This window comes from Anomaloglossus baeobatrachus, chromosome 8 (genome assembly GCF_048569485.1).
Source record: "Anomaloglossus baeobatrachus isolate aAnoBae1 chromosome 8, aAnoBae1.hap1, whole genome shotgun sequence".
Taxonomy (NCBI): domain Eukaryota; kingdom Metazoa; phylum Chordata; class Amphibia; order Anura; family Aromobatidae; genus Anomaloglossus; species Anomaloglossus baeobatrachus.
Window position 1 is genome coordinate 139,228,477 of NC_134360.1, and position 288,358 is coordinate 139,516,834.

The following is a 288,358-nucleotide window of genomic DNA, read 5'->3' on the forward strand; positions in this document are numbered from 1 at the left end:
GGGGGCGGGGCTTACCGGCACACGATCCATGACGTACCCAGTACGTCATGGGTCGTTAAGGGGTTAACCCAAAACCCGTATACGGAGTGATCACCAGTCCTTTTGGTGACCTGGTCTTGGCCTGGTCTGCCGCAGACCATTCCGGTGACAGTTCTTTTTGTCCTGGTGGCGTAGGGTAGGCCCCATAAACAGGCATACTGGCTTCGTCTTTGTTGGAGAGCAGGCCCCATAAACAGGCGTGCCCCCTTTGTGGTTATAGCCAGTTCATAACCTATGGTCCATATAAAGTGCCCATAACCTGGTGCTAAATATATTTAAAAAGTTCACGCAAATGTCCTTGCGGGCACATTTTCTTAAACATTGCTTTAACTGGTCATAAAAACATTTTTAAACTAAACCTTTTCTAACTAAATTGACCTCCGCCTTCCAAGACCAGTGCTTGGCACTTCAGTGCACTGATACCTGGAGGTCGTGTCATTGGTGTCTCCTGGTGGTGGTGACAATGGGGACCTGGTTGAATCAGTGGGGGTGGAGCTTGGGCTCACTGAGGTTCCCCCTGGACGTGGCACCACTTCCAAGGCAAACTAGTCTCTCTCCCCCATGTGCCGCGTGAACTCCACCACGTCCCCCATGTGCAGATCACGGCCAGGGTGACCCCGCTGTAAATGATACTGAACGTCCCACCGGGATACAAAGATCCCCTCCTTCACTCCAGCTTCTAATATGAAGCCCCACCCCTTTTTGCAATTGAACTCCTCCACTACTCCTAAGTGGAGGGGACCTCTAGCCTGGTGTCTGGCCCGCCGCAGGGACTGCTTCTCTTGCATGTCCCGGGCCTCTAACTCTTCACTCTCTGGGTTGGGCTTCACAAGGGGGCGTGGGTGCCTGACTCTCACCCGTCATCTCTGCAGGCTGGCCTCTGAAGTGACATCACCTGGTCATCAGCGGGACACCAGGTAATGTAAGCGCTGGGACTTGCTGCGACTTGGCCAAGTCGGGTCAGCGATGTGGTGTCAGTTGCTACTGGCGACAGGACCTGTTCTCCCTCCCTGACGGAGGGTGCTGCGACCTCTTCCGGTTGGTGGGGGAACAGCAGCGTGGCCTTTACTTTCTCATGGCCTGCCTCTCTAACAGAGGGTGCTATGACCTCCTCTGGTCGGGTGAGTGGCAGCTTGCTGATCAGGTATCTAGCAACCAGGTGAGCCGGGAGCAGAGCATCCAGTTCTCTCTCCAGCGGAGAGGGTGTTGCGACCGCTTCAGGTCGGGACGCAGGAACTGATTTCTTAGTCAGCGACTGGGGCGCTGTGACCGTCTCTGGTCTGGGAGCAGGAACTGGATCCCCAGTCAGCGACTGGGGCGCTGTGACCATCTCTGGTCTGGGAGCAGGAACTGGATCCCCAGTCAGCGACAGGGGCGCTGTGACCATCTCTGGTCTGGGAGCAGGAACTGGATCCCCAGTCAGTGACTGGGGCGCTGTGACCATCTCTGGTCTGGCCACTGGAACAGGAGGCGTTGTGGCCTGGTCTGGTCTGGCCACCGGAACAGAAGGCATTGCGGCCTGGTCTGGTCTGGCTGTGGACATTGCACCGGGGGTCGCACCGGCTTCTGACAGTAGCGCTGGTGGGATCAGCACACCAGGTAGGGCAGGGGTAGTTTTGGACTCACCAGGGGTCGTGCTGGAGACTTCCAGTGGTGGGGTCGCTGTTGCTGACAGTGGCTTCAGCTGAGCATGGGCGGTGCCTCCAGGTGGGCCCCGCTGCGCGGGCAGTCACAGGTTTCTGATTGCCATTAACATCCTGTGCCTCCAGGCGGCCACCTCACGCTTCCACTGCTCATCCATGTGGTCAGCTATTTTCTCCACTTCTGCTTCCAGCTCCTCTGCTGACATGGGCCTTGACCAGCCCTGCTCCTTATGCTCTCCTTCTGCTGACGCCATCCTGCTCCTTCCTTGCTCATCAGGTTGTGGCTCTATTTCTGTTTCTCCTCCCACAGGGCTAGGGGCGTCCCAGCAGTCCAGGGACAGATTAGCCCTCCCATTTCCTCTTCTCACGGGGGTCAGAGCACTCTCTCCATTCTGGGACTGTCACTCCTCTCCGTGGGCGGTTACTTCATCTGCGCGAGCTGCAGCTTTTTGATGACGCACTTTCAGTGGTGGCACAAAATGGCGGCAGTTCAAATCAGACCGCTGAGGCACACTGTCACCCGTCTGAATGGGTCTAGTCCCTGATCCTGTTCGTGATGCCAAAAGAGAAGGTGTGTCGCCCCAGGGATGTCGCTCTTGGATAGGGACGCCACAGGGTCTGTTACCACATTCTTTATGTGGCAACAGGTATGTCGGTTTTGTATATATGTGTCGTGACGCCACTCACGGTTTGCGGTCAGGGATATGGGTCACCGCCACTGCAAATTTAATGAGCGTCTGGGGCTGATGGGGTCTGCAGTCAGATGATGTGGCCTCCTGTGAGTGAGGCTGGCCCCAGGGGCTCAGGTGTGTAGAATAACGGGTCCCAGAATAATTCAGTCTTAGTCCAGAAAGTCTTTCAGCTCGTTTTTACTCACTTTTGTTGTTATTGTGAGGTAACCCGGGCAATACTGCGATAAACCAGGTAAGAAGCAGGGCTCCTTCAGGCCAGTCTGAGGGTAACAGGTAGCTCACCTTCCTAGCACTTCTGTGTTCAGATAACCCCCTGACCTGAAGTACCATGGGGGTCTATCCAGGGAGTCGCTATTGCCTTTTCTCCCTTTTTGAACTGTTTGCCGGCAGCGTGGACCAGGTGAGATGGCTTCTGGCTCTGTCTCCTTATGGGTCCCTGCGTTGATGCTGAAGCTCGGACTCTGAGAAGTTGGTGAGGTACTTGTAGTTCCCCTCACCGGCAGGTTTAGCAGATAGTTAAACTTGAGTCTACTCTAGGGACCTGTTCCTCATACGTGCCTAGCCACCGGCAGCCCCCGTCCTCTCTGACTGACTGACTCGGTAACTGTTCTCCCCCACCAACTGTCACTACACCGCGCAGGGTCTGACTAGTGTGAGAGTGCGTATGCGTCTCCTAGCAACCACCGCTCTCCACTACCAGACTGGCTCTCTCCACTCCTTTCCTGACAATCTCTGCACTTTAGCTCCCAGCCCCTTCACTACACCTCTTGAAAAGAATTGAAGGCTAGCCCCCCTTTGGAGACTACCCAAGGGTCCCCTCTAAAGGTGTGGGAGACCTGATTGCTATGTGTCTGTGCGTACACACCTCATTCTGATCTTTAGGATTATCTGGAAGTACTGTCCCAGCATGGGTGCAGTACTCAGTGGTGCCTGACCAGGTGAGGGGCGCCACATATTCATAGGAGACTGGGAATTTAGCTATACAGAGCAGTACTGATGCATTGATATGTATAGTACAGGCAATCAGATGATCGCAGGTTCAAGTGCCCTAAGAGCACTAAATAATACAGCCAAAAGGGAAAAAAAATATAAAAAAATATATATGAAAGGTAAAATCCCCCTTTAATAATTAATAAAGTAAAAAAATAAAAACAAAATTAAAAAAAATAGACATATATGGTATTGATGCATTCGTAAAAGTCTGATCTATCAAAATATAAAATAAATTAATCCGATTGGAGAAAAAAAATTAAAATGCCAGAATTTCTTTTTTTTCCCAGCAAAAAAATGTAATGACAAGCAATGAAAACATCATATCCACCCCAAAATGATATCAATAAAAACACTGGCAAAAAATAAAGCACTCACACAGTCCAACATACCAAAAATTGAAACTATTATCGCTCTCAGAGAAAAACAACACAAGCAAATGAGGGTTTTTTAAGCAAATTTCTGTTTTTTTTTCAGTACTTAAATACAACAGAAACTATACATGTTTGGTATCTGTATAATCTATATATATAATTGCCTTATTCTGTCTGTCTGTCTGTCTGTCTTGCTCCAAAATTGTGTCCTTTCGGTGACACAAAGCTGATTGGCCGCTGGGCTGGCCATGGCCCCGCCCCCCCGCACGGATTGGCCGCTCGCCTCGGCTCCGCCCCCCCACGGATTGGTCGCTCGCCTCGGCCTGGCCCCGCCCTCCGCATGGATTGGCCACTTGCCCCGGCCCTCCGCACGCATCGCCAGACATAACCTTGCGCTGCTGGGATCGTGACGGAGCCGGTGAACGCTGGTAACCATTATACACATCGGGTAACTAAGGTCCCTTAGTTACCCGATGTGTATTATAGTTACCAGTGTACACCGGCTCCGTCACGATCCCAGCAGCGCCAGACATAACCTTGCAATGCTGGGATCTTGACGGAGCCGGTGAACGCTGGTAACCATTATACACATCGGGTAACTAAGGTCCCTTAGTTACCCGATGTGTATCATAGTTACCAGCGTACACCGGCTCCCGGTACACATGTGCAGGCAGCCGGCATTATACTCCTCTCCCCCCAGGACTACTCCTCCTATTATAGTCCTCCTATTATACTCCTCTCTGAGTATAATAGGAGAACTATTATAGCATGGGGGATGGAGCACGATGGGGTGCGCAGCATGGGGGATGTAGCAGGATGGGGGTGCACAGCATGGGGGATGTAGCACGATGGGGAGTGCGCAGCATGGGGGATGGAGCACGATGGGGAGTGTGCAGCATGGGGGATGGAGCACGATGGGGGGAGCGCAGCATGGGGGATGGAGCACGATGGGGGGTGCGCAGCATGGGGTATGGAGCACGATGGGGGGTGCGCAACATGGGGAATGGAGCACGATGGGGAGTGCGCAGCATGGGGGATGGGGCACGATGGGGGGTGCGCAGCATCGGGGATGGAGCACGATGGGGAATGCGCAACATAGGGGATGGAGCACGATGGGGGGTGGGCAGCATGGGGGATGGGGCACGATGGGGGGTGCGCAGCATGGGGGATGGAGCACGATGGGAGGTGCACACCTCCCCCCAACACACACACACAACACACCACACACACACTGGGAACCACAAACACTGCCATACACAGACACCCACACACACAGACAACGCCGCACACACACAACACCCAACACACAAACACCGAGGCATACATAAATATACGCACATACCGCACAACACACACATTGCACAAAACATACCTCCCCCCAAAACACACACACACCCACACAAACCGCGCAACACACACACACACAACGCTACAGACACACAGCGCCCCACAAACAATGCAACACACGCAACACACATACAACACCGCTCTCACCCCCCGCCACACCCAGACAACACCCAGAACATGTACAGCCCCTACACAAACACTTGGTAACTACACACAACAACATCTATATATATATATAACAAAAATCATACATGAACTACACAATACGTAAATTCTAGAATACCCGATGCGTAGAATCGGGCCACCTTCTAGTCATACATAATGACCTGGAGCATCATATTGCAAGGTCATTTTTACCATAAGATGAACACTGAACAAAAAATATAAAAAACAATTGATGTATTAAATATTTTTTCTCTATTTTGCACCTGGCGCTCTTACTTAAAGGGAACCAATGACCAGGATTTTCATATATAACTTAAAGCCAGTGCTATACTGCCACTATCAGGCTGATTCTATACATACCTGTAGTGTCAGCTCGGATGTTTAGGTTTTGAAATTCAAAAAGTTTATAAAAATCATCAGCTTCTTGAGTGACAGCAGCTGAGGATCAGATAATATCTGGGGGGTATTCAGAGTTAACACCTTCTGGTCACATGGGTATGAGCTCACCACAGGTCCTGGTAAATTGATTGTATAATACTTATGCTAAGTTTAACAGGGGGAGGGGATAAGTATGAATACCTCCCCAGATACTGTCTGATCCTCAGCTGTTGTAACTCAACAAGCAGCTGCTGAGTTCTTTACTTTCTTGGATTTCAAAACTTATACATCCGAACTGATCACTGAAGGTATGTATAGAATCAGCCTGATAGTGCTAGTATAGCACTGGCTTTAGCTTATATATGAAAATCCCAGTGATTGGTTTCCTTTAATGCTGAAAAATTGAAATATTTTGAAAATTGTGTTACTATTTTTTAATAATTTGCTGATCATTAAAGAATTTGTCTGGGTACTTTACATTAATGTCCTATACTTGGAATAGGTCATCTATATGTAATTGGTGGAGGTGTTACAGCGATCAGCTTTTCTTTTTACAGCAAAAATATAGCCAGCATTACATAAACCTTTTATGATATAATCTGGTCATTTGGATCATGTGGTCATTGGTTAAGCACGTAAATATTATGAAGACTTTTTTTTCAATGTGGAGGGAATCCATTTCATATTCCAACCTTTGTGTATGTATGTGTAATAGTACATCACACATGTAATGATAACGTCTGGCCACTAGGTGTCGGTAACACTCACTATTGGTCTAAATTTAGTAAGTGTTGAAAAACAAAGTTTGAATAATTTTATATAAACCGTGATGTATTTAAAAGAAGACCTGTGCAGTGAAAATGTAACTCTGTTGCGGGATATGTAAAATACTTTTAATGCATCATCGCTCTGTGACTTAAGCTGATGTAAGGGAGCAGTTGGTGGTTGAAACGGAAGCTGGGACGGGACGTGCGTCATGTGAGGTCCTGTAAGAGACAGAAAGAAAAGGAAGGAAAGGGTCTGAAGTAGCAATCCTGGTCCATTGTATACTGCAGCTAGTTTGTGCTCCTGTGAACGGTGACACCTGGAACAGTCAACCTCTGCTCCTGTTCAGTGGAGAGAGCTCAGCGGCCCACCAGCGGGTTAGCAACAGAAGAAGGTGGCCATCTTGTGAGGAGTGATGCAGCGCCTGTAGAGGGTAAAGTACCCTGTGTTACAACCTAGGATAAGGTACCTTCTTCTCAGCCACCTGAACTGAAGGCTATTTGACTGGTCCAATGAGCTAGTTAGGGGTAGATAGGTATTTGGACTAATCAGAATAACTTTTTTTTAATGGATGTGTGTCAGCAAATACTGAACTGTGTTTTCACTGTTGACAAAGATCCAAAAGGCCACAGCCCGTGGTGAAACTGTCAAGGCATCCAACTATATGGATTTGATTATCTGCAGAGACTGCTAATTGACTAAAAGTGCTAATAAACAGTCTCCTGTGATTGGGAATGAAGTACTGTTGTTTTGATCTTATAGTTGTTATGAGAATTTGATGTATATTTGCCCTCCTACACAGCTGAGATAGGTCACACCGGGATCCCGGGGGGTTAATTGGTTGGGCTAGACTTAAGATTGTGATCCAGGAGAAAGGATACATATCACGGCTTCCCTGTAGAAACTAGCCCTGTTTAGGTCCAGTCACAATTAGAGGAGGGAGCGACATTGTGAGCCCAAGTGAAGACCCCCTGTCACTGGGACCAAAGATATGTAGGCATTCTCCTGGAAGTGAAAGACATAGATTTCTCATTGTATATATGTGTGACGCCCTGGACTATTCAGGTCATCCCAGGTAGTCACACACACAACATCACACCCCTTCCAGTTAGGTAACAGCAGTCAAACACAGAAAACCTTGTCACCACCCTCCAGGTTTGATGTCCACACCAGGGGGGGGTGGAGCCAGATGGTTGGCTCCACCCACCGATGAGTTCACAGGCCTGGAGGTGGGAACCTAAGAAGTCAAGTTCAAGTCAGTGAGGAGAGGAGTTCTGACAGTGAAGGAGGGAGGTTGTGTCCAGAAGCAGACCTATGCTACGGCCTGCCAAAGACTACTCCGGTGGCTGGGTTGGAGCCCAGTCACCATTGGCAAGGAGGCAGATGGTAGTGGCCGCCTGCAGGAGACCGGGAATACGACCGGTGGAACCATAAGGGACCGGGACAGGGTAGTAGCCCGCCGGAACCGAACCGAGGAGCCAACTGGATACCGTAGCACCAGGCAGGGTACTCAGACCCCGAACTAGGCTATAAGCAACCACCATAGTCAAATAAACTGATTGCAGTCTGGATCTCAGGGGTTCATTCCCACCTAAGTCCCGATTGAAGGCAACAGCCCAACCATTCCAGATAAGTGCCACCGCCAAAGGCAAGAGATTCAAGGGGCGCCAGCGTCTGCGGGCAAACGGGGTCCTACGACACTTATACGCCGGGGAGCGAACTACCAGAGCCCAGACACAGGAGTCAAGGCTCACACACAGGTGCAGGAGAAAGGTGGACATTACCAACCTAACAGGAAAAGCTGCAGCCGGCTGCGGGCCCCATTCATCACTCTGTTTGGTTTACCAGCGACTCCAGTGTCTTGTATCAGAGTGAGTGCACCAGTGCCATCAGCAACACTGCGCCCTGCACCCCGGCCCTCACCAACCGGGCCCCGGGACCAACATCCCCTACCCACGGAGGGGTCAACACCTAGATGCGCCACTACACCACTCCCGGGAGTCCCCGTACCTTCGCCGCAGCGGTGGTGTTCACAATCACCACAACCCGTGGGTGGCATCACAAACTATAATTCCAAAAACAAACACCCGCATCCCCCGCACGTAGCGCCAACCCCCCTTGCAGAGTGAAGTGACCCCGGGTCCGTGAGAGGCTCGAGCCACCACCCGTAGAACACGAGCACGGATCCGAGCGGCTCGGCGGCCGCAGCCGAGGCCGCGGGGCGGTACATATGTTGCTGGGGTTAGGTTTATTGTTTAGTCCATTTACTGATACTGATTATTTATACTTTTCCTCACCATAAAAACAGGGGCGAGTTGGTTTTAATATATCCTGATATTATTGTAACACCGGCTTGGAGGTTTGCCTTTCCTGTCAGTGGCACCACTGGATTGAAACAGATATGGGTCCCCGCAGTTATCGGGGACCGTTACATATGCATAGTAAGGAGATAGTAACTCCTGAGTGTGCAGAAGAATGTGAAAAGAATTCATATAAACACTCATTTGCCAATATCAGACTGGGGCCTCAATACAGAACAATTATACATTTTCCTGTAATCCAAAGAATGCTCATCATGTGAGAAGTTAAGACTGATAAATCTACTGCTTGGATTAAAATACTGTTTTCTGCACTTTATTTGGCTGTTTCTTGGATGCTTTCAGTATTTGGACGCTGCTGTATCCATCTGGAGACATATTTTGAATAAACTCCTTCTTTATCTCAACTTTTATTAACACATAGCCAAGAACAGGAAAATTATGAACAAAAATGCAGCAGGTCAGCGAAAAGAAAGAAGTATAGAAACAGCTCTGCAGCAAAGAGGAGAGGAAGCAGCCAATGTCTTTTATACAAGGATTGGCGACACTCATCCATGACTGATGGGAACTGAACAAGAAATAGATTTCTCATCTTTGGATATTCTGTAAGAAAAGCCTTACTGTCACTGCTTTCTCCTTTTAAGTGAAGTTGTTAGAAAAATCACCTGCATACCTATTATACTATGAGACAGTTTTTGCCACTCAAATGCTCCTTATACCAAAATGACTTTATTCTGTTAATATATTGGGTGTCTTTACTCTTGCTTTATATGTCATGACTTCAAGGACCTATCATTTCTTATTCATATCATGTATTAACATTAATGATGAGCGAACACTACCATGCTCGGGTGCTCGGTACTGTTAAGACTGGAGGAAAACTGAGAAGACAAAAGGAGCATAAAGAGGGTCATATCCGAGAAGGAAAGATAAATCATTAACAGAATAAAAAGGCACAACCTGTGTAGTTGTGACAGTCACAACCATTTTAAAAGCATGTCACAGGGCTTCTGCAGCACCCCTGAGGAGAAGATCAAATATGAAGGATGAACGGGTAAAAATTGTGCTGCCGTGGAATAAACACCGATCCAGGAATGGAGGAATTATGATTTTTTTTTTCTTATTTGTCAACGCGTTTCTGAAAATAAATCTCCTTCATCAGGACAAAATCACATATCAATGATTTTTGTCCTGATGAAGGAGATTTATTTGGACCATTTGGAAAATGTAATAAAGGATCCATTAACGGATTGGACAAACAGATCACTTCTATAATGATCTGTTAACGGTTAATAGTTCCTTTAATGGATTTGTTATTGTCTTATATCTCTAGCTAGATAGATTGCTAAATAGATAAAATAGATAGATAAAAAAAATAGATGAATATATAGATAGAACAGATAGATAGCTAGATGAATCAATAGAAAAGATAGACTACATCGATAGAGAGAGAGTGATAGCAAGATAGCTTGGACAGCTGTTTAGCTGAATTAAAAATTAATTTTAGAAAAAATTACATGTTATTCCCCCAAAGTTTCATGTCCAGTAGAAATGAGCAAACCTGTTCAATAAAGGTTCCCCAGTTTCATATTCGGTATGAACCTTACCATGTTCATTCAGGCCCAGTAACCCTGAGCCCTTTCCCCAAAAGTCAGTGATGTTCGGTTTTGTTCGATCACTGATCACATTTCAAAAAAATGATTTTTTTTCATAACATGTTATGCTTTTGGATAGGATTGTGCTGCTGTGTGATGCATGCGGGATGTGTTTAATGAGTGGAGGGGGTAAAGACTCAGGAGAAGGCAGACGTGCAGCGCCATTTTTTTCTTAACTTCATTTGGGGATGATCCTGCAGCCAATCACGGGGCAGCAAACATCCCCAAGCTTCAGACACTACGGCTTGTGTCTTTGGCTGCCTTTGTCACACGTCCGTCTGCATTTAAAAAATGGACATGCGGGATCAGTGCAATTTTGTAGATGGTAAACCTTAGGGAAGGTGCTGCTGAGGCTGGCAGACAGTTAGCTTAGCTAGAGGTTTAGAGAAAGGCAGTGTAGGGAAAGGTGTGCCAAAATAGAAATAGGAATAGGTACTTGTCATCGCCTGTTAGAGTTGCAGATAAACGATCAAAATAGCTATTGCTACTTATTACAGCCTGCTCCCAATTAGCCAGTCAATCACATTTCTAGGTATTGCTAGTACTAGCTACTTAATTTGCTAGTGAACTAGGTAAAAAGGTCTTGTCAGTTTTCATAGCCTGCTTAAAATTATGCAATCAATCAATTGTAGCTATTGTTAATTAGTGATAAAAAGAAGAAAGTCTTACCAGCATCCGCATGAAGAGTAACTTGAAAAGCAAAACTTTATTCCAAATCCATAAAAAAGAAAAAACTTTAAAACAGCAGTGTAGACAGAGGTCTACATGTTTCAAGCGGAAAACGCTCTTGAACCTGACATACTGTATCTATGTATGTGAGAAGGAATTAAATATTAAATACTTAATTAGACAAATACACAAAAGGTGAGATAACTCTCACAACCAACATTAACTATGACATCACCAGGAAACATAGTTGACATGAACAAACATTAGTTTGATTCATTGCCTAATGAAAAAAATAATAATTATTTGCATATAAAACAAAACCTCTTTCCAAAAAAGTATATGTAGACTAGTGTGCGAGGACACGAACCACTAGATATGGCACCTGCCTAGGTCCGCTGTTCTAGTGGTGCAAAAGAGACAGACAGCAGCATAAGCCGCACAAAGCTCCTACCTCTGTTCGCTCCCCTAGTGTGCGAGGATACGAACAACTGCCAGACGCAGTATAAGGAACATTACCCTAGCGGCAACGTCCACATACAAGTAGAATCACAAGGCCCAGCCAGACCATGTGCCTCAGGCACCTGCCTATGTCCGCTCTCCTAAGAAGTAAGGATACGGACTGCAGCCGAAGCTGTAAGGTATAAGAACGCTACCCTGCCGGTAACGCTCACCTAGCATAGACAGAGAGATGCCTAGAGGAACGTGCACAGAGCATCTACTCTCATGCATGAACCAAGAGGACTAAGCGCCATGCGGCGTGCGGCAGGGTCTTATATAGACTCTGTGCCTCATCCAAGATGGGGGACACCAGAGCTAATCCGCTGCCAGAACGACAGGAATGACGTCACGCTGGCCTATCACCGAGCAAAGCGTCACAAGCACATGACCAGCAACCAATCGGTATAGAAAGTGTCAGAGACATGTGACCACGTGTCACAAGCACATGACCAGCAGCCAATCGGCATAGAAGGTGTCAGAGACATGTGACCTCGTGTCAGCGATGATGTCACCCGCACATGTGCAATGGCTCCAAGATAGGACTTAGTCTCCAGCGCTTGCACATGTGCAGTAGCAAGAAATCTGGACATAGACTCCAGTGCTACAGCAACCGTAACAGTACCTCCCCCTCAAGGGCCCCCTCCCGGTGACGCAGGTAATCGGCAACTAAGTCGGGAGCATGGACAGCCTCCTCAGGCTCCCAAGAGCGATGTTCCGGGCCGTAGACCTCCCAATCTATCAAGAAGAACCTGCGCCCTCTAACCATCTTAGAACCAACTATGGCTCGTACCTCATAGCTAGAGTGAGAGGAATCAGAGGCAGGAGAGTGCACTTCACGAGCGTGAGGTAAAATAACCGGCTTTAGCAGTGAGACATGGAATTTGTCATGGATCCTAAGATGGACGGGTAACTTCAATTGGTAGACTACAGGATTTACCTGTCGAAGAACCTCATAAGGACCCAGGAAGCGAGGAGCAAATTTGACAGAGCTCACTCTAAGTCTCACGTGTTTTGCAGAGAGCCACACAAAGTCCCCCGGAGAAAAGACTGGAGCCGGGCGACGAAACCGATCGGACACCGTCTTCATACGGTCCTTAGCTGCTTGGATTGACTTTTGAGTCCGATCCCAAACCTCTCTGGCATTAGTTGCCCAGTCGGCCACAAGAGGAGGAGGTGCAGCAGCGGGAAACGGTACCGGTACCCTAGGGTGTTGCCCATTATTGAGTACGAACGGTGTCTGCCCAGTGGCCTCAGCCAGCGAATTGTTAAGAGCAAATTCTGCCCAGGGTAGGAGGGAGGACCAGTTATCGTGGTTCTCAGCAACAAAGTGTCGAAGGTATATAATCATGGATTGATTGGTACGCTCAACCAAACCATTGGCCTCCGGATGGTATGCCGAAGAGAGATTCAACTCAATTTGCAGAAGGCTACAAAGATCTCGCCAGAAACGGGAAGCAAATTGCGGGCCTCTATCACAAATGATACGATCTGGCATCCCGTGAAGCCTAAAGACATGCTTGAGGAATAGTTTGGCTAGTACCCTGGAAGATGGGATTCTCGATAATTGTACGAGATGAACCATCCGGGAGAAATGGTCCGTAATGACCCACACAAATTTATGTCCCTGTGAACACGGAAGATCACCCACAAAGTCCATGCCTAACACCTCCCATGGTCTATCTGGCACTGGTAAAGGATGCAAGAGCACAGCCGGTCTCTGCCGTAATGGACGGTTGCGAGCACACGAGTAGCAGGAACCGACATATCTCTTGACGTGGCTGGCTAAGTGTGGCCACCAATACCACCTCTCCAGTAACTCTCGTGTCCGCCTAATACCAAAATGCCCACCCACCTTTGAGGTGTGGGCCCACGACAGTATATCATTCTGTCGATCAGGCGGAACAAAGGTCTTGCCCGGTGGGATTTGGTCTAACGTCACAGGGGAGAGCGTATGAAAAACCCTGGAGGGAAGGATAAGACGAGGTTCGTCAATCTCTTCCTGGGTAGAAACCATAGAGCGAGACAGGGTGTCTGCCTTGTTATTCTTACTCCCAGACAGATAGTTGATGGAGAAGTGAAAGCGGGAGAAAAACAAGGACCAGCGGGCTGGGCGAGGATTCAGACGCTGAGCGGTTTGTAAGTACGTCAGATTCTTATGGTCTGTATAGACCTGGAAAGGATGTTTCGCTCCTTCCAGCAAGTGATGCCACTCCTCCAAGTCTAATCTCAGGGCGAGCAGTTCCCTATCCCCAATGGTATAGTTTCTCTCTGCCGGTGAAAAGGTTTTAGCAAAGAAGAAACACGGCCTTTTTCTACCTGCACCGTTCTTCTGATACAAGACCGCACCAGCACCCACTGAAGAGGCATCAACCTCCAAGAGGAAGGGCTTATTCTCATCGGGTCTTTGAAGAACGGGAGCAGTTGAAAAGTGTCTTTTTACTGCCTCAAAAGCCTGAGATGTCTCACTAGACCGGACTTTGGGATTAGCACCTTTCTTAGTCAAGTCCACCAAAGGGGCCACCAAAGTAGAGAAATGGGGTATGAACTGCCTGTAATAATTTATGAATCCTAAGAAGCGTTGCACCGCCTTCAAGGAATGAAGTTCGGACCATTGCAGGACAGCAGAGAGCTTCGCAGGATCCATAGCCAGACCCTCTTGTGAGATAATGTAGCTCAAAAAAGGCAAGGATGACTGCTCGAATACACATTTTTCGAGTTTAGCTAACAATGAGTGCTCCCTTAAACGGGAAAGGACACGAACGACATCCTGACGATGAGTCTCCAGATCAGGAGAAAAAATCAGGATGTCGTCCAGATACACCACGACGGAGGATAACAGTAAATCCCTGAACACATCGTTTACGAAGTCCTGAAATACTGCGGGTGCATTACATAAACCAAAAGGCATGACGAGGTATTCATAGTGACCGTCTCGGGTGTTAAAAGCGGTCTTCCATTCGTCACCCTCTCGAATTCGTACCAAGTTATATACACCCAGCAGATCCAACTTCGTAAAAACTTGAGCTCCCCTCAGTCTGTCAAAGAGCTCCGAAATTAAAGGTAACGGGTATTTGTTCTTTATTGTGATTGCGTTGAGACCCCTGTAATCTATGCAGGGACGCAAATCACCCTCTTTCTTCCGAACAAAGAAAAACCCAGCTCCCGCGGGAGAGACAGACTTACGAATGAACCCCTTCTCTAAACTCTCTCTTATATAGGTCGACATGGCCTCCGACTCAGGTATCGACAGGGGGTAAACCCTGCCCTTAGGTGGAACCGAACCTGGGATAAGGTCTATGGCACAGTCATACGGCCTATGGGGTGGAAGAACCTCAGCACCCTGTTTGGAGAACACGTCAGCGAAAGCCAAATAGGGTGTAGGTATGGGAGAGAGATCAGTTGATGCAACCGCAACGACCTTAGGTGGTAAGGGAAGACATCGGGACTGACATTTCGAACCCCAACTAATAATGCTGTCGGACTCCCAGTCAATGTGAGGAGCATGAGTCCGAAGCCATGGGAGACCCAGAAGGACGTCGTCTATACCCTCAGGCAAAACAAGAAAAGAAATCTCTTCTATGTGACCCTGAGACAGGGAAAGGCACAAGGGAACTGTCCTCAATGTAATGGAGTCAGACAACATAGTTCCATTAACAACACGGACAGGAATAGGCGCCTCTAACATGATAGAGGGAATATTGTGTCTTTTTACAAATCCTGAGGACACAAAAGTCCCGTCAGCTCCGGAATCCACAAAAGCCATAATAGGCCATGTATTCTCAGAGAATAAGAGCTGACCTGGGATACTACACTTAGAGGGTGCAGAAGACATCTCTAGTAACCCCCCTCTAATGGTTACTAGGCCTGGGAGTTTCCCTGACGGCTAGGACACTTGTTGGCATAGTGCCCAGCCTGACGACATACGTAACATATAGGAGGACCAGACTTGCGTAGTCTGGAGGACATATGACCTAACTCCATAGGAGTGGGAGATGTTTCAGATGCTGAGGAAGATGGTAGTGGACCCTCAACAACTGAAATAGCCCGATGCTTAGGGCGTGAGGAAGAGACCTCGAGTCTACGTTCCCTATGGCGTACGTCGATCCTTGTTGCTACTGTGATCAAGTCTTCCAGAGAAGCAGGGACCTCACGAGTAGCAAGAGCATCCTTAACATAGCCTGCCAACCCTCTCCAGAAGATAGAAATCAACACCTTCTCTGGCCAATCTAGTTCTGCCACCAGAGTTCTAAAAGCAATGGCATAAGAACTAGTGGATAACGAACCCTGAGATAGATCTAACAGTCTCAGGGCCGCATCATGGGTAACCTGCGGACCCATGAATACCGCCTTAAGAGCATCAAGAAAGTCTTGATGTCTCAGAGTAACCACATCAGAGCGCTCCCATAGGAAAGTCGCCTATTCTAAGGCTTTGTCCTGAAGTAAGGAGATGATAAAGCCTACTCTGGACCTCTCCGTAGAGAAGCAAGAAGAGTTGACCTCTAGGTGTATCTCACACTGACTAATGAAACCACGACATGATCTGGCATCGCCAGAATATCTGTTTGGCAGAGCAAGTCGAGGATCATGTGCAGATGTCACCATGGTCTGAGGTTTATCCTCTATACTCTTGAGCCGTGACTCAAGTACTTGTATGTAACGGTGTAACTGCTGATATTCTGTCATAACTGCCAGACCCTTGGCTCAGTCCTAATGTTTGGGGGGCTGCCTGATAATAAAACCTAAAGGAGTAACAGACAGTCAGGGTCCACCGTGCAAAGACTCTGCTGCAGACTATGGCAGAGTGCAATACCTCTGTTAAACTCACAGAGGAATATAATTAGTAAATAAGGCAATTCCTCCCTTACTTGGAGGGTGTGTGGAATGGTCTCTGTTAATAATCACAGAGACAAAGGCAGTGAGTGTGAAATGGCACCTACCTAGGTCCGTTCCTCTAGTGGTGCCAGGAAACAGACAGCAGCGTAAGCCGCACAAAGCTCCTACCTGTGTTCGCTCCACTAGTGTGCGAGGACATGAACCACTAGATATGGCACCTGCCTAAGTCCGCTCTTCTAGTGGTGCAAAAGAGACGAACAGCAGCGTAAGCCGCACAAAGCTCCTACCTGCGTTCGCTCCACTAGTGTGCGAGGACACAAACCACTAGATATGGCACCTGCCTAGGTCCGCTCTTCTAGTGGTGCAAAAGAGACGGACAGCAGCATAAGCCGCACAAAGCTCCTACCTCTGTTCGCTCCCCTAGTGTGCGAGGATACGAACAACTGCCAGACGCAGTATAAGGAACGTTACCCTAGCGGCAACGTCCACCTACAAGTAGAATCACAAGGCCCAGCCAGACCATGTGCCTCAGGCACCTGCCTATGTCCGCTCCCCTAAGAGGTAAGGATACGGACTGCAGCCGAAGCTGTAAGGTATAAGAACGCTACCCTGCCGGTAACGCTCACCTAGCATAGACAGAGAGATGCCTAGAGGAACGTGCACAGAGCATCTACTCTCATGCATGAACCAAGAAGACTGAGCGCCGTGCGGCGTGCGGCAGGGTCTTATATAGACTCTGTGCCTCATCCAAGATGGGGGACACCAGAGCCAATCCGCTGCCAGAACGACAGGAATGACGTCACGCTGGCCTATCACCGAGCAAAGCGTCACAAGCACATGACCAGCAACCAATCGGTATAGAAAGTGTCAGAGATATGTGACCACGTGTCACAAGCACATGACCAGCAGCCAATCGGCATAGAAGGTGTCAGAGACATGTGACCTCATGTCAGCGATGATGTCACCCGCACATGTGCAATGGCTCCAAGATAGGACTTAGTCTCCAGCGCTTGCACATGTGCAGTAGCAAGAAATCTGGACATAGTCTCCAGTGCTCGCACATGTGCAGTAGCAAGAAATCTGGACATAGACTCCAGTGCCACAGCAACCATAACACCGTGCTCCCAGATGGAAAAGGAGATGCTGGCAACATGAAGGTTAGGCGGAGGATACAGAGCTGGGTGGCTCTGAAAAAATAGTAGCCTGAACCGAGTTAGACGACACTCGGATGTGGAGACTGTGAACCCTGTTAGCATCACAGGGTCCACACACCCAGCCCAGGAACTCCCTATTAACAACACAGGGGCCATTGGGTACACTGTCCATGTGCGTAGGGGGCACACCTGTGGACAGTAGGCGCAGCAGCAGCCCAGTTAATGCCACTGGGCTGCACTAGCATGACTGGTAGGACAGGAGCTGGTCTTAACAGTTCTGCGTTACCAAGTGTGGTGGCGGTCTGCACCGACGTCCTATCCCTGCCTACCTCTGGCCTAAAGCTGCAATGGGTTCAACATATGGAGGTGTGCTCTTTCTCAGCATAATAGAAGACTGCGCACCTCCTTGTTATCTCAAGCCCCTTTTATAAACTGGGTCCTCCCCAACCCAGGATGGACCACAATGCACCTCCAGGAGCCAAAAGCAGAGTGGCACATCATCAGTGGCATAACTAGCAGCCTATTCGGAACCGCCACTTCAATGTTGACCTCATGGCAGCCACGACCCAAACACCTCACCAGTCATCGTCTGATGAACAATAATGAGGTGACAAGTCATAGGGGCGGGCCTCTGCAAGCCAGTCCGGAGTTGCATGGCCACGGAGTCCAAGTACCTGTGCAAAGAGGCTTTTCGCACTAAGTGTGGGAGCATGCGCTGCAGCCTGAACTGAGGACAGCCTCAGCAATGGCACAGTCAGGCTGAGCATACTCACTAGGAGAAACACTGGACTTAGGCTGTCGCTGGGGTAAATTGGCAATCACATATGCACTAGCCGCCTTTCCACACTTAGACGAGGAGGAGAAAGCAGCCAGCTGGATGACCCGAGGCACGGCCAAAAATGGAAGCTGACGCCTGGGCGTAACTGGAACCGCAGCAGGCTGCAAGCGTCTACGGCGGCACCAATTCGTAACACCAACTACCAGCCAATATAAGATGTCTACTTCTTCCCGTGGATAATCTGATATGATCCCTTTTTTCATGGACATGACCATCGATACCAAATGTAGATGAGGCACCAAAACAGTAGGTGCTTCAATGGATCTCAAGTGCTCCATAAAGTGGCCTCTACTCCACCTCAAGTTCAATATCCCAAATACTCCATTCCTCTGTGGTGTCAACCCAATTGCACTTGTTTCATAACAGCTCTCAAGTTTCCACCAGCCCTGCTGAGTATGAGGTAACAGAGATGTTTGAGTCTGCAGAGCTGTTCAATCACACTATAGCCTGGGAATCAGAGGTCTGCTACAAAGCTGCTGTGAGTCCAGACAAGAAAATGATCTTCACTGATGCCCAGAAGCTTTGTGAGTCAGATACAGGCCCTGATGAAGAAGGTGCTGAGCATAATTAACACCCTCATTCCCAAACTGTAAATCCTTCTGGTGGAGACAATGGGGAACGTGGTGATGATACTCAGATACCTGATTGGAACGACAACTTTACTATTCGGTCAGGGCAGGAAGAGGTTGGCTCAGAGGACTCTGGACGAGGGGAGTGAAAACACACAGGGTGATGATGAGGTTGGAGACCCCACTTACTGTCAAACCAAAGTCATCCAGTCGATGAGGTCAGCAGAGGAGGTGGAGGAGGATGCTACTGATGAGGTTACGTTTCGTCTTCCTGGACAGAGACAAAGTACTGGAAGCATGTCAACATCTGAATCCTCAGCCACAACTCTGCCTCTGAGCAGAAGTCGTGGTGGCTCTGCAGGTCGCATGGACTGTAAGCCTTGTTTAGTCTGGGGCTTTTTTGACATCGCAAAGGATCACCCAAGTCATGTCATCTGTAATATTTGTCACCAATCTCTAAGTAGAGGCCAAAAACTCACTACTTAGAGTACTTCGTCCATGAAGTGTCACATGTGTCACAAGTGTCACATGAATTGATAGCGTGAGGGTGTATTGATCAGCTTTATCCACTGTCAATGCAACATGCTTATTTGCCATTCATTGCATGCATTGTTGCAGACTACACACAAGGGGAAGCTGGTTTTTTGCATCTGCCTTTGTCTGTTTGGTCACTATAGCAATAGCAAAACAGTCTTTGGCTGTGGACTTGGAGAGCAGAGGAGATGCTGTCTATAAACAGAAGGAAAAGCTAAAAGGTATGTGTTACAGCAAGGAGCCACCGTGAAACACTTCGGTCAATTGTGAGGGAAGTCATGTTGGAGTTTGGTGAGGAGGACCGTAACGCCTGTGAGCAGCATCCTGTGCCACAGACCGACATTCTTCCGGTGCTGTCTATACTGTTTACCGTGAGAGGATCGTAAGTCTGTATTTATGGCAACTGCACACCACAGTACCGGGGTACGGTAGGCTGGGCCCAGACAGTAATGCGTGCACGCAACACTCTGTTTTCTTAGCAAACACATATCTTTTCTGGTTAGGCCGACTATATAGACAAGAAGACTTGCTGCATCTGCACTGTCAAATTGTCACTTACAGTTAAAATCATAGAGGGACAGTGACACATGTTTGCATTGACTGTTGCTTTACAAGATTTCCAGGGCTGTGTTGCTGAGCTGTGTGGTTTGCATTCACACTGTTATCATCTGCCTTATCTGTGAGGCTTCAGCTAACAAGGGTATTCAGGGGTGTTAATGGGTTTTGTCTATGTTTGTGTAGATAAGTTGTAAGCTCTTGTGATGCGACACTGCAAAGTCGTGTTCGCACATACACACGCACACACACACACACACACACACACACACACACATTTACTCCTGCCACACAGAGGGATTACAAGGTAGTAGGCAACCATTTAGACAGTCCCTTGGTTAGGCAAAAGTTGGTGAGCAGGGGTTATAAATCGCCATTACGAGTGTCGCAGCATAGGGGTGTAGGCTTTTGGAATTGTGAATAGATTGTTCTATTCTTTCAGTTTTATGCATGGTTCTTATTGTTTGTTTTGGGAAAGTTAAGCAATCATTTATTAACCCAACTGCATGGAGTTCTTTTCCTAGTGTGTGGTTTTGCTGTATACTGGGGAGCCCACCCTGTGCACTACATTAAATGAAGCATAAGGCGCAGTGGAAAGGTCACTATGCTACAATGCGGCCTAGCGGCGCGGTGCAACCACCATCTAACCCATCAAGTGCATCTGCCTGCTCTTCATCCTCTGTGACTGTGGGGACAGCAGTCACACATGCTTTTTCACTCTGACCTTCCACCCCTTTACCCACAACAGGGAGTGTGATTGTCATGTTGTCAGTTGTTTTGTAAGTGGAAACAGCTGGTGGTGTTGAGCTCTCTCAGACATCGAGAGAACCACCTTTGGATGAAGGCAAAATTATATCCACGCCTGCACCTTCATCACAGATTGGCTGGACTACCTGCAGTTAAAAATTGCGTAGCAGAAATGGAGAGGAGTGTAGAATGCACATGTGGTGTACCTTGCTTGACAGCAAAGAAACCCTAAGGTAGTATCCCAGACAATTTTAGTACACCCCTGAAAGTGTCAGCTCTTTAGGCAAATAAAATAGCGTGGCAAAAATGAGCAGGTGGGTACAATGCCCGGGTGCTGTGGGTCAGTGGACAGCAAAGGAACACTAACTTAGTATTCCAGATACTTTTAGGATACCACAAAAAGTGTCAGCTCTTTGGGGAAATAAAATAGCCAGGTGGGTAGAATGCATGGGTGCTGTAGGTAGCAGGACAGTAAAGCCCAGCACAGCGTTTGCACGGACCTGCCCAGCAGCTATGGCTATAAACGTCTTTAAATCAGCCCTGAAAAGGGCTTAAATAACCAGTAGTCCCTAATCCCTAAAGCGCTGTGTAGATTGCACTGTATCTCTATAGCGCACACAGCAGCAGTAGCAGCGGTAGTGGGAGAAGTGACTGTCACCCACACGCAGCAGACAGATAATGGTGACGGGGAAAATGGCCGTGTCTTATAGAGCAAAGACATGTGACATGCACAGCCTATGACACAAGCCCTTGCTTGTCTGGCAAAAATCCACTGTGCAGTGTGTGTCTCTGTGATTTGCTGACAGCCTGGTCCACCCCACTGTACGCACGGATAGGAAAAAAAAAATGGCGATTGGCATTATCTCAGCACTCAGCTCAGCAGCAGCACTGATCTAAACCCTGTCCCTTCCGCACACTATACGCTGAATTTTGATAATAGCATGATTCACACAGTGACTCACACTATTACAATGAAAAGCCAGCTAGTAACTAGCTTGGCTTTTTGGTGCTCGAACCGTTCTCGAACGTAACTCGAACTGTCGAGCTTTTAGCAAAAAGCTCGAGTTCGTCGAGCCTCTCGAACACCCCCCAAAATCACTCGAACATGAAATTGGCGAACATCGAACATCGAACATCGCTCAACTCTACTGAGTAGTCTCGAAAGCTTGCTATTATTACCATCTTTTCAGTTAGCCATTAAAAGGTATCAACTACTGAGGACTCTTAGTTCTTTTAAACAAACTTTTTTTTTATCTCCACTGGCTAACACGGTACAAAGATATATTTTACCTGAATTTTTTTGAACACTTTAGATAAAAGCCTATACATGTTAGGTGTCTACAAACTTGTACTGACCTGAGACATCACACCAACACATCAGTTTTACAATATAATGAACATGATGAATAAAATATTCCAAAAACAATCGTGCAATCGCACATTTTTTTGCAATTTTTGCACACTTGGAATTTGTTTGTCATTTTCACGTTCATTTTATGCTAAAATCATGGTTTCATTTAAAAGTACAACTCATCCTACAAAAAAGAAATGCTCATATGGCAAGATTGACAGAAAAATAAAAAAAGTTGTATCTCTTGGAAGAAGAGGAGCAAAAAGCAAAAAGAAAACATGGAAAATCGTCTGGGGTGAAAGGGTTAATGAGCATGGTAGTGCTCGCTCATTACTAATTAACATATTATCATTTTTTGTCACTAAAATCTACATATTTAATAGCTCAAATGCTTGTTTTGACTCTGAAAATTGTGGATTCATATTGATGGCATCAAAACTATGAATTAACACATGTGGAATGAAATACTTAACAAAAAAAGTGTGACAACTGAAAATATAAAAAAAAAATGAATCATGGTCTAATAGAGCGCTAAGGAGGCCACAAAATCGTTTAGTAAGTTTTATTTGTTTTATCAAAGCCACAACGCGTTTCGATATACACAATATCTTCGTCAGGTGAATATTTTATTTTATATCCACCTGACGAAGATATTGTGTATATTGAAACGCGTTGTGGCTTTGATAAAACAAATAAAACTTACTAAACGATTTTGTGGCCTCCTTAGCTCTCTATTAGACCATGATTCACTTTTATTGATACCTATTTCCCCTTTTGGGGGTCCATGGCAAGAGCTGCTTAAACGGAGGCTTCATCAAAACCAGGACCTTTTGGATGCCTATTCCCTCCACTAAACCGCGGCTGAATCAGGCATACAAGAATCCGTCTCCCTGGAAGGATCTTACGGATAATCCTCCTGACAGCAGAACATTACTCTCTCGTCTTTTACCGTGGTTGTGCGAGGGCTGCACAACCACTCCAGGTGAGCAGTTTTAATTACCAGTCTCACCGTTACTCCTGTCCTGAGACTCTTCACATGCGCTCCCTGTTTCCACTTTTTTCACAACTGAAAATATGTCTGTCTTATATTCTAAGTTCTTCAAAGTAGCCACCTTTTGCTTTAATTACTGCTTTGCACACATGGCATTCTCTTAATGAGCTTCAAGAGATAGTCACCAGAAATGGTTTTCACTTCACAGATGTGCCCTGTCAGGTTTAATAAGTGGGATTTCTTTCCTTTTAAATGGGGTTTGGACCTTTAGTTGTGTTGTGCAGAAGAATGGTAGAGACACTGGTAGCTAATAGTCCTACTGAATAGACTGTTAGAATTTGTATTATGGCAAGAAAAAAGAAGCTAAGTAAAGAAAAACGAGTGGCCATTATTACTTTAAGAAATGAAGGTCAGTCAGTCCGAAAAATTGGGAAAACTTTGAAAGTGTCCCCAAGTGCAGTGGCAAAAACCATCAAACGCTACAAAGAAACTGGCTCACATGAGGACCGCCCCAGGAAAGGAAGACCAAGAGTGACCTCTGCTACGGAGGATAGGTTTATCCGAGTCACCAGCCTCAGAAATCGCAGGTTAACAGCAGTTCAGATTAGTGACCAGGTCAATGCCACACAGATTTCTAGCAGCAGACACATCTCTAAAACAATTGTTAAGAGGAGACTTTGTGCAGCAGGCCTTCATGGTAAAATAGCTGCTAGGAAACCACTGCTAAGGACAGGCAACAAGCAGAAGAGACTTGTTTGGGCTAAAGAACACAAGGAATGGAAATTAGACCAGTGGAAATCTGTGCTTTGGTCTGCTGAGTCCAAATTTGAGACCTTGGAATCCAACCACCGTGTCTTTGTGCAACTCAGAAAAGGTGAATGGATGGACTCTACATGCCTGGTTCCCACCGTGAAGCATGGAGGAAGAGGTGTGACGCTGTGGAGGTGCTTTGCTGGTGACACTGTTGGGGATTTATTCAAAGCTGAAGGCATACTTAACCAGCATGGCTACCACAGCATCTTTCAGCGGCATGCTATTCCATCCGGTTTGCGTTTATTTGGACCATCATTTTTTTTTCAACAGGACAATGACCCCAAACACACCTCCAGACTGTGTAAGAGCTATTTGACTAAGAAGGAAAGTGATGGGGTGCTACGCCAGATGACCTGGTCTCCACAGTCACCATACCTGAACCCAATTGAGATTTTTTGGGGTGAGTTGGAGTGCAGAGTGAAGGCAAAAGAGCCAACAAGTGCTAAGCATCTCTGGGAACTACTTCAAGACTGTTGGAAGACCATTACCGGTGAATACCTCTTGAAGCATATCAAGAGAATGCCAAGAGTGTGCAAAATAGTAATCAAAACAAAAGGTGGCTACTTTGAAGAACCTAGAATATAACACATATTTTCAGTTATTTCACAATTTTTTGTTAAGTATTTCATTCTACATGTGTTGATTCAAAGTTTTGATGCATTCAATGTGAATCTACAATTTTCAGAGTCATGAAAATAAAGAAAACTCTTTGAATGAGAAGGTGGGCCAAACTTTTGGTATGTACTGTATATATATATATATATATATATATATATATATATATATATATTTATATGTTAGTTTAATATGGTGTAGGTCCACCTTTTGCGGCGATTACAGCCTCAATTCTCTGAGGTATGGATTCATACAAGGTGTGGATTTTTTCCAAAGGAATTTTAGACCATTCTGCAGTTAAAACACCCTCCAGTTCTTTGAGCGATGATGGTGGCGAAAATCAACGTCTAACTTGAATCTCTAAAATCGGCCATAAATGCTCAATAATGTTGAGGTATGGGGATTGCGGGGGCCAGATGAGATGCTCAACTTCATTAGAATGTTCCTCGTGCCATGCAATAAGGATTTTAGCTGTATGAATTGGTGCATTATCATCCTGAAAGATGGCGTTCCCCTCCGGGAACAGTGCTTGAACCATGGGATGCACTTGGTCGCCCAAAATGCCTAAATAATCTTGGCTGTTAATTCTTCCATGTAGGGATATCATTGACCCAGCAGATCTCCATGAAATTGCACCCCAGATCATCACAGAACCTTCGCCATGTTTTATGGTTGCTAGAGATGGGGAGACAGAAGGCGCAATAGGGTCTTACCCGGTATTACCATTAGGAAATAAAAAGAGGTACACTCACCTAATTGGGTTGTGCCAGTCACAACTCCTTATAGCGCATGTGAGTGCCCGCGTGTTCAAGCAGCGGCACCGTGCAGGACGTAGAAAAATTAGTTCATAGAGGCAAACAGGTATATGCCGCGCTAAAAAACCCCACTGGTATCAGGATAATGAAAAGATTTTCTTTTTTATTTCAGCAACCCAACGCGTTTCAGAGACAAGGATCGTCTCCTTCTTCAGGGTAAAAGATGATTTCTTTTTACCTGAAGAAGGAGACGGTCCTTGTCTCTGAAACGCGTTGGATTGCTGAAATAAAAAAGAAAATCTTTTCATTATCCTGATACCAGTGGTTTTTTCGCGCAGCATATGCCCGTTTTCCTCTATACACTAATTTTATTATGTTTTACGGTTTGGAGAAGACAGTCTGGATGGAATGCTTCTTTCGGCTGTCTCCAAACGTACACTCAGCCGGAGGTCGGAAAAAGGGTAAATGATTCGTCTGAGAATATCATATGTTTCCACTGCTTAAGGGACCAATTCTGGAGGTTTCTACACCACTCTAAACGCTTGGACACATTTATCATTGAGAGCAGCGGTTTTCTAATTGCAGCTCTTCCGTGGATTCCAGATTTGTATAGCTCCCGACGAACAGTTTTCGTCGAAACTGGGTTCTATAGGTGTTTATTGAGCTCAGCAGTGATTTTCGGAGCCGTGGTCTTGCGATGCTCTCCCACAATTCGCTTTAGAGTCCGACGGTCTTTCACAGTCAACTTCTACTTTCGGCCAGACGTGGGCTTTGCTGCGAACATTTTTCCTTCTCTTTCAAACGCAGTCATTACTTCGGAGACAGTACCTCTTGACACGCCAAGCATTCGGGCACTTTCTGTTACACTAGCGCCTGCCATACGAGCACCAACAATTTGGCCTCTTTGAAAATCCGAGAAGTCTGCCATTGGTATCAGGTTGTCATCAATGTTCTTACAATTCTGCAAAACAAACAGTTAATTTACATACACATCACATAACACAAATAATCAACTACAAAACATTAACATATGTCACGGTTTGTATGTTTATAACATGTTCGAAGATTATGATGTCAAAACGTTAGGTGTTTCCATTATTTTGTCCAACCCCTGTATATACTCAAGTTCTTTTTGCATTGTTTGTATATACACCGGAGACCAAAGTTAGGCTGGGTTCACACATAGAAAAAAAACAAAGAGAAAAATTGTAGGAAAAATACCCTGACTATAAATAAATAAATTGCAAGTGCTTGATAACAGGGTACTTAGTGTATACATTTTTGCAAAAAGGTAAAAAGCCGTCCCACCTCGTCACAGTGTACCCATCTGAGACAGTCCCTAACCTACTGAAGTTAAAAACATTATCAATACCTGACTTGTGTCATGTCAAAACTCTAATATGAATGGTGGCAAGTGGTCAGCTGTGTCCCAGATTAAATACACAGCAAAGTGAGACGTAATTAGTTTTTCAGTCTCAGTATCAGGAGGGCTGCACCCCCAACTTGCAATAAAGCAAGATAACATACAAAAAACACCAAAAACCTGAGCTGAAACAATGTTCAGTAAACATGCAACATTAAGCATGTAAATTGCAGCCTTAAGACTAGAAAAATTCAGATGCTTAATGTTGCATGTTTACTGAACATTGTTTCAGCTCAGGTTTTTGGTGTTTTTTGGGTTCACACATATCGACAGCGACAACGACGTCGCTGTTACGTCACCATTTTCTGTGACACAACAGCGACCTTGTATGTCGCTGTTATGATCGCTGCTTAGCTGTCAAACACAGCGACGCAGCAGCGATCATAACGTTGCTACATGTGCAGAGAGCAGGGAGCCGCGCACACTGCTTAGTGTTAACTCCCTGCTCTCCTAGCTAAAGTACACATCGGGTTAATTACCCGATGTGTACTGCAGCTACATGTACAGAGAGCAGGGAGTCAGCACTGGCAGCGGGAGAGCGGCGGAGGCTGGTAACGAAGGTAAATATCGGGTAACCACCTTGGTTACCCGATGTTTACCCTGGTTACAGCTTACCGCAGCTGCCAGATACCGGCTCCTGCTCCCTGCTCGCTTCATTTCGTCGCTCTCTCGCTGTCACACACAGCGATCTGTGCATCACAGCGGGAGAGCAAGAATAAAAAAACTAACCAGGGCTGTGTGTAACGAGCAGCGATCTCACAGCAGGGGCCAGATCGCTGCTCAGTGTCACACACAGCGAGATAGCTAATGAGGTCACTGCTGCGTCACAAAAACCGTGACTCAGCAGCAATCTCAGCAGCGATCTCGCTGTGTGTGAAGCACCCCTTAGAGACCAATGTATGATCACTTGATTTTTTCGGAAACAATGTAATCTACACTGATCAACATTTGAAGGTATTTTGTAAGGAGTACACTATGCCACTAGAACAGTGTTTTATAAAAGATCCAAAGTTTATTAAACCTTTACTGCTTTCCCCATTTTGCTGTGTGAAAGGGGGCATTGTTCTGCATGCAATTGCTGGCTGAGTGAGTGATGAACACAAGTAAGGAACCACGGGTTGTGAAGAAAGTTCTGATCCACACTTTCATTCACTCTGCCATGTACCTGTATGAGAGGTCTAACTCCTGCTACATAAAACATTCCCTAAACCATGACACTTTCTCCATCACCTTTCACTAACTTCTTAACACTCTTTGGGTTGTCTTTCCATAGTTTGTAGACAAACATAATGTTTACCATCAGACCAAAAGAACTTAACCCCTTAGTGACGGAGCTAATTTTCACCTTAATAACCAGACCAAATTTTGCAAATCTGACCAGTGTCACTTCATGAGGTTATAACTCTGGAATGCTTCAACGGATCCCGGTGATTCTGAGACTGTTTTTTCGTCACATATTGGACTTCATGTTAGTACCAAATTTAGGACAATATTTTTTGCGTTTATTTATGAAAATTTTTTTTTTACAAGAGTAAAAGGAAAAATTTCAGCATAATATTTATTGTGCAATTTCTCCTAAGTTTGGCGATACCTTATATGTGGTGAAAATCAACTGTTTGGGTGCATGGCAGGGCTCGGAAGGGAGTGCCATTTGACTGCAAAATTGTCTGGAATCAATAGCGGACGCCAGGTTGCATTTGGAGAGCCCCTGAGGGGCCTAAACAGTGGCGGTCCCCCACAAGTGACTCCATTCTGGAAACAAGACACCTCAAGGCTTTTATCTAGGTGTATAATGAGCAGTTTGAATCCACGAGTACTTCACAGAATTTGATAAGCTTAGGTTGCCATATTGAAAATTTTCATTTTTTTCACAAAAATGTTGCTTCAGCATCAAATTTCTTACTTTTCAAGAGACAACAACAAACTGTGGACCCAACAGGTTGTTATCCAATGTCTTATGAGCACAGGGAAACCCCACCTGTGGCCAAAAACCTCTGTTTGGATAAATAGGAGGGCTTGAAATGGAAGGAGCACCATTTGAATTCTGGAAAAGTTGCGGGCACCATGTCACATTTGCAGGGCCCCTTGGGTACCTATACAGCAGAAACCCCCCACAAGTGACGCCATTTTGGAAACTGGATTTTATTCAGGAGTATAGTAAGCATTTTGAATCCACAGGTACTTCACAAAAATGTTGCTGTAGCAACAAATGTCTCACTTTTAGGCTATGTGGCCATGATCCACCGACACGGCGTCTAGTACACAGTGTCAGCCTCCTGCAGAGATGTGAGTGTTGTCCACGGGAGAACGCAGATGCCCATGCCCACGATTTGGGTTCAGGCTGCTGTGGAGCTCTATGCTACCTGCAGAGAACACTCTTGTCTCCGCAGCATAAATTGACATGCTGAGGCTCGGGAAGCTGCACCACAGGTCGGTTTATGCTGCAGAGAAAAGAAGCACATTGGGCATGGGATTTCTAAAAATCCTTCCACTGTGCTTTTACTGAACAACGCAGCGCTATGGACGCAGGGAAAAGACTCTGCGCCCAAAACGCTGCAAATCCCGATTGTGGGCGCACAGCCTAAAATGCTACAATGGATGAATGGATAGATGTCAAACATATATAACATCCCACCCCCTGCATATTCTAAGCTGGCGCCCTTTAGTGCCTTTCATGCGGCACTAAAGGGTGCCTAGCCTTGTATTTAGCCCCCCAAAAAATTAATAATTAAAATAAACGACATGGGGTCCCCCCTATTTTTGATAGCCAGCTAGGGTAAAGCAGACAGCTGTAGCCTGCAAACCACAGCTGACAGCTTCACCTTGTCTGGTGATCAATTTGGAGGGCTCCCCAGGCGTTTTTTTTAAAAAAACCAAAAACGTGGGGTCCCCCCCAAATTAGATCACCAGCCAAGGTGAAGCGGACAGCTGGGGTCTGGTATTCTCAGGGTGGGATGAGCCATGGTTATTGGACTCTTCCCAGCCTAAAAATAGCAGGCCGCAGCTGCCTTAGAAGTGGCGCATACATTAGATGCGCCAATCCTGGCGCTTCGCCCCAGCTCATCCCGCGCCCTGGTGCGGTGGCAGACGGGGTAATATATGGGGTTGATACCAGCTGTAATGTCACCTGGCATCAAGCCCTGGGGTTAGTGATGTCACGGCATCTGAACAGATACCCGACATTACTAACCCAGTCAGTAATAGAAAAAAATAAAGACAAAAAAAAATTTATTTGAAAAAACACTCCCCGAAACATTCCTCTTTCACCAATTTATTGAAAATAAACAAATTCCGGTTGCTGTAATCCATTTTGGAGGTCCCACGCCGACTCTTGACCTTCTAGAATATGGGGGGCACTTTCAGGGAACGTATCCCCCATTTTCTGGAAGAGCAAGCTCTCCATGAGCAGTGCGGGTGCAGTAATCTGAGAATACTGCACTCACACTGCCCCGGTCCAACTTAGGGCAGAGTGACCTGCAGTAACCTCATTCCAGAATATGAGGGGCACGCTCACAGAACGTACCCCCCATTTTCTGGAACAGCAGTCTCTCCATGTGAGGAGTGTGGCTGCAGATTACTGCACTCACTCTCCCCCGGTCCACAGTGGAGCAGCCTGTGCAGCAGCGTTGTCAGCGTCCCTGCTTGCAGGGATCCAGCTGACAGCCGCTGTCTGCGCATGCACCGCCAGCATTCAAGAAGGAGGCGGCGTGATCGCGGGACGGATCACCAGCCAGGTAACGTAAGACCGGGGGCGGACGCGGGGGGACGGCGGGAGACCTAGCGGGACCTGGGGACAACTTTCTGTCGCATGTGACGTGTCACATGCGGCAGAAAGAGCAGGATGAATGCGGCCGCGCGCTACTGTGCGCTGCGCGCCGCCATCTTCCACGCTCAGGAGGGGGGAGGGGGGAGAGGGGGGGCGGCTCTGGAGAACCGGAGGGGGCTCCGGTGACCAGAGAGCTCCGGTGGACCGGAGGAGAGGTCAGGGGGAGGACATTTCCCTCCGATCTGAAATGTTTGATCTTTTCAGATCAGAGGGAAATGAATGCAGAGGCGGCGGCAGTTTTCTGGTGCGCTTCGGCGCCATTTTGACTGCTCCGGAGGGGGGGTGGGGGTGTGGGGGGGACTCTCCGGTACCGGGGGCTTTGGGGGCACTAGGGGTTTAGATTTCTTTCTCATCTGACATGTTTGATCATGTCAGATGAAAAAGAAATCAGTTTTACCGGCCATTTCTTTTTTTTTTATGTGACCGTCGGTATACGGTGTATACCGCCGATCACGTCATCGGGGTCCAAAAAAAACACCCCGATTCATAATCTGGGGGGTCTCAGCTACCCCCAATAGCTGAAACCCCCGAGATTTTCGGTCGCTGGGGGGCGCTACAGGGTTTTTTCGCTTTAAGTCGTACGGCCGTCGTTATGAGGTTAAACTTGCTTCCATCACTAAAATGAACTGTGGACAACTTCTCCTCTGTCCACACAACATGCTCCTCATCAAAGGTGAGTCTAGCCTTTTGATTTTTTCTGCTTAGAGGTTTAGTCACTGCAGAGTGGGCTTTCAGTCTAAATGCTCTTATACATTGTGACACTGTATGACGAGGCAGATCTTTACCCTGTTCAAGTGCTGAATTGGTGAGCAATTCCAGCTTCAGTGTTGAAATGATTACCAGTGGAGATTTTCCGCATTATCCTGTCCTCTCATTTGTCTGTCGAATGCGACAAGCCTTCTTGGGGGACGTGAACGAGTTTGTTATGTTGTAAAGATGCAATATTCTTGAAATCACAGACTTGGAACTACCAACTTTTCTAGGGTGACCCCTTTGGCCTTCATCTGGACAATCTGCTGTCAGAAGATTTTAGTTACTTTGGAATGGGACACCATTTTTGCAAAGTTAGTGCAAGCTTAAAAGTTAGGCTACTTTCACACCTCCGGTTTTTGCTCTGCGGCACAATCCGGCACTTTGCAGGAAAATCGCAACCGTTTTTTTTTTGCTGCCGGTTGCGATTTTCCTGCATAGACTTTAATTAGTGCCGCATTGTGCCGCATGGCCTTGCGTTCCATCCGGTTTTTGCCGCATGCGGCAGATTTAGCCGATGCGGCGGCCGGATGGAACGTTGCCTGGCACTTTTTTTCGTGCGGCAAAAAAAACCGCATCGCGCCGCATTCGGCCGATGCGACACATTTTTTAATGCATGCCTATGGCGGCCAGATGCGGCGCGATGCGGCAATAACCGCATCCGGCCGCCGCATGCGGTTTTTGCCACTGCGCATGCTCAGTAGCATGCCGCAAGCGGCAAAAACCGGACTGGCCGCATGTAAAAAACTTATGCAAAGGATGCGGTGTTTTCACCGCATCCGTTGCATAGCTTGCACAGCCGGATTGAGCCGCAGAGCTCAAGCCGGATGTGTGAAAGTAGCCTTAGGCTGTCAGCCATTTAAATAGGGTATGTCAGATGCTGTAATTAAGGAAATTAGCATCAGGTGCCAGATTAACACCAATAACTTGCAGGGATCTGAAAGTGTCCTCTAATTTTGGTCAGTGTCTTTTTCATTTATCTCATTTACATTTTTATTATGTGCTTTACAATAAATTAAATTTGTGAAATAAGCTTAAAAACTGCTAGTTTACTCATGTTAGGATATAATCACTTAGTACTACACAATGACTGCAACATTTAGGAAATTGTCTGCTGTTCTCTAACTTTGATATCCAATGTACATCTGTGTGAACAATTGTTTGATTTTTTTTTTGCAGGATAAGGGTACCTTACATGCTGCGATATCAGTACCGATATCACTAGCGAGCGTACCTGCCCCCGTCGGTTGTGCGTCACAGGCAAATCGCTGCCCGAGGCGCACAACATCGCTAACACCTGTTACACGGACCTACCTTCCCTGCGACGTCGCTCTGGCCGGCGATCTGCCTCCTTTCTAAGGTGGCAGTTCGTGCAGCATCACAGCGACGACACACGGCAGCTGTCCAATAGCAGGGGAGGGGCGGAGATGAGCGGCCTGAACATGCCACCCACCTCCTTCCTTCCTCATTGCCGGAGGACACAGGTAAGGAGATGGTCGTTGTTCCTGCGGTGTCACACATAGCAATGTGTGCTGCCGCAGGAGCAACGAACAACATCGTACCTGCAGCAGCAAAGATATTTGGTAAAGGAGCGACGTGTCAACGAGCAATGATTTTTCATGTTTTTGCGCTCATTGATCGTCGCTCCTTGGTGTCACACGCTGCGGCATCACTAATGGCACCCCCTCGACGATATATCGTTAGCGATGTTGCAGCGTGTAAAGCACCCTATATGCTGTATTTGTCAGTGGAATCAATTTGGTACATGCCACGTAGTATCAATCTTTTAAGTCTTTATGGGAGTAGATAGCAAAAAATAATAATTCGGCAGCTGCTTTTTAACATTTTACTTTTATGGTTTTAATTTGCTCTACATATAAAATGTTAATTTGGTTTAACACAAATATGGCAATACTAAATTTCGATAGTTTTATTTAGGCTTTATTACTTTTATACAACACCATTTTTTATTTTTGTGTCGCCATATTAGTCACAACTAATTTTTCCTGCAATAGAGCTAAATATATTGACTTATTTTTTATGTGAGATGTAACTTTCATAGGTCATATTACTATTTGATTATTTTTTTTTACAGTTCTTAGGAGTAATCAACATAAAAAAACACTTATTCTGGATTTTTTTTAACACTACTCACTATTTAGAATAATTAATATGTACTTTTTTTTCTGCAGGTCAATAAGATGTTGAGAATACTAAATATATTTTGTATTTACTTATGTTTTACTACTTTTCGTTAAAAAAACCCAAAACCTTTAAAAATATAATTTTTTTGTCACCCTTTTCTTTTTCCATAGACAGTGTTTTATAAGGTTATTTTTTGAGGAGCAAACTGAAGTTTTCACTGGTACCATGCTATGGAGTTGGGGGGGGGTGGACACAAAAAATGCATTTCATTTGTAGCAATGTTTTTTTGTTATTTCTGTGCTGGATAAATTAATTTATAATTTTATAGTATGGGCAAATATTATTACAGTGATACAAAATTTAGATCTTTTGCTCTGTTTACTACTTTTTAGAGTGACTTTTAGTAAACAATCTTTTTATTTGCATCATATTTTGAGAGCCATAACGTTTTGATTTTTCTGAATCACAGTGCGCTGTAAAGCATTTTTTTTTTTGCATAATGAGCTGTAGCTTTTATTGATACAACTTTGGGGCATGTACGAAGTTTTTGATCATTTTTCATACCAATTTATATGAGCTGAGATTAACAAAACTAGTGTTTTATATGTTATTTTTGATGTATTCAGGATAGGCAGGATAAATAATATATTTTTATGGTACTGGTTGTTATAGATAAGGTTGAACACAGATATGTGTCTTATCTGGAGAAATAAATTACTTTTTATTTTGAAAAATTGTATTTTTAAACACTTAAAAACATATTTGCAAAACTTAGTAGTCCCAAAAGGGGAACATAAGATCCTTTGATGTTCTTCCTTTAATATACTGTACTACTTAAGGATCTCTGAGTATTATCTAGCCTGTGTTATATTGAAAAGTAGCCTAAAGGCCGCTTTACATGCTACGACATCGCTCAAGCGATCTTGTTGGGGTCACAGAATTTGTGACGCACATCCAGCTGCGTTAGCAATGTTGTTGCGTGTGACACCTATGAGCGATTTTACATTGTCGCAAAAACATACAAAATCACTAATCAGGGACATGCCCCCCAATTCCCAATTATTGTTGCTGCTGCTTGTACGATGTTGTTCCTTGTTCCTGTGGCAGCACACATTGCTCCGTGTGACACCGTAGCAGCGACGAACATCTCTTTACCTGCGTCCACCGGCAATGCGGAAGGAAGAAGGTGGGCGGGATGTTACGTCCCGCTCATCTCCGCCCCTCTGCTTCTATTGGGCGGTCACTTAGTGACGCCACTGTGACGCCAAAAGAACCACCCCCTTAGAAAGGAGACGGTTCACCGGTCACAGCGACGTCGCTAGGCAGGTAAGTAGTATGACAGGTCCGAGCGATTTTGTGCGCCATGGGCAGCGATTTGCCCATGTTGCACAAACGATGGGGGCGGGAATGCATGCTAGTGATATCGGTAATGATATTGCAGCGTGTAAAGCGGCCTTAAGGGTATGTGCAGATGATCTATAATGCCAGCATTCTGGACACCGCATAGTTCCTCTTCTGGAGACACTAGCATTCTGGGCAGGAGACCCCACTATCCATGTACACGATCAGGGTTACTGATACATCATAATTTCACGCTGTACTTCTGCTCAGAGTACTCACATCTCCATAAGAATAAACTACATGCTGCGGGTTGGAAAGCTTTACCGCATGTCAGTTTACAGAGCATCTAAAATAAGCACGGTGGGCATGGGATTTCTATAACTTGCATCCACCATGCTTGTACTGTACAACACAGTATTTTGGAAGCAGCAAAAACATTTGGCGTCCAAAACGCTGCTAACACTGATTATGTGCACTCACCCTAAAAGACTGTACCCTTGATCTATGGAAATGAAGAAAAGACCGGCACTCTTCTTTATGAATGTAGATTCTTTTTATTGTACAATTCCATGAACAGGCGTAAAGTATTATAACGCGTTTCGGCAAAAGCCTTTCTCAAACAAAAGATGATTATTGCATCACAATTCCCACTCTAAATAATAAAGGTTCATGGATCTGGTAGGAGCAAACACCCTACTCAACTGCATAATCAAATATATCAATTAACATATTAGTGAAACTCAAATCCCAAGATCCAATTCAAGTTAAAAAAAAAACAAAAGAAAAAAAAAAACAAGAAAAAAAGATATACTTTTATAAATGCAGAGCATATGAGGGAAAAAGGAGAAATCATCAATAATAATAATTAATGTGAATCATCAAATCTTGATCTATGGCAAACATGGAGGCTATTGTTAGGTCTCTAGTTCATAGCAACCATTGGCTCCTTGTGACAATGCTGCTAGATCCAGATGAAGTGACAAAGGAAGCGAATTTCATCTGTCATGCTCCTTACATGCAATGGCGGCTATTGATCTCAGCATGTGAGAAATTAATCATCATGCCTTAGGACTTGATCCAGTGACCTTGTGCTGCTTGGTTTCCTTACTTGCTGAGCCACAGCCTAGTCAGTCGCTGTTCAAATGTTTATTGTCTATTTACTTTTACCTTTGCGTCTATTCCTAAGGTATGTAATAATCAACTGTTCTCAATTGCTCATTGCCTCTGTCCTATCACATCATGGGTGGGGCTATTGATACTCTCTTTATACCAGTGTTCTTTCATGGCTATATTAATTCCTATATGGATTCTGCTAAGGAGTACCAGACCCTATGCAAGGGCTTTGTTAGAAAGAGATGAATTTGGTATTTGCACTGTGCTTTCTCATTTCTCTTACCTACACCTTTTTATGTTTTCTGTTATGTTGTAAGAGTTTACTCTTGCTTGTTTTTAGGTATTTCTCCTGTTTCCACTTGTGCACGTGTTTTATGTTTCCTCACTTTGGTTCCCTGAATATCTCTGCATGCTTGCCCTATCTTAATTGGTAATGTTAGTAATCTTTCCTCTGGTTCCTCTGGAGGATTGAGAGAAAACTCTACAGGCTTTTGGACAGACGGGTTCGAGTTGTTGGTTTCTAGTTGTGCAGCTAGGGATATTCCAGTCAAGAACCATTAGTGTTGTGCAGCTAGGGATTCTAGTATGTACAGGAATTAGTAGGGTGCAGGCAATGCAGCAGTGAGATAGGATTTTTTTTCTATTTACCAGTGTTTGAATACATACCATATTTTTCAAATTATAAGACACACTTCTCCTCCCAAAAATTTGGGAGGAAAATGAGGGGTGTGTCTTTAAATCCGAATATAGCTTTACCTGGGGGTCCTGTCTGTGCGTCGATCAGGCAGATGGATGCCAGTGGCTGCGGGCAAGCGGCCGGGTTCCTGTGCTTGCGTGTAGGTGGCAGTCGGGTACCTGTGGCTGCGTGCAGGCGGCAGCCGTGTGCCTGTGTGCGGGAGGCAGCCGGCACTGACAGGCACTCAGCTGCTGCCCTCACACAGGCACCCGGCTGCCTCCCGAATGCAGCCACAGGTACCCATCTGCCACCCGAACACAAGCACCCGGCTGCCGCCCGTACGCAGCCACATTTACCCGGCTGCCACCCGCATGCAAGCACAGGTACGTGGCCAATTGCACGCAGGGTGAGCGGGCAGCCTGCTGGCTGCCACTCTGCGTGTGGGTGGCTGTGCAGAAGGCTACCCAGTTTGTCCGCAGTCCCAGTTTCAAATGATGGTGCCGGGAGCGGGCGCGTGCGCAGATGGAGCTTTTGGATGAGAGCTCCATCTGTGCACGCGCCGCTCTGGGAGTCAGCGCGTGCGCAGATGGAGCCACTGGATGAGCGCTCCATCTGCGCTTGCGCCGCTCCAGGCGCTATCATTTGAACCGGGACCGCGGACACTGGGACACTCACCGCACTGGCCTGCTGCATGACTCACCCGCTGCCGTTGCTGCCGCCACCACGGATGCCGCTGCGCCTGCCACCAGGTACCCCACCGTGCATGTGACCACTGATGCCACCGTGCCTTTCACCACTGACGCCGCCACGCCTGCCACTACTGACCCGCCGCACCTGCCACCACTGACGCTGCCGTGCCTGCCACCACTTACCCGCTGCGCCTTTCACCACTGATGCCACCGCGCCTTCCACCACTGACCCGCCGCGCCTGCCACCACGAACCCCGCCACCACTGAGCTGCCGCGCCTGCCTCCTGTGACCCCGCTTCACCACCACTGCTGCTCCCCTCCGGTAAGACAACACCGGAGTATAAGACGGACCCCATTTTTATTTTTTTACCTTTTTTATGTCTAAATTTAGAGTGCGTCTTATAATTCGGTGCATCTTATAAAACGAAAAATATGGTACATGCCTAACTTTAATCAAGCCACTCCACCAGTAGCAGCATCCAATTTTCTCTGTTAGCAGGGGTATTGAATGTTGTTAAGATACACTGGCTTTACACTTTATAATGGAAAATGTCATGTATATTATAGCATGAAAAGCCATTAAGGGTTGGAATGTGGTTAATATTTTTGCCCTGGCATTCCTGGTATATATAGGGAGTAAACATCCAAGAAAATCATTGCATCATTTGTAATATATTAATGGCTGGCAATATTTGTAACAAAATATATAGTTCATACACTGTCAGATTCTCGCAGCACTATTATGTAATTATCTGATAGGGAAATGTTTAAAGCTTTTTGTACAGAAACAGTCCCTAATTAAACATGAATATTGCTAATGAATTTTCATATGTGGTATAGAACATGATAGTGACTAAAATCTTTGTAGATTTATCTTGTTTGCCAGATATGGAGATATGTTGAGTATAAATGTTCTTTAGGTAGCTTATATTTTCAAAGAGTAGACAATATGACTGTTTTCTATATAGTGGGACAGCTATTTTTAAGTAAATTCACTTTTTCTTATAAGTAAAATAAATTTTATTTTAATCAGATAGTTTTTATTGATATTTTGCAATAATGTACATTAATAACAAAGATAAAACATAATATTTCCATGCAAAATCAAAGAGAAGAGTAATTATGGAAGACAATGAACTGGAATTGTAATATATTCTAAATCAGCCTCAAACCCTTTCCCACCCTACTCTCAAATGAGACCGATTAATACAGTCTCACAACCTGTTACCACAAACATCAAGTACTATAAATAAAGATTAAATTAACTACTAAAATAAACAGATAATCTATATTAGGGCAAATAAAATAGTATAGAATCTCCCCACCCTTAAAGCAGAACCACAAATGCATGATGGCATAAACACCCATGAGCATACCATCAACACAAGCCACACACATACCTTTAACTCTAAATCACCCGCCATTTACAGAAGGCTAGTGCTCCCAGCTAACAATGCAACTAATTAAGATCCCTTATAATGTCCAGGAGTGAAGGCTTGGTATATTTATTCATCTCCCCCATGTTGACTCAAATTGAGCTAAGCAATTTTCATAAGTAAATTCATGTTTCAAGGTACATCTCCCCTTGAATTAATTTAGGTGCAATAAATTTCCAACTTTTATAAAGAATACGATGTATTCCTATCCCTGTCTAGTACTCCTTTCAGGACCACCAAAATTACAAATAAACATGAATTAGGTACCACAGGCACAAACATAGAAAATACTTTATGAATAATCTCAAGCACCTCTTTCCAGAATCACCCCAATCTATTCTTCCTCCAAACTCCAAGTGGCCATTACACTGTGTGCAGAATTATTAGGCAAATGAGTATTTTGATCACATGATACTTTTTATACATGTTGTCCTACTCCAAGCTGTATAGGCTTGAGAGCCAACTACCAATTAAGTAAATCAGGGTATGTGCATCTCTGTAATGAGGAGGGGTGTGGTGTAATGACATCAACACCCTATAAAAGGTGTGCTTAATTATTAGGCAACTTCCTTTCTCTTGGCAAAACTGGTCAGAAGAGTGATTTGACGGGCTCTGAAAAGTCCAAAATTGTGAAATGTCTTGCAGAGGAATGCAGCAGTCTTCAAATTGCCAAACTTTTGAAGCGTGATCACCGAACAATCAAGCGTTTCATGGCAAATAGCGAACAGGGACGCAAGAAGCGTGTTGGGCAAAAAAGGCGCAAAATAACTGCCCATGAATTGAGGAAAATCAAGTGTGAAGCTGCCAAGATGCCATTTGCCACCAGTTTCGCCATATTTCAGAGCTGCAATGTTACTAGAGTATCAAAAAGCACAAGGTGTGCCATACTCAGGGACATGGCCAAGGTAAGGAAGGCTGAAAAACAACCACCTTTGAACAAGAAACATAAGATAAAATGTCAAGACTGGGCCAAGAAATATCTTATAACTGATTTTTCAAAGGTTTTATGGACTGATGAAATGAGAGTGACTCTTTATGGGCCAGATGGATGGGCCAGAGGCTGGATCTGTAAAGGGAAGAGAGCTCCACTCTTACTCAGACACCAGCAAGGTGGAGGTGGGGTACTGGTATGGGCTGGTATCATCAAAGATGAACTTGTGAGACCTTTTTGCGTTGAGGATAGAGTAAAGCTCAACTCCCAGACCTACTGCAAGTTTCTGGAAGACAACGTCTTCAAGCAGTGGTACAGGAAGAAGTTGGTATCATTCAAGAAAAACATGATTTTCATGCAGGACAATGCTTCATCTCATGCATTCAACTACTCCACAGCGTGGCTGGCCAGTAAAGGTCTAAAAGATGAAAAAATAATGACATGGCCCCCTTGTTCACCTGATCTGAACCCAATAGAGAACCTGTGGTCCCTCATAAAATGTGAGATCTACAGGGTGGGAAAACAGTACACCTCTCGGAACAGTGTCTGGGAGGCTGTGGTGGCTGCTGCACACAATTTTGATCGTAAACAGATCAAGCAACTGACAGAATCTATGGATGGTAGGCTGTTGAGTGTCATCATAAAGAAAGGTGGCTATATTGGTCACTAATTTTTTGGGAGGTTTTTTTACATGTAAGAAATGTTTATTTCTACATTTTGTGCAGTTATATTTGGTTTATCTGGTGAAAATAAACAAGTGAGATGGGAATATATTTGGTTTTTTTTAAGTTGCCTAATAATTCTGCACAGTAATAGTTACCTGCACAAACAGATATCCTCCTAAGATAGCCAAATCTAAAAAAAAAACCACTCCAACTTCCAAAAATATTAAGCTTTGATATTTATGAGTCTTTTGGGTTGATTGAGAACATAGTTGTTGATCATTAATAAAAAAAAACCCCTCTAAAATACAACTTGCCTAATAATTCTGCACACGGTGTATATACTGACTCCTGGGCCTTGCCACTGCCTTTATTGACCACCTCCCCACCTAGCTTCTACACTTTCTCTCTGCTGAAATTCCTACCATCATCATTGGTGACTTCAACATCCCCACTGACACCCACCAGTTGGCAGCCTACAAACTCTTGTCGCTTGTTTCATCCTTTAATCTTACTCTGTGGTCATCCACACTTAATCACACGGATGGTTACACATTATATCTTATGTTCACCTTTCTCTGCTCCATATCTGCTTCAACTTCACAACCGTGCTTATCCAAGCCCTAGCCCATCTTCTGAACATATCGTTAACTTCTAGTACTTTTCCTTCTGCTTTCAAATATGCCCCAATCACACCAATCATGAAGAAAACATCACTAGAGCTGACTTCTGTGTCCAGCTACAGTCCCATATTGCTGCTCCCATTCATCTCCATACTTCTTGAAGAGCATGTATACACTGAACTTTCATCCCACCTCTCATCTAACTCACTCTTTGACAACCTACAATCCGGCTTCCATAACCACCATTCCACTGCAACTGCCTTAACAAAAAATATTACCAATTTATTGTCAAAGGGAGCAGACAATTCTGTAGGCACCTCCTTGTAGACCCATCACTTGCCTTCGACACATTCACCCACTCATTCCTATTACACATTATATCTTCCTTTAGCATAAAAGACCTTGCCCTTTCCTGGATTTCCTCAAATTGTTCTAATGGTACTTTTAGCATCTCCCATTCATATACTACCTCCTGATCTTGCACTCTGTCTGTCAGTGTCCTTCAAAGCTCTGTCTTGGAACCCCTACTCTTTTAAATCTATACATTTTGGCCTGGGAGGCACAGAGTATTTCAGTAAAGTAGTAAGCTAATCTTGTGGCAGGTTACAAATGGAGCATTTCAATCTGAATGGTGCAGGGTCCCGTGGCAGCACATAAGATTCCAGGATAGGAATGTTGCGATATTGCTGTAGTTCACATGCTGGAAAGTGCAGGTTACACCCACCGCACATAGCATATAAGGGGTATGATAAGCTTGTGGCTGGCCAATGACTGAGGGTTACACAGTGGAAGGAGAATTGTCTTCCAGAAGCACAGAGTATTTCAGGAAATGGATGTTGAGATACTGTAGTAGGTCACAAGCTGGAAAGTGCTGGTTCCATCCGCAGCACAGAGTATTTCAGGAAATTAATGTTGATATATTGTAGTAAGTCACAAACTAGAAAGTGCTAGTTCTACCCGCAGCACAAAATGCTTCAGGAAATAACTGTTGAGATATTGTAGTACCACTCTCTCTCCAGCAATTTCTACTGCCTCCTGACAGACCTCCTTATCGGCCTAAAGGAGTCTGCCAGTATAATGCTTAAGTTTCCCATTGGCTTCCATTATGCTGGTTACTCAAAATGAGCACTCGGGCATTACAAATTGCTCAGGTCGAGTAATGAGCACAGCAGCAATTTTAGTGATTACCCATTACTAATAATCTTCGGTCCTCTTAAGACGTCCTTTTTCCAGTTATCTCCCATTCACTGGAATTCTGTGCCCCATTGTGTCCGATTATTCACCATATTCTGAACCTTTAATAGGAACTTGAAAAGGCATCTCTTTAAGAAAGCCTACAGCCTGTAATCACCCATATAACCACCACTGGAGCAGGCACAACCCTCCCAACCTACTGTATTCTTCCCTATTATCCCTTAGAATGTAAGCCTGCAATGATGCCTTCAATGTGAATCTACAATTTTCAGAGTCATGAAAATAAAGAAAACTCTTTGAATGGGGTGTGTCCAAACTTTTGGTCTGTACTGTATATAAAAATTTCTGTATATCCTGTAAATTACATATAGACATACATGTAAAGACATACATGTAAAGACATACAAAAGAAAAAAAAATCCCCAGATAGATTAACCATATAATGATCATATAATAACCCAAGACAATAAGTATATACAAATCTAATTTCACGGACACAAGTTGAGGAAAAAATATATACAGACATGAACAATATTTATCCTGTAAAACAGGAGGAAAAAAAAAGGATAAAAGTAAAGAATTTGCAACAAATTTTTATTTCCCATTTTTTGTGATAAACTCAATACTAGCTGTGTCAGTCCTTCCAGAAGAAAGAATCCATATATATTAAATGTCATATACTAAAGGCTACTTTACACACTGCGATATCGGTCCCGATATCGCTAGTGTGGGTAGCCGCCCCCATCTGTTGCGCGACACGGGCAAATCGCTGCCCGTGCCGCACAACATCGCCCAGACCAGTCACACATACATACCTGTCCGGCGACGTCGCTGTGACAGGCGAACCGCCTCCTTTCTAAGGGGGCGGTCCATGCGGCGTCACAGCGACGTCACTGAACCGCCGCCCAATAGCAGCGGAGGGGCGGAGCTGAGCGGGACGTAACATCCCGCCCACCTCCTTCCTTCCGCATAGCGGCCGGGAGGCAGGTAAGGGGAGCTTCCTCGTTCCTGCGGCGTCACACGCAGCGATGTGTGCTGCCGCAGGAACGAGGAACAACCTCGTTACTGCTGCAGTAACGAGATTTGAGAATGGACCCCCGTGTCGCCGATTAGCGATTTTGCACATTTTTGCAACGATGCAAAATCGGTGTTACACGCAACGGCATCGCTAATGCGGCCGGATGTGCGTCACAAATTCCGTGACCTCAACGAGTTCGCATTAGCGATGTCGCAGCGTGTAAAGCCCGCTTAAGGGGCTATCAGAAAAACACAGGATTTCATGCTGTTGTAAAGGCTGAAAAAAAAACAAAAAAAACTCTTGCATTCCTCTTTTTTTTCATTTTTTTCTCTCTGTTATTTCCCATTTTTTATGCCAACAAGCTCAATAAAAATAATTGTACGAGTCCTTCCAAAAATCAGTAATTGCTTGTTCCTTACTATCCTGAAGATCAGTAATACGCGAGTTACCTTCTTGAGTTTTAAGCACTCTAGCTTGTTGATGTCCCATACTTTCTCCTTTCTCAAGATATCTCTTTATAAAGTAGATGAATCATATACGGCACTCCAGAAATAGATATTGAGTTGCTATGTTAGGGTTCAATCTGTGATTATTAGTGTCACAGGCGGAGGGGTTGGGAACGCCGCTCGCCTGGGGAATCGCTGGCGCTTGGGTCCGGGGCTTCTGCTCCTCGCTGGCTCGAGCAGCGCCTCCTTGCCTACGAGTGAAAGGGGGAGGTTTGTGGTGGGATGTCGGTCGTGACGCCACCCACGGGGTTGTGGTGATGGTGGGCACCATCCACTGCTGGTGATGGGGGATCCCGGGAACGATGGCGGAGAGCAGCTAAGGTGTTGACCCCTCCGTGGGTAGGGGCTGTTGGTCCCGGGGCCCCGGTTAGGGAGTAGGGAGGAGGTATAGGTGCAGGTGCCGATGCGGGGAGGCAGCGTGGACGCGGGTGCAACGTTGCGGTGCAGCACGGTGCCGGATGGCACTGTTGTACTCACTCAGGTAGACAAGGACAGAGTCTCTGGTAAACCAACCGGCTGGATGGACGGGGCCCACAGTCAGCTGCTGTGTTTTCACTCTCCCCGGACGGGTTGATGGTGGCTGTCGTTTCCTGCACCTATGTGTGTGTGTTTGACTCCTATGGCTTCCCACGGGTAGTCCGCTCCCCGGCGTGTATGTGTCGGGAGAGCCCGTTTTGCCCGCAGGCGCTGGCCCTTGGATCTCTGGCCCTTGGCGGTGGCACTTATCCAGATGGGTTGGGCTGTTGCCTTCTGACGGGACTTGGCTGGGAATGAACCCATGAGGTCCAGACCGTAATCAGAGAATTTGACCTTCACGGCGGCTTCCAACCCTAGTCGGGGTCTGAGTACCCTGCCTTGGTGCTTGGCTTCAATCTACTCCCCGGTTCGGTACCGGCGGGCCACCACCCGACCGCGGTCCTACGGTTCCGCTGACCTCCACCAACACCTGCAGACGGCCACCACCGTCTGCTGACCTTGCTGATTGTGCCTGGTCTCCGACCCAGACACAAACAGTCTTTGCTCCTCTCACTTCCACCTTCTACTCCTCAACTCTCACTTCAACTTACTCAACTTTTTCCCGCCTCCAGGCCTGTGAACTCCTCGATGGGTGGGGCCAACCACCTGGCTCCGCCCCACCTGGTGTGGACATCAGGCCCTGGAGGGAGGCAACAAGGGTTTTGTTTGACTGATGTACCTAGCCGGGAGAGGGTGTGTGTGTGTGTGTGTGGTGTTATTCTGTGACCCCTGGGGTCCAGGGCATCACACTCCCCCTTGGTAAAACGCAGACCGTCCACGGGCTGCCCGTCCATCACCGGTTTTATTTTCTGAAAAATATAAAAACAAACAACTGTACGCATTTTTAAATCTTCCCTTACGGGAGGCATGTTACTTTGAACATTACTAACGGTAATAAAAACACTTTTAATAACAACGGACGGGTCCCAGTTCTTCCGCCTTCCCACCCAAACAACCTAAACCTTGATGCTGCCCCTAAGAATCGGACAGCACCCCTTTTCCCCAGTCCGGAAAACAGAACCTGGTCAGGTTGCCCAAGCGGGAACGGGTACGGTGTCTTGCACTCGGCTGTCATTCAGGGGGCCCCACATCCAGGGGGACCCCTGACCCCGAAGGATGGTCACCGGTCCTGGTGGTGACCGGACCCTAGACTGCTCTGCTGCGGGTCCTTCCTCCAACCTGCCTCTCCGGAGGTGGGTAACGGAACCCCAGCCCGGAATTATTTACAAGCCCACAAGTTCGTGGGTGGCCTGCTAGTTCTCGGCCGTGTTCATGAGCAGTTTCTCATGTGGGCAGCTTTAGGGAGGTAACGTGGCAAAAAGGGGACAACAACATACTGATGGTCCCAATGGGGACAATGGTTCTTCTGCAATGGGGGTCCGCTGCCAATTACTTGAGGTCGCCTTCCTCATACGCCTCCAGGTCTACATCCGGACGGTACAGTGGGGGAGGGGACTGGGGCCGCCTAGGGACACTGCGGCTTTCTCTTTCCTTCACATCAAGGACAAACCAGCCCCTCTCCCCGCAGTGTCGGGTGTACGTCACCAGGTCACCCGGTTGCAAGTCACGGCCAGGGTGGCCTGTTGGGAGATGAGAATTTACGTCTCTGCAGGCTACAAAGATTTCGGCCTCCAGGCCCGGCTCGTAAATGAATCCATACCCTCATTGGGGATCTAACCGCCTGACCTGGCCCTCGTAGATCGGGCCCCGCACCCGGTAAGTGGCGTTCCGGAGACTATCTTCCTCCTGGATTGTGCGGGCCAGCCCTTCGGATCTCTGCTGCTCCCTGGCGGCAATCTCGCGGCCCAGCTGGCTCAGCTGCCGATCCCAAAAGGGGGCAACTGCGCACCCCCACCGCGCGCGGGCCAGGCCCCGCCGGACTTCCCCGGCACCGGCCACGACAGACACAACCGCCGGGAAGTCCCGCGGCGACGCGGCACGGGATGCCGCCCCACAGCGGCGACCCAGCGCTGCCTCAGCCGAGGCATTGGTTTCAGGGATGGCAGGCCTCACCTGCTGGGCCCTCCTGCTGGCGGCCTCCACTACTTCCATGGCTGGGCGGACTGCCGAAGCCGGGACTCTCTTGGGCACGGTCACTTCACGGACGGACACCTCCCGAGGGACCCCCCACGGCAATGGGACCGGCACAGGCTGCCCATATGGTCGTCCGCGGGCTGCGCCTACAGGCTTTTTCCAAGGGGCGGGCAAAGCCGGACTTCACTGCCGGTGTTGGGGCATGGGACCGATTGGTGGGGCAGCGACAACCGATACGGGTGGCTAGGGAGGCAGCAGGGTGAACGGGCACAGACCGGGCCCCTCAGCCGCAGTGACCGGTCCCTCCGGGACACAGGGACGTAGGTCGCTTACCCGCTCCTACAGCACTGCCTCCGCCTCACGTTTCCGCACAGCCGCCGCCACCTCCTCCATTTCGGCCGCCCATCACTCCATTAGGAACCGGACCTGAGCCTGCAGGCAGCAACACATCCGCGCTGTCCGGGCCTCCACCCACGCCGCTGTTCCTGGCGCGGGCTCCGGGATCTCAGGATTGCCGGACGGGACAGACATCTTGCACGGATGCTTCCAGGAACTTGATGAATGGCAGAGCCCTGGCGTCCCTGCCCTTTATCCCTTCGGTTACATGAGGCAGGCCTTCACCTGCCCCCCCTTGGTTCTCTCCGGCACCTCCTTCTCCTGGGGGCGGGGCTTCACTTTTTCGCCTTCCCTGCTCGGGGAAGACGACTCGAGCGGGAACTTTCGTGCCCAAGATGGCGGACTTTCAAATTTTTCGGCCGGACACCACCAGCGGGGACTGCAAGGTGCACTTCTACTGGTAAGTAGATGGGTAGGATCCTGTTTGTGATGCCAAGTTGTCGCGGGCGGAGGGGTTGGGAACGACGCTCGCCTGGGGAATCGCTGGCGCTCGGTTCCGGGGCTTCTGCTTCTCGGTGGCTCGAGCACGGGGCCGGACCCGGGGCTCGCGCAGCGCCTCCTCGCCCACAAGTGAAAAGGGGAGGTTTCTGGTGGGATGTCGGTCGTGACGCCACCCACGGAGTTGTGGTGATGGTAGGCAGCACCGCTGCTGGTGACGGGGGATCCCGGGAACGATGGCGGAGAGCAGCTAAGGTGTTGACCCCTCCGTGGGTAGGGGCTGTTGGTCCCGGGGCCCCGGCTAGGGAGTAGGGAGGAGGTATAGGTGCAGGTGCTGATGCGGGGAGGCAGCGTGGGCGCGGGTGCAACGTTGCGGTGCAGCGCGGTGCCGGATGGCACTGTTGTACTCACTCAGGTAGACAAGGACAGAGTCTCTGGTAAACCAAACGGCTGGATGGATGGGGCCCACAGTCGGCTGCAGTGTTTTCACTCTCCCCGGACGGGTTGATGGTGGCTGTCGTTTCCTGCCTGACCTATGTGTGTGTGTTTGACTCCTATGGCTTCCCACGGGTAGTCCGCTCCCCAGCGTGCACGTGTCGAGAGAGCCCGTTTTGCCCGCAGGCGCTGGCCCTTGGCTCTCTGGCCCTTGGTGGTGGCATTTATCCAGACGGGTTGGGCTGTTGCCTTCTGACGGGACTTGGTTGGGAATGAACCCCTGAGGTCCAGACCGCAATCAGAGAATTTGACCTTTACGGCAGCTTCCAAGCCTAGTCAGGTTCTGAGTATCCTGCCTTGGTGCTTGGCTTCAATCTGTTCCCCGATTCGGTACCGGTGGGCCACCGCCCGACCCCGGTCCTACGGTTCCGCTGACCTCCACCAACTCCTGCAGACGGCCACCACCGTCTGCCGACCTTGCTGATTGTGCCTGGGCTCCGACCCAGACACACACAGTCTTTGCTCCTCTCACTTCCACCTTCTACTCCTCAACTCTCACTTCAACTTACTCAACTTTTTCCCGCCTCCAGGCCTGTGAACTCTTCGGTGGGTGGGGCCAACCGCCTGGCTCCTCCCCACCTTGTGTGGACATCAGGCCCTGGAGGGAGGCAACAAGGGTTTTGTTTGACTGATGTACCTAGCCGGGAGAGGGTGTGTGTGTGTGTCTGGTGTTATTCTGTGACCCCTGGGGTCCAGGGTGTCACATTAGTAGTAGTAGAATTCGGCACTAAATTGGATGCTTTGGAAACTATGAGTTTATTGACAATTAGGAACAGTCCATAATAAACAGCTAATTGACATTTCGCTCTTACTGATAGTGACCAAGTCACCAGTCACCACACTTCAGCACCAACAGCCTATTCCCACATAGCCAGCACAGTCCACCTTATCTCCATTGACACTCTTGTGAGTGATAAACATTCATGAAATACAGCATGAGAACGAATTTCTGACTAAGGTTTATTATTGACCAAAATGTCAAGTAGCTGTTTATTACAGACTGTGCCTGATTGGCAATAAATTCACATTCTTTACAAAGCATCCAATTGAGTGCCAAGTTTTACTACTACTCTTTTATTAAAGAATATTTGCCCTCTGCCTTATTGAGCACATTTCAAAAAATCTTTCCTGTAAGACTCTATATGACTACACCCATGTTGAGGCGTAGTGAGGAATATATCTCTCTTCTGTCCCCGTTTCCACCACACTGCTGCTGAATCAACTCTTGTAGTGCTCTGGACCTAGACCTATGTGTATTGATGTTTTCTATGAGGACCTCTCTAAAATAAGGATTAATGGTTTCCTATATGGTGCCATTAGAAGCTGCTTTGTCATTCAATTTAAAACATTTCTCATAAGAGGCCAACATATTATAATCCATATTTAGGATCAGTAACCAGATAAGATATAATTTCCAATATCTGTTTCTGAAATATCCCCCTCACCTGTAGAGGTGCGTGGCCTATGCAGATATTGCACCTCACCGCTGTATCCAATGACAGATTTGGACCCCAATAGCAAATGTATCTTTGACAGGGATTTGTTAGAACTAGAAAAACAGAAGAAGCACTGAAAACCTGAAGCGAAGCAGGCACGGTGAATAGCTGGCTTTCCATAGAACACTTCTGCCGCAGACAGAGGCAACTAAACCATACCTCCCAACCGTCCCGGATACAGCGGGACAGTCCCTCTTCTGAGCCTTTGATCCCGGGTCCCGCCCGTGAGGCTGTTTATCCCGGCTCCACCCACCCACTGTAGCCCCGCCTCGCTGTTTCTCCCTTCTATTCATTACAGAGCCGACCGCGCACCTACTCCTGTGACTGCTGCTGAGGTATGAATCACCCCCTGCAGCAGAGCGACCCCCCTGCAGCAGAGCGACCCCCCCCTGCAGCAGAGCCCCCCCCCCTGCACCAGAGCCGACCCCCCCCCAGTCCCGGAGCCTGCGTTTGTCTGCAGCTGTTCTCTGATTTCCCGTGTGCGGCTTCTCACTGCTGCAGACATGCGGGGAGTCAGGAAGCTGAGAAGACCGTGCAATCAGCACTTATCTCCTGCAGATAGCACTGGCCAGTAATAACCTATGCAGAGTGGCATCTGCAGGCTTCTATTAGCTTACCGATCAGTGGTCTCCTGCCTGTGGAGCAGAGCTGCTGGGTCCTAGCTTCCCAACAACTTCAGCTCTGCTTTATCCTGGCTCCTCTACCAGTTAAAGGGAACATGTCAGCAGAAATTTCACAATAAAAGTAATAGATTCCCCTCTGCAGCTCCTGGGCTGCTTCTAGAAAGGTTCCTGTTGTTATTGTGCCCCCTTTGAGACCTACAAAAATACTTTATGAAGTCTTACCTTTTTGTATGCAAATGTGTTTTTATGGTCACGGGGGCGGGCTGTCTGGCGTCCGTTATTCCCCCTCCTGCCGCTTTACGCAGTCCCCCATTGCTCATTTACATACACAAGGATGCCTTCCTCATGTAACTGTCCTCCCGAAGATTTGCGCATGTGAACGCTTTTTCAGGTGATTGCGCAGGCACGAGATTATGGGCGGCGCTGTGATTGTCATCAACAGCGTTAACCAAGTACCCGCCCATAATCTCGTGCCCGCACTTTTCCCTCTGACTCCACCGTTATGCGCAAGTGCTGGCCATATGAACCATGTTACCTATTACCGCTTGCACGAGATTATGGGCGGGTACTTGGATGACTTTGCTGATGACAATCACAGCGCCGCCCATAATCTCGCGCCCACGGTAATAGGTAACATGGTTCATATGGACAGTGCTTGCGCATAACGGTGGAGGCAGAGTGAGAAGCGCGGGCACGAGATTATGGGCAGGTACTTGGATGACGCTGCTGATGACAATCACAGCGCCGCCCATAATCTCGCGCCCATGGTAATAGGTAACGTGGTTCATATGGCCAGTGCTTGCGCATAATGGTGGAGGCAGAGTGAGAAGCGCGGGCACGAGATTATGGGCAGGTACTTGGATGACGCTGCTGATGACAATCACAGCGCCGCCCATAATCTCGCGCCCATGGTAATAGGTAACGTGGTTCATATGGCCAGTGCTTGCGCATAACGGTGGAGGCAGAGTGAGAAGCGCGGGCACAAGATTATGGGCAGGTACTTGGATGACGCTGCTGATGACAATCACAGCGCCGCCCATAATCTCGCGCCTGCGCAATCACCTCAAAAGCGTTCACACTTTGCACAGTGCTCAGTCCCGCGAGAGTGGCACTGGGCATGCACAAAACTTCAGGAGGACAGTTACATGAGGAAGGCGTCCTCATGTATGGAAATGAGCAATGGGGGACGGCGTACAGCGGCAGGAGGGGGAATAACGGACGCCAGGCAGCCCGCCCCCGTGACCATAAAAACAGATTTGCATACAAAAAGGTAAGACTTCATAAAGTATTTTTTTAGGTCTCAAAGTGGGCACAATAGCAACAGGAACCTTTCCAGAATGCAGCCCAGGAGCTGCAGAGGGGAATCTTTTATTTTTTTTGCTAAATTTCTGGTGACAGTTTCCCTTTAAAGGGAACCTATCAGGTGCAATCTGCACTCAGAGCCAGGAGCAGTTCTGGGTGTATATTGCTAATCCCTGCCTAACCGTCCCTGTATACACTAGCATAGATAAAGGCATCTATAGAAAAAGTATTTTTAAAGAGCTTATATCTTATGCTAATTAGCGCGGGGACTAGTCCCAAGGGCGTTACTTCACTTGGCTAGTCGGCTCACATAGCGTATTAGTACTCACACAGGGGCGTAATAACATGCTAACATGCTATGCGAGCCGACTAGCCAAGTGAAGTAACGCCCTTGTGACTAGTCCCCGCGCTCATTAGCATAAGATATAAGATCTTTAAAAATATTTGTTCTTGATCTCTTTATCTATGCTAGTGTATACAGGGACGGTTAGGCAGGGATTAGCAATATGTGCCCAGAACTGCTCCTGGCTCTGAGTGCATATTGCACCTGACAGGTTCACTTTAAAGGGAACCTGTCACCAGATTTGGGGCCTATAAGCTGCGGCCACCACCAGCGGGATCTTATGTACACATTCTAACATGCTGCATACCTCCCAACCGTCCCGGATACAGCGGGACTTTCACGCTTTACGTTGTTTGTCCCGTTGCCACGGGCGGGACGGCCGGCTCCCGGGCTCCGCCCACCCACTCTCTCTCCGCCTCCCTGCTTTTCCCTCCTACCATCCTAGTAGACGTGGCATAGAGAGGAGCGCTGCCTGTGCTGCTGCTGGTACAGTAAACTAATCTCCCCAGCGCTGATTTCCCTCCCTCCCCCCTCACCCCCGGCCGGAGCCTGTCTGTGCGGTCGGCCGGCCGCCTGTCTGTGCGGTCGGCCGGCCGCCTGTCTGTGCGGTCGGCCCGCCACCTGTCTGTGCGGGCGCCCCCCTGCCGCCTGTCTGTGCGGGCGCCACCCGCCGCCTGTCTGTGCGGGCGCCCCCCGCCGCCTGTCTGTGCGGGCGCCCCCCTGCCGCCTGTCTGTGCGGGCGCCCCCCTGCCGCCTGTCTGTGCGGGCGCCCCCCTGCCGCCTGTCTGTGCGGGCGCCCCCCTGCCGCCTGTCTGTGCGGGCGCCCCCCGCCGCCTGTCTGTGCGGGCGGCCCGCCGCCTCATTGTGCGGGCAGCCGGCCGCCTCTCTGTGCGGGCGGCTGGCCGCCTCTCTGTGCGGGCGGCCCGCCGCCTGTCTGTGAAGGCGGCCGGCCGCCTGTCTGTGAAGGCGACCGGCCGCCTCACTGTGCGGGCGACCGGCCGCCTCACTGTGGCTGCCTGCGTGTCCGTGCTGGAGGCCCGCCGGCTGCCTGCGTGTCCGTGCTGGAGGCCCGCCGGCTGCCTGTGTGTCCGTGCTGGAGGCCCGCCGGCTGCCTGCGTGTCCGTGCTGGAGGCCCGCCGGCTGCCTGCGTGTCCGTGCTGGAGGCCCGCCGGCTGCCTGCGTGTCCGTGCTGGAGGCCCGCCGGCTGCCTGCGTGTCCGTGCTGGAGGCCCGCCGGCTGCCTGCGTGTTTGTGCTGAATGGGTGTGGATGGGGAGTGGATATGGGCGTGACTGTGAAATGGGTGTGGTTAGGGGGCGTGGCCTAAAAATTTGCTATGCGCGCCGCAAACTTTGTCCCTCTTTTCCTTCTTTAAAAGTTGGGAGGTATGACTAAACACGACCTTAACAGCTTCATTTCAGTTTCCCAGAAGATTACACTTGGGACACACATCTTCCTGTGACTATGGGGGAAATAAGTATTGTTCTAGCAGATTCTTCCCAGTGACCCTGCTTGGCACTAATTGTCCTCAGCCTGCTAACATTTCTCACAAGTCCCTCCGCACTTTATAATGCAATGCTTCTTCCACCCCAGTGGGCCTCTGGCCTCTCCATCCCTGTTATTTTTCTCCCAGCAGCCTTTCACGTCAGTAACTCCTTTCTTCAGAGCGCATTCAGATGTCTTCAAGTTATTCTCCAGTTAGTTTCTTTTCACAGCTCTTGCTAACAAATTACTTTAGTGATTCATCATTGGCGTTTCTCCACTTTTCTGGAGCATTTTCCTCCTTTTTAGTGGCTTTTGCATTCATGCCTCAATTTCTATTTATTTTTCAGCACTTTTTAAGCTTCTTTTTAAAATATTTTTTTTTCCTGGACAACTTTGTTTACCCAAATCTTTTAGAAATGGAAATTCATGAAATATGACTTTTACCAAATGTTACATTGTTTTTTGTTTTGCATATTCACTTCAGTCTCCCTTTGAAGAAAGAATATTGAAAGAATTTTCAATTCAACATATTTTTAGGCAAATATGTGACTTTTTAACCCCTTCCCCCTGGGCGATTTTCCGTTTTTTCGTGTTTTTTTTTTTGCTCCCCTTCTTCCGAACGCCGTAACGTTTTGATTTTTCCATCAATCTTGCCATATAATGGCTTGTTTTTTGCGGGACGAGCTGTACTTTTAAACTAAATCATAAGTTTTATTATATAGTGTACTGGAAATCAGCAAAAAAATTTCAAGTGTGTAAAAACTGCAAAAAAAATGCGATTGCACAATAGTTTTTGGAATATTTTATTCACCATGTTCACTACATGATAAAACTGATGTGTTGGTGTGATGTCGCAGATCAATATGAGTTTGCAGACACCAAACATGTATAGGTTTACTTTTAGATAGGGGTTAAAAAAATTCACATGTTTGTCCAAAAAAAGTGGCCTACTTTTTGCGGCATTTCCGAAACCCGTAGCGTTCTTATTTTTCAAGATCTATGGCTCAGTGATGGCTTATTTTTTGCCTCTCAGGCTGATGTTTTTAACGGTACAATTTTTGTGCAGATGCTGCGCTTTGATCGCTTTTTATTTGCATTTTGGACAAAATTTGTGGCGACCAAAAAACGTAATTTTGGCGTTTGGAATTTTTTTGCCGCTACACCGTTTACCGATCAGATTAATTGATTTTATATTTTGATAGATCGGGTGTTTCTGAAAACAGGAATACCAATTTTGTGTATATTTTATATTTTTTTAACCCTTTAGTTTTCAATGAGCCAAATGGAGGAGTGATTTGAACTTTTAGGTTCTTTATTTTTTTTTAATTATTTAAAACTTATTTTTTACTTTTTTTTACTTTACTAGCCCCCTTAGGGCACTATAGCGATCAGCAGTCTTTTCGCTTTTCCATTTCTCCAGATCACAACTGCACAGCTGAGATCTGGAGAAAAGCTACTTTACTCTTATACAGTGCTGGCCAAAAGTATTGGCACCCCTGCAATTCTGTCAGATGATACTCAGTTTCTTCTTGAAAATGATTGCAATCACAAATTCTTTGGTATTATTATCTTCATTTAATTTGTCTTCAATGAAAAAACACAAAAGAGAATGAAACAAAAGTCAAATCATTGATCATTTCACACAAAACTCCAAAAATGGGCCAGACAAAGGTATTGGCACTCTTAGCCTAATACTTGGTTGCACAACCTTTAGCCAAAATAACTGCGAACAACCGCTTCCGGTAACCATCAATGAGTTTCTTACAATGCTCTCCTGGAATTTTAGAAAATTCTTCTTTGGCAAACTGCTCCAGGTCCCTGAGATTTGAAGGATGCCTTCTCCAAACTGCCATTTTGAGATCTCTCCACAGGTGTTCTATGGGATTCAGGTCTGGACTCATTGCTGGCCACTTTAGTAGTTTCCAGTGCTTTCTCTCAAACCATTTTCCAGTGCTTTTTTAAGTGTGTTTTAGGTCATTGTCCTGCTGGAAGACCTATGACCTCTGAGGGAGACCCAGCTTTCTCACACTGGGCCCTACATTATGCTGCAAACTTTGTTGGTAGTCTTCAGACTTCATAATGCCATGCACACGGTCAAGCAGTCTAGTGCCAGAGGCAGCAAAGCAACCCCAAAACATCAGGAAACCTCCACCATGTTTGACTGTAGGGACCGTGCTCTTTTCTTTGAATGCCTCTTTTTTTTTTCCTGTAAACTCTATGTTGATGGCTTTTCCCAAAAAGCTCTAGTTTTCTCTCATCTGACCAGAGAACATTCTTCCAAAACGTTTTAGGCTTTCTTAGGTAAGTTTTGGCAAACTCCAGCCTGGCTTTTTTACGTCTCGGGGTAAGAAGTGGGGTCTTCCTGGGTATCCTACCATACAGTCCCTTTTTATTCAGACGCCAACAGATAGTACGGGTTGACACTGTTCGACCCTCGGACTGCAGGGCAGCTTGAACGTGTTTGGATGTTAGTCGAGGTTCTTTATCCACCATCCGCACAATCTTGCGTTGAAATCTCTCGTCAATTTTTCTTTACCTTCCACATCTAGGGAGGTTAGCCACAGTGCCATGGGCTTTAAACTTCTTGATGACACTGCGCACTGTAGACACAGGAACTTTAAGGCCTTTGGAGATGGACTTGTAGCCTTAAGATTGCTCATGCTTCCTCACAATTTGGATTCTCAAGTCCTCAGACAGTTCTTTGGTCTTCTTTCTTTTCTCCATGCTCAATGTGGTACACACAAGGACATAGGACAGAGGTTGAGTCAACTTTAATCCATGTCAACTGGCTGCAAGTGTGATTTAGTTATTGCCAACACCTGTTAGGTGCCACAGGTAAGTTACAGGTGCTGTTAATTACACAAATTAGAGAAGCATCACATGATTTTTCAAGCAGTGCCAATACTTTTGAACACCCCCTTTTTATGTTTAGTGTGGAATTATATCCAATCTGGCTTTATGACAATTTCTTTTTTTCATTGAAGACAAATTGAATGAAAATAATAATACCAAAGAATTCGTGATGCAATCATTTTCAAGAAGAAACCGAGTATTATCTGACAGAATTGCAGGGATGCCAATACTTTTGGCCAGCACTGTACACGGCAGTCTGCCGGCAGTGAGAGAAAGTGACTCATAATAGCTACAGGAGTCATCACATGACCCTGTGCTATTACGGCAACCACCGGAAGTCACGTGATCATGTCACATGACTTTCGATGGTACTGGGTAAGTTATGCTTATGGCGGCGCACTGTTCATCTCACTGTCAAATTTTGACAGTGAGATGTAAGGGGTTAATAGGCATGGGTGGAACGGGAGTCCATTCGCGCCTGACAGGCACACATGTCAGCTGTTGAAATCATCTGACATGTGGGCGGATCGCCTCGGACTGCCATGGCAGGTGGTGTGGATTAACCTCACACGATCCATGACGCACCCAGTACATCATGTATCGTGAAGGGGTTAAATGTTTTAAATGTTTTGAGAAGTTTGGTGCTAGAAAGTTACAAAAACTTGTTAAAGGCAAAAAGAGCATTTTTATATTTTTTGGTAAATTCATGAACCTTGTGCGCCATTTTGAAGAAATTAGTGCAAAAATCGTCAGTGAATACCAAATACAAATTGGATTTAATAAATATATAAACACAGTTTGTAAAACAAAGTGTGTATTGTAACAAATAAGTAAAAGGCTAAGGGTGATGAATACTTTCGCAATACTTTTCCAAGGCACTTTAGCAGTACTATTCAGTTACCCAACTACTTCCAACCTATGCTGACACAGAAAATAGGATCCTAGGTGTCAGCAGGAGTAGATTATAATTGGGGTAATCTTGTCTTTTGCCCGGTGCAGTGGGCTCTGAGACTTTCCATGACCAGATTGCATATATCATAGTATTTTTTAAGTACCATCAGTGGCATACTTCATCGAGTATGCAGCATTCCTGTAGCTCAGCTGCCAGCAATACAGAATTGCAGTTTAGCTGCTGGAAGCTATACTTGGCTCCACAATGCTTTTTCTATGACTCGACTAGCTGAATCATTCAGCACTTACCCACTGGTCACAAGAAGAAGGTAGCAGAGCTATGGGGATCAACTGGAGAGGCAAGTGATTTTTTTAATTGAATGAATTGGGACTGGGAAAATGGCCATGGACATGACATGAAAGTATAATTGATTAATTAAGAATGGGTAAAGCCCGCTTTACACGCTTCAATATATCTCACAATCCGTCATTGGGGTCAAGTTGTGACGCACATCCGGCATTGTTTGTGACGTATTTGCGTGTGACACCTACGTGCGATCAAGATTGAACGCAAATACGGTGATCGCATACACGTCGTTTATTTCTCATACATTGGACGTTTTGTTGTACGAACTTAGTCAATTGAAACGTGTGACATCCCTCATATGATTTTGATGTGTGAGGCTATGTGCGCAGGTGTGCTCTCTGCACCGCAGCTTAAAAAAGGTCTGCTTCAGAGCGCAGCTGAAAAGCTGCGTTCTGAAGCGCCTCACAATGTCTGTCATTCACTAATCTCTGTCAGTCGGTCACTATCTCTGTCCCTCTCTCTCTGTCCATGTCAGTCTATCCCTCTTACCCCCACTCTCATACTCACCGATCCCCAATCCCCGGCGCGGCGCTGCACGGCATTCACACTGCTCCGGCGGCTTTTACTATTTTGAAAAAGCCGGCCGCTCATTAAACAATCTTGTATTCCCTGCTTTCCCCGCCCACCGGCGCCTATGATTGGTTGCAGTGAGACACGCCCCCACACTGAGTGACAGATGGCTCACTGCACCCAATCACAGCAGCCGGTGGGCGTGTCTATACTGTGCAGTGAAATACATAATTAAATAATTAAAAAAAACCGGCGTGTGGTCCCCCCCAATTTTAAAACCAGCCAGATAAAGCCATACGGCTGAAGGCTGGTATTCTCAGGATTGTAATTGTAAGGTGTAAAGCTGGCTTTAGAGGGCATGAAATTTGAATGAATTAAGGGTGGAAGTAGGAGTGAAGATATATAATTGCAATGAATTGGAAAGAGAGGACCTGAAATTAGAATGAATGGGTAGAGGACATATAATTGTAATGAATTCGGGAAGAGGATATATAATGGTAATGAATTGGAGGTGGTCATGTAATTATAATGAATTGGGGAAGACATGCAATTCTAATGTCATGATCCAGGTTGGCTTTTCCCTGCTGTGGTTACACCCAGCTCTAGCCTGGTCATGTCAGGGGTTCCCTCCCTTGCCTCGTTCTGGATCCTAAGACACTATATCCTGCCTCTCTACCTATGGTTCAGTGCCAGTGATATTTCTGCCTTGCAGCATGTATACTGGCTCTGGTGAGTGCTCCTGATCTGTCCTGCCTCCCTGCTACTGTGTCCTGACTTGTATCCTTCCCCGTTCCTTTGCCTATCCCAGTCCCTGACTTCCTGCTCCTGTCAGTTGTTTGTATTTCCCTCTGCATACCTGATCTACCAGCTTCAGACTCAGTTCTCTTTTCTGACTTTGATAGTGATCCTCCCTTTGCAGTGACTCGACTTTCCTGGCTAGACCCTGACTGCTTAACTACTCTATTGCCCCCTGGTGGGTCACCTGTTAACTGCCTGCTGAAATTACTCTGCTGTATTTCAGCTGCTTTCTGTTACAGTGTGACTTTGTCTCTCCTTCACTACTCTGCTGCCACCTAGTGGGGAATACGCTGTACTATGTCTTATTAGCCCTTTGTACAGCGTGACATCTAATAAATTGGGTGCAAGACTAGTAATTGTGACTTGGGATAGCAGAAGGAACACAGGAGTGTGACTGGTAATGTTATTGGTGGAAAGAGGACAGTAAATAATTCATAATTTGAATGTTTGGTCTAAAATGGATAATTTTACCTTAATGGTGAGGCACATATTGATATCCAATGGTAGAGTTGAGTGGACCCATGGAAGTTCAGCTAACTGGCTGTATCATTGTTGAGTTAAGTGATCATGTGACTGGGCTCAGCTCACATGACCGCGGCCTCCTCCTCTAGCACTCCCTCCGCACCACATGACAGGCAGTCAGCTGACCGGCAGCACCATTATTTATTTAAACCAGCCACTTTTCTCTCACCCTCACTGCTTCCTGAGGAAGTGACATACGAAACGTGCGTTGGAGCGCGAGGTATGCTGAAATACTTTGTTCCCACTATACAGGTATGAATAATTAAACAAAAAGGCTACATTCCACTTAGTGGTTATATTTTATATTAGCATTGTTTACTTAAATAGGTAGGGCAATATACTTTTTGTATGGCATATGTGCAATATTGATTATTTATAAGAATTATTTATGCCAATATACTGCAATAGATATATTTAAGCACTTGACACAGTATTATATTTATTTTTGCAGAGAATAGCATTCAGTATATTTCAATAGTGATTTCATTTGATATAAATTATTTTACAAATACAAAATTATTGTATCATAGCTGTGTGTAGATAATTAATATGTATTTTTAAACGTCAGCACATATAGAGGCAATTTAAAGGGGACAGTGCAATTGAAGACTTACCTGGTCATTTCAGCTACCTCATTTGCACTACTACGCACCTTATAGAACAAATAAGGATAAAATAGTTTTTATGTGTGGAATTTTTCTTTTTCTGTAAAAAGAAATATTATAATGCTATTATTATCATGAAAGTTTGTCACATTATTTCCTCTGATTTTTGATAGGGGGGATTGTTTTGATTCAATAGTAGAGTTGAGCGGATCGGCTATAATCCGGGTCCGATGGCTCCGGATCGGGTTTTCAGATCCGGGTTCGCTCAACACTATTCAATAGCTATGTTGTGGTGACATATAAAAATATGAGATTTTTGATAACTAACTATGTATTTAAAAGTAATAATTTGTTGAATGAGGGAGTCTTAATTGATATAAACTTTTTTTTACCAGTGTCTGTTTTTTAACTTTATAGTTGCTTGGTTATTAATGGAGGTGTCTAAACACCTATCCATTACTAGCACATGGACTTGATGCCAGCTGACATCAACCCCACAAGAATTACTATAAGTGTCAATGCACCAGGGCAATCAGGAAGGGTTGGGTAAAGTACCAGTATTGGTGCATCTAATGGAATTTGCGGTCCTGCCATTGACCGCAAGTGACCTATGGAGCATTGTTATGGGAAAGTCCTGAGAACAAATTTCTATAGGAATTGATGTACATTGTGAGACATCACATTAGGCTGGGGCCACACGGGGACTACTGCGATCCCCTTGCATGACACTCGGCTCATGCTGGCAGTACAGCAGAACCGAGTGTCATGCTTGTGTCCTTGCTACTGAGGTCTGTTCGTGTGAGCAGACCTCAGCTGCGGGGGGCGGGCCGGCACTCAGGAGGGGTGGGAGGGATTTCTCTCCCTCTCTCCTGCATAGCCGGCTATTGCCATTCTCGCACTGCACTAGCGGTACACCGGTGTACCGCGAGTGCAGTGCGATTTTTCTCTCGCCCCATTCACTTGAATGGGTGTGAGAGAAAGAGTCTCGCATTACAATCGCAGCATGCTGCGATTGTTTTCTCAGTCCGATTAGGGCTGAGAAAATAATTGTTCATGTGTGCTCACACACAGGCTAGAATTGGTCCGAGGGGAATGCAATGTTTTATAGCACTATACTCGCACAGTTTTTCTCGCCATGTGGCTTAGGCCTTATTGTATGTGTTTTTTTTAATTCTATACTTGCAAGGTTAGTAATGGGGGTGTCAGAAAGACACTTTCCAATACCAACCTTTGGTTGTGATGTCAGCTGTCAATTCACAGCTAACATCAACTCCACAAGTATTACACTAATTTCCAATGCACCAAAGTGTCAGAATTGGCACATCTAATGGATTTGCATCTAATGAATCTAATGTATGACATCTGTGGTGGCTGTGGGCTGCTATTTTTAGGCTGGAAATGGCCCAATTGTCATAGGCCTTTGCAGCTTGATAATCCCAGCCCCCAGCTGTCTACTTTGGCTTGGCTACTTAAGAAAAATACAGAACACACCACCACATTTTTTAAAATTTAAATAAATAATTAAAAAAAAAACTACATGGGGTTGCCTTAATTTTTGATAACCAGCCAAGGCAACGCAGACAGCTGAGGGTTGTAGCCCGTAGATGTCCGTGTTATCTGCGCTGGCTCTCAAAAATAGAATGGAGCACACAATTTGTTTAGCTCTATTTTTCACAGCAGCATACATTCATCTTCTGCTTGCAGTAAAGCTTGTTGATTGACTGCACAGCAGCCTTTCAACAAGCTTTATTAGCATGTAAACAGTACCGAAACTCCAAATTTAGAGAGAGACTTTTATTTTAAAAGTCTGTGTTCGAATCAAGCCACGGACACTCCGGTACGAACCATGAACTTTACCATTCAGGTTCACTCATCCCTATTCAGTAGCACAGTGTGGGGGGGATCTCTTATTAAGGAAACAAATGTGTATATATTCAGTGGCAAGGTGATCAGAGCACTAAACTTTGGAGTGAGCAAGTAATGGATTCAAGAAGTCACCATGGTGGATTAAGAACTTGGAGAAAAAAGAAAAATTGCTCTAGTCATATTCTACGTCAGCAGTAGTTATTGCAAGTAAATATTTATCTACACTGTATAGCACTACATGAATGCCAATTGGTAAACCTTTAATGATTGGTGGTCATTTAATAGCCTGTTTACAAAAAACAAACCACAGTAAATGCAGTAAATGATGAAGAGCAACTTTCTTTTTTACAGGAGAATATAGCAATTGAGAAGGGGTTGTCAGAGTAGTGGGCAACACGTTAACGAATGCTCGTTTACTATTATCTTTCAGTGTAAATGCAACTTTACTTGCGGAGATGATAGAAGTAATAGTTTTGTTTGTAAAATAATTTTGCTTAATATGTATACTGCTGTCTATTAGTATAGAGTGACCTTTCTTCTTATGTATAGCATTGTCACTTGTTATATAGTTTCTCTCCTTGTTATGTATGGCACTGTCTCTTAAGCCTGCTTTACACACTTCAATAGATCTTTCAATCCGTCGTCGGGGTCAAGTTGTAAGTGACGCACATCCGGCATCATTCGTGATGTATTTGCGTGTGAAACCTACATGCGATCGATATTGAACGAAAATAAGGTGATCGCATACACGTCGTTTATTCCTCATACATTGGACGTTTGGTAGTACGAAACTAGTCAATTGTAACGTGTGACATCCATCATACGATTTTGATGTCTGAGGCTATGTGCGCAGGTGTGCGCTCTGCACCGCAGCTTAAAAAAGGTCTGCTTCAGAGCGCAGCTGAAAAGCTGCGTTCTGAAGCGCCTCACAATGTCTGTCATGCACTAATCTCTGTCAGTCCGTCACTATCTCTGTCCCTCACTCTCTGTCCATGTCAGTCTATCCCCCTCTCTCATATACTCACCGATCCCCGATCCCCGGCGCTGCACGGCATTCACACTGATCCGGCGGCTTTTACTGTTTTGAAAAAGCCGGCCGCCCATTAAACAATCTCGTATTCCCTGCTATCCCCGCCCACAGGCGCCTATGATTGGTTACAGTGAGACACGCCCCCCACGCTGAGTGACAGGTGTCACACTGCACCCAATCACAGCAGCCGGTGGGCGTGTCTATACTGTGTAGTGAAATAAATAATTAAATAATTAAAAAAAATGGCGTGCGGTTCCCCCCAATTTTAAAACCAGCCAGATAAAGCCATACGGCTGAAGGCTGGTATTCTCAGGATTGTAATTGTAAGGTGTAAAGCTGATCGCGCTACTCACCGCTGCTCCGGTCAGCTCCAGTCAGCAACTGAGGTGAGTAGCGCGATCAGCTGATCTGTCACTGAGGTTACCCGCGGCCACCGCTGGATCCAGTGACAGCGGGTAACCTCAGTGACAGATCAGCTGATCGCGCGGCTGTCTTCATTAGCTGCGTGGAGGTGACCGGAGCGGCTGTGTCTGCTGCAGCTCCGGTCACCTCCATGCAGCAGCGCTAGATGCGACGCTGGAGCATCCTGGAGTACGCCGGACATGGAGGGCTTTTTGGGGCTGATTAAAGTGGTGAACCAGGGAATGTGTGTGTGTTTTTTATTTCCAATAAAGGATTTTTTTCGTGTGTGTGTGTTTATTTACTGTTATTTACAGATTAATCATGGAAGGTGTCTCATAGACGCCTGACATGATTAATCTAGGACTTATTATTACCCCGATTTGCCAACGCACCAGGGTAAATCGGGAAGAGCCGGGTACTGTCCCAGAATTGTCGCATATAATGTATGCGGCAATTCTGGGCGGCTGTTGGCTGATATTGTTAGGCTGGGGGGCTCCCCATAACGTGGAGCTCCCCATCCTGAGAATACCAGCCTTCAGCCGTATGGCTGTATCTGGCTGGTTTTAAAATTGGGGGGAACCGCACGCCGTTTTTTTTAATTATTTAATTATTTATTTCACTACACAGTATAGACACGCCCACCGGCTGCTGTGATTGGGTGCAGTGTGACACCTGTCACTCAGCGTGGGGGGCGTGTCTCACTGTAACCAATCATAGGCGCCGGTGGGCGGGGTAAGCAGGGAATATGAGATTGTTTAATGGGCGGCCGGCTTTTTCAAAACAGTAAAAGCCGCCGGAGCAGTGTGAATGCCGTGCAGCGCCGGGGATCGGGGATCGGTGAGTATATGAGAGAGGGCTGCTCAATTCACTTACTCAGGAGTTTAGCGGTCACCGGTGAGTCCTTCACAGGTGACCGCTAATCAGGGCGCGACACAGACAGAGCCGCAGCATGACAATGAAGTCGGGTGAGGTTCACCCGAGTTCATTCTGACAGTGCGGCTCTGTCTGTGTCTGCTGTGAACTACCATTCACCGCTGCTACATGGCTGTCTGTGTCTGCTGTCAGCGGCCATGTAGCAGAGCTGAATGGCAGATGACATAGTAAAAACGCATCCCTACACATTACACACGCTTGTCAAGTCAATAAATAAAAAAAAAAGGGTGCCCAATGCATACGTCACAGAACACATGATCTAAAGGATCGCACACAAAATTGATCAATTTAACATAGGCTACTAACGCACGTGTGACAGCAAATGAACGACCTACGTGCGATCTCATTAGATCGCATATGCAACCTGGGCGTGTCACATCGCATACGAGATCGCATACCTAATTGTAAGGTGTAAAGCTGGCTTTAGCCTCTCCACTTGCTATGTATAGCGCTGTCCTTTATTAAATAACATCTACTTTTGCTTTTTATAAGAGTGTCCGGCATTATATAGAATAGCATCCTATTTTGTATATTTCTGCTCCTTACAACATAGCATCTCCTCTTCTTATGTATTGCACTTTTTCTTAGTATAAAACCTCCCTGTTATTATGTTCAGTGCTTTCCGTTTTTACATATTTTACTCTCCTATTATGTATTGTACTGTTCCTTATTACATCGCTTTCTGTCTTGTTATGTATAGTGCCATCCCTTATTATATAGCATCCTGTTTTGTTATCTAAAGCACCAGCCTTTATTATATAGCATCCTCCTTTGTTATATGTAGCTCCATCCCTTATTACATAGCATCTTCTTGCTATACATAGTGTCATTCCTTTTTATATTGTGTCCTAATCCCATCTCTTTTTACATAGTGCTATCCCTATTACCTAAGATCCTCTCTTGATATGTACAGTGCTGTCCCTTATTACATATTATCCTGTCTCATTATGTTTAGCACTGTCCATTACATGACATCCTCTCTCCTTATATAGCGCTGTACATAAGAGGAAAAAATGGCAATGTGTGGTGCTCCCTCAACCTCATTACATCTACAGATGAGTACCAAAGCACCTGTGTATTCCTCATGTAACTTATCACATGACCTCCCATAACATCATGAGATATGTCACAGGATATATTGGATGCTGGGGGGCCATACACTCTGGATTGTCAGCTACTTGGCTACCCTTTATCTGCCCCTGATCGGATATTGATGCCTATTCTACTTTATTATTAATAACCCTTCAGTATTAAAGTAGTTTTACTTGCATGAATAATTCATATACTATTTTCATTGGTGGATAGCCACAATGACCAGTAGCTTTATGGCTTCTTTGATGGAGACAGTCCTCTATTCTGTATATTAATACCAACTTGACCTAATCCACATTTTCCTACTTAGGAAATAAAAAAATGTTGCAGTTGCATTTCTTTATTTGGTATCAACAGTTTATTTCAGGGATTGGATCTTTTAAATAGCTCACATTTTTAATTCTAAAGTAATTAGTCAACATTGATCTGTTTATATACAGTAAATGTAGGAAAAAAGTCTAAATTTATTACCCACTGGGTTTTATAATCCAGAAGTTCTAACATTTTTGTAAATGAACAGTAGTGAAAATATAACTGGATACATTTACTGATTGCGTGTGCAAACAGATTAAACAGCAAGTAATGCAAATATATGACATAGATAGACTATGAATTTAACTTATTTAATTATTAATTTCTTACATGCTTAAAACTTCTCTTTTTATGATGTAATTAAAAAAAGTATTTAAGTGCAAATACTGTAACCAAAACTAAAGTAGATATAAATCTAGCTGTTTATCTACAGTGCCTACAAGTAGTATTCAACCCCCTGCAGATTTAGCAGGTTTGATAAGATGCAAATAAGTTAGAGCCTGCAAACTTCAAACAAGAGCAGGATTTATTAACAGATGCATAAATCTTACAAACCAACAAGTTATGTTGCTCAGTTAAATTTTAATAAATTTTCAACATAAAAGTGTGGGTCAATTATTATTCAACCCCTAGGTTTAATATTTTGTGGAATAACCCTTGTTTGCAATTACAGCTAATAATCGTCTTTTATAAGACCTGATCAGGCCGGCACAGGTCTCTGGAGTTATTTTGGCCCACTCCTCCATGCAGATCTTCTCCAAGTTATCTAGGTTCTTTGGGTGTCTCATGTGGACTTTAATCTTGAGCTCCTTCCACAAGTTTTCAATTGGGTTAAGGTCAGGAGACTGACTAGGCCACTGCAACACCTTGATTTTTTCCCTCTTGAACCAGGCCTTGGTTTTCTTGGCTGTGTGCTTTGGGTCGTTGTCTTGTTGGAAGATGAAATGACGACCCATCTTAAGATCCTTGATGGAGGAGCGGAGGTTCTTGGCCAAAATCTCCAGGTAGGCCGTGCTATCCATCTTCCCATGGATGCGGACCAGATGGCCAGGCCCCTTGGCTGAGAAACAGCCCTACAGCATGATGCTGCCATCACCATGCTTGACTGTAGGGATGGTATTCTTGGGGTCGTATGCAGTGCCATCCAGTCTCCAAACGTCACGTGTGTGGTTGGCACCAAAGATCTCGATCTTGGTCTCATCAGACCAGAGAACCTTGAACCAGTCTGTCTCAGAGTCCTCCAAGTGATCATGAGCAAACTGTAGACGAACCTTGACATGACGCTTTGAAAGTAAAGGTACCTTACGGGCTCGTCTGGAACAGAGATCATTGCGGTGGAGTACGTTACTTATGGTATTGACTGAAACCAATGTCCCCACTGCCATGAGATCTTCCCGGAGCTCCTTCCTTGTTGTCCTTGGGTTAGCCTTGACTCTTCGGACAAGCTTGGCCTCGGCACAGGAGGAAACTTTCAAAGGCTGTCCAGGCCATGGAAGGCTAACAGTAGTTCCATAAGCCTTCCACTTCCGGATGATGCTCCCAACAGTGGAGACAGGTAGACCCAACTCCTTGGAAAGGGTTTTGTACCCCTTGCCAGCCTTGTGACCCTCCACGATCTTGTCTCTGATGGCCTTGGAATGCTCCTTTGTCTTTCCCATGTTGACCATGTATGAGTGCTGTTCACAAGTTTGGGGAGGGTCTTAATTAGTCAGAAAAGGCTGTAAAAAGAGATAATTAATCCAAACATGTGAAGTTCATTGTTCTTTGTGCCTGAAATACTTCTTAATACTTTAGGGGAACCAAACAGAATTCTTGTGGTTTGAGGGGTTGAATAATAAATGACCCTCTGAATAAACTTTTCACAATTTAAAAAAAAATAAAAAAAGAAATAACATTCTTTTTTGCTGCAGTGCATTTCACACTTCCAGGCTGATCTACAGTCCAAATGTCACAATGCCAAGTTAATTCCGAATGTGTAAACCTGCTAAATCTGCAGGGGGTTGAATACTACTTGTAGGCACTATACATAAGATTTGCTTATTATTGCCATTTTTTTAACAGTATAAATTGCTTTGGTTCCAAGATCACTATTTTAAGGAACCATACAAATTAGACTAATATCGGCCGAACCATCCTATGTAAGGAGGTTCAGCCAACAGTTTACTGCATATGGGCGTGATCAAATCATGAATGTTGAGATGAGTTCCTACATGTGCAATATTGGACTCCTGATCCTTTTGTTCTCTGTGATATACACTGATGAGCAAAAGGGTAACAATGTTTTGAAGATTTTAATTTCAGGCTCCATACCTCCCCATCCACTACAGCTTCAAAGATGAGATGACCTTCATTTTATAGACATTCATCCTGGCTATCTCATACATAAATTTGACTTGCAAAAATCTAGATTCTTGTCATGTCACTGCAAAATAACTGTTTTACTACTAAAAAAAAAATCTATATTTTAATTTTCATTATTTGTAAATTTACCTCAAGCTTTAAACACTGCCTGAATCCTTGTGGGCATGCTTTTAATCAGTTTCAAGCATGTTTCAACCAAAATCTGATCCGAGGTCTCTTCTAGACATCGCCAATGCTGGTGCATACTGGTCACCTCAATTGGGTATGTATACAGTTTTTCATCAGCTCTACCCACAAGGGTTCAATTGGCTTGAGGTTTGGGGACTGTGGTGCCAATCATGCACCTTTACGTCATTGTCATTGAATAATTTCTTCACTAATCTCAACTTATGCTTCAGGTTGTTGTCCTGCTGGAACCCTATGTCGTTCTTCTCCTACTCATAGTGCTGAAGTGTAGAAAGTAAGTTGTCTTGTAGGATGCTCCCATATAGTTCAGCATTGAGCCCACCATCGGTTCTCGTCAAGTATCCAATGACTTTGGCTGTGAAAGAATCAGATTTCCTCTATTGAACTTGCTAGTTCCTTCAATTTCTCGATCCATTAGCCCTTTTTTCCCTTGTTTCTTCTAGACTCATTTGCACCCATCAGAGTCTAGTCTGTTGACTTTAATCTCATTCTTCCAAACCACCCATTCTTCTTCTTATGACGATATTGAAGTCAAGTTTTTTTTTTCCCTTTTTACAGACTTGTGTAACGTTTGTCGCATGGTGTTTGCATGGACATCTGTGATCTCATTATAACAAAGCGTACGAGCCATCTCCACTGTCGTGTTTGTCACAAAGGAACTGATAATGTGACGCCCTCGGCAAGCCAGGGGTCACAGGTCATCACACCACCACACCCTAGATCCCAGTTAGGAACACCAAAGCTAAGCAGAAATCCTTGTTGCCTTCCTCCAGAGGCTGATGTTCACACCAGGGGGTGGGCCAGGCGGTCGGCTCCGCCCACCGAGGAGTTCACAGCCCTGGAGGCAGGAAGTCCCAGGCAGTTGAGCTCAGGCAGGGCTAGAGTGAAGTTCAGTTTAGGAGGAGGAAGTGAAAGGAGTAAACAAGAAGTTAAGCTAGGGAAGTGAAGTGGTAAAGGAGGAGAAAAGGAAGGTGAAAGGTGACAGAAAGAAAGCCTGAAGTGAGTCCAGCTGTGTGCAGGACAGGGTCAGCAAGGTCAGCAACGACGGTGACTGTCCAGAGAAGTGACTGTTCGGGAGTTCCTGGAAGGACCGCGGACGGGTAGTGGCCCGGCGGTCTGGAGCAGCGTGCAAAGGACAGTCAGCACCAGGGCAGGGGCCTCTCGGACCCCGGCAAGGCTAGGAGTCGCCATAATTTGCCGAATCCGTCAGTGAAGGGGACGTAGATCCCCCAACAACCAAGTCCCGATTGAAGGCAACAGTCCAACCATTAAGGAGGAACACCGCCACCGCCAGGGCACCAGTTCCTCAGGGCCAGCGTCTGCGGGCAAAGGAGAGCTCCTCCGGTCCAGCTTGAAACCGGGGAGCGGGTTACCGGTGGGAACCCATCGCTACCAACACAGAAACAAAGGTGCAAGGAAAAGGGACATCACCGTCACCTACTGGGAGAGCAAGTGCAGCCGTCCGTGGGAACCGTCTTTCCAGCCGTGTGGTTTACCGTAAAACTGTGTCAACGTCTCAGTCTGAGTGAGTACCACGGTGCCGCAAGGCACAGCGCTGCCCCCGCGTCCCTGCGCCCACCAGGCCCTGCATCTCCCATCTCATCACCGGGCCCCGGGATCACCAACCCCTACCCACGGAGGGGCAACACAACACCTGGCTGCTCCGCATCACCATCCCCGGGATCCCCATATTGAGCAGCGGTGGTGAAATCACCACAACCGTGGGTGGCGTCACGGACAATAAACAATCCCCACACCCAACAACCCCCCTTTCACTCACGGGCGAGGAGTGCCGCTCAAGAACCCCCGGGATCCGGCCCACAGCTCGAGCCACCACTGAGCAGCAGCCGCCGGACCCGAGCAGAAGGGGTGAGCGTAGTGTGCTGACACCCTCCTCCCCGCCCGCAACAACTTGGCGTCACGAACAGGATCTTACCGCTCTGCCGTTGGGTAGAGGTGCGCCTTGTAACCGCCGGAGGTATCCGGCTGACAATTTCCAGAAGTCGCCATCTTTGGCGCGAAAAGTTCCCGCTCGAGCGTCTTCTCGAGTAGCAGAGGCGGGAAGGCCAAAACTCCGCCCCAATAAAGGAGGGGCTGGAAAGAAGCTAAGGGGGATGAAATGGTGGCTGGCCGCATGTGAGCGCGGCTATGGAAGCAGGGACGCCAGGACCCTGCGGCTTTTTATTGGTTCCTGGAAGAGGCCGCTGCTAAAGATGCTGAGTCCAACCAACAACACCGTGGTCCCCGCACCCGGCATGGCGGCGTGGGTGGAAGTCCGGACCGCCCAGCTAAGCAGCCGTCTGCAGGTCCGCATGCAGCTCCTCCTGGAGGGGTGGGAGGCCGACATGGTGGAAGTGGTGGCTGCTATGCGGAGATGCGAGGTGGAGGAAGATTTTGAGGAACGGGTAAGAGACCCACGTCCCTGTATTCCCGAGGGATCGGCCGCTGTGGCTGAGGGGCCCGGCCTACACCCGTTCACCCTGCTGCCTCTCCCGCTACCCGCGTTAGCTGCTGCTGCCCCGCCACTAGGCCCGCTACCACCACCACCGGTAGCGGTACCCTGCCAATCTGCCCCGGCGGACCGACCTGCAGCAGAAGCTCATGACCACCCTGAACCGCTTCTATGGAAGAAGCCAAAGCCTGAGCCCGTCAGCAAAGATGCACCGGAGGCACGGCGGGGATGCAGCTGCCAGGAGGCAGAGGAGGCCATGTCACAGCGGGGTCCCTCATTACTGAAGGTGCCGGTCATAGCCAACACGGAGGGACTCTAGCTGGGTCCGTCTCCCGCACACGCTGAACCGGAGCAAACAGAAAGTACTCCCGGCTGGGAGCGGCGTCAACAGCAGCTGCGCAGGGAGATCGATGCCCGAGAGGGGTGTAGAGCGGATGTGCATGCCCGCATGAATATGGAAGAAGATCGCCTGCAGCGAGCTACCATTGGGGTCCAGAGCGGTGCACCATGTGAAGGTGGCACCAGAGCCCCACGAGTGAAAATGGACTGTTAAGCCGCAAAAGGCAGCGGAGTGCCGTTGCACAGTCCCCGTTGGGACCACCAGTCAGCATGTTTACAAGTTTGTTTGAAAAAGTTGCAAATGATAAAAGAAGATAAACCCGAAGCTTTACCTGATTAACTGTGATTGAGAAAACCGGCCGTTGCCGGCACCGTTGTCCCCGTGGGGACCGTTTAAAAAGTTTGCATGGGAACTATCAATGGACAAGCCCGTGAACTTGCAGGGCAACCACAAACGTTAAGTGGCTTGTAAATAAGTTGTTTTACCGTACCGTTTTCCGCAATGCCACCTCCGGAGAGGCAGGTTGGAGGGAGGGCCCTCAGCAGAGCAGGCTGGGGCCCAGCCACCAAAGGAACCGGTGGCTACCCTCTGGAGGGGAAGGAGAGATCCCGCTCGGGTACCGTGTGCTGGACTGTGGGTCAAGGGGTGCTGCCTGGGCTTTAGGGGCAGCATCAGGGCCAGGTTGCTTGAGTGGGAGAGAGCGGAAACCATAACCGTAAACCGTTTGCAACATTTAAGAAAAGTGCCTCCCGTTATGGGAAGAATCATTAAAAATGTACATATGTTACCGTTTACAATGTTATATTTTTCAGAAAAATAAAACCGGTGTTGGACGGGCAGCCCGCGGACGGTCTGCATTTTGCTAATGGGGAATGTGACGTCCTACCTGGGCAAGCCAGGGGTCACAGGTCATCACACCACCACACCCTAGATCCCAGTTAGGAACACTAAAGCTAACCAGAAATCCTTGTTGCCTTCCTCCAGAGGCTGATGTTCACACCAGGGGGTGGGCCAGGCGGTTGGCTCCGCCCACCGAGGAGTTCACAGCCCTGGAGGCAGAAAGTCCCAGGCAGTTGAGCCCAGGCAGGGCTAGAGTGAAGTTCAGTTTAGAAGGAGGAAGTGAAAGGAGTAAATAAGAAGTTAAGCTAGGGAAGTGAAGTGGTAAAGGAGGAGAAAAGGAAGGTGAAAGGTGACAGAAAGAAAGCCTGAAGTGAGTCCAGCTGTGTGCAGGACAGGGTCAGCAAGGTCAGCAACGACGGTGACTGTCCAGAGGAGTGACTGTTCGGGAGTTCCTGGAAGGACCGCGGACGGGTAGTAGCCCGGCGGTCTGGAGCAGCGTGCAAAGGACAGTCAGCACCAGGGCAGGGGCCTCTCGGACCCCGGCAAGGCTAGGAGTCGCCATAATTTGCCGAATCCGTCAGTGAAGGGGACGTAGATCCCCCTACAACCAAGTCCCGATTGAAGGCAACAGTCCAACCATTAAGGAGGAACACCGCCACCGCCAGGGCACCAGTTCATCAGTTGTGATGAGTCGACTTGTTGACTCTGATATTTTGCCTGGATGTCACCTCTTGGCTTTTGAATGGATGACCTGAGAAACTACTTGCGGAGGGACTACCATACTATCATACTAGCTGCTCATACCATCAGCCCCAGTAGAGACATTCTGAAGCGGCGGTTCCCTATACTTGGCCGCAACACCGCGAGTGGCGTCAACAAATGAATTCTATTCAAATCTCCCCTGTAAATATCCCCATTACAAAAAGGGCCCACGGCACGGAACCAGGTAACGGCCACCATCGTGACATTCCCAGGACGTACACTGCCCGGAACTGAGTACCGCATATCCCTGGGTGCTACACACACACCTCTCACATATCAGAGACATGCAGCACACACCTCTCACATATCAGAAACCTACAGCACACACCTCTCACATATCAGAGACCTGCAACACACACGCCTCTCACATATCAGATACATGCAGCACACACACCTCTCACATATCAGAGACATTCTGCACAGACACCTCTGACATATTAGAGACATGCAGCACACACACCTTTCACATATCAGAGACATACAGCACACACACCTCTCACATATCAGAGACATACAGCACACACACCTCTCACAATATCAGAAACATGCAGCACACACACCTCTCACATATCAGAGACTTGCAGCACACACACCTCTCACATATCAGAAACCTGCAGCACACACACCTCTTACATATCAGAGACATTCCGCACAGATACTTCTGACATATTAGAGACATGCAGCACACACACCTCTCACATATCAAACACATGCAGCACACACACCTCTTACATATCAGAGACATTCCGCACAGATACCTCTGACATATTAGAGACATGCAGCACACACACCTCTCACATATCAGAGAAATGCAGCACACACACCTCTCACAATATCAGAGACATGCAGCATACACACCTCTCACATATTAGAGATATGCAGCACACACACCTCTCACATACCAGACACATGCAGCACATACACCTCTCACATATCAAACACATGCAGCACACACACCTCTCACATATCAGAGACATTCCGCACAGACACCTCTGACATATTAGAGACATGCAGCACACACACCTCTCACATATCAGAGACATGCAGCACACACACCTCTCACATATCAGAGAGATGCAGCACACACACCTCTCACAATATCAGAGACATGCAGCATACACACCTCTCACAGATTAGAGATCTGCAGCATACACACCTCTCATATATCAGACACATGCAGCACATACACCTCTCACATATCAAACACATGCAGCACACACACCTCTCACATATCAGAGACATTCCGCACAGACACCTCTGACATATTAGAGACATGCAGCACACACCTCTCACATATCAGAGACATGCAGCACACACACCTCTCACATATCAGAGAGATGCAGCACACACACCTCTCACAATATCAGAGACATGCAGCATACACACCTCTCACATATTAGAGATCTGCAGCATACATACCTCTCACATATCAGACACATGCAACACATACACCTCTCACATATCAGACACATGCAGCACATACACTTCTTATATATCAGAGACATGCAGCAAGCAGCTTTGTTGGTGAATATGATATGTTTACTTTGTACTCTGTAGTGGATAGGCAACCAGTGCAATGACTGGCACAGAGTGGCGGAATCTGTTAAGCGAATGGTTAGAAATATGACTGGTGGCTGCATTCAGAAAAGATTGAAGAGGGTAGCCCAAAATAAATATAATAAAATGTGGGTTAAATTGTCGTCTGTGGGATATCTCATATTATATAAAAAATATTGTGATCCTCTCTTTGAGCCCTTGAAATAAATTATCCTAGCTGTACCAGATAAAGAAGATAAATAAGTTTCATATTTTGGGCCATTCCGAAACGTTAAGTTTAATCCAGAATAGTTTAGGCTGAGGTTTTGACCATCATTCAATGTAAAGATTTCCTTTATTTGTCAATAAAATTGTTTTTTTTCTCTAGTTACATAACTTGTCTGAAGATCTTTCTCAGTGGAACTCTCCCGATATGATGCAATACCACTTCTTATTTGGAATATATATTACTTTTCCCTTAGTCCCATCAGCAGAACTCTGATCCCTTCTTTTAATCTTTTTACTACTCTAAAATATAGCTAAAAATATTTAAAACACAAAAAAGTGCGGAGTTTAAAATACCTTTATATTGTGTCAATTAAAATTTCTACCTGTTCTATAAGCCCACAATGTAGCAAACTCCCAAAATGTGGTACTGTTGATGGGATTAAGGGAAAACACATTTAATATTCTAAATTTTCAAATCTTATTCAGACTTTTATAAGTTACATTTCCTTCAACCTAGTGTAGCACCCCTGAGGTATCAGGTGCCACAAAATGTGAACATGGAAACCCAAACCCTGGAATATCCGTGCCAGTCAACACACCAGCACCCTCAGGCCACATAGATAACCCCAATTCTAGACTGGGAGACTGCCTAGCAACAAATAAAAGGGATGGGCAGTTATTGGCTAATTGACACACAATCTGTAGAGAGAGACCTAGCAAGGGGAGGGGCAAGTGGCCAGTTGGGAAGTTGGCGGGAGGAAGTGTTCGGTTGTTAAGAGTTGGGAGTGAAGGAAAGAGGAGTGAAAAAGTGAAGTAAAGAAAGAAAAGTGTAAAGTCCTAAAGCAAGAACGGGTTGCTGTAAAGGAGACAAGGACCTTGGAGTAAGGAACCAGGACTCCAGGAACTGTGAGTTACCTGTGGAAGTGTAATACTTAGTGATGAGCGAGTACTAAAAAGCTCGGGTGCTCGAATCTCGGGCCGAGCATCCTAAGATACTCGTGTACTCGGGCCGAGCAACGAGCCCAATGTTATCCTATGGGAGACCCGAGTATTTTTGTGAAATGACCCCCCGGCAGCATGGAGAAACCCTAAAAATGTCACAAAAGTCTCAGAAGAGTGCTCAAATGACATGGCAACAGCATGGGGAAGACCCCTTGAAGCATTTATCACTGAAAAGTCACAGCTGTGAACAATTTTGTCTGCGTTTTACGCCATTTTTACGGACTCACCAGAAAACCTTCCAAAATGACCCCAAAATGATTTTTCATGGCGGAAATGTTAAGGGCACATACCCAATAGTGAGATAGAGTTGGTGTATGTTACTTTTTGAGATTAATACATGAAAGATTTTACGTGAAAACATTGTGTGGCACTCCGATGTCCCTGAGAAGAGACGTACATGAAGGCCTCTTGAGTCTAATGTGCCCATTTTGAGGAAGTGAGTCTTTGTAGTATTTTCCTTTGCCAGGGCAGTCCAAAATTGTGAGGTTCACCAATGCCCCTGCATACAGACGTGCATGAGGGCCTGTAAACCTGAAGTGCCCATTGTAAGGAAGTGGGTCTATTGTAGTATAGCCCTTAGGCAGGGCAGCCAAAAATTGGGAGGCTCCACATTGTCCCTGGATAGAGACGTGCATGATGGCCTGTAAACCTGAAGTGCCCATTGTAATGAAGTGGGTCTATTGTAGTATAGCCCTTAGGCAGGGCAGCCAAAAATTGGGAGGCTCCACGTTGTCCCTGGGTAGAGACGTGCATGAGGGCCTCAAAACATTAAGTGTCCATTGTCAGGAAGTGGGTGTATTATAGTATAGCCCTTAGGCAGGGCAGCCAAAAATTTGGAGGGTCCACGTTGTCCCTGGGTAGAGACGTGCATGAGGGCCTCAAAACATTAAGTGTCCATTGTCAGGAAGTGGGTGTATTATAGTATAGCCCTTAGGCAGGGCAGCCAAAAATTGGGAGGCTCCACGTTGTCCCTGGGTAGAGACGTGCATGAGGGCCTCAAAACATTAAGTGTCCATTGTCAGGAAGTGGGTGTATTATAGTATAGCCCTTAGGCAGGGCAGCCAAAAATTGGGAGGCTCCACGTTGTCCCTGGGTAGAGACGTGCATGAGGGCCTCAAAACATTAAGTGTCCATTGTCAGGAAGTGGGTGTATTATAGTATAGCCCTTAGGCAGGGCAGCCAAAAATTTGGAGGGTCCACGTTGTCCCTGGGTAGAGACGTGCATGAGGGCCTCAAAACATTAAGTGTCCATTGTCAGGAAGTGGGTGTATTATAGTATAGCCCTTAGGCAGGGCAGCCAAAAATTGGGAGGCTCCACGTTGTCCCTGGGTAGAGACGTGCATGAGGGCCTCAAAACATTAAGTGTCCATTTTAAGGAAGTGGGTGTATTATAGTATAGCCCTTAGGCAGGGCAGCCAAAAATTGGGAGGCTCCACGTTGTCCCTGGGTAGAGACGTGCATGAGGGCCTCAAAACATTAAGTGTCCATTTTAAGGAAGTGGGTGTATTATAGTATAGCCCTTAGGCAGGGCAGCCAAAAATTGGGAGGCTCCACGTTGTCCCTGGGTAGAGACGTGCATGAGGGCCTCAAAACATTGTTCCCATTGCAAAGGAGCGGGTCTCCTGTCGTTGTAATGTCCATTCTGCAAAGAATGGGCGAAAAAATTTACCACTGGGGGTATACCTGAAACAAAGGCCTAAGTATTGCAATTTGTAACGGTCATCATCATGGTGGCGCATGAGGAGAAGGAGGAGGAGTCCAGCGATTATCCAAAGTCCAGAAGTGTGTACCCATGGGTGAGTGGAGGTACATGGCAAACTTTAAATTCCGCTCTCATTTGCTGGTGGTGTGGTGAAGTCTGGCCCAATCCAACCCTTGTTCATCTTGATCAGAGTCAGCCTGTCAGCATTTTCAGTTGACAGGCGGGTGCGTTTATCTGTAATGATTCCACCTGCGGCACTAAAAACACGCTCTGACAAAACGCTAGCAGCAGGGCAGGCCAGGACTTCCAAGGCGTAGAGAGCCAATTCATGCCACGTGTCCAGCTTGGATACCCAATAATTATAAGGCACAGAGGAATGTCGGAGTACTGTTGTTCGATCTGCAAGGTACTCCTTCAGCATCTGGGCAAACTTAGGATTTCTTGTGGCACTACCCCGCACCTCAGGGGCTGTGGTACGTGAGGGGCTGAGAAAACTGTCCCACATCTTAAAGACTGTTCCCCTACCTCTGGCGGATTGGACTTGTGCCTCTCTCGGCTGTACGCCTCGGTTGTCCACTGATTCATGACCTATGCCGCTAGCGTTTTGTGAGGGGAATGCTTTGCTTACTTCCGTGAGTATGGCCTTCCGAAACTGCTGCATTTTGGTTGACCTCTCCTCCACGGGAATAAGAGACAAAAAGTTCTCCTTGTAGTGTGGGTCTAACAGTGTTACCAACCAGTAATGATTGTCGGCCAAGATGTTCTTAACGCGAGGGTCACGAGACAGGCAGCTTACCATAAAGTCAGCCATGTGCGCCAGACTCTTAACAGCCAGGACTTCAGTAGCCTGACCAACAAGATGACTGAACATGCTGTCCTCCTCCTCCTCCTCCTCCTCCTCATCTACCCTGTCCTCTGGCCAGCCACGCTGAACCGAGGATATGACTGGTGTGCATGTCATATCCTCAATTTGGCCGGAGAGTTGCTCCATGTCTTCATCCTCCTCCTCGTCATAGTCCTCCACTGCACGTTGTGATGAGACGAGGCTGGGCTGTGTGTTATCACCCACACCCACTACTGTTTCTTGCTGCAACTCATCGCGCTCCGCCTGCAATGCATCATGTTTGTTTTTCAGCAGAGACCGTTTTAGAAGGCAGAGTAGCGGTATGGTGACGCTAATAATGGCGTCATCACCACTCACCATCTTGGTGGAGTCCTCAAAGTTTTGGAGGATGGTACATAGGTCGGACATCCATCTCCACTCCTCAGGTGTTATGTGTGGAGTTTGACCCATTTCCCGACGGCTTAGGTGATGCAGGTACTCAACAACTGCCCTCTTCTGCTCACATATCCTGACCAACATGTGCAGAGTTGAATTCCAATGCGTGGGGACATCACACACCAGTCTGTGAGCCGGAAGATGCAAACGGCGCTGAAAGCCGGCAAGGCCGGCTGAAGCAGTAGGTGACTTTCGAAAATGTGCAGACAGGCGGCGAACTTTTACCAGTAGATCAGACAGCTCTGGGTATGACTTTATAAACCGCTGAACCACGAGGTTGAGCACATGGGCCACGCATGGAACATGTGTCAGCTGGCCTCGCCTCAAAGCCGCCACCAGGTTCCGGCCATTGTCACACACGACCTTTCCTGGCTTTAGGTTCAGAGGTGTGAGCCAGTGATCTGCCTGCTGTTTCAGAGCTGTCCACAGCTCTTCTGCATTGTGGGGTTTGTCACCTATGCAGATTAGCTTCAGCACAGCCTGTTGCCGCTTCGCCGAGGCAGTGCTGCAGTGCTTCCAGCTTGTGACTGGTGTGGAGGGCACAGTGGATGAGGATGCGCAGGAGGAGGAGGAGGCTGAAGAGCATGACATTCCAGAGCTGTAGAGTGTGGGTGAAACACTGACTGAGGTAGGGCCTGCAAACCTTGGTGTGGGAAGGACGTGTTCCGTCCCTCGCTCAGACTGGGTCCCAGCTTCCACAATATTAACCCAGTGTGCCGTCAACGAGATGTAGCGGCACTTGTCCACGTGTCTGTGGTTAGGTGGACCTTGGGTGAAACAGCGTTGTTCAGGGCACGTGTGATGTTTTGTGACACGTGGTTATGCAACGCGGGGACGGCACACCGGGAGAAATAGTGGCGGCTGGGGACCGAGTAACGTGGGACAGCTGCCGCCATCAGGTCACGGAATGCTTCAGTCTCCACCAGCCTAAAAGGCAACATTTCCAGCGCAAGCAGTCGCGAAATGTTAGCATTTAGAACTGTGGCATGTGGGGTGTTGGCAGTGTATTTGCGCCTGCGTTCAAAGGTTTGCTGAATGGATAACTGAACGCTGCGCTGGGACAAGGACGTGCTTGATGATGGTGTTCTTTCTGCGTAGGCAACTGCAGGTGCAGGAGTGGAGGAGGCTTGTTCGCAGGCAGCATGGACAGAGGATTGGCTCGCATGCACAACCAGCGAAGACGTAGCAGTGACATCAGCAAGCACTGCTCCTCGACTCTGTTGTACTTCCCACAAAGTCGGGTGCTTGGCTGACATGTGCCTGATCATGCTGGTGGTGGTCAGGCTGCTAGTTTTGGTACCCCTGCTGATGCTGGCACGGCAGGTGTTGCAAATGGCCTTTTTTAAATCATCTGGATCCAACTTAAAAAACTGCCAGACTCGGGAAGACCTAACATTTGTACAGGCACCTTGTGTCGTCGTGTTGTTCCGGGGAACGGTTGCCTGACTTCTGCCTGGGGCCACCACCCTGCTTCTTACTGCCTGTTGTGATGCTACGCCTCCCTCCCCCTGTGCACTGCTGTCCTCGCTCTGCATATCCTCCTGCCAGGTTGGGTCAGTTACTGGATCATCCACCACGTCGTCTTCCTCTTCCGCACCCTGCTCCTCCTCCTGACTTGCTGACAATTGTGTCTCATCATCGTCCACCACTTGTTGAGACACATTGCCAACTTCGTGAGAACGTGGCTGCTCAAATATTTGGCCATCTGTACAGACGATCTCCTCATGACCCACTTCAATATGAGCTGGCGAGAGGCCAGAATGTGTGAATGGAAACGTGAACAGCTCTTCCGAGTGTCCAAGTGTGGGATCATTAATGTCCGAGGAGGACGTGTACTCAGCCTGGTGGTAGGAAGGAGGATCAGGTTCAGAAATGTGCGGTGCAGTATCACGGCTACTGACACTTGACCGTGTGGAAGACAGAGTGTTTGTGGTGGTGCCAATCTGACTGGAAGGATTATCTGCTATCCAACTAACAACCTGTTGACACTGGTCTTGGTTCAAGAGCAGTGTACTGCTGCGGTCCCCAAGAATTTGGGACAGGACGTGCGAGCGACTAGATGTGGCCCTTTGTTGTGGCGAAATTAGAGCTTGCCCACGACCTCGGCCTCTGCTTGCACCACCATCACGTCCACTTCCTTGTTCCTTGCCAATGCCCTTGCGCATTTTGCAATGCTGTGCACTGCTGACGTGTATATTCACTACTTGTGCGTTATATCAAAGTGTGTGGAAATTGCACACAAGTGCACCTGTACGCTGCCACCAACAGGCACACACGTGCGGTTTTAAAAACCAAGCACGGACGCAATAATAACCTAACAGGTTTTTTTGGGGAGCGACAATTACAGACAAGTCAGACACTATCTGGACTGTTTTACACTGTGTACACCAGCCCCAGATATGATGAAGGCTGGTATACGGTCACCACTACCCTGCCTGCCTGCCTGCCTGTATACTGGTACAATAGTCCTGACAAGGACTCTTTTGGTCACTAGCCTGTATTCAGACCTGGCTATACCCTGCCTGTATATAGCAACAGTAGTCCTGAGAAGGACTCTGCTACTGTACTCCGACCTGGCTATACCCTGCCTGCCTGTATACAACTAGAATAGTCCTGAGAAGGACTTTTGGTCACACTGTTTGCAGCCCTGCAACTGAAAAAGCTATAAAGGGCCGCAAAGCTTTCCCTGAATCAGCGACACTCTCCCTGCACTCACTGTCTGGATAGCTGTGAGCAGAGCACAGCGCGCCGGCCGATATAAAGGCTCGGTCACGCTGTGCAGGCCGGCCAATCACTGCAATTCCACAACTAACAGGGCTGTGGCATTGCAGTGGTCTGCCAGCCAATCCCTGCATGAGGGCTGGCTCTCAAAAGAGCGCCAACATGCAGAAATGAAGACCACGAGTACAGCACGAGTATCGCGAGATTACTCGGTCCCCGCCGAGCAGCCCGAGTACAGCGATACTCGTGCGAGTACCGAGTAGTGACAAGCATGCTCGTTCATCACTAGTAATACTCCATGAACCTCAGGGTGCCTGTGGAAGTCTGGAACCTAGGCTCACAGGACTCAGCACAAGGCAGGGTGCAGACCCTAGGATAGCGGGACACTTTATAGTCAACTGTTAAATCTGCCATTTGAGGGGATCTTCAGGGTCCATCACCAACCAAAGAGTCTGAAGCATCGGCAACAAAGAGGGGACCTGAGAAAAGGGACAGAAGTCCACCTATTAAATAGTGCAGGCTGCCTGCAATAGGACCAAGCAGGTTTTAACCACACAGAGAGGTAACATTTGGTTAGGGACCCCATAAATAATAAGAGATTACCGTGAAGTGGTAATGGGGCAGTAATGAAATGATCAATACATTAGCTAAATATCTCTTTTTTTCAAATAATCCTCAGCAGTTATGCAATGTCACATTTCAATTTTTTCAATTTTTCATATGGCTAATTGTATTTTTCATTCCTTACGTATTATAAAGCACTTATGCTTGTTCATATTTCTCTGAATTTGGTGTGCAGCTTTCACTTTATATAGATTGTGTATTTTTTAGCTAGCACCCTGCTCACATTTGTAATGGTGTTCCAGCAGTCTTTTTGATTGTTATGCAATAGGACCAAGACTGAAACAAAGGGGCTCCCCCAGAAGCTCTAAGCCAAAGGAGCCCAATGCAAACTAGTGTGCATGAAGAACAGCTACCCCAGGTCACAGCTGGCACGGAGAACAAGGGGAGCGGGAACACCTGAAACCGGCACCAGCGGGTCAAGGTACCGAGCCAAATGTAAAAAGGCAAGTGTAAACTGCAATACCAGTGTGGACTGTTTCCTTCTCGCCAGCGTACGCATACACTGACTGTCCCCTACTATTGCCCCCTCATCATACTCTGCTGGGGCCTAGCCCTGCTCGCGGAGGGCCCAAAACACCTAAGCTGTATTACTCCACCAGCCCCAGCAGGACCCTGCAGCGACGGTTTCAATAACCTGGCTGCACACCGCAAGTGGCATAGTCGAAAACTCTTTTATTTTATTTTTCTTCCATTTTTCACCCCCTTTTTATCGGACTGATCCCCAGGGTCATGGAAGCGGGCATCAGCCGTTACCATGACTGTTCCCCCCTGCACACCACGCACCTGGGCCCGAGTACCCCACAGCCCTGGGTTGTCACACTAGTATCTTTTATCACAAGGCCTTTTTTTCCTGCAATGATACATAGGAAAGTTTGTGTAACTTGATTTGCACATCCCCGTCCATAAGCCAAAACAGTGTTCTTCGGTGACTGGATGAGAGTGGGAGATTAACCTCTTACCAGACAATATCAGCAGCTCTTTTTTTTGATTAGCTGGCCTGGTGGGATGTCATTGTTGCATCACGTGTGACATCACACTAGTCAAGCTAATCAAATGAAGACTTGTTAGGTAAGAGAAGTAGCCTTTAAGCTGGAATGTGCAAATCTAATTGTACTAACTCTAAAGGTCCAGTCACACACAACAAGATCGTTAATGAGATCATTACTACGTCACAGTTTCCGGATCGTTGTTAAGTCATTGGTGAGATCGTTGGTGAGATGTCACACAGTCATTTTCCCAACGACTTTAGTAACGATGCAGCGACCTGCATAGTGATCTCGTTAGTAGTTGTGACACTGTCACACAACAGCTATGTAATGATTCCGACCTCGAATAGGAGTGTAGTGTTTGACTCTGTAAGCCACGTAGGCGTGCATATGCGGCGCCTTTTCCACACCCCTCCGCTCCGATTGGTGGCCAATACTACGTTCTGATTAGGCGGCCGGCCTAGAAGGCAACTTTGTATCGCTTCATCCTTTGTCCCTTTTTGAGCCTTGCTTTGAGGCTATAACCTGCGACTCCACCCAGATTCATTTGTACTTTGTTCCCGGTTGCTTGCTTGCTTTTCAAATCGAAGCTGTATCTGCATCTGGATTCATCCCTCCTTCGTTCCCGAGTGTTTGCTTATTTTTCTCAGTTACAACCAATCGGTGCAGAGGGGGCGCAGAAAAGGTTACGTAACTACACACCTACGGGTCACACTTTAAGTTCTCATCTAGGTCGTTAACGAGATCGTTGGTAGGTGTCAAACATACAGATCCATCCTGCCCAGCTGGACTCCAACCAGCAAAAAATGGCCCAGGACATTCAGCAACGACCAACAATCTCACAGCAGGGGGCAGATCGTTGGTACGTGTCAAACATAACGAGATAGGTGGTGAAGTCGTTATTTCGTCACAGAAACTGTGACGTAGCAATGATGTCGTTAGCGATCTCGTTATGTGTGAAGTGGCCTTAACCTAACCTAATAAAAAACCAATGGGAAGAGTACACCAAGATTCAGCTTACCTGATTTTCATCAACTGTAAAAAGATCTCATGTCTGTGGTATTGAACTTTCGGTAGCTTCACATATACAGGGTCTCATCTTTCAGTTCTACTGATCACCGAGGTCTACTGGTTTGCAATTGATGAATTGATTTGTATATTTGTTGTGATAGTCTCTTCATGATAACTTTTTTATATATTATATATATAAATATATATTTATATATTTTTGAATCTGCTAGTATTGTTCTTTCATGTCATGGCTAACAGAATGCTGCAAAATGAAAGACTTGTATTTATGAAATCTCACTCCTTATATAGTTGCTGAATTTGGATACAGGACACCATTACTTTTCTTCTTTAATTGTGTAGTATAGAGATGAAAGGATAAGTTGGAATAGAAATTAATTTTACTTGAATTTGACAAAAATCAATGTTCACCAATATGCAGATTCTTTTTAATTCAATTCCAAGGGGATTCAGCTAAATGGAGGTCACTTACCGTCAATTTTCAAAATGATATTGCTGAAATCTCCGAGGGTTATGTTGCTGGGGTAAGAATTCTTGGCCTGTTGGGCTCAGGAGGGTTTTGCACAAACTCCCAAAAATCTCACAGCCCAAGACGTCACGGTGTGAGCTGCATCCTTTACAGGCACATGCGCAGAGCCCTCCTAGGCCTAGCAAACCTTGGGGACATCAGTGCTACAGATCCAAAGATGCGAAATGATGAATTTTTTATTTAGCATCAAATTAAAGGCTATAAGGAGTCCTGAAAGTGACAGGTGTCTGTTTATTATGTTTCCTGATGTTTTTTGTTACCATATATGTACGTTTCTCTAGGAAAAATGTTCACCCTTTGTATAGTACTGCACTTATAATTTCTGGACATTAAGATGAGATGAACCAATGAAGATGCTTGTGGAAAGGTGGACTCACTAGAGCAAATACATTTTTATCTGGTGAATTCAGTATATGACACAGATCTTATAGTGTAAAGAGAGTGAAAACTAGATGCTTTGAGAATTGTTTTACCTGATGTAATTTTGGTATGTTACCCAATATGTACTGAGTTGTCCTCATTAATTCCCTTGGGCTCCAAGTACAAACAATGGGCTACTTTACTCGGCTATGAGACAGTAAACAATAGTCTGGCATACCTGACTTATCTCAAGTCCAAAGCATCAACAAATTATCAATGAAGCAATCGTACGAGAATAGGTGCTGCACAAATGAGTTCCCAGTAGAAAAAATGTAAGGTTCCTTCCACTACACTAAAAATAAAATAGCTATGGCTGGTGAAAATTTAGACCACAAAGGAGCTTCTCCAATGTGTAGAAAATATTCCTAATTAAACATGAAATTAATATTTTTCAGTAAAACGTCTTGGTCATAAAGATAAATTGTTTCCATTTGGCAATATATTGACTGTATCTTTTAAATAATATTATATTGCTATAAGACTCTATATGATATGATATTGGGGAATAAAGGTCAATAATATCACATGCAGAAAAGCTATAACTCTTTCCATATACTGTATATTTGTCAAACACCTCCAAAACTGAAGTGCTTTCCCAAGATACCCTGAGATCATGCAGGTCATATTGCTGTAAGTGTCCATCACCCCAGGCACTAAACGTACCAGTGAGAGACCCAATGCCAGAGTTTGGAGAATGAAGGGACGATGGAAAAACACTTTCTTATGAGTTTTAGACAATCCCTAAAAAAAGGTTACTGGATTTTCTACCAGTCTAGTTTAGGTTTCTATAAGTGTATACCATAAAAACAAAAAATTTGTTTTTAGTACATTGATTGCCATCATAGAAAAAAAATTAAGTAATCTGCTAATTAGATGTATTTAAGAATATATTTCACTATATCTTTCTTTATTCTTATTCCCATAAAGCCCCTTTCACGTGATGACTAGAGTTGAGCGTGGTTCGAGATTCGCCAGTTCGAGATTCGAGTGATTTTGGGGGGTGTTCTAGATAGAACTAGAACTAGAGCTTTTTGCTAAAAGTTCGGCAGCTCGAGTTACGTTCGAGAATGGTTCTATCAGCAAAAAGCCTAGCTAATTACTAGCTGGCTTTTCACTGTAATAGTGTGAGTCACTCTGTGATTCACACTATTATCAAATTTCAGCGTATAGTGTGCGGGGGGGATGGGTTTTAGATCTGTGGTGCTGAGAAAATGCCGATCGCCATTTTTTTTCTAAGCGGCGCGCATGTAGTGGGGCGGGCCAGCATGTCAGCCAATCCCAGACACACACACGGCTAAGTGGACTTTTTGCCAGACAGGCAAGGGCATGTGTCATAGGCTGTGAATGTCACAAAATGTCCTTGCATTATAAATATGGCCATTTTCCCTCAGGATGCCATTATCTGCCTTCTGCATCTGGTTGACAGTCACCGCTCACGCAGCTCCTGTCGCCGGTCCTGCTGTGTACGCTATACACACAGCGCTCTACAGATTAAGGACAGAAGTTTATTTCAGCCCTTTTGAGGGCTCATTTCCTCAAGCTTAGAGCCATAGGTGACAGTCAGGTCCGTGGAAACGCTGTATACAGCTTCAGATAACAGCGTCTGTGTAGCTAAGGTCAGGGAATTCCTTGCTGCATTTCACTATTAGGAGGGCTAGAAAGTGAGGCTTCCTTTCCTCTACACTGACCCACAACCTGGCCACTGTACCTTCCTGCCCATTTTTGCAATGCCAATTTACTAGCAAAGAGTGCTGCCAGCTAGTGCCATCCACAAAGTGTCTGCTAGACTACATTAGGGTCCCAGTTGTGCCAAGCAAGTTCCACCACCTCTGCATTGTACCCTCATGCACATTTTTTCAAAGCCATTTTAATTGCAAAAAGTGCTGCCAGTTAGTGGCATCCAAAAAGTGGCTGCTGTACTCCATTAGTGTCCCACTGGTGCCAAGCAATTTCCAGCACCTCTGCATTCCACCCTCCTGCACATTTTTACTAAGCTATTATAATAGCAAACACTGCTGAAACTTAGTGGCATCCAAAAAGTGGCTGCTGTACTCCATAAGTGTCCCACTGGTGCCAAGCAATTTTCAGCAACTCTGCATTGTACCCTCCTGCACATTTTTACTAAGCTATTATAATAGCAAACACTGCTGAAACTTAGTGGCATCCAAAAAGTGGCTGCTGTACTCCATTAGTGTCCCACTGGTGCCAAGCAATTTTCAGCAACTCTGCATTGTACCCTCCTGCACATTTTTACTAAGCTATTATAATAGCAAACACTGCTGAAACTTAGTGGCATCCAAAAAGTGGCTGCTGTACTCCATTAGTGTCCCACTGGTACCAAGCAATTTCCAGCACCTCTGTATTCCACCCTCCTGCACATTTTTGCTAAGCTATTATAAAAGCAAACACTGCTGAAACTTAGTGGCATCAAAAAAGTGGCTGCTGTACTCCATAAGTTTCCCACTGGTGCCAAGCAATTTTCAGCAAGTCTGCATTGTACCCTCCTGCACATTTTTACTAAGCTATTATAATAACAAGCTGTTCTGCCAGTTTAAGGGCCATAGTTGCATTGTCAGGGATAGTCAGTGTTGTTTCTTCAGCTGTCAATAAAGCTAGACCACCTCTGCAATCTACACCACCTCTCAATTTTTACTTCCACATTTTAAGTGGACAATCTTGTCGCTATCAAAATGAGTTGCAAAATGGCAGATGCTGGTGGAAAGGGGAACAGGCGTGTTGGAAAAGAAAAAAAAGTTTTTGTCCGTGGGGAAGGTGGCAAAGCTACATTAACATTTGCTGAAGATAGGCCATCTTCCAGCAAAAGTAAGATGTCTACTACTTTCCGTGGACAATCCGATGTGCTCCCTTTTTTATGGACCTGAACAACTGCAACAAAGGTAGATGATGCACAAAAAAAGCACATACTTGAATGGATCTCAAGTGCTCCAACAAGTGCCCTCTCCTCCACTTCAACTACCGCATCCAAAAAAAAAAACAGTCCTCTGAGTTGTCATCCCAATCACACTTGCTTTCTCCCAGCTCTCAAGTCTCCATCCGCCCTGCTCAGTAGGGTGGAACAGAGATGGCTGAGTCTGCCAAGCTGTTCAGTCACACTATAGCCTGGGAATCAGAGGTATGCTCCCAAGCTACAGTGAGTACAGACCAGGAAATTGTCTGCAGTGATGTCCAGAACCTTTGTGACTCAGATTCAGGCCGTGATGACCAAGTTTGTGAGCATAATGTTGACCCTTATTCAGAAACTGTAACACCTGTTGGTAGAGACAATGAGGAACATACAGATGACGATGAGACGCAGATACCAGATTGGGATGACAACTTAAATATTCACTCAGGGCAGGAAGAGGCTAGGTCTGAGGCTGAGGGGAGTGCAAACACAATGCTTGATGAGGAAGTTCTAGATCCTACCTACTGTCAACCCACAGTCAGGCACTCAAGGAGGTCAACAGAGGCGGTGGAGGAAGATGCAACTGACGACGAAGTTACCTTGCGCCTTCCTGGACAGAGGAGGAGTACTGGTAGCACGTCTACAACTACATCCTCAGCCACCACTCTGCCTCTGAGCACTAGTCGGGGTGGCTCTGCAGGTCACATGTCCTCTAAGCCTTGCCTAGCCTGGTCCTTTTTTGACCTTGCAAAGGATCGCCCAAATTATGTGATCTGTAAAATTTGTCGGGAATCTGTAAGTAGAGGCAAAAACCTCAGCAGTTTGACAACTTCTTCCATGAATCGTCACATGAACAAATATCATATGTCCCAGTGGGAAGCACAACATGCTGCAAGCGGAGCGGACCATCCACCCCCTGCCCCTTCCAGGGAATCCGCGCGCTCTTCATCTTCTAGGACTGTGGGGACAGCTGTCACACCTGGGTTTCCACGCACAACTTCCCCCACTGTAACCGCAACAGGCAGTTTGCTTGGGAGGTCGTCAGTTTGTTTAGAAGGTGAAACAAGTGTGGGTGTACAGCTCTATCAGACATCGACAGCACCAACTTTGGATAAAAGCAACATCATGTCTCTGACTGCACTTTCCTCACAAACCTGCATTTTTCCAGGGACACACTACTCACCACTGTCTCCACACAGCAGCCATATCTCTGTCCCTCAGATATGGACAAATAAAAGGTCATTTCCTCCAACTTATGACAAAGCTAAGAGATGGACTTTATCCCTCCGTAAGCTCTTGGCTACCGAAATGCTGCCTTTCAGCCTGGTGGACACACAGGATTTTAGAGACCTTATGTCCGTCGCTGTGCCCCAGTACCAGATGCCCAGTCGCCACTACTTTTCTAAGAAAGGTGTGCCTGCGCTACACCAGCATGTCGCACACAACATCACCGCTTCCTTGAGAAACTCTGTGTGTAAACGGGTGCATTTCACCACCGATACTTGGACCAGTAAGCATGGACAGGGACGTTACATGTCGCTGACTGAGCACTGGGTAACTATGGTGATAGATGGTGAAGGGTCTGCTGCAGAAGTCTTACCGTCCCCACGACTTGTGCGTCAATCCTCTGTCTGTCCAAGTTCCTCCACTGCATCTGCCTCCTCAACCTCGTATGGGTCCTCCACCTCTGCCCCAAGACTGCCTGGTCAGGCCACCAGCGTTGTACCTGCGCACAAGGAATCACGCACACCTCATTACTATGCTGGCAGCAGAGCGCAACGGCATTAGGCAGTCTTTATCTTGAAATGTCTTGGAAATAAGAGTCACACAGCGGCTGAGTTGTGGGCAGCTCTGGAGACTGAGTTTGGTAAATGGTTGTCTCCACTCAACCTGCTACCAGGTAAGGTTGTGTGCGACAATGCTGCAAACCTGGGTGCGGCCCTTCACCTGGGCAAAGTGACACACGTGCCTTGTATGGCTAACGTGTTGAACCTTGTTTTCCAGAAATTTTTAACACTCTATCCCGGCCTAGATGGCTTTCTGCACAGGGCACGAAAAGTGTCTGCTCACTTCTGCCGTTCAACCGCCACAGCTGTGCGACTTGCATCGCTCCAGAAGTCTTTCGGCCTGCCGGTTCATCGCCTGAAATGCGATGTGCCGATACGCTGGAATTTGACTCTCCACATGTTACTGCGACTGTGGCAGCACCGCCAAGCACTGGTGCAATATGTTATGACGTATAGCCTGGGCCAACAAGATGCAGAGGTGGGACAGATCACCCTGATGGAGTGGTCTCAGATCAAGGACGTATGCACCCTTCTGAACAGTTTTGACATGGCGACGAATATGTTTAGCGCTGACAATTCCATTATCAGCATGACAATTCCAGTCATTTACATGCTGGAGCACACGCTAAACACTATTCAGAGTCAGGGGGTGGGACAACAGGAAGAGGAGGAAGTACAGGACGATTCATATGTGCAAGGGACAACAACATCATCAAGGTCCAGACGTTCATCATCACCAAGGCAGCAGGCATGGGACCATGGGGGACAGGGATCAACAAGGGCGCATGGTAGCAGGCAAAATGTTGAGGAAGATATGGAGGATGAACTGTCCATGGACATGGAAGACTCAGCAGATGAGGGAGACCTTAGTCAAATTTCAGTTGAAAGAGGTTGGGGGGAGATGTCAGAGGAAAAAAGAACGGTTAACACCTCTATGCCACATACACAGCGCGGACTTGGTATGCATGACTGCGCAAGACACATGAGCGCCTTCTTGCTGCACTACCTACAACATGACACTCGTATTGTCAAAATTAGAAGTGATGATGACTACTGGCTTGCCAAACTATTAGATCCCTGGTACAAGTCCAAATTTTGTGACATAATTCCAGCCATAGAAAGGGACGCATGTATGCAGGAGTATCAGCAGAAGCTGTTACTCGATCTTAGCTCAGCTTTTCCACCAAACCACCGTGGTGCAGGGAGTGAATCTCCCAGTTGTAACTTGACAAACATGGGACTGTCTCATCATCAACAGTCTAACCTTACCAGCAGCACCATATATGGTGCTGGTAACAGCAATTTTATTGAATTGTTTCATAATTTTTTTATACCATCCTTTGCAAGGCCACCAGAGACAAGAAGTCTGACACATATTCAACGGCTGGAGAGGATGATGGAGGAGTATCTCCAAATGAACATCGATGCCATGACTTTGCAAATGGAGCCTTGCTCATTTTGGGCTTCAAATCTTGAAAAATGGCCTGAGCTCTCCACATACGCCTTGGAGATCTTGTCGTGTCCAGCTGCCAGCATTGTCTCTCAACGTGTCTTCAGTGCTGCTGGGTGTGTGCTGACAGATAAGCGCACGCGTCTGTCCACTGACAATGTGGACAGACTAACGTTCATCAAGATGAACAAGTCATGGATCCGAAAGGACTTTACTATCCCTGTGTCATCCTGTGAAGTATAAAGGCTTGTGGATTTGGAATGTGCTTGATGCTAATGTACCTGTCAAGTTTACAACTGGGGCACAAGTGCTCCCACTGAAGGAGGTGTCTGTGTGGCCAAATTTTTGAAAAAAAAAAAAGGGAGACTCTGCTTGGAGTAACCCTTGCTGTGTTTATAAAAAGGAGCCAAGATGAACAAGTCATGGTTCAGCAAAGATTTTGCTACCTACCCCGGTGTCATCCTGGGGACAGTTAAGGATGGCGTATTTTTGAATGTGCTTGATGCAAATCTACCTGTGAAGTGTACAACTGGGGCACAAGTGCTGCCACTGAAGGGGTGTCTGTGTGGCCCAATTTTTGGAAAAAAGGGAGACTCTGCTTGGAGTAACCCTTGCTGTGTTTTTTAAAAGGATCCAAGATGAATAAGTTATGGTTCAGTAAAGACTTTGCTACCTACCCCGGAGTCATCCTGGGGACAGTTAAGGATGGCATATTTTTGAATGTGCTTGATGCAAAGCTACCTGTGAAGTGTACAACTGGGGCACAAGTGCTGCCACTGAAGTGGTGTCTGTGTGGCCCAATTTTTGGAAAAAAGGGAGAATCTGCTTGTACTAACCCTTGCTTGCAGTGTTTCTTAAAATGATCCAAGATGAACAGATCTGGAATCAGCAAAGACTTTGCTACCTACCCCAGTGTTATCCTGGGGACGGTTAAGGATGGCGTATTTTTGAATGTGCTTGACGCAAATCTACCTGTGAAGTGTACAACTGGGGCACAAGTTCTGCCACTGAAGGGGTGTCTGTGTGGCCCAATTTTTGGAAAAAAAGGAGACTCTGATTGGAGTAACCCTTGCTTGCATTGTTTCTAAAAATGATCCAAGATGAACAGATCTGGGTCAGCAAAGACTTTGCTACCTACCCCAGTGTTATCCTGGGGACGGTTAAGGATGGCGTATTTTTTAATGTGCTTGATGCAAATCTACCTGTGAAGTGTACAACTGGGGCACATGTGCTGCCACTGAAGGGGTGTCTGTGTGGCCCAATTTTTGAAAAAAAGGGAGACTCTGCTTGGAGTCACCTTGCGGTGTTTTACATGATTTTAGAAGGGCATGCCATGCCTATATTTGTGTCTCGCCCTCTTTTTCCTGTTAACACTGTTTTGTTTTCGCATGAGAATTTGTTCTTGTCACTTTCTGATGTGTTTGTGTTGTGAGTTGTTTGTCACCTTTTGGACACACCTTTGAGGGTGTTTTCTAAGTGTTTTTATGTGTTTGTGATTGCCTCCCATTGTTTCCTATGGGGTTTGAGTGGTTCGTCGAACCGAACTCGAACGCGACCTCCGTTCGTCGTATCAAGCTCGAACCGAACCGCGACCGGTTCGATCATCTCTAGTGATGACACTACTTCTGCTATTGTGCTTCTATTCCCACTTTCAATCTTCACCTCTTGATCACATCTTCACTTCATCTTCACACAATTTGTTAGGTTTTTTTTCGTGTAGATATTACACTTCAAAGTACCTGGTGTCGATCAGATCTTTAAGTTCATTCCTTTCATTGGCACTTTAAAGTGTGTTTTTATATAAAATAATCTATCTTTTAGAAACCAAAATATTAAAAACTAAATGTTAAGCATACGTATGTGACATGACATTTCATAACCTGTACCAATTCATATTTACATTTCTAACATTCAGGGATGAAATGGTTAGAAACTCAAGAATGTTATTTACTGATGCCTTTCAACACAATTACCACTCACTTATCGACACTTTAATATACTGACATTAAAGCATATTATAACAATTATAACACGTGCTTTATAAACTTCTTGTAGGTGCGATAAAAAATTGCTGCCTCACATTTAGCTTGTAACTATTGATTACTTTCCTACAAAATAAAAGTGTTTTGCAAATTACAGTTTCTTATGAATCCCTTTATGCCTATGTGGCAAGAGTATGCTTTCATCCCTTTGCAACAATTGCAGTTTTCGATCTATACAGACTATAATATATCTATTATGCCTAGGCTCAAAATACAGAAAGGCTGTTTGTCAATATAGTTCAGTATCAATTAGCCAATAAGTGTGCATTTACACTGGCTGATTAGTATGAATACATTTTCATAGGAAAGCTCATTTGCAGTAATCTAATAGTATAAATAAGCTGCTGATCACCCAACAGACAAGTAAAATGCTCATTTATTGGACAAAATTGTTTGAAAACTTGCTTAAAAATCATTATTCATGACAGCACATCGTCCAATGTAAAAAGAACATGCTGACGACAACAATAACAGTCTGTGTGCAAAACAATCTATTACACTGGTCAACACACAAAAAAAGTCATCAGCAAAGGTAATATGTGTGCTTTATCAAGTTTGATGTGCTGATTCCAAAAATATGCTTAGTTTTGCTCTATCATATAAAGTTTCTGAGATAGAATTACTTTTGTTATGACGTTATTTCTGCATTTTCAATGTATGCTGGGCCCCTCATGTGATATGCCCAAGTTGCTTAATTGGTCTTCATGACTAGTTGAATATGAGGAAAATGGCTATGCCATTTGCTGTTCCCATGATTTGGAGAGAACCCAAAAATTATAGTGATGACTGCTACTTTTGTTTTGTCAAAGTAAAGGGCTTTTCTACAAAGCACAAACAAGATTAATCACCTTGAACTTGAATCTGCGATTAGGCCAGTTTCACATGATGTTAACTTGCCAGTTCTTGTACCACTGTTGTCTGGATTGGATGAAAATGAAGTAGAATATGAAGACTATGGAGCTGATGCTACTGGCGAAGACATGGAGACCTCAGATGAGTATGTACCTGATGGAGCAGCCAGAATGCTTTACTCAACATGAATCAAATGATCACATCAGACCTTTCATTGTCAGAAGATAAAGCTGAACTTCTTGCATATAGGTTGAAGTAGAAGAATCTTCTTCATGATAATGTCAAAGTGTGTTATTACCGAAACAGATGTAACACATTAACACAATTTGTCACAGTTAATGGACCAATGGTGTATTGTTACAATGTGAACTTCCTCCTTGAAGAACTGAATCAAGAGTATTTTGTTGCAGATTGGTGATTGTTTATTGACTTATCCCAGAGGAGTTTGAAAGCAGTATTACTTCACAATGGAAATATGAAACCACCAATCCCTTTTGCTCATTCATGTCATCTAAAAGAAAGTTATGAAAATCTGTCAGTTGTTTTAAATACTATACAATATAAGCATTATCAATGGAATATCTGTGGCATTTTCAAAGTGATTGGTCTGCTAATGGGAATGCAAGGAGGTTTCACAAAATATTGTTGCTTCTTGTGTTTATGAGACAGTAGAAATACAGCAGAGCATTGTGTTCATCGTGATTGGGGACAGAGAAATATCTATGCTCGAGGTAGAGACAATGTCCAGCATAATCCCTTTGTTGCTCCAACAAAAATCTTTCTTCCTCCACTACATATAAACTTGGGATTGATTAAAAACTTTGTGAAAGCCATGGCAAAGACAAATTCACAAGGGTTCCAGTATATGTCACAAAAAATCTCCAGCATTTCACCACCAAAACTGAGATGATGTGTTTGAAGGAATTCTAAATGATAAGCAATTGAGATCTTGGAAAAGCTTTAAGTGGATCTGTAAAAACTAGTGATGAGCGAGTATGCTTGTTACTACTCGGTACTCGCACGAGTATCACTGTAGTCGGGCTACTCGGCGGGGACCGAGTAATCTCGCGATACTCGTACTGTACTCGTGGTCTTCATCCCTGCATGTTGGCGCTCTTTTGAGAGCCAGCCCTCATGCAGGGATTGGCTGGCAGACCACTGCAATGTCACAGCCCTGTTAGTTGTGGAATTGCAGTGATTGGCCGGCCTGCACAGCGTGACCGAGCCTTTATACCGGCGGGCGCGCTGTGCTCTGCACACAGCCATCTAGACAGTCAGTGCAGGGAGAGTGTTGCTGCTTCAGGGAAAGGTTTGCGGCCCTTTATAGTTATTTCCGTAGCAGGGCTGCAAACAGTGTGACCAGAAGTCCTTCTCAGGACTATTATAGTTGTATACAGGCAGGCAGGGTATAGCCAGGTCGGAGTACAGTAGCAGAGTCCTTCTCAGGACTATTGTTGCTGTATACAGGCAGGGTATAGCCAGGTCGGAATACAGGCTAGTGACCAGAAGAGTCCTTGTCAGGACTATTGTAGCAGTATATAGGCAGGCAGGGTATATAGCCATTCCTAGTGGTGACCGTATATCAGCCTTCATCATATCTGGGGCTGGTGTACACAGTCTAAAACAGTCCTGATAGTGTCAGACTTCTCAGTAATTGTGGCTCCTAAAAACCTGTTAGGTTCTTAGTGCGTCCGTGCTTGCATTTAAAAACCGCACGTGTGTGCCTGTCGGTGGCAGCGTACAGGTGCACGTTTTGCACAAACTATTATATAACTGTGTTGCCCTGGAGACCGGGGTACCCAGCACTGGACCGGGGGTCTATTTCTTGAAGGGATGTCACGGGTGGCTCGACCCGGGCTGTGGTCTCAGGCGATGCACAGTGCAACGGGGGGTATTTACAGGGGATAAATAAAAGTTTATAAGAGTTTTTTGTGACTCCACCCGGAATAAATGTGGCTATTTATGGCCACCGTTGCCAGTAGCTGGCCGGAGATGATGATGTGGGGCAGCTGAGGTGGAAAGTCCTTTCCGGGTAGGGCTGTGGGTCCCAGGCAGGTGAGGTAAAAGTCAATGGTGGTTATAGATAATGGTATTGTGAGGAGACTTTAGGGGCGCAGACACTTACTTGAACAGCAATAGGTTTTTTCAGCTTCGATGGTTCCAATCCTGGATAGGTGGCTACTGCTCAAATGAGAGACTGAGGCACAGGCGACGTTTAACCGGTTTACTTCAACAAAAAACTGCATAACAACAAGTCCCGTCACCGGAGTCTGTATAAGGAGGACTAAGTTACTCTGCCCTGCCAGGTCCTTGGCCTCCTTCTTTGCGCTGTCTGTGTGTGGCCCTGCTGCTGTTTGTGAACTGGCTGCCGGCCCAAACTGTCCCTCCTGGGTCCTAATTCAACAGGCAACTCGAGTCCTTTTCCCCTGCTTACCCCCTCTGGGAGTACCGCTGAACTCACTGGATGTTGCTGTGTCTGACCCTGGTGAAGCTTGAATCGCCTTCACTTTTCCTGGTTGCTGTATTGTGTGAAACTAATGCAGCCACGGATCAGTTGTCCGTATCTGCGCCTTTTCAGGGGTAGATATTAATGGCTACCCGGTTCCTAAAATGTTCCTCTTCTCTGTCTCCTCCTCAGACCATTGGCTTGGGCCTGGAAATTGTCAGTCTCTCCTCAGAGTAATTTCTCTGTAATTACTCCTCTGAGCATCCCGACTCCAACTCAAAAAACAAACTGTCAATTTTACCTCAGATCAGAATATCTCTAGGGGAGTCTCTTGAGCTCCCCCTTCTGGCCAGAGGTGGTAGTGCGGTGTCTGCTCTAGTGCTTGTATTGAGTAACTAATGATGGTTTTATTGTGGCTAATACCCCTAGGGGTGCCACATTCCCCCTTAGTGAATAACAGTACTCCGGGACTGTGATACAATAAACAAATGATATAACAATTAATATTTACATAGTCGTAAAAATAAAAAAAATTACAAAAACCACTCAAAGGGCAAAAATAGAGTTCTGTAAAAAGTCACTTCAAACAGCGTCCATTACTACAGTTCTATTCTTGAAGATATTGAAATAACTAACTATCCGCTAGAAAAGGCACTGCAATTAGCGTCCTGGAACTCGGTTCCATTTTTCCAACAGAGTCTAAAAGAAAGTCTAAAAGAAAGTCGAAAAAGATCAAAAAGCAAAAGCAGTCTTTCCGGAGTTTTAGTCTATCGCCTCTGGGCTGGTAACTATTTACAAGTAGTTTTACCACAACCAGTCCTGTGGCATGGTTCATAGTTAATAATGAAGAAAAGTTCAAGAATATGTAAGTAGTTCATACAGGAAAGTCTCTGTAGGTACTGGGCTTAAACGTTGCAAACTAATTACTAATGACTAAACTAAATTTTTCTAAATTCTGTTAAATGTGCTACATAACATATACACAACTCACATTTTAACTTATTCACATTTGATAATCTGCATATTTTACCGGTAGTTGACCTTGAGTACTACGCTGGGACGTACGTAAGGCTAGTGTACTAGGCGTACTTAGCGTGATGGTATGAGTGGAGGTGTACCTACCGGGTGCTTCTGGTTCTGCTAAGGGTGATTCCACGTTTGTGGGGTTGGCAAGTCCACCGTGACCGGGAACACTATAACTAGGAATCTGTTCTTCCTGTCTTGGGACTTCTTGTGGTACAGGGTCAACTTCTGATTCTGTTTGTCTTGGGGCTTCTGGTTGTATGGACTCTGGTGTTAGTTCTGGTACTTGGTAAAAGGCCATCATTGGTACTACCACTGCACCATGGTACGTGGGCCAGGTTTTAGGAAAGTCTCCTAAGACTGTATGAATTTTTTCTTCCTCTTCCTTAACTGGTTGAACCTGTATGGGTTGGATTAATTCAGGTTCCGATTGGCTAACTTCTGGCTCTTTCAAGGTTTCGGGACATAGTTTCAGATTGTCTCTTGACACTAGTACTGATGTTAGCCCTCCGTTTTTGCTGATAAGGCACATTTTAGGATTGTTCACTGTTGCTGGTAAAACTGTGTACGGGATGGTTTCCCACTGATTATCCAGTTTATTGGTGCGACGATTTCTCTTTAGTACTTTGTCACCAGATTGTAACGGGGTTGCTAGAGCATGCTGATTATAAGTTCGTTCTTGTCTTTCTCTAGCTTGCTGGAGACTTCTTTCCACACACTCTTGTACTTGGCGATACTGCTGTTGACGTAGGGTATCCCAATTGGAATCTTGCACTTCTGCATCCGGTTTCAGAATTCCCATTTCGAGATCAATTGGTAGCTTACCGGGTCTTGCACGCATAAGGTAAGCTGGGGAGCAATTTGTAGAGCTTACTGGGACATTGTTATATAGGTCTACCAAGTCGGGCAATTTCTCTGGCCATTGATTTCTTTCTGACTCCGGCAAGGTCTTCAATAAGTCAATTACAATATGGTTCATCTTTTCGCATAAGCCATTTGTTTGAGGATGATATGCTGTTGTCCGGATCTTCTTGCAACCATACATATTGCAGAACTCTCTGAAGATCTCTGATTCAAAGGCTGTACCTTGGTCTGCAAGTACTTGCTCAGGGTATCCATGGTGTCTGCAAAAGTATGTTTGAAACGCCTTAGCTGCTGTTTTTGCTGTGAGATCTTTCACGGGTACCACTACTAAGAAGCGTGAGTAATGGTCCACGATGGTTAAGGCATAGACATAGCCAGACCGGCTTGGTGTCAACTTCACATGGTCTATGGCGACAATCTCAAGTGGTTGCTTGGTGACTATGGGCTGGAGTGGGGCTCTTTGGTTTCGTTGATCTTTCCTTCTGAGGTTGCACGGGCCACAGTTTCTGCACCATTCTTCAATTGATCTTCTCATACCAACCCAGTAGAATCTTTCCCTCAAGAGTATTTCTAGTTTCTTCCATCCAAAATGACCGGCACCATTGTGGTAAGCTTCCAGGACCATCTTTACATCCTGTTTAGGCACTATTATTTGCCAAACTAATTCATGTGTCTTTGGATTAGTGTACCTTCTGCAGAGCTTCTCTTGATACAAGAACATTCTGCCTCTCTCTTTCCAGAGTTGATGCGTCTCTTCTGGGGCATTCTGGTTGGGAAATGCACCTTGTTCCGTCAGCAGTTCCTTTACCAACTTCACAGCTGGATTGCTGTCTTGCGTGTCAGACCATCTGTGGTGTGCTAATGGGTTAAGAGTCGCTTGTTGTTGTTTCTGATAGGCACCTGACTGATACTGTCCTATCTTGGGACTATGGAAGGCCGGTAGTTCAATTTCTTCAAGCTCTTCCGGTTCCTCTTCCACATTTTCCAAGTGTGGCATCCGGGATAAGGCATCTGCATTTCCATTCTTGCGGCCTGCTCTATACTTGATCACAAAGTTGTAATTAGACAGCCGGGCTATCCATCGTTGTTCCAGCGCACCTAATTTTGCTGTATCCAGGTGGGTCAACGGGTTGTTATCAGTATAGATGGTGAATTCTGCAGCTGCCAGATAGTGTTTGAAACGCTCGGTTACAGCCCAGACTACTGCCAATAGTTCTAACTTGAAGGAGCTGTAATTTTCCGGATTTCTTTCAGTAGGCCGGAGCTTTCTGCTTGCAAAGGCGATGACTTTCTCCTTGCCTCCCTGCTTTTGTGACAGTACTGCTCCTAGTCCCACATTACTCTCATCTGTGTAGAGGATGAAGGGTTGATGGTAATTTGGGTATGCTAGAACCTCTTCTCCTGTCAGTGCCTTCTTTAGCTTCTCAAATGACTCTTCCCTCTCGTCACTCCACTGGAAAGAAGGATTCCGGGCTGAGGGCTTCCTTCACTGCCCTACCAGGATGTCTTGTATGGGTGCTGCTAACTTTGTGAACCCTTTTATGAATCTGCGATAGTAGCCCACCAGTCCCAGGAATTGCCTCACCTCTTTCACGCTGGTGGGTCTTGGCCAATCCCTTATCACGGTTACTTTCTCGGGATCCGGTGCTACTCCTTCTGAACTTACAACGTGTCCCAGGTACTGTACCTTTGGCTTAAGAAGGTGACATTTGGATGGCTTGATCTTCATGCCATATTTGGACAAGGCTTCAAATACTTCTGCCAAGTCTTGTAGGTGTTGCTCATAAGTCTTGGAGTAGACTATTACGTCATCTAGGTACAGGAGGACGGTTTCAAAATTCTTGTGTCCTAGACAGCACTCCATCAGTCGCTGGAAGGTACCGGGTGCATTGCAGAGTCCGAACGGCATACAATTAAATTCACAGAGACCCATCGGTGTGGTGAATGCTGTTTTTTCCTAGTCTCTCTCCGCCACAGGGACCTGCCAATGCCCACTTGTTAAGTCTAAGGTGGAAAAATAGTTAGCAGATCTTAATGCTGCTAATGATTCCTCTATTCTAGGTAGGGGGTACGCGTCTTTATGGGTAATGTGATTAATCTGCCGGTAGTCCACGCACATTCTCATGGTTCCGTCTTTCTTTTTAACCATCACTAGAGGGGCCGCCCAGGGGCTACAGCTGTCTCTTATTACCCCGGCTTGTTTAATATCCCTTAGCATACCTTTTGCACATTGGTAGTGAGCGGGCGGTACGGGTCTATATCTCTCTTTTATTGGTGGGTGGTTACCGGTGGGTATTGTGTGTTCTACCCCTTTGATCTGCCCAAAATCTAGCGGGTGTTTACTGAAAACTTGTTCATATTCTCTCACTAGCCTGTACACCCCTTGTTTTTGATGGGTAGGTGTTAAATCTGTTCCTACGTACAACTGTTGAAACCAATCCTCCAATTCTCCATGTGAACCATTGTCGTCCGCCTGGCATGACGGATCCAAGGGCTCAATGGCTGTGATGGCATTGTTGTCAACGGTATATAGTTTTGCCATAGTAGCATACCTTGGTAAAGTGACCTCTTCTTCTCCACAATTTAAAAGATGAATTGGCACCCTTCCCCGGTGTACCTTGACTACTCCCCTGGCTGTCAGTATAGTGGGCCTACTATCAGTGTACACGGGTTCTACCAAAGCCTGATAATCTCGCCCTTTTATGCCTATTGCGGCTCTGCACCATACCAACATTTCAGTTTTAGGCGGAATTACAATAGGGGTTGGATCACTTACCCTCACACTGCCAATTTCTCCACCTGCAACTTCTACCTGTTGCTTTAACACCAAAGCTTTTATCTCTCTCTGTAGAATTCTTTGCTGGTCACATCTGGCAGTCTTGGCGAGTTGCTGTAAGACAGTAAGGACCTCGGAAAAAAAAATTTCTATTACATTCATTCCTATCAATACAGTTAGTTCACGATCTCGCCGGTCAACATCAACAACAATAATACCTTGCTTCTGTAATTCTACCCTACCAATCTTGACAGTCATTTCCCTAAAACCTACTTGCGGTACTATCTCACCATTACTAGCCCATATACTCAATGCAACGTTAGATGGTCCTTTATCAATGTCTGTATCAGCCCAGTACCTCTTATAAAGGATATGAGGGATCGATGATATCTGGGAACCGGTGTCCAGCAGGGCGTTGAGGGGAATACCATCCAGCACGATAGGGATAACGGGACGCCCTCCTACGTACTTGTCATGCCAGGGTATTGGACCTTGAAAGTTAATTCCTGAGAAGCGGCCCACCTTCCCAGGGGATCCTTGTTTAAATCACATTCCCGGGCAAAGTGGCCTGGCTCCTTGCAACGACGACAAATGGGCTGTCCATCTGGCTGGTAGTAGTCCCTGGGTCGTCCTCTCCACGCTGGGTACCTCCTGGGCCTCATCCATGGAACATCCTCTTTGCTGGTCGCCAACTGGATCTTGGGTGTAGTCTGGGATCCACGCAACTCCTGAATGATTTTAGCCATTGAAGCAACAGTGTCTGTCAGGGCAGCAAGCTTTTGATGGAGAGCCTCATTGGTGTTAGGCTCCAGAGATTTAGCAATAGCCCCTGACATGGCTGAGGTCACTGGCACTCCCTGCTGCTGAGGTGCCTCTGCAATAATTTGAGACAAATCCAGATCCCAGGGCTTAAATGCCCCCTGTGAGAAGGGGTTAAGAGTCCCTCAATAAATTGATCTTTCGATAACTTATCTGCTCCAGTGGTAAAAACAGGTTCTGCTAATGTAAGTGCTTTGAGCACCTCCTGTAGATTTAAAGCAAAGTCTCTCACGCTCTCATTGGGTTTCTGTTTACAATTAAAGAATCTTGTTTTAGCCTTACTGCCGGCAGTGATTTCAAAAGCTGCTTTCAATCCGTCTATTACATGTTCAACAGTGTCTTTTGCATCTACTGGCCAGGCTGTGACTTCCCGCAGGGCATTGCCACCTAATTGTCCCATAAGATGACCAACACGCTGAATCTCTGTCAGGGCAGGGTACATGTTGAAGTAGGCTTGCAGCTTCTCATTAAAGTTATCAAGAGTATTTGGCTTACCTTCATAGTGTGGTAGCCACGGGGCACCCAGAGTATAGGGCATCAGAAATGGCATGATGGGCGCTGCTCCTTGCACCGCTGGGCTGCCAGGTGCTCTATTCATATTTTGTCCTTCTGCTGCGGTCGCATCACCTGGTGCATCAGCATCTCCGTGGTGCGACATGTTGCGCCCCCTTAGTTAATCTGGACCCTTCCAGTCGTCTGCTTCCGTCGGGATGGCGCACAATAGTTCCACGGTGCAGCAGGATTTATTTATTTATTTATTTTTTTTTTAGTCAGAGCTCAGGCTGTGGCGCTGTTCAAATAACACAGTCTCGCGTCCTGGCAGTTATGAGGTGATTACCTCAGAGGATGGCGGCCATTTTGTCCCCATGTCTTTCAATGGAAAAAGTCAATTTCAATGGTTTTCAATGGGGAAAATAAATTTTCTTTAATAAAGTCAATTTTTGATGTTTTTCACACAGTTTTTGGCCAATTTTACTGGAAATCACGGCACACAATACCCAGTTTAGCTGGGCACGGTAGATCCTGTTCGTGACGCCAATTTGTGTCGCCCTGGAGACCGGGGTACCCAGCACCGGACCGGGGGTCTATTTCTTGAAGGGATGTCACGGGTGGCTCGACCCGGGCTGTGGTCTCAGGCGATGCACAGTGCAATGGGGGGTATTTACAGGGGATAAATAAAAGTTTATAAGAGTTTTTTGTGACGCCACCCGGAATAAATGTGGCTATTTATGGCCACCGCTGCCAGTAGCTGGCCGGGGATGATGATGTGGGGCAGCTGAGGTGGAAAGTCCTTTCCGGGTAGGGCTGTGGGTCCCAGGCAGGTGAGGTAAAAGTCAATGGTGGTTATAGATAATGGTATTGTGAGGAGACTTTAGGGGCGCAGACACTTACTTGAACAGCAATAGGTTTTTTCAGCTTCGATGGTCCCAATCCTGGATAGGTGGCTACTGCCCAAATGAGAGACTGAGGCACAGGCGACGTTTAACCGGTTTACTTCAACAAAAAACTGCATAACAACAAGTCCCGTCACCGGAGTCTGTATAAGGAGGACTAAATTACTCTGCCCTGCCAGGTCCTTGGCCTCCTTCTTTGCGCTGTCTGTGTGTGGGCCTGCTGCTGTTTGTGAACTGGCTGCCGGCCCAAACTGTCCCTCCTGGGTCCTAATTCAACAGGCAACTCGAGTCCTTTTACCCTGCTTACCCCCTCTGGGAGTACCGCTGAACTCACTGGATGTTGCTGTGTTTGACCCTGGTGAAGCTTGAATCGCCTTCACTTTTCCTGGTTGCTGTATTGTGTGAAACTAATGCAGCCACGGATCCGGTGTCCGTATCTGCGCCTTTTCAGGGGTAGATATTAATGGCTACCCGGTTCCTAAAATGTTCCTCTTCTCTGTCTCCTCCTCAGACCATTGGCTTGGGCCTGGAAATTGTCAGTCTCTCCTCAGAGCAATTTCTCTGTAATTACTCCTCTGAGCATCCCGACTCCAACTCAAAAAACAAACTGTCAATTTTACCTCAGATCAGAATATCTCTAGGGCAGTCTCTTGAGCTCCCCCTTCTGGCCAGAGGTGGTAGTGCGGTGTCTGCTCTAGTGCTTGTATTGAGTAACTAATGATGGTTTTATTGTGGCTAATACCCCTAGGGGTGCCACATAACGCACAAGTCTAGTGAATAATACACGTCAGTCAGCAGTGTCTGATAGTGTCAGACTTCTCAGTAATTGTCGCTCCTAAAAACCTGTTAGGTTCTTAGTGCGTCCGTGCTTGCATTTAAAAACCGCACGTGTGTGCCTGTCGGTGGCAGCGTACAGGTGCACGTTTTGCACAAACTATTATATAACGCACAAGTCTAGTGAATAATACACGTCAGTCAGCAGTGTCTGATAGTGTCAGACTTCTCAGTAATTGTCGCTCCTAAAAACCTGTTAGGTTCTTAGTGCGTCCGTGCTTGCATTTAAAAACCGCACGTGTGTGCCTGTCGGTGGCAGCGTACAGGTGCACGTTTTGCACAAACTATTATATAACGCACAAGTCTAGTGAATAATACACGTCAGTCAGCAGTGTCTGATAGTGTCAGACTTCTCAGTAATTGTCGCTCCTAAAAACCTGTTAGGTTCTTAGTGCGTCCGTGCTTGCATTTAAAAACCGCACGTGTGTGCCTGTCGGTGGCAGCATACAGGTGCACGCTTTGCACAAACTATTATATAACGCACAAGTCTAGTGATATAGAAGGGTTAATAGTTTCTCTATTTCTTCATTAAAGATTTATTGTTATTAGTAAGTATATCTGATGGTAGTTCATAGTCATGGAGCCTACGGAATAAGAGACAGGCTCAAGGATTATTATGGTCTCTAAATGTTCTTCTTATCTTCTTCTTATCTCATATGCATGACTCTACATTTTTGTTTTGCTAAAACTTAAAGGTCATATGAGCAACTAGTAAAGTTCAGCTAGAAGTTTTTTTCTTTTTCTTTTGCAATATCACATTGATCTGTAAATGGTATAAATAAACTGTACTTTGATTAAATAAACAGAAGAAATTGATCATGCCCACATGGATGCTGGTCTTTTCTCTCCGAGCGCTCGATCTTGATTAGGTCTGAAGAGGCCTAATTCAGAGGACCTCACTGGTGATCCCATAAGCTGACTTGTGACAAAACAGAACAGCTACAACAGTTTTTGGTGCCCAATGTGGAGCCGTGGCCAACCAGCCTATTCGGAAGAAGTTTTGGGGACTCTTGAGACAGTGAAATTTCAGCTGCAGCAAGGTGAGAAGCTTTATTCTTACACTTCATTTCACTCTCTCTGATTTCCCGAATATTCTGGGTAAGGCTGTACACACGGTTCAAGAACTCTGGCATCACCAGTGAGTATTGTTTTTTTCATGCATGTCTGAATGAGAGTTGAAATATAGAGTAATAAGATAATCTGTTGTCCGTCCATTAACTGATTGCATAGAGTGCATAGCACGGAATTTGGGACAGTCTCTGTATAATTGCATTTGCTGTGTTGCTGTGTTTTGTGTTTTGCTTTGGCCATCTTTGCATCTTTGATGGGCAATACACTGGTCTAGGGATATGTGTTCATAAGTGGTTTCATATTAATGCCTAGATAAAGTAGGCAGGCAATAGGTTGTTGTATATTGATGAGAAACCTCTGAATAACAAAGTGACAAGTAATTGAGATAAGAGACTTGGTGAAATAATATGTATGTATAAGTCTAATGGTTATAGGTCATACTGTGGACTGTGAAAAGATGTTCCGGTTATGAAATGTCACAGGGCATAGCCATATAGAGTATTTGAGTGGATACCTGACATGTATTTTTTTTTTTTTCCATCAGTGTCAAGAGCGGTTTAGATAATTTTATTTGCATGTGAGGTTAACTGATCCTTGGAAGGTGTATTGTTACATATGCTTCTGGAATCAATGAATGAGTAGGACAAGTGGTCCTGGGATCTGTCCTTATAGTGAGATATTGTGTGTTTCTTCCCCTCAAAATGGGGATGAAGGTTTTATAGCAAAGTAGAATATTAGTGCTGTGAAGGTATATAAGTAGTCTCAATTTTCTGCTAGGATTGTGTATTATACCAGTGGGTATTAGGATTGTGTTTTGGAAAGCTGAATCTGGACGAGATAAGACTCTTGCTAAACAAACTGTGCGCTGACATTCTGTTGGGAGGGGTCAAGTGAACAGCTGCACGATTTTCTGCCCTCTGTGAGAAAGTCAGCTCTGAGGATTGTATTGGTTTATTGGTTTAACTCTAGTTTACGTTCGTTGCTGGAATACTTTGTAAAGGACCAGCATGAAGTACCCAACTGCACATCAGGTTTGAAGAAGTGGGTTAGAGAGCATTGTGGCCTTCCCACTTACATGGAGGTGGTCTAGCAGGTGAGAGGACTATCACACCTGGTCCTTCCTGCTTTAGTCATCTGGTCTATTGGGTGAGAGGTGTTTTTTAACCCTTCCCAATACGCCCTACAAGTGTAGCAGGTGAGAGTGAATGCTGATTGAGCCTTCTTGCTACCACTTGAGAGCACATTCTGACTTGCCAGGAGACGTGTGGCCTGTTAACAAGGTTCAGGGACACTGAGAGGGCATTTGCAGAAAGCTGGGCTGTGTGGGAATAAGTTGAAGCCATGGGCAACTTGTTCAGTGTGCAGCGTGGGGCTCCAGCAGGATCCAAAACAGCCAAACAGATAGTGCAAGAAAGAGAAGGCAAAGAAGCAGTGAAAAATGCCAGACCGATACTCAAAAAGGCAGACATGCCAGAGTACGGATGTTTGGATGTTGAGAAATGGCACAGATTCAGGGAAGAAAAGAGAGGTTGGATAAAAGATAAGAGGGTAGAGCAACAAGTAAATAAATGGTGTCGTGTGGCTGAAGAGGTGCAGCATTGTGGATATAAAGAGACCACAGCGGGAGATACGGTGTATTATGAATGTTTTAATGCACCAAAAGCAGCAATTGTGACTGCTACCGCCCCCCCTTCACATAAGCAGAAACCCAGACCAGATGAATGGACTTGTAAACATTGTAGTCAGAAAAACCCAGACTGGAGAGGTACTTGTGCTACATGTAATGTTACTCGCCCTAAGCAGATTGCACTAAATCCTGTTCGAACCAGGTCACATGTGATGACAGAGGACGCTGACACTGAGACAGAGGTAGTGAAGGAATTGAGTTTTGGGGAGGAAGCTGACGGTGAGGAAAGAAAAGAACGCCCTGGGACCAGTACAAAAAAATCAGATGCATCCCAACCGAGGAAGGTCACAAGAATCAGACAGACACAGGAATATTACCCCTGGAGCCCCTCTGACCAGCTAGCTATGTTGAAACAGTTACCTGATCCTGAAAACCAACCTTTCCCATTTTACAGGCAAATACAGACAATACAGGTGACTTATAAATGCACTTGGGCAGACCTCGAGAGTTTGGTGACTGCAAAGGCAGGTGACGTGCTGGGACACATAATTAAATCACATACTGATATGATGAAGGAGCAATCATGGGTCATGGATGTTCAGTCTGAGAGGTCTGGAATGACGTACTGTGAGGCATTGAAAGGATGGGCTACAAAGAAACAAACAGAGCAGTCTGTACTGATGACTGACATGACACAGCAAAAAGGGGAGAGTATAGAGACGTACTTTGGGAGGTTACAGCTGAAGTGGACAGACATGGGATACAGTGCAAGAAACGACCTTGATATCAAAATATTGGTGAATGCATTCATTGACGGCATGAATAAGTTTTTACGAGAAGCAGTACAGACAGCCAGACCTGAGTGGAGAAACATGGACCCAACTGACCTTCTGCAAGTAGCTAAGGGGGTTGAACTGACAAAATGCAAGCGACCAGTTATGTATGCTAGAGCACAAGGAAGACAGTGGAAGCAGAGAGGGGGGGCACCAGGTGACCTAGCGATCATACAGTGCTGAAATTGTGGACAGAATGGACATTATGCCAGACAGTGCAAAAACTCCAAAAAGGATAGTGAGCAGACTGACTCTTCTCTTTCCCTCCCTGCTCCTTTGCCTCTTAGCTAGGAGACTGGCAACCCAGTGACAAATGTGTACCCCGTTTTCGTTCCCTCAGGACCTGGTCCCACCTTACTTATGACCATAACAATGCCAGGGGGGAAAGAGGCAGAATTTTTAATTGACACTGGGGCAGCCGGCACTGTGGTACATAAAAACCTGATAAAGCCAGATATGATTACTGACGAGACTGTGGAGTGTGTCGGGGTGGAGGGATTGGTGTCTGAAACTCCCTTGACAAAACAGATGAAGCTGAGATTACAAGATAGCCAGGAAATTCTCACAAAGCTTATTGTTAGTGAAAATACTCCTATGAATTTGCTGGGGGCTGATGTGTTAAGTGCTATCCAGGCTACCATACAATACACCCCAGAAGGTATTACAGTCACAAGTCCCCTCTCTGACAAACACTTGTGCAAGATTGCAGCAATGGTGTACATGTCCAAATCTGCGAGAGTGTCAGATACCAGAACTAGTGAAGACATAGCAATGCAACAAGTTCCAGACATTGTATGGGCAAAGGGAAAAACTGATGTTGGTCGGCTTCCTATTCCCCCAGTCATGATAAAATTAAAAGAAGGCTCCACTCCTCCTTGTTTAAAACAGTATCCCTTAAGCCCAGCCAAATCAATGGCCCTGACCAGAGATATAAGAGAATATGTGGAAGCAGGGGCTCTGGTACAAAGGTCCTCCCCCTGTAACACTCCCTTGTATCCAATCAAGAAAAAAGGGCCCAAAGGTTCCCCTGACACGTACAGAATGGTGCATGATTTGAGAGCTGTCAATGCTGTCACTGAGAGTGTAACACCAATTGTTCCAAACCCACATACCTTACTGTCACAAATCCCAGGGACCTCCAAATGTTTTACAGTAATTGATTTGGCAAATGCCTTTTTCTCTGTGCCTCTACACCCTGACTGTCAGTATCTTTTTGCCTTCACACATGAAGGGAAACAGTACATGTGGACAGTCCTCCCGCAAGGAGGAATTAATTCACCTACCATTTATTCTACAGCTATGGCAGGAATTCTGGAACAGTGGCAACCGCCTCATCCACAGGTTACGCTATTGCAGTACGTGGATGACCTTTTGCTTTGCTGTCCAGACCAGACGTCCTGCAAGGAAGCCACAATTTCTTTGCTGTGTTTTCTGGCAGAGAATGGTTGCAAAGTTTCACGTGAAAAATTACAGTACTGTAAGCAAAAGGTAACATTTTTGGGTCACTGTATCTCTGAAGGTACAAGACATCTGACTGAGGAGAGAAAACAAGCAGTCCAAAATCTCTCCTTACCCAGGTCCCACCGGCAACTGCGCACCTTTTTGGGCTTAGTGTCATACTGCAGGCCTTGGATAAGGTCTGCCTCGCAAATGATGCAACCCCTCTATGATTGTCTGGCATCTGACCCCTTTGACCTCACTCAGGAAGCTATTGATTCCTTTCATTCCCTTAAACTACTCATTGTATCTGCCCCGGCCCTGGGTATTCCAAATTACGATCAACCATTTTTCTTGTTTTGCACAGAACAGGGAGGGCATGCGACAGCCGTCCTCACACAGCAACATGGTGACAAACAAAGACCAATAGCTTACTACTCAGCGCGATTGGACCCAGTTGTCAGAGGGTCACCCACGTGTGTCCGTGCTGTAGCGGCTGCTGCAGTACTGCTAGGGAAAGCTTGCGAGATCACATTGACATTTCCCTTAACAATTTACTCCACGCATGACATCCATGCTATACTTGTGCAAGTCCAACCGAAACACCTGTCTATGGCCAGACAGCTCAGACTTGAATGTGCCCTTCTGATTCCTGAGTATGTCACCCTCAAGAGGTGTAATGTTCTGAATCCAGCCACCCTGTTGCCAGTAGATTCAGAAAAGGGGGAATTGGTGACAATGGTAGCAAGTAAGGATGAATATTTTGACATGACGCACGAGCATGACTGCATAGAGCTGATGAGTCAGGAGACAGCAGGTTTTCCACATGTCTATGATACACCTATTCCTAATGCAGATTTTGAGTTTTTTGTAGATGGCTCCAGATACCACCTGGATGGGAGATTCTACACTGGATATGCAGTAGTATCCTCACATGAGGTAATCCGAGCTGAACCACTCTCGCCGCACATGTCCGCGCAGGAGGCGGAGCTAACAGCGCTCATTGAGGCGTGTAGAGCGGGGTCAGGTAGGAAAATTAATGTTTATTCAGACTCAAAGTATGGATTTGGGATCTGTCATGATTTTGGCCCTATCTGGAGAAGTAGAGCTTTTCTTACGTCAGCTGGTAAGCCTATTAAAAATGCAGAATTGGTAAAACGGTTAATGGAGGCACTAATGTTACCAGTCCAGGTTGGCATCATTAAGGTGAAAGCACACACAAAAGGTGACTCACTGGAGGTAGCGGGCAATAGAAGGGCGGATGCAGCTGCGAAAGCAGCGGCAAAGAGGCCTAGGGATCAGAGGATAGTGGCAGGGAGCCAGCAAGTCCCAGCCACAGTGAGTCTGGATGTCCTGAAATCCCTCCAGCATCAGGCTGCCCAAACAGAGAAGGAACACTGGGAGAAAATGGGAGCTGGGCTGAACTCGAATGGAGTATGGGAAAGTAAGGACAGGTTGTGTTTACCAAGGTCCCTGTTCCCTATGATGGCACAAGCAACACATGGCCCCACTCACGCCTCAAAAAGTCACATATGTAACCAGGTGAATGCCTTCTGGATCGCTCCTGGCTTCAGTTACGTAGCCTCCAAACACGTACAATCCTGCATTATCTGCGCACAACACAACCCAGGTAAAACAGTAAAAGTCCCTAAGAAAGCAACACCCAGACCGCTCTACCCGTTTCAACGACTGCAAATAGACTACATACAACTACCCAAGGTAGGAGTGTATGAATACGTCCTGGTATGTGTAGATCTCTTCTCAGGATGGGTTGAGGCCTATCCAGTAAAATGTGCAAATGCTAAAACAACTGCAGAAAAACTGATGAAGGAACTAGTCTATCGGTATGGCATCCCAGAAGCCATAGAAAGTGACAGGGGTACACACTTCACTGGAGAAATAATGAGGGACATTATGCAGGCTCTGGGAATAGAGCTGGCATCCCATACCCCTTATCATCCACAGAGCAGTGGAAAAGTAGAGAGATTAAACGGGACACTTAAACTAAAAATTCAAAAGGCCATGGCAGAGACAGGAAAGAATTGGGCACACAGCCATGGATTACTCCTACATTCACATCTGATAACTGCAATCCTCCAGCCTCCTGAAGATCCTTATATCATGGAAAGGGGAAACGCGTAGAGGCGATACAGAGCATGCTGCTAAAAGGGAAGTAACCATTTTTTTCTTCCCTGTGGGGTTATCTATACCCCTATTTTCTGCTCTATAAGAATCATCTGCATGATTGCCCTCAGGCATTGCATTACATGTATTAGCATCGGTTTATGCAGTGCAGATCTGTGCAATTATGATTGTGTAAAAGTTTATCCATGTGTGATTGCCATACCATACTATATCACACTGGGACATGGGAGGAAAAACTGACAGATGGAACTGAATTTTCCATTATGTTAATGTGCTCCTCCATTATGTTAATGTAGATTGTGTATTATGTACTATGTACTAATTTGTACTGGATCATGTACTATGGACTAATTTTTCTGCAGAAGCCTGCCTATACTGGGGCTTAATATTTGTGTTTTTTTTTTTTTGTCCTGGTTTTCCTGATAGGAAGCTGTTATCTATCACAGTGTGATTATATGAGCACTTTGTTGTACCATGTACTAATTTGTACTGGATCATGTACTATGGACTAATTTTTCTGCAGAAGCCTACCTATATTGGGGCTTAATTTTTGATTTTTTGTCCTGGTTTTCCTGATAGGAAGCTGTTATCTATCAGACAGTGTGATTACATGAGCACTTTGTACTTAATACATTCTAGTACTATTGTATGGCCATCCGTAGTGTAATTATTATTTTAATTCACTAACTATCTAGGGCAACTAGAGGGTGAGCCGACGTGGAACGGGGGCGCCCAAAACAGTTACAGCGTCATACCCTCCGTTGGTAGGTAGGAGCAAGGTCCCATAGGGTGCTATAGGGACTCTTTTCAGTCAGACACACTCCAAATAGAAAGACAGGCTTGTCTCCTTTTGAAGTCCTTTTTGGTAGTGCCCCAAAAACAGGTCTCTACTTTCCACAAGTGTTACAGATGCAACACGGCACTATGACAGCCTACGTCCCGGCCTTACAGGAAAGACTTAATGTGGTGCATAAACATGTCTTTTCATCCATTCCAGATCCCAATGCAAGTGCAGATGTGCATCAGCTGAATCCAGGTGATTGGGTGGTCGTGCGCAGACACGTGAGAAGGAGCCTAGATCCACGCTTTGATGGCCCATTCCAAGTCCAGCTGACCACATCCACCTCAGTGAAACTTGAAGGAAAACCCACCTGGATCCACGCCAGTCACTGTAAAAAGGTCACTCCACCGGCAGAATGACAGTTTTGCTAATTATCCTGCTAGGTGTAGCAGGGTTGCTGCGCCAAACAAAGACACTGAGCGAACTTTTAACTACGGACTGGGATAATAAACTCATTCGCCACCATATTTCTCTTACTGAGGACATGGAAGGAGAAAAGCCAAAAGACTGTTGGATCTGCACACACAGTCCTATTTCTTCAAAGACTATGCCTTATTTAGCCTTACCTCTGGAACCACAGGAGGTGTTGGTACCAGACTGTATACACAATGAAACCTGGACTCAATCTAGATTTTTGGGAGAAGATGTACCTCGTGATGTATCTGCTACATTGACTATAGTTGGATGGGTCACTAAACACTGGTTCCAGCTAAATATCACACGACCCGATGGATACTCGTGGTGGATGGAATACGATTCAGACAAGGGCATAATTGCCAAAATAAAGACTAAGATTCCTCATTCGGGCCCCATTCCTCATGATGGATTATGGTTCAGTCTTCAATACAATGGTGTTGGAAATTGTGGAAAAGACAATAACTGTTTCTATATACATACACATGACTTAACCAAGGACAATGAGACAGTATATCAGAAGGGTATTGAGGGCTGTACATCATCATTTATTAGACGGACTTTTAGGAGGGAGCGGGGTAGCTGTATCTCGGGTATGACCGGAAAACAAATGAACAATACATGGTGTGCTCATAAAGTCATGAAGGGGCTTCTGAATCTGCTTTATTGTGTACAAAGTCAAACTCACTTTTGTATTTTCCCAGAGGGAGTGTTTTTGGTTTGTGGGAATCGTGCTCACAAGTGGGTGAGCCCTGACATGAGAGGGGTTTGCACACTTGCCAGACTTACACCAGCCACTTTCATAGTCCCTCATAGTGAAGTAGATGTAGCAGCTGTCCCAATTCATACCTTGTATAAACGAGCAGCAGATAATAAACCCCGGCCAAATGGTAGGCCTCATGTAGTAGAAATGGGAAAAGCAAATAAGGTATTTAGTGCTATTTTCATACACCCTTTCTTAATGCAAATGTGGGACAAGCTAGTAGAGTCCACTGACTACCTGGATGATCAAATTTTTCGGGTTCTTGAGATTCTAAATGCTACCAATGCTATACAAAAACAATTAATTGTAGTCACTAACCAGCATACTATAGTGCTAGACTTTGTGACAGCAAAAGACGGCGGAATGTGTCAAATAATTGGTCCTGCCTGTTGCCATTACATTGACCCTGCAGGCAACCTCCAGGTTAGAGCAGATATACGGAAAACAAGTGAACTTAGGGATAAATGGTTAACCCCATAGCGACGGCCTAACGTCTCAAGACGTCGGAAAAACAGGGTACTTATTCTGTTCCGACGTCTTGAGACGTCAGGCCGGAAAAAGGTTGTAGCGCCCCCCAGTGACGAAAAATCTCAGGGGTTTCAGCTACCGGGGGTATCTGAGACCCCCAAGATTATGAATCGGGGTGTTTTTTTTGTTCCCCGATAATGTGATCGCCGGTATACACCGTATACCGGCGACAACATTAAAAAAAAAAAATGGCAAATACTACTAATTTCTTTCTCATCTGACATGATCAAACATGTCAGATGATAAAGAAATATAAGCCCCTAGTGCCCCCAAAGCCCCCGGTACCGGAGAAAATCACCCCCCACCCCCCCCCCCCCCGGACATCCAAAATGGCGCCGACGCGCGGCGAAAACTCCCGCCGCCGCCAGCTCTGCATTCATTTCCCTCCGATCTGAAATGATCAAACATTTCAGATCGGAGGGAAATGTCCTCCCCCTGATCCCTGCTCCGGTCCACCGGAGATCTCTGGTTCCCCGGAGCCCCCTCCGGTTCTCCAGACCTTGCAAGATGGCGCCGGCGCGCTGAAAGCTGCTGCTGCCGCCGCATTCATTTCCCTCCGATCTGAAATGATCAAACATTTCAGATCGGAGGGAAATGTCCTCCCCCTGATCCCTCCTCCGGTCCACCGGAGCTGTCTGGTCACCGGAGCCCCCTCCGGTTCTCCAGACCTTGCAAGATGGCGCCGGCGCGCTGAAAGCTGCTGCTGCTGCCGCCGCATTCATTTCCCTCTGATCTGAAATGATCAAACATTTCAGATCGGAGGGAAATGTCCTCCCCCTGATCCCTCCTCCGGTCCACCGGAGCTGTCTGGTCACCGGAGCCCCCTCCGGTTCTCCAGACCTTGCAAGATGGCGCCGGCGCGCTGAAAGCTGCTGCTGCTGCCGCCGCATTCATTTCCCTCCGATCTGAAATGATCAAACATTTCAGATCGGAGGGAAATGTCCTCCCCCTGATCCCTGCTCCGGTCCACCGGAGATCTCTGGTTCCCCGGAGCCCCCTCCGGTTCTCCAGAGCCCTCCCTCCGGTCCACCGGGGTCCGATCCGCTAGATCCCGGTATCTCCCACCCGATCTGGGATCCCCCGTTCCCCCACCGCCCCCGCACAGTACCTCAATAAAGGATCGTTGGGCCCCCCGGTCCCCCGGTCCCCCGCGGCCCCCCTTCCTCCCTTCTCCTGGAAAATGGCGGGCGCATGCGCAGTGTGCTTGGCATAATCTGCCTCCTGCACCCGGCAACAAAAAAAAAAAAAATCTGATTGGCTGTTTAGATTTGAATACTGTGATAGATCCTATCACAGTAGTCAAAATGCCAATATTTGATAAATATGGCAGCATTTAGGTCTGTCTTTCTCCTCTCTCCCTTGTAGTTGATCTGGGAGAGAAGAGAGAGAGACTACGTGCTGCCATATAGAGAGAAAAAGTTATAAATTCACAAAGATCATCATATTCCCAATTTTTCTGATCACCCCCCTGTGATCATCCCCTCCTCCATCATTCCGTCATCCCTCGCTGCGTCATTCCCCTAAATATTTTTTTTTATAATCTTTATAAAAAAATTTAGGGTTTATATAAAAAAAAAAAAAAAATACTAGTGCTAGGTTTTTTTTTATTTTTTGTTAGCCAGGGATAAAAACAAAAACCATGGCCCGCAGGATGTTTACGGCAGAGCAAGCGTACTCACTGCTTGCCTCCGGCAGTTCTGGGTCAGAGACCGAATCGGCCTCAGAAAGAGATTTTTCGGATAGCGGTGACGATTCGGCTTCCTCCACGGGGTCCCACACCCCGCTAGTCGCCGCTGCTGAAGCGTCAGGGGCAGGACCTAGTTCTGCAGTCCCCCATGCTCTCTGGAACCCCGACCCGTCCTTTACCCCACAAATTCCCCCTTTCATAGGAGACCCTGGCATAAAAATAAATGTCACCAATTTTGCCCCACTGGATTTTTTCCAAATTTTTGTTAACCAACAAGTACTTGAGCATATCACCCACCACACCAACTTGTACGCCCGCCAATATATTGCCCAAAAGCCAACATCTGTGCATTCCCGTTCCTGGATCCCCACAAGCGTCCCGGAAATCAAAAAATTTTTAGGCATTACCCTCAACATGGGAATAGTGAAAAAACCCAGTTTACGCTCCTACTGGGCAACCAAATCTGTCCACGCCACCCCTGTATTTGCAGCCATAATGCCCAGAACCCGATATGAGACCCTATTGAGATTCCTCCATTTTAGTGATAATTCCCAAGTCCCCCCAAGAACTGACCCCAATTATGACCGCCTTAATAAATTGAAACCCCTAATATCCCTCCTGAAAGAGTCCTTCCTAACTTCCTACAGCCCAGAGGAGAATGTTTCGGTTGACGAGTGCCTAATGAGTTACAAGGGCCGTCTCTCATTCCGTCAGTTTATCCCCTCCAAAAGAGCCAAGTATGGCATAAAATTATATAAAGTGTGCGAAAGCACCAGCGGGTACACGTGTAACTTTATCATTTATGAGGGTAGGGACCGCCAAATAAGCCCACCCAACTGTCCCCAGACAATTAGCATCCCAGGAAAAATTGTCTGGGAGCTAATGACGCCATTTCTTGGTAAAGGTTACCACGTGTACACCGACAACTACTACACTAGTATCCCCCTATACCAATCCCTCCATGCTGCAAATACAGGGGCCTGTGGGACAATAAGGAAAAACCGTGTTGGTTTGCCGGCACAGTTAGTGTCCAGACGTCTAGACAAGGGGGCGTCATTCGCACTGGCAAGTGACAAACTGCTTGCCGTAAAGTGGAATGACCGCAAGGACGTCTACATGCTCACCACCCTGCATGAGGACACCACTGTGTCGGTCAGAGAGAGGGGAGCCACCAGGGACAAACAGAAACCCTTCTGTGTAACCCAATACAACAGGTTTATGGGTGGCGTGGACCTGTCTGACCAGGTGCTCCAACCATACCTGGTAAAGCGGAAAACGAGGGCCTGGTACAAAAAGGTAGCAATCTACCTGATACAGATTGCTACCTACAACAGTTTTGTACTGTATAAAAAATCACGAGGGCCCCTCACATTTCTGCAATACCAGGAAAAAATTATTGAGTCCCTCATGTTTGACTCAGCGGCACCAGAGGCAGCCTTCGAGTCAGAGAATGCCCGGAGACTAACGGAACGGCATTTTATGCGTCTCATGCCTCCTACTCCCACCCAAAACCGTCCTAAAAAAAGGTGCCGGGTCTGCAGCAAACAGGGCAATAGGAGCGAATCAAGATATTACTGTCCCATGTGCCCTTCCCAGCCAGGACTTTGTGTTACCCCCTGCTTCGAGATCTACCACACATCCCACAATTATTAGACATCATACACTATTCCCAAATTGTGTGGTAGGGTTTTTCTTTCACAACATTTATATTTCCTGTGTAGTGAGCCCCTGTGTTACTTGTCAAATAAAATTTACTATTTTCATCAGTAAAACACATTTTACCCCATTTCACAAATAATTCCAGGACTTGATCACTCACATACCGAAGTGTTATGCAGACAAATTCTCGTCATATGCCCACGTCTGCGTACTCCAGAATGTGGACCCCGCAAATGTTCTTGAAACATCTGATCATCTGACAAATAATTCCAAGATTTGATCACTCAAAGTTTTAGCACCAGTCATCTTAGTCTGACTGCTATTACAACTACGTCTTGGTGATACGGGCATGATAATTTTATTGGAGGATCTGAAGCTGTTCTGTAATTTTACACCATGGGCTTTACTGCATGGTTCTTGCCGAACCTCCTGCACTGGACAATACTTTTATAACCCTGTGGGGGACTGGTTGTTTTGTGCATATAGCGGTTCCAACCTTGGCAGGTAGGAGCCTGTTATGATGTACCATGTCGTCTGGCACAATTGTCCCTCATATAGGGATTGATGATGCTAAACAGACATTGTACGACCAGTCTCTGAAAAATTAACGTGTCCTTCTAGCCCTCCTGGTGTTCCTTCATCTCTGGAACAAGCACAAGTCTGCCATATAGTTGGCGGTATTTTCCTCCACATTTTGCCCTTCACTCCAAGATAAAATGTACAAAAAATCCATTTATGTGGGTTTTCAGTTGTTCTGATAACACATAGGCTCTGCAAATCAAATAATCCAAAATTTGAAAAGTGCACCTTCCCTTCCAAGTCCTGCCGTTTGCCCAAACAGACGTTTTTGACTACATGTTGGGTATCGCTGGACTCGTAAGAAAGTGGGTAACAAAATGAGGGGTCCACGTTTTGGTGTTACATCTTGTAAAAGTGGAAAATTTGGTGCTAAAGCATCACTTTTGTGAAAAAGAAGAACATTTTCAATATGACAACCTATTGTTATAAAATTCTGTGAAGTACCTGTGGGTTCAAAATGCACACTATACCCCTAGATAACATCCTTGAGGGGTATAGATTCCAGAATGGGGTCAGTTGTGGGGGAGCTCTACTGTTTAGCCACTTTAGGGGGTCTCCAAACACAACATGGCGTGCGCTAATGATTCCTGCCAATTTTGCAGTCAAATGGCGCTCCTTTCATTACGCACCCTGCCGTTTACCCAGACAGTTGATTTCCGCCACATATGATGTATCGGCGAACTCAGGAGAAATTGCACAATACATTTTATGGTGTTTTTTTTCCTTTTACCCTTGTGAAAAAAAAAGCTACATGGTTGAAGTAACAATTTTGTGTTAAAATTAAATTTTTTTATTTTCATGGCTCAACGCTATAAAGTTCTGTGAAGCCCCTGGGGGTTCAGGGTACTCACCAAACATCTAAATAAATTCCTTGAGGGGTCTAGTTTCCAAAATGGGGTCAGTTGTGGGGGGTTTCTGCTGTTTAGGTACCTTAGGGGCCCTACAAATGCAACATGGTGCCCACAATCTATTTCAGCCAAATTTGCTTTCCAAACTTCAAATATTGCTCCTTGTGTTCCCAGCCCTCCCATTTGCCCAAACAGAGGTTTCTGACCACATATGGGGTATCACCGCGCTCATAAGAAAGTGGGTAATAAACGTTGGGGTCCAATTTTTGGAATTACCTCTTGAAAAAGTAAGAAAATTAATGCTAAAGCAACATTTTTGAGAAAAAAATGAAAATTTTCAATATGACAACGTAACGTTATCAAAATCTGTGAAGTACCTGTGGGTCCAAAATGCTCACTATACCCCTAGATAGAAGCCTTGAGGGGTCTAGTTTCCAGAATGGCGTCACTTGTGAGGGTTTCTGCTGTTTAGGTACCTTAGCGGACATGTAAATGCAACATGGTGCCCGCAATCTATTTCAGCCAAATTTGCTTTCCAAACTTCAAATATTGCTCCTTGTGTTCCCAGCCCTCCCATTTGCCCAAACAGAGGTTTCTGACCACATATGGGGTATCACCGCGCTCATAAGAAAGTGGGTAACAAGTTTTGGGGTCCATTTTGTTGTGTTATTTCTTCTAAAATTGATTACATTTGGGGTAAAGCAACATTTTTAGGTAAAATTTTATTTTTTGCTTTTTTCATTCCACATTGCTTTAGTTCCTGTGAAGCACCTAAAGGGTTAATAAACTTCTTGAATGTGGTTTTGAGTACTTTGAGGGGTGCAGTTTTTAAAATGGTGTCACTTTTGGGTATTTTCTGTCATCTAGGCCTCTCAAAATCACTTCAAATGTGATGTGGTCCCTAAAAAAATGGTTTTGTAAATTTTGATGTAAAAATGAGAAATTGCTGATAAACTTTGAACCCTTCTAACTTCCTAACAAAAAATATTTTTTTTTCCAAAATTGTGCTGATGTAAAGTAGACAAGTGGGAAATGTTATTTATTAACTATTTTATGTCACAGAACTCTCTGGTTTAACGGAAAAAAAATTCAAAAGTTGAAAATTTCAAAATTTTCAAAAATTTTGCCAAAATTCCTATTTTTTCACAAATAAACGCAAAAATTTTTGTCCAAAATTTGGTACTAAAATGAAGTCCAATATGTCACAAAAAAACAATCTCAAAATCAGTGGGATCCGTTGAAGCGTTCCAGAGCTATAACCTGCTAAAGTGACACTGGTCAGAATTGCAAAATTTGGTCTGGTCATTAAGGTGAAAATTAGCTCCGTCACTAAGGGGTTAAAAGAGCACGATGCCAACAAGGACTCCTGGTGGGGAAATACATTTTCTTTTATGAATCCAGCCAATTGGTTTAAGGGCCTAGCAGGTTGGGTTTCTGGCATTATACAAACCTGTATGCAAATCTTGTTGTTCTGTCTACTGCTTTATATAGCTGTAAAAACATTGATATATGCATTACCTAAACTAATGAATAATGTATGTTCTAAGAGTCCCAGCATTGAACCCTCTGTAGTTTACTACGGACCCCAAATGGCCTCTGCTGACCGGGAGTAGGTGTCCACACTGAGGGTGGATGGGTGAAGTGGTAGGAAGACCCCTCATGGGTACTAGGCCCATGAGCCAGCAGCTCCTGTTTGGACGCCTACTGACCCTGTAGTGAAGGTTATACCATTTACAAAAGGGGGAAATTGATATAGAAGGGTTAATAGTTTCTCTATTTCTTCATTAAAGATTTATTGTTATTAGTAAGTATATCTGATGGTAGTTCATAGTCATGGAGCCTACGGAATAAGAGACAGGCTCAAGGATTATTATGGTCTCTAAATGTTCTTCTTATCTTCTTCTTATCTCATATGCATGACTCTACATTTTTGTTTTGCTAAAACTTAAAGGTCATATGAGCAACTAGTAAAGTTCAGCTAGAAGTTTTTTTCTTTTTCTTTTGCAATATCATATTGATCTGTAAATGGTATAAATAAACTGTACTTTGATTAAATAAACAGAAGAAATTGATCATGCCCACATGGATGCTGGTCTTTTCTCTCCGAGCGCTCGATCTTGATTAGGTCTGAAGAGGCCTAATTCAGAGGACCTCACTGGTGATCCCATAAGCTGACTTGTGACAAAACAGAACAGCTACAACACTAGTGTATAATACACGTCAGTCAGCAGTGTCTGATAGTGTCAGACTTCTCAGTAATTGTCGCTCCTAAAAACCTGTTAGGTTCTTAGTGAGTCCGTGCAATTAAAAACCGCACCTGTGTGCCTGTTGGTGGCAGCATACAGGTGCACTTGTGTGCGTTTTGCACAAACTTGGATATAACGCACAAGTCTAGTGAATACACGTCAGCACAGCATTGCAAAATGCGCAAGGGCGTTGGCAACGAACAAGGAAGTGGACGTGATGGTGGTGCAGGCACAGGCTGAGGTCGTGGGCAAGCTCTAATTTCGCCACAACAAAGGGCCACATCTAGTCGCTCGCACGTCCTGTCCCAAATTCTTGGGGGCCGCAGCAGTACACTGCTCTTGAACCAAGACCAGTGTCAACAGGTTGTTAGTTGGATAGCGGATAATGCTTCCAATCAGATTGGCACCACCACAAACACTCTGTCTTCCACACGGTCAAGTGTCAGTAGCCGTGATACTGCACGGCACATTTCAGAACCTGATCCTCCTTCCTACCACAAGGCTGAGTACACGTCCTCGGACATTACTGATCCCACACTTGGACACTCGGAAGAGCTGTTCACGTTTCCATTCGCACATTCTGGCCTCTCGCCAGCTCATGTTGAAGTGAGTCATGAGGAGATCGCATGTACAGATGCCCAAATATTTGAGCAGCCACGTTCTCACGAAGTTGGCAACGTGTCTCAACAAGGGGTGGACGATGATGAGACACAATTGTCAGGAAGTCAGGAGGAGGAGCAGGGTGCGGAAGAGGAAGACAACGTGGTGGATGATCCAGTAACTGACCCAACCTGGCAGGAGGATATGCAGAGCGAGGACAGCAGTGCACAGGGGGAGGGAGGCGTAGCATCCCAACAGGCAGTAAGATGCAGGGTGGTGGCTCCAGGCAGAAGTCAGGCAACCGTTCCCCGGAACAACAACACGACACAAGGTGCCTGTACAAATGTTAGGTCTTCCCGAGTCTGGTAGTTTTTTAAGTTGGCTCCAGATGATTCTAAAAAGGCCATTTGCAACACCTGCCGTGCCAGCATCAGCAGGGGTACCAAAACTAGCAGCCTGACCACCACCAGCATGATCAGGCACATGTCAGCCAAGCACCCGACTTTGTGGGAAGTACAACAGAGTCGAGGAGCAGTGCTTGCTGATGTCACTGCCACGTCTTCGCTTGTTGTGCATGCGAGCCAATCCCCTGTCCATGCTGCCTGCGAACAAGCCTCCTCCGGTCCTGCACCTGCAGTTGCCTACGCAGAAATAACACCATCATCAAGCACGTCCTTGTCCCAGCGCAGCGTTCAGTTATCCATTCAGCAAACCTTTAAACGCAGGCGCAAATACACTACCAACGCCCCACATGCCACAGTTCTAAATGCTAACATTTCGCGACTGCTTGCTCTGGAAATGTTGCCTTTTAGGCTGGTGGAGACAGAAGCATTCCACGACCTGTTGGCAGCAGCTGTCCCACGTTACTCGGTCCCCAACCGCCACTATTTCTCCCGGTGTGCCGTCCCCGCATTGCATAACCACGTGTCACAAAACATCACACGTGCCCTGAACAACGCTGTTTCACCCAAAGTCCACCTAACCACAGACACGTGCACAAGTGCTTGTGGGCAAGGCCACTACATCTCGTTGACGGCACACTGGGTTAATATTGTGGAAGCTGGGACCCAGTCTGAGCGAGGGACGGAACACGTCCTTCCCACACCAAGGTTTGCAGGCCCTACCTCAGTCAGGGTTTCACCCACACTCTACAGCTCCAGAATGTCATGCTCTTAAGCCTCCTCCTCCTCCTGCGCATCCTCATCCACTTTACCCTCCACACCAGTCCTAAGCTGGAAGCACTGCAGCACTGCCTCGGCGAAGCGGCAACAGGCTGTGGCTGAAGCTAATCTGCATAGGTGACAAACCCCACAATGCAGAAGAGGTGTGGACAGCTCTGAAACAGCAGGCAGATCACTGGCTCACACCTCTGAAACTAAAGCCAGGAAAGGTCATGTGTGACAATTGCCGGAACCTGGTGGCGGCTTTGAGGCGAGGCCAGCTGACACATGTTCCATGCGTGGCCCATGTGCTCAACCTCGTGGTTCAGCGGTTTCTAAAGTCATACCCAGAGCTGTCTGATCTGCTGGTAAAAGTTCGCCGCCTGTCTGCACATTTTCGAAAGTCACCTACTGCTTCAGCCGGCCTTGCCGGCTTTCAGCGCCGTTTGCATCTTCCGGCTCAAAGACTGGTGTGTGATGGCCCCACGCGTTGGAATTCAACTCTGCACATGTTGGTCAGGATATGTGAGCAGAAGAGGGCAGTTGTTGAGTACCTGCATCACCTAAGCCGTCGGGAAATGGGTCAAACTCCACACATAACACCTGAGGAGTGGAGATGGATGTCCGACCTATGTACCATCCTCCAAAACTTTGAGGACTCCACCAAGATGGTGAGTGGTGATGACGCCATTATTAGCGTCACCATACCACTTCTCTGCCTTCTAAAACGGTCTCTGTTCAAAAACAAACATGATGCATTGCAGGCGGAGCCCGATGAGTTGGAGCAAGAAACAGTAGTGGGTGTGGGTGATAACACACAGCCCAGCCTCGTCTCATCACAACGTGCAGTGGAGGACTATGACGAGGAGGAGGATGAAGACATGGAGCAACTCTCCGGCCAAATTGAGGATATGACATGCACACCAGTCATATCCTCGGTTCAGCGTGGCTGGCCAGAGGACAGGGTAGATGAGGAGGAGGAGGAGGAGGAGGAGGAGGAGGAGGACAGCATGTTCAGTCATCGTGTTGGTCAGGATACTGAAGTGACTGTTAAGAGTCTGGTGCACATGGCTGACTTTATGGTAAGCTGCCTGTCTCGTGACCCTCGCGTTAAGAACATCTTGGCCGACAATCATTACTGGTTGGTAACACTGTTAGACCCACGCTACAAGGAGAACTTTATGTCTCTTATTCCCGAGGCGGAGAGGTCAGCCAAAATGCAGCAGTTCCGGAAGGCCATAGTCACGGAAGTAGGCAAAGCATTCCCCTCACAAAACGCTAGCGGCATAGGTCAGGAATCAGTGGACAACCAAGGCGTACAGCCGAGAGGGGCACAAGTCCAATCCGCCAGAGGTAGGGGAACAGTCTTTAAGATGTGGGACAGTTTTCTCAGCCCCTCGCGTACCACAGCCCCTGAGGTGCGGGGTAGTGCCACAAGAAATCCTAAGTTTGCCCAGATGCTCAAGGAGTACCTTGCAGATCAAACAACTGTACTCCGACATTCCTCTGTGCCTTACAATTATTGGGTATCCAAGCTGGACACGTGGCATGAATTGGCTCTCTACGCCTTGGAAGTCCTGGCCTGCCCTGCCGCTAGCGTTTTGTCAGAGCGTGTTTTTAGTGCCGCAGGGGGAATCATTACAGATAAACGCACCCGCCTGTCAACTGAAAATGCTGACAGGCTGACTCTGATCAAGATGAACAAGGGTTGTATTGGGCCAGACTTCACCACACCACCAGCAAATGAGAGCGGAATTTAAAGTTTTTACGGGAATTTGCCATGTACCTCCACTCACCCATGGGTACACACTTTTGGACTTTGGATAATCGCTGGACTGCTCCTCCTTCTCCTCATGCGCCACCATGATGACCGTTACAATAGTTAGGCCTTTGTTTCAGGTATACCCGCAGTGGTAAATTTTTTCGCCCATTCTTTCAGAATGGACATTACAACGACAGGAGACCCGCTCCTTTGCAATGGGAACAATGTTTTGAGGCCCTCATGCACGTCTCTATCCAGGGACAATGTGGAGCCTCCCAATTTTTGGCTGCCCTGCCTAAGGGCTATACTACAATAGACCCACTTCCTGACAATGGACACTTCAGGTTTACAGGCCCTCATGCACGTCTCTATCCAGGGACAATGTGGAGCCTCCCAATTTTTGGCTGCCCTGCCTAAGGGCTATACTACAATAGACCCACTTCCTGACAATGGACACTTCAGGTTTACAGGCCCTCATGCACATCTCTATCCAGGGACAATGTGGAGCCTCCCAATTTTTGGCTTCCCTGCCTAAGGGCTATACTACAATAGACCCACTTCCTGACAATGGACACTTCAGGTTTACAGGCCCTCATGCACGTCTCTATCCAGGGACAATGTGGAGCCTCCCAATTTTTGGCTGCCCTGCCTAAGGGCTATACTACAATAGACCCACTTCCTGACAATGGACACTTCAGGTTTACAGGCCCTCATGCACGTCTCTATCCAGGAACAATGTGGAGCCTCCCAATTTTTGGCTGCCCTGCCTAAGGGCTATACTACAATAGACCCACTTCCCGACAATGGACACTTCAGGTTTACAGGCCCTCATGCACGTCTCTATCCAGGGACAACGTGGAGCCTCCCAATTTTTGGCTGCCCTGCCAAAGGGCTATACTACAATAGACCCACTTCCTTACAATGGGCACTTCAGGGTTACAGACCCTCATGCACGTCTCTATCCAGGGACAATGTGGAGCCTCCCAATTTTTGGCTGCCCTGCCTAAGGGCTATACTACAATAGACCCACTTCCTGACAATGGACACTTCAGGTTTACAGGCCCTCATGCACGTCTCTATCCAGGGACAATGTGGAGCCTCCCAATTTTTGGCTGCCCTGCCTAAGGGCTATACTACAATAGACCCACTTCCTGACAATGGACACTTCAGGTTTACAGGCCCTCATGCACGTCTCTATCCAGGGACAATGTGGAGCCTCCCAATTTTTGGCTGCCCTGCCTAAGGGCTATACTACAATAGACCCACTTCCTGACAATGGACACTTCAGGTTTACAGGCCCTCATGCACGTCTCTATCCAGGAACAATGTGGAGCCTCCCAATTTTTGGCTGCCCTGCCTAAGGGCTATACTACAATAGACCCACTTCCTGACAATGGACACTTCAGGTTTACAGGCCCTCATGCACGTCTCTATCCAGGGACAACGTGGAGCCTCCCAATTTTTGGCTGCCCTGCCAAAGGGCTATACTACAATAGACCCACTTCCTTACAATGGGCACTTCAGGGTTACAGACCCTCATGCACGTCTCTATCCAGGGACAATGTGGAGCCTCCCAATTTTTGGCTGCCCTGCCAAAGGGCTATACTACAATAGACCCACTTCCTCAAAATGGGCACATTAGACTCAAGAGGCCTTCATGTACGTCTCTTCTCAGGGACATCGAAGTGCCACACAATGTTTTAACGTAAAATCTTTCATGTAATCTCCAAAAGTAACATACACCAGCTCTATCTCACTATTGGGTATGTGCCCTTAACATTTCCGCCATGAAAATTCATTTTGGTGTCATTTTGGAAGGTTTTCTGGTGAGTCCGTAAAAATGGCGTAAAACGCTTACAAAATTGTTCACAGCTGTGACTTTTGAGTGATAAATGCTTCAAGGGGTCTTCCCCATGCTGTTGCCATGTCATTTGAGCACTCTTCTGAGACTTTTGTGACATTTTTAGGGTTTCTACATGCTGCCGGGGGTCATTTCATAAAAATACTCGGGTCTCCCTTAGGATAACATTGGGCTCGGTGCTCGGGCCGATTACACGAGTATCTTGGGATGCTCGGCCCGAGCCTCGAGCACCCGAGCTTTTTAGTACTCGCTCATCACTAGTAAAAACGTCTTAGGAAAAATAAATCTCCAGAATATGTTGAAAGTGTTGAGGAACTGCTAAATGCATATCAGTGTCTTGGATGTTGCATGTCTCTGAAAATGCACTTTTTGCATTCACATTTAGATTTCTTCCCTCAAAATCTTGGGGATGTAAGCGATGAACACGGCAAGTGGTTTCACCAGGACATTACAGTAATGGAACACTGCTAACAGGGTTTTTCGAATGACTCAATGATGGCAGATTACTGTTGGATGTTATATAAAAACAATCCTGAAAAATCATATCAATGACAGTCTAATATTAGTCAAGCACTTTTAATTTCTGCTCATATTTTGGTTTCTATTTTGCATGTGAAATTATTTTGGTTCTATAAAACCTGTTTTGTAAGGTGAAGCATTTTTTTCTGATATGTAGATTACTGTTTTCTTAATGTCACCAGTATTTTTCGTGTCTAATATATAAAGCTGAGTGTGTGTGTGTGTGTGTGTGTGTGTGTGTGTCTGCTAAAGGAATTTGCACCGTCGCATGTACAATCACGAAATTTTGCAGACCCCCCTTTTGACTCAGGGAACATCATAGACTATGTTTTAACCCTGTGCTTTTTCAGTTATTCGCTAAAAAACCTGCCTCCATTAAAGTCAATGGAGCTGGGAGCCACAGTGCATCCAGAACTTCAGAAGAATGGAATATTGGTGTGTCACAATGCAGCCAGTGAAAGAGACAGACACAGACAGAAAAAGAGACAGACAAAATCACAGACAGGGAAAGAGACAGACCGACAGACAGGCAGAGACAGACTGACAAAGAGACAGACAGACAAAGAAACAGACAGACACAGATAGACACAGACAAAGAGAAAGATACAGGGAAAAAGACAGACAGGGAAAGAGACAGACAGGGAAAGACACGTAAAGAGACAAACAGGGAAAGAGACAGACAGTGAAAGAGACAGAGACAGACAGGGAAGTAGAGAGAAATACAGACAGGGAAATAGACAGACAGACAAAGAGATAGAGGGAGACAGAAGGAGGCTGGGAGAAAGACAGTTACTATCCCAGACAACGCCGGGTATTTTATACCTTATAATAATGATTCTGCTTTCTGGAAACTCTATGAGCTACAGAAAAACTATATACATTTTTTAACTGTAATAGTGGTATTGTTAATTATATACTCACCAAAAAGGGAAATATCAGTATCAGGAGATACATAGGGAGCGACTTGCCATATACTGATCAGGTCGTCTATGTATCTCCCGTACTACCTGATTTTAGACAAGTAGGGATTGTCCCTATTGTGGATATATTTTCTTTTCCAAACAGACATTTAAAGGTTGGCCACTGAGGGCAAGAACTTGTCTGTTTGCAAAATAAAATAAAATGCTCCATGCTTAAATCTATTTCTTATGGGGGATTTTTACCCAGGCTGAATTAATACTAAATTATGCAGACAAGCAACGAGTGGTAACTCTATATTGCATATGGAAAGTTGCCACCTTTCCCATGTTTTGGAAAATGTACCAATAGGTGAGCTTGTCAGAGCTAGCAGAGCATATTCTCACGAGGATGATTATCTGAGTGAAAGTTACAACATCAGGGAACATCTTTTTACACAAAATTACAGATATACTGTATATCTTTGAATAGGGCTATGTTCAAAGTTGAGAAAAAGCCCCAATTATCTTTTTTGAGAGTTTCATCTGGAAGTAACAACATAAAAAAAATAATAATGTTAACATACCCACTTTCTCCCCTCTGTATACAACACACTATAGGGGCATTGTTTCATTAATGTGCAAATATTTACCCATGTTAAATCAGGATGAGAAATTGTCAAAAATTCTATCAGGGGGTTTTAGATGTGTTGCTAGGAGGTCTAGGAGGTTTGGTAGTAGACTTTCCCCAAATCTTTTTGAAAGCAAAGCTCAAAATATGCCTATATGGCTAAATTATAATGGTTGTTTTTTGTGTGGAGGTAGGAAATGTAACTTGTGCAATATATATAGAAAAAACAGACTTTTCGTAAATGGTGTTACAAACAAGAGGTATTCAATCAAATTATACATTAATTGCAATTCCACACAAGTTGTCTATATGGCAATGTGTGTGGATTGCAATAAGAATTATATTCGTTGCACTATCAGCACTCTTAAAAAGAAACTTGCAGAACACATTACCGCGTCAGTTCCGAGATCTAATTCAGACCGTCAGTCTATGTCAGGCCTCTCAAAACACTTTGCTACGATTCATAGAGGAGATCTAACATCATTACAAGTAAAAGGTATAGGGAGAATGAATAGAAGCTCTAGGGGTGGAAATTAGAAACTCATGCTTCTGAATTGAGAAGCCTTCTGGATTCTGAAGCTTAATGATCGGTTTCCGGAGGGCTTAAATTTGAAGAGTGATTTAACATATTTTTATTGAAGTGTAGCATTGATGACTTTGAGCTTTTGTTGACTTAATGGTTGGTAAATATCTTAGAAAATAAATTGATTTTTTCAGTTTGTGCACACACTTGTACTATGCATAGTGTATTGTGGGTTTAATGTGAGATATGTATGCAATTATTGCATGGGACACAAATGTAATTTATTATAATATTATAATGACTAGAGCTGAGCGCAGTTCATGGTTCGTGGTTCTCCAGTTCGCGGTTCGAGTGATTTTGGGGGGGAATTCTAGATCGAACTAGAACTTGAGCTTTTTGCTAAAAGTTCGTTAGCTCGAGTTACGTTCGAGAACGGTTCTATCAGCCAAAAGCCAAGCTAATTACTAGCTGGCTTTTCTCTGTAATAGTGTAATTCACTCTGTGACTCACACTATTATGAAATTTCAGGGTATAGTGTGTGGGGAGTGCGCGTTCAGATCACTGCTGCTGGGAGAATGGCGATCGCCATTTTTTTTTCTTTTCTTCCTTCCCTAAGCGCGGGTGTAGTGGAGCGGCCCAGCATGTCAGCCAATCCCAGACACACACACAGCTAAGTGGACTTTTTGCCAGACAAGCAAGGGCATGTGTCATAGGATGTCCATGTCACATGTCCCTGCATTTTAAAAACGGGCATCTGCCCGTCTGGACGCCATTATCTACCTTCTGCGTCTGGGTGTCAGTCACCGCTGACACAGCTCCTTTCGCCGGTCCTGCTGTGTACGCTCTACACACAGCGCTATACAGAATAGGGATAGAAGTTTCTTTCAGCCCTTTTAAGGGCTAATTACAGCTGGCTCAGAGCCATAGGTGACAGTCAGGTCCGTGGAAACAGTTTTTAACAGCTACAGATAACAGCGTCTGTGTAGCTAAGCTCAGGTACTTCCTCGCTGCATTTCAAAATTAGGAGGGATAGAAAGTGATTTAATTGCAGAGTGCTGCCAGTTAGTGCCATCCAAAGAGTGGCTGCTGTCCTCCATTATTGTGGCACTTGTGCCAAGCAAGTCCCACCACCTCTGCATTCCCCCCTCCTGCACATTTTTGCAAAGCCATTTTAATTGAAAAGAGTGCTGCCAGTTAGTAGCATCCAAAAAGTGGCTGTTGGACTTCATTAGTATCCCACTGGTGCCAAGCAATTTGCAGCACCTCTGCATTGCACCCTCAAGCTCATTGTTACAAAGCCATTATAATAGCAAACACTGAGGAAACTTAGTGGCATCATAAAAGTGGCTGTTGGACTTCATTAGTGTCCCACTGGTGCCAAGCAATTTGCAGAACCTCTGCATTGCACCCTCAAGCTCATTGTTACTAAGCCATTATAATAGCAAACACTGAGGAAACTTAGTGGCATCCAAAAAGTGGCTGTTGGACTTCATTAGTGTCCCACTGGTGCCAAGCAATTTACAGCACCTCTGAATTGCACCCTCAAGCTCATTGTTACTAAGCTATTATAATAGCAAACACTGAGGAAACTTGGTGGCATCCAACAAAAAGTGGCTGTTGGACTTCATTAGTGTCCTACTGGTGCCAAGCAATTTACAGCACCTCGGCAGTGCACCTTCAAGCTCATTGTTACTAAGCCATTATAATAGCAAACACTGAGGAAACTTAGTGGCATCCAAAAAGTGGCTGTTGGACTTCATTAGTGTCCAACTGGTGCCAAGCAATTTGCAGCACCTCTGCATTGCACCCTCAAGCTCATTGTTACTAAGCCATTATAATAGCAAACACTGAGGAAACTTAGTGGCATCCAAAAAGTGGCTGTTGGACATCATTAGTGTCCCACTGGTGCCAAGCAATTTCCAGCACCTCTGCATTGCACCCTCAAACTCATTGTTACTAAGCCATTATAATAGCAAACACTGTGGAAACTTAGTGGCATCCAAAAAGTGGCTGTTGGACTTCATTAGTGTCCCACTGGTGCCAAGCATTTTGCAGCACCTCTGCATTGCACCCTCAAGCTCATTGTTACTAAGCCATTATAATAGCAAACACTGAGGAAACTTAGTGGCATCCAAAAAATGGCTGTTGGACTTCATTAGTGTCCCACTGGTGCCAAGCAATTTGCAGAACCTCTGCATTGCACCCTGAAGCTCATTGTTACTAAGCCATTATAATAGCAAACACTGAGGAAACTTAGTGGCATCCAAAAAGTGGCTGTTGGACTTCATTAGTGTCCCACTGGTGCCAAGCAATTTACAGCACCTCTGAATTGCACCCTCAAGCTCATTGTTACTAAGCTATTATAATAGCAAACACTGAGGAAACTTGGTGGCATCCAACAAAAAGTGGCTGTTGGACTTCATTAGTGTCCCACTGGTGCCAAGCAATTTACAGCACCTCTGCATTGTACCCTCAAGCTTATTGTTACTAAGCCATTATAATAGCAAACATTGAGGAAACTTAGTGGCATCCAAAAAGTGGCTGTTGGACTTCATTAGTGTCCCACTGGTGCCAAGCAATTTACAGCACCTCTGAATTGCACCCTCAAGCTCATTGTTACTAAGCTATTATAATAGCAAACACTGAGGAAACTTGGTGGCATCCAACAAAAAGTGGCTGTTGGACTTCATTAGTGTCCCACTGGTGCCAAGCAATTTACAGCACCTCTGCATTGTACCCTCAAGCTTATTGTTACTAAGCCATTATAATAGCAAACATTGAGGAAACTTAGTGGCTTCCAAAAAGTGGCTGTTGGACTTCATTAGTGTCCCACTGGTGCCAAGCAATTTACAGCACCTCTGCATTGCACCCTCAAGCTCATTGTTACTAAGCCATTATAATAGCAAACACTGAGGAAACTTAGTGGCATCCAAAAAATGGCTGTTGGACTTCATTAGTGTCCCACTGGTGCCAAGCAATTTGCAGAACCTCTGCATTGCACCCTCAAGCTCATTGTTACTAAGCCATTATAAAAGCAAACACTGAGGAAACTTAGTGGCATCCAAAAAGTGGCTGTTGGACTTCATTAGTGTCCCACTGGTGCCAAGCAATTTCCAGCACCTCTGCATTGCACCCTCAAGCTCCTTGTTACTAAGCCATTATAATAGCAATTACTGAGGAAACTTGGTGGCATCCAAAAAGTGGCTGTTGGACTTTATTAGAGTCCCACTGGTGCCAAGCAATTTGCAGCACCTCTGCATTGCACCCTCAAGCTCATTGTTACAAAGCCATTATAATAGCAAACACTGAGGAAACTTAGTGGCATCCAAAAAGTGGCTGTTGGACTTCATTAGTGTCCCACTGGTGCCAAGCAATTTGCAGAACCTTTGCATTGCACCCTCAAGCTCATTGTTACTAAGCCATTATAATAGCAAACACTGAGGAAACTTAGTGGCATCCAAAAAGTGGCTGTTGGACTTCATTAGTGTCCCACTGGTGCCAAGCAATTTACAGCACCTCTGCATTGTACCCTCAAGCTTATTGTTACTAAGCCATTATAATAGCAAACATTGAGGAAACTTAGTGGCTTCCAAAAAGTGGCTGTTGGACTTCATTAGTGTCCCACTGGTGCCAAGCAATTTACAGCACCTCTGCATTGCACCCTCAAGCTCATTGTTACTAAGCCATTATAATAGTAAACACTGGGGAAAATTAGTGGCATCCAAAAAGTGGCTGTTGGACATCATTAGTGTCCCACTGGTGCCAAGCAATTTGCAGCACCTCTGCATTGCACCCTCCTGCTCATTTTTACTAAGCCATTATAATAGCAAACACTGAGGAAACTTAGTGGCATCCAAAAAGTGGCTGTTGGACTTCATTAGTGTCCCACTGGTGCCAAGCAATTTGCAGAACCTTTGCATTGCACCCTCAAGCTCATTGTTACTAAGCCATTATAATAGCAAACACTGAGGAAACTTAGTGGCATCCAAAAAGTGGCTGTTGGACTTCATTAGTGTCCCACTGGTGCCAAGCAATTTACAGCACCTCTGCATTGTACCCTCAAGCTTATTGTTACTAAGCCATTATAATAGCAAACATTGAGGAAACTTAGTGGCTTCCAAAAAGTGGCTGTTGGACTTCATTAGTGTCCCACTGGTGCCAAGCAATTTACAGCACCTCTGCATTGCACCCTCAAGCTCATTGTTACTAAGCCATTATAATAGTAAACACTGGGGAAAATTAGTGGCATCCAAAAAGTGGCTGTTGGACTTCATTAGTGTCCAACTGGTGCCAAGCAATTTGCAGGACCTCTGCATTGCACCCTCAAGCTCATTGTTACTAAGTCATTATAATAGCAAACACTGAGGAAACTTAGTTGTTACGAGGGGGACCCGGGGAAGCGTTCCAAGATGGTATATGGACAGCTTCCGCCGGTCAAGGTCCACTGTGCGGTGTAAGGGACCGCTGCTATGGTGGGAGAAGAGTGAGCGGGTTGCTGCTAGCGATCGTCTGGAATGTCACAGACGATCTGCGTACACCTGTCCGCCCTAACCCGTGAGGGTTGTATGGCACGGGGCTCACAACAAGAGGTGCCTACGCACGTGTGCCAGCGGGAGTCACAGGAATATGGCACGAGGGTAGCACAGAGGTGCCCACGCACGTGTGCTTCAGAAACCAGGTGAGTCCGACAGAGATTCAAGGAGCTCACCTGGGACAGGAACACAGCCTGTTAAACGGAATACTGCCGGAGCAGCAAGGCAGGGGCGAGACCTGCACAATACAATGTCTGTACAGTGGCGTGGCAGCACGCTGCCAGACATCCAAACATAGAAGGACGGTCGCGCGCCGCCATGATGGCAGGAGGGGTTTTTAAGGAGATGTAGCCCCAGCCAAGGGCGGGCGCGAGACGGATGTGACCCAATCATGATCTGTGACGTCCTGGCCCGGCCAGTCAGGATTCAGCACATCACCAGCCTCGTTATCTGGCCGTGTGATACCAGTGAGCGAATCAGAAGACGTCACGTGGGGCACATGCTCAACCTCCTGCCTCTGGGTCATAAAGGCGGGATCTTCGGTTTCACAATGTGCAGAGCTAAGGGAAGTCTTGCTGCTTCCCTGAGCATCTATCCTTTGCACACTGTGCAACCACTCCAACCCTCTGCGATGCTGAGCAGGAGGACACGCGGCAGGCAAGGGATGGGAGACCACTCCATTCCCTACAAGGAGTAAACCACTAGGTGTCACCCTTCTGCTGCATCTAGGAGGAGGAAACTCCTGCAGTCTCCCAGGCCTTTGGCGCTGCTGAGCAGGAGAGCTCGCGGCAGACAAGGAATGGGGGACCACCTCATTCCTTGCAAGAGGAGAGCCAAGAGATGTAACACTTAGTGGCATCCAAAAAGTGGCTGTTGGACTTCATTAGTGTCCCACTGGTGCCAAGCAATTTACAGCACCTCTGCATTGCACCTTCAAGCTCATTGTTACTAAGCGATTATAATAGCAAACACTGTGGAAACTTAGGGGCATCCAAAAAGTGTCTGTTGGACTTCATTAATGTCCCATGGGGGGCCAAGCAATTTGCAGCACCTCTGCATTGCACCCTCAAGCTCATTGTTACTAAGCGATTATAATAGCAAACTCTGAGGAAACTTAGTGGCATCCAAAAAGTGGCTGTTGGACGTCATTAGTAGAGTTGAGCGCGGTTCTCCAGTTCGCGGTTCGAGTGATTTTGGGGGGTGTTCTAGATCGAACTAGAACTCGAGCTTTTTGCTAAAGCTCGATAGTTCTAGTTACGTTCGAGAACGGTTCTAGCAGCAAAAAGCAGGGCTTTTTACAGCTACAGTGTGCAGGAGCTATCGCTGTCAGTCTGCCAGAGGCTGGTAACCAGGATAAACATTCGGTATCCAAGCAAAGCGCTTTGGTTAGTAACCCGATATTTATCCTAGTTAGGTGCAGGAAGCCCACACTTCCCCGCTCAGCTCACTCCGCCCCCTCCTGCACGCGGCATGTACACACACACACACACACACACACACACACTCACCTGTCCCCAGCCAAGCAGTCCACGACACTGACGTCCTCAGCGCCACATGACCCCGCTAGGCTCCACTTTCTTCGCACTCCGCCGCCAGCACACATGGCTCCGCCCACCTGGCACTCTGCACACATGGTCCCGCTAGGCTCCGCCCACCTGTCACTCTGCACACATGGTCCTGCTAGGCTCCGCCCACCTGGCACTCTGCACACATTGCTCCGCTAGGCTCCGCCCACCTGGCACTCTGCACACATGGTCCCGCTAGGCTCCGCCCACCTGTCACTCTGCACACATTACCCAGCTAGACTCCGCCCACCTGGCACTCTGCACATATGGTCCCGCTAGGCTCCGCCCACCTGGCACTCTGCACACATTACCCCGCTTGGCTCCGCCCACCTGGCACTCTGCACACATGGTCACGCTAGGCTCCGCCCACCTGACACTCTGCACAAATTGTCCCGCTAGGCTCCGCCCACCTGGCACTCTGCACACATCGTCCTGCTAGGCTCCACCCACCTGGCACTCTGCACACATGGTCCCACTAGGCTCCGCCCACCTGGCACTCTGCACACATGGTCCCGCTCGGCTTACCTGCGGTGATGAAGTCCCGACCTCAGCACTGTCACTGTCCTCCATGGCCGCCGCTTGTCACATCACCTTCTTTCACTTCCGACCCGAGACTGACTAGCGGTGATGTCACGGGCCGCTCGCGATACTTGGCTGTGAAGATGATTGAAGTCAGTGTGCAGGAGATCAGCGCAGGTAACGTACCTCGCTGACAGCAGCACTTGTCATCCCCTGCAGTGACCTGGGCTGACCCATTGATGTTAACTCAGGTCACTGCATTGCTCTCCCAGCCAATGGGTAACATCCTGCTCTTCATTGACTGGGACAGTGTGGATCGTCATGGCAACCCCTTGGATTACAGCAGACCTGGATTTGTTTTTCTTTCTAATAAATTGGTTAAAGAGGGAATGTATTGGGGAGTGTTTTTTCAAATAAAAATGTGTTTGTCGTCTATTTTTTTTATTACTGACTGGGTTGGTGATGTCGGGTATCTGATAGATGCCTGACCTCACCAACCCCAGGGCTTGATGCCAGGTGACATTACACATCTGGTATTAACCCCATATATTACCCCATTTGCCACCGCACCAGGGCACGGGATGAGCTGGGGCGAAGCACCAGGTTTGGCGCATCTAATGGATGCGCCACTTCTGGGGCGGCTGCGGCCTGCTATTTTTAGGCTGGGGAGAGTCCAATAACCATGGACCTCCCTAGTCTGAAAATATCAGGCCCCAGCTGTTTGCTTTACCTTGGCTGGTGATCCAGTTTTGGGGGTACCCCTACGTGTTTTTTTTTTTTAAATTATTTATTTAATTTAAAATAACAGCGTGGGGTGCCCTCAGTTTTGGATTACCAGCCAAGGTGAGGCTGCCAGCTGTGGTCTGCAGGCTGCAGCCGTCTGCTTTACCCTAGCTGGCAACAAAAATAGGGGGAACCCTACGTCATTTTTTTTTTCATTTTTTTGGCTAAATACAAAGCTAAGCACCCCTTAGTGCCACATGAAAGGCACCAAAGGGTGCAAAATTACAAAATTCAGGAGAGTGGGACATTATGTGTCTTTCTGCCATTATAATGACAGAAAAGACTGATATGAAGTGTACAAGCAAAAGAAAATAACCAGAGCGCTCTACGCTGTGAAAAGCAGTAGAAAATGGCACTGGAGTGAACATGTGACCGCCTCATGTAGGATGAAGCTATGGATCCTGGGTAAATTTATGTATTTTCCCTCCTTCAGTTTTTTTGCAGTACACAAAAAAAACGGAAGGCACACGGATGACAAACAGATGACATACGGACCATCTACGGAACGGAAACGGATGCCACACTGATGCACCCGTGAAAAAAAACGGACTGTTTTTTGCAGACCACAAAAATGGATCGGTTGTGTGAATGTAGCCTTATTCTGGTCTGCCGTTTATAAACAGCAGGCAGAAATAAGTGAATAACGCCCCCCAGCGTCATAAAATCTCCGGGGTTTCAGGGCTAGCTGAGACCCTGGAGATCATGATTCAGGACGGTTTTTCCGGTCCCCGCTCACGTGATCACAGTTATATACCGTATACCGATGATCACGTTACAGTAAATGACAGTGCCGGTAAAAAATTATTTATCTCCCATCTGGCATGAACAAACATGATATATCTCCTACCCGGTCCCCTCCGGTCCCCCGGTGTCGCCAAAGTGCCCCCCCTGATGCCCTCCCAGAAATCCAAGATGGCCACGCGCACAGCAGCGCGCCGTCCGCATTCACCCTACTCCTCTGATTTCTGTCGCATGTGCTATGTACCAAACTCCTCCCCAGGCCCTGCCAGGTCACCCCCTATAACCCCACCGGTGTTCCCCGGTGTCCCACGGTACCTGTGCAGCGTTGATCCCCCCACGGCCCTCTCCTTCACAATAGACGCTGCCGCATGCACAGAGCGGCTGTCAGCTCAGCTTCCTGTGTTCAGACATAGTGAGTGGTGGTTATGCATCTGTAAGGTAAATGGGTGGCACGGTGGCTCAGTGGTTAGCACTGCAGTCTTGCAGCGCTGAGGTCCTGGGTTCAATTCTCACCATGGGCACCATCTGCAAGGAGTTGTATGTTCTCCCCGTGTTTGCGTGGGTTTCCTCCAGATACTCTGGTTTACTCCCACACTCCAAAGACATACAGCGCTATGGAATTAATAACGCTATATAAATGAATCAATTATTATTATTACTGCAATGCCCTGCTCATGAGGTAAGGAACATAATTGATCAGGAGAGCTATATACTACATTTCCAAATGGAGGGATTTGCTTTTATAGTTTCCCTGCTGAACGACTACCAAACAATGAGAGTCCGTTATACGCCACAAGAAAACACATCTAAATAGCGAGCTCTGTTGTTAAGTATTCATTCAGCTAGATAACTGGACTTAAAGGGGTATTCCATCTCCAAGATCCTATCCCCAATATATAGTAGGTGGAATAGCAATAATATCAGCCAATACCAATATTTGGAAATGTAGAATAGTTCTCCTGATTAGGCATGCCCTTACCTCATGAGCAGGGCATTGCAGCTTTGGTAGCAACCATTACGACATGGACTCTGCTGCTGTGGACCCGGGGAGAGTGAGTGCAGATTCATTGCACCCACACTCCTCACATGAAGGGTCCGCACTCCTAGAAAATGGGGTATACGTTCCCTGAGTGTCTCCCCCCATATTCTAGACGGTCCAGAGTCATCGTGGGACCCCTTTATTTTTTTTCTTACAATAAATTGGTGAAAGAGGAAATGTTTTGGGGACTGTTTTTTCAAATAAATTTCTTTTGTTGATTTTTTTTTGTTAGTACTGACAGTTTATGATGTTGGGTATCTAATAGACGCCATGACAACACAAACTGCTGGGCTTGATCTCAGGTGACTTTACAGCTAGTATCAACCTGATTTTTTACCCCGTTTGCCACTGCACCAGGGCACGGGATGAGCTGGGGGGAAGCGCCAGGATTGGCGCATCTAGTGGATGCGCCACGTCTGGGGTGCCTACGGCCTGCTATTTTTAGGCTGTGAAGGCCCAATACCTATGGACCTTCCCACCCTGAGAATACCAGACCACAGCTGTCCGCTTTACCTTGGCTGGTGATCCAATTTGGGGGGGACCCTACTTTTTTTGTGTAATTATTAATATTTATAAAATAATTATAAAAAAAGAACCTGGGGGGACCTCCACATTGGATCCCCAACCACGGTAAAGCTGCCAGCTGTGGTTTTCAGGCTACAGCCGTCTGCTTTACCCTAGCTGGCTATCAAAAATGGGGGGACCCAACGTCATTTTTTTTTTAACTATTTTTTAAATAGAAAAAATGAACTGGCTTCCCTGTATTTTGATTGCCAACCAAGGTAACGGCAGGCAGATGGGGGTGCCAACCCATAGCTGTCTGCTTTATCTGCGCTGAGAATCAAAAATACAGCGGAGCGCTACGTTATTTTTTTAAAAGATTTATTTTTACAGCACTGTGATGTCCAGCAATCAAAATACAGGGAAGCCCATTTTGTTTTTAGTTATTTAAATAAATAATTAAAAAAAATATATATGGGCTCCCGCTGCATTTTTTGTATTGCTAGCTAAGGGTAATCCAAGCAGCTACTGGCTGCTAACCCCCACTGCTTGGTGTTACCTTCACTGGCAATGGAAAATCCAGGGAAGCATTTTTTATTTTTTTTGCCAAAAAACTACAAAAAAAGGGCATGCGCTTCGCCATATTTTTGTGTCCTAGCCAGGTATAGCAGGCAGGTGCTGGGAGAGTTGGATACAGCGCCAGAAGATGGCGCTTCTATGAAAGTGCCATTTTCTGAGGCGGCTGCAGACTGCAATTCGCAGCAGTGGGGCCCAGAAAGCTCAGGCCAACCTGTGTTGCAGATTCCAATCCCCAGCTGCCTAGTTGTACCTGGCTGGACACAAAAATGGGGCGAAGCCTACGTCATTTGTTTTCTAATTATTTCATGAAATTCATGAAATAATAAAAAAAGGGCTTCCCTTTATTTTTGGTTCCCAGAAGGGTACAAATAGGCAACTGGGGGTTGGGGACAGCCGTACCTGCCTGCTGTACCTGGCTAGCATACAAAAATAGGCGAAGCCCACATAATTTTTTCAGGGGGCAAAAAACTTCTGCATACAGTCCTGGATGGAGTATGCTGAGCCTTGTAGTTCTGCAGCTGCTGTCTGTCTGTATGGAGAAGAGCAAACAGCAGCTGCATTACTATTATTAATTATTTCACTTATTTCATGAAATAATTAAAAAACAAATGACGTGGGCTTCGCCCCATTTTTGTGTCCAGCCAGGTACAACTAGGCAGCTGGGGATTGGAATTCGCAGCACAGGTTAGCCCGAGGTTTCTGGGCGCCTCTGCTGCGAATTTCAGTCCGCAGCCGCCCCAGAAAATGGCGTTCTCATAGAAGCGCCATCATCTGGCGCTGTATCCAACTCTTCCAACAGCCCTGGAGCCGGGTGGCTTGTTGGGTAATCATGAGTTAATACTGGCTTTGTTTTACTAGCCAGCATTAAGCCAGAGATTCTTAATGTCAGGCACGTTTGACCCGGCCATTAAGAATCTCCAATAAAGGGTTAAAAAAAACACCACACAGAGAAAAAATACTTTAATAGAAATAAATACACAGACACATTAGAGACTCCATCTTTATTACCCCCTGTCAGCCCTCCACGATCCATGGTCTTCTGTCTTTCTCGTTCAACAAATGCAGCTCTGCTACATCACTGCTGCATGAGGGAAGACGCTGCTTCCCGTGCAGCCTTCACTCCGTGAAGGCTGCACGGAAAGCAGCGTGCAGCCTTCAGTCTGTGAGAGATCAGTGCTGCTGGCTGTTAGCGGTAACAGCGGTAACACTGACAGACGCGTTACCATAGCAACAGGGCTCCGATCATGTGATTCCCGGAGCCGCGGTTATCTGCGTTGCTATGGCAACGGTGATCTCCGTTAATGACCGGCTGTGTCAGCCAGTCCCTAACGGAACGGGGAGTCGACCGTGTGCTAGAGCATGTCGCCGGTACACGGCGATACACAAATGTGCACCGTGTACCGGAGAGTGCAATGACAGGTCCTACATGACGCGTCATAGTCATGTGACCAGTCTGTAGCCAATGAGATAATAGCCAAGTGACTGGTCACATGGCTATTTTGACGTCACTATAGGTCCTGCATCACTGCTGGCAGTGCTGGTTACCAGGAGGATTCAGCGATCATCGGATGGAATAGCGGCAGGAAACAGAGTGCAGGAGGGATCGCGGGGACCGGTAAGTGTAATGGCAATGTTTATTAGCTGTATGTGTACATTTATAATACGTTTTCATGTGTTTGTGATTGCCTGCCATTATTTCCTATTGGTTCGAGTTCGGTTCGTCGAACGTTCGCCGAACTGAACTCGAATGAGACCTCCGTTCGACGAACCGAACTCGAGCCGAACCACGGCTGGTTCGCTCAACTCTATTTATTAGTGTCCCACTGGTGCCAAGCAATTTGCACCACCTCTGCATTGCACCGTCAAGCACATTGTTACTAAGCCATTATAATAGCAAACACTGAGGAAACTTAGTGGCATCCAAAAAGTTGCTGTTGGACTTCATTAGTGTCCCACTGGTGCCAAGCAATTTCCAGCACCTCTACATTGCACCCTCAAGCTCATTGTTACTAAGCCATTATAATAGCAAACACTGTGGAAACTTAGTGGCATTAAAAAAGTAGCTGTTGGACTTCATCAGTGTCCCACTGGTGCCAAACAATTTACAGCATCTCTGTATTGCACCCTCAAGCTCATTGTTACTAAGCCATTATAAAAGCAAACACCGAGGAAACTTAGTGGCATCCAAAAAGTGGCTGTTGGACTTCATTAGTGTCCCACTGGTGCCAAGAAATTTGCAGCACCTCTGCATTGCACCCTCAAGCTCATTGTTACTAAGCCATTATAATAGCAAACACTGAGGAAACTTTGTGGCATCCAAAAAGTGGCTGTTGGACTTCATTAGTGTCCCACTGGTGCGAAGCAACTTTCAGCACCTCTGCATTGAACCCTCAAGCTCATTGTTACTAAACCATTATAATAGCAAACACTTAGGAAACTTTGTGGCATCCAAAAAGTGGCTGTTGGACTTCATTAATGTCCCACTGGGGCCAAGCAATTTCCAGCACCTCTACATTGCACCCTCAAGCTCATTGTTACTAAGCAATTATAATAGAAAACACTGGGGAAACTTAGTGGCATTAAAAAAGTGGCTGTTGGACTTCATCAGTGTTCCACTGGTGCCAAACAATTTACAGCACCTCTGCATTGCACCCTCAAGCTCATTGTTACTAAGCCATTATAATAGCAAACACCGAGGAAACTTAGTGGCATCCAAAAAGTGGCTGTTGGACTTCATTAGTGTCCCACCGATGCCAAGCAATTTGCAGCACCTCTGCATTGCACCCCCAAGTTTATTTTTACTAAGCCATTATAATAACAAACACTGAGGAAACTTAATGGCATCCAAAAAGTTGCTGTTGGACTTCATTAGTGTCCCACTGGTGCCAAGCAGTTTGCAGCACCTCTGCATTGCACCCTCAAGCTCATTGTTACTAAGCCATTATAATAGCAAACACTGAGGAAACTTAGTGGCATCCAAAAAGTTGCTGTTGGACTTCATTAGTGTCCCACTGGTGCCAAGCAGTTTGCAGCACCTCTGCATTGAACCCTCAAGCTCATTGTTACTAAGCCATTATAATAACAAACACTGAGGAAACTTAATGGCATCCAAAAAGTTGCTGTTGGACTTCATTAGTGTCCCACCGGTGCCAAGCAGTTTGCAGCACCTCTGCATTGCACCCTCAAGCTCATTGTTACTAAGCCATTATAATAGCAAACACTGAGGAAACTTAGTGGCATCCAAAAAGTTGCTGTTGGACTTCATTAGTGTCCCACTGGTGCCAAGCAGTTTGCAGCACCTCTGCATTGCACCCTCAAGCTCATTGTTACTAAGCCATTATAATAGCAAACACTGAGGAAACTTAGTGGCATCCAAAAAGTTGCTGTTGGACTTCATTAGTGTCCCACTGGTGCCAAGCAGTTTGCAGCACCTCTGCATTGCACCCTCAAGCTCATTGTTACTAAGCCATTATAATAGCAAACACTGAGGAAACTTAGTGGCATCCAAAAAGTTGCTGTTGGACTTCATTAGTGTCCCACTGGTGCCAAGCAGTTTGCAGCACCTCTGCATTGCACCCTCAAGCTCATTGTTACTAAGACATTACATTAGCAAACACTGAGGAAACTTAGTTGCATCCAAAAAGTGGCTGTTGGACTTCATTAGTGTCCCACTGGTGCCAAGCAATTTGCAGCACCTCTACATTGCACCCTCAAGCTCATTGTTACTAAGCAATTATAATAGTAAACACTGTGGAAACTTAGTGGCATTAAAAAAGTGGCTGTTGGACTTCATCAGTGTCCCACTGGTGCCAAACAATTTACAGCACCTCTGTATTGCACCCTCAAGCTCATTGTTTCTATGCCATTATAATAGCAAACATCGAGGAAACTTAGTGGCATCCAAAAAGTGGCTGTTGGACTTCATTAATGTCCCACTGGTGCCAAGCAATTTGCAGCACCTCGCATTGCACCCTCAAGCTCATTGTTACTAAGCCATTATAATAGCAAACACTGAGAAACCTTAGTGGCATCCAAAAAGTTGCTGTTGGAATTCATTAGTGTCCCGCTGGTGCCAACCAATTTGCAGCACCACTACATTGCACCCTCAAGCTCATTGTTACTAAGCCATTATAATAGCAAACACTGTGGAAACTTAGTGGCATTAAAAAAGTGGCTGTTGGACTTCATCAGTGTCCCACTGGTGCCAAACAATTTACAGCACCTCTGTATTGCACCCTCAAGCTCATTGTTACTAAGACATTATAATAGCAAACACCGAGGAAACTTAGTGGCATCCAAAAAGTGGCTGTTGGACTTCATTAGTGTCCCACTGGTGCCAAGCAATTTGCAGCACCTCTGCATTGCACCCTCAAGCTCATTGTTACTAAGCCATTGTAATAGCAAACACTGAGGAAACTTAGTGGCATCCAAAAAGTGGCTGTTGGACTTCATTAGTGTCCCACTGGTGCCAAGCAATTTGCAGCACCTCTGCATTGCACCCTCAAGCTCATTGTTACTAAGACATTACATTAGCAAACACTGAGGAAACTTAGTTGCATCCAAAAAGTGGCTGTTGGACTTCATTAGTGTCCCACTGGTGCCAAGAAATTTGCAGCACCTCTACATTGCACCCTCAAGCTCATTGTTACTAAGCAATTATAATAGCAAACACTGTGGAAACTTAGTGGCTTTAAAAAAGTGGCTGTTGGACTTCATTAGTGTCCCACTGGTGCCAAACAATTTACAGCACCTCTGTATTGCACTTTCAAGCTCATTGTTACTAAGCCATTATAATAGCAAACACCGAGGAAACTTAGTGGCATCCAAAAAGTGTCTGTTGGACTTCATTAGTGTCCCACTGGTGCCAAGCAATTTGCAGCACCTCTGCATTGCACCCTCAAGCTCATTGTTACTAAGACATTATAATAGCAAACACTGAGGAAACTTAGTGGCATCCAAAAAGTGGCTGTTGGACTTCATTAATGTCCCACTGGGGCCAAGCAATTTCCAGCACCTCTGCATTGCACCCTAAAGCTCATTGTTACTAAGCCATTATAATAGAAAACACTGAGGAAACTTAGTGGCATCCAAAAAGTTGCTGTTGGACTTCATTAGTGTCCCACTGGTGCCAAGCAATTTGCAGCACCTCTGCATTGCACCCTAAAGCTCATTGTTACTAAGCCATTATAATAGCAAACACTGAGGAAACTTAGTGGCATCCAAAAAGTTGCTGTTGGACTTCATTAGTGTCCCACTGGTGCCAAGCAATTTGCAGCACCACTACATTGCACCCTCAAGCTCATTGTTACTAAGCCATTATAATAGCAAACACTGTGGAAACGTAGTGGCATTAAAAAAGTGGCTGTTGGACTTCATCAGTGTCCCACTGGTGCCAAACAATTTACAGCACCTCTGTATTGCACCCTCAAGCTCATTGTTTCTATGCCATTATAATAGCAAACATCGAGGAAACTTAGTGGCATCCAAAAAGTGGCTGTTGGACTTCATTAGTGTCCCACTGGTGCCAAGCAATTTGCAGCACCTCTGCATTGCACCCTCAAGCTCATTGTTACTTAGCCATTATAATAGCAAACACTGAGGAAACTTAGTGGCATCCAAAAAGTGGCTGTTGGACTTCATTAATGTCCCACTGGTGCCAAGCAATTTGCAGCACCTCGCATTGCACCCTCAAGCTCATTGTTACTAAGCCATTATAATAGCAAACACTGAGGAAACTTAGTGGCATCCAAAAAGTTGCTGTTGGACTTCATTAGTGTCCCGCTGGTGCCAACCAATTTGCAGCACCTCTGCATTGCACCCTCAAGCTCATTGTTACTAAGCCATTATAATAGCAAACACTGTGGAAACTTAGTGGCATTAAAAAAGTGGCTGTTGGACTTCATCAGTGTCCCATTGGTGCCAAACAATTTACAGCACCTCTGTATTGCACCCTCAAGCTCATTGTTACTAAGCCATTGTAATAGCAAACACTGAGGAAACTTAGTGGCATCCAAAAAGTTGCTGTTGGACTTCATTAGTGTCCCACTGGTGCCAAGCAGTTTGCAGCACCTCTGCATTGCACCCTCAAGCTCATTGTTACTAAGACATTACATTAGCAAACACTGAGGAAACTTAGTTGCATCCAAAAAGTGGCTGTTGGACTTCATTAGTGTCCCACTGGTGCCAAGAAATTTGCAGCACCTCTACATTGCACCCTCAAGCTCATTGTTACTAAGCAATTATAATAGCAAACACTGTGGAAACTTAGTGGCATTCAAAAAGTGGCTGTTGGACTTCATTAGTGTCCCACTGGTGCCAAACATTTTACAGCACCTCTGTATTGCACTTTCAAGCTCATTGTTACTAAGCCATTATAATAGCAAACACCGAGGAAACTTAGTGGCATCCAAAAAGTGGCTGTTGGACTTCATTAGTGTCCCACTGGTGCCAAGCAATTTGCAGCACCTCTGCATTGCACCCTCAAGCTTATTTTTACTAAGCCATTATAATAACAAACACTGAGGAAACTTAATGGCATCCAAGAAGTGACTGTTGGACTTCATTAGTGTCCCACTGGTGCCAAGCAATTTGCAGCACCTCTGCATTGCACCCTCAAGCTCATTGTTACTAAGACATTATAATAGCAAACACTGAGGAAACTTAGTGGCATCCAAAAAGTGGCTGTTGGACTTCATTAGTGTCCCACTGGTGCCAAGCAATTTGCAGCACCTCTGCATTGCACCCTCAAGCTCATTGTTACTTAGCCATTATAATAGCAAACACTGAGGAAACTTAGTGGCATCCAAAAAGTTGCTGTTGGACTTCATTAGTTTCCCGCTGGTGCCAACCAATTTGCAGCACCACTACATTGCACCCTCAAGCTCATTGTTACTAAGCCATTATAATAGCAAACACTGTGGAAACTTAGTGGCATTAAAAAAGTGGCTGTTGGACTTCATCAGTGTCCCATTGGTGCCAAACAATTTACAGCACCTCTGTATTGCACCCTCAAGCTCATTGTTACTAAGACATTATAATAGCAAACACCGAAAAAACTTAGTGGCATCCAAAAAGTGGCTGTTGGACTTCATTAGTGTCCCACTGGTGCCAAGCAATTTGCAGCACCTCTGCATTGCACCCTCAAGCTCATTGTTACTAAGCCATTGTAATAGCAAACACTGAGGAAACTTAGTGGCATCCAAAAAGTTGCTGTTGGACTTCATTAGTGTCCCACTGGTGCCAAGCAGTTTGCAGCACCTCTGCATTGCACCCTCAAGCTCATTGTTACTAAGACATTACATTAGCAAACACTGAGGAAACTTAGTTGCATCCAAAAAGTGGCTGTTGGACTTCATTAGTGTCCCACTGGTGCCAAGAAATTTGCAGCACCTCTACATTGCACCCTCAAGCTCATTGTTACTAAGCAATTATAATAGCAAACACTGTGGAAACTTAGTGGCATTCAAAAAGTGGCTGTTGGACTTCATTAGTGTCCCACTGGTGCCAAACAATTTACAGCACCTCTGTATTGCACTTTCAAGCTCATTGTTACTAAGCCATTATAATAGCAAACACCGAGGAAACTTAGTGGCATCCAAAAAGTGGCTGTTGGACTTCATTAGTGTCCCACTGGTGCCAAGCAATTTGCAGCACCTCTGCATTGCACCCTCAAGCTTATTTTTACTAAGCCATTATAATAACAAACACTGAGGAAACTTAATGGCATCCAAGAAGTGACTGTTGGACTTCATTAGTGTCCCACTGGTGCCAAGCAATTTGCAGCACCTCTGCATTGCACCCTCAAGCTCATTGTTACTAAGACATTATAATAGCAAACACTGAGGAAACTTAGTGGCATCCAAAAAGTGGCTGTTGGACTTCATTAGTGTCCCACTGGTGCCAAGCAATTTGCAGCACCTCTGCATTGCACCCTCAAGCTCATTGTTACTTAGCCATTATAATAGCAAACACTGAGGAAACTTAGTGGCATCCAAAAAATGGCTGTTGGACTTCATTAATGTCCCACTGGTGCCAAGCAATTTGCAGCACCTCGCATTGCCCCCTCAAGCTCATTGTTACTTAAACATTACATTAGCAAACACTGAGGAAACTTAGTGGCCTCCAAAAAGTGGCTGTTGGACTTCATTAGTGTCCCACTGGTGCGAAGCAATTTGCAGCACCTCTGCATTGCACCCTCAAGCTCATTGTTACTATGTATTCGAGCAGTCCTCATTGCCTTTTTTGAGTTACATTATCTCACCAGAGGGCCTGGCTATGGATCCTGCGAAGCTCTCTGCTGTCCTAGAATGGTCCAAACCTCATTCCTTGAAGGCTGTGCAACGCTTCTTACGATTCATAAATTACTACCGGCAGTTCATACCCCATTTCTCCTCTTTGGTGGCTCCTTTGGTGGCCTTGACTAAGTACGGTGCTAATCCAAAAGTCTGGTCTACTGAGACAGCCAGGCTTTTGAGGCAGTAAAAAAACACTTTTCAGCTGCTCCCGTTCTTCAAAGACCCGATGAGAATAAGCCCTTCCTCTTGGAGGTTGATGCATCCTCAGTGGGTGCTGGTGCGGTCTTGTATCAAAAGAACGGTGTAGGTAGAAAAAGGCCGTGTTTTTTCTTTGCTAAAACCTTTTCACCGGCAGAGAGAAACTATACCATTGGGGATAGGGAATTGCTCGCCCTGAGATTAGCCTTGGAGGAGTGGCGTCACTTGCTAGAAGGAACGAAACATCCTTTCCAGGTCTATACAGACCACAAGAATCTGACGTACTTACAAACCGCTCAGCGTCTGAATCCTCGCCAAGCCCGCGGGTCCTTGTTTTTCTCCCGCTTTCACTTCTACATCAACTATCTGTCTGGGAGTAAGAATAGCAAGGCAGACGCCCTGTCTCGCTCTATGGTTTCTACCCAGGAGGAGATTGATGAACCTCGACTTATCCTTCCCTCCAGGGTTTTTCATATGCTCTCCCCTGTGACTGTAGACCAAATCCCACTGGGCAAGACCTTTGTTCCACCTAATCGACAGAATGATATACTGTTGTGGGCCCACACCTCAAAGGTGGGTGGGCATTTTGGTATTAGACGGACACGAGAGTTACTCGAGAGGTGGTATTGATGGCCACACTTAGCCAGCCACGTCAAGAGATATGTCGGATCCTGCTACTCGTGTGCTCGCAACCGTCCGTTATGGCAGAGACCGGCTGGGCTCTTGCATCCTTTACCAGTGCCAGATAGACCATGGGAGGTGGTAGGCATGGACTTTGAGGGTGATCTTCCGTGTTCACAGGGACATAGATTTGTGTGGGTCATTACGGACCATTTCTCCCGGATGGTTCATCTCATACCGTTATCAAGAATCCCATCTTCCAGGGTACTAGCCAAACTATTTCTCAAGCATGTCTTTAGGCTTCACGGGATGCCAGATCGTATCATTTGTGATAGAGGTCCGCAATTTGCTTCCCGTTTCTGGCGAGATCTTTGTAGCCTTCTGCAAATTGAGTTGAATCTCTCTTCGGCATACCATCTGGAGACCAATGGTTTGGTTGAGCGTACAAATCAATCCACTTTGTTGCTGAGAACCACGATAACTGGTCCTCCCTCCTACCCTGGGCAGAAATTGCCCTTAACAATTCTCTGGCTGAAGCCACTGGGCAGACACCGTTCGTACTCAATATTAGGCAACACCCTAGGGTACCGGTACCGTTTCCCGCTGCTGCACCTCCTCCTCTTGTGGCCGACTGGGCAACTAATGCCAGAGAGGTCTGAGATCGGACTCAAGAGTCGATCCAAGCAGCTAAGGACCGTATGAAGACGGTGTCCGATCGGTTTCGTCGCCAGGCTCCTGTCTTTTCTCCAAAGGGGACTTTGTGTGGCTCTCTGCAAAACACCTGAAACTTAGAGTGAGCTCTGTCAAATTTGCTCCTCGCTTCCTGGGTCCTTATGAGGTTCTTCGACAGGTAAATCCAGTAGTCTACCAATTGAAGATACCCGTCCATCTTAGGATCCATGACAAATTCCATGTTTTACTGTTAAAGCCAGCTATTTTACCTCACGCTCATGAAGTGCCCTCTCCTGCCTCTGATTCCTCTCGCTCTAGCTATGAGGTACGAGCCATATTTGGTTCCAAGATGGTTCGAGGGCGCAGGTTCTTCTTGATAGATTGGGAGGGCTATGACCCGGAACATCGCTCTTGGGAGCCTAAGGAGGCTGTCCATGCTCCTGACTTAGTTGCCGATTACCTGCGCCGCCAGGAGGGGGGCCCTTGAGGGGGAGGTACTGTTACAGTTCCCGTTTCTGGGTATCTGCATGTCTACTTCCCCTTTGCTGTGGCATCTTTTCTTGAGTTTCAGAGAGAGAGAGAGCGAGAGCAGCCACATCTTGCTTCGTCTTGGGTGAAAGGGCTGGATGGATGGATCAGCTTCGACATGTGTGGATTGACTCTCGGAGCAGGAGTCAGAGCAGCCACCCCCTCCCACCATGTGTTATATGACAACTGTCCAAACCATATAGGGTATTTCAGCTGAATGCAGTTACATATGATGTAATCACTAGAAGCTGCCAGATAGAATGGTATTTATATCACACTATGTCAGCATTTACCTAGATTGATACAGATACCTTGATATTAATAATGTAGAGCTGTTATCAATAAGCTATGCCCTCCAATATAGACAGAACTGTGAACATATATAATATGTCCTATTATAAAGTGTTTAATAACTAGATGTATTAATTGTAATGTTTTTACAATTCCCCTTGTGGAGGGAAAATCTACATGAAACTCTCCGAATAAATTAATACATCATTAAATTAACAGATCTTCTTTCCTTCCTTTGGCAATAGTGGATTAATTTTAATGATAATGATGAATAATAATATTCAATTTGCATTATTCATGTTGTATGTTCAATAATATAATAATGTGGATTTGTGTTATGGTAGGCCGTGACTGATAATCATATAAAATATATAATTATACTTTCCCAAACCTAAAAAGAGATGTAAACCAGATCCAGTCACCATCTGATGTCCTCTGGGATGATGTCTTCTTATCTCCAATGTAATCTGGCATAAACACAGTCTTTTAAAAATAAATCCTTTGATAAAAGATGAATGGTTACCAATTTGATACAGTCCCATATTGCGTTTATCATTGTTAGATCAGGTCCATAAACGTTATTCTTTATTGCAAAGTCCATAACCAATGTTGAATAACCACAGTTCATAAATGTAAAAGAATGGCATAGGTCTTTGATGTGCAGTGCTGCCTGTTGTCATTCCTTGAACAGGTGTCCAGACGTTCTTGGTCAGCACGACAGGGGTTAACTTTAACACTTTATTTCTCTCCTTGGTAACTGTGGTGAGGTCTTAATGCACAGATCATGTGTTGTAACATTGTCCATCCTGGCACCATAAGATTACCATCTTTGCTGAGGTCCAGAAGTGGTAAGTGTATTATATTTAACACAGTCTTATTTGAGACGTTACCTTTTGGACCTTTGAGTATCAGCTTTTGCAACCTTTTTTGTGGAATCCCTTTTTACTTTAAAAGAATTAATAGAAGTTTTTTATCTTTTATCTTTCTGTAGTCTTGATTGAAGACTTCATTCCCTAATCTAAATACCAAATATGGCAATAACTACCACTAATAAATGTCGAAGAAAAAGGAGCCAGCACGATCTGAAAATGGCATGCATCATATAAAAAGTGCAAATTCACAGATTTATTCCAACTGTACTATAATAAAAAAATGAGATTTTTAGCAAATAATTGATCAATTCTTTGAGCCACCCCTGCCAACGTCACGGCAAATCTCAATAGGGGGGTCCTAACCTATATTATGTATTTCATGTGCCATGCGGCCTCCTAGATAAAGTTAAAAGCAGAACCATAATGGAGCACACATATCTGTAACCTGTATATAGCCGCTTCTATGTTGCAAAAGAGGCAATTATGGATAGAGGCCAGCCCAGGTCCCAGTGTGTAGAGCAAGCTCTACACCTACCAGGACTATATCAGAACTGACCCTCCCAGTGCCAGACAGCAACCATTGATAAAGGCGGACCAGATCCAAGTATGGTGCTTAATTAGCATTGCCTGTGGAAAGGGGTGAGGCAACTGAATGTGAACAGCTACCAACAGGAGGAATACATTGCAAACCAAAATCAGGCATGCATGGTATGGTGATGGTCAGTCACCAGAAATTGTAGCATAACTACAGTCATAACATGGTGCTTAATTAGCATTGCCTGTCGAAATCCAGAATATAGTGTAGGACCCCCCTATTGAGGTTTGCCGTGACGTTGGCAGGGGTGGTTCAAAGAATTGATCAATTATTTGCTAAAAATCTCATTTATATTACAGTACAGTTGGAATAAATCTGTGAATTTTCACTTTTTATATGATGCATGCAATTTTCAGATCGTGCTGGCTCCCCTCTCTCACTAATAAATGTCACAGCGTATCATAACTCTAATACTATAATACCATGTCTTATTATTATTATAGAAAAAGTATTAATATAATTGATACTTAGAATGATGTAATAATACTGCATACTGGTATAGACGATAGTATTCTCATGTAATAACCTTTTTTGCCATTGGTGTAATTATCTTTCCAAACCATAGGTGGCAATGTGTTGAATGTAACCAAAATGTAATACTCAATATAAAATAATATAATATGTACTTATAACATGTACCATATTATTAATATGAAAGGCAACAATGTGGCTTATTTAATTAGATAATTTGTGAAATTATAAACCAAAGCAAATAACCTTTTAGAAAAGACTGGATGATTCCATCAAAACACAATATTACTCATTATAAATGATTATTATTGATTAAAAAATATAATATTTTAATATAGGAAGGTAAACCTAGATGTACCTTGATCTTCCATCTTTATTACTCTAATTTAATTTATTTGATTTGTCTATTATTTAATAAATAACCTACTATATAAGAAAATGTGTAACTATAAGTAATATTTCATCCTTATTATGTTAACATACTAATATGAGAATAATGTATTACTAGGAAGTAAATAATTGAATATATTGATGAATGAAATGTTCTTTTCTTCCAAAAATTGGAACTTTCCTTTTTAATATGATTCATTTTTAATAAAGTAATATTCTTATATTAGATATTACTTAACTAAATATTGAAGTGTTTTCTCAATTGAGATATTAAAAATTAGAAAGAAAAATAAAATTGTAGAATTGAAATTTTGATTAAAAATGTGAATATTGAATAAAAATAAAAATAAAATAGGAATAAAAGGAAAATGAAAATTGGAATAAAAAAAAAAATTAAAAATTGGAATAAAAATAAGGCCTTCTATGTATATGACACTTATGTCCTTAATAACACATAACCTTAATATTACCAATATCTTGTATGATTTCCATACTTGTCATATCATTAACCTATAAATATAATTAAGTCATGTAACCTTGTTGATAATACTCTTCTTTAGTATATAAATGCATTGTGATTACCATACTTCAATTTTTTTTCCAATTTTTCCTTTGTACCTGATTAATATTGACTAATAAAGTATTCTATAGACACATATATTAATCAAATATAAATATGTAATTAAAACCTAACCTTTTCCTTTTAATATCATGAAATATGATGTTATAAAAATTAATATGTCAAGATTAAATTAAATTAAAATTTATATTGTATATCTTCAAGACCATATTATAAATATTTCTTTCATATTTGAAAAGAAAATGATTACCAATCTGTGTATCAGTAAAATAAAATAAGTAACACAAAACTGTATAAAAATCAAAACATTAAAAATAGTTATTCTAGAATATGATTCTTCAGAATAAACCTTTAATAAGGATCCTAACACAACTATACTAAAGAAATATGTCTATGAATAAGATATATTCTGTATAAATTTCTTCATTATTTATATTTATGCACTATAACTTATTTATTCTAAATAATATATATATATATATATATATATATATATATATATATATATATATAATAACCTTGAAGGGAAAAAAAAATGTTTTCCTTTTTTTCTTTGGAACCTTCAAAGACTTTGGGCAAGTAATTGACGTCAGCAGCTGCTCAGATAATTAGACTGTCTCTCTGTATATACAAAACTATCCACATACAGACAAACATATGGATAACACATATTCCCTTTTTGATTTTCAATTTCTCTATGCGCATTTCAAAAATATGTTACTAATATGAAGTACTTCTTGAAGTATACGACTAATTTATTACATATACTCATGAGTAACAGGTACCTTTGATAGTCACATACTGTACATTTGACCATAGGACAGACAGCACTTATTATTAGCTCAGTAATTCAAGTGTCACATGCTCTGGTTACGTGCAAGGAACACCATTCCAACAAAACAAGCAAGTTTAAGCATTCCACTCCAAAAACTCAGATTACACTTCAAATAGCAATAAGGAAAACATATGTATATTCATATTCCTGAAAAAAATGTTAAAAACAACTGATCTTCCTCCTGATAATTGCTACCTGAGAAAAATAATTATTATTTTGCATGCTTTAACGATTAGCCTTACGCAAATATAAGATATATGTTTCCTGATTGAGGATAAGAACAAATTTATAAATAAAAATGTAATACTTCATCAATTTGCTTTACTGAGAAATTCTGAGGGAAATAAAAGAATAAAATTATTATCATATTTATGATAAAAATAAAACACTTAAAATATGCTATACTTTTCCTTATTATTAATTTTGAATATTATTATTCATATACAGAGATCAAATTATTAATTTATAAAATTAAACTATTATATAACTAAATGAAAATATGACTTTGATCTTACTATCACTACCTTTTTATACACACATATATTTATATATATATATATATATATATATATATATATATATATATATATATATAAAAAATATATATATATATATATATATATAAATCTATAGAAGGTATGTATTACATGGATACACTGTATATGAATAATAATAAATATCAAATAAAATTAATTTATCCAGAAATCCCCTTTATCCAGCTGAAAACCAAACCTAAATTTTTCTTCAAAGATCCGATCTATTATAGTCATTTTCAACCTGTTGGAATCTCTGATAATATTCTGTAACTCAGTTTTTTTCCTTAAATGAGAAAGAATGTCTCTTTCTGAAAGACCACCCAGCTGTCTCTGTCTTTCAAAGTTTTTACTCATCATTTGTCTGGGATCATCAATATCTCATCCTGTGACCAATCCCTTCACTGGAGACAAGGGAAACAACGGTTTTTCCTGTGGAAAAAGATTTTTAGATAATAATAATTGTGATGGATTGTATGATTTGCAATTTACATGCAATTTCCTACGAATTTTATACATTTTGTCACAGGAATATTTGGATCTGGGAGACACTGTTGATTTTCCACTGAATCTCTCCTTTTTTTGTGTTGGTTTTTCGGAATTAATTAATTTCTGTTTTGATTGCTTGTGGTAATTTCTAACAAAATCGATAAACTGGGTACTTTCGAATAGATTCCGTTTCTTTAACGCTATAACACAGGTTTTATCATCAAGAATTTTATTAAATTTCTTGACGAACAAATGTACTATTTCATTCGGTCTGACATTTGCAATGACTGCCCTATATAAACGTTCAAAAACGGACATAAATGAGAACGTACATTCATTCTGTTCAATTTGTAATTCCTTCAACATCTCATAATTTGGATTAGATTCATTCCATTCACAGAAAATGAGATTTCTCAGCCTCGTGATTTCATCATCATTTGAACAATCAAATGTCTCATTGTCAGAAGACTTTTTTAATGCTAGCTGTCTGAAAAAATGTTGGGGTATCCACATACGGAATAACTGAGACTTCTCACTATTAGTTAAATTTAACTTTTCAACACTACTTTCAAATATTTCTGAATTTCTGCATACATGTATTTTGGGATCGTATGCGGGAATTAATTTGCATAAGTCCAAAAGATTCTTCCTAAGTTTAAGTTCTAACTTAGCCTGTTCTATTTTTAGAAACTGATTTCCGCCATGCTCTCTGACTCCTCCCCCTTCTGGCTCCGCTTTGTCATTTCCTTTTCTGACAACTTTTTGCACGTCTCCTACTCTGGCTCCTCCCCCTTCTGACTTCTCTATGTAATTTCCTGCTGTCGTGAAGATCACCTTTAATAGACGGCACATGTCTGCAGCCATCTTCATGACAGTCAAAATCTGACTTTTCATTTGCAAAATTAGAATCAGAATTCACAATATCACTTACTGACATTTCAGGTTTTAAGCAGTCTTTGGATCTCTCTATCACTGACTTATGGAATTCCCGAACTAAATGCAATAAATTTCGAAGCTTCTCTCTCTCTTTGTTAAAAAATACCTTAGAATTGACTCGTGAATTTGCTAGATCACACTCTCCATACGACTCTAACCATAAATTCACTAAACTAGACTTCTCTAAATGCTTACTTTGTTAAGAAAAATAATTTAAATTCATTGTCTTACCTTGACTTATAATCAGTATTTGTAGCACCTCTTATGGACTGACTTATTCTTTCTCCTCCAAAGACACGTCAAAAGATTATCATCTGTGGCTTAGCAAAGGTTAAAGTTCATTTAAAAAAACATTCATGCAACTTGACTTATACGTATTTCCTAGGTCCCGCGTGATTTTTATAAAATGTCAATTCCCTGACACTTTGCAGGAGATATTTATTACTGCTGTCCCCTGTTGCGCAAAGTAAAGGAACAAGTACAAAAAATTTAAAAAAAAACGAATGGCTGAGCTCACCAAATGTTAAAAAATATACTCTTAAATATATTTTTCTTCAAATACGTAAAAGCGCATGAAAGACAAAACTTCAAAATATGTAGAAAAATGAATAGATGTATTTATATCTATTTAAAATGGTTGCCAGATTTCAGTTACAGAAAGGAAAAAAATAATTATATTTCATTAGCTTACGTAAAAGAGATTTAATTAGTCCATACTACTCAATAGAAGTATTCCTTCATCTTTTCTTGAGTTTCAGAAAGAGAGAGAGAGCAAGAGCAGCCACATCTTGCTTCGTCTTGGGTGAAATGGCTGGATGGATCAGCTTCGACATGTGTGGATTGACTCTCGGAGCAGGAGTCAGAGCAGCCACCCCCTCCCACCGTATGTTATATGACAACTGTCCAAACCATATAGGGTATTTCAGCTGAACGCAGTTACATATGATGTAATCACTAGAAGCTTCCAGATAGAATGGTATTTATATCACACTATGTCAGCATTTACCTAGATTGATACAGATACCTTGATATTAATAATGTAGAGCTGTTATCAATAAGCTATGCCCTCCAATATAGACAGAACTGTTAACATATATAATATGTCCTATTATAAAGTGTTTAATAACTAGATGTATTAATTGTAATGTTTTTACAGTAACCCTTGCTGTGTTTTTTAAAAGGAGCAAAGATGAACAAGTCATGGTTCAGCAAAGTCTTTCCTTCATACCCCGGTGTCATCCTGGGGACGGTTAAGGATGGCGTATTTTTGAATGTGCTTGATGCAAATCTACCTGTGAAGTGTACAACTGGGGCACAAGTGCTGCGACTGATGGGGTGTCTGTGTGACTCAATTTTTGGAAAAAAGGGAGACTCTGCTTGGAGTAACCCTTGCTTACAGTGTTTCTAAAAATGATCCAAGATGAACAGATCTGGGATCAGGAAAGACTTTGCTACCTACTCCGGTGTCATCCTGGGGATGGTTAAGGATGGCGTATTTTTTAATGTGCTTGATGCAAATCTACCTGTGAAGTGTACAACTGGGGCACAAGTGCTGCCACTGAAGGGGTGTCTGTGTGGCCCAATTTTTGGAAAAAAAGGGAGACTCTGCTTGGAGTAACCCTTGCTGTGTTTTTTAAAAGGATCCAAGATGAACAAGTCATGGTTCAGCAAAGACTTTGCTACCTACCCCAGTGTCATCCTTGGGAAGGTTAAGGATGGCGTATTTTTGAATGTGCTTGATGCAAATCTACCTGTGAAGTGTACAACTGGGGCACAAGTGCTGCCACTGAAGGGGTGGGTGTCTGTGTGGCCCAATTTTTGGAAAAAAGGGAGACTCCGCTTGGAGTAACCCTTGCTTACAGTGTTTCTAAAAATTATCCAAGATTAACAGATCTGGGATCAGCAAAGACTTTGCTACCTACCCCGGTGTCATCCTTGGGGATGGTTAAGGATGGCGTATTTTTGAATGTGCTTGATGCAAATCTACCTGTGAAGTGTACAATTGGGGCACAAGTGCTGCCACTGAAGGGGTGGGTGTCTGTGTGGCCCAATTTTTGGAAAAAAGGGAGACTCCGCTTTGAGGTGTTTTACAAGATTTTAGAAGGGCATGCCATGCCTATATTTGTCTCTCATCCTCTTTTTCCTCGTCCAGCTGTTTAGTTTTCGCATGAGTATTTGTCCTTGTCACTTTCCCATGTGTTTGTATTGTGTTGTGAGTTGTTTGTCACCTTTTGGACACCTTTGAGGGTGTTTTCTAGGTGTTTTTATGTGTTTGTGATAGCGTCCCATTGTTTCCTTTGGGTTCGAGCGGTTCGACGAACCGAACTCGAACCAGACCTCGGTTCGGAGACCGGTTCGCTCATTTCTAATAATGATACCAACTTTTTCTCTCTTTTCCTTTTCAAAAATGTGCACCATAGCAATTTTAGATTGTAAATATGTTATAATTGTAAATGGCAAAATAAGCTGAATATGATATCTTATCAATTGGATTGTGTCAATATAGAGTCATTGGAGATAATGTTTTTGTAGATGATATAGGGCTTGAACTGGTGAGTGGGCGGTAGGTTCTTTACTGTCTTAACACATGTGTAAACAATTTAATTGATTATTAATCTTTGAATACCATGATTTCCAGTGAAATGTTCTTTTATTTAACCCCTTAGTGACGGAGCTAATTTTCACCTTAATGACCAGACCAAATTTTGCAATTCTGACCAGTGTCATTTTAGCAGGTTATAGCTCTGGAACGCTTCAACGGATCCCACTGATTTTGAGATTGTTTTTTCGTGACATATTGGACTTCATTTTAGTACCAAATGTTGGATAAAATTTTTTGCGTTTATTTGTGAAAAAATATGAATTTTGGCAAAATTTTTGAAAATTTTGAAATTTTCAACTTTTGAATTTTTTTTCCGTTAAACCAGAGAGTTCTGTGACACAAAATAGTTAATAAATAACATTTCCCACTTGTCTACTTTACATCAGCACAATTTTGGAAAAAAAAATATTTTTTGTTAGGAAGTTAGAAGGGTTCAAAGTTTATCAGCAATTTCTCATTTTTACATCAAAATTTACAAAACCATTTTTTTAGGGACCACATCACATTTGAAGTGATTTTGAGAGGCCTAGATGACAGAAAATACCCAAAAGTGACACCATTCTAAAAACTGCACCCCTCAAAGTACTCAAAACCACATTCAAGAAGTTTATTAACCCTTTAGGTGCTTCACAGGAACTAAAGCAATGTGGAATGAAAAAAGCAAAAAATAAAATTTTACCTAAAAATGTTGCTTTACCCCAAATGTAATCAATTTTAGAAGAAATAACACAACAAAATGGACCCCAAAACTTGTTACCCACTTTCTTATGAGCGCGGTGATACCCCATATGTGGTCAGAAACCTCTGTTTGGGCAAATGGGAGGGCTGGGAACACAAGGAGCAATATTTGAAGTTTGGAAAGCAAATTTGGCTGAAATAGATTGCGGGCACCATGTTGCATTTACATGTCCGCTAAGATACCTAAACAGCAGAAACCCCTCACAAGTGACGCCATTCTGGAAACTAGACCCCTCAAGGCTTCTATCTAGGGGTATAGTGAGCATTTTGGACCCACAGGTACTTCACAGATTTTGATAACGTTACGTTGTCATATTGAAAATTTTCATTTTTTTCTCAAAAATGTTGCTTTAGCATTAATTTTCTTACTTTTTCAAGAGGTAATTCCAAAAATTGGACCCCAACGTTTATTACCCACTTTCGTATGAGCGCGGTGATACCCCATATGTGGTCAGAAACCTCTGTTTGGGCAAATGGGAGGGCTGGGAACACAAGGAGCAATATTTGAAGTTTGGAAAGCAAATTTGGCTGAAATAGATTGTGGGCACCATGTTGCATTTGTAGGGCCCCTAAGGTACCTAAACAGCAGAAACCCCTCACAAGTGACACCCTTCTGGAAACTAGACCCCTCAAGGCTTCTATCTAGGGGTATAGTGAGCATTTTGGACCCACAGGTACTTCACAGATTTTGATAACGTTACATTGTCATATTGAAAATTTTCATTTTTTTTCTCAAAAATGTTGCTTTAGCATTAATTTTCTTACTTTTTCAAGAGGTAATTCCAAAAATTGGACCCCAACGTTTATTACCCACTTTCTTATGAGCGCGGTGATACCCCATATGTGGTCAGAAACCTCTGTTTGGGCAAATGGGAGGGCTGGGAACACAAGGAGCAATATTTGAAGTTTGGAAAGCAAATTTGGCTGAAATAGATTGTGGGCACCATGTTGCATTTGTAGGGCCCCTAAGGTACCTAAACAGCAGAAACCCCCCACAACTGACCCCATTTTGGAAACTAGACCCCTCAAGGAATTTATTTAGATGTTTGGTGAGTACCCTGAACCCCCAGGGGCTTCACAGAACTTTATAGCGTTGAGCCATGAAAATAAAAAAATTAAAATTTAACACAAAATTGTTACTTCAACCATGTAGCTTTTTTTTCACAAGGGTAAAAGGAAAAAAACCACCATAAAATGTATTGTGCAATTTCTCCTGAGTTCGCCGATACATCATATGTGGCGGAAATCAACTGTCTGGGTACACGGCAGGGTGCGGAATGAAAGGAGCGCCATTTGACTGCAAAATTGGCAGGAATCATTAGCGCACGCCATGTTGTGTTTGGAGACCCCCTAAAGTGGCTAAACAGTAGAGCTCCCCCACAACTGACCCCATTCTGGAATCTATACCCCTCAAGGACGTTATCTAGTGGTATAGTGTGCATTTTGAACCCACAGGTACTTCACAGAATTTTATAACAATAGGTTGTCATATTGAAAATGTTCTTCTTTTTCACAAAAGTGATGCTTTAGCACCAAATTTTCCACTTTTACAAGATGTAACACCAAAACGTGGACCCCTCTTTTTGTTACCCACTTTCTTACGAGTCCAGCGATACCCAACATGTAGTCAAAAACGTCTGTTTGGGCAAACGGCAGGACTTGGAAGGGAAGGTGCACTTTTCAAATTTTGGATTATTTGATTTGCAGAGCCTATGTGTTATCAGAACAACTGAAAACCCACATAAATGGATTTTTTGTACATTTTATCTTGGAGTGAAGGGCAAAATGTGGAGGAAAATACCGCCAATTATATGGCAGACTTGTGCTTGTTCCAGAGATGAAGGAACACCAGGAGGGCTATAAGGACACGTTAATTTTTCAGAGACTGGTCGTACAATGTCTGTTTAGCATCATCAATCCCTATATGAGGGACAATTGTGCCAGCCGACATGGTACATCATAACAGGCTCCTACCTGCCAAGGTCGGAACTGCTATATGCACAAAACAACCAGTCCCCCACAGGGTTATAAAAGTATTGTCCAGTGCAGGAGGTTCGGCAAGAACCATGCAGTAAAGCCCATGGTGTAAAATTACAGAACAGCTTCAGATCCTCCAATAAAATTATCATGCCCGTATCACCAAGACGTAGTTGTAATAGCAGTCAGACTAAGATGACTGGTGCTAAAACTTTGTGAGTGATCAAATCTTGGAATTATTTGTCAGATGATCAGATGTTTCAAGAACATTTGCGGGGTCCACATTCTGGAGTACGCAGACGTGGGCATATGACGAGAATTTGTCTGCATAACACTTCGGTATGTGAGTGATCAAGTCCTGGAATTATTTGTGAAATGGGGTAAAATGTGTTTTACTGATGAAAATAGTAAATTTTATTTGACAAGTAACACAGGGGCTCACTACACAGAAAATATAAACGTGAAAGAAAAACCCTACCACACAATTTGGGAATAGTGTATAATGTCTAATAATTGTGGGATTTGTGGTAGATCTCGAAGCAGGGGGTAACACAAAGTCCTGGCTGGGAAGGGCACATGGGACAGTAATATCTAGATTCGCTCCTACTGCCCTGTTTGCTGCAGACCCGGCACCTTTTTTTAGGACGGTTTTGGGTGGGAGTAGGAGGCATGAGACGCATAAAATGCCGTTCCGTTAGTCTCCGGGCATTCTCTGACTCAAAGGCTGCCTCTGGTGCCGCTGAGTCAAACATGAGGGACTCAATAATTTTTTCCTGGTATTGCAGAAATGTGAGGGCCCCTTGTGATTTTTTATACAGTACAAAACTGTTGTAGGTAGCAATCTGTATCAGGTAGATTGCTACCTTTTTGTACCAGGCCCTCGTTTTCCGCTTTACCAGGTATGGTTGGAGCACCTGGTCAGACAGGTCCACACCACCCATAAACCTGTTGTATTGGGTCACACAGAAGGGTTTCTGTTTGTCCCTGGTGGCTCCCCTCTCTCTGACCGACACAGTGGTGTCCTCATGCAGGGTGGTGAGCATGTAGACGTCCTTGCGGTCATTCCACTTTACGGCAAGCAGTTTGTCACTTGCCAGTGCGAATGACGCCCCCTTCTCTAGACGTCTGGACACTAACTGTGCCGGCAAACCAACACGGTTTTTCCTTATTGTCCCACAGGCCCCTGTATTTGCAGCATGGAGGGATTGGTATAGGGGGATACTAGTGTAGTAATTGTCGGTGTACACATGGTAACCTTTACCAAGAAATGGCGTCATTAGCTCCCAGACAATTTTTCCTGGGATGCTAATTGTCTGGGGACAGTTGGGCGGGCTTATTTGGCGGTCCCTACCCTCATAAATGATAAAGTTACATGTGTACCCGCTGGTGCTTTCACATACTTTATATAATTTTATGCCATACTTGGCTCTTTTGGAGGGAATAAACTGACGGAATGAGAGACGGCCCTTGTAACTCATTAGGGACTCGTCAATCGAAACGTTCTCCTCTGGGCTGTAGGAAGTTAGGAAGGACTCTTTCAGGAGGGATATTAGGGGTTTCAATTTATTAAGGCGGTCATAATTGGGGTCAGTTCTTGGGGGGACTTGGGAATTATCACTAAAATGGAGGAATCTTAATAGGGTCTCGTATCGGGTTCTGGGCATTACGGCTGCAAATACAGGGGTGGCGTGGACAGATTTAGTTGCCCAATAGGAGCGTAAACTGGGTTTTTTCACTATTCCCATGTTGAGGGTAATGCCTAAAAATTTTTTGATTTCCGGGACGCTTGTGGGGATCCAGGACCGGGAATGGACAGATGTTGGCTTTTGGGCAATATATTGGCGGGCGTACAAGTTGGTGTGGTGGGTGATATGCTCAAGTACTTGTTGGTTAACAAAAATTTGGAAAAAATCCAGTGGGGCAAAATTGGTGACATTTATTTTTATGCCAGGGTCTCCTATGAAAGGGGGAATTTGTGGGTTAAAGGACGGGTCGGGGTACCAGAGAGCATGGGGGACTGCAGAACTAGGTCCTGCCCCTGACGCTTCAGCAGTGGCGACTGGCGGGATGTGGGACCCCGTGGAGGAAGCCGAATCGTCACCGCTATCCGAAAAATCTCTTTCTGAGGCCGATTCGGTCTCTGACCCAGAACTGCCGGAGGCAAGCAGCGAGTACCCTTGCTCTGCCGTAAACATCCTGCGGGCCATGGTTTTTGTTTTTATCCCTGGCTAACAAAAAATAAACCTAAACCTAACGCTAGTATTTTTTTTTTTTTTTTATATAAACCCTAAATTTTTTTATAAAGATTATAAAAAAAAATATTTAGGGGAATGACGCAGCGAAGGATGACGGAATGAGGGAGGAGGGGATGATCACAGGGGGGTGATCAGAAAAATTGGGAATATGATGATCTTTGTGAATTTATAACTTTTTCTCTCTGTATGGCAGCACGTAGTCTCTCTCTCTTCTCTCCCAGATCAACTACAAGGGAGAGAGGAGAAAGGCAGACCTAAATGCTGCCATATTTATCAAATATTGGCCTTTTGACTACTGTGATAGGATCTATCACAGTATTCAAATCTAAACAGCCAATCAGAATTTTTTTTTTTGTTGCCGGGTGCAGGAGGCAGATTATGCCAAGCACACTGTGCATGCGCCCGCCATTTTCCCGGAGAAGGGAGGAAGGGGGGCCGCGGGGGACCGGGGGACCGAGGGGCCCAACGATTCTTTATTGAGGTACTGTGTGGGGGCGGTGGGGGAACGGGGGATCCCAGATCGGGTGGGAGATACCAGCATGTAGCGGATCGGACCCCGGTGGACCGGAGGGAGGGCTCTGGAGAACCGGAGGGGGCTCCGGGGAACCAGAGAGCTCCGGTGGACCGGAGGAGGGGTCAGGGGGAGGACATTTCCCTCCGATCTGAAATGTTTGATCATTTCAGATCGGAGGGAAATGAATGCGGCGGCAGCAGCAGTTTTCAGCGCGCGCCGGCGCCATCTTGCAAAGTCTGGAGAACCGGAGGGGGCTCCGGGGGACCAAACAGCTCCGGTGGACCGGAGGAGGGATCAGGGGGAGGACATTTCCCTCCGATCTGAAATGTTTGATCATTTCAGATCGGAGGGAAATGAATGCGGCGGCAGCAGCAGTTTTCAGCGCGCGCCGGCGCCATCTTGCAAGGTCTGGAGAACCGGAGGGGGCTCCGGGGAACCAGACAGCTCCGGTGGACCGGAGGAGGGATCTGGGGGAGGACATTTCCCTCCGATCTGAAATGTTTGATCATTTCAGATCGGAGGGAAATGAATGCGGCGGCAGCAGCAGTTTTCAGCGCGCGCCGGCGCCATCTTGCAAGGTCTGGAGAACCGGAGGGGGCTCCGGGGAACCAGACAGCTCCGGTGGACCGGAGGAGGGATCAGGGGGAGGACATTTCCCTCCGATCTGAAATGTTTGATCATTTCAGATCGGAGGGAAATGAATGCAGAGCCGGCGGCGGCGGGAGTTTTCGCCGCGCGTTGGCGCCATTTTGGATGTCCGGGGGGGGGTGGGGGGGGTGGGGGTTGATTTTCTCCGGTACCGGGGGCTTTGGGGGCACTAGGGGCTTATATTTCTTTATCATCTGACATGTTTGATCATGTCAGATGAGAAAGAAATTAGTAGCATTTGCCATTTTTTTTTTTTAATGTTGTCGCCGGTATACGGTGTATACCGGCGATCACATTATCGGGGAACAAAAAAACCACCCCGATTCATAATCTTGGGGGTCTCAGCTACCCCCGGTAGCTGAAACCCCCGAGATTTTCTGTCACTGGGGGGCGCTACAACCTTTTTCCGGCCTGACGTCTCAAGACGTCGGAACAGAATAAGTACCCTGTTTTTCTGACGTCTTGAGACGTTAGGCCGTCGCTATGGGGTTAATGTTCCTGATACTTAATGTTACTATGCCTTTGAGAAAGACTTTGTCCGAAGGAATTTTAATGATTTAATAAAGACCTGGATTTTTTAAGAAGAACAGATTACAGGATTTTTCTTCTTTTTTTGCAGGTTCATCAAGGTTTTCCAAAAACTTGATACATGGTGATTCTATTCACTGTGAATCACAATACTGCAAAACCTTTAATTGTCCAGAAAAGATGTGTGTGACACTCTGAGGTCTCCTCTGGTGTAGAATGAGAACAATCCAGTAATTAGTAACGTCTGGCTCAGTCATAGGAAATAGAGAGTGATTAATGGCACACAGTCTAATTGGGTCACTGTAATCAGTGGGGTACACAGGGGTCAGTATTGAATCGTCTTCTTTTTAACATATATGAATGCGTTGTAGAGTCCATACCATACAGAGTAGAAATTCAATGTTTGCAGATGATATGAAGTTCTTCTTGGAAATTAACACATGGGAGGATAATTTAATATTAAACAGGGATTTATGTAAGCAGGAGGCTCGGGCTGAAAAATGTCAATATACATTAAATATAAATGTAAGGTCATGCACTGGGACAGAGGAAACAAAATGTACAATTATGTACTAAATGGTAAAACACTAGGTGATTTTGTCACTGAAAAAGATTTGGGTGTCTGAGTAGGTGGCAAACTAAACTTTAGTTACCAGTGCCAGACAGCTGCTGCCAAGCCTAATAAAACCATGGTATGTATTAAAAGTGGCATATATTGTCAACATAGGAACATAATTTTACCTTTATACAAATCACTAGTGCGGCCACGCTTACTGTGTACAAATTTGGGCTCTAATGTACTAAAAGAACATGGCTGAACTAAAACTGGGACAAAGAAGAAAGGGTAAGTTTATTAAGGAAATGAGTGGACAGACAGGTTATAAAGCTTAGTCTTATTCAGTTTTGTAAAGACAAAGACTTATGGGTGACCTTATTTGTATATACAAGTATATGAAAGGACAGTACAAAGATTTGTTAGTGTTCTTTTTCTGCATAGCCCTGCAATGGTGTCAAGAGGCCACCCTCTATGCCTAGAGAAAAACGAAAAAATCAAAGTAAGAACACTGAGACTCTGCCACATGATATTCTAATTGCTGATTCACTAAAAAGGGTTAATGAGGGCTTGGAGGCCTTTCTTGAAAAATATAATAATACAAGTTATTGGAATAGGTACTAGATTATTTGATGGGAAATTGATCCAGGGAACTGGTCAAATTGCAGTATGTGGAGTAAGGAAGTAATTTTTCTCCTAATATGGATGTATTAGCATCTACCGCAAGGGTTTTTTGTCTTCCTTTGTATCAACATGTTCGGCAATAGGTTGAACGTGATGTATTGTAAAACTTAAAAACAGTGAAACTATGTTCAACCCTTTAAGATTATTTGTATAGATTATTTTGAAATTCAAATCTGGCAGGTTTGCTAATTTTCTTAAAAGCTGGATTCAGACCGATTCAATTCACCGACAATAGCAAAACTACAAAGCCTCTGACCTCCGTATTACCCATACCAGAAAAGGGGATATTACTGTAATAAATGTTCTTTTTTTAAGTGTAAAAGATATGCAAAAGCTAAAAATATTATAGTTAGAATACATAGAATAGATAGATGAATAGATATAGATAGATATGTAGATAGACAGATAGATGGATAGCTTGTACAACTAGTTAGCAGAATTAATGACTAATTTAAAAAAAAAATTGAAGTGGGGTCCCCCATAATTTTTATAACCAGTCACTGCAGCCTCACTCACTATTCTGTGGGCGTAGCTTGGAAAGTGACTGCAGTGGGAGGAATCAAATGGTTGATGACGCAACGTCACTTCCCAAGCTCCATCCACAATGCACTTTTATGGTGGTGCTGAGCTTAACAGCCACACATGGCAAGCAACCCCAGAAGCTGACACAAGCTCTGACTTCTCTCCATATTCTAAATCACCGTAAAATGACATCTACATTCCCAGCCTTGGCGGCTGTACAGGCTGTAGTAATCACACCTGTGGTCATGACTGATCCAATCCTTTGCAAAATGTTAAAATCAATAAGAATGTTTTGGCGATTAACTCCAATCAAATTGCAAATTGTTCAAATTCTCAGAGACTTGGAAATTTTTATAAATGTCAACTCAATTTCAATTTGCATTCAATATGCTTATCTCTAGTTCTTTGTAAAGACCTGCTAAAACAGACAAATTTATTAATATTTTTCATAGAAACATTTTATAATTATTTTTACCTTCCTGTTAACTACATGAAGATTCACATTTGCACTAGTGCTACAAGACAAATACATTTTTTCTTTAAACTTGTCTGTAAGGCAAGTTGTATTAAACCCATTAAAAACACATTACACACTTAAGCGTTTTAGACCTAATAAACATTTTAAAGATTGCTTTAATTGATCTTTTAATTAAGCTTTTAGCTATTACTCATGATACACTGGGTAACAGTTAATTAGAACATAACCCTTAACCCTCAATGTTCCTTTCTTTGGAGAAAATATATTATTGTACAAGTTTATGAAGAAAAAGAAGTAACAACATTCTCTCAAAGCACCTCTTAGAAGAGGTTTTATATTTTCCTTATCTAATATTAGTAGTAGAGATGTGTTAGATATATTGAAGTTAATACAGTAATATGCAGTCAATAAGTGAGCTATATAAATACAGGTTGCATATGTATAGTGAGTAGTGATGGGCAAGTAGTAACTATTTGTGTTCAGATTCTTCGTAAAGAATCCCAAAGTATTATTGGGATATTCATCACGAATAACAAACCTAAAGGGGGATTTACACGCAGCGACATCGCTAGCGATGTCGCTCGTGAAAGCACCCGCCCCAGTCGTTTGTGCATTACGGGCAAATCGCTGCCCGTGGCGCACAATATAGCTATCACCCGTCACATGTACTTACCTTCCTAGCGATGTTGCTGTGGGCGGCGAACAACCTCTTTGTTAGGGGGAGGTTCGTGCGCTGTCACAGCGACGTCACACAGCGGCCGACCAATAGAAGCGGAGGGACGGAGGGGAACCACATTAATGACACGCCTACCTCGTTGCCAGAGAACGCAGGTAAACTGTTGTTCGTCATTCCCAGGGTGTCACATGTAGCGATGTGTGCTGCCTCAGGAATGACAAACAACCTACGTCCACAATGACCAACGAGATTTTGAAAATGAACGACGTGTCAACAATCAACGATTAGGTGAGTATTTTTGATCGTTACAGACGTTCGGAGCTGTTACACACAACGACGTCGCCGGATGTGCGTCACATATCGTTAGAGATATCATTGCGTATAACGGGGCCTTAATACAAGTCAATAAGATGAGGGAGAATTTGTCTTGTTGTGAGAAATATTGAAATAGTACTCGGTATTCGGTAAACATTATCCAAACACGAATAGTTGCTATTCTCCCATCACTAATAGTAAGCAATTTTGTTAATCCTTTAAAATTAAATATGGGTATTAATTGCCAAACACATTGACCCATGGGTACTTAAACCATGTTAGATTTTGGAGACACCATTATTGGGAACCTTTCCGATTGTTGAACCTGCTGTTCATGCGCAACACAACTGTATAAGTATGGATTAAATGGCACTCGGGCTTGTATGCTGCCCATTTATTCATACTCAATGAGAGTGTCTCACATTGCCAAACAATGTGCTCAAAATTTGTTATAAAAAATGTATACAGGTTTTTGAATTGCTAAACATTTCTTAAGCAGACTATATTTTGATTTTTTTATATACAATAAAACCATATCAATTTATAATACTAAAGAGTAAATTGTCACGTACAGTATAGATTTATACAAAGTATTGGGAAATAAGGCAATCAGTTATTATAGTCGTTAATATGTCATGTTATGCGAGTGGAAGAAAAGCGATTCCGACACCTAAATAGGAAAGGGTTCTTTACAGTTAGAGCAGTCAGACTGTGGAATACACTACCACAAGAGGTAGTAATGGCAGATACTATAACAGCTTTTAAAAAAGGGCTGGATGATTTCCTCAGTACACAAAACATTGTTGGTTATAAATGACTTAGTGACTAAATGTAGAACTGGTGGAGGAAGGTTGAACTAGATGGACCTAGGTCTTTTTTCAACCTAAGTAACTATGTAACTATGTAACTATGTCACTTGACTGTTATAGATTATCCTATGCTAGATGCCAGGTGGCTCATTGCAGCACTGTTCGAATGTCATAATGATGATCTGCAGCTTTAGGCCTCATTTCCACTTGCACATAGTTTTCGATGTGAGAGCATCAGAAGCGATATGCTAATGACCCTCTGCTGTGAACATCAGCCGAGGGTCATGCGACTGTGATTTGATCTTGCGATTGTATCACAGGTGCAGAGAAGAGGAAGGGAGCACTTTCTCCATCTTCTCCACTGCCTGTCTCTGCGTACATCACACTGCAGTCGGATTACATGCGAGTGCAGTGCCATGTTTCACGTGCTCCCATAGACTTGTATGGGTGTGTGTGAGCCAAAACTCGCTGTCAAATGCAGCATGCTGCGATTCATTTCTCAAGTCGATATGGCATGAGAATTCAATCGCAGATTGACACTGTCCCATAGTTTTGCACTAGAGTGAGAACAATGGAATGTTTTATTGGATTGCACTTGTACATGCAAAACGCAACTGGAACCGAGCCCTTAACTGCATAAACAGGGGTGTGATCCCTCTATTTTCCATGGCGGGATGTATGTTCAGTTGGCCCTTGGCCATTTTCTGCCCCCTCTACATTGTTGTCATTTAATGCAAGTTGAGGTTTTAATATTAGATAATGGACCATCCTGATTTGGGTACACCTTGTTGTGGTAGGATGGCTTTGTCCTTTTTTTTAAATCAAAACCAGTGTGTACTCTATGTTGTTTATATGTACTATTACTTTAAAATATTTTTTTACAGCAGGCTATGTACTTATTTTATTTCTATCCTAGTTTTGTCTGTTAAATAGCCACAGTGTGAACATGCTTTAATGCAGAGTATGTATACCAACATATACTTTGGCTCGTGTTTTTAATTTTTATAGTAGAAGGTGACAACAATAAAAATCTATGCCAAAACGTACTCTTCAATGACAAGAGTTATTTCATGAGATCTTTGCATTCTCCTTTTTTATACTTATTGTTAAGGAGGAAATTTTATCAAACTTTTCATTTTGAACTGGACATACCATTTAATTGTTGTAGATTGTGAGCCCTCAGGGGCAGAGACTTCTCTCCTCCTGTAGACTGTGAGCCCTCGTGGGCAGGGATCTCTCTCTTCCTGTAGACTGTGAGCCCTCGCGGGCAAGGTCCTCTCTCCTCCTGTAGACTGTGAGCCCTCATGAGCAGGGTCATCTCTCCTCCTGTAGACAGTGAGCCCTCGTGGGCAGGGTCCTCTCTCCTCCTGTAGACTGTGAGCCCTCGTGGGCAGGGATCTCTCTCCTACTGTAGACTGTGAGCCCTCGCGGGCAGGGTCCTCTCTCCTCCTGTAGACTGTGAGCCCTCGCGGGCAGGGATCTCTCTCCTACTGTAGACTGTGAGCCCTCGCGGGCAGGGACCTCTCTCCTCCTGTAGACTGAGCCTTCGTGGGAAAGGTCCTCTTTCCTTCTGTAGACTGAGCCCTCACGGGCAGGAATCTCTCTCCTCCTGTAGATAGTGAGCCCTCGCGGGCAGGGATCTCTACTCCTTTACCAGTCTGTGCCCTGTATTGTTTATGATTATTGTACTTGTCCCTATTATGTATAGCCCTTTCACATGTAAAACGTCATGGAATAAATAGCGCTATAATAAATAATAATAATAATAATAATTGTTGCTGCAGGGCAGAATAAAACTTTTTTATTTCTCCTGTGCTGGGTAATATATTTTCAGTGCTTGTTTAGGCTTCACAGTGTGGCTGGAAGAACCTGTTGACTTAGGTCATGTGACCTTGATGACATCCTTACAGATCCTTCTGCACTTCTATATTGCTGCCTGCACTTCTATATGTATTGCCTTATATCTCCGTGTGTGCTAGCTGTGTCATCGAGTATTGAGTATTGGTTTCCCTGTTTGTCAGTATCTGAGGGTTAACCACTCTTGTCCTAGTCCTCTCCTGGGGAGAGGGGTATTAGATCAGGGTTGGCCAGGAACAGGGTAATCGAGGTGGCCCAGACACCATCACAATTAGATTTACCTCGGGGAGTATAGACAGTTAGGGCCCCATAGTCTGAGGGTCAGTCTAGGAGTCATGGTCACCTTTTATCCCCTGTCACAGTTGGTCATTTCATCACTCTCCAGCACTTTGTTTCTTTACATTTTTAGGTGCTACTTGAAGTATGTTTCGGGACTTTGCATACTGGAAGATCCATGACCTAGGACGCAAACCCAGCTTTCTGACACTGGGCTCTATATTAGGACCCAAAATCATCAGATTTCATGATACCTTGCCCACAGGCAAGAGACACAGTGCCAGTGGCAGCAAATCCACACCAAAACATCCTTGAACTTCCATCATATTTGTCTGTAGGTACAGTGTTCTTTTTTTTATAGGACTAATTTCATTTTCAGTTAATAGTAGAATGTATGCTTTACCAGAAAGATCTATCCTGTTCTCATCAGTCCACAAAAAACTTTTCCATAAGAATCTTGACTTATGTACATTTTGGCAGACTACAGTCTAGCATTTTTATTTTTCTGTGTCAGAAGTGGTGTCCTCCTTGGTCTCCTACAATAGCATTTCATTTAATTCAAATGTTGATGGATAGTTTGCATTGTCACTGATGCATCCTGATCCCGCAGGACAGCTTGAATTTATTTGGAACTTGATTGGGGCTGCTTATCCACCAACTAAACTATCCTATGTTGCAACGTTTCCTACTTTTTTGTCTGGCATCTAAGTCCAGATAGATTAGCTACAGTTCCATGGGTTTTAAACTTCTTGTTTATGCTGCACACTGTGGACAAAGGAACATCAATATCTTTGAATATGTAACCTTTAGATTGTTGATATTTTTAAACAATTTTGGTTCTCAAAGACTCTTTTTTCTGTTCTAAATGCTTAGTGTGTCACCCACAGACCAGACACACAATGCAAGGATTGAGTAAACTTTTCCACTTTTTATGTGATTTCATGTGTGATTTCTACATTGTCTGCACTTGTTACTTGCTAGTGAGTTTGGATGAGCATCATATACTTGAAACAAACTGTATTAATTAAATACGACAATGTGGATCAGGGTATAAAAAGCAATGTGCATAACTCTAATGTTGAGCCACTGCCTATCAAAAGTATATATTGACTAGTGCCACATAAGATCTACATAATTATGATTCTAAATGATAAACATGATTACATAAAATGTAAAAGTAAACTCATACCATAAGAAGAAGATATCCCCTTACATACATCTCTTTACTGCTTGTATCAGGAAGCCTGGTCACTGAACATACCTCCTGAGACACCAGGGTCATACATACACCAGAACCAAGCACCTAACTTAAACTGACAAGCAGGTACTGGGTTTCAGAGGAATGCAATAAATCAATCTCTCTGTTACCTGGGAGAACCCCAGCTCAACCTACAGACGAACAGGAAAACATGGTAAAGTTCGGCCAGAAATCCGCATCAACAAAAGGTATACCATGCATCCAAGCCCCACAAGAAAGAGATGGACAAATTTGTTAACAAGCAACAGAAAAATAAACAGAAAACAAAGCAGAGCAAAGGAGGACAACATACACCTCACCACAATTCAGATGTCTCTGACACAGAAGCGGAACTGCTTGATAGCCCAGACACACCAATCTCCAGGGCATTTATTACCAGAATACTCAAAACAACCTTAGCACCTCTGGCAAAAGAGCTATCTGACATTAAAAGAGACATTCATCAACTTGACCACAGAGTGGAGGACCTGGAGCAGTCTCAGACGGCCATCATATCCCATGCTCAAGAGCTGGAAGTCAACCTTCAGATACATGATGATCACATCTACAGGTTATATGCCACAATGGAGGACCTGGAAAACCAGAACAGGTGCCACAATCTCCGGATACGGGGTCTTTCAGAAATGGTAATCACAGAGGACATCTCTGAAACATTAACTACTCTCTTCTCAAACTATTTGGATGCTGAAGATAAACATCAGTTAGTCATAGAGAGGGCACACAGAGCACAACGCCCAAAACCCAATCCCAACGATCCTCCCAGAGATGTTATCTGCCGAATTCTAGATTTCCGCCTTAAGGATAAATTCTTCCAAAAAGCCAGATAAGACCCAACATCCAACATGAAGGATTAATTGCAATCTTCCAAGACATAGCCCCCTCTACATTGGCCAAGAGGTGCCTCCTTAAACCTCTCACGGACAAACTGAGGAAACAACAATTCCAATTCCGTTGGCTGTTCCCCTTCGGTATTTTGGTATCGGCCAAGGGGAAGAGGTTCACCGCGAGATCTCCCAAGGACTTCCCCAACCTTTGCGCGGAACTGGACATCCCGCCAGGATCGACTCCAGTTCAGAATCTCCTCAAACCTGCTCTACATCTTCCACCACTCCCCACGCAGCAGCCATGGAAAACCGTGGAATATCCAAAAAGTCAACGCCCCAGACGAAGACCTACCAGGTCGCCTTTGCCTGAAACTAGACACGAGTGTTACGGTTGCTGCGAGCACTGGAGACTATGTCCAGATTTCTTGCTACTGCACATGTGCGAGCGCTGGAGACTAAGTCCAGATTTCTTGCTACTGCACATGTGCGAGCGCCGGAGACTAAGTCCAATCTTGGAGCCATTGCACATGTGCGGGTGACATCATCGCTGACACGAGGTCACATGTCTCTGACACCTTCTATGCCGATTGGTCGCTGGTCATGTGCTTGTGACGTCTTGCTCGGTGATAGGCCAGCATGACGTCACTCCTGTCGTTCTGGCAGCGGATTGGCTCTGGTGTCCTCCATCTTGGATGAGGCACAGAGTCTATATAAGACCCTGACACACGCCGCATGGGGCTCAGTCCTCTTGGTTCATGCATATGAGTAGACGCTCTGTGCGCGTTCCTCTAGGCATTCCTCTGTCTATGCTAGGTGAGCGCTACCGGCAGGGTAGCGTTCTTATACCTTACAGCTTCGGCTGCTGTCCGTATCCTTACCTCTTAGGGGAGCGGACATAGGCAGGTGCCTGAGGCACATGGTCTGGCTGGGCCTTGTGATTCTACTCGTAGGTGGACGTTGCCGCTAGGGTAACGTTCCTTATACTGCGTCTGGCAGTTGTTCGTATCCTCGCACACTAGGGGAGCGAACAGAGGTAGGAGCTTTGTGCGGCTTACGCTGCTGTTCGTCTCTTTTGCACCACTAGAAGAGCGGACCTAGGCAGGTGCCATATCTAGTGGTTCGTGTCCTCGCACACTAGTGGAGCGAACGCAGGTAGGAGCTTTGTGCGGCTTACGCTGCTGTTCGTCTCTTTTGCACCACTAGAAGAGCGGACCTAGGTAGGTGCCATTTCGCACACATTGCCTTTGTCTCTGTGATTGTTAACAGAGATCATTCCACACACCCTCCAAGTAAGGGAGGAATTGCTTTACTTACTTATTATATTCTTCTGTGAGTTAACAGAGGTATTGCACTCTGCCATAGTCTGCAGCAAAGTCTTTGCACGGTGGACCCTGACTGTCTGATACTCCTTTCAGTTATTATCAGACAGCCCCCCGTAACATTAGGACTGAGCCAAGGGTCTGGCAGTTATGGCAGAATATCAGCAGTTACACCGTTACATACAAGTACTTGAGTCACGGCTCAAGAGTATAGAGGATAAACCTCAGACCATGGTGACATCTGCACATGATCCTCGACTTGCTCTGCCAAACAGATATTCTGGCGATGCCAGATCATGTCGTGGTTTCATTAGTCAGTGTCAGATACACCTAGAGGTCAACTCTTCTCGCTTCTCTACGGAGAGGTCCAGAGTAGGCTTTATCATCTCGTTACTTCAGGACAAAGCCTTAGAATGGGCGACTCCCCTATGGGAGCGCTCTGATGTGGTAACTCTGAGACATCAAGACTTTCTTGATGCTCTTAAGGCGGTATTCATGGGTCCGCAGGTTACCCATGATGCGGCCCTGAGACTGTTAGATCTATCTCAGGGTTCGTTATCCACTAGTTCTTATGCCATTGCTTTTAGAACTCTGGTGGCAGAACTAGATTGGCCAGAGAAGGTGTTGATTCCTATCTTCTGGAGAGGGTTGGCAGGCTATGTCAAGGATGCCCTTGCTACTCGTGAGGTCCCTGCTTCTCTGGAGGACTTGATCACAGTAGCAACGAGGATCGATGTACGCCATAAGGAACGTAGACTCGAGGTCTCTTCCTCACGCCCTAAGCATCGGGCTATTCCAGTTGTTGAGGGTCCACTACCATCTTCCTCAGCATCTGAAACATCTCCCACTCCTATGGAGTTAGGTCATACGTCCTCCAGACTACGCAAGTCTGGTCCTCCTATATGTTACGTATGTCGTCAGGCTGGGCACTATGCCAACAAGTGTCCTAGTCGTCAGGGAAACTTCCTGGCCTAGTAACCATTAGAGGGGGGTTACTAGAGACGTCTTCTGCACCCTCTAAGTGTTGTATCCCAGGTCAGCTCTCGTTATCTGAGAATACATGGCCTATTATGGCTTTTGTGGATTCCGGAGCTGACGGGATTTTTGTGTCCTCAGGATTTGTAAAGGGACACAATATTCCCTCTATCATGTTAGAGGCGCCTATTCCTGTCCGTGTTGTTAATGGAACTATGTTGTCTGACTCCATTACATTGAGGACAGTTCCCTTGCGCCTTTCCCTGTCTCAGGGTCACATAGAGGAGATTTCTTTTCTTGTTTTGCCTGAGGGTATAGACGACGTCCTTCTGGGTCTTCCATGGCTTCGGACTCATGCTCCTCACATTGACTGGGAGTCTGACAGCATTATTAGTTGGGGTTCGAAATGTCAGTCCCGATGTCTTCCCTTACCACCTAAGGTCGTTGCGGTTGCATCAACTGATCTCTCTCCCATACCTACACCCTATTTGGATTTCGCTGACGTGTTCTCCAAACAGGGTGCTGAGGTTCTTCCACCCCATAGGCCGTATGACTGTGCCATAGACCTTATCCCAGGTTCGGTTCCACCTAAAGGCAGGGTTTACCCCCTGTCGATACCTGAGTCGGAGGCCATGTCGACCTATATAAGAGAGAGTTTAGAGAAGGGGTTCATTCGTAAGTCTGTCTCTCCCGCGGGAGCTGGGTTTTTCTTTGTTCGGAAGAAAGAGGGTGATTTGCGTCCCTGCATAGATTACAGGGGTCTCAACGCAATCACAATAAAGAACAAATACCCATTACCTTTAATTTCGGAGCTCTTTGACAGACTGAGAGGAGCTCAAGTTTTTACGAAGTTGGATCTGCGGGGTGCGTATAACTTGGTACGAATTCGAAAGGGTGACGAATGGAAGACCGCTTTTAACACCCGAGACGGTCATTATGAATACCTCGTCATGCCTTTTGGGTTATGTAATGCACCCGCAGTATTTCAGGACTTCGTAAACGATGTGTTCAGGGATTTACTGTTATCCTCAGTAGTGGTGTATCTGGACGACATCCTGATTTTTTCTCCTGATCTGGAGACTCATCGTCAGGATGTCGTTCGTGTCCTTTCCCGTTTAAGGGAGCACTCATTGTTTGCTAAACTCGAGAAATGTGTATTCGAGCAGTCCTCATTGCCTTTTTTGGGTTACATTATCTCACAAGAGGGTCTGGCTATGGATCCTGCGAAGCTCTCTGCTGTCCTGCAATGGTCCGAACCTCATTCCTTGAAGGCGGTGCAACGCTTCTTAGGATTCATAAATTATTACAGGCAGTTCATACCCCATTTTTCTACTTTGGTGGCCCCTTTGGTGGCCTTGACTAAGAAAGGTGCTAATCCCAAAGCCTGGTCTACTGAGACATCCCAGGCTTTTGAGGCAGTAAAAAGACACTTTTCAACTGCTCCCGTTCTTCAAAGACCCGATGAGAATAAGCCCTTCCTCTTAGAGGTTGATGCCTCTTCAGTGGGTGCTGGTGCGGTCTTGTATCAAAAGAACGGTGCAGGTAGAAAAAGGCCGTGTTTCTTCTTTGCTAAAACCTTTTCACCGGCAGAGAGAAACTATACCATTGGGGATAGGGAACTGCTCGCCTTGAGATTAGCCTTGGAGGAGTGGCGTCACTTGCTGGAAGGAGCGAAACATCCTTTCCAGGTCTATACAGACCATAAGAATCTGACGTACTTACAAACCGCTCAGCGTCTGAATCCTCGCCAAGCCCGCTGGTCCTTGTTTTTCTCCCGCTTTCACTTCTCCATCAACTATCTGTCTGGGAGTAAGAATAACAAGGCAGACGCCCTGTCTCGCTCTATGCTTTCTACCCAGGAAGAGATTGACGAACCTCGTCTTATCCTTCCCTCCAGGGTTTTTCATATGCTCTCCCCTGTGACGTTAGACCAAATCCCACCGGGCAAGACCTTTGTTCCGCCTGATCGACAGAATGATATACTGTCATGGGCCCACACCTCAAAGGTGGGTGGGCATTTTGGTATTAGGCGGACACGAGAGTTACTGGAAAGGTGGTATTGGTGGCCACACTTAGCCAGCCACGCCAAGAGATATGTCGGTTCCTGCTACTCGTGTGCTCGCAACCGTCCATTACGGCAGAGACCGGCTGGGCTCTTGCATCCTTTACCAGTGCCAGATAGACCATGGGAGGTGGTAGGCATGGACTTTGTGGGTGATCTTCCATGTTCACAGGGACATAGATTTGTGTGGGTCATTACGGACCATTTCTCCCGGATGGTTCATCTCGTACCGTTATCGAGAATCCCATCTTCCAGGGTACTAGCCAAACTATTCCTCAAGCATGTCTTTAGGCTTCACGGGATGCCAGATCGTATCATTTGTGATAGAGGCCCGCAATTTACTTCCCGTTTCTGGCGAGATCTTTGTAGCCTTCTGCAAATTGAGTTGAATCTCTCTTCGGCATACCATCCGGAGACTAATGGTTTGGTTGAACGTACAAATCAATCTATGATTATATACCTTCGACACTTTGTTGCTGAGAACCACGATAACTGGTCCTCCCTCCTACCCTGGGCAGAATTTGCCCTTAACAATTCGCTGGCTGAGGCCACTGGGCAGACACCGTTCGTACTCAATAATGGGCAACACCCTAGGGTACCGGTACCGTTTCCCGCTGCTGCACCTCCTCCTCTTGTGGCCGACTGGGCAACTAATGCCAGAGAGGTTTGGGATCGGACTCAAGAGTCGATCCAAGCAGCTAAGGACCGTATGAAGACGGTGTCCGATCGGTTTCGTCGCCCGGCTCCTGTCTTTTCTCCAGGGGACTTTGTGTGGCTCTCTGCAAAACACGTGAAACTTAGAGTGAGCTCTGTCAAATTTGCTCCTCGCTTCCTGGGTCCTTATGAGGTTCTTCGACAGGTAAATCCTGTAGTCTATCAATTGAAGTTACCTGTCCATCTTAGGATTCATGACAAATTCCATGTCTCACTGCTAAAGCCGGCTATTTTACCTCACGCTCGTGAAGTGCACTCTCCTGCCTCTGATTCCTCTCGCTCTAGCTATGAGGTACGAGCCATAGTTGGTTCTAAGATGGTTAGAGGGCGCAGGTTCTTCTTGATAGATTGGGAGGGCTATGGCCCGGAACATCGCTCTTGGGAGCCTGAGGAGGCTGTCCATGCTCCCGACTTAGTTGCCGATTACCTGCGTCGCCGGGAGGGGGGCCCTTGAGGGGGAGGTACTGTTACGGTTGCTGCGAGCACTGGAGACTATGTCCAGATTTCTTGCTACTGCACATGTGCGAGCGCTGGAGACTAAGTCCAGATTTCTTGCTACTGCACATGTGCGAGCGCTGGAGACTAAGTCCAGATTTCTTGCTACTGCACATGTGCGAGCGCCGGAGACTAAGTCCAATCTTGGAGCCATTGCACATGTGCGGGTGACATCATCGCTGACACGAGGTCACATGTCTCTGACACCTTCTATGCCGATTGGTCGCTGGTCATGTGCTTGTGACGTCTTGCTCGGTGATAGGCCAGCATGACGTCACTCCTGTCGTTCTGGCAGCGGATTGGCTCTGGTGTCCTCCATCTTGGATGAGGCACAGAGTCTATATAAGACCCTGACACACGCCGCATGGGGCTCAGTCCTCTTGGTTCATGCATATGAGTAGACGCTCTGTGCGCGTTCCTCTAGGCATTCCTCTGTCTATGCTAGGTGAGCGCTACCGGCAGGGTAGCGTTCTTATACCTTACAGCTTCGGCTGCTGTCCGTATCCTTACCTCTTAGGGGAGCGGACATAGGCAGGTGCCTGAGGCACATGGTCTGGCTGGGCCTTGTGATTCTACTCGTAGGTGGACGTTGCCGCTAGGGTAACGTTCCTTATACTGCGTCTGGCAGTTGTTCGTATCCTCGCACACTAGGGGAGCGAACAGAGGTAGGAGCTTTGTGCGGCTTACGCTGCTGTTCGTCTCTTTTGCACCACTAGAAGAGCGGACCTAGGCAGGTGCCATATCTAGTGGTTCGTGTCCTCGCACACTAGTGGAGCGAACGCAGGTAGGAGCTTTGTGCGGCTTACGCTGCTGTTCGTCTCTTTTGCACCACTAGAAGAGCGGACCTAGGTAGGTGCCATTTCGCACACATTGCCTTTGTCTCTGTGATTGTTAACAGAGATCATTCCACACACCCTCCAAGTAAGGGAGGAATTGCTTTACTTACTTATTATATTCTTCTGTGAGTTAACAGAGGTATTGCACTCTGCCATAGTCTGCAGCAAAGTCTTTGCACGGTGGACCCTGACTGTCTGATACTCCTTTCAGTTATTATCAGACAGCCCCCCGTAACAACGAGGCTGTTTGAAGGAACTTGCCTGCTCCATCTGAATAAAGACTGCATGTGTTATGAGTATACCTTTGACAAATTTGAATATTTGACCTGTTTCTTGTTCTCTTCCTCTTCTCATCCTACAGATTTAAAATGTTTTTCTTTTAGGTTGAACTTTTGCATATATTGTTATATTTAATTATAGGGTTCTCACTGTCAGACCAAAATTGTCCGGTTATTTGAATGAACCCCAAGAAATCCCCCATGGTTACAGTCCACAAGGACAAGACTGCTATACACACACCATTCTCCTCTCCTTCTGTCACTCCTTCCCTCCTCTATACCCCTTCTCTTATTACTCTCTCTTTTGCCTTTTTCTGTGTATCACCTTCACATTGGCTCGGGATCCAAGGTGGGAGTGGGTTGAGCTGGACATCCACACATTTTAACTATGGCTAAACAACACAACCTGATGACACTCGCCTCTTACAATGTAAGAGGCCTTAACTCTCCCATCAAGCGCTCACAAATTCTAGCCCACCTTAAAAAAGAAAAGATAGACATACTTCTGCTACAAGAAACACACTTAATGCTAAATAAATCACCGAACTTTGATAAAGCATTTTACAACACATGGTTCCACTCATACTCAACTACGAAAAAAGCCAGGGGAGTAGCCATTGCCTTCTCAAAACACACACCCTTTCAATTGCTGGATACCTTTTTGGACAATATGGGCCGATTTGTATTTATCAAAGGGAAAATAGCACATACACTAGTAACGATAGGAAATATCTACACCCCCAACACTAAGCAGGATGTCTGGATTTCGAGGGTTTTGAGGGTAGCTGAACATTTTATTGAGGGTACGCTCATCCTGGGAGGTGATATAAATGTGTCCCTTAATCCGGAACTTGATTCCTCCACAAACAGATCCTCTATTCCTAAAAAGTCACCGACGCGTATACATAAATCCTTGCATTCGGCTCAACTGATCGATGCCTGGAAACACCTCCACCCAACAGAAAGAGATTACTCTCATTACGCACCTGCACAAAAATCATATGGCTGAATTGACTACATATTTGTTCCTTTCTTAGCTCTTTCCATGATACAACATGCCAAACCTATTATTACTAGCGTCCACTCGGACCATTCTATCTTAAAACTGGGTATCACACTTGGGGAGAGGGTCCGGAACAGGACATAGAGATTGAATTAATCTCTCTTGTCTCAATTTCAGTATAAGACATGTGTTATGAAAGCCCTGAATAATTACTTTGATATTAAAACTCAAGATACAGTCTCTTTTCCTACAGTGTGGGAAGCACATAAGGCAATAATACGCGGATAGTTTATTTTCATATCTTCGTTCTTAAATAAATCCAGAAAGGATGAGGTGGCATCATTGTATTCCGAGATACAAAAAATGGAACTGCAACATAAAACCTCTCAGTCACCAAACATTCTCAGTCCCTTAACACAATTACGCCAAAGGCTCAGAGATATCTTGAACAAACAGTTTGCAAAGTTCTACATGAACTGGAGGAATCGCCTCTTTGTACATGGAGACAAAGTATCTAAGCTTATGGTCTCCTTGATAAAAAAAAGGAAAGCACATACGTATATTTATTCTTTAAAAGATTCAAATAACAAAAAACTTGGAGACACTGAAGCTATTGCTGATGCCTTTAGCAAATATTTCTCCTCCTTGTATCACATTCAAGAGCATGAGACACCAAAACAAGCAGATAAAAGACAACGGGACATCATCTCTTTTCTGTCAGAACTTCGACTTCCGACACTCAACACAACCCATATGACAAATCTAAACAGTCCATTTTCTATTGAGGAGCTCCAGTCGATACTGACGAAGTGCCCCACAGGGAAAAGCCCTGGCCCAGATGGCCTCCTGATCTCTTGTTACAAGACCTTTAAAGAAACTCTACTCCCTCAACTTCTTGACCTCTTTAATGCTGTGCTACAGGGCTCCCCTTTTCCAAAACAATCATTAGAAGCACATATTACCCTCATACATAAGGAGGGAAAAGACACTGAAATCTGTAGCAACTACAGACCGATTTCACTGTTGAATACTGATTTGAAATTATTTGCAAGCCTTGTAGCACACCGTTTAAGTATAATTCTACCTACACTTATCTCGCCCGAACAAGTGGGTTTTGTCAAGGGAAGAAAGGAATGAGATAACTCCATACGTATACTCCATCTAATGCAACATGCCCTTATTCACTGCAAACCCTTATTGCTATTAGGTACTGATGCGGAGAAGGCTTTTGACAGGATCAATTAGATATTCATGAGAGAAACACTACGGCGCTTTGCCTTTCCTACCCTATTCCTAGAGGCAATTTTTCAGATGTATACACACCCAACAGTGTGTATTAGGATAAACGGGGATCTTTCTAGCCCATGCAACATTAACAATGGAACTTGGCAGGGCTGCTCACTTTCTCCATCTCTGTTCATCTTAGTAATGGAGACCCTCATTCAACGAATCCGACAGCACTCGGACATAAAAGGGGCTTCTATAGCTGGACCTTCTTCTCCTGTTGACGGAACCACTCAAAGAATTTCCAGCTATCTTAGATATCTTCGAACATTTTGGCTCACAGTCAAATTTCAAAATTAATTTGGACAAATCGGAGGCTTTAGGTATACAGCTCCCCCAAGCAACAATGGATACCCTAAGAAATAAATACCCCTTTAAGTGGCCCCGCCAAGTTTATTACCTACCTGGGAATAAAGATATGCTCACATTGGCCTTCTTTAATATCTTTAAACTTTTTCCCATTATTAAAATCTTTGTTAAAAGTAATAGCCTCATGGTCAGCCCCATTTGTCTCATGGATGGGACGTAAAAACCTATTAAAAAGCTTTGTGTTACCAAAATTTAGTTATGTATCACAGATGTTACCAATTCAGGTACCATTTTTCCATAAAGCTAGAACCCTCTTGATCAACTATATCTGGAAGGGTAGGCGCCCAAGTTTGAATTATAATACCCTAGTACTGCCTAGGTGCAGAGGTGGGATGGGAACACCAGACCCACAAAAATATCACACAGTAGCAATACTATCAATGATAAAAGATTGGACTCGCAAATCTCCTAACAAACTTTGGACCTTGATCACAGACTCCACCACTCCGATAAACTTCAGACCCATCCTTCACTCGGCAAAACATTTTCTCTGAGACCCGACGACGGGCAACCTAATCTTTAAGAACACGCTTCATACTTGGATAAAATATGCAGATTATCTTATTCCCCCACCTTCCCCGATAATCCAAATAATGGATTTACAGGGGCTGTACTCATATAGCACACAATCACGCACTCCTGATCAGCTACATACACTCACATAACACCCCTGACTCAGCTTAATAAGATCATTGCATCAAAGTCACTCATCTTCCATCAATATGAAAGACTAAAGTTAGTGGTACTGAATCACTTACCAAATGGGCTGCCCCGGAGGGAGCTTTTCACCTTTGAATCTATGATTATGCAAACAAAATGCCCTCAGAAAGTCCTGTCTAAATTATATCAAATATTGGTCTTAAATAAACTTCCGCAGAAACGGGCATTCATATCATTATGGGAAAAAGATGTAGGCAGGAATTTTACAGAAGGAGATTTGATCCAAATTTATAAGATATCCTTTGGCCCATCACATTGCGTAAAGGTACAGGAAAACTCATACAAATTAGTTACCAGATGGTATGTATCACCTTCTCAAACTAGCACATGGGTACCTTCCTCTTCAGATTCATGTTGGAGGTGCAATAGAGAGCAAGGTACATACTTCCACATTTGGTGGCAGTGCAACCAGTTGCAGCCCTTCTGGGATAACGTGATTACCTATACCAAGCGGATATGTAAACTGTCCTTTAATCCCCAACCCAGCCTAACCTTCCTGAACTTGGTCAGCAACCCACAAAATACTCCGAACAAAACTCTCCTCCTCTTCCTATTAGCGGCAGCCAAACTGCTCATCCCCCCCTTTGGCGCTCGACAACTATTCCTACTATCCAAAATTGGATGCTCAAAATCGTCTAGTTATATCATATTGAAGAGCTGGCAGCTTTAACTTATCACTCTCAAGTCTCTTTACACCCCCCATCCTACTATTAACATGTTTTACATATGTTCATTTCACAATTGTTGATTATTCACAAAAGTTTATTGTTGATTTCACATGGACTGCAATGGTAAAGACACCTAACTGAGGTATTTCCGACAAGGGAAGAAAGATTATCTAGAACTGTGGACCAATCTTTGGATTTAATTCCTTCCCTCCAGGATTCGAGTACCTTATATTTTCTCACATATATTCATTGTTTTATGTTACGTTATGTCAATTTTTTGCTCTGAACAATACTTGGAAGATGTGCATTGTGTTTCATATGCTATTTTTTGCACTATAATTAAAAGAATATTGAAAAGAAAAGAAAAACATTTGACAACAATAATAAATAAAATAGTGAAAGAAGAAGATTTGAAAAAATGTGAAAAAGATGATGACATGAACAATGAAATAAACAAAAGTGTGTAATAAAAAAAGAATGAGTAAAAGTAAACTCATACCAGAATGTGCCTTTATTCCTGCAATGGTTTCATCCCCAACAGGCATTTAAGCATTGCTGTCTTCAGGGGTTGGTGAGAGAACAAGGGAACACTGCATTATTGTGACAATATGTGACTGTATATCAAACATTTAAGAGAAATAATGTACTGCATGATGGGACTGAATATAGAGAGACTGAGAGAATGGATGCACGGCAAGTAGTGTATGTCTACACGGGGGCTGAAAGGAGTGATATAGTGCAGAATGAGGCTGTATATAGATAAGTGGTGAAATACCCCTGGATTGCACAGTTCAGCCTCCTCTATATAAGATGGGAGTCACTCTTGCGTAGGACTTGCAAGAGTGCAATGTGAGAAAATCTCACATTGGCCTCAAAACAATGTTAATCAATGAGACAGCTCCGATCTGCGTTGTTTTTCTCAGCTCCAATTGGACTGAGAAAAAAATAGCAACATGCTGTGATTGCAGGAGTATCTTGCGTGAGACTTGCCAATGCAAGTGTATGTGGGTGATAAAAAAATGGATTGCGCAAGGACCATTCATCATACAACTGTGTGCTGTGCGAGAAAAACACATTCGAATACAAAAAACCCCAGGAAATTACATCAGATGCCACAGGAAGTGTTGCTTGGAATTGTGTGTGCTGGCAATAAAAAGCAAGTGCACACCTCCATGGAGCGCAGGCTCACCAGGTTACGGCATATTAATGTTGAGTTGCTGATTATGATGCTGTGTCACCTCCTCATAGTACCATAGCATCTGGGTAGGTCTTGCCAAACCTGCGTGATAAAACCCAATGCAGCAGTACACGCTCCGTGGTGTTCAAGGTCAAATGTGATGACATGTTTGGAATGAGCAGACAAACTTAACAAATCAGATCTGCTAAGAATCTAGTTGGCCAAACACATCTCAAATAGCTTTACTCCCATTGAGGAGAATGGGGGACAGCCCTTAAATAGTTTTCTTACATGTGGCTTTAAATAAACAATAATTTGCCTTTAAATCAAGACAAGAAAATCGCATCACATACAGATAGCTCATGCACAACATTTTTTCGAAAATAACGCAGACTCGCATTGCACTTGTATTGCACACAAATTACCACTCGGACAGCGCTCTTAGAACTCTCCGGCATGAGAATTAAACCGATTTTTGATATGCAAGTGTGACTCCAGCCTTAGCCACATTTGTAATGTATCATTTCTCTCAGGCCCTGTGTATACAGCTCCATCCTGCAGTACATGAGTTCTATTAGGCCCTAGAAGAGCGGAATAGAATAATGTTGGCTAGAATGGGATGGAGTTGTATGTAGAGGGGAATAAGAGGTGTTATGTACTTGTGGTGGAGGGCACTAGGCAGGCAGTGATTGTTGTCATGAGTGCAGGGGGAACAACAGGTCTGTCACTGCACAGCCTGTCATTAACCCCTCGCCTCCCCATCCCCGCACCACACTAAGGAGGACTCTGCATAGGTTGCAGGCAACACCACATTCACATTCCTCAGGATATAAAGTCCAGTAACAGTCTCTTTTCTCAAAAACAAAACAACTGTATTTTACTTTGTCTTCAGCAACATCTTGGTCCGTGCTTCACCGGTACCGATATTATTCCCATAGAGGTTCCTTACATATTTTCTCTCATATATAATTTAGGAGCAGTCCATATCTCTGGCACCTGGGCACTTTCTGTCACCCCTAGGCCTCGCCTTCCATCACTACACATCATACTGGCATGAGCCAGGTCATGAAGTACATTGGACTACTTCACCCTATCCACAGGGGATGTTGAAATGTAAGAAGGACCGCAACTGACAAGGCTCTCCATCCATGCCCAGGCCATCCAGCCATACCCTTCTACCTGAGGGTGCACTGACCTTTCCGTGAGTGAGGAATTCTTTGAGTTTTAGCAGCTAGATGAAACGGATGCCAGACCCCCTACTGTAGGACTAAAACTCTCTACTTGGGAACGCAGTTGATCAACTCGGACCAGATCCCGCGTGCCACAGCCGCAGGGGTAACCCATAGGATCAGAATCTTCATAGTGGGGATTATTTCTCTTACATCTTCCTAGGGACTCTCTCTATCCCCTCCCCATTGTCTTTCCCTTATATACCCCTATCCTCCTCCTACTACCACTCTCTCCCTACCTACCCAGGTGCCAGGAAATCTGTCCTGCAACACTGCCTCCTGGTGGCGAAATTACACAAGCAAGGTATTTATTATTATTATTATTTTTTATTTTCTACTTTCATTTTTATTTATATTTTCTCTGGCCTATATATTATGATAACTGAAACTATGCATGTGCATTTGCACGTGCAGTAATCCCTGTACACAGGTACCCATGCACACCTGTATGTATATAAGTGTAATTACTAAATATAAATTATTAATGTGACTAGTCAAGGATAGAAAGAACTTCCATATAATGATCAAAAGAGAGTATGACTAAATTATATAGTGAGGGTGTATCCTCTAATAGAAAACAAAGTGATTCCTCTTTTCTCATAGTCCGGATGATGAATACTGAAGGAAAAAATCATGTAAAAAAAAAGCTATAAAACATTTTAATTAAAACCAACTTTATCAAAGGAAAACAAGGGACTCGTGAAAAGGAAATTAAACTAATATTCTCATTTTTGAAGTAGGGAACAATTCTTCTCTCTACAACCATAGTATGTTGAAAAAACAAAAAGCCAGCACTAAATGTGCACTTCAGCACTAAACATTCCAAACTGTACTTATTATAAAAATTTTTGAGATTTTTGGCAAAAAATTGCAATTTCTTGAGCTGCCTCGCCACGTCACGGCAAATCTCATTTGAGGCAGTCCTACACTAAAATATTTTTATAAAATGTGCCATACGGCCTCACATATGAATAGTAGAACTGCTCTTAGCAGCACTCACCTGGTCTATTTCAATCCCGTACCCATGACTGAGTCATGGCTGTGGGTGGGACAGGTCCAAGCAAATGTTGCATGAAGTAAATAGCCTGTGGACAAGGCCTGATGACTTAATGTGAACAGTCACCAACCGCCAAAATCTAGGCAAAAAATTGCAATTTCTTGAGCTGCCTCGCCACGTCAAGGCAAATCTCATTTGAGGCAGTCCTACACTAAAATATTTTTATAAAATGTGCCATACGGCCTCACATATGAATAGTAGAACTGCTCTTAGCAGCACTCACCTGGTCTATTTCAATCCCGTACCCATGACTGAGTCATGGCTGTGGGTGGGACAGGTCCAAGCAAATGCTGCATGAAGTAAATAGCCTGTGGACAAGGCCTGATGACTTAATGTGAACAGTCACCAACCGCCAAAATCTAGGCAAAAAATTGCAATTTCTTGAGCTGCCTCACCACGTCATGGCAAATCTCATTTGAGGCAGTCCTACACTAAAATATTTTTATAAAATGTGCCATACGGCCTCACATATGAATAGTAGAACTGCTCTTAGCAGCACTCACCTGGTCTATTTCAATCCCGTACCCATGACTGAGTTATGGCTGTGGGCGGGACAGGTCCAAGCAAATGCTGCATGAAGTAAATAGCCTGTGGACAAGGCCTGATGACTTAATGTGAACAGTCACCAACCGCCAAAATCTAGACAGATGGAATACATCCCAAATTGGGGTGCATAGCAAGGTGGAGGTCAACCACCGACCAATTCAATGAAGAAAAAACAAAAAGCCAGCACTAAATGTGCACTTCAGCACTAAACATTCCAAACTGTACTTATTATAAAAAATTTTGAGATTTTTGGCAAAAAATTGCAATTTCTTGAGCTGCCTCGCCACGTCACGGCAAATCTCATTTGAGGCAGTCCTACACTAAAATATTTTTATAAAATGTGCCATACGGCCTCACATATGAATAGTAGAACTGCTCTTAGCAGCACTCACCTGGTCTATTTCAATCCCGTACCCATGACTGAGTCATGGCTGTGGGCGGGACAGGTCCAAGCAAATGCTGCATGAAGTAAATAGCCTGTGGACAAGGCCTGATGACTTAATGTGAACAGTAGAGTTGAGCGTGGTTCTAGGTTCGTGGTTCTCCAGTTCGCGGCTAGAGTGATTTTGGGGCCTGTTCTAGATCGAACTAGAACTCGAGCTTTTTGCAAAAGCTCGATAGTTCTAGATACGTTCGAGAACGGTTCTAGCAGCAAAAAAACAGCTAATTCCTAGCTGGCTTTCCGCTGTAATAGTGTAAGTCACTCTGTGACTCACACTATTATGAAATTTCAGTGCATAGTGTGCGGGAACAGCGGCTTCAGATCACTGCTGTTTGTATAATCGCCATTTTTTTTTTTCCCTTGTCTTCCTTCCCTAAGCGCGCGCGTGTAGTGGGGAGGGCCAGCATGTCAGCCAATCCCAGAAACACACACAGCTAAGTGGACTTTTAGCCAGAGAAGCAACGGCATGTGTGATAGGATGTCCATGTCACATGTCCCTGCATTATAAAACCGGACATTTTCCTCCAGCACGCCATTATCTGCCTTCTGCGTCCTTGGTGTCAGACATCACTGGCGCAGCTCCGTCCTGAGTCCTAACGCCGATACAGCTGTATGCGCTCCATACACAGAGCTGGAAAGCTTAGGGAGAGAACTTTCTATCAGTCCTTTTAAGGGCTCGTACCGGCAGGGTCAGAGCCATAGGTGACAGGTCCTGAAAACAGAGACAGCGTCTGTGTAGCTAAGGTCAGGGATTTCCTCGCTGCATTTCCCCATTTGGAGGGAATAGAAAGGCAGGCTTCCATTCCTCTACCCAGAGCCCCACAACCCTGGCACTGTACCCTCCTGTCCTCTGCACACTCCAACTCATTATAACTAAGCCATTATACTAGCAAACACTGAGTGTACCTAGTGTCATCCTAAACGTGGCTATTGGACTTCTGTATAGTCCCAGTAGTGCACAGATATTTGCAGCACGTCTGCCTGCATTGCACACTCAAACTCATTATAAACTAAGCCATTATACTAGCAAACACTGAGTGTACCTAGTGTCATCCTAAACGTGGCTATTGGACTTCTGTATAGTCCCAGTAGTGCACAGATATTTGCAGCACCTCTGCCTGCATTGCACACTCAAACTCATTATAACTAAGCCATTATACTAGCAAACCCTGAGTGTACCTAGTGGCATCCTAAACGTGGCTATTGGACTTCTGTATAGTCCCAGTAGTGCACAGATATTTGCAGCACGTCTGCCTGCATTGCACACTCAAACTCATAGCTACTAAGCCATTATACTAGCAAACACTCAGTGAACCTAGTGGCATCCTAAACGTGGCTGTTGGACTTCTGTATCGTCCCACTAGTGCAAAGATATTTGCAGCACGTCTGCCTGCATTGCACACTCAAACTCATTGTTACTAAGCCATTATACTAGCAAACACTCAGTGAACCTAGTGGCATCCTAAACGTGGCTGTTGGACTTCTGTATCGTCCCACTAGTGCAAAGATATTTGCAGCACGTCTGCTTGCATTGCACACTCAAACTCATTGTTACTAAGCCATTATACTAGCAAACACTCAGTGAACTTAGTGGCATCCTAAACGTGGCTATTGGACTTCTGTATCGTCCCACTAGTGCAAAGATATTTGCAGCACGTCTGCCTGCATTGCACACTCAAACTCATTGTTACTAAGCTATTATACTAGCAAACACTCAGTGAACTTAGTGGCATCCTAAACGTGGCTATTGGACTTCTGTATAGTCCCACTAGTGCAAAGATATTTGCAGCACGTCTGCCTGCATTACACACTCAAACTCATTTTAACTAAGCCATTATACTAGCAAACACTGAGTGTACCTAGTGGCATCCTAAACGTGGCTATTGGACTTCTGTATAGTCTCAGTAGTGCACAGATATTTGCAGCACGTCTGCCTGCATTGCACACTCCAACTCATTGTTACTAAGCCATTATACTAGCAAACACTCAGTGAACTTAGTGGCATCCTAAACGTGGCTATTGGACTTCTGTATAGTCCCACTAGTGCAAAGATATTTGCAGCACGTCTGCCTGCATTACACACTCAAACTCATTATAACTAAGCCATTATACTAGCAAACACTGAGTGTACCTAGTGGCATCCTAAACGTGGCTATTGGACTTCTGTATAGTCCCAGTAGTGCACAGATATTTGCAGCACGTCTGCCTGCATTGCACACTCAAACTCATTGTTACTAAGCCATTATACTAGCAAACACTCAGTGAACTTAGTGGCATCCTAAACGTGGCTATTGGACTTCTGTATAGTCCCAGTAGTGCACAGATATTTGCAGCACGTCTGCCTGCATTGCACACTCAAACTCATTGTTACTAATACATTATAATACCAAAAATTGAGTAAACTTAGTGGCATACAAGAACTGGCTGTTGTATTTCATTATTGTCCCACTGGTGCCAAGCTATTTCTAGCACCTCTGCATGACACCCTCCTGCTCTGTTTTTAATAAGCTATAATGATAGCAAAAAATACTGCAACTTAGTGGCATACAAAAAATGGCTGTTGGACTCCTTTATTGTGCCACTTGTGCCAAGCAATCTCAAGCACCTCTGCATTCTACCCTCATGCACATTTTGCTATGCTAATTTTATAGCAAACTCAAGGAATTCCTTGCTGCATTTGATCATTAGGAGGGATAGAAAGTGAGGCTTCTTTTACTGTCCTGGTACCCACAGAACACGGCCACTGAACCCATCTGTCCACTTTTGCCACGCTATTTAATTTACCCAAAGAGCTGACTCTTTTTCTGCCATCCTAAAATTGTCTGGAATACTAAGTTAGTGTTCTTTTGCTGCCAAGCAAGGTACAACACATGTGCATTCTACACTCCTTTCCATTTCTGGAATGCAATTATTAACTGCAGGTAGTCCAGCCAATCTGTGACGAAGGTGCAGGCGTGGATATAATGTAGCCTGCATCCAATGATAGTTCTCTCGATGTCTGACAGCTCAACAATACCTTCTGTTTCCACTTCCAAAACAAGTGATGACCTGCCAATCACACTCTCTGTTGCGGGTAAAGGAGTGGAAGTTCAGTGTGAAAAACCATGTGTGACTGCTGTCCCCACAGTCACAGAGGATGAAGAGCACACAGATGCACTTGATGGGGCAGGCGGTGGTTGCACAGGCACGCTAGGCCGCATTGTAGCACAGTGAAATTCACATTGCGACTTATGCTTCATTTTAAGTCGTGTACAGGGTGGGCTCCCCAGTATGCAGCAAAACCGGGCAACAGGAAAAGGACTCTAGGCAGTTGGGTTGATAAATGATTGTTTAACTTTACCAAAACAAACAATAAGAACCATGCATACAATTTAAATAATTGAACAATCTATTCTGTTGCCTACTACCTGCTAATCCCTCTGTGTAGCAGTAATTGTGTGTTTGTGCGTGTGTGTGCGAACACGACTTACCAGTGGCGCATCACAAGAGCTTCCAAGTTATCTACCTAAACATAGACAAAACACATTACCCCCCCTGAATACCCTTGTTAGCTGAAGCCTCACAGATAATGCAGATGATAACAGTGTGAATGCAAACCACACAGCTCTGCAACACAGTCATGGAAATCTTGAAAAGCAACAGTCAATGCAAACATGTGTTGCTGTCCCTCTATGATTTAAACTGTACGTGACAATTTGACAGTGCAGAGGCAGCAAGTCTTATTGTCTATATAGTCGGCCTACCCAGAACAGATATGTGTTTTGCTAATAAAACAAAGTGTTGCGTGCCCGCATTATTGTCTAGGCAGAGCCTACCGTACCCGGGTACTGTGATGTCCAGTTGCCAGAAATACAGACTTTACGCTCCTCTCACGGTAAACAGTATAGACAGCACCGTAAGAATGTTGGTCTGTGGCACAGGATGCTGCTCACTGACGTTACAGTGCTCATCATCAAAGTACAACACAATTCCCCTCACAATTGAACGAAGTGTTTCCGCGGTGGCTCCTTGCTGTAACACACACCTTTAGCTTTTCCTTCTGTTCATAGACAGCATCTCCAAGTCCACACCCGAAGAGCAATTTTATATTGCTATAGTGACCAAAGGCAGATCCAAAAAAACAGCAGCCCCTTGTGTGTAGTCTGCAACAATGCATGCAATGAACGGCAAATAAGCATATTGCGTTGACAGTTGCTAAAGCTGAGCAATACACCTTCACGCTGTCAATTCATATCCATGTGATACTTCATGGAGGAAGTACTTAAAAGTGTGAGTTTTTGCCTTCTACTTACAGATTGTTGACAAATCTTACAGATTCCATGACTTGGGTGATCCTTTGCGATGTCCAAAAATTCACAGGCTAGGAAAGGCTTACAGCCCATGCAACCTGCATAGCCAACACGACTTCTGCTCAGAGTCAAAGTTGTGGTCCAGGATTCAGTTGTTGACGTGCTTCCAGTACTTTGTCTCTGGCCAGGAAGACGCAACGTAACCTCGTCGTCAGTAGCATCCTCCTCCACCTCCTCTGCTGACCTCATCGACTGGCTGACTTTGGTTTGACAGTAAGTGTGGTCTCCAACCTCATCAATAACCCTGTGTGTTTTCATTCCCCTCGTCCTGAGTCCTCCGAGACAACCTCTTCCTGCCCTGACCAAATAGTAAAGTTGTCATTCCAATCAGGTATCTGTGCTCCTCATCATGTTCCCCATTGTCTCCACCAGGAGGATTTACTTTTTGGAAATGAGGGTGTAGATTAGGCTCAGCACCTTCTTCATCGGGGCCTGGATCCCACTCACAAAGCTTCTGGCCATCTGCGCAGATCATTTCCCCTGTCTCATGGAACTCGCTACCTCAACACGTCAGATTATCTGCTACACCCGCAAGCTTCAAACTGAATCTGAAAACTCATCTGTTCAGAAATGACTATAACCTTCAATGACACCACCACCATACATACTTGACGCTCAACCTAAACCACTCCTACTGTCTCCTCCCAAAAATCCTTTAGAATGTAATCCCGCAAGGGCAGGGCCCTCTTCCCTTTGTACCAGTCTGTCTATAGTTACTTGTATATGTATTCTGTATGTAACCCCCTTCTCATGTACAGCACCATGGAATCAATGGTGCTCTATAAATCAATAATAATAAAAATAATAATAACTTCCTTGTCTGTACTCATTGCAGCTTTGGAGCAGACCCCTGATTCCCAGGCTATAGTGCGACTGAACAGCTATGCAAACTCAACCATCTCTGTTACCCCATACTCAGCAGGGCTGGTGGAAACTTGAGAGCTGTTAGGAAGCAAGTGCGATTGGATTGACACCACAGAGGAATGGAGTATTTGGGATCTTGAAATTGGGGTGGAGGAGAGGCCACTTTATGGAGCACTTCAGATCCATTGAAGCAGCTGCTGTTTTGGCCTCATCTACATTTGTTAGCGATGGTCGTGTCCATGAAAAAAGGGATCATATCAGATTATCCATGGTTAGAAGTACACCTGTTCTTTTGGATGGTATTTGTTGTTACAAAACGGTGATGCCTTAAACGCAAGCAGCCTGCTGCGGTTTCAGTTGTGCCCAGGCATCAGCTGCCATTTAGGCCTGTGCCTCGGGTTGTCCAGCTGGCTGCTTTCTCCTCCACGTCTAAGTGTGGAGAGGCAGCTAGTGCGCATGCGTGTGCCGATTTACCCCAGCCGCAGCCTAACTCCAGTGTTTCGCCTAGTGAGTATGCTCAGCCTGACTGTGCCATTCCTGAGGCTAAGTCTTCATTTCGGGCTACAGCGCATGCTCCCACACTTAGTGCGAAAAGCCTCTTTGCACAGGTACTTGCACTCCATGCCGGGTCTAAGTCCTTTGTTGTGCCTAGACACCATGCTAAAGCTGATAGTCTTTTTTCAGAGACTGTATTTCATGCAACTGACCATGGTCAGGCACTTACTGCATCAGAAACTAGGTCCGGTAATGAACTCTTTGGCCCTGCCCCTGATGTGGGGGGCCCATTTAGACCACAGGGCATCAGGTGTACTGACGATGTGGCCAGGCCACTCCCAAACGGCTTGAAGAGGCCCGCCCCTATAACTTGTCACCTCATTATTGATGGTCAGACGATGACTGGTGAGATGTTTGGGTCATGACAGCCATGAGGTCATCATTGAAGTTGCGGTTCCAAATAGGACGCTAGTTATGCCACTCATGACGTATCACTCTGCTTTTGTCTCCAGGAGGTGCATTGTGGTCCACCTTGGTTTGGGGCGGACCCAGGTTATAAAAGGGGCTGGAGACAACAAGGAGGTGCGCAGTCTTCTATTATGCTCCGAAAGAGCACACCTCCATGTGTTGAACCCATTGCGGCTTTAGGCCAGAGGTAGGCAGGGATAGGGCGTCGATGCAGGCCGCCACCACAGTTGGTAACGCAGAACAGTTAAGACCAGGTCCTGTCCTACAAGTCCTGCTTGGGTGGGCGTGTGGACCCTGTGACGCTAACAGGGCTCCCAGTCTCAAGATCCGAGTGGCGTCTAACTTGGTTCAGGCTACTATTAGTTTCATAGCCACACAGCTCTGTATCCTCCACCTAACCTTCCAGTTGCCAACCTCTCCTTTTCCATCTGGGAGCACGGTGGACACTGACTGCTGATGGGGATATATACCTTTCTCTTTCTTTTCTTATTAATTTTCGTTATATAGCGGTAACATAGTATATACCACCTTATCCAAATCTGCCAGTCCCACCATAACAGATGGTGTTTCTTCATCAAATGTTACTTTTGCTTAACCACCAAACCCACGGACCAAAACTTTTTTCCTCTTTCCAACACACCTGTTCCCCTTTCCACCAGCATGTGTCCTTTTTCAACTCATTTTTTATATGACCAAAAGTGCAACTCTGCAGGGACAACGTACTCAATGCCATCTCAGCACAGCAGCCAGCCCTCGGTCTCTCAGATGTGGACAAGTAAAAGACCATTTCCTCCTATCCATGACAAAGCGTTGAGATTCACTCTGTGCAGCACTGGTGTTTAGTGGAAAAGCAGATCTAAGATTGCGTACCACCTTCTGAAGATACTCCTGTATACGTGCGTCCCTTTCTATTGCAGGAATTATTTCGCCAAATTTTGTCTTGTACCGGGGATCTAACAGTGTGGCAACCTAGTAGTTAGCATTACTTCGAATTCGTACAATCCGAGGGTCATGTTGTAGGTAGTGCAGCAAGAAGACGCTCATGTGTCTTGTGCATCCAGGAGGACCAAGTCCTTGGTGTGTTGGTGGCAGAGAGGTGAGAATCGTGCCTCCTTCCTCTGCCCTCTCCCCCCAACCTCGCACAACCGAAATGTGAGCAAGCTCTCACTCATCTGCTGAGTCTTCCATGCCCATCGCAAGTTCGTCCTCCATTTCTTCATGGCTCCTGCACCTTCCTCAACAATTTTTGCTGATACTATGCGCCCTTGTTAACCCCTATCCCCCACCATAACTGCTGCCTAGGTGCCGCTTACCGTATGGACCTTGTAGATCTTATTATCCCTTCTGCATATGACTCCTCCTGTACTTCCTCACCTTCCTCTTGGACCAATACCTGACTCCGAATAATGCTTACAGTGTGCTCCATCATGTAGATGACCAGAATTGTCACGCTGAGAATGGCATTGCCAGTGCTAAACATCTTCGTCGACATTTGTAAACTGTATAGAAGGGTGCATAGGTCCTTGATCTGACACCACTCCAGCAGCGTGATCTGCACCACCTCTGGATCAAGTTAGCCCAGGGTATACGTCATACCGTATTTCAGCAGGGCTCTGCGGTGCTGCCACACACGCTGCAACATGTGCAGATTCCAATTCCTGCGTGTCGGAACATCGCATTTCTGGTGTTTAACTGCCAGACCCTAAGACTTCCGGAGCGATGAAAGTTGTTGAGCTGCTGGGTGCGAAGGATGAAAGTGAGCACATAGCAGCGTGCCCGCTGCACAAGGCCATGTAGGCCGGGATGGTATTTTAAAAATTGCTGGAGAATCAGATTCAACACGTGAGCCATACAACGCCTGTGTGTCACATTGCCCTGACGAAGGGCCGCAGACAGGTTTGCATCATTGCCGCACACGGCTGTTAAGTCACCAACGTAGTCCACTCAATCAATTTGTAATCTGGTCCCAATGGGAAGACACCACACCCTTTTTTAGGCCCCTCCTGTCTGCAGACCACTGCCAGACAAAGCTATGAACCTCTTGTTACTGTTACCCCCAATTCAGTTTTATGAGTTTGTGTGCTTGTTACCTGACTATGTTTCCTGCTTGCTGTTTATGTACCTCGTTGGCCGATCCGCATTTCACCTCTGCTTGTTTTCTGATTAAGTCCTGGCCATCCCATTCTGTTCCTCTTCCTCAATTAATGTTTTTGACCCTGCATGACTACTATTCTCTGGAACTGCAGCCTTCCACAGGTATTGATCAACTTGGGCCCTGTGTAATTCCAAATCACTGTATAGGGGTTAAAGGGTTTCAGGGTTCTGGGTGTCCAACTTGGTGAGTGGCTTGCCTCTAGCCTATCCTTTACAGCCCATCTGAGTGTGTCGATCCAGGCAGGCGTTACACCGTGCCCTCTGCAGAAGGCCATGTAGACCGGGATAGTGATTTAAAAATTGCTGGACAACCAGGTTCAACACGTGAGCCATACAAGGCACGTGTGTCACATTACCCTGAAGAAGGGTCGCAGACTGGTTTGCATCATTGTCACATCCGACCTTCCCTGACTGCTGGTTGAGTGGAGACAACCATTGATGAAACTTGGTCTCACTCTCCAGAGCTAACCGTCCACAATTCCTCAGCGGTGTCTCACATTTCCCCTACATTTCAAAGTAAACATTTGACCGCCTGATGGCCTTGAGCTCTGCTGCCAGCATAGTAAGGAGGTGTGTGGGATTCCTTGGGCGCATTTACAAGGAAGGGTGGCCTGACCACACAGGGTTTGGGCCGAGGTGGAGGACCCACACGAGGTTGAGGAGGCAGAAGCAGTGGAGGAACTTGTACATACAGAGGAAGGATTGACACACAAGTCGTGGGGACGGCAAGACTTGTTCAGCAAACCCTTCTCCATCTCTCACCATAGTTACCCAGTGCCCAGTCAGCAACATGTAACTCCCCTGTCCATGCTTACTGGTCCAAGTATCTGTGTTGAAATGCACCCTGTCACACACAGAGTTTCTCAAGGAATCAGTGAGGTCGTGTGCGACCTACTGTGGTAGCGCGGGCACACCTTTCTTGGAGAAGGAGTGACGACTGGCCATCGGCTCTTGGGGCACTGCAATGGGCATAAGGTCTCGAAAATCCTCGGTCTCAAAAGGGTGTAAAGGCAGCCTTTCTGTTGCCAACAAGTTGCAGATGATGAAACTCAACCTCTTAGGCATGTCATGCCCTTCGAAAATCATGTAAAACACAGCGAGGGGACTCCAACCACAGTCTCCCTCGTTGCCACTAATTGGGCCACACACACCCCACTTGACTGGCATCAGTTGACCCAATTTTCAAGATGAAAAAGATGCTTTGCATGAAGCACTCTCAAAAATACGCGTGCCTTTCCCGTCCCCTGGCTGACCCAGGGGAAGAAAAGTCCTCTGAGAGCCATGACTTGTTCATCTTGGTTCTTTTAGAAACACAGCGAGGGGACTCCAACCACAGTCTCCCTCGTTGCCACTAATTGGGCCACACACACCCCACTTGACTGGCATCACTTGATCCCCCTTTTCAAAATGAAACAGATGCTTTGCATGAAGCACTCTCAAAAATACGCGTGCCTTTCCCGTCCCCTGGCTGACCCAGGGGAAGAAAAGACCTCTGAGAGCCATGACTTGTTCATCTTGGTTCTTTTAGAAACACAGCGAGGGGACTCCAACCACAGTCTCCCTTGTTGCCACTAATTGGGCCACACACACACACCACTTGACTGGCATCAGTTGACCCCCCTTTTGAAAAAGAAAAAGATGCTTTGCATGAAGCACTCTCAAAAATACGCGTTCCTTTCCCGTCCCCTGGCTGACCAGGGGAAGACAAGTCCTCTGAGAGCCATGATTTGTTCATTTTGGTTCTTTTAGAAACACAGCGAGGGGACTCCAACCACAGTCTCCCTCGTTTCCACTAATTGGGCCACACACACCCCACTTGACTGGCATCACTTGATCCCCCTTTTCAAAATGAAACAGATGCTTTGCATGAAGCACTCTCAAAAATACGCATGCCTTTCCCGTCCCCTGGCTGACCCAGGGGAAGAAAAGTCCTCTGAGAGCCATGACTTGTTCATCTTGGTTCTTTTAGAAACACAGTGAGGGGACTCCAACCACAGTCTACCTCGTTTCCACTAATTGGGCCACACACACCCTACTTGACTGGCATCACTTGATCCCCCTTTTCAAAATGAAACAGATGCTTTGCATGAAGCACTCTCAAAAATACGCGTGCCTTTCCCGTCCCCTGGCTGACCCAGGGGAAGAAAAGTCCTCTGAGAGCCATGACTTGTTCATCTTGGTTCTTTTAGAAACACAGCGAGGGGACTCCAACCACAGTCTCCCTCGTTGCCACTAATTGGGCCACACACACCCCACTTGACTGGTATCAGTTGACCCCCCTTTTGAAAAAGAAAAAGATGCTTTGCATGAAGCACTCTCAAAAATACGCGTGCCTTTCCCGTCCCCTGGCTGACCCAGGGGAAGAAAAGTCCTCTGAGAGCCATGATTTGTTCATTTTGGTTCTTTTAGAAACACAGCGAGGAGACTCCAACCACAGTCTCCCTCGTTTGCACTAATTGGGCCACACACACCCCACTTGACTGGCATCACTTGATCCCCCTTTTCAAAATGAAACAGATGCTTTGCATGAAGCACTCTCAAAAATATGCGTGCCTTTCCCGTCCCCTGGCTGACCCAGGGGAAGAAAAGTCCTCTGAGAGCCATGACTTGTTCATCTTGGTTCTTTTAGAAACACAGCGAGGGGACTCCAACCCCAGTCTCCCTCGTTTCCACTAATTGGGCCACACACACCCCACTTGGCTGGCATCACTTGATCCCCCTTTTCAAAATGAAACAGATGCTTTGCATGAAGCACTCTCAAAAATACGCGTGCCTTTCCCGTCCCCTGGCTGACCCAGGCGAAGAAAAGTCCTCTGAGAGCCATGACTTGTTCATTTTGGTTCTTTTAGAAACACAGCGAGGGGACTCCAACCACAGTCTCCGTCATTTCCACTAATTGGGCCACACACACCCCACTTGACTGGCATCACTTGATCCCCCTTTTCAAAATGAAACAGATGCTTTGCATGAAGCACTCTGAAAAATACGCGTGCCTTTCGCCTCCCCTGGCTGATCCAGGGGAAGAAAAGTCCTCTGAGAGCTATGACTTGTTCATCTCGGTTCTTTGAGAAACACAGCGAGGGGACTCCAACCACAGTCTCCCTCATTTCCACTAATTGGGCCACACACACCCCACTTGACTGGCATCAATTGATCCCCCTTTTCAAAATGAAAAAGATGCTTTGCATGAAGCACTCTCAAAAATACGCGTGCCTTTCCCGTCCCCTGGCTGACCCAGGGGAAGAAAAGTCCTCTGAGAGCCATGACCTGTTCATCTTGGTTCTTTTAGAAACACAGCGAGGGGACTCCAACCACAGTCTCCCTCGTTTCCACTAATTGGGCCACACACACCCCACGTGACTGGCATCACTTGATCCCCCTTTTCAAAATGAAACAGATGCTTTGCCTGAAGCACTCTCAAAAATACGCGTGCCTTTCCCGTCCCCTGGCTGACCCAGGGGAAGAAAAGTCCTCTGAGAGCCATGTCCACATTGTCAGTGGACAGACGCGTGTGCTTATCTGCCAGCAGACCCCCAGCAGCACTGAAGACAGGTTCCGAGAGAACGCTTGCTGCAGGACACGACAAGATCCCCAAGGCGTACGTGGCAATCTCAGGCAATTTATCCAGATTGGAAGCCTAAAATGAGCAGGGCTCAAGTTGCACAGTAATGACATCGATGTTTCCTTGCATATACTCATATATCTGTGTGTCCTCCTCTTTTTCCATGTCCAGCTCTTTTGTTTTCGCATGAGTATATGTCCTTGTCACTTTCCCATGTGTTTGTGTTGTGTTGTGAGTTGTTTATCACCTTTTGGACACCTTTGAGGGTGTTTTCTAGGTGTTTTTATGTGTTTGTGATTGCCTGCCATTGTTTCCTATGCAGTTTGAGTTCGGCTCATCGAACGTTCGACGAACCGAACTCGAATGGGAGCTCCGTTCGGCGAACCGCCTCGAGCCGAGCCGCGACAGGTTCGCTCATCTCTAGTGAACAGTCACCAACCGCCAAAATCTAGACAGATGGAATACATCCCAAATTGGGGTGCATAGCAAGGTGGAGGTCAACCACAGGCCAATTCAATGAAGAAAAAACAAAAAGCCAGCACTAAATGTGCACTTCAGCACTAAACATTCCAAACTGTACTTATTATAAAAATTTTTGCGATTTTTGTCAAAAATTGGAATTTCTTGAGCTGCCTCGCCACGTCACGGCAAATCTCATTTGAGGCAGTCCTACACTAAAATATTTTTATAAAATGTACCATACGGCCTCACATTTGAATAGTAGAACTGCTCTTAGCAGCACTCACCTGGTCTATTTCAATCCCGTACCCATGACTGAGTCATGGCTGTGGGCGGGACAGGTCCAAGCAAATGCTGCATGAAGTAAATAGCCTGTGGACAAGGCCTGGTGACTTAATGTGAACAGTCACCAACCGCCAAAATCCAAATCGAAATCTTTCTCCACAGGCTATTTACTTCATGCAGCATTTGCTTGGACCTGACTAGTGATGAGTGAGCGTGCTCGGCACTGCTCGTTACTCGATAAAGCATCAGGGTGTTTGCAACACTCAATACTCAGAGTATTAGGGGTGCTCTAGCATCATGCTTGAGTCCCCGCCCTGCATGTTTCATGGCTATTTTTTAGCCACTAAACATGTGGGGATTGCCTGCTAATCACAATAATGCTGCAGTCATTGTAGCTACTGCAATTATTGTAATTGTTTAATAACAATGTTATGACATGCATATCTTCTTACTTGCTCAGATTTTTATTCCCCCAAGGTGTCCTTTGGTACCTGTCTGCTACACATGTACACTCTGTCTCCGGGGATACGTGTCCCTCGGACCAAGGGGTCTTGTGGGGACAGGACTCAGGACGCATTGTGGTGGTTTTTGGTCCGTCTTGGCTCTGTCGTCCTGATTGAGAATGGCGGTGCGTGGTTATGGGGTTGACACGTCCCCATTAGCCACGTGGGGCCTTCCCACCAGGTATGAGAGCCGAGGACATACTTTCCTCTGGGCCATTATTGGTTGTAATATACAGTGTTGAGATCTGGAGAGGTGTGCATCCTAGTCCTCATAGTCCTTTCTGGTTCCACCAATACTTGGCGTCCCTGGTTACCATGTTATTTGGTGATAGTACCGTTAGCAGTTTTAAATACTGTTAGCCTCTTGCCCGTATAGTTAGATGCATATGGTATGATTCATTATGATTAGTTTTGTGACTTTTGGTTATATTCGTAACAACCGGGGATGGGGAGGCGTGGCTGTGGGGGTGACGCGTTTGCAGCGGTCACGTGGTATATCCGCATGAATCCGTAATTGGATTGCCATTGGCTGATCCATGCGTCACTCACCCAGCGCTAGTGAGAAACTAATTTAGGGATCTATGACGACTTCCTGTTTTACCAGGAAGTGCGTCTATGGTTACAATATTTACCGGCGCCCACAGCGGTCACGTGGGATTCCTGTCTCCCTCTATGACGACTTCCGGTTGTTACCCGGAATTGCGTCCATAGTTACAAGATACGCCAGCGTTCACAGCGATCATATGGTATCTCCCTGCCCTCTACGATGACGACTTCCTGTGGTGACTATCAGGAAGTGCGTCCTTAGTTACGATAGATACCGGAGCTTTTATGACTACTGTGGTGATCTAGTCTTTATGACCTGGGCTCAAATATCTAGCGGCCCAATAGAGATTAGCTTGGACGCACCATGTACGTTTAGATTGCACATATTTTAAACTTCTTTGAGGCATGATGTTAATAAAAGCTTGTGGTCAAGCGATGTCACTTCCTGTTTCCACGTTTTCCCGCCCACCCAGCTGGTGGATTCCACATTAGGAGGGGTATATATAATAGGCATGTAGGTCATGGGGTTATTACATTGGTCTTCCACCTTGAGAAAGCTATCCTCGCGAAACGCGCGTCGGATGGAGACCCCAGGCTGTTCTTAGGGATACTTTTCCATACTTTATAGGGACTGCTTTCTATTGTGGCTGGCTCCCCCGTGTTGGTGTACCCCGCACTTCAGCACTTTAGGTAAGAGAATCTTTCTCTATTTGCACACTTGTGCTATATGATCATTTTATGTCAAGTCTTACTCTGCTGTGCACTAGTATTCAGCAACAGTTTAGCCAGCGGGATCACCATGATTCCCCACCCTTACATGGTGGGTAACCACGGTCGGATCTGACTATATCTCACTCTTTATTAAGCAGCCCCCTTTTTTCTCTGCATTTTTACCAACCATTTGACTTTTCTAGGCTATTTGCCGCCATTTATACAGATACTTACTATTTAATCCTTTGACTTACTGGATTGGCTATTCTAATTTGTCTAGTCCTATTTGTTGGTATCCCTGGGAATCATTGGTAGTGTACCATTTTAATGAAACTTTTGTCTTGTTGTGTATTCAATAATAAAAATTATGTACATTTTTGCACTTTACTCTCTTTCTCCTGTTGTTTATTCCTATAATGAGTAGTGCTAGCATCTTCCCTGCCTAATTGGGCAGGTTTGGTGCTTACAAATTAATGGCTCTTGATGTGAGTTATGTATTGTTAATATGTGTTCCTGTGCTTCTCACAGATTACTTGCATCCGAGCATGGATTTTCGCGCCCGTGATCGGGCTTGGTCAGCACATTTCGATAATGTTCTGAAAGACCACAACAAGGATACCACTAATGATGTCAATTCGCCTAACAGTGATATTTTGATTTTTAAATACAAGGAGTTGCTTAAAAGGAGACTGAGAATTTGTTGGAACTGCGCATTACTTTCTAAATACCTTGACAGAGACATGATCCCTCGGGGCCTGCGGGTTCAGATATTCCCATCCTTTCCGGTGGAAGATCCTTCCTTCCGTGAGAGGTGGGAGTGTCTGGCCCAAACATGCTCCTTGGGATTTGTGTCTCTGTTGAAGGAACACAATACAATGACTCTCTCCACTATGGAGGTTGAGTTGGAGGAGCTCGAGAAAACCATCAAGAGCAATTGCACAGCTGATGTTGTCACTGGGATGGAGGCCGAAAGTGAAAAAGAGCTGTCCAAATTGGAGAAAGAGGTCTGTGGTCAAAAATTGAAAAAATTCAACAGAGACTTAGGTGATTACGCCAGTTCCACTGCATATAGATGGCAGACCAGATCCAGAGTGGGCCCTCGGGGTAGAACCATCACTCGTGGCCAATCTGCATCCCTGTCGTCTCTCACTTCGCTTGGCGAGTCATCTGAGGCATCGGGCGGCGGCAGTGAGGTTGAATCAAGCGTTGGTGCCCGAGTAAAAACCACCCGCAATAAGCAACAGACCACCAGACAGGGGGGAAGGAATAGACTCCAGGTGATTAATCTTTCTACACATACACTCTCCAACGATCAGTTGGAGGTATTATCAAGGGGTCTAACCTTCTCCCCTGTCAACAATTTTGATTTTTTCACAGCTCTAAAGGACACTCACCTTTTTGCACGTAAGCTGATACTTAAGAGACTTCACCACAGACGTGACGACACGGGATTGGATAGTCCCGCGGAGAGGGAGGCCCTGCAGGTATTAGAGGACCTGCTTGAAGAACAGTCCAGTGCTACAACAGGTGTGTTTCCCAAGTCACTTCTGCCCAGATCTACAAGTTTTCCCCCCTTGTCCCTTTGTCCTATTGAGATTTTCACCCGCCTAGTGTCTAGTGACCTTAAACAAATACCATCGCGGAGACGGCATGATAATCTCACTTATCGACAGAGACTAGCGTTAGAGGAGCTAAACAACATAACAGATATTGTAATAAAACCAGCGGACAAGGGGGGCAATATTGTGATCTGGGCAGTAGCAAGTTATGAGAAGGAGGCATTGAGGCAGCTGCGTGACAGGAGCACCTATTCTAAGTTATCATACAACCCTGTGCAGTCCTTCTCTCGTGACCTTTCTAAGATCCTTGAGTCGGCATCTGAGGTCGGCTTAATTACCAACAAAATGGTGTGCGGGCTCTCCACCAAATATCCGACGATACCTACTTTCTACCTGTTACCTAAAATCCATAAAGATGCCCTCTGCCCTCCGGGGCGCCCCATCGTGTCCGGCATAGGAGGCTTGTGTGATCCCATCTGCAAATTCATTGATTACCATCTGAAGCCCCTAGTAGAAACCCTGCCTTCCTATGTCCGTGACACGACTGAGGTGCTCCGGCGGATCGATGGCATCTTTATGGATCACAATATGCTGATCGTTACAGCTGACGTGGAGAGCCTGTACACCTGCATCTCCCACCAGGATGGTCTGGAGGCTACCCGCCTTTTTCTGGAGATGGGCAGTCGGGATAGCGAACTCAATAAATTTATCCTTGAGCTGCTCCACTTTGCCCTTACACATAATTTTTTTATTTTTAAGTACCAATTCTATCTGCAGCAGCACGGCACTGCCATGGGGGCGGCCTGTGCCCCCGCGTATGCCAACCTCTTCCTCGGCATGTGGGAGAGGTTGGTGTTTGGCGAGGGTGGCACTGGGCTTAGCTCCCATGTGCAGTGCTGGCTCAGATACATTGATGACGTTTTGTTTTTTTGGCAGGGCACAGTGGAGCAGCTCGACGAATTTATGGGGCATTTGAATACCAATAATTTTAATATCAAATTAACATACAAACATAGCAGCAGGTGCATTGACTTTTTGGATATTAACATCGAAGTGGACCCTTTGTCGATGATTCAGACTAGTGTCCATCGGAAATCCACTTCAGTCAATGCCCTGCTGCATGCGTCATCTGCCCACACATCTTCTACAATACGCGCTATCCCGACTGGCCAGTTCCTGAGAACTAGGCGGATTTGTTCCACTGATGAGACATTTGAGTCACAATCGGCCGACCTCAGAGGCCGATTCAGGGATCGAGGATACAGTAATCGCTGTGTGCGAAAGGGGTATCTACGTGCTAAGCGGACCCCTCGTCAGCAGTTGCTCCAGTATACTCCTAAATCTCAGAAAACTGATCCCCCTATTCGTTTTATAGGTACTCATAACGATCACTGGCAGACTATGCGAGATATCCTGAGTAAGCACTGGCCTGTTCTTCGATCGGATCCTGTCCTGGCTGACGTTCTCCCTCCTGGCCCCCTCATGATGGCTCGTCGTTCTAAAAACCTTCGGGATATTCTGGTAAGGAGTCATTACGTACCACCTATTTGTAACCCCTTCAGTACCCGTGGTCCTTTGGTAGGGTGTTTCCCATGTGGTCGGTGTTTGGCCTGCCAGAACATCATCCGGACTTCCACATTTTTGTCATCAGATGGTACTAAGACATACAACATCAGATGTTATATTACGTGTGCTACCACACACGTCATTTATTACGCCACGTGTCCGTGCTCCCTCGTGTATGTCGGCCTTACTTCACGTGAGTTAAGGGTACGCACGAGGGAGCATGTGTGGGACATCAATGCTGCCAAGGACACCATTGATCCTACCACGCTGAAAACACTCCCTAGGCACTTTTATAAATTCCATGGGAGTAACCCGTCTGGACTGAAGGTACGGGGTATTGACCATGTTCGTGGTGGCTCTCGCGGTGGTGATTTGAAAAAACGATTAGCTCAGGTTGAGGCTCGATGGATCTCCACTTTGGACACCTTGGCCCCCAAGGGGCTTAATGAGAACATTAGCTTTGTCTCCTTTTTATAATTTAATATCAATATAGCGTTCTAGCCATCTCTCGCTCTCCTTTTTCTTGCAATCCCTTTTTAACTTTATTGTTTGTGTGTTTATGATTGTTGTTTTTAATTGTTTTGTCATCTCCATCTTTTGTTAACACTACTGGGAGCAATGTTTTGCTCATTTTTGTAGTGATCTTTGACCTGCCATTAATTATTGATATATTACCTTCTAGATCCATTCCTCCTTTTTGCGGTACGTGTGATTGATTGCTGTTAGGCTGGAGTACGACATGGATTTCCGCCGGATATATGACAGTTGGGAAACCTGAAGAATTACCATCTTCTTATGGCGAGAATTGTATGATCATCAATTCCCGGCGGTCTTTTGCGCGTTTAAGAAAAATCGAAGATTGATTTGCACGCCCTCAAGTGGTTTTTTGAGTAATTTTAACTGTATTATCCCTCCATTCTATCTCACCTGTTATGCAGTATTATCTACCTGAATTTTGGTACTTTACATCTGTTTAATAACAACGTTATGATATGCATATCTTCTTACTTGCTCAGATTTTTATTCCCCCAAGGTGTCCTTTGGTACCTGTCTGCTACACATGTACACTCTGTCTCCGGGGATACGTGTCCCTCGGACCAAGGGGTCTTGTGGGGACAGGACTCAGGACGCATTGTGGTGGTTTTTGGTCCGTCTTGGCTCTGTCATCCTGATTGAGAATGGCGGTGCGTGGTTATGGGGTTGACACGTCCCCATTAGCCACGTGGGGCCTTCCCACCAGGTATGAGAGCCGAGGACATACTTTCCTCTGGGCCATTATTGGTTGTAATATACAGTGTTGAGATCTGGAGAGGTGTGCGTCCTAGTCCTCATAGTCCTTTCTGGTTCCACCAATACTTGGCGTCCCTGGTTACCATGTTATTTGGTGATAGTACCGTTAGCAGTTTTAAATACTGTTAGCCTCTTGCCCGTATAGTTAGATGCATATGGTATGATTCATTATGATTAGTTTTGTGACTTTTGGTTATATTCGTAACAACCGGGGATGGGGAGGCGTGGCTGTGGGGGTGACGCGTTTGCAGCGGTCACGTGGTATATCCGCATGAATCCGTAATTGGATTGCCATTGGCTGATCCATGCGTCACTCACCCAGCGCTAGTGAGAAACTAATTTAGGGATCTATGACGACTTCCTGTTTTACCAGGAAGTGCGTCTATGGTTACAATATTTACCGGCGCCCACAGCGGTCACGTGGGATTCCTGTCTCCCTCTATGACGACTTCCGGTTGTTACCCGGAATTGCGTCCATAGTTACAAGATACGCCAGCGTTCACAGCGATCATATGGTATCTCCCTGCCCTCTACGATGACGACTTCCTGTGGTGACTATCAGGAAGTGCGTCCTTAGTTATGATAGATACCGGAGCTTTGATGACTACTGTGGTGATCTAGTCTTTATGACCTGGGCTCAAATATCTAGCGGCCCAATAGAGATTAGCTTGGACGCACCATGTATGTTTAGATTGCACATATTTTAAACTTCTTTGAGGCATGATGTTAATAAAAGCTTGTTGTCAAGCGATGTCACTTCCTGTTTCCACGTTTTCCCGGCCACCCAGCTGGTGGATTCCACATTAGGAGGGGTATATATAATAGGCATGTAGGTCATGGGGTTATTACATTGGTCTTCCACCTTGAGAAAGCTATCCTCGCGAAACGCGCGTCGGATGGAGACCCCTGGCTGTTCTTAGGGATACTTTTCTATACTTTATAGGGACTGCTTTCTATTGTGGCTGGCTCCCCCGTGTTGGTGTACCCCGCACTTCAGCACTTTAGGTAAGAGAATCTTTCTCTATTTGCACACTTGTGCTATATGATCATTTTATGTCAAGTCTTACTCTGCTGTGCACTAGTATTCAGCAACAGTTTAGCCAGCGGGATCACCATGATTCCCCACCCTTACATGGTGGGTAACCACGGTCGGATCTGACTATATCTCACTCTTTATTAAGCAGCCCCCTTTTTTCTCTGCATTTTTACCAACCATTTGACTTTTCTAGGCTATTTGCCGCCATTTATACAGATACTTACTATTTAATCCTTTGACTTACTGGATTGGCTATTCTAATTTGTCTAGTCCTATTTGTTGGTATTACTGGGAATCATTGGTAGTGTACCATTTTAATGAAACTTTTTTCTTGTTGTGTATTCAATAATAAAAATTATGTACATTTTTGCACTTTACTCTCTTTCTCCTGTTGTTAATTATTGTAATTGGCCAGGGACCAAGCATCATCGGATTTTATATGAGAGTCAGGGGAGGGTTGCTCAGCAAAGAGCAGTTAAAGAACGTTAATGTAGAAGGATTTTACACTTGCACCATTTAGTGCCTTTCGTGTGGCACTAAATGGTGTTTTAGGCTGGTATTAGCTTTAATTTAGCTGCGGGCTGGTATTATCAGGCTCAGAAGACAACATTTCTCACCTAATCTCCACACTTACACACACACACACACACACACACACACACACACACACGTTGCTCGCTTACTCTTCCATTCTTTTTTTCCTCAGAGGAGGATTGTGTAACGCCTGGTCCCACCAGACCCCGTGGGGGGCGCGCTCCCTCACATTTGCCCAGTCCCAGCATGGCTCCCACTTGCACTCCCAGTCATAGCCCCAGGCAGCGACGGCCTTCCTCTTACCGGTCCCATGGCTCTGCAGGCGCTGCCCCTGCTCCGGGTCCTGCTGTACGTCCTGCTCCCAGGCATGCTGCAGCCTCTTCCTGTCTCCCGTCCTTACACAGAACTGCAGTGACTCTAGGCTGCGCGCGAGGCCACGCCCCCTTTCTTAAAGCGGTATACCCCGTTTTCTGGAAGTGACCTCAGAGGTCACCTGTTACCTAATGGGTATTTAGGGTCACCTCCCCCAGCAGCAGGCGCCCGAGCAACGCTTCCATTAGAGCCTTGCAAGTATCCAGACCCCTTTGTGCTGTTATCTGTTTTCTGTGCATTTATACCTGGTTCTAATCCTTTGTCTCAACGTAGTGCCATCCATACCATTCCGACTGTGGATGTCACCACTCATACCAACAGTGGACGTCACCGTGCCCTACCTGCCGTGGACATTATCTGTACCGTACCTGCTGTGGATGTCACCTGCTGTGAGCATCTCCGGTGCCGTTTCCATGTTCTGCCGGCTGTGGACGCCACAACCTTGCTACACCTGGCACTACCGAGACTCCTACTACCGGTTCCTTGCTGCCGTGCATTTAGGCCTTCTGGGGAGGCGCCGCACAGTCCCTGTATAGGGGTTCGCTGCTGGTCGCCTTCTCAGGGGAGTCCGGTGCACGGTCCAGTGGGTCAACCTCCGGACGCTTGCCGCTCCTCGGTGAGCGTAACAGTTTGCTCAGGCCTTGGACTCCACCGGGATCAAGGTTAACCCGCTGACTGACCTGCAACAGGAGCTCTCCCGCCAACACGAGACCCAAGCAAGATTAGTGGCTCACATGAAGTCCGTGGAATCCCGTCTGGCATCCATGCAAACCTCCGGATCCTCCGACGGCTCCCAACTAGTTGAACTACAGAAGGAACTGTCCCGCCAGCATGAGGCCCAGAGACGCATGGCCGAATATATGGCGTCCGTGGATTCCCGTCTATACGCCCTGCAGAATCCGGCCTCCTCAACAACCCCCGACTCTGCGGGATTATCGACATTCATGTCTCCTTCCCGCCTGGCCTCCCCACCCATGTATGGAGGGGATCCCCGTTTGCGTCACGGTTTCTTTAACCAGTGCTCCCTGCACTTTGAGCTGTCGCTGCTGCAGCCAGCGACTGATCGCTCGAAAATCGCATTCATCATGTCTCATTTGACTGGTCAGGCTCTGGCTTGGATGAATCCGCTCTGGGAGAGGAATGACCCAACCGTTCAAGTCCTGTCCGTCTTTCTGACCACCTTCCGTAAGGTGTTCAATAAGCCAGGCCGTCTCTCGTCTACTGCCTCTTCGCTCATGAGAATCCACCAGGGGAATCTCACCGTGGGACAGTATGCAATTGAATTCCGCACTCCGAACTCAAGTGGAACAATGACGCCTTGGTAGCTGCCTTCTGGGAAGGGTTATCCGGTAAAATCAAGGATGAACTGGCCGGCCGGGATGTACCTACCACCCTGAAAGAGCTGATCTCTCTGGCTACCCGTATTGATCTCCGCTTCCAAGAACGTGTCAGAGAAGTCACCCGGGCGAGAAGAACCCAGCGCCTTGCGCCCACCTTCCAAAGGCTGATGTCACCTCCCTCCACCCGGCCTACTGCTCCGCACGAGCCCATGGAGGTCGATCGCGTCAGTGAGTCCAGACTGCGACAGAGGAATCGGAGAATGGCAGGAGAGTGCTTCTACTGCGGAAGTGCCAAACATCTGATTCAGGACTGTCCAGTAAAGCCGGGAAACTACAGAGCCTAGGGTCCATCGGAGAGGCCACCCTAGGTCATGCCAAGTCCTCTCCTTTTCTCCATGTACCTGTATCCCTGTCCCGTGGTTCCATCCGGTTGTCAGAGCATGCGTTCCTGGATTCAGGCTCTGCCAGGAACTTTATCCAACAAGCCGTGGTGGACCTATACCAGATTCCCGTCCGATGTCTTGCTACCCCCATCAGTCTTTCTTCCGTGGATGGAAAACCACTTTCCGAACCCATCTGGTACATCACGGAGAACTGTACTATGCAAGGGGGGTTGCTACACTCTGAGACCATCACCTTCCATGTACTCCCTGGCATGACGCATGCCCTACTACTGGGAATACCCTGGCTTCGGTCGCACAAGTCAGTACTGGACTGGGATTCTGGAGACATCCTGCAATGGGGTGCGTCTTGCCACAGCAACTGCCTGAAACCAGTGCATCCTCCGCACCGACCCGTTGAACCGGTCACCCTTCCCGGGTTACCCCCTTCCTATTGGGCCTATGCCGATGTCTTTGACATGAAGGAGGCTGAGACGTTGCCGCCACACAGACCCTATGATTGTCCTATCGACCTGCTCCCCGGGACAACCCCTCCGCGTGGGCGCATCTACCCTCTGTCTCGAGAAGAGACCCAAGCCATGTCTGACTATATAAAGGAGAATCTAGCACGAGCCTTCATCCAAAAATCCTCCTCTCCTGCCGGAGCGGGCTTCTTCTTTGTGGGGAAAAAGGACGGAGGTCTACGGCCTTGCATTGACTACCGCGGATTGAATAAGATCATGGTGAAGAACAGATACCCGCTACCCCTGATACCGGAACTGGTTGATCACTTTCAAGGTGCCAAGATCTTCTCCAAATTAGATCTCCGGGGTGCGTACAATCTGGTCCGCATTCGGTCAGAGGACGAATGGAAGACTGCGTTCAACACTCGGGATGGGCCCTATGAATATCGAGTGATGCCCTTCGGGTCAGTAACGCTCCAGCGGTCTTCCAGGAGTTCGTGAACGACGTCTTCCGTGATCTTCTCTACACCTGTGTGGTTGTGTATTTAGACGACATCCTTATCTTCTCTCCGGACTTGCATACCCATCGAAGACATGTCCGTCTTGTCCTGCGGAGAATGAGGGAGAATCGCCTTTACGCCAAACTCGAGAAATGCCTGTTCGATCAGACCTCGTTACCCTTCCTTGGCCACATAGTCTCTGATACTGGCCTGAAGATGGACCCCGATAAGGTATCAGCCGTACTGAATTGGTCCCGTCCGGAAGGGTTGAAGGCTATCCAGCGATTCCTGGGATTCGCCAACTATTATAGGCAATTCATTCCACACTTCTCGTCTCTGGTGCGTCCCATATCCTCTCTCACTCGCAAAGGGGAGAACCCAAAGAAATGGACCCTGGAAGCTGAAGAATCGTTCCTGTCCCTTAAACGAGCCTTCGCTTCTGCTCCAGCCTTACACAGACCCGACACTAACAAGTCGTTTATCCTTGAAGTAGATGCCTCCTCATCCGGAGCCGGTGTGGTCCTTACACAGAAAACGTCCGAGGGTAAGACAGTAACCTGTGGCTTCTTTTCTAAGGCTTTCTCCCCAGCAGAACGAAACTACTCAATCAGAGACCGTGAGTTGCTGGCAATCAAACTGGCCCTGGAAGAGTGGCGATACCTGCTGGAAGGGTCATTGCATCCAGTTACCATCTATACTGACCACAAGAATCTGGCATATCTCCAGACAGCCCACAGGCTAAACCTCCCGACAGGCCCGATGGTCATTATTCTTCGCCCGCTTTGATTTTGTTCTGCATTTCCGTCCAGTCGAGAAGAACCTGAAGGCCGATGCGCTGTCTCGATCATTCCTGTTAGAGGATCAGGAAGATGAACCTCGGCACATCATTGAACCTTCCAAGCTAATGGCGGCACCAGTTGACATGCACCACCTTCCTCCCGGTAAGACGTTTGTTGCTGAAGTCGATAGAGAACGTGTACTCCGGTGGGGACACTCTTCCCGAATAGCAGGTCACGTGGGTCAAAAGAAATCTCTGCAATTGATATCCCGATATTCCAGACTACGTCAAGACGTCCAGGACTTTGTTTCATCCTGTTCCTCCTGTGCCTGGAACAAGGTCCCAAAGACTCTTCCGGCAGGCCCTTTGCTTCCTTTACCCGTACCATCCGCTCCATGGCAACATATCAGCATGGATTTCATCACGGACCTGCCAAAATCGTCTGGCTGCACAGTCATCTGGGTGGTGGTGGACCGGTTCTCCAAGATGGCCCACTTCACACCACTCTCCGGGCTACCGTCTGCTCCGGTTCTTGCTGCATTATTCATTCAACATATCTTCCGGCTTCACGGCTTGCCTCTCCATATCGTATCCGACAGAGGGGTCCAGTTTACCGCTCGGTTTTGGAGAGCAGTCTGCAAAATGATGGATGTTCAATTGGACTTTTCTTCTGCCTACCACCCTCAGTCCAATGGGCAAGTGGAGTGCATTAACCAAGTCTTGACTAACTATCTCCGCCACTTCGTGGACGAACACCATAGCAACTGGGTCAACCTGCTTCTATGGGCCGAGTTCTCCTACAACAATCATGACAGTGAGTCCTCTGCTAAATCCCCATTCCAGGTGGTGTACGGACAGCGACCCAAAGTGCCGTGCCCTGTAACATGTTCTTCAGGCAACCCTGCAGCTGATGACCTTGTGAGGTCCTTCTCCGCCGTCTGGGCTGAGACCAAGTCGGCTCTGGAACATTCCTCTGTCCGCATGAAGAAACACGCTGACAAGAAACATCTGGATGTTCCTTTCTTTCAACCTGGAGATAAAGTTTGGCTCTCATACATACGTGGATGCTCCTCGTCTCCTCCGGAGCTTCCTGAGGAGGGGAGGGCTTCAGGGGGGGTACTGTAATGCCTGGTCCCACCAGACCCCGTGGGGGGCACGTTCCCTCACATTTGCCCAGTCCCAGCATGGCTACCACTTGCACTCCCAGTCATAGCCCCAGGCAGTGACGGCCTTCCTCTTACCGGTCCCATGGCTCTGCAGGCGCTGCCCCTGCTCCGGGTCTTGCTGTACGTCCTGCTCCCAGGCATGCTGCAGCCTCTTCCTGTCTCCCGTCCTTACACAGAACTGCAGTAAGTGACTCTAGGCTGCGCGCGAGGCCACGCCCCCTTTCTTAATGCGGTATACCCCGTTTTCTGGAAGTGACCTCAGAGGTCACCTGTTACCTAATGGGTATTTAGAAAAAAGCAGTGGAAAAAATCCAGCTGGACTCCAAAGGGATAAATAAAAATGCTTCTTTATTTGTATCAACTCGATTAAAAATATATATCCATTCCTCAAGTAAAGACACCGGCTTGTTCACACTGATGCATGGCAGATGTATACTACTACGCGTTTCGGCGGAACGCCTTCCTCAGGTCAACCTGCCATAATCCGTGCCGGACCAGAGGGGACTAATAGGAGGATATATTCAGGTTTGTCTCTGCAGTGGTGAGCGGTTTTGTTCCTTTTTGTACTAATGGGTATTTAGGTTCACCTCCCTCAGCAGCAGGCGCCTGAGCAACGCTTCCATTAGAGCCTTGCCAGTGTCCAGACCCCCTTGTGCTGTTATCTGTTTTCTGTGCATTTATTAGAGATGAGCGAACCGGTCCCGGTTCGGCTCGAGGCCGGTTCGCCGAACGGAGGTCCCGTTCGAGTTCGGCTCGTCGAACGTTCGACGAACCGAACTCGAACTGCATAGGAAACAATGGCAGGCAATCACAAACACAGAAAAACACCTAGAAAACACCCTCAAAGGTGTCCAAAAGGTGACAAACAACTCAAACACATGGGAAAGTGACAAGGACATATACTCATGCGAAAACAAAACAGCTGGACAAGGAAAAAGAGGAGGACACACAGATATATGAGTATATGCAAGGAAACATCGATTCCATTATTGTGCAACTTGAGCCCTGCTCATTTTAGACTTCCAATCTGGATAAATTGCCTGAGCTCGCCACGTACGCCTTGGGGATCTTGTCGTGTCCTGCAGCCAGCGTTCTCTCGGAACCTGTCTTCAGTGCTGCTGGGGGTCTGCTGGCAGATAAGCACACGTGTCTGTCCACTGACAATGTGGACATGGCTCTCAGAGGACTTTTCTTCCCCTGGGTCAGCCAGGGGACGGGAAAGGCACGCATATTTTTGAGAGTGCTTCATGCAAAGCATCTTTTTCTTTTTCAAAAGGGGGCTCAACCGATGCCAGTCAAGTGGGGTGTGTGTGGCCCAGTTAGTGGAAACGAGGGAGACTGTGGTTGGAGTCCCCTCGCTGTGTCTCTAAAAGAACCAAGATGAAAAAGTCATGGCTCTCAGAGGACTTTTCTTCCCCTGGGTCAGCCAGGGGACGGGAAAGGCACGCGTATTTTTGAGAGTGCTTCATGCAAAGCATCTTTTTCTTTTTCAAAAGGGGGCTCAACCGATGCCAGTCAAGTGGGGTGTGTGTGGCCCAGTTAGTGGAAACGAGGGAGACTGTGGTTGGAGTCCCCTCGCTGTGTCTCTAAAAGAACCAAGATGAACAAGTCATGGCTCTCAGAGGACTTTTCTTCCCCTGGGTCAGCCAGGGGACGGGAAAGGCACGCGTATTTTTGAGAGTGCTTCATGCAAAGCATATTTTTCTTTTTCAAAAGGGGGCTCAACCGATGCCAGTCAAGTGGGGTGTGTGTGTCCCAGTTAGTGGAAACGAGGGAGACTGTGGTTGGAGTCCCCTCGCTGTGTCTCTAAAAGAACCAAGATGAACAAGTCATGGCTCTCAGAGGACTTTTCTTCCCCTGGGTCAGCCAGGGGACGGGAAAGGCACGCGTATTTTTGAGAGTGCTTCATGCAAAGCATCTTTTTCTTTTTCAAAACGGGGCTCAACCGATGCCAGTCAAGTGGGGTGTGTGTGGCCCAGTTAGTGGAAACGAGGGAGACTGTGGTTGGAGTCCCCTCGCTGTGTCTCTAAAAGAACCAAGATGAACAAGTCATGGCTCTCAGAGGACTTTTCTTCCCCTGGATCAGCCAGGGGACGGGAAAGGCACGCGTATTTTTGAGAGTGCTTCATGCAAAGCATCTTTTTCTTTTTCAAAAGGGGGCTCAACCGATGCCAGTCAAGTGGGGTGTGTGTGGCCCAGTTAGTGGAAACGAGGGAGACTGTGGTTGGAGTCCCCTCGCTGTGTCTCTAAAAGAACCAAGATGAACAAGTCATGGCTCTCAGAGGACTTTTCTTCCCCTGGGTCAGCCAGGGGACGGGAAAGGCACGCGTATTTTTGAGAGTGCTTCATGCAAAGCATCTTTTTCTTTTTCAAAAGGGGGCTCAACCGATGCCAGTCAAGTGGGGTGTGTGTGGCACAGTTAGTGGAAACGAGGGAGACTGTGGTTGCAGTCCCCTCGCTGTGTTTCCAAAAGAAACAAGATGAACAAGTCATGGCTCTCAGCGGACTTTTCTTCCCCTGGGTCAGCCAGGGGACGGCAAAGGCACGCGTATTTTTGAGAGTGCTTCATGCAAAGCATCTTTTTCTTTTTCAAAAGGGGGCTCCACCGATGCCAGTCAAGTGGGGTGTGTGTGGCACAGTTAGTGTAAACGAGGGAGACTGTGGTTGGAGTCCCCTCGCTGTGTTTTACATGCTTTTAGAAGGGCATGACATGGCTTGGAGGTTGACTTTCATCATCTGCAAACTGTTGGCTACCAAAATGCTGCCTTTCCAACAACTGTGGTTATAGACAATGAGGAACATACTGATGAAGATGAGACGCAGATACCCGATTAGGATGACAACTTAAATATTCGGTCAGGGCAAGAAGAGGCTCGGTCTGAGGGGGAGGGGAGTGCAAACACAACAATTGATGATGAAGTTCTAGATCCCACCTACTGTCAACCCGCAGTCAGACACTCGAGGAGGTCAACAGAGGTGGTGGAGGAGGATGCAACCGACGACGAAGTAACTTTGCGCCTTCCTGGACACAGTCGGAGCACTGGTAGCACGTCTACAACTGCATCCTCAGCCACCACTCTGCCTCTGAGCATTATTCGGGGTGGATCAACAGGTCGCATGGCCTCTAAGCCTTGCCTAGCCTGGTCCTTTTTTGACATAAAAAAAGATCGCCCAAATTATGTGATCTGTAACATTTGGCATGGTTATCTTAGTAGAGGTCAAAACCTCAGCAGTTTGACAACTTCTTCCATGAATCGTCACATGAATAAATATCATATGGCCTGGTGGGAAGCTCACCGTGCTGCAATGCGGCCTAGCGGAGCCAACCATCCACCGCCTGCCCCTTCCAGTGCATCCGCACGCTCGTCATCTTCTAGGACTGTGGGGACAGCTGTCACACCTGTTTTTCCACCCACAACTTCCACCACTGTAACCGCAACAGGCAGTTTGCTTGGTAGGTCGTCAGTTGGTTTGGAAGGGGAAACAAGTGATTGTGTACAGCTCTCTCAAACATCGATAGCACCAACGTTGGATGAAGGCAACATCATGTCTCCGCCTGCACTTTCCTCACAAACCTGCATTTTTCCAGGGACACCCTACTCAACACCGTCTACAGACAGCAGCCAGATCTCTGTCCCTCAGATGTGGTCAAATAAAAGGCCACTTCCTGCGACCCATGACAAAGCTAAGAGGTTGACTCTATCCCTCTGTAAGCTGTTGGCTACCGAAATGCTGCCTTTCCGCCTAGTGGACACACAGGATTTTAGAGACCTTATGTCTGTCGCTGTGCCCCAGTACCAGATGCCTAGTCGCCACTACTTCTCTAAGAAAGGTGTGCCCGCGCTACACCAGCATGTCGCACACAACATCACCGCTTCCTTGAGAAACTCTGTGTGTGAACGGGTGCATTTCACCACCGATACTTGGACCAGTAAGCATGGACAGGGACGTTACATGTCGCTGACTGGCCACTGGGTAACTATGGTGATAGATGGTGAAGGGTCTGCTGCACAAGTCTTGCCGTCCGCACGACTTGTGTGTCAATCCTCTGTCTGTCCAAGTTCCGCCACTGCTTCTGCATCCTCCACCTCATCTGGGTCCTCCACCTCCGCCCCAAGCCTGCCTGGTCAGGCCACCAGCGTTCTCACTGCGCAGAAGGAATCACGCAACCCTCATTACTATGCTGGCAGCAGAGCGCAACGGCATCAGGCGGTCTTTAGCTTGACATGTCTTGGGAATAAGAGTCACACAGCTGAGGAGTTGTGGTCAGCTCTGCTTGTCCGAGTTTAATAAATGGTTGTCTCCACTCAACCTGCAGCCTGGTAAGGCCGTGTGCGACAATGCTGCAAACCTGGGTGCGGCCCTTCGCCTGGGCAAGCTGGCACACCTGCCTTGTATGGCTCACGTGTTTAACCTTGTTGTCCAGCAATTTTAACCCACTATCACGGCCTAGATGGGCTTCTGCACAGGGCATGGTCACTCTGCTCACTTCTGCCGTTTAAACGCCGCAGCTGACTTGACTTGCATTGCTCCAGAAGTCTTTCAGCCTGCCGGTTCATCACCTGAAATGCGATGTATCGACACGCTGGAATTCGACTCTCCACATGATACAGAGACAGCACCACCGAGCCCTGGTGCATTACGTCATGACGTATAGCCTAGGCCAATGAGATGCAGAGGTGGGGCAGATTACACTGCTAGAGTGGTCTCAGATCAAGGACCTATGCACCCTTCTGCACAGTTTCGACATGGCGACGAATTTGTTTAGCGCTGACAATGCCATTATCAGCATGACGATTCCAGTCATTTACATGCTGGAGCACACGCTAAACACTATTCGGAGTCAGGGGGTGGGACAACAGGAAGGGGAGGAACTACAGGAGGATTCATATGCGCAAGACACAACAACATCACCAAGGTCCAGACGTTCATCATCACCAAGGCGCCAGGCATGGGACCATGGGGGACAGGGATCAACAAGGGCGCATGGTAGCAGGCGAGATGTTGAGGAAGGTGCAGGAGGACATGAAGATATGGAGGACGAACTGTCTATGGACATGGAAGACTCAGCAGATGAGGGGGACCTTGGTCAAATTTCATTTGAAAGAGGTTGGGGGGAGATGTCAGAGGAAGAAAGAACGGTTAGCACCTCTATGCCACAAACACAGCGTGGACTTGGTCCGCATGGCTGCGCAAGACACATGAGTGCCTTCTTGTTGCACTACCTCCAACATGACCCTCGTATTGTCAAAATTAGAAGTGATGATGACTACTGGCTTGCCACACTATTAGATCCCCGGTACAAGTCCAAATTTTGTGACATAATTCCAGCCATAGAAAGGGACGCACTTATGCAGGAGTATCAGCAGAAGCTGTTACTCGATCTTAGATCCGCTTTTCCACCAAACAACCGTGCAGGTGCAGGGAGTGAATCTCCCAGTTGTAACTTGACAAACATGGGACGGTCTCGTCATCTTCAACAGTCTACACGTACCAGTAGGACCGTATCTGGTGCTGGTAACAGCAATTTAATGGAATCTTTTCATATTTTTTTTAGACCCTCCTTTGCAAGGACACCAGAGACAACAAGTCTGACACATAGTCAACGGCTGGAGAGGATGATACAGGAGTATCTACAAATGAACATCGATGCCATGACTTTGCACATAGAGCCTTGCTCATTTTGGGCTTCAAATCTAGAAAAATGGCCAGAGCTATCCAGTTACGCCTTGGAGATTTTGTCGTGTACAGCTGCCAGCGTTGTCTCTGAACGTGTTTTCAGTGCTGCTGGGTGTGTGCTGACAGATAAGCGCACGCGTCTGTCCAGTGACAATGTGGACAGACTGACGTTCATCAAAATTAACAAGTCATGGATCCAGAAGGAATTTACTACCCCTGTGTCATCCTGGGGAGAGTAAATGCTTGTGGATTTGGAATGTGCTTGATGCAAATCTAGCTGTGAAGTTTACAACTATGGCACAGCTGCTGCCACTGAATGGGTGGGTGTGTGTGGGGCACAATTTTTGGAAAAAAGGGAGGCTCCTTTTGGAGTAACCCTTGCTTACATTGTTTTTAAAAGGAGCCAAGATGACCAAGTCATGGTTCAGCAAAGACTTTATCTACCTACCCCGGTGTCATGCTGGGGACGGTTAATTATGGCGTATTTTTGAATGTGCTTGATGCAAATCAAAACATCCTGTTTGCAACTAGGGCACAAGTGCTGCCACTGATGGGGTGTCTGTGTGCCCAATTTTTGGAAAAAAGGGAGACTCCGCTTGGAGTAACCCTTGCTTGCTGTGTTTTTTAAAAATGATACAAGATGAACAGATCTGAAGGCAAGATGAAGGCAACATCATGTCTCCGCCTGCACTTTCCTCACAAACCTGCATTTTTCCAGGGACACCCTACTCAACACTGTCTACAGACAGCAGCCAGATCTCTGTCCCTCAGATGTGGTCAAATAAAAGGCCACTTCCTGCGACCCATGACAAAGCTAAGTGGTTGACTCTATCCCTCTGTAAGCTGTTGGCTACCGAAATGCTGCCTTTCCGCCTAGTGGACACACAGGATTTTAGAGACCTTATGTCTGTCGCTGTGCCCCAGTACCAGATGCCCAATCACCACTGCTTCTCCAAGAAAAGCATGCCCGCGCTACACCAGCATGTCGCACACAACATCACCACTTCCTTGAGAAAATCTGTGTGCGACAGGGTGCATTTCAACACAGATACTTGGACCAGTAAGCATATACAGGGTCATTACATGTCACTGACTGGGCACTGGCAAACTATGGTGAGAGATGGAGAAGGGTCTGCTGTACAAGTCTTGCCGTCCCCACGAGTTGTTTCAATCCTTCTTCTGTATGTAGAAGTTAATACACTGCTTCTGCCTCTTCAACCTCGTGTGGGTCCTCCACCTTGGCGCAAACCCTGTGTGGTCAGGCCACCCTTCCTTGCAACTGCGCACAAGGACTACCACACACCTCCTTACTATGCTGGCAGCAGAGCTCAATGCCATCAGGCGGTCAAAGCTTTACTTTGAAATGTATGGGAAATGTGAGTCACACCGCTATTCCAGAGAATAGTAGTCAGGCAGGGTCAAAACATTAATTGAGGAACAGGAACAGAATGGGACGGCCAGGACTTAATCAGAAAACAAGCAGAGGTGAAATGCGGATCGGCCAACAAGGTACATAAACAGCAAGCAGGAAAAGTAGTCAGGTAACAAGCACACAAAATCATAAAACTGAACTGGGGGTAAAATTAACCAGAGGTTCATAGCTATGTCTGGCAGTGGTCTGCAGACAGGATGGGCATAAAAAAGGGTGTGGTGTCTTCCCATTGGTTGTAGCTGAATGATGGTATTTCATCTGTGAGATACCCACCAGCTACATTCAGCCAGAGATTCTGCATCTGTCAAGGTAATGCAGCCCAGTGGGTGAGCATAACCTGCGTCCACCTGCGCCGCTGGCATCGACTACTCTCCCATCATCAGCACTATTCATGAAAGGAACACGTTGTCACCTGGCAACCGGAGTACAAATTGACGGAGCGCACTCCGTTGGTGACTTAACAGCCGTGTGCGGCAATGATGCAAACCTGGCTGCGGGCCATCCTCAGGGCAATGTGACACACGTGCCTTGTATGGCTCACGTGTTGAACCGAATTCTCCAGCAATTTTTAAAACACCATCAAGGCCTACATGGCCTTGTGCAGCGGGCACGCTCGCTATGTGCTCACTTCCATCGTGCGCACACAGCAGCTCAACAACTTTCATCACTCCGGAAGTCTTAGGGTCTGGCAGTTAAACGCCGGAAATGCGATGTTCCGACACGCAGGAATTGGAATCTGCACATGTTGCAGCGTGTGTGGCAGCACCGCAGAGCCCTGCTGAAATACGGTATGACATATAGCCTGGGATAACTTGATCAAGAGGTGGTGCAGATCACGCTGCTGGAGTGGTGTCAGATCAAGGACCTATGCACCCTGCTACACAGTTCACAAATGTCGACGAAGATGTTTAGCACTGGCAATGTCATTCTCAGCGTGACAATTCTGGTCATCTACATGATGGAGCACACTGTAATTATTATTCGGAGTCAGGTGTTGGGACAAGAGGAAGGGGAGGAAGTACAGGAGGAGTCATATGCGGAAGGGATAACAAGATCTACGAGGTCCAGATGGTCAGCGGCACCTATGCGGCATTCATGGTGAGGGAGAGGGATTAACAAGGGCGCATAGTATCAGCAAAAAGTGTTGAGGAAGGTGCAGGAGCCCATGAAGAAATGGAGGACGAACTGGCGATGGGCATGGAAGACTCAGCAGATGAGTGAGAGCTTGCTCACATTTCGGTTGTGCGAGGTTGTGGGGAGAGGGCAGAGGAAGGATGCACGATTCTCACCTCTCTGCCACCAACACACCAAGGACTTGGTCCTCCTGGATGCACAAGACACATGAGCGCCTTCTTGCTGCACTACCTACATGACCCTAGGATTGTATGAATTTGAAGTAATCCTGACTACTGGGTTGCCACACTGTTACATCCCCGGTACAAGACAAAATTTGGCGAACTAATTCCTGCCATAGAAATGGACGCACGTATACAGGAGTATCTGCAGAATGTGGTACGCAATCTTAGATCTACTTTTCCACTAAACACCAGTGCTGCACAGAGTGAATTTCAATGCTTTGTCATGGACAGGAGGAAATGGTCTTTTACTTGTCCACATCGGAGGGACCGAGGGATGGCTGCTGTGCTGAGATGGCGTTGAGTACGGTGTCCCTGCACAGTTGCACTTTTGGTCATATCCCAAAATGAGTTGAAAAAGGACAGATGCTGTTGGAAAGGGGAACAGGTGTGTTGGAAAGGGGAAAAAAGTTTTGGTCCGTGGATTTGGTGGTTAAGCAACTGTAACATTTGCTGAAGAAACACCATCTGTTACAGTGGGACTGGCAGATTTGGATAAAGTGGTATATAATCTGTGACCGCTACATAACGAAAATTAATAAGAAAAGAAAGAGAAAGGTATATATCCCCATCAGCAGTCAGTGTCCACCGTGCTCCCAGTTGGAAAAGGAGAGGTTGGCAACTGGAAGGTTTGGTGGAGGATACAGAGCTGTGTGGCTATGAAACTAATATTAGCCTGAACCGAGTTAGACGCCATTCGGATCTGGAGACTGTGAGCCCTGTTAGCGTCACAGGGTCCACATGCCCACCCAGCCCAGGAACTCCCTGTTAACAACACAGGGGCCATTGAGTACGCTGACCGTGTGCGTAGGGGCACACCTGTGGACAGCAGGCGCATCAGCAGCAGCAGGCCTGTTAATGCCACTGGGCTGCACAAGCAGGACTGGTAGGACAGGAGCTGGTCTTAACCGTTCTGCGTTACCAACTGTGGTGGTGGCCTGCATCGACACCCTATCCCTGCCTACCTCTGGCCTAAAGCCGCAATGGGTTCAACACATGGAGGTGTGCTCTTTCGGAGCATAATAGAAGACTGCGCACCTCCTTGTTGGCTCCAGCCCCTTTTATAACCTGGGTCCGCCCCAAACCAGGGTGAACCACAATGCACCTCCTGGAGACAAAAGTAGAGTGACACGTCATGAGTGGCATAACTAGCGTCCTATTTGGAACCGCAACTTCAATGATGACCTCATGGCTGCCATGACCCAAACACCTCACCAGTCATCGTCTGACCATCAATAATGCGGTGACAAGTCATAGGTGTGGGCCTCTGCAAGCCATTTGGGAGGACACCTGATGCCCTGTGGTCTATATGGGACCCCCACATCAGGGCCAGGGCCAAAGAGTTCATTACCGGACCTAGTCTCTGATGCAGGAAGTGCCTGAGCATGCTCAGTAGCATGAAATACAGTCTCTGAAAAAAGACTATCAGCTTTAGCATGGTGTCTAGGCACAAAACAGGACTTAGACCCGGCACGGAATGCAAGCACCTGTGCAAAGAGGCTTTTCACACTTAGTGTGGGAGCATGCGCTGTATCCCGAAAAGAAGACTTAGCGTCAGGAATAACACAGTCAGGCTGAGCATACTCACTAGGCGAAACACTGTAATTAGGCTGCAGCTGGGGTACATCGGCACACGCATGCGCACTAGCTGCCTCTCCACACTTAGACGTGGAGGGGAAATTGCTCTTGGAGATGCTGTCTATGAACAGAAGGAAAAGCTAAAGGAAGCCTGACTTTCTATCCCTCCGAATTATGAAATGCAGCAATGAATTCCATGAGTTTGCTATAACATTAGCGTAGCAAAATGTGCATGAGGGTGTCATGTTGAGGTGCTAGAAATAGCTTGTTACCAGTGGGGCACTAATGGAATACAACAGCCAGTTCTATGATGCCACTAAATGGCAGTATTTTGTGCTATCATTATAGCTTATTAAAAACAGAGCAGGAGGGTGTCATGCAGAGGTGCTGCACATAGATTTGCAGTAGTGTGAATAGACAAAAGTACAATAGCCACGTTTAGGATGCCACTAGGTACACTGAGTGTTTGCTAGTATAATGGCTTAGTTTAAAAAAGTTGGAGTGTGCAATGCAGGCAGACGTGCTGCAAATATGTTTACAATAGTGTGAATAGACAAAAGTACAATAGCCACGTTTAGGATGCCACTAGGTACACTGAGTGTTTGCTAGTATAATGGCTTAGTTTAAAAAAGTTTGAGTGTGCAATGCAGGCAGACGTGCTGCAAATATCTTTACAATAGTGTGAATAGACAAAAGTACAATAGCCACGTTTAGGATGCCACTAGGTACACTGAGTGTTTGCTAGTATAATGGCTTAGTTTAAAAAAGTTTGAGTGTGCAATGCAGGCAGACGTGCTGCAAATATCTTTACAATAGTGTGAATAGACAAAAGTACAATAGCCACGTTTAGGATGCCACTAGGTACACTGAGTGTTTGCTAGTATAATGGCTTAGTTTAAAAAAGTTGGAGTGTGCAATGCAGGCAGACGTGCTGCAAATATCGTTACAATAGTGTGAATAGACAAAAGTACAATAGCCACGTTTAGGATGCCACTAGGTACACTGAGTGTTTGCTAGTATAATGGCTTAGTTTAAAAAAGTTGGAGTGTGCAATGCAGGCAGACGTGCTGCAAATATGTTTACAATAGTGTGAATAGACAAAAGTACAATAGCCACGTTTAGGATGCCACTAGGTACACTGAGTGTTTGCTAGTATAATGGCTTAGTTTAAAAAAGTTGGAGTGTGCAATGCAGGCAGACGTGCTGCAAATATGTTTACAATAGTGTGAATAGACAAAAGTACAATAGCCACGTTTAGGATGCCACTAGGTACACTGAGTGTTTGCTAGTATAATGGCTTAGTTTAAAAAAGTTTGAGTGTGCAATGCAGGCAGACGTGCTGCAAATATCTTTACAATAGTGTGAATAGACAAAAGTACAATAGCCACGTTTAGGATGCCACTAGGTACACTGAGTGTTTGCTAGTATAATGGCTTAGTTTAAAAAAGTTTGAGTGTGCAATGCAGGCAGACGTGCTGCAAATATCTTTACAATAGTGTGAATAGACAAAAGTACAATAGCCACGTTTAGGATGCCACTAGGTACACTGAGTGTTTGCTAGTATAATGGCTTAGTTTAAAAAAGTTGGAGTGTGCAATGCAGGCAGACGTGCTGCAAATATCGTTACAATAGTGTGAATAGACAAAAGTACAATAGCCACGTTTAGGATGCCACTAGGTACACTGAGTGTTTGCTAGTATAATGGCTTAGTTTAAAAAAGTTGGAGTGTGCAATGCAGGCAGACGTGCTGCAAATATGTTTACAATAGTGTGAATAGACAAAAGTACAATAGCCACGTTTAGGATGCCACTAGGTACACTGAGTGTTTGCTAGTATAATGGCTTAGTTTAAAAAAGTTGGAGTGTGCAATGCAGGCAGACGTGCTGCAAATATGTTTACAATAGTGTGAATAGACAAAAGTACAATAGCCACGTTTAGGATGCCACTAGGTACACTGAGTGTTTGCTAGTATAATGGCTTAGTTTAAAAAAGTTTGAGTGTGCAATGCAGGCAGACGTGCTGCAAATATCGTTACAATAGTGTGAATAGACAAAAGTACAATAGCCACGTTTAGGATGCCACTAGGTACACTGAGTGTTTGCTAGTATAATGGCTTAGTTTAAAAAAGTTTCAGTGTGCAATGCAGGCAGACGTGCTGCAAATATCTTTACAATAGTGTGAATAGACAAAAGTACAATAGCCACGTTTAGGATGCCACTAGGTACACTGAGTGTTTGCTAGTATAATGGCTTAGTTTAAAAAAGTTTCAGTGTGCAATGCAGGCAGACGTGCTGCAAATATCTTTACAATAGTGTGAATAGACAAAAGTACAATAGCCACGTTTAGGATGCCACTAGGTACACTGAGTGTTTGCTAGTATAATGGCTTAGTTTAAAAAAGTTTGAGTGTGCAATGCAGGCAGACGTGCTGCAAATATGTTTACAATAGTGTGAATAGACAAAAGTACAATAGCCACGTTTAGGATGCCACTAGGTACACTGACTGTTTGCTAGTATAATGGCTTAGTTAAAAAGAGTTGGAGTCTGCAATGCCGGCAGACGTGCTCTGCAAATGTCTTTGCACTAGTGGGACTATAGCAAAGTCCAATAGCCACGTTTAGGATGCCACTAGGTACACTGACTGTTTGCTAGTATAATGTCTTAGTTTAAAAAAGTTGGAGTGTGCAATGCAGGCAGACGTGCTCTGCAAATGTCTTTGCACTAGTGGGACTATAGCAAAGTCCAATAGCCACATTTAGGATGCCACTAGGTACACTGAGTGTTTGCTAGTAAAATGGCTTAGTTTAAAAAAGTTGGAGTGTGCAATGCAGGCAGACGTACCATAGCAAAGTCCAATAGCCACGTTTAGGATGCCACTAGGTACACTGACTGTTTGCTAGTATAATGGCTTAGTTAAAAAGAGTTGGAGTGTGCAGAGGACAAGAGGGTACAGTGGCAGGATTGTGGGGCTCTGGGTAGAGGAATGGAAGCCTGCCTTTCTATTCCCTCCTAATGGTGAAATGCAGGGAGGAAATCCCTGACCTTGGCTACACAGACGCTGTTGCTGTTTTCAGGACCTGTCACCTATGGCTCTCTGACCCTGCCGGTTTGAGCCCTTAAAAGGACTGCTAGAAAGTGCTCTCCCTAAGCTGTCTAACGCTGTGTATGCAGCGCATACAGCTGTATCGGCGATAGGACTCAGGAGGACGGAGCTGCGACAGTGATGTCTGACACCAAAGACGCAGAAGGCAGATAATGGCGTCCTGGAGGAAAATGTCCGTTTTTATAATGCAGGGACATGTGACATGGACATCCTATCACACATGCCGTTGCTTCTCTGGCTAAAAGTCCACTTAGCTGTGTGTGTGTCTGGGATTGGCTGACATGCTGGCCCGCCCCACTACACGCGCGCGCTTAGGGAAGGAAGACAAGAAAAAAAAAATGGCGATCGCCATTATAGAAACAGCAGTGATCTGAAGGCGCTGTTCACGCACACTATACACTGAAATGTCATAATAGTGTGATTCACAGAGTGACTTACACTATTACAGCAGAAACCAAGCTAGGATTTAGCTGGTTTTTTGCTGCTAGAACCGTTCTCGAACGTTTCTAGAACTATCGAGCTTTTGCAAAAAGCTCGAGTTCTAGTTCGATCTAGAACATGCCCCAAAATCACTCGAGCCTAGAACTGGAGAACCACGAACCACGAACCGCGCTCAACTCTAGCATTTATACCTGGTTCTAATCCTTTGTCTCAACGTAGTGCCATCCATACCATTCCGGCTGTGGACGTCACTGCTCATACCGACAGTGGATGTCACCGTGCCCTACCTGCCGTGGACATTATTTGTACCTGTCACGGCCGGGCGGTCGGGCCGACCCAGGAGGTGGATCCACTGGACCGAACTCTTAAGATGGTGGTAGGGAGTCCGGCAGCTGAAGCACTGATGGGCAGCAGAACAGTCCGTGCAAGTGAAGGCAGCGGAGGAGTCCCTGGGACCACGGTGTCACAGATGGTAGTCCTGGTGACGTAGCTCAGGTTCGGAAGCCGAGATGATATCAGGCGGGGTCCGGAACCTCAGGAGCGAGATGACGGGTCACCGCAGGGATCCGAGATGGTACGGACTGTCAGATGGCAGACGGACAGTGTGCGGGGTTCAGGATACGGCAGACGGGATGGCGAGGCAGGTACGGCTCTACAAAGAGAGATAGGTGAGTACAGGCACATAAACACCAGGAGACCTGACTCCTAGCTCAGGGAACACGAAGATCAGGCCCCGCCCCCTTGGACACTAACCCCCTTTATACCCAGTACCTGTTCAACCTCATTTCCTGTTAATGGACGCTGGCCCTTTAAGAAAGGGTCAGTGACCGCGCGCGCGCCCTAACGCGCATGCGCGCCGCCCGGGTGCCAGAAGCCAGGGAAGGAGGCTGAGGGGAGGACGCAGGGGAGCCGGCCAGGTCCTGGGAAGCCGTCGGGCGCCGGGATCGGGGACCAGGGGGCCTGGGACGGACGGAATCCGGGGGCTGAGGAGCGGGCAGCGTGGCAGGTGAGCCGGGGAGCGGGGGTGAGGACCCGGGGAGCGTGACAGTACCCCCCCCCCACGCCCCCCACCCCGCAACCGGGACATGAAGGCACGGATAAGAGGAGTGCCCACGTTCTCCCTGGGCTCCCAAGACCTATCCTCAGGACCATACCCCTCCCAGTCCACCAGGAAGAACTGCCGACCTCGTACGGTCTTCATGGCCACGATATCCCTTACCGCATAGATGTCGTCATCGGCAATAGGTGGAGGGGCCGGACTGGCAGCATTGGAGAAGGGACCAAGGACCACCGGCTTGAGCAGGGAGACGTGGAATGAGTTGGGTATCCTCATCGTGGCCGGGAGCTGTAGCTTGTAGGAAACCTCATTGATCTTGCTGAGGACTTTAAACGGCCCAATGTAGCGAGGACCCAGCTTGTATGACGGTATCTTCAGGCGGACGTACTGGGAAGCAAGCCAGACGAGGTCTCCAGGAGAGAAACACGGAGGGTCTAGACGCCTTTTGTCAGCGTGTTTCTTCATCCGCTGGGAAGCGCGTCCAAGGGACGCCTTGACAGAGTCCCAAATGGTAGCGAAGTCACGGGCTACAGTATCAGCCGCAGGGACATCCGAAGAAGGGGATATAGGCAATGGAACGGAGGGCTGAAGTCCGTAAACGACATGGAAGGGAGATTTGGAGGACGACTCACTGATGTGGTGGTTATGTGAGAACTCAGCCCAAGGCAGAAGCGTGGACCAGTCGTCGTGATGGGTGTTGACATAGTGACGTAAGAAGGATGTCAAGATTTGATTGACCCTCTCCACTTGGCCATTAGACTGAGGATGGTATGCGGAAGAAAAGTCCAGAGTTACTCCCAGGTGTTTGCAGAGCGCCCTCCAGAAGCGGGAGGTGAACTGAGTTCCTCTGTCGGACACGATGTGGGATGGAAAGCCATGCAAGCGGAAGATGTGATGGATATAGGCTTCCGCGAGTTCCTGAGCAGAGGGCAGTCCAGCCATGGGGATGAAGTGGGCCATTTTGGAGAACCGGTCCACCACGACCCATATGACTGTGTGTCCAGAGGATAATGGCAAGTCCGTAATAAAGTCCATCGCAATGTGTTGCCAGGGAACTGAGGGTATCGGTAGAGGCAGCAGACGGCCATAGGGCAGGTGTTTGGGCGTCTTGTTCCTGGCACAAGAGGAGCAGGCAGAGACAAAGGCGGCGACGTCAGTGCGAAGGGATGGCCACCAGTAATGGCGTACAATCGCACCCCATGTTCTCTTCTGGCCTGCATGGCCGGCTGTTTTTGAGGCATGACCCCAGTGTAACACTTTTTGCCTGTCGGTCTCCGAGACATAGGTCTTCCCGGGTGGTATCTGGGCCAGAGTGACGGGAGCCACCGGAACAATCTTGCTAGGAGGGATGATAGGTTGGGTAGTCTCTTCCTCCTGCTCCATGGACATGAGGGACCTAGACAAGGCATCGGCGCGTATATTCTTGTCCGCGGGTCGGAAGTGGAGCTGGAAGTCAAACCTGGCAAAGAATAAGGACCACCTGGCTTGCCGCGGGTTCAGTCGCTGAGCGGACCGCAGGTATTCCAGGTTCTTGTGGTCCGTGTAGATGGTCACGGGGTACACTGCTCCTTCCAGGAGGTAGCGCCACTCCTCCAGAGCTAGTTTGACCGCCAATAATTCTCGGTCACCGATGGTGTAATTCCGTTCTGGTGCTGAGAAGCTCTTAGAAAAGAAACCGCAAGTCACCATCTTCCCGGAGGAGGATTTTTGCATGAGCACTGCTCCGGCTCCTGAGGAGGAGGCATCCACCTCCAAGGTGAACTGGCGGTTTAACTCCGGTCGGTGGAGTACAGGAGAGGAGGCGAAAGCTCGCTTCAAAGAGCAAAACGCGGCGTCGGCCGCAGGTGACCAGTCCTTTGGTTTAGCCTCCTTTTTGGTCAAAGCGGAGAGAGGGGCAGTCAGGGCGGAGAAGTGCGGGATAAACTGGCGGTAGTAGTTGGCGAATCCCAGGAACCGTTGGATTGCCTTCAGTCCAGAAGGAGGAGGCCAGTTGAGTATGGAGGAGACCTTCTTTGGATCCATCTGCAACCCAGTACCCGAGATGATGTATCCCAGGAAAGGGAGAGAAGACTGCTCAAAGACGCACTTCTCATATTTGGCGTAGAGACGATTCTCTCTCAGTCTTTGTAGAACCAGCTTTACGTTCTCTCTGTGGGTCTGGAGGTCCGGAGAGAAGACAAGGATGTCATCCAGATAAACTACTACACAGAGGTAGAGGAGGTCCCGGAATATGTCGTTCACCAGTTCTTGGAATACGGCAGGAGCGTTACACAGACCGAAGGGCATCACGCAGTATTCGTAGTGCCCGTCGCGAGTATTAAATGCGGTCTTCCATTCGTCCCCAGAGCGGATACGAACTAGGTTGTAGGCACCCCGAAGATCCAGTTTGGTGAACACACGGGCTCCTCTGAGCCGGTCGAACAATTCGGGGATGAGCGGTAGGGGGTACTTGTTTTTTATGGTGATCTGATTCAAGCCCCGGTAGTCAATGCATGGGCGTAGGTCACCCTCTTTCTTCTTAACGAAGAAGAAGCCTGCTCCCGCAGGAGAGGAGGATCTCCGGATGAATCCCTTTGCCAGGCTTTCCGTGATGTATGTGGACATGGCCCTGGTTTCCGCTGGAGACAACGGATATATCCGTCCTCGAGGTGGTGTTGTTCCTGGGAGCAGGTCGATGGCGCAATCGTAGGGACGGTGTGGCGGAAGTACCTCAGACTCCTTCTTGTCAAAAACGTCCGCGAAGGACCAATAGGCCGAGGGCAGTTCCGGTAGGTTCTCTGGAGCCGGGGGACGTCGGATTGGTTGTAGGGACTTTAGACATCTCTCATGACAGGCAGAGCCCCAACGAGTGATTTCGCCAGTACCCCAGCTGACTGATGGTTCGTGTGTCCGCAACCAAGGAAGTCCCAGCAGGATTTGATGGGACATGTGTGGAAGGACGTAGAGAGCGATGTTCTCGGTGTGCAGAGCACCTATACGCAATTCCACCGGCTTGGTGATCCAGGAGATGGTATCAGAGAGGGGTCTCCCATCCACCGAGGCAATCATTAGGGGCTTATCGAGTGGAGTAACAGGCAGCTGGTACTTGTCCACCGTGGCCTGCTGGATAAAATTGCCTGCTGCTCCGGAGTCGAGGTATGCCTCAGCCGTGAAGCGCGTCTCTCCTGTTGACACTTGTACCGTCCACATAACTGGGTCTGAGAGAGTCCCAGCACCTAGGGTGGCCTCTCCTACCAACCCTAGGCTTTGGAGTTTCCCGGCCTTTCCGGACAGGAGCGTAAGAGATGTGTGCCCTCTCCGCAGTAAAAGCAGAGGCCTTTGGCGAGCCGCTCTGCTCTACGTTGGTCAGACTGTCGTACTCGGTCAACCTGCATGGGCTCGTGGACAGGAATCCCAGCTGTTGAAGAGTGAGGCACAGAGGACTTCTGTGGAGGAGGGGAGTGCCGTACTGCACGTCTCTCACGATACAGCTCTTTGGAGCGTTCCTGGAAACGAATGTCCACTCGAGTGGCTAGGGCAATCAGGGCATCTAGGGTGGAGGGCACGTCACGACCCGCCAACTCATCCTTGATGCGACTCGAGAGTCCTTACCAGAAGGCGGCTGTCAGGGCCTCATTATTCCACCCGAGTTCAGAAGCCAAAGTACGGAAACGGATGGCATATTGACCCACCGTCAGTGTTCCTTGACGTAGGCGGAGGAGGGATGAAGCAGACGCAGAGGCGCGTCCCGGCTCGTCGAAGGTGCTGCGAAAGGCCTGCAGGAACTCTTGAAGGTTCTTGGTCATGGGGTCCTCCTTCTCCCACAAGGGGTTCATCCACGCCAGCGCCTCGCCCTCCAGATGAGACATTATAAAGGCGACCTTGGCTTGGTCAGAGGCGAACAGATGTGGCAGCTGCGTGAAATGAAGGGAACACTGGTTTATGAAGCCCCTGCAGGTCTTGGGATCTCCAGCATAACGAGGTGGTGACGCCAAACGGAGACGGGAAGCATCTGAAGAGGCTGCCACTGGTGCGGGAGCCATGGCTTGCATAGCTGGGGACCTGGGTGCCGCAGGCGTCATTGATGCTTGTAACGTGTACAGGCGGGTGTCCACGGAGGTCATAAATTGCAACATGCGGGTCTGGACTTCATGCTGACGTCGGAGTTCCTCTTGCAAGGCCGCTAGTGCTGCAGCGGGATCCATGGCCTGATCTTACTGTCACGGCCGGGCGGTCGGGCCGACCCAGGAGGTGGATCCACTGGACCGAACTCTTAAGATGGTGGTAGGGAGTCCGGCAGCTGAAGCACTGATGGGCAGCAGAACAGTCCGTGCAAGTGAAGGCAGCGGAGGAGTCCCTGGGACCACGGTGTCACAGATGGTAGTCCTGGTGACGTAGCTCAGGTTCGGAAGCCGAGATGATATCAGGCGGGGTCCGGAACCTCAGGAGCGAGATGACGGGTCACCGCAGGGATCCGAGATGGTACGGACTGTCAGATGGCAGACGGACAGTGTGCGGGGTTCAGGATACGGCAGACGGGATGGCGAGGCAGGTACGGCTCTACAAAGAGAGATAGGTGAGTACAGGCACATAAACACCAGGAGACCTGACTCCTAGCTCAGGGAACACGAAGATCAGGCCCCGCCCCCTTGGACACTAACCCCCTTTATACCCAGTACCTGTTCAACCTCATTTCCTGTTAATGGACGCTGGCCCTTTAAGAAAGGGTCAGTGACCGCGCGCGCGCCCTAACGCGCATGCGCGCCGCCCGGGTGCCAGAAGCCAGGGAAGGAGGCTGAGGGGAGGACGCAGGGGAGCCGGCCAGGTCCTGGGAAGCCGTCGGGCGCCGGGATCGGGGACCAGGGGGCCTGGGACGGACGGAATCCGGGGGCTGAGGAGCGGGCAGCGTGGCAGGTGAGCCGGGGAGCGGGGGTGAGGACCCGGGGAGCGTGACAGTACCGTACCTGCTTTGGACGTCACCTGCTGTGAGCATCTCCGGTGCCGTTTCCGTGTTCTGCCGGCTGTGGACGCCACAACCTTGCTACACCTGGCCCTACCGAGACTCCTACTACCGGTTCCTGGCTGCCGTGCATTTAGGCCTTCTGGGGAGGCGCCGCACAGTCCCTGTATAGGGGTTCGCTGCTGGTCGCCTTCTCAGGGGAGTCTGGTGCACGGTCCAGTGGGTCCACCTCTGGACGCTCGCTGCTCCTCGGTGAGCGTAACAGATTGTTGCTGTATCTTACAAAACAGCTTGAGGTCCATTCTGCTGCACACTACACATGAAGGTCTTTAGTAGGAGCATGATGGCAGCTGCTTTATCAGCATTACCCTGCTCTTGTCTCTTCCTTTGTATGATCCTGGACTTTCATAATAGCCACTGATGAACCCTTTTACGACCAACGACGTACTATGTCCTTGGTTGCCTCCATCTGGTTATCACGGGCTCTGGCAGTGAGCCACAGTGTTCTTCACACATGTCTGCTGATCGGAGATCACCCCAAGCCTGTTACCGTGTTTTTCCAAAAATAAGACACTGTCATATTTTTTTTGCCCCCCAAAAAAGCACTAGGGCTTATTTTTGGAGGAGGTCTTTTTCTTGGAGAAACAATGGTTGGGGGTAAATTTACCCCCCCAAAAAAGCAGACCCCCACTTCCCAGGAGACTCATACTCACCAGACCAGGACTTCTGCGTGGCTCCCAAGTCCTTCCTGTGATCTCCGTCGGTGCTGAACGCCGTCCTACCCTGTTGCTAGCTGACATACTGACACACACAGCAGATCACACACACACACACACAGCAAATCACACACACACACAGCAGATCGCAGGCACACACAGCCGATCACACACACACACACACACACACACAGCAGATCGCAGGCATACACAGCCAATCACAGATACACACAGCCAAACGCAGACTTACACAGCCGATCGCAGAAAACACAGCCGATCGCAGACACACACAGCCGATCACAGATACACACAGCCGAACGCAGACACACACAGCCGATCGCAGAAAACACAGCCAATCGCAGACAAACACATAGCCGATTGCAGACACACACAGCAGATCACACACAGACACACACACACAGCTGATCGCCGCGCACACATCACATCACATCTAGCGCTGGTCAGGCAGCAGGGAATGAAGCAAGTCATGTGTTCCGCCGCAGGTCCTGTTCGTCGCGCTGCACCGCACTGCCTCTCAGGATTCTGCCGGCGAGAAGAGATCGTTGTCGCTGGATGAGGTGTGTATGTATGTGATCCGATCTGTGTGCGATCCAATGTGTGTGTGTATGTGATTTGATGTTTTCGTGTGATCCGATGTTTGTGTGTGCGATCTGATTGTGTGCGATCCGATGTTTGTGTGTGTATGTGATCTGATTGTGTGTGTGTGTGTGTGTGTGTGTGTGTGAGAGCTGATGTGTGCGGGTGTGCGATCACTGCAGGTCCTGCCACTCAGTGTCTGGTGAGTGTAATTGCCGGGTGCCACTGTCTATAATGAAGTTTCCTGCAGTATCTGTAACCTTTTTAGCTGCACGGACACTTCATTATAGATCCGCGACTAGGGCTTATTTTCGGGGGAGGGCTTATATTTAAGCCTTGCTGTGAAAATGCTGAAAATCCCTGCTAGGGCTTATTTTTGGGGGAGGTCTTATTTTTGGAAAAACATGGTAACCCCTTATATCGCTCTGTGAAACACTGACAGTGTGATTTAAATGGCTGCGGCAGGAATCTTACCATTCCTCGCTGCTATCAGCGGCCCCGTGATATGATCACAAGGTGCCAATGTGTTATGGTAATATGGAGTCAGCTGATAACCCCTGATGCCTCGAGTCACTTCCTGCGAGAGCTGACAGAGTTCAGCACTCACAGTAAGTGGGCATTTTTGCTGATCAGAGTGATGCTGCTCTGATCAACATACAGTCAGGGCCAGAAATATTTGGACAGTGACACAAGTTTTGTTATTTTAGCTGTTTACAAAAACATGTTCAGAAATACAATTATATATATAGTATGGGCTAAAAGTGCACACTCCCAGCTGCAATATGAGAGTTTTCACATCCAAATTGGAGAAAGGGTTTAGGAATCATAGCTCTGTAATGCATAGCCTCCTCTTTTTCAAGGGACCAAAAGTAATTGGAGAAGGGACTCTAAGGGCTGCAATTAACTCTGAAGGTGTCTCCCTCGTTAACCTGTAATCAATGAAGTAGTTAAAAGGTCTGGGGTTGATTACAGGTGTGTGGTTTTGCATTTGGAAGCTGTTGCTGTGACCAGACAACATGCGGTCTAAGGAACTCTCAATTGAGGTGAAGCAGAACATCCTGAGGCTGAAAAAAAAAGAAAAAATCCATCAGAGAGATAGCAGACATGCTTGGAGTAGCAAAATCAACAGTCGGGTACATTCTGAGAAAAAAGGAATTGACTGGTGAGCTTGGGAACTCAAAAAGGCCTGGGCGTCCACGGATGACAACAGTGGTGGATGATCGCCGCATACTTTCTTTGGTGAAGAAGAACCCGATCACAACATCAACTGAAGTCCAGAACACTCTCAGTGAAGTAGGTGTATCTGTCTCTAAGTCAACAGTAAAGAGAAGACTCCATGAAAGTAAATACAAAGGGTTCACATCTAGATGCAAACCATTCATCAATTCCAAAAATAGACAGGCCAGAGTTAAATTTGCTGAAAAACACCTCATGAAGCCAGCTCAGTTCTGGAAAAGTATTCTATGGACAGATGAGACAAAGATCAATCTGTACCAGAATGATGGGAAGAAAAAAGTTTGGAGAAGAAAGGGAACGGCACATGATCCAAGGCACACCACATCCTCTGTAAAACATGGTGGAGGCAACGTGATAGCATGGGCATGCATGACTTTCAATGGCACTGGGTCACTTGTGTTTATTGATGACATAACAGCAGACAAGAGTAGCCGGATGAATTCTGAAGTGTACAGGGATATACTTTCAGCCCAGATTCAGCCAAATGCCGCAAAGTTGATCGGACGGCGCTTCATAGTACAGATGGACAATGACCCCAAGCATACAGCCAAAGCTACCCAGGAGTTCATGAGTGCAAAAAAGTGGAACATTCTGCAATGGCCAAGTCAATCACCAGATCTTAACCCAATTGAGCATGCATTTCACTTGCTCAAATCCAGACTTAAGACGGAAAGACCCACAAACAAGCAAGACCTGAAGGCTGCGGCTGTAAAGGCCTGACAAAGCATTAAGAAGGAGGAAACCCAGCGTTTGGTGATGTCCATGGGTTCAAGACTTAAGGCAGTGATTGCCTCCAAAGGATTCGCAACAAAATATTAAAAATAAAAATATTTTGTTTGGGTTTGGTTTATTTGTCCAATTACTTTTGACCTCCTAAAATGTGGAGTGTTTGTAAAGAAATGTGTACAATTCCATCAGATATTTTTGTTCAAACCTTCAAATTAAACGTTACAATCTGCACTTGAATTCTGTTGTAGAGGTTTCATTTCAAATCCAATGTGGTGGCATGCAGAGCCCAACTCGCGAAAGTTGTGTCACTGTCCAAATATTTCTGGACCTAACTGTAAATGCACAGGCGATTGGACTGTGCAGTGATAAAGTCCCCTAGAAGGTCTAGTAAAATAAATTAAAAAAAATGTAAAATAAAATAATAAAAAAAAAGTTAAAATCCCCCCCCCTTTTGCCCCATGGAAAATAAAATACACATATTTGGTATCGCTGCTTTCAGAAATGCCCAATCTATCAAAATATAAAATCAATTAAGCTGATCGGTACACAACATGGCAAGAAAAAAAAATTCCAAGCAACAAAATTTTGCTTCTTAAAATACAATAGCAGGCAATCAAAACGCATCGGCCCAAAAATGTGATAAACAACAGCTCAAAATGCAAAAAATAACCAATCACTGAGCTTCAGATCCCTAAAACTTAGAACACTATGGGTCTTGGGAAATGGATACAAAGCGCTATCTTTTTTAGGACAAACTTCTTATTTTTTTTCAGATAACTTAGATAAACGTAAAAGTATACATACTGTATTTGGTATCTTCGAACTTGTACCGACCAGAGGCATCATAATGACATGTTACCATATAGTAAACATGGTGAATAAAAAAAAAAAACAAAAACCATTGTGGAATTTCATGATTTCCCCACATTTGAATTTTCTTTCCTCTTTTCCATATACTATATGGTAAAAAAAATGAATTATTTCAAAAGTACAACTCGTCCTGCAAAAAATAAGCCCTCATTTGGCAATATTGATGCAAAAATAAAAAAGTTAAGGCTTTTGGAAGGAGGGGAGGAAAAAGCAAAAATGAAAAATGGAGCATTGCCAGGGTTCTAATGAATTTCCTGAAACGTTCAAGCATTACGTTTAATTGTACCTGAAGCAGTAATGAATACAGATGAGCGATGTTCGAGGTTTGAGGTTCGCCAATTTCATGTTCGAGTGATTTTGGGGGGTGCTCAAGATCAAACTCGTACTCGAGCTTTTTGCTAAAAGCTCGACAGCTCGAGTTACGTTCGAGAATGGTTCGATCACCAAAAACGTGGCTTTTCACAGTAAGGCTATGTGCACATGTTGCTATCTGCATGCGTTCTGCATACCCAGCACAATCCCTCTCCCTTTCCTACTCAATGATCACGTGCGTCTCGCTCCACATCTGTCACAAATCTGCGGCGTCTTTTCCCCTTTAGAAAATGGCTGCCGCTTCATTGATCAATTAGTTATTCCGTGCTTTCCCTACCCACCGGCGCCTATGATTGGTTGCAGTCAGACACGTCCCCAAGCTGAGTGACAGCTGTCTCTCTGCAACCAATCACAGCCGCTGGCTGGCAGGTCTATATCGTGCAGTAAAATAAATAAATAAATTAAAAAAAAAATGGGGTAATAATGAGTTTAATCATGCCAGGCGTCTCCCCGAAATACCTTTCATGATTAAACTGAAAGTTAAAGTAAAGAAACACACACTGCAAAAAATCCTTTATTTGGAATAAAAGACAAAAAACACCCTGGTTCACCCCTTTATTAATCCGAAAAATACCCCTCCGAGTGCGAAGTAATCCACACAACACTGTCAGCTCTGCTCCCTGATGATGTAGTGGCACCATAGCAATGAAGTGACTCATGTGGTTAGCAGAGACTTTAGTAAGCATTGCAATCTTCAAGATTACCAAATCTGCCTATCTATATTATTTGTGGATAAAGTGCCTGCCTAAGAAGTATAATGTTGGGAGTTCTGGTCCTGGTCCCGGTAAAGAATTTAATTTTTTTTTTTATTTTTAATTTTAAATAATTATTATCTATGTATAAAGTGAAAGTAAATAAACACACACCGCGAAAAATCCTTTATTTGGAATAAAACAGAAAAAAACACAGTTTCACCATTTTATTAAGATCCTCCAATACCCCTCCAGGTCCGACGTAATACCACACGACATTGTCATCTCTGCTACAGAACACAAGTGTTCTGTATGAGCTCCACGTAGCAATCAAGTGAATCACGTGGTCAGCTGAGACTTCAGCAATCCAGACTTCAAGATTACCAAATCTGCCTATCTTTCACATTAGAGGCAACAGCTGAGTGGATAGAGCACTCACCTAAGACGCATAAGGTTGCGAGTTCTAGACCCGATAAAGAATTTTTTTTTTTTACTATTAATTTTAAATTATATTTACAATATATTTATAATTATAATTTAACTATGCACTGAGGGGAGGAGCTGGACATCTCCTTTCTCTCTTTCTCTCTCTCCTTTCCCTCTCTCCTTTCTTTCTCTCTCTCCTCTCTCTCTCCTTTCTCTCTCTCCTTTTTTCTATCTCTCTCTTTCTCTCTCTCTTTCTCTCTCTCTTTCTCCTTTCTCTCATTTCTCTCTCTCCTTTCTCTCTCCTTTCTCTCTCTCCTTTCTCTCTCTCTTCTCTCTCCATTCTCTCTCTCTTTTCTCTCTCCTTTCTCTCTCTCTTTTCTTTCGCTCTCTCTTTCTTTCTCTCCTTTATTTCTCTCCTTTCTTTCTCTCCTTTCTCTCTCTCTCTCTTTTTCTCTCTCTCTCCTTTCTTTCTTTCTCTCCTTTCTCTTCTTTCTCCTCTTTCTCTTCTCTCTCTTCTTTCTCTCTTTCTCTCTCTCTTCTTTCTCTCTCTCCTTTTTCTCTCTCCTTTCTTTCTCTCTCTCCTTTCTCTCTCTCCTTTCTCTCTCCCCCTCTCTTTCTCTCTCTCCTTTCTCTCTCTCCTTTCTCTCTCTCTTTTCTTTCTCTCCTTTTTCTCTCCTTTCTCTCTCTCCTTTCTTTCTCTCCTTTCTCTTCTTTCTCTTCTTTCTCGTCTTTCTCTTCTCTCTCTTCTTTCTCTCTTTCTCTCTCTCTTCTTACCTCTCTCCTTTCTTTCTCTCTCTCCTTTCTCTCTCTCCTTTCTCTCTCCCCCTCTCTTTCTCTCTCTCCTTTCTCTCTCTCCTTTCTCTCTCTCTTTTCTTTCTCTCCTTTTTCTCTCCTTTCTCTCTCTCCTTTCTTTCTCTCCTTTCTCTTCTTTCTCTTCTTTCTCGTCTTTCTCTTCTCCCTCTCCTTTCTCTCTCTTTCTCTCTTTCTCTCTCTCTCCTTTATCTCTCTTCATTTTCTCTCTCTCCTTTCTCTCTCCTTTCTCTCTCTCCTTTCTCTCTCTCCTTTCTTTCTCTCCTATCTCTCTCCTTTCTTTCTCTTCTTTCTCTTTCTCTACTTTCTCTTCTTTCTCTTCTTTCTATTCTCTCTCTTTTCTTTCTCTCTCTCTTCTTTCTCTCTCTTCTTTCTCTCTTTCTCTCTCTGTCTTCCTTCTCTCTTTCTCCTCTTTCGCTTCTTTCTCTCTCTCTGCTTTCTCTTTTTATCTCTCTTCTTTCTCGCTCTCTCTTTCTCTCTCTCTCTCTCCTTTCTCTCTCTGTCTTCCTTCTCTCTTTCTTTCTCTCTCTTCTTTCTCTCTCTCTCTTCTTTCTCTCTCTCTTTCTCTCTTCTTTGTCTCTTTCTCTCTCTCTTCTTTCTCTCTCTCTCTCTTCTTTCTCTATCTCTTCTTTCTCTCTTTCTCTCTCTCTCTTCTTTCTCTCTCTCTTTCTCTCTTCTTTCTCTCTCTCTGTCTATCTTCTTTCTCTCTCTCTCTCTCTTTCTCTCTTTCTCTCTTCTTTCTCTCTCTCTCTCTTTCTCAGACCTGGCAATGATCAGCTGATGCGGTCACCTGACGGAATCAGCTGACACTATAAGTCGAGCGGTGAGGCTGGCTTTTTACCGCCCGGCCGGCTAAACTATCAGCTGATGCTGTCGGACAGGAATCTCCACTGAAGTGTATAGTTTGTTTTGTTTGCATTAATGCATCAGCTGATTGTATAAAAGCTGTTTATACAATCAGCTGCTGTGTCATGTGAGTCAGGCCCTTGAACCTGACACATCATCTGATCGCTTTGCCTTCCAGCAAACCGATCAGATGATATTGGATCCGGATTGGACAGCGTGGGACCCTTGACCCAGCATTACTGTGGAGGGGGGTTCTTTTGTTTCAATAAAGATGTAGTCACTAACTGTGTTGTGTTTTATTTATAATAAAAATATTTTTCTGTGTGTTGTGGTTCCTTTTATCGGTACTAGAAATTCATGGTGGCCATGTCTAATATTGGCGGGACACCATGAATTTTGGGCTTAGGGCCAGTTGATAATACACAGCTAGCCCTAACCCCATTATTACCTAGCGAGCCACCCGTCACCAGGGCAGCTGGAGGAGTTAGATACAGCGCCAGAAGATGGCGCTTCTATGAAAGCGCCATTTTCTGGGGTGGCCGCGGACTGCAATTCGCAGCAGAGGGGCCCAGAAAGCTCAGGCCAACCTGTGCTGTAGATTCCAATCCCCAGCTGCCTAGTTGTACTTGGCTGGACACAAAAATATGGCGAAGCCCACGTCATTTGTTTTTGAATTATTTCATGGAATTCATGAAATAATTAATAAAAAAAGGGTTTCCCTATATTCTTGGTTCCCAGCCGAGTACAAATAGGCAGCTGGGGGTTGGGGGCAGCCCGTAGCTGCCTGCTGTACCTGGCTAGCAAACAAAAATATGGTGAAGCCCACAATTTTTTCAGGGGGCAAAAACCTCCTGCATACAGTCCTGGGTGGATTATGCTGAGCCTTGTAGTTCTGCAGCTGCTGTCTGTCTGTATGGAGGAGAGCAGACAGCAGCTGCAGAACTACAAGGCTCAGCATACTCCATCCAGGACTGTATGCAGGAGTTTTTTGCCCACCAAAAAAATGACGTGGGCTTTGTCATATTTTTGTATGCTAGCCAGGTACAGCAGGCACCTACGGGCTGCCCCCAACCCCCAGCTGCCTATTTGTACCCGGCTGGGAACCACAAATATAGGGAAACCCGTTTTTTTTAATTATTTCAATTATTTCATGAAATAATTAAAAAACAAATGACGTGGGCTTTGCCATATTTTTGTGTCCAGCCAGGTACAACTAGGCAGCTGGGGATTGGAATCCGCAGAACGGGTTATTCAGAGGTTTCTGGGTGCCTCTGCTGCGAATTGCAGTCTGCAGCCGCCCGAGAAAATGGCGCTTTCATAGAAGCGCCATCATCTGGCGCTGTATCCAACTCTTCCAACAGCCCTGGAGCCGGGTGGCTTGCTGGGTAATCATGAGTTAATACTAGCTTTGATTTACTAGCTAGTATTAAGCCAGAGATTCTTAATGTCAGGCAAGTTTGACCAGGCCATTAAGAATCTCCAATAAAGGGTTAAAAAAAGACACCACAGAGAGAAAAAATACTTTAATATAAATAAATACACAGACACATTAGAGACTCCATGTTTATTACTCCCTGTTATCCCTCCATGATCCTGCTCTTCTGTCTTCTTTCTCCTTCAACACATGCAGCTCTGCTACATCAGCAGCGCTTCATTGGAAGAAGACAGTGCTGCTTCCCGTGCAGTGTTTTCACTCCGTGAGGCTGCGTGCTGTGATGTCACCACTTACAGTCGCGTTGCTATAGCAACGGTGATCTCCGTTATTGACCGGCTGTGGCAGCCGGTGAATAACGGAACGGGGAAGCAGACCGGGAACCCGACTGTGTGCCAAAGCATGTTGCCGATACACGGAGATACACAAACGATCACCGCGTACTGGAGAGATGCACTGACAGGTCCTAGCAGGACATCAAAGCCATGTGACCAGTCTGTAGCCAATGAGATAACAGACACATGACTGGTCACATGCTATTTTGATATCACAATAGGTCCTATCATCAGTGTTGGTTACCGGGAGGACGCAGCGATCATCGGAAGGAATAGCGGCAGGAGATAGTGTGCAGGACGCATCGCGGGGACAGGTAAGTGTTATGGCAATGTTTATTAGCTGTATGTGTACATTTATAATGTGTTTTTTCTGTGTTTGTGACTGCCTCCCATTGTTTTCAATGGGGTTCGAGAGGTTCATCGAATGCTCGTCGAACCGAACTTGAACGCGGCGTCCGTTTGACAAACCGAACTCAAGCCTCTAGAGGCTCGCTCATCTCTAGTAATGAATTTACTGCTGCCCCTCCAGATGAGGCATAATGATGTGTCTCTCTGAAACTGTACACTGTCTGATATTCTGCAACTGTACACACTACAGAAAGTGCCTTTTACCGACCTCCGGTACTGACTAGAAGGGTGAGGTGCCTGTAACCATACATCTTCCACCATGCAGGGACTCCTCTTATAATAATACATGGAGCTGTCTATTAAAAAAAAAATCAAAATCTGCATTAGCAATTGGAGTTCCACAACATTTTAAATTTCTTTCATCTCAATTTTCATTGGTTCTAAACAACCATCATAATTAGAACATTTTTAAATTATTTATAGACTTATCCTCCTTTTCTATCCCTGTTCGTTCTGCCTATTTCTTTGTCTCCTCTTTTTAACCCAGCAATAATAATGTAGTTAGATTCAATATAAATAAAAGAGTAATAATAAGTAAATAAAAGATTATAGCACATGCAGACATAGATATTAGCTATCAATATCTATTAATATTTCAGATAGATTTTTATGGTGATTTATTCTTTTTTTCTGAACAATTATTCAATGCACTTACATCATTTAGTCATAAAAGATTTAGTAAGATCTAATTCTGAAATAACCCAGATAAAAGAAGCTGTAAGACTATCATAATAGTGAATCACTGTGTTAAATATTAAGTTATATGAAACATGATTATAAGTTTCCAACAAAGTACACATTAAACAGTTATCGACCTAAATACTCACAACCAGACAGCTGTGAAAGTCTTTTCTCTCCTTTCAGGATCTAGCGCTGGTGTCTCTTCACTGCTCTGCCTCTCTAAAGCAGGGACACCAACTTACTTACTACTGTGGTCAGACTTCACAGCCCTGCCTTGCTTCCCTGTGGTCCTACACATCTGAGTCTCCTGCCTCCTGCTCCCGGGGTCTGTGCAGACCACTCAGGTCCTCCGCGAATGTGCTTAAGGACCAATGTGCTATTTCCAAGTAGTGCCTCTTAGCCTACTGCTGAGCGGCACAAAGTACTTAAGGCATCCTCCTACTAGGAAAAGTGCCTAAGCAACATGGTCAGTTAGTTAGTGTTTGTCCATCTAGCTAGTAAATTGTCAGGTCCTGTTGTCCACTGTACATTACCTAATGTGTGCATTTAATTCTGTACATGTAACCCTGCCCCAGTCCTTCCCTCTGTACCTGCCTGCTCCATCCATACTGTCTACCTCAGCCATCCTGGCTGCACTTGTCAGCAATAGAGACTGCCAGCCTGTCAATGAGCCTGTCCATAGCTGAGCCTATTCCTGTGCTGAGAGTCAGCCTCCACAGGCCTTGGGAGTGGCCCGTGGCGTATGCTTCGATAAATGCTTAGTCAAGCCCCTCCTAGGTCTGTGTATGCCCGGCTCCCCTCTATGGTCCTGCGGGTCCATTCCCACTCCTCGCCTCATCACCAGCATCGAGCATAATACATGATTCCATGGAAAGATGGGTGGCATAGTCCCTTTAACTAGTCTCCTGAACTGACAAATGAACTATTTTCCTGTAACTTTTACACATATTCTATATTTTCTTGCAGCAATTACTTCATAAAAACAATTCAATAAATCCTCAATCTTTCTAAAAATTATCACAAAATCCTCATGATGTATCAATATCCTCTAAAAATCTGCTTATGCATAAAATATATTTAACCTCTTACCGATATTGGACGTACTGGGTACGTCATGCCTAATGTCGGTATACTCATTGTCGGCTGCCGGCAGTGAGTTCCGCACATGTCAGCTGATTTGAAGAGCTGACATGTGCAGCTATCAAGCATGAGTGGATCCGCTCTCCACTCGTGCCTGTTAAAGCCTTGCACCGTGAGAACCAGAAATCTTGCATGTTTTTAGATAACTAAAAAGCTTATTTTTAGAGATGAGTGAGCCTCTAGAGGCTCGTTTTCGGTTCGGTTCGACGAACGGAGGCCGCGTTCGAGTTCGGTTCAACGAACCGTTCGACAAACCTCTCGAACCCCATTGAAAACAATGGCAGGCAAACACAAACACATAAAAACACCTAGAAAACACCTTCAAAGGTGTCCAAAAGGTGACAAAAAACTCCCAAGACACCACAAACACATGGAAAAGTGACAAGGACATAAACTCATGCGAAAACAAAACAGCTGGATGAGGCAAAAGAGGAGGAGACACAGATATAGGCATGTCATGCCCTTCTAAAATCATGTAAAACACAGCAAGGGGACTCCAAGCAGAGTCTCCCTTTTTTCCAAAAATTGGGCCCCACAGACACCCCTTCAGTAGCATCACTTGTGCCCCAGTTGCAAACTTGACAGGTAGATTTGCATCAAGCACATTCCAAAATACGGCAGCCTTAACTGTTCCACAGGATGACACCGGGGTAGGTAGCAAAGTCTTTGCTGAACCATGACTTGTTCATCTTGGCTCATTTTTAAAAACACAGCAAGGGGACTCCAAGCAGAGTCTCCCTTTTTTTTCAAAAAATTGGGCCACACAGACACCCCTTCAGTGGCATCACTTGTGCCCCAGTTGCAAACTTGACAGGTAGATTTGCATCAAGCATATTCCAAAATACGGCAGCCTTAACTGTTCCCCAGGATGACAACGGGGTGGGTAGCAAAGTCTTTGCTGGACCATGACTTGTTCATCTTGGCTCGTTTTTAAAAGCACAGCAAGGGACTCCAAGCAGAGTCTCCCTTTTTTCTAAAAACTAAGCCCCACAGACACCCCTTCAGTGGCATCTCTTGTGCCCCAGTTGCAAACTTGACAGGTAGATTTGCATCAAGCACATTTAAAAAAAAAGCCAGCCTTTACTCTCCCCAGGATGACACATAGGTAGTAAAGTCCTTGCGGATTCATGACTTGTTCATCTTGATGAACGTTAGTCTGTCCACATTGTCGCTGGACAGATGCGTACACTTATCTGTCAGCACACACCCAGCAGCACTGAAGACACGTTCTGACACAACGCTGGCTGCGGGACACGACAAGATCTCCATGTTGTAAGTGGCGAGCTCAGGCCATTTTGCAAGATTGGAAGCCCAAAATGAGCAAGGCTCCAAAGTCATGGCATCGATGTTCATTTGGAGATACTCCTGTATCATCCTCCTCAGCCGTTGACTATGTGTCAGAGTTCTTGTCTCTTGTGGCCTTGCATTGGATGGTCTAAATAAATTATAAAAAAATTCCATAAAATTGCTGTTACCAGCACCAGATACGGTGTTCCTGGTACGGTTTGACTGATAATGACGAGACAGTCCCATGTTTGGCAAGTTACAACTGGGAGATTCACTCCGTGCACCACTGGGGTTTGGTGGAAAAGCCGAGTTAAGATTTAGTAACAGCTTCTGCTGATACTCCTGCATACGTGCGTTCTTTTCTATGGCTGGAATTATTTCTCCAAATTTGGACTTGTACCGGGGATCTAATAGTGTGGCAACCCAGTAGTCATCATCACTTCTAATTCGGACAATCCGAGGGTCATGTTGCAGGTAGTGCAGCAAGAAGGCGCTCATGTGTCTTGCGCATCCATGCGGACCAAGTCCTCACTGTGTTTGTGGTGGTGACGTGATAACCATGCTTTCTTCCTCTGACATCTCCCCCCAACCTCGTTCAACCGAAATTTGACTAAGGTCTCCCTCATCTGCTGAGTCTTCCATGTCCATCGAGAGTTCGTTCTCCATTTCTTCCTGGGCTCCTGCACCTTCGTCAACATGTGCCCTTGTAAATCCCTCTCCCCCACCATCTCATGCCTGCCTCCTTGGTGATGCTGAACGTATGGACCTTGTAGATGTTGGTATCCCTTGCGCATATGAATCCTCCTGTACTTCCTCCTCTTCCTCTTGTCCCACCACCTGACTCCGAATACTGTTTAGCGTGTGCTCCAGCATGTAAATGACTGGAATTGTCATGCTGATAATGGCATTTTCAGCGCTAAACATATTCGTCGCCATGTCGAAACTGTGCGGAAGGGTGCATAGGTCCTTGATCTGAGACCACTCCAGCAGTGTGATTTGCCCCACCTCTGCATCTCGTTGGCCAAGCCTATACGTCATAACGAATTGCACCAGGGCTCGGTGGTGCTGCCACAGTCGCTGCAACAAGTGGAGAGTCGAATTCCAGCGTGTCGGCACATCGCATTCCAGGCGATGAACTGGCAGGCCGAAAGACTTCGGGAGCGATGCAAGTCAGTCAGCTGCGGCGGTTGAACGGCGGAGTGAGCCGAGAGTGACCGTACCCTGTGCAGAAGCTCATCTAGTGGGTTAAAAATTGCTGGACAACAAGGTTCAACACGTGAGCCATACAAGGCACGTGTGTCACCTTGCCCCGGTGAGGGGCCGCACTCAGGTTTGCAGCATTGTCGGATAAGGACTTCCCTGGCTGCAGGTTGAGTGGAGACAAACATTTACTAAAGTCGCTCACAAGAGCTGACCACAACTCCTCAGCTGTGTGACTCTTATTTCCAAGACATTGGAGGTGGAGGACCCAGACGAGGTTGAGGAGGCAGAAGCAGTGGAGGAACCTCTACATACAGAGGATTGACGCACAAGTCGTGGGGACGGCAAGACTTGTGCAGCAGACCCTTCTCCATCTCTCACCATAGTTACCCAGTGCCCAGTCAGCGACATGTAACGCCCCTGTCCATGCTTACTGGTCCAAATCTCGGTGGTGAAATGCACCCAGTCACACACAGAGTTTCTCAAGGAAGCGGTGATGTTGTGTGCGACATGCTGGTGTAGCGCAGGCACACCTTTCTTGGAGAAGTAGTGGCGAGTGGACATCTGGTACTGGGGCACTGTGATGGACATAAGGTCTCGAAAATCCTCTCTGTCCACCAGGTGGAAAGGCAGCATTTCAGTAGCCAAGAGCTTACAGAGGGATAAAGTCAACCTCTTAGCTTTGTCATGGCTCGGAGGAAATGGCTTTTTATTTGTCCACATCTGAGGGACAGAGATCTGGCTGCTGTTTGGAGATGGTGGTGAGTAGGGTGTCCCTGGAAAAATGCAGGTCTGTGTGGAAAGTGCAGGCGGAGACATGATGTTGCCTTCATCCAAAGTTGGTACTCTCAATGTCTGAGAGAGCTGAACACCAGCACGTGTTTCCCCTTCGAAAACAACTGACGACCTACCAAGCAAACTGCCTGTTGCAGTTAAAGGGGTGGAAGGTCTGCGTGGAAAACCAGTAGTGACAGCTGTCCCCACAGTCATAGAAGATGAATAGTGCGTGGAGGAACTTGAAGGGGCAGACGGTGTTTTGCTAGGCTGCATTGCAGCACAGTGAGCTTCCCACTGGGACTTAAGCTTGTTATTCATGTGACGATTCATGGAAGAAGTTGTCAAACTGGTGAGTTTTTGGCCTCTATTTATAAATTGCCGACAAATTTTACAGATCACATATTTTGGGAGATCCTTTGCAAGGTCAAAAAAGGACCAGTCTAGGCAAGGCTTAGAGGCCATGCGACCTGCAGAGCCACCCCGATTTGTGCTCAGAGGCAGAGTTGTGGCTGAGGATGCAGTTGTAGACGTGCTTCCAGTACTCCGACTCTGTCCAGGAAGGCGCAAGGTAACTTCGTCGTCAGTTGCATCCTCCTCCACCGCCTCTGGTGACCTCCTCGAGTGCCTGTCTGTGGGTTGACAGTAAGTGGGATCTAGAACTTCATCATCAAGCATTGTGTTTGCACTCCCCTCACCCTCAGACCTAACCTCGTCCTGCCCTGACTGAATAGTTAAGTTGTCATCCCAATCAGGTATCTGCGTCTCATCATCATCAGTATGTTCCTCATTGTCTCCACCAACAGGTGGATGAGGGTGTACATTATGCTCAGAAACTTGGTCATCAGGGCCAGAATCTGAGTCACAAAGCTTCTGGGCATCACTGCAGACCATTTCCTGGTCTGTACTCACTGTAGCTTTGGAGAAGACCTCTGATTCACAGGCTATAGTGTGACTGAACAGCTCTGCAGACTCAGCCATCTCTGTTACACCATACTGTGCAGGGCGGGTGGAGACTTGGTAGTTGGGAGAAAGCAAGTGTAATTGGGATGACAACTCAGAGGACTCTTGTTTTTTGGATGTTGAAGTTCAGGTGGAGGAGAGGGCACTTGTTGGAGCAGTTAAGATCCATTCAAGCATGTTCTGTTTTTGTGCATCATCTACCTTTGTTACAGTTGTTCGCGTCCGTAAAAATGGGAGCACATCGTATTGTCCACGGAAAGTAGTAGACATCTTACTTTTGCTGGAAGATGGTCTATCTTCAGCAGATGTTAATGTACCTTTCCCACCTTCCCCACGGACACAAACTATTTTTCCTTTTCCAACACGCCTGTTCCCCTTTCCACCAGCATCTGTCCTTTTGCCACTCATTTTGTTAGTGAGAAGATTGGCCACTTAAGATGAGGATGCAAAAATTGAGAGGTGGTGGAGATTGCAGAGGTGTTCTAGCTTTATTAACAGCTGAAGAACCAACACTATCACAGACAATTTTTGTATGCCCCTAACAGTGGCAACACAGTTTGCAATTAGAATTGCGTATCAAAAATGGACAGGTGTGTACAATGCAGAGATGGTCTAGCTTTATAGACAGCTGAAGAACCAATACTGACTATCACAGACAATTTTTGTATGCCCATAACAGTGGCAGCACAGTTTGCAATTAGAATTGCGTATCAAAAATGGACAGGTGTGTACAATGCAGAGGTGGTCTAGTTTTATAGACAGCTGAAGAACCAACAATGACTATCACAGACAATTTTTGTATGCCCCTAAAGCCTGCTTTACACGTTGAAATTAGTTGTACAATTACATTTGCGATGTGACACGCCCAGGTTGCATACGGGATCTTAAGAGATTGCACGTAGGTCATTCATTTGCTGTCACACGAGCGTTAGTAGTCTATGTTAACTTGATCAATTTTGTGTGCGATCCTTTAGATCATGTCTTCTGTGACGTATGCATTGGGCACCCTTTTTTTTTTATTTATTGACTTGCCAAGCGTGTGTAATGTGTAGAGATGCGTTTTTACTATGTCATCTGCCATTCAGCTCTGCTACATGGCCGCAAACAGCAGACACAGACAGCCATGTAGCAGAGCTTAATGGCAGATGACAGCAGACACAGAAAGAGCCGCACGATCAGAATGAACTCGGGTTAACTTAACCCGACTTCATGGTCATGCTGCGGCTCTGTCTGTGTCGCATCCTGATTAGCCGTCACCAGTGAAGGACTCATCGTTGACCGCTAAACTCCTGAGTAACTGAATTGAGCAGCCCTCTCTCATATACTCACTGATCCCTGATCCCCAGCGAGGCGCTGCACGGCATTCACACTGCTCCGGCGGCTTTTACTATTTTGAAAAAGCCGGCCGCTCATTATACAATCTCGTATTCCCTGCTTTCCCCGCCCACCGGCGCCTATGATTGGTTGCAGTGAGACACACCCCCACGCTGAGTGACAGGTGTCTCACTGCACCCAATCACAGCAGCCGGTGGGCGTGTCTATACTGTGCAGTGAAATAAATAATTAAATAATTAAAAAAAACGGTGTGCGGTCCCCCCCCAATTTTAAAACCAGCCAGATAAAGCCATACGGCTGAAGGCTGGTATTCTCAGGATGGGGAGCTCTACGTTATGAGGAGCCTCCCAGCCTAACAATATCAGCCAACAGCCGCCCAGAATTGCCGCATACATTAGATGCGATAGTTCTGGGACTTTACCCGGCTCTTCCAGATTTGCCCTGGTGCGTTGGCAAATCGGGGTAATAAGGAGTTATTGGCAGCCCTTAGCTGCCAATAACTCCTAGATTAATCATGTCAGGCGTCTCCCCGAGATACCTTCCATGATTAATCTGTAAGTGACAGTAAATAAACACACACACCCGAAAAAATCCTTTATTAGAAATAAAAAACAGAAACATATACCCTGGTTCACCACTTTAATAAGCCCGAAAAAGTCCTCCATGTCCGGCGTAATCCACGGACCTCCAGCGTCGCTTCCAGCTCTGCTGCATGGAGGTGACCGGAGCTGCTGAAGACACCGCCACTTCTGTCACCTCCACTAGAGATGAGCGAACCGGTCCCGGTTCGGCTCGAGGTCGGTTCGCCGAACGGAGATCCCGTTCGAGTTCGGCTCGTCGAACGTTCGACGAACCGAACTCGAGCCAATAGGAAACAATGGCAGGCAATCACAAACACAGAAAAACACCTAGAAAACACCCTCAAAGGTGTCCAAAAGGTGACAAACAACTCAAACACATGGGAAAGTGACAAGGACATATACTCATGCGAAAACAAAACAGCTGGACAAGGAAAAAGAGGAGGACACACAGATATAGGCATGGCACGCCCTTCTAAAGTCATGTAAAACACCGCAAGGTGACTCCAAGCGGAGTCTCCCTTTTTTCCAAAAATTGGGCCACACAGACACCCACCCCATCAGTGGCAGCACTTGGGCCCTAGTTGCAAACAGGATGTTTTGATTTGCATCAAGCACATTCAAAAATACGCCATAATTAACCGTCCCCAGGATGACACCGGGGTAGGTAGCAAAGTCTTTCCTGATCCCAGCTCTGTTCATCTTGGCTTCTTTTAAAAACAATGTAAGCAAGGGTTACTCCAAGCGGAGTCTCCCTTTTTTTCCAAAAATTGGGCCCCACACACACCCACCCCTTCAGTGGCAGCAGTTGTGCCCCAGTTGTACACTTCACAGCTACATTTGCATCAAGCTCATTCAAAAATACGCCATTCTTATCCGTCCCCAGGATGACACCGGGGTAGGTAGCAAAGTCTTTCCTGATCCCAGCTCTGTTCATCTTGGCTTCTTTTAAAAACACAGCAAGCAAGGGTTACTCCAAGCGGAGTCTCCCTTTTTTCCAAAAATTGGGCCACACAGACACCCACCCCATCAGTGGCAGCACTTGGGCCCTAGTTGCAAACAAGATGTTTTGATTTGCAACAAGCACATTCAAAAATACGCCATTCTTATCCGTCCCCAGGATGACACCGGGGTAGGTAGCAAAGTCTTTCCTGATCCCAGCTCTGTTCATGTTGGCTTCTTTTAAAAACAATGTAAGCAAGGGTTACTCCAAGCGGAGTCTCCTTTTTTTCCAAAAATTGGGCCCCACACACCCACCCCTTCAGTGGCTGCAGTTGTGCCCCAGTTGTACACTTCACAGCTAGATTTGCATCAAGCAAATTCAAAAATACGCCATAATTAACCGTCCCCAGGATGACACCGGGGTAGGTAGCAAAGTCTTTCCTGATCCCAGCTCTGTTCATCTTGGCTTCTTTTAAAAACACAGCAAGCAAGGGTTACTCCAAGCGGAGTCTCCTTTTTTTCCAAAAATTGGGCCCCACACACACCCACCCCTTCAGTGGCAGCAGTTGTGCCCAAGTTGTACACTTCACAGCTACATTTGCATCAAGCACATTCAAAAATACGCCATAATTAACCGTCCCCAGGATGACACCGGGGTAGGTAGCAAAGTCTTTCCTGATCCCAGCTCTGTTCATCTTGGCTTCTTTTAAAAACACAGCAAGCAAGGGTTACTCCAAGCGGAGTCTCCTTTTTTTCCAAAAATTGGGCCCCACACACACCCACCCCTTCAGTGGCAGCAGTTGTGCCCCAGTTGTACACTTCACAGGTACATTTGCATCAAGCACATTCAAAAATACGCCATTCTTATCCGTCCCCAGGATGACACCGGGGTATGTAGCAAAGTCTTTCCTGATCCCAGCTCTGTTCATCTTGGCTTCTTTCAAAAACACAGCAAGCAAGGGTTACTCCAAGCGGAGTCTCCCTTTTTTGCAAAAATTGGGCCACACAGACACCCACCCCATCAGTGGCAGCACTTGGGCCCTAGTTGCAAACAGGATGTTTTGATTTGCATCAAGCACATTCAAAAATACGCCATAATTAACCGTCCCCAGGATGACACCGGGGTAGGTAGCAAAGTCTTGTCTGATCCCAGCTCTGTTCATCTTGGCTTCTTTCAAAAACACAGCAAGCAAGGGTTACTCCAAGCGGAGTCTCCCTTTTTTGCAAAAATTGGGCCACACAGACACCCACCCCATCAGTGGCAGCACTTGGGCCTTAGTTGCAAACAGGATGTTTTGATTTGCATCAAGCACTTTCAAAAATATGCCATTCTTATCCGTCCCCAGGATGACACCGGGGTAGGTAGCAAAGTCTTTCCTGATCCCAGCTCTGTTCATCTTGGCTTCTTTTAAAAACACAGCAAGCAAGGGTTACTCCAAGCGGAGTCTCCCTTTTTTCCAAAAATTGGGCCACACAGACACCCACCCCATCAGTGGCAGCACTTGGGCCCTAGTTGCAAACAGGATGTTTTGATTTGCATCAAGCACATTCAAAAATACGCCATAATTAACCGTCCCCAGGATGACACCGGGGTAGGTAGCAAAGTCTTTCCTGATCCCAGCTCTGTTCATCTTGGCTTCTTTTAAAAACACAGCAAGCAAGGGTTACTCCAAGCGGAGTCTCCCTTTTTTCCAAAAATTGGGCCACACAGACACCCACCCCATCAGTGGCAGCACTTGGGCCCTAGTTGCAAACAGGATGTTTTGATTTGCATCAAGCACATTCAAAAATACGCCATAATTAACCGTCCCCAGGATGACACCGGGGTAGGTAGCAAAGTCTTTCCTGATCCCAGCTCTGTTCATCTTGGCTTCTTTTAAAAACACAGCAAGCAAGGGTTACTCCAAGCGGAGTCTCCCTTTTTTCCAAAAATTGGGCCACACAGACACCCACCCCATCAGTGGCAGCACTTGGGCCCTAGTTGCAAACAGGATGTTTTGATTTGCATCAAGCACATTCAAAAATATGCCATAATTAACCGTACCCAGCATGACACCGGGGTAGGTAGATAAAGTCTTTGCTGACCCATGACTTGTTCATCTTGGCTTCTTTTAAAAACAATGTAAGCAAGGGTTACTCCAAGCAGAGTCTCCCTTTTTTTCCAAAAATTGTGCCCCACACACACCCACCCATTCAGTGGCAGCACTTGTGCCCTAGTTGTACACTTCACAGCTAGATTTGCATCAAGCACATTCCAAATCCACAAGCATTTACTCTCCCCAGGATGACACAGGGGTTGTAAATTCCTTCTGGATCCATGACTTGTTCATTTTGATGAACGTCAGTCTGTCCACATTGTCACTGGACAGACGCGTGCGCTTATCTGTCAGCACACACCCAGCAGCACTGAAGACACGTTCAGAGACAACGCTGGCAGCTGGACACGACAAAATCTCCAAGGCGTAAGTTGCGAGCTCTGGCCATTTTTCTAGGTTTGAAGCCCAAAAGGAGCAAGGCTCCAGTTGCACAGTCATGGCATCGATGTTCATTTGGAGATACTCCTGTATCATCCTCTCCAGCCGTTGACTATGTGTCAGACTTGTTGTCTCTGGTGGCCTTGCAAAAGAGGGTCTAAAAAAATTATGAAAAGATTCCATAAAATTGCTGTTACCAGCACCAGATACGGTCCTACTGGTACGGGTAGACTGTTGAAGATGACGAGACCGTCCCATGTTTGTCAAGTTACAACTGGGAGATTCCCTCCCTGCACCTGCACGGTTGTTTGGTGGAAAAGCCGAGCTAAGATCGAGTAACAGCTTCTGCTGATACTCCTGCATACGTGCGTCCCTTTCTATGGCTGGAATTATGTCACAAAATTTGGACTTGTACCGGGGATCTAATAGTGTGGCAATCCAGTAGTCATCATCACTTCTAATTTTGACAATACGACTGTCATGTTGGAGGTAGTGCAACAAAAAGGCACTCATGTGTCTTGCGCAGCCATGCGGACCAAGTCCACGCTGTGTTTGTGGCATAGAGGTGCTACCCATTCTTTCTTCCTCTGACATCTCCCCCCAACCTCTTTCAACTGAAATTTGACCAAGGTCTCCCTCATCCGCTGAGTCTTCCATGTCCATGGACAGTTCGTCCTCCATTTCTTCATGTTCTCCTGCACCTTGCTCAACATTTCGCCTGCTACTATGCGCCCTTGTCGATCCCTGTCCCCCATGGTCCCATGCCTGCTGCGTTGGTGATGATGAACGTCTGGACCTTGGTGATGTTGTTGTCCCTTGCGCATATGAATCCTCCTGTAGTTCCTCCCCTTCCTGTTGTCCCACCCCCTGACTCCGAATAGTGTTTAGCGTGTGCTCCAGCATGTAAATGACTGGAATCGTCATGCTGATAATGGCATTGTCAGCGCTAAACATATTCGTCGCCATGTCGAAACTCTGCAGAAGGGTGCATAGGTCCTTGATCTGAGACCACTCCATCAGGGTGATCTGCCCCACCTCTGCATCTCGTTGGCCCAGGCTATACGTCATGACGTATTGCACCAGGGCTCTGCGGTGCTGCCACAGTCGCTGTAACATGTGGAGAGTTGAATTCCAGCGTGTCGCCACATCGCATTTCAGGCGATGAACCGGCAGGCCGAAAGACTTCTTTAGCGATGCAAGTCGCTCTGCTGTGGCGCTTGAACGGCGGAAGTGAGCAGACAGTTTTCGTGCCCTGTTCAGAAGGCCATCTAGGCCGGGATAGTGTGTTAAAAATTGCTGGACGACAAGGTTCAACACGTGAGCCATACAAGGTACGTGTGTCACCTTGCCCAGGTGAAAGGCCGCACCCAGGTTGGCAGCATTGTCGCACACGGCCTTACCAGGCTGAAGGTTGAGTGGAGACAACCATTTATTAAACTCGGAACGCAGAGCTGACCACAACTCCTCAGCTGTGTGACTCTTATTCCCAAGACATGTCAAGCTAAAGACCGCCTGATGCCGTTGCGCTCTGCTGCCAGCATAGTAATGAGGTGTGCGTGATTCCTTCTGCGCAGTGAGAACGCTGGTGGCCTGACCAGGCAGGCTTGGGGCGGAGGTGGAGGACCCAGATGAGGTGGAGGATGCAGAAGCAGTGGCGGAACTTGGACAGACAGAGGATTGACACACAAGTCGTGGGGACGGCAAGACTTGTGCAGCAGACCCTTCACCATCTATCACCATAGTTACCCAGTGCCTAGTCAGCGACATGTAACGTCCCTGTCCATGCTTACTGGTCCAAGTATCGGTGGTGAAATGCACCCGTTCACACACAGAGTTTCTCAAGGAAGCGGTGATGTTTTGTGCGACATGCTGGTGTAGCGCGGGCACACCTTTCTTAGAGAAGTAGTGGCGACTAGGCATCTGGTACTGGGGCACAGCGACAGACATAAGGTCTCTAAAATCCTGTGTGTCCACTAGGCGGAAAGGCAGCATTTCGGTAGCCAACAGCTTACAGAGGGATAGAGTCAACCTCTTCGCTTTGTCATGGGTCGCAGGAAGTGGCCTTTTATTTGACCACATCTGAGGGACAGAGATCTGGCTGCTGTGTGTAGACGGTGTTGAGTAGGGTGTCCCTGGAAAAATGCAGCTTTGTGAGGAAAGTGCAGGCGGAGACATGATGTTGCCTTCATCCAAAGTTGGTGCTATCGATGTCTGAGAGAGCTGTACACACTCACTTGTTTCCCCTTCCAAAACAACTGACGACCTACCAAGCAAACTGCCTGTTGCGGTTACAGTGGTGGAAGTTGTGGGTGGAAAAACAGGTGTGACAGCTGTCCCAACAGTCCTAGAAGATGACGAGCGCGCGGATGCACTGGAAGGGGCAGGCGGTGGATGGTTCGCTCCGCTAGGCCGCATTGCAGCACGGTGAGCTTCCCACCGGGCCATATGATATTTATTCATGTGACGATTCATGGAAGAAGTTGTCAAACTGCTGAGGTTTTGACCTCTACTAAGAGAACCATGACAAATTTTACATATCACATAATTTGGGCGATCTTTTTCTATGTCAAAAAAGGACCAGGCTAGGCAAGGCTTAGAGGCCATGCGACCTGTTGATCCACCCCGAATAATGCTCAGAGGCAGAGTGGTGGCTGAGGATGCAGTTGTAGATGTGCTACCAGTGCTCCGACTCTGTCCAGGAAGGCGCAAGGTAACTTCGTCGTCGGTTGCATCCTCCTCCACCGCCTCTGTTGACCTCCTCGAGTGCCTGACTGGGGGTTGACAGTAGGTGGGATCTAGAACTTCATCATCAATTGTTGTGTTTGCACTCCCCTCCCCCTCTGACCGAGCCTCTTCTTGCCCTGACCGAATATTTAAGTTGTCATCCCAATCGGGTATCTGCGTCTCATCTTCATCAGAATGTTCCTCATTGTCTATAACCACAGGTGTTACAGTTTGTGACAAAGGGTCAACATTATGCTCAGAAACTTGTTCCTCACGGCCTGAATCCGAGTCACAAAGGTTCTGGGCATCACTGCAGACCATTTCCTGTTCTGTACTCACTGTAGCTTGGGAGCAGACCTCTGATTCCCAGGCTATAGTGTGACTGAACAGCTCTGCAGACTCAGCCATCTCTGTTCCACCATACTGTGCAGGGCTGATGGAGACTTCAGAGCTGGGAGAAATCAAGTGTGATTGGGATGACAACTCAGAGGACTGGTGTTTTTTGGATGCGGTACTTGAAGTGGCTGAGAGGGCACTTGTTGGACCACTTGAGATCCATTCAAGCATTTTCCTTTTTTGCCCATCATCTACCTTTCTTCCTGTTGTTCGTGTCCGCAAAAAAGGGAGCACATCGGATTGTCCATGGTAAGTAGTAGACATCTTACTTTTGCTGGTAGAGGGTCTATCTTCAGCAGATGATAATGGAGCTTTGCCACCTTCCCCACGGACAAAACCTTTTTTGCCTTTTCCACCACGCCTCTTCCCCTTTCCACCAGCATCTGTCATTTTGCCACTCATGTTGATTGCGACAAGATTGTGGACTGAAAATGTGGTAGTAAAAATTGAGAGGTGGTGTAGATTGCAGTGGTGGTCTAGCTTTATTAACAGCAGAATAATAAAGAATAAATATCCCTGACAATGCAACTACAGGCCTTAAACTGGCAGCAAAAATTGCTAGTCTAATGGCTTAGTTATAATGAGTTGGAGTGTGTAACGCAGGCAGATGCGCTCTGCAAATGTCTTTGCACTAGTGGGACTACAGCAAAGTCCAATAGCCACGTATAGGATGCCACTAGGTACACTGAGTGTTTGCTAGTATAATGGCTTAGTTATAATGAGTTGGAGTGTGCAACGCAGGCAGATGCGCTCTGCAAATGTCTTTGCACTAGTGGGACTATAGCAAAGTCCAATAGCCACAGATAGGATGCCACTAGGTACACTGAGTGTTTGCTAGTATAATGGCTTAGTTATAATGAGTTGGAGTGTGCAACGCAGGCAGATGCGCTCTGCAAATGTCTTTGCACTAGTGGGACTATAGCAAAGTCCAATAGCCACGTATAGGATGCCACTAGGTACACTGAGTGTTTGCTAGTATAATGGCTTAGTTATAATGAGTTGGAGTGTGCAACGCAGGCAGATGCGCTCTGCAAATGTCTTTGCACTAGTGGGACTATAGCAAAGTCCAATAGCCACGTATAGGATGCCACTAGGTACACTGAGTGTTTGCTAGTATAATGGCTTAGTTATAATGAGTTGGAGTGTGCAACGCAGGCAGATGCGCTCTGCAAATGTCTTTGCACTAGTGGGAATATAACAAAGTCCAATAGCCACAGATAGGATGCCACTAGGTACACTGAGTGTTTGCTAGTATAATGGCTTAGTTATAATGAGTTGGAGTGTGCAACGCAGGCAGATGTGCTCTGCAAATGTCTTTGCACTAGTGGGACTATAGCAAAGTCCAATAGCCACAGATAGGATGCCACTAGGTACACTGAGTGTTTGCTAGTATAATGGCTTAGTTATAATGAGTTGGAGTGTGCAATGCAGGCAGATGCGCTCTGTAAATGTCTTTGCACTAGTGGGACTATAGCAAAGTCCAATAGCCACGTATAGGATGCCACTAGGTACACTGAGTGTTTGCTAGTATAATGGCTTAGTTATAATGAGTTGGAGTGTGCAACGCAGGCAGATGCGCTCTGCAAATGTCTTTGCACTAGTGGGACTATAGCAAAGTCCAATAGCCACGTATAGGATGCCACTAGGTACACTGAGTGTTTGCTAGTATAATGGCTTAGTTATAATGAGTTGGAGTGTGCAACGCAGGCAGATGCGCTCTGCAAATGTCTTTGCACTAGTGGGACTATAGCAAAGTCCAATAGCCACGTATAGGATGCCACTAGGTACACTGAGTGTTTGCTAGTATAATGGCTTAGTTATAATGAGTTGGAGTGTGCAACGCAGGCAGATGCGCTCTGCAAATGTCTTTGCAATAGTGGGACTATAGCAAAGTCCAATAGCCACGTATAGGATGCCAAAAGGTACACTGAGTGTTTGCTAGTATAATGGCTTAGTTATAATGAGTTGGAGTGTGCAACGCAGGCAGATGCGCTCTGCAAATGTCTTTGCACTAGTGGGACTATAGCAAAGTCCAACAGCCACAGATAGGATGCCACTAGGTACACTGAGTGTTTGCTAGTATAATGGCTTAGTTATAATGAGTTGGAGTGTGCAACGCAGGCAGATGCGCTCTGCAAATGTCTTTGCACTAGTGGGACTATAGCAAAGTCCAATAGCCACAGATAGGATGCCACTAGGTACACTGAGTGTTTGCTAGTATAATGGCTTAGTTATAATGAGTTGGAGTGTGCAACGCAGGCAGATGCGCTCTGCAAATGTCTTTGCACTAGTGGGACTATAGCAAAGTCCAATAGCCACAGATAGGATGCCACTAGGTACACTGAGTGTTTGCTAGTATAATGGCTTAGTTATAATGAGTTGGAGTGTGCAACGCAGGCAGATGCGCTCTGCAAATGTCTTTGCACTAGTGGGACTATAGCAAAGTCCAATAGCCACGTATAGGATGCCACTAGGTACACTGAGTGTTTGCTAGTATAATGGCTTAGTTATAATGAGTTGGAGTGTGCAACGCAGGCAGATGCGCTCTGCAAATGTCTTTGCACTAGTGGGACTATAGCAAAGTCCAATAGCCACGTATAGGATGCCACTAGGTACACTGAGTGTTTGCTAGTATAATGGCTTAGTTATAATGAGTTGGAGTGTGCAACGCAGGCAGATGCGCTCTGCAAATATCTTTGCACTAGTGGGACTATAGCAAAGTCCAACAGCCACAGATAGGATGCCACTATGTACACTGAGTGTTTGCTAGTATAATGGCTTAGTTATAATGAGTTGGAGTGTGCAACGCAGGCAGATGCGCTCTGCAAATGTCTTTGCACTAGTGGGACTATAGCAAAGTCCAATAGCCACAGATAGGATGCCACTAGGTACACTGAGTGTTTGCTAGTATAATGGCTTAGTTATAATGAGTTGGAGTGTGCAACGCAGGCAGATGCGCTCTGCAAATGTCTTTGCACTAGTGGGACTATAGCAAAGTCCAATAGCCACAGATAGGATGCCACTAGGTACACTGAGTGTTTGCTAGTATAATGGCTTAGTTATAATGAGTTGGAGTGTGCAACGCAGGCAGATGCGCTCTGCAAATGTCTTTGCACTAGTGGGACTATAGCAAAGTCCAATAGCCACGTATAGGATGCCACTAGGTACACTGAGTGTTTGCTAGTATAATGGCTTAGTTATAATGAGTTGGAGTGTGCAACGCAGGCAGATGCGCTCTGCAAATGTCTTTGCACTAGTGGGACTATAGCAAAGTCCAATAGCCACGTATAGGATGCCACTAGGTACACTGAGTGTTTGCTAGTATAATGGCTTAGTTATAATGAGTTGGAGTGTGCAACGCAGGCAGATGCGCTCTGCAAATGTCTTTGCACTAGTGGGACTATAGCAAAGTCCAATAGCCACGTATAGGATGCCACTAGGTACACTGAGTGTTTGCTAGTATAATGGCTTAGTTATAATGAGTTGGAGTGTGCAACGCAGGCAGATGCGCTCTGCAAATGTCTTTGCACTAGTGGGACTATAGCAAAGTCCAATAGCCACAGATAGGATGCCACTAGGTACACTGAGTGTTTGCTAGTATAATGGCTTAGTTATAATGAGTCGGAGTGTGCAATGCAGGCAGATGCGCTCTGCAAATGTCTTTGCACTAGTGGGACTATAGCAAAGTCCAATAGCCACGTATAGGATGCCACTAGGTACACTGAGTGTTTGCTAGTATAATGGCTTAGTTATAATGAGTTGGAGTGTGCAACGCAGGCAGATGCGCTCTGCAAATGTCTTTGCACTAGTGGGACTATAGCAAAGTCCAATAGCCACGTATAGGATGCCACTAGGTACACTGAGTGTTTGCTAGTATAATGGCTTAGTTATAATGAGTTGGAGTGTGCAACGCAGGCAGATGCGCTCTGCAAATGTCTTTGCACTAGTGGGACTATAGCAAAGTCCAATAGCCACGTATAGGATGCCACTAGGTACACTGAGTGTTTGCTAGTATAATGGCTTAGTTATAATGAGTTGGAGTGTGCAACGCAGGCAGATGCGCTCTGCAAATGTCTTTGCACTAGTGGGACTATAGCAAAGTCCAATAGCCACAGATAGGATGCCACTAGGTACACTGAGTGTTTGCTAGTATAATGGCTTAGTTATAATGAGTTGGAGTATGCAGAGGACACGAGGGTACAGTGCCAGGATTTTGGGGCTCTGGGTAGAGGAATGGAAGCCTGCTTTTCTATCCCTCCTAATAGGGAAATGCAGGGAGGAAATCCCTGACCTTGGCTACACAGACGCTGGCGCTGTTTTCAGGACCTGTCACCTTAACTCTGACCCTGCCGGTTTGAGCCCTTAAAAGGACTGCTATAAAGTGCTCTCCCTAAGCTGTCTAACGCTGTGTATGCAGCGCATACAGCTGTATCGGCGATAGGACTCAGGAGGACGGAGCTGCGACAGTGATGTCTGACACCAAAGACGCAGAAGGCAGATAATGGCGTCCTGGAAGAAAATGTCCGGTTTTATAATGCAGGGACATGTGACATGGACATCCTATCACACATGCCGTTGCTTCTCTGGCTCAAAGTCCACTTAGCTGTGTGTGTGTCTGGGATTGGCTGACATGCTGGCCCGCCCCACAAGACGCGCGCGCTTAGGGAAGGAAGACAAGAAAAAAAAAAAAAAAATGGCGATCGCCATTATAGAAACAGCAGTGATCTGAAGGCGCTGTTCACGCACACTATACACTGAAATGTCATAATAGTGTGATTCACAGAGTGACTTACACTATTACAGCAGAAACCAAGCTATGATTTAGCTGTTTTTTTGCTGCTAGAACCGTTCTCGAACGTTTCTAGAACTATCGAGCTTTTGCAAAAAGCTCGAGTTCTAGTTCGATCTAGAACAGGCCCCAAAATCACTCGAGCCTAGAACTGGAGAACCACGAACCACGAACCGCGCTCAACTCTAACCTCCACGCAGCAACTGAAGACAGCCGCGCGATCAGCTGAGCTGTCACTGAGGTTACCCGCTGTCACTGTATCCAGTGACAGCGGGTAACCTCAGTGACAGCTCAGCTGATTGCGCGGCTGTCTTCAGTTACTCTGTGGAGGTGACAGGAGCGGTGGTGTCTTCAGCAGCTCCGGTCACCTCTATGCAGCAGAGCTGGAAGCGACGCTGGAGGTCCGTGGATTACGCCGGACATGGAGGGCTTTTTTGGGCTTATTAAAGTGGTGTACGAGGGTATAAGTTTGTGTTTTTTATTTCTAATAAAGGATTTTTTCAGGTGTGTGTGTTTATTTACTGTCACTTACAGATTAATCATGGAAGGTATCTCGGGGAGACGCCTGACATGATTAACCTAGGAGTTATTGGCAGCTATGGGCTGCCAATAACTCCTTATTACCCCGATTTGCCAACGCACCAGGGCAAATCGGGAAGAGCCGGGTACAGTCCCAGAACTGTCGCATCTAATGTATGCGGGAATTCTGGGTGGCTGTTGGCTGATATTGTTAAGCTGGAGGGATCCCCATAACGTGGAGCTCCCCATCCTGAGAATACCAGCCTTCAGCCGTATAGCTTTATCTGGCTGGTTTTAAAATTGGGGGGGACCGCACGCCGTTTTTTTAAATTATTTAATTATTTATTTCACTGCACAGTATAGACACACCCACCGGCTGCTGTGATTGGGTGCAGTGAGACACCTGTCACTCAGCGTGGGGGCGTGTCTCACTGCAACCAATCATAGGCGCCGGTGGGCGGGGAAAGCAGGGAATACGAGATTGTATAATGGGTGGCCGGCTTTTTCAAAATAGTAAAAGCTGCCGGAGCAGTGTGAATGCCGTGCAGCGCCGCGCCGGTGATCGGGGATCAGTGACTATGAGAGAGGGGGTAAGAGGGATAGACTGACATGGACAGAGAGAGAGGGACAGAGATAGTGACCGACTGACAGATATTAGTGAATGACAGACATTGTGAGGCGCTTCAGAACGCAGCTTTTCAGCTGCGCTCTGAAGCGGACCTTTTTTAAGCTGCGGTGCAGAGCGCACACCTGCGCACATAGCCTCAGACACCAAAATCGTATGAGGGATGTCACACGTTTCAATTGACTAGGTTCGTACAACAAAACGTTCAATTCTAGACAAAGATACGATGTGTTTGCGATCAACGGTTTTGCGTTCAATCCTCATCGCACGTAGATGTCACACGCAGATACCTCACAAACGATGCCGGATGTGCGTCACTTACAACTTGACCCCAACGACGGATTGTGAGATATATTGAAGCGTGTAAAGCGGGCTTAACAGTGGCAGCACAGTTTTCAAATAAAATAGCATGGCAAAAGTGTGCAGGTGGGTATAGTGCCCGGGTTCTCTGGGTCAGTGGACAGGAAAGGAACACTAACTTAGTATTCCAGACACTTTTAGGATGGCAGAAAAAGTGTCAGCTCTTTGGGCAAATAAAACAGCACGGCAAAAGTTTGCAGGTGGGTACAGTGCCCGGGTTCTGTGGGTCAGTGGACAGGAAAGGAACACTAACTTAGTATTGCAGACACTTTTAGGATGGTAGAAAAAGTGTCAGCTCTTTGGGCAAATAAATTAGCGTGGCAAAACTGGACAGGTGGGTACAGTGCCCGGGTTCTGTGGGTACCAGGATAGGAAAGGAAGCCTCAGTTTATATCCCTCCTAATGATGAAATGCAGCAAGGAATTCCCTGAGCTCAGGTACACAGACGATGTTATCTAAAGCTGTACATAGCGTTTTCACGGACCTACCTAGCAGCTATGGCTATGAACGCCTGGAAATCAGCCCTGAAAAGAGCTGAAATAACCAGCAGTTCCTAATCCCTACAGCGCTGTGTAGCTTGCACTATGTCTATAGCACACACAGCAGGATCGGCGGCAACAGCGTGAGCGGTGACTGTCACCCACATGCCGAAGGCAGATAATGGCGGCGACAGGGAAAATGGCCGTATTTTATAAGGCAAGGACATGTGACATTCACAGCCTATGAAAAATGCCCTTGATTGTCTGGCAAAAATCCACTTAGCTGTGTGTGTGTCTGTGATTGGCTGACATCCTTGCCCGCCCCACTGCACGCGCGCTTAGGAAAAAAAAAAAAATGGTGATCGGCATTCTCTCAGCACCACAGATCTAAACCACATCCCCCCGCACACTATACTCTGAAATTTGATAATAGCATGAATCACTGTGACTCACACTATTACAGTAAAAAGCCAGCTAGTAACTAGCTAGGCTTTTTGCTGATCGAACCATTATTGAATGTAACTCGAGCTATCTAGCTTTTAGCAAAAAGCTCGCGTTCGAGTTGGATCTAGAGCAGCCCCCAAAATCACTTGAACATGAAATTGGCGAACTTTGAACCTCGTATATCGCTGAACTCTATAGTGGACAGCAAAGGAACACTAAGTTAGTATTCCAGACACTTTTAGGATGGCACAAAAAGTGTCAGCTCTTTGGGCAAATGAAATAGCGTGGCAAAACTGGGCAGGTGGGTAGAATGCTGGGGGGTGCTATGGGTCAGTGGACAGCAAAGGAACACTAAGTTAGTATTCCAGACACTTTTAGGATGGCACAAAAAGTGTCAGCTCATTGGGCAAATAAAATAGCGTGGCAAAACTGGGCAGGTGGGTAGAATGCTGGGGGGTGCTGTGGGTCAGTGGACAGCAAAGGAACAATAAGTTAGTATTCCAGACACTTTTAGGATGGCACAAAAAGTGTCAGCTCTTTGGGCAAATAAAATAGCGTGGCAAAACTGGGCAGGTGGGTAGAATGCTGGGGGGGTGCTGTGGGTCAGTGGACAGCAAAGGAACACTAAGTTAGTATTCCAGACACTTTTAGGATGGCACAAAAAGTGTCAGCTCATTGGGCAAATAAAATAGCGTGGCAAAACTGGGCAGGTGTGTAGAATGCTGGGGGGTGCTGTGGGTCAGTGGACAGCAAAGGAACACAAAGTTAGTATTCCAGACACTTTTAGGATGGCAAAAAAATTGTCAGCTCTTTGGGCAAATGAAATAGCGTGGCAAAACTGGGCAGGTGGGTAGAATGCTGGGGGGTGCTGTGGGTCAGTGGACAGCAAATGAAGCCTCAATTTCTATCCCTGCTAATGAAAAAATGCAGCAAAGAATTTTCTCAACTGAGGTAGGCAGATGCTGTTATCTAAAGCCCTACACAGTGTTTGCACGGACCTGCCTAGCAGCTATGGCTATGAACGCCTGTAAATCAGCCCTGAAAAGGGTGAATAACCAGTAGTCCCTATTCCTAAAGCACTGCGTAGATTGCACTGTATCTCTATAGCGCACACAGCAGCAGCAGCGGGAGCGGTGACTGTCACCCACATGCAGAAGACAGATAATGGCAGCGACGGGGAAAATGGCCGGATCTTATAGAGCAAAGACATATGACATGCACAGCCTATGACACATGCCCTTGCTTGTCTGGCAAAAATCCACTTACCTATGTGTGTCCCTGTGATTTGCAGACATCCTGGCCTGCCCCACTGCACGCACGGTTAGGGGAAAAAAAAATGGCGATCGGTATTCTCAGCACTCAGCAGCAGCACAGATCTAAACTCCGCCTCCCCCATGCACACTATACGCTGAAATTTGGTAATAGCGTGATTCACAGTGACTCACACTATTAAAGTGAAAAGCCAGCTATTAACTAGCTAGGCTTTTTGTTGATCGAACCATTCTCGAACGTAACTCGAACTGTCGAGCTTTTAGCAAAAAGCTCGAGTTCGAGCTTGAGCTTTAACACCCCCCAAAATCACTCGAACATGAAATTGGCAAACCTCGAGTTTCGAATATCGCTCAACTCTACTTATTTTCCACCATAATTTGCAAAAAAAATCTTGCCAAATCAGACAAGGTGATTTTCTGGATTTGTTTTCTCATTTTGTCTCTCATAGTTGTGGTCTATCTTTGATGTCAATTTCAGGCATCTCATCTTTTTAAGTGGGAGAAATTGCACAATTGTTGGCTGACTAAATACTTTTTTTCCCCACTGTATCTGCATTCACATTATTCTATTCCTTTTCACATACTCATATTACTTTAGGTATTGTAACTCTTTTACCAGCTAATACATAGAATATTACAATTCAGACATACCAAATATCAGAGTAAAAATATTGGAATATAATTAATACACACCTGACTTTGAACAGTAAGAAATATGAAAGGAACAATCATGGTAAGGAACAAAAGGTCTTGCTTTGCCAGCTCTTTTTTTACTTTCCTTCCATCTTTCATGTCAGGTTAGACCATATTGTTTGGAATTTCAGGTCTACAACTCTGTGTAAAATACACTGAGTCAGCAAACAGAGGTTGGTACTGGTAGGCAAAGTTGGGTGATGTATGTCACTTAATTATTTTTGTACTCCTCTTTCCTCCATTTCTTGCACAATGTTATCACTCACTATGTAGTGGAAAAAAAAAAGTATTTAGTCAGCCACCAATTGTGCAAGTTCTCCCACTTAAAAAAAAAAAGGAGAGAGGCCTGTAATTGACATCATAAGTAGACCACATCTACAAGAGACAAAATGTGAAAACAAATCCAGAAAATCACCTTGTCTAATTTGGTAAGATTTTTTTTTTGCAAATTATGATGGAAAGTAATGCGGGCGTCACATGATACGATCTATCGTGCGATCGCACGAGCGATCGTACCCGCCCCCGTCGTTTGTGCATCACGGGCAATTAGTTGCCAGTGGTGCACAAAGTCATTAAACCGCTTGTCACACGTACTTACCTGCTGAGCGATGTCGCTGTGGGCGGCGAACATCCACTTCCTGAAGGGGGTGGGACGTTCGGCATCACAGCGACGTCACACAGCGGCCGGCAAATAGAAGCGGAGGGGCGGAGATGAGCGGGAGGTAAACATCCCGCCCACCTCCTTCCTTCCGCATAGCCGGCGGGGGCCGCGGGACTCAGGTAAGCTGTGTTCATTGTTTCCGGGGTGTCACATGGAGCGATGTGTGCTGCCCCGGGTATAATGAACAACCAGCGCAAAAAAAAATAATCGACTTTTTTAAATGAGCGACGTGTCAATGATACATGATTTGCGAATGCTCTGCGTCGCTTGTAGATGTCACACGGGACGACGTCGTAAACGATGCTGGATGTGCGTCATGAAAAACGTAACCCCGACGACATATCACATGATAGATTGTCTCGTGTGACGCCCGCATTAGTATTTAGTCATTTAAAAACACGCAAGATTTCTGGTTCTCACTAGAGATGAGCAAACTGGCCGTGGTTCGGCTCGAGTTCGGTTCGCCGAACAGAGGTCTCGTTCGAGTTCGGTTCGGCGAACCGGTTCGGCGAACCACTCGAACCGCATAGGAAACAATAGGAGGCAATCACAAACACATAAAAACACATTATAAATGTATACATACAGTTAATAAACATTGCCATAACACTTACCGGTCCCCGCGATCCCTCCTGCACTCTGTCTCCTGCCGCTATTCCATCCGATGATCGCTGAATCCTCCCGGTAACCAGCACTGCCAGCAGTGATGCAGGACCTATCGTGACGTGAAAAATAGCCATGTGACCAGTTACGTGCCTGTTATCTCATTGGCTACAGACTGGTCACATGACTATGACGCGTCACGTAGGACCTGTCATTGCATCTCTCTGTTACACGCTGCATGTTTGTGTATCGCCGTGTACCGGCGACATGCTTTAGCTCGACTCCCCGCTCTGTTTCCCCGTTCCCTTAAGGTACCGTCACACTAAGCGACGCTCCAGCGATCCCACTAGCAACCTGACCTGGCAGGGATCGCTGGAGCGTCGCTACACGTGTTGCTGGTGAGCTGTCACACAGGCAGATCTCACGAGCAACCAGTGACAACAGCCCCAGCCAGCAGCACGCATGGAAGCGATGCTACGCTTGGTAACTAAGGTAAATATCGGGTAACCAACCCGATATTTACCTTGGTTACCAGCGCACACCGCTTAGCGCTGGCTCCCTGCACTCCTAGCCAGAGTACACATCGGGTTAATTTAACCCGATGTGTAGTCTGGCTATGTGTGCAGGGGGCTGGCACTGGCAGCGTGCGAGCGGCACACGCTGGTAACTACGGTAAACATCGGGTAACCAAGGAAAGGACTTCTGGGTTACCTGATGTTTACCGTAGTTACCAGCGTCCGCAGAAGCCGGCTCCTGACCAGCTGACAGCCTGTCAATCACGGAGATCACCGTTGCCATAGCAATGCACTTGGTAGCGGTGACGGGGACGTCACGCTACCAGCATGCAGCAGCACCGGAATCACGTGATCGGAGCAGCGTTGCTATGGCAACCCATGCCACCGCTTACAGCCGGGAGCCTGTAGTCACTCTCACAGAGTGATTTCTACACGGAGCACAGCGTCTTCCCCCATGCAGCTGTGCTGTCTGATGGAGCAGACAGAGCTGTATGTGTTGAAGGGGAAAGAAGACAGAAGAGCAGGATCATGGAGGGCTGACAAGGGGTAATAAAGATGGAGTCTCTAATGTGTCTGTGTATTTATTTCTATTAAAGTATTTTTTCTCTGTGTGGTGTTTTTTTTTAACCCTTTTTTGGAGATTCTTAATGGCCGGGTCAAACGTGCCTGACATTAAGAATCTCTGGCTTAATACTGGCTAGTAAAACAAAGCCAGTATTAACTCATGATTACCTACTGTTGGAAGAGTTGGATACAGCGCCAGATGATGGCGCTTCTATGAGAGCGCCATTTTCTAGGGCGGCTCCGGACTGCAATTTGCAGCAGAGGGGCCCAGAAACCTCGGGCTAACCTGTGCTGTGGATTCCAATCCCAAGCTGCCTAGTTGTACCCGGCTGGACACAAAAGTGGGGCGAAGCCTACATCGTTTTGTTTTTAATTATTTCATAAAATTCATGAATTAATTAAAAAAAGGGCTTCCCTATATTTTTAGTTCCCAGCCGGGTACAAATAGGCAGCTAGGGGTTACGGGCAGCCCGTACCTGCCTGCTGTACCTGACTAGCATACAAAAATATGGCGAAGCGCACGTCATTTTTTTTGTAGTTTTTTGGAAAAAAAAATAAAAAATGCTTCCCTGGATTTTCCATTGCCAATGAAGGTAACACCAAGCAGTGGGGGTTAGCAGCCAGTAGCTGCTTTGATTACCCTTTGCTAGCAATACAAAAAATGCAGTGGGAGACCATATATATTTTTTTTAATTATGTATTTAAATAACTAAAAACAAAAAGGGCTTCCCTGTATTTTGATTGCCTGACATGACAGTGCTGTAAAAATAAATCTTTAAAAAAAATGACGTAGCGCTCCGCGGTATTTTTGATTCTCAGTGCAGATAAAGCAGACAGCTATGGGTTGCCACCCCCATCTGCCTGGCGTTACCTTGGCTGGTAATCAAAATACAGGGAAGCCCATTAATTTTTTTTATTTAAAAAATAGTTAAAAAAAAAATGATGTTGGGTCCCCCCATTTTTGATAGCCAGCTAGGGTAAAGCAGACGGCTGTAGCCTGAAAACCACAGCTGGCAGCTTTACCGTGGTTGGGGATCCAATGTGGAGGTCACCCCAGGCTCTTTTTTTATAATTATTTTATAAATAATAATAATTAAAAAAAAAAAAGTAGGGTCCCCCCCAAATTGGATCACCAGCCAAGGTAAAGCGGACAGCTGTGGTCTGGTATTCTCAGGGTGGGAAGGTCCATAGTTATTGGGCCTTCACAGCCTAAAAATAGCAGGCCACAGGCACCCCAGACGTGGCGAATCCACTAGATGCGCCAATCCTGGCGCTTCACCACAACTCATCCCGTGCCCTGGTGCAGTGGCAAACGGGGTAATAAATGGGGTTGATACTAGTTGTAAAGTCACCTGACATCAAGCCCAGCAGTTTGTGATGTCATGGTGTCTATCAGATACCCGACATCACAAACTGTCAGTACTAACAAAAAAAATCGACAAAAAAATGTATTTGAAAGAAAACTCCCCAAAACATTATCTCTTTCACAAATTTATTGTAAGGAAAAAACGGGAACGTATCCCCCATTTTCTAGGAGTGCAGACCCTCCATGTGAGGAGTGTGGGTGCAATGAATCTGCACCCAGTCTCCCCGGGTCCACAGCAGCAGAGTCCATGTCGTAACGGTTGCTACCAAAGCTGCAATGCCCTGCTCATGAGGTAAGGGCATGCCTAATCAGGAGAACTATTCTACATTTCCAAATATTGGTATTTGCTGATATTATTGCTATTCCACCTACTATATATTGGGGATAGGATCTTGGAGATGGAATACCCCTTTAAGTCCAGTTATCCAGCTGAATGAATACTAAACAACAGAGCTCGCTACTTAGATGTGTTTTCTTGTGGCGTATAACGGATTCTCATGTTTGGTAGTCGTTCAGCAGGGCAACTATAAATTCAAATGCCTCCATTTGGAAATGTAGTATATAGCTCTCCTGATCAACTATGTTCCTTACCTCATGAGCAGGGCATTGCAGTAATAATAATAATAATGTATTCATTTATTTAGCGCTATTAATTCCATAGCGCTTTGCTTACATTGGTAACACTGTCCCCATTGGGGCTCACAATCTAAATTCCCTATCTGTATGTCTTTGGAGTGTGGGAGGAAACCCACGCAAACACGGGGAGAACATACAAACTCTTTGCAGATGGTGTCCTGGTGGGAATTGAACTCAGGACTTCAGCGCTGCAAGACTGCAGTGCTAACCACTGAGCCACCGTGCCGCCCGTTTAGCTTACAGATGCATAACCACCACTCACTGTGTCTGAACACAGGAATTTGAGCTGACTGTTGCTCTGTGCATGCGGCAGCGTCTATTGTGAAGAAGAGGGCCGCGGGGGATCAACGCTGCACAGGTACCGTGGGACACCGGGAAACACCGGTGGGGTTATAGGGGGTGACCTGGCAGGGCCTGGGGAGGAGTTTTCTGTCACATGTGTCATGGCACATGCGACAGAAATCAGAGGAGTAGGGTGAATGCGGCCGGCGCGCTGCTGTGCGCGCGGCCATCTTGGTTTTCTGGGAGGGCATCAGGGGGGGCACTTTGGTGACACCGGAGGACCGGAGGGGACCAGGTAGGAGATTTGTCATGTCTGTTCATGCCAGATGGGAGATAAATAATTTTTTACCGACACTGTCATTTACTGTAACGTGATCATCGGTATATGGTGTATACCTGTGATCACGTGAGCGGGGACCGGAAAAACCGTCCTGAATCAGGATCTCCAGGGTCTCAGCTATGCCTGAAACTCTCGAGATTTTCTGACGCTGGGGGGCGTTATTCACTTATTTCTGCCTGCTGTTTATAAACAGCAGATCAGAATAAGGCTACATTAACACGACCGATCCATTTTTGCGGTCTGCAAAAAACGGTCCGTTTTTTTCACGGGTGCATCCGTGTGGCATCCGTTTCCGTTCTGTAGACGGTCCGTATGTCATCTGTTTGTCATCCGTGTGCCTTCTGTTTTTTTTGTGTACTGCAAAAAAACTGAAGGAGGGAAAATACATAAATTTACCCAGGATCCATAGCTTCAATCTACATGAGGCAGCCACATGTTCACTCCAGTGCCATTTTCTACTGCTTTTCACAGCGTAGAGCGCTCTGGTGATTTTACAGTGCTTGTACACTTCATATCAGTCTTTTCTGTCATTATAATGGCAGAAAGACACATAATGTCCCACTCTCCTGTATTTTGTAATTTTGCACCCTTTGGTGCCTTTCATGTGGCACTAAGGGGTGCTTAGCTTTGTATTTAGCCAAAAAAATGAAAAAAAAAAATGACGTAGGGTTCCCCCTATTTTTGTAGCCATCTAGGGTAAAGCAGATGGCTGCAGCCTGCAGACCACAGCTGGCAGCTTCACCTTGGCTGGTAATCCAGAACTGAGGTACCCCACGCTGTTATTTTAAATTAAATAAATAATTAAAAAAAAAAAACACGTAGGGGTCCCCCCAAAATTGGATCACCAGCCAAGGTAAAGCAGACAGCTGGGGTCTGATATTCTCAGACTAGGGAGGTCCATGGTTATTGGACTCTCCCCAGCCTAAAAATAGCAGGCCGCAGCCGCCCCAGAAGTGGCGCATCCATTAGATGCGCCAATCCTGGTGCTTCGCCCCAGCTCATCCCGTGCCCTGGTGCGGTGGCAAACGGGGTAATATATGGGGTTAATACCAGATGTCTAATGTCACCTGGCACCAAGCCCTGGGGTTGGTGAGGTCAGGCGTCTATCAGATACCCGACATCACCAACCCAGTCAGTAATAAAAAAAAATAGACGACAAACACATTTTTATTTGAAAAAATGATCCGATGACGATCCACACTGTCCCAGTCAATGAAGAGCAGGATGTTCCCCATTGGCTGGGAGAGCAGTGCAGTGACCTGAGCTAACATCAATGGGTCAGCCCAGGTCACTGCAGGGGATGACAAGTGCTGCTGTCAGCGAGGTACATTACCTGCGCTGATTTCCTGCACTGCTGACAGCACCTGTCACTGAGTTCAATGACCTTCACAGCCAAGTATCGCGAGAGGCCCGTGACGTCACCGCTAGTCAGTCTCGGGTCGAAAGCGAGAGAAGGTGATGTGACAAGCGGCGGCCATGGAGGACAGTGACAGCGCTGAGGTCGGGACTTCATCACCGCAGGTAAGCCGAGCGGGACCATGTGTGCAGAGTGCCAGGTGGGCGGAGCCTAGCGGGGTAATGTGTGCAGAGTGCCAGGTGGGCGGAGCCTAGCGGGGTAATGTGTGCAGAGTGCCAGGTAGGCGGAGCCTAGCAGTGCCATGTGTGGAGAGTGTCAGGTGGGCGGAGCCTAGCGAGGTAATGTGTGCAGAGTGCCAGTTGGGCGGAGCCTAGCGGGACCATGTGTACAGAGTGCCAGGTGGGCGGAGCCTAGCAGGGTAATGTGTGCAGAGTGCCAGGTGGGCGGAGCCTAGCGGGGTAATGTGTGCAGAGTGCCAGGTGGGCGGAGCCTAGCGGGGTAATGTGTGCAGAGTGCCAGGTGGGCGGAGCCTAGCGGACCATGTGTGCAGAGTGTCAGGTGGGCGGAGCCTAGCGGGACCATGTGTGCAGAGTGCCAGGTGGGCGGAGCCATATGTGCTGGCGACGGCGTGCAAAGTGGGTGGAGCCTAGCGGGGTCATGTGGCGCTGAGGACGTCAGTTTCTTGGACTGCATGGCTGGGGACAGGTGAGTGTGAGTGTGGGCGTGTGTATGTGTATGTATGTGTACATGCCGCGTGCAGGAGGGGCGGAGCGAGCTGAGCGGGGAAGTGTCGGCTTCCTGCACACATAACTAGGATAAATATCGGGTTACTAACCAAAGCGCTTTGCTTGAATACCCGATGTTTATCTTGGTTACCAGCTTCTGGCAGGCTGCCAGCGATGGCTCCCTGCACACTGTAGCTGTGAAAAGCCCTGCTTTTTGCTGTTAGAACCGTTCTCGAACATAACTAGAACTATCGAACTTTAGCAAAAAGCTCGAGTTCCAGTTCGATCTAGAACACCCCCCAAAATCACTCGAACCGCGAACTGGAGAACCGCGAACCGCGCTCAACTCTAGTTCTCACAGACCTGTAACTTCTTCTTTAAGAGGCTCTTCTGTCCTCCACTCATTACCTGTAGTAATGGCACCTGTTTGAACTTGTTATCAGTATAAAAGATATCTGTTCACAATCTCAAACAGTCACACTCCAAACTCCACTATGGTGAAGACCATAGAGCTGTGGAAGGACACAGAAACAAAATTGTAGCCCTTCACCAGGATCAGAAGACTGAATCTGCAATAAGCAAGCAGCTTGGTGTGATGCAATCAACTGTGGGAGCAATAATAAGAAAATGGAAGACATACAAGACCACTGATAATCTTCCTCAATCTGGGGCTCCACGCAAGATCTCACTCCGTGGAGTCAAAATGATCACAAGAACGGTGAGCAAAAATCTCAGATGCACACGGGGGGACCTAGGGAATGACCTGTATAGAGCTGGGACCATCATAAAAGGTTACCATCAGCAACACATTACTCCGCCTGGGACTCAGATCCTTTAGTGCCATACGTGCTCCTCTGCTTAAGCCAGTCCGGACCCATCTAAAGTTGGTTAGAGAGCATTTGGATTATCCAGAAGAGTTTTGGAGAATGTCATATGGTCTGATGAAACCAAAGTAGAACTGTTTGGTAGAAACACAACTCGTCATGTTTGGAGGAGACGGAATGCTGAGTTGCATCCAAATAACACCATACCTACTGTGAAGCATGGGGGTAGCAATGTTATGCTTTGGGGCTGTTTCTCTGCAAAGGGACTAGGACTACTGATCCATGTACATGAAAGAATGAATAGGGCCATGTATCATGAGATTTTGAATGCAAACCTTCTTCCATCAACAAGGGCATTGAAGATGAAATGTGGCTGGGTCTTTCAGCATGATAATAATCCCAAGCACACCACCAGGGCAACGAAGGAGTGACTTTGTAAGAAACATATGAAGGTCCTGGAGTGGCCTAGCCAGTCTTCCAATCTCAACCCCATTGAAAACCTTTAGAGGGAGTTGAAAGTCCGTATTGCCCAGCGACAGACCAAAAACATCACTGCTCTAGAGGAGATCTGCATGGAGGAATGGGCCAATATACCACCAACAGTGTGTGCTAACTAGTGATGAGCCACCCCCCTGGAGTTCAATTCCGGTTTGGTTCGTCGAACGGTTCCCCGTTCGACGAGCCATTTGACGAACCTCTCAAACCCCATTGAAAACAATGGGAGGCAATAACAAACACCTAAAAACACCTGGAAAACACCCTCAAAGTTGTCCAAAAGGTGCAAAACAACTCCCAAGACAACACAAACACATGGGAAAGTGACAAGGACAATTACCCATGTGAAATCTAAACAGCTGGATGAGGAAAAAGAGGAGACACAGATATAGGCATGGCATGACCTGTTAAAATCATGTAAAATACAGCAAGGGGACTCCAAGCAGACTCTCCCTTTTTTCCAAAAATTGGGCCCCACAGACACCACTTCAGTGGCAGAACTTGTGCCCCAGTTGCAAATTGTATGTGTTGATTAGCATCAAGCACATTCCAAAATACGCCAGCCTTAACAATCCCCAGGATGACACCGGGGAAGGTAGCAAAGTCTTTTCTGATCCCAGATCTGTTCATCTTGGCTCATTTTTAAAAACACAGCAAGGGTTACTCCAAGCGGAGTCTCCCTTTTTTCCCAACATTTGGCCACACAGACACCCCTTTAGTGGCAGCACTTGTGCCCCAGTTGCAAACTTGACAGGTACATTTGCATCAAGCACATTCCAAATCCATAAGCATTGACTCTCCCCAGGATGACACAGGGGTATTAAAGTCCTTGCGGATCCATGACTTGTTCATTTTGATGAACGTTTGTCTGTCCACATTGTCACTGGACAGACGCGTGCGCTTATCTGTCAGCACAAACCCAGCAGCACTGAAGACACGTTCTGACACAATGCTCGCAGCTGGACACAACAAGATCTCCAAGGCGTAAGTGGCGAGCTCAGGCCACTTTTCAAGATTTGAAGCCCAAAATGAGCAAGGCTCCAGTTGCAAAGTCATGGCATTGATGTTCATTTGGAGATACTCCTGTATCATCCTCTGCAGCCGTTGACTATGTGTCAGACTTCTTGTCTCTGTTGGCCTTGCAAAGGATGGTCTAAAAAAATGATGAAACGATTCAATGAAATTGCTGTTACCAGCACCAGATACGGCGCTGCTGGTACGGTTAGACTGTTGATGATGAGACCGTCCCATGTTTGTCAAGTTACAACTGTGAGATTCACTCCGTGCATCACTGGGGTTTGGTGGAAAAGCCGAGCTAAGATTGAGTATCAGCTTCTGCTGATACTCCTGCATACGTGCGTCCCTTTCTATGGCTGGAATTATTTCACAAAATTTGGACTTGTACCAGGGATCTAATAGTGTGGCAACCCAGAAGTCATCATCACTTCTAATTTTGACAATCCGAGGGTCATGTTGGAGGTAGTGCAGCAAGAAGGCACTCATGTGTCTTGCACATCCATGTGGACCAAGTCCTCACTGTGTTTGTGGCATAGAGGTGCTAACCGTTCTTTCTTCCTCTGGCATCTCCCCCCAACCTCTTTCAACTGAAATGTGACCAAGGTCTCCCTCATCTGCTGAGTTTTCCATGTCCATGGACAGTTTGTTCTCCATTTCTTCATGTTCTCCTGCACGTTCCTCAGCATTTTGCCTGCTACCATGCGCCCTTGTTAATCCCTCTCCCCCACCGTCCCATGCCTGCCACCTTGGTGATGATGAACGTCTGGACCTTGGTAATCTTGTTATCCTTTGCGCTTATGAATCCTCATGTACTTCCTCCCCTTCCTGTTGAACCACCCCCTGACTCCGAATAGTGTTTAGCGTTTGCTCCAGCAAGAAAATGACTGGAATTGTCATGCTGATAATGGCATTGCCAGCGCTAAACATACTCGTCGCCATGTCGAAACTGTTCAGAAGGGTGCATAGGTTCTTGATCTGAGACCACTCCATCAGGGTGATCTGCCCCACCTCTGCATCTCGTTGGCCCAGGCTATACGTCATGACGTATTGCACCAGTGCTCGGCGGTGCTTCCACAGTCGCTATAACATGTGGAGAGTCGAATTCCAGCGAGTCGGCACATCGCATTTCAGGCGATGAACCCGCAGGCTGAAAGACTTCTGGAGTGATGCAAGTCGCTAAGCTGCGTCAGTTGAACGACGGAAGTGAGCAGCCAGTTTTCGTGCCCTGTGCAGAAGGCCATCTAGGCCGAGATAGTGTGTTAAAAATTGCTAGACAACAAGGTTCAACATGTGAGCCATACAAGGCACGTGTGTCACCTTGCCCAGGCGAAGGGCTGCACCCAATTTTACAGCATTGTCGCACACGGCCTTACCTGGCTGCAGGTTGAGTGGAGACAACCATATATGAAACTCGGACAGCAGAGCTGACCACAACTCAGCCGCTTTGTGACTCGTATTTCCAAGACATTTTAAGCTAAAGACCGCCTGATACCGTTGCGCTCTGCTGCCAGCATAGTAAGGAGTAGAGATGAGCGAACCTGTCCCGGTTCGGCTCGAGGTCGGTTCGCCGAACGGAGGTCCCGTTCGAGTTCGGTTCGTCGAACGTTCGACGAACCGAACTCGAACCGCATAGGAAACAATGGCAGGCATTCACAAACACATAAAAACACATAGAAAACACCCTCAAAGGTGTCCAAAAGGTGACAAACAACTCACAACACAACACAAACATATGAGAAAGTGACAAGGACATATACTCATGTGAAAACAAAAGAGCAGGACAAGGAAAAAGAGGAGGAGACACAGATATAGGCATGGCACGCCCTTCTAAAATCATGTAAAACACCGCAAGGTGACTCCAAGCGGAGTCTTCCTTTTTTCCAAAAATTGGGCCACACACACACCCACCCATTCAGTGGCAGCAGTTGTGCCCCAGTTGTACAATTCACAGCTAGGTTTGCATCAAGCACATTCAAAAATACACCATAATTAACCGTCCCCAGGATGACCCCAGGGTAGGTAGCAAAGTCTTTCCTAATCCCAGCTCTGTTCATCTTGGCTCCTTTTAAAAACACAGCAAGCAAGGGTTACTCCAAGCGGAGTCTCCCTTTTTTCCAAAAATTGGGCCCCACACACACCCACCCCTTCAGTGGCAGCAGTTGTGCCCCAGTTGTACACTTCACAGCTAGATTTGCATCAAGCACATTCAAAAATACGCCATAATTAACCGTCCCCAGGATGACACCAGGGTAGGTAGCAAAGTCTTTCCTGATCCCAGCTCTGTTCATCTTGGCTCCTTTTAAAAAACACAGCAAGCAAGGGTTACATCAAGCGGAGTCTCCCTTTTTTCCAAAAATTGGGCCCCACACACACCCACCCCTTCAGTGGCAGCAGTTGTGCCCCAGTTGTACACTTCACAGCTAGATTTGCATCAAGCACATTCAAAAATACGCCATAACTAACCATCCCCAGGATGACACCAGGGTAGGTAGCAAAGTGTTTCCTGATCCCAGCTCTGTTCATCTTGGCTCCTTTTAAAAAACACAGCAAGCAAGGGTTACTCCAAGCGGAGTCTCCCTTTTTTCCAAAAATTGGGCCCCACACACACCCACCCCTTCAGTGGCAGCAGTTGTGCCCCAGTTGTACACTTCACAGCTAGATTTGCATCAAGCACATTCAAAAATACGCCATAATTAACCGTCCCCAGGATGACACCAGGGTAGGTAGCAAAGTCTTTCCTGATCCCAGCTCTGTTCATCTTGGCTCCTTTTAAAAAACACAGCAAGCAAGGGTTACTCCAAGCGGAGTCTCCCTTTTTTCCAAAAATTGGGCCCCACACACACCCACCCCTTCAGTGGCAGCAGTTGTGCCCTAGTTGCAAACAGGATGTTTTGATTTGCATCAAGCAGATTCCAAATCCACAAGCATTTACTCTCCCCAGGATGACACAGGGGTAGTAAATTCCTTCTGGATCCATGACTTGTTCATTTTGATGAACGTCAGTCTGTCCACATTGTCACTGGACAGACGCGTGCGCTTATCTGTCAGCACACACCCAGCAGCACTGAAGACACGTTCAGAGACAACGTTGGCAGCTGGACACGACAAAATCTCCAAGGCGTAACTGGAGAGCTCTGGCCATTTTTCTAGATTTGAAGCCCAAAAGGAGCAAGGCTCCATTTGCAAAGTCATGGCATCGATGTTCATTTGGAGATACTCCTGTATCATCCTCTCCAGCCGTTGACTATGTGTCAGACTTGTTGTCTCTGGTGGCCTTGCAAAAGAGGGTCTAAAAAAATTATGAACAGATTCCATAAAATTGCTGTTACCAGCACCAGATACGGTCCTACTGGTACGGGTAGACTGTTGAAGATGACGAGACCGTCCCATGTTTGGCAAGTTACAACTGGGAGAATCACTCCCTGCACCTGCACGGTTGTTTGGTGGAAAAGCCGAGCTAAGATCGAGTAACAGCTTCTGCTGATACTCCTGCATACGTGCGTCCCTTTCTATGGCTGGAATTATGTCACAAAATTTGGACTTGTACCGGGGATCTAATAGTGTGGCAAGCCAGTAGTCATCATCACTTCTAATTTTGACAATACGAGGATCATGTTGGAGGTAGTGCAACAAGAAGGCACTCATGTGTCTTGCGCAGCCATGCGGACCAAGTCCACGCTGTGTTTGTGGCATAGAGGTGCTAACCGTTCTTTCTTCCTCTGACATCTCCCCCCAACCTCTTTCAACTGAAATTTGACCAAGGTCTCCCTCATCTGCTGAGTCTTCCATGTCCATGGACAGTTCGTCCTCCATTTCTTCATGTTCTCCTGCACCTTCGTCAACATTTAGCCTGCTACTATGCGCCCTTGTTGATCCCTGTCCCCCATGGTCCCATGCCTGGCGCCTTGGTGATGATGAACGTCTGGTCCTTGGTGATGTTGTTGTGTCTTGCGCATATGAATCCTCCTGTAGTTCACCCCCTTCCTGTTGTCCCACCCCCTGACTCCGAATAGTGTTTAGCGGGTGCTCCAGCATGTAAATGACTGGAATCGTCATGCTGATAATGGCATTGTCAGCGCTAAACATATTCGTCGCCATGTCGAAACTGTGCAGAAGGGTGCATAGGTCCTTGATCTGAGACCACTCCATCAGGGTGATCTGACTCACCTCTGCATCTCGTTGGCCCAGGCTATACGTCATGACGTATTGCACCAGGGCTCGGCGGTGCTGCCACAGTCGCTGTAACATGTGGAGAGTTGAATTGCAGCGTGTCGCCACATCGCATTTCAGGCGATGAACCGGCAGGCCGAAAGACTTCTGGAGCGATGCAAGTCGCTCAGCTGCGGCGCTTGAACGGCGGAAGTGAGCAGACAGTTTTCGTGCCCTGTTCAGAAGGCCATCTAGGCCGGGATAGTGTGTTAAAAATTGCTGGACGACAAGGTTCAACACGTGAGCCATACAAGGTACGTGTGTCACCTTGCCCAGGCGAAGGGCCGCACCCAGGTTTGCAGCATTGTCGCACACGGCCTTACCAGGCTGCAGGTTGAGTGGAGACAACCATTTATTAAACTCGGACCGCAGAGCTGACCACAACTCCTCAGCTGTGTGACTCTTATTCCCAATACATGTCAAGCTAAAGACCGCCTGATGCCGTTGCGCTCTGCTGCCAGCACAGTAATGAGGGGTGCGTGATTCCTTCTGCGCAGTGAGAACGCTGGTGGCCTGACCAGGCAGGCTTGGGGCGGAGGTGGAGGAGCCAGATGAGGTGGAGGATGCAGAAGCAGTGGCGGAACTTGGACAGACAGAGGATTGACACACAAGTCGTGGGGACGGCAAGACTTGTGCAGCAGACCCTTCACCATCTATCACCATAGTTACCCAGTGCCCAGTCAGCGACATGTAACGTCCCTGTCCATGCTTACTGGTCCAAGTATCGGTGGTGAAATGCACCCGTTCACACACAGAGTTTCTCAAGGAAGCGGTGATGTTTTGTGCGACATGCTGGTGTAGCGCGGGCACACCTTTCTTAGAGAAGTAGTGGCGACTAGGCATCTGGTACTGGGGCACAGCGACAGACATAAGGTCTCTAAAATCCTGTGTGTCCACTAGGCGGAAAGGCAGCATTTCGGTAGCCAACAGCTTACAGAGGGATAGAGTCAACCTCTTAGCTTTGTCATGGGTCGCAGGAAGTGGCCTTTTATTTGACCACATCTGAGGGACAGAGATCTGGCTGCTCTGTGTAGACGGTGTTGAGTAGGGTGTCCCTGGAAAAATGCAGGTTTGTGAGGAAAGTGCAGGCGGAGACATGATGTTGCCTTCATCCAACGTTGGTGCTATCGATGTCTGAGAGAGTTGTACAAACTCACTTGTTTCCCCTTCCAAACCAACTGACGACCTACCAAGCAAACTGCCTGTTGCGGTTACAGTGGTGGAAGTTGTGGGTGGAAAAACAGGTGTGACAGCTGTCCCCACAGTCCTAGAAGATGACGAGCGCGCGGATGCACTGGAAGGGGCAGGCGGTGGATGGTTCGCTCCGCTAGGCGGCATTGCAGCACGGTGAGCTTCCCACCGGGACATATGATATTTATTCATGTGACGATTCATGGAAGAAGTTGTCAAACTGCTGAGGTTTTGACCTCTACTAAGAGAACCATGACAAATTTTACAGATCACATAATTTGGGCGATCTTTTTCTATGTCAAAAAAGGACCAGGCTAGGCAAGGCTTAGAGGCCATGCGACCTGTTGATCCACCCCGAATAATGCTCAGAGGCAGAGTGGTGGCTGAGGATGCAGTTGTAGACGTGCTACCAGTACTCCGACTATGTCCAGGAAGGCGCAAGGTAACTTCGTCTTCAGTTGCATCCTCCTCCACCACCTCTGTTAACCTCCTCGAGTGCCTGACTGTGGGTTGACAGTAGGTGGGATCTAGAACTTCATCATCAATTGTTGTGTTTGCACTCCCCTCCCCCTCAGACCGAGCCTCTTCTTGCCCTGACCGAATATTTAAGTTGTCATCCCAATCAGGTATCTGCGTCTCATCTTCATCAGTATGTTCCTCATTGTCTATAACCACAGGTGTTACAGTTTGTGACAAAGGGTCAACATTATGCTCAGAAACTTGGTCCTCACGGCCTGAATCAGAGTCACAAAGGTTCTGGGCATCACTGCAGACCATTTCCTGTTCTGTACTCACTGTAGCTTGGGAGCAGACCTCTGATTCCCAGGCTATAGTGTGACTGAACAGCTCTGCAGACTCAGCCATCTCAGTTCCACCATACTGTGCAGGGCTGATGGAGACTTCAGAGCTGGGAGAAAGCAAGTTTGATTGGGATGACAACTCAGAGGACTGGTGTTTTTTGGATGCGGTACTTGAAGTGGCTGAGAGGGCACTTGTTGGACCACTTGAGATCCATTCAAGCATTTTCCTTTTTTGGCCATCATCTACCTTTGTTCCTGTTGTTCGTGTCCGTAAAAAAGGGAGCACATCGGATTGTCCACGGTAAGTAGTAGACATCTTACTTTTGCTGGTAGATGGTCTCTCTTCAGCAGATGATAATGGAGCTTTGCCACCTTCCCCACGGACAAACCCATTTTTTCCTTTTCCACCACGCCTCTTCCCCTTTCCACCAGCATCTGTCATTTTGCCACTCATGTTGATTGTGACAAGATTGTGCACTTAAAATGTGGTAGTAAAAATTGAGAGGTGGTGTAGATTGCAGCGGTGGTCTAGCTTTATTAACAGCAGAATAATAAAGAATAAATATCCCTGACAATGCAACTACGGCCCTTAAACTGGCAGCATCAATTGTTAGTATAATGGCTTAGTTATAATGAGTTGGAGTGTGCAATGCAGGCAGAGGTGCTGCAAATGTCTTTGCACTAGTGTGACTAGACAAAAGTCCAATAGCCACGTTTAGGATGCCACTAGGTACACTGAGTGTTTGCTAGTATAATGGCTTAGTTATAATGAGTTGGAGTGTGCAATGCAGATAGAGGTGCTGCAAATGTCTTTGCACTAGTGTGACTAGACAAAAGTCCAATAGCCACGTTTAGGATGCCACTAGGTACACTGAGTGCTTGCTAGTATAATGGCTTAGTTATAATGAGTTGGAGTGTGCAATGCAGGCAGAGGTGCTGCAAATGTCTTTGCACTAGTGTGACTAGACAAAAGTCCAATAGCCACGTTTAGGAGGCCACCAGGTACACTGAGTGTTTGCTAGTATAATGGCTTAGTTATAATGAGTTGGAGTTTGCAATGCAGGTAGAGGTGCTGCAAATGTCTTTGCACTAGTGTGACTAGACAAAAGTCCAATAGCCACGTTTAGGATGCCACTAGGCACACTGAGTGTTTGCTAGTATAATGGCTTAGTTATAATGAGTTGGAGTGTGCAATGCAGGCAGAGGTGCTGCAAATATCTTTGCACTAGTGTGACTATAGCAAAGTCCAATAGCCACATTTAGGATGCCACTAGGTACACTGAGTGTTTGCTAGTATAATGGCTTAGTTATATTGAGTTGGAGTTTGCAATGCAGGTAGAGGTGCTGCAAATGTCTTTGCACTAGTGTGACTAGACAAAAGTCCAATAGCCACGTTTAGGATGCCACTAGGTACACTGAGTGTTTGCTAGTATAATGGCTTAGTTATAATGAGTTGGATTGTGCAATGCAGGCAGAGGTGCTGCAAATATCTTTGCACTAGTGGGACTATAGCAAAGTCCAATAGCCACGTTTAGGATGCCACTAGGTACACTGAGTGTTTGCTAGTATAATGGCTTAGTTATAATGAGTTGGAGTGTGCATTGCAGGTAGAGGTGCTGCAAATGTCTTTGCACTAGTGTGACTAGACAAAAGTCCAATAGCCACGTTTAGGATGCCACTAGGTACACTGAGTGTTTGCTAGTATAATGGCTTAGTTATAATGAGTTGGAGTGTGCAATGCAGGCAGAGGTGCTGCAAATGTCTTTGCACTAGTGTGACTAGACAAAAGGCCAATAGCCACGTTTAGGATGCCACTAGGTACACTGAGTGTTTGCTAGTATAATGGCTTAGTTATAATGAGTTGGAGTGTGCAATGCAGGTAGAGGTGCTGCAAATGTCTTTGCACTAGTGTGACTAGACAAAAGTCCAATAGCCACGTTTAGGATGCCACTAGGTACACTGAGTGTTTGCTAGTATAATGGCTTAGTTATAATGAGTTGGAGTGTGCAATGCAGGCAGAGGTGCTGCAAATATCTTTGCACTAGTGGGACTATAGCAAAGTCCAATAGCAACGTTTAGGATGCCACTAGGTACACTGAGTGTTTGCTAGTATAATGGCTTAGTTATAATGAGTTGGAGTGTGCAGAGGACAGGAGGGTACAGTGCCAGGATTGTGGGGCTCTGGGTAGAGGAATGGAAGCCTGCCTTTCTATTCCCTCCTAATGGGGAAATGCAGCGACGAAATCCCTGACCTTAGCTACACAGACGCTGGCTCTGTTTTCAGGACCTGTCACCTATGGCTCTGACCCTGCCGGTACGAGCCCTTAAAAGGACTGATGGAAAGTGCTATCCCTATGCTGTCCAGCGCTGTGTATGGAGCGCATACAGCTGTATCAGCGATAGGACTCAGGACGGAGCTGCGCCAGTGATGTCTGACACCAAGGACGCAGAAGGCAGATAATGGCGTCCTGGAGGAAAATGTCCGGTTTTATAATGCAGGGACATGTGACATGGACATCCTATCACACATGCCATTGCTTCTCTGGCTAAAAGTCCACTTAGCTGTGTGTGTGTCTGGGATTGGCTGACATGCTGGCCCGCCCCACAAGACGCGCGCGCTTAGGGAAGGAAGACAAGGAAAAAAAAAAAATGGCCATTATACAAACAGGAGTGATCTGAAGGCGCTGTTCACGCACACTATACACTGAAATGTCATAATAGTGTGAGTCACAGAGTGACTTACACTATTACAGCGGAAAGCCAGCTAGGAATTAGCTGTTTTTTTTCTGCTAGAACCGTTCTCGAACGTTTCTAGAACTATCGAGCTTTTGCAAAAAGCTCGAGTTCTAGTTCGATCTAGAACAGGCCCCAAAATCACTCGAGCCTAGAACTGGAGAACCTCGAACCTCGAACCGCGCTCAACTCTAATAAGGAGGTGTGAATGATTCCTTGTGCGCAGTTACAACGCTGGTGGCCTGACCAGGCAGGCTTTGGGCGGAGGTGGAGGACCCAGACGAGGTTGAGGAGGCAGAAGTGTTGGAGGAACTTATACATACAGAGGATTGACGCACAAGTCGTGGGGACGGCAAGACTTGTGCAGCAGACCCTTCTCCATCTATCACCATAGTTACCCAGTGCTCAGTCAGCGACATGTAAAGCCCCTGTCCATGCTTACTGGTCCAAGTATTGGTGGTGAAATGCACCCATTCACACACAGAGTTTCTCAAGGAAGCGGTGATGTTGTGTGCGACATGCTGGTGTAGCGCAGGCACACCTTTCTTGGAGAAGTAGTGGTGACTGGGCATCTGGTACTGGGGCACTGCGACGGACATAAGGTCTCGAAAATCCTGTGTATCCACTAGGCGGAAAGGCAGCATTTCGGTAGCCAACAGCTTACAGAGGGATAAAGTCAACCTCTTAGCTTTGTCATGGGTCGGAGGAAATGGCCTTTTATTTGTCCACATCTGGGGGACAGAGATCTGGCTGCTCTGTGTAGACGGTGGTGAGTAGTGTGTCCCTGGAAAAATGCAGGTTTGTGAGGAAAGTGCAGGCGTAGACAAGATGTTGCCTTCATTGTTTATTAGCTGTATGTGTACATTTATAATGTGTTTTTTCTGTGTTTGTGACTGCCTCCCATTGTTTTCAATGGGGTTCGAGAGGTTCATCGAATGCTCATCGAACCGAACTTGAACGCGGCGTCCGTTTGACAAACCGAACTCAAGCCTCTAGAGGCTCGCTCATCTCTAGTAATGAATTTACTGCTGCCCCTCCAGATGAGGCATAATGATGTGTCTCTCTGAAACTGTACACTGTCTGATATTCTGCAACTGTACACACTACAGAAAGTGCCTTTTACCGACCTCCGGTACTGACTAGAAGGGCGAGGTGCCTGTAACCATACATCTTCCACCATGCAGGGACTCCTCTTATAATAATACATGGAGCTGTCTATTAAAAAAAAAATCAAAATCTGCATTAGCAATTGGAGTTCCACAACATTTTAAATTTCTTTCATCTCAATTTTCATTGGTTCTAAACAACCATCATAATTAGAACATTTTTAAATTATTTATAGACTTATCCTCCTTTTCTATCCCTGTTCGTTCTGCCTATTTCTTTGTCTCCTCTTTTTAACCCAGCAATAATAATGTAGTTAGATTCAATATAAATAAAAGAGTAATAATAAGTAAATAAAAGATTATAGCACATGCAGACATAGATATTAGCTATCAATATCTATTAATATTTCAGATAGATTTTTATGGTGATTTATTCTTTTTTTCTGAACAATTATTCAATGCACTTACATCATTTAGTCATAAAAGATTTAGTAAGATCTAATTCTGAAATAACCCAGATAAAAGAAGCTGTAAGACTATCATAATAGTGAATCACTGTGTTAAATATTAAGTTATATGAAACATGATTATAAGTTTCCAACAAAGTACACATTAAACAGTTATCGACCTAAATACTCACAACCAGACAGCTGTGAAAGTCTTTTCTCTCCTTTCAGGATCTAGCGCTGGTGTCTCTTCACTGCTCTGCCTCTCTAAAGCAGGGACACCAACTTACTTACTACTGTGGTCAGACTTCACAGCCCTGCCTTGCTTCCCTGTGGTCCTACACATCTGAGTCTCCTGCCTCCTGCTCCCGGGGTCTGTGTAGACCACTCAGGTCCTCCGCGAATGTGCTTAAGGACCAATGTGCTATTTCCAAGTAGTGCCTCTTAGCCTACTGCTGAGCGGCACAAAGTACTTAAGGCATCCTCCTACTAGGAAAAGTGCCTAAGCAACATGGTCAGTTAGTTAGTGTTTGTCCATCTAGCTAGTAAATTGTCAGGTCCTGTTGTCCACTGTACATTACCTAATGTGTGCATTTAATTCTGTACATGTAACCCTGCCCCAGTCCTTCCCTCTGTACCTGCCTGCTCCATCCATACTGTCTACCTCAGCCATCCTGGCTGCACTTGTCAGCAATAGAGACTGCCAGCCTGTCAATGAGCCTGTCCATAGCTGAGCCTATTCCTGTGCTGAGAGTCAGCCTCCACAGGCCTTGGGAGTGGCACGTGGCGTATGCTTCGATAAATGCTTAGTCAAGCCCCTCCTAGGTCTGTGTATGCCCGGCTCCCCTCTATGGTCCTGCGGGTCCATTCCCACTTCTCGCCTCATCACCAGCATCGAGCATAATACATGATTCCATGGAAAGATGGGTGGCATAGTCCCTTTAACTAGTCTCCTGAACTGACAAATGAACTATTTTCCTGTAACTTTTACACATATTCTATATTTTCTTGCAGCAATTACTTCATAAAAACAATTCAATAAATCCTCAATCTTTCTAAAAATTATCACAAAATCCTCATGATGTATCAATATCCTCTAAAAATCTGCTTATGCATAAAATATATTTAACCTCTTACCGATATTGGACGTACTGGGTACGTCATGCCTAATGTCGGTATACTCATTGTCGGCTGCCGGCAGTGAGTTCCGCACATGTCAGCTGATTTGAAGAGCTGACATGTGCAGCTATCAAGCATGAGTGGATCCGCTCTCCACTCGTGCCTGTTAAAGCCTTGCACCGTGAGAACCAGAAATCTTGCATGTTTTTAGATAACTAAAAAGCTTATTTTTAGAGATGAGTGAGCCTCTAGAGGCTCGTTTTCGGTTCGGTTCGACGAACGGAGGCCGCGTTCGAGTTCGGTTCAACGAACCGTTCGACAAACCTCTCGAACCCCATTGAAAACAATGGCAGGCAAACACAAACACATAAAAACACCTAGAAAACACCTTCAAAGGTGTCCAAAAGGTGACAAAAAACTCCCAAGACACCACAAACACATGGAAAAGTGACAAGGACATAAACTCATGCGAAAACAAAACAGCTGGATGAGGCAAAAGAGGAGGAGACACAGATATAGGCATGTCATGCCCTTCTAAAATCATGTAAAACACAGCAAGGGGACTCCAAGCAGAGTCTCCCTTTTTTCCAAAAATTGGGCCCCACAGACACCCCTTCAGTAGCATCACTTGTGCCCCAGTTGCAAACTTGACAGGTAGATTTGCATCAAGCACATTCCAAAATACGGCAGCCTTAACTGTTCCACAGGATGACACCGGGGTAGGTAGCAAAGTCTTTGCTGAACCATGACTTGTTCATCTTGGCTCGTTTTTAAAAGCACAGCAAGGGACTCCAAGCAGAGTCTCCCTTTTTTCAAAAAATTGGGCCACACAGACACCCCTTCAGTGGCATCACTTGTGCCCCAGTTGCAAACTTGACAGGTAGATTTGCATCAAGCATATTCCAAAATACGGCAGCCTTAACTGTTCCCCAGGATGACAACGGGGTGGGTAGCAAAGTCTTTGCTGGACCATGACTTGTTCATCTTGGCTCGTTTTTAAAAGCACAGCAAGGGACTCCAAGCAGAGTCTCCCTTTTTTCTAAAAACTAAGCCCCACAGACACCCCTTCAGTGGCATCTCTTGTGCCCCACTTGCAAACTTGACAGGTAGATTTGCATCAAGCACATTTAAAAAAAAAGCCAGCCTTTACTCTCCCCAGGATGACACATAGGTAGTAAAGTCCTTGCGGATTCATGACTTGTTCATCTTGATGAACGTTAGTCTGTCTACATTGTCGCTGGACAGATGCGTACACTTATCTGTCAGCACACACCCAGCAGCACTGAAGACACGTTCTGACACAACGCTGGCTGCGGGACACGACAAGATCTCCAAGTTGTAAGTGGCGAGCTCAGGCCATTTTGCAAGATTGGAAGCCCAAAATGAGCAAGGCTCCAAAGTCATGGCATCGATGTTCATTTGGAGATACTCCTGTATCATCCTCCTCAGCCGTTGACTATGTGTCAGACTTCTTGTCTCTTGTGGCCTTGCATTGGATGGTCTAAATAAATTATAAAAAAATTCCATAAAATTGCTGTTACCAGCACCAGATACGGTGTTCCTGGTACGGTTTGACTGATAATGACGAGACAGTCCCATGTTTGGCAAGTTACAACTGGGAGATTCACTCCGTGCACCACTGGGGTTTGGTGGAAAAGCCGAGTTAAGATTGAGTAACAGCTTCTGCTGATACTCCTGCATACGTGCGTTCTTTTCTATGGCTGGAATTATTTCTCCAAATTTGGACTTGTACCGGGGATCTAATAGTGTGGCAACCCAGTAGTCATCATCACTTCTAATTCGGACAATCCGAGGGTCATGTTGCAGGTAGTGCAGCAAGAAGGCGCTCATGTGTCTTGCGCATCCATGCGGACCAAGTCCTCACTGTGTTTGTGGTGGTGACGTGATAACCATGCTTTCTTCCTCTGACATCTCCCCCCAACCTCGTTCAACCGAAATTTGACTAAGGTCTCCCTCATCTGCTGAGTCTTCCATGTCCATCGAGAGTTCGTTCTCCATTTCTTCCTGGGCTCCTGCACCTTCGTCAACATGTGCCCTTGTAAATGCCTCTCCCCCACCATCTCATGCCTGCCTCCTTGGTGATGCTGAACGTATGGACCTTGTAGATGTTGGTATCCCTTGCGCATATGAATCCTCCTGTACTTCCTCCTCTTCCTCTTGTCCCACCACCTGACTCCGAATACTGTTTAGCGTGTGCTCCAGCATGTAAATGACTGGAATTGTCATGCTGATAATGGCATTT